Source organism: Lissotriton vulgaris, chromosome 1_1 (assembly GCF_964263255.1).
Source record: "Lissotriton vulgaris chromosome 1_1, aLisVul1.2, whole genome shotgun sequence".
Lineage (NCBI taxonomy): Eukaryota > Metazoa > Chordata > Amphibia > Caudata > Salamandridae > Lissotriton > Lissotriton vulgaris.
In genome coordinates this window covers 1,858,488,094-1,858,776,451 of record NC_141685.1, presented here as the reverse complement: position 1 = coordinate 1,858,776,451, position 288,358 = coordinate 1,858,488,094, and the positions used below count along the sequence as shown (strand labels likewise).

At 44.0% G+C, this 288,358-nt stretch overlaps 1 protein-coding gene across 1 annotated transcript; it reads right to left on the bottom strand.

The window, feature by feature from the left end:
- Positions 1–67,528: 67,528 nt before the first annotated feature.
- Positions 67,529–281,571, bottom strand: MDFIC (MyoD family inhibitor domain containing). The gene is made up of 5 exons (XM_086919364.1): positions 281,082–281,571; positions 280,619–280,744; positions 171,600–171,731; positions 94,221–94,493; positions 67,529–70,477 (listed from the first exon to the last, which is right to left on the bottom strand). The coding sequence occupies exons 2-5, from the start codon at positions 280,710–280,712 to the stop codon at positions 70,230–70,232; spliced, it is 747 nt and encodes a 248-aa protein (XP_086775490.1). The 5' UTR covers positions 280,713–280,744; positions 281,082–281,571; the 3' UTR covers positions 67,529–70,229.
- Positions 281,572–288,358: the final 6,787 nt, after the last annotated feature.

Genomic DNA, 288,358 nt, shown 5'->3' with positions numbered 1-288,358 from the left:
AGGTGTTGACCCTGCCACAATTTTTCAAGCTAGTCGGAAACATGCAACAGTAGCCATGTTTGCCATTGAGAAATCTCATACTGCAGTAAACATTTTGGAGGAGTTTAACAGTAGGATATTTGAATGGCTGCATCCAAGAAAGCGCATGATTGGTTATGTTGCCACGAATAATGGCAGTAATATAGTTAGGGCCATGAATGATGGTGGCTATTTCAGAGTGCCGTGTTTGGCGCACAGTATTCAAGATTTCTTGAAAAAAGAAAACACAGTCAGCAAGTTACTGACCACCTGCCGAAGAATCTGCACACATTTCAGCCATTCTTTTAAGGCCCGGAAGCAGCTGAGGAAACTTCAACATGAACGTAGAGTGCCAGTCAGAGGGCTCATCCAGGAGGTGGTAACACGTTGGAACTCAACCTTCTACATGCTTGAGCGACAGTCTGAACAGTGCTTGGTAATCAATGAGTATGTTTTTGCACTGGGTTCTTCTATGAAAGACATGAGGCTAGAGTTGGAGGAATGGGGCCTAGTTAAAAGCCTGACAGATATGCTCCGTCCATTTGAGGTCTTCACCCGTGAAGTCAGCAGGGAGCACTGTACTTTGGGCAAAGCTATCCCATTGTTGCACATACTAGAGCACCAACTGAAGGCGGTGTCTTCAACGTTCAAAGATGATACTGACAAGCAAGAAGCATATCTGTTGGCGGAGAGCTTATTAACCTGCCTAGTTGACAATGACAGGCTTAAAAAATACATACAGAACAACATTACATTTGTGCCACTATTCTGGATCCAAGGTACAAAAAGGCACTGTCCAGCAAAGCATTCATTCCTTTTACTGAAGCAGATGTTACAAAGTACAAACATTGGCTAGCTCTGTCAGCCACTCGTTTCGAAAAATAGTGGCAGGAAATTAAAGGAACCGGCAGAAGTACTACTGAATCAGCAGGCCATCCAGCGTCACGGTCCACTTCTGTGGCCGAAGGCAGTCACTTTTCCTCACAGCTGTTACCTACACCAGCAACCGTATCATCATCCTCACCTGCACCAGGCCCAGCCATAATATTGTCGAAAGCGGATCGGATAATTCAACAAGGGTTTTCTCATTCCAGTGCTGATGCAAAGGCCACAGATGGTACGCAAAGTGGAGCAGCCAAGGATGACCTTGAGTGGATGGTGCAGGCCTATCTGGATGACCCAAAAGAGGTCTACATTGATCACAACCCATTGCTGTATTGGTTTGGGAAAGGGGGTCAATGGCCACTGATCACCAAGCTGGCTCTAAATGATGTGTCTTGCCCACTCGCAAGCATGTCTTCTGAACGTGTTTTCAGTGCTGCTGGTGCCATTGTAACTTCAAAAAGGACCCGCCTCTCGCCCAAAAATGTGGAGAGGTTAACCTAAGAAGTGCCACGGGCCGATCTAATCGGCCCTGTGTTAAAAGTGAAAGTGGTCTGGCCAATCTGATCGGCCCAAGAGCTGACACTCATTTGGGAGGGGTTTCTTTCAAGTTATGTTGCTTGAAAATCAATAATTTCACCTAATAACAATCTGGAACACTTACATCTTTCTTGTGAAAGCTGTATTTGGCCATATTCAGTCTCAATCACAGATATTTCTTCACCTAAAAGTAAGGCAGTAATCGTGTTCAGGAAATGGAAACGAGCATTTGCCTGAAGTTGCACAAACCCCTGTTCACCAGTAGAGGGCTCTAATCTGCCGGCAGCCCCAGAGACAGTGCAGCAAGTCTCCGAGCTGGAGTGTTGCACTGCAGAAGCTTCTGGCAATCGGGCTGAAAACATCCACAAACCAGAACAGGTACGGGTCATTAAACAGTACCAATTAATTTTTCTAAAATCAAAAGGATTCATTTGATGAGAAATTGCACGTCACTTTTAAATCTTGGATGACCCCCCGACTCGTTTCCTAAATAAACTGTTCACTTTACCTATTCTACTTTTTTTGTATTGCATTCCTCTTTTTAACCGATCCCTCTAAATACTCCCACCCTTATTTACACTTTATTAGACAGGGATCGGTTACTAAAGGTCGTTCTCTCCTCTCATAGCAGTGGCAGCAGGCCTTGAAAGCAGGCCTTGAAAGCAGGCCTTCGGAGCATGCCACGATGAAAATAACGTGAGTAGGCAGTGTACACAGTTGGGGGGAAGGAAGTATCTATCACACATGTGCAGGCCAATATTATAAAATATATAGTGAGAAAATTCAAGCATTCTAGCGTGCAGGGACTACATAACAATAAATGAAGAGAGCAAGTAACAGTGGCCATAACGAGGCCTGTGGTTCATGTGATTTTATCATGCAAAATGGGTGAATTTTAGTCGACGGTGCCTTTGAAATCAGAACTCTTCTGACTGAAAAGAAACTTGACTATAATGTAATGTTTTTAGTTTTGCAATCTTTTCGATCTGCCTTCCCCCTCAATTCTCACAGTGCCCTCACAAGCTGCAATAATAACGATTTATGTGATAAAAGTCTCTCATGCACTGGAAAATGTATTGCCTTGAAATGAAAATACAAGTTACTGCTTCGTAACTGTCTTTACTATCAAACGGCTTTGGAAAGCAAAGGCTATCGCTTGAAAGCTGTGCTTGTGTGTTTTGTCTGTGTTTTGAGAAACAGCTCACTTTTCTAAGTCGTAGCACGTACATCGTTCTACAGCTTTCCACTGTAAGCAACATAAATAATACGTGGGAAGGCAATTAATTTGATTATTTCATTTTGGATGGATGAATTGACGAATGCAGTGTTTTCAATGCTTTGGCCATCTTTGTTTATAGGCTTCAGATTACATTTTGTTAAAAAAAAGACCTGTACTTTCTTGGAGAGTTGTGTTGAGGTTGGATGGAAGGTGGCAGGCACACTGACAAGCTTGGAGGTGGACTGACATTCACCAGCAGCAATGAAATATGCTCCGAAGGGTCTTGCATCCAATCACAGGCAGCAGTGCAATGTCCCTAACACTCATTGCTCAGCCAATTTCTGAGTTAGCGCTTCACATGTCTATCTCCCTGTCAGTACAAGCTTTTACCATTTAGCAGAACTAAGGAATCTGCTTGTAAAAAACATCATGACGCGACCAGTGTCGCTGCAGACACCTTGCTCCTATTACCTACCATTTAGCAGATGAATAGGGGCATAGGTAAGCGTGTGTGAGTATTGTTTGTGTGTCTATTAGATGTTATTGCTTGCTATACTAATAATTTGAGACTAAATGTTTTGCTATCATGCAAAGACACACTAGTATTTACAGACCGAGGCCCAACCACAGACCGCAATATCAACCAGCCTCTGTTTACCCTTGACAAGCTTGATTTTCTACCTATTTAAAAGAAATGGGTAAATGCCAAATTTTAGTGCACAAATACACTTTGAAAATTAGTAAAAAACAAAAGGACAGCCCAAATTTGCTGATGCATATTTGGTTTTTGCATTATTATGTTTTTACTTGAAGAGAAAGCATCAGGCTGGACCTGCACCTTTCTCTTGCTCTCAAAATGTATCATTGTTGAAGTTGATCATTTTGCAAAAATGAAAAACATCCTCAGCTATCACTTCACAGGCTAAAATGTGCTGACCTTGTTGGAGGGAACTGTGTAATCATAAGGCTGTGGTGTGCGAAAATAGTCTGATAAAAAGTCAGCTGGTTTTATCACTCATGTGATTTTTTGTAATCTTGTACCTCTTCATATCAACCTCTTTCTCCCCTTATGCTGAGAAAAGCAGAGAGACGGAGGTGATTCTTATTATGAATAGCATGGTATATACATTGTGGCCCTTATTTATGAGGGCTTGCGTTACTTTTTTGTGACACTCCGGCGTTGTAAACAATGTGCCACACTGCACCCTATTTCCAAAGTGAAGTTACAAGGCAGATGCGTCATTTTGTAAATGCCTGCACCACATTATACCTGTGTCAAGTATAATGTATGGAGGGTGGGCGTTCCCCTGCAAAAACCTTGCAGAAGTGGCGTACTGAAATCTATGAGATATCACTATACCACTCCTATGACTTGACTGTGTAACAATCCTTACGCCTGCGTCAAGCAGGCTTATGGAGTGATGCAGGGCGTTTCACATGGGACTTTTGTAATGACACATTACTGGAGGTGCGTTAAGTATCCGACTCCAGCAATGCGTCATTATTGTGCCAAATAGTACGACAGGATTCCTGACGTATCTGTTGAATCCTTGATACATGGAGCTTTGTAGTGTAAATACATCACATCCATAGTGTCGCAAGGATTTGACAATTAAAAGTGATGCATCGCTGTTTTTAACCAGTGATGTGCTACTTTTCATAAAATGGGCCATTGTGAGAGTATTCAGATGTGTTGCTTCATATGTACTGATTGGTGATAGACTGTGTTGCTCTTTGTGGGTAGACATATGGATATTAGGTGTCTGTGATGTTGGGTCATGTCTGAGGTAATAGTCTTTGTGCTTTTGGATGTATGAGGGTGCCTCTAGATGTTTGTATAGCTAACTGTGGCTGTGTGTCAGTTTTGATTCTGAAGAGGAAGTAGTACACTGTATATAGAGTGTGAGGAGGTATCTGAGACCTTAGTGTCTTCAGGGCGATTGGGGTAATATTTAGCTGTTCCTATGCTCCTAGCAATGTGTCCTCCATGTCTAATCCCAGTGCTCGGACACTGAGGGCTGCACAACGGGTAGCACAGGTGGGCATGTGAGTCTATTGGAGGCAGTATGTTATGTTATGTTATGTTAACTTAAATTTATTAAGCGCACGTACGCCCGTAGGCTTCATGGAGCTTTTGGAAGATTTGCAGAGACATAACATATAACAGAGAGAGGCAGAAATTAACTATGGGTAGGCTTGCCTAAAAAGCCAAGTTTTGAAAGCCTGTCTGAAGGCCAGCAGGTCTTCATGAAGTCTCAGTGTCAGTGGCAGAGAGTTCCACAGGGAGGAGGCCAAGAAGTGAAAAGAACCGCCTCCCTGGCGTTGTTTCCTAATACAAGGCACCACTAACAAGTTCTTTTGACCTGAGCGAAGAGCACGAGAGGGGGTGTAACTAACAAGCAGGCTGCTAATAAATCCAGGGCCCTTACCTTGTAGAGCCCTAAAGATAATGCATCCAGCTTTAAATGTTGCTCTCTGCGCTACTGGCAACCAGTGGAGACTGGCCAGACCCGGCCTGATGGACTGCCATTTGGGAATCTTACAAATCAGCCTGGCCGCTTGGTTCTGAACCAGTTGAAGTCTCTTGAGCTGCCCAGCTGGAAGACCCAAATACAAACTGTTGGAATAGTCCAGACGGGACAGCACAAGGGCGATGATAACTTGGATCAGAGCAGGGTGAGTTAATAGGTGGGCAATCTTCTTGATCTTACGAAGTTGAAAGAAACTTGAAGATACCACAGTCCCTACCTGACTTTTAAGCGAAAGATCTTCGTTAAAAGTGACCCCTAGGCTTTTTACTGTTTGGGACTTGGCTGGAGGATTTCCCATTTCTGGAGGCCAAAAATGTGGCCCCCAGTACAGTTCACTCTTCCCAGGCAAAATCAATTCAGTTTTGCCTGGGTTGAGTTTCAGGTGATTTAGGCTCATCCATCTCTGAATGTGGACCATGGCCTCCCGAAATTCGGTGGCAGCACCAGGGGAGTCCAGACGGAAGATCAGTTGCAAATCATCTGCATAGTTAAAAATGAAAGCTCTAAACTTTCTTAATGAAAACAACAGGGGTCGTAAATACAAATTAAATAAAAGTGGGGACAGGGACGATCCCTGAGGGACTCCGCATTCATTTTTAACTTTAGGGGCTGTAAAGGTTCCTAATCTCACTGCCTGGGTGTGATCCGAGATAAATGACTTCAGCCATCTCAAGGCCGAGCCTCTAAGGCCCGCCTGTTCGACACGGTCGACCAAGATGGTGTGGTCGACCGTGTCGAACGCGGCCGATAGGTCAAGAAGTACTAGTGCTTGATGAATGTCCTTGTCCGCGTTGCATCTAAGTACATTCTGGACCGCCAATGTCACCATCTCGGTAGAATGCCCCGGTCGAAACCTAGCTTGATTGGGTTCTAGATATCCAGTGGTTTCAACGAAGCTAGAGAGACAGCCAGCAGCATGTGCTTCCAGGATCTTTGAAAGGAATGGCAACAAGGATATCGGACGATAATTTGATGGATCATGAGGATCCAGGCCAGGTTTTTTAATCAAGGGAATGAGTAGAGCGTGTTTAAACCCTACAGGTACCTTTCCCTGATCAAGTGAGTCATTAAGCAGAGGAAGGATCCCCTGAGGGATGGAATGCCCTATTTCTGTGAAGATGTAGGGTGGGCAGATGTCGTCGGGTGAGCCAGACTTGACACGTGCCAGGAGAGCAGAAAATGTTTTAGAGTCTATGGCAGGGAAGGCATCTAATGTAGCGGGATTATTAAAAATATCATCCAAAGGAGATGATATAGGAGAACTTGCAATGTTGCGTTTTATAGTTACAATTTTCTCTCTGAAGTATTCATTCAGAGAGTCACACAACTTCTGGGTAGGAGCAATTGAGGGAGCTGTCCTATCATCGTCGCAGAGCTCATTAACTATATTAAATACATCTTTAGTTTTATTGGAAGAGGTTAAAAATTTTGGGGAAAAGTAATTGGTTTTGTGTTGGTGCAGGATTTTTTGGAACTCCTTCCTGGCAGCGCAATACACTTTTCTGTCTTGTGGGGAGTAATTTTGTCTCCATTTCCGTTCCTTTTGTCGTACCCCTAATTTAAGATTTTTCAGTTCTTGGGTAAACCATTTGTGGGCATCATTCCCTCTAATGCTAGAGACCAGTACTAGGGGGGCTGAGAGGTCAGCTGCGTGGCGTAGCCAGTCTGACAGTGCTCTCTCACCAGTGTCCAGGTCATCGTGCGGCAAAGGTACAGATTTACTTAGAACATCAATGAATCCCGGAAGGTCCATAGATTTCCATTTACGGAATTCTTTTCCCATGCATGGTCTGGACTTAACATTCCCTGGTATTTCTAATGTGAAATGAATAACAAAATGATCCGACCATATGCATGGCCTAATAACAGGGTTAGGTAGTGGTAGGTTGTGCGTCCAGATTTGGTCAAGGCTGTGACCTTTATGGTGGGTAGATGAGTGAATGTGCTGGGTTAAATTAAGGTCTGTGAGCAGGTCTTTTAGTTCAGCAGCTTGGGTATCTGTGTCTATGCTGTCGAACCAGTAGTTTAGATCCCCAATTAGGATGGTTTTAGAGTAGCTGACTACGTATGAGGCTAACTGCTCAGCCAGAAGAGATGGATACTTGGCCATGTATTGGGGAGGGCGGTATATCAGCACCAGGATGAGGGCCCCACTTTCAGTGTCAAGCTTGATCACCAGGTTCTCGGTGTCCGGAAGGGTCAGAGAGGGTAATTCCCTAAAATGGAGGGATTTCAGGATAATAGCTGCTACGCCACCTCCCGCCTTCCCAGATGTACGATTGGCTGTCAAAATATAATATTCTGAGGGAAGTGCTGCAAGAATATCGGGAAGGGAGTGGAGGGTTAACCAAGTTTCAGCAAGTAAAAGGATGTCAGGTTTTGCCTCCTTCGGGAATAGAAAAATTTCAATTTGGTTTTTAACCAAGGACCGGGTGTTGAGGTAGTAACAGCGCAAGCTGTGCGTTACAGTGGGTGCAGGTCGAGGCTCAGAAGTAGATGGTAAAACAGGCTGAGCGTCGTTCACTGGGGAGGGGGGGGAAGAGAGTCCTAGCCGTTGAATGCGTGTCAATATATGTGGAGATAGTGAGTACTGGCAAGAACCGTGGGGTGTATGAGGACGCAGGCTTAGAAGTTCCAAAGACGAGTACTTCACAAATTGGCCAGGGGGGGTGGGCCCGGGTCCCGGTCGGCTGCGGACGGGCGCAGACGGGCTTAACTCAGGCGCAACTCCGGCGCGCCTTCGTCGCGCCCGCTGCGCTCGTCCGCTGCGCTGACACATAATGGACCGTTTAAGTAGGGGCGGAACTCGGGGGGTGTGGCGATGATGACACTGGCCTCGCCTCACCCGAGCAACCCAACCCAAGATGGCGCCCCCGGCCGCTGAGAGCCCGCCGATGCGATCAGCGCTCAGCCGGCTGCCGGTGCACTCAGGAGGAGTGAGCAGGTAAGCGTCCAGGGATCCGGGGAGAATAAGAACCAAAAATGTCCGAAGGTTAAAAGCGCGCCTCTGCGCTTTTTGCAGCGGAGCGCTAGTTAAAATCAGCGTCTCTTCCTGTAAAGTTCGTATTGCAGCTTCCTCAGCTACAGGCGTGGACCCCTGCCACAGGGTCACCAGCCTGCTATAGCCGCGAGTTGGAGAATTCAGCACTCCTGAGTAGGGGCGGAACTCGGGGGGTGTGGCGATGATGACACTGGCCTCGCCTCACCCGAGCAACCCAGCCCAAGATGGCCCCCCCGGTCGCTGAGAGCCCGCCGATGCGATCAGCGCTCAGCCGGCTGCTGGTGCACTCAGGAGGAGTAGCAGGTGGGGAGGTTGGTGCACCTCACCAGTATAATTAGAGAGGCTCTACAGCCCCAGGTCACCTCTGTCTCCACCAGGCCCTGGGGTCTGCCATATGCCTCAGTGATGCGGAACAGATTCAGGTTCCAGGCATGCAGTTTAGGCGGAGCAACTGCCAATTGGTGTCCAAGGACTGAGAGTGTGCATGCCTGCTGGACTCTGGGGGAGGGTGGGCGTGTCATGAGGGCAGCCTCATCCTCATATGTGGCCCCTGCCATGACCAGGCCTCCCCGTACTGTGCTGGTCTCCGCTTTCTGCAACACCTTATTTTTGTAGAGCTTAATTTGAGCCAGTAGTTTCCGGTGCTTGGCACCAGCACTTAAATGTCAGCACCAGCGGTTATGTCAGTCTGCCACATGGTGGTGCTGTTTGCCTAATTTAGCAATGAGCACAACAGTAGCTTATTAATTCCATATTCATTCAAAATGACTGATGCCTGCCACACAAGCACTTCTCATAGCTTTTGGAGCCTGGAATATCTGAATTGTCACACTTATAGGATTGCGATAGTTAGTAGTTGTGTTGGTACTATCATTGGCAGCATGGCAGGGTCAATGTGCGATGCATGCTGCAGTGACCTCCTGTTGAGGGCCGAGGCACTTACTTTTCACAAAGTAAACATTGCAATTTTTGCCATCTGCAGTGCTCAGACATCACGTTGAGAGGTCAATGTCGAGCACAGCTGTGCACCTGCATGACACGCGGCCATCGTGGCTACCGTCCTTGTCACGCTCCATGTTCTAGTCACGCTCCCTGTCCTAGCCACGCTCCCTCGCGATGACGCTTGATTTTGTTTCTTGAGCAGTGTTTCGAGGGGGTGGGCGCCACATGTGGCTGTGGTTGGTTTTGTATTAATAAGTAAAGTTATACTTGCTGAAAGTTATCACATAGGCATGCTTATCATACTGGGGTAAAGTTCTGTAAGGCTTTAAGCTTTTTTCCATCTGAAGAATTACAAAATTTTACAAAATGGTCATGTTTACTCTTTTCAATGGTATGGATCAATTTCTCAAATTTTGGGGAGTCAAGATTATGGCAATATAGTTTGCTTCACTCTCCTGTTTGACAGCAAACATTGAGTTGCAGCTTGATCTGTTCTCTCCAGACTTGTCTACCAGGTTTGTTCCTGCCAATCTCTGCCTTTTCAAGTTGTATTGTGTTGATGCCACTTGGCATCTATTCAGGGTGTCTGATTGCGGGAGGATAGTCAGGAATCCTATGGGTGGTATCAAATGTGACTGCCAGAAATGTCATTCATGATTTCCAATTTTGAATGTCTTTAGCCCATCCCCAATGCACTGCACCAAATGAAATTCAGCTTCCAGCATTTGCCTATGCATCTGGATAGATATAAGGAGAAAAGTGATTGCCCTGGGAGTGTGGCAATCTACAGGTGGCATTCAGTGAGGCTTCCGCCTTCTGGAGGCACCAGTGCAGAGCCTTGAAGATTACTACCTTATTGTTCTCAACATGAATGTATCTAGTAGGGTGAAGTTGCACATCAGAAGATTTTCATGGATTTTGTCTTCTGCATTGATTTTGGCACAAATTTTGCGGTTATTGTGCGTCTGTCAGTTGTGTGGTTCATCTTGTGTGGATGATCCAACTGGGAATGTCCATGTGGTAGAGGTCCATGTCTCATGATGACGATGACTTCATGTTCGGACAAGAAGCTCATGAAGTCTACATCACTGTGTTTTTCTCGCAGACCAGCCTCGGTCCATGGCCAGAGCATGGTTTTCTTTTTTTTAAAAAAAACCTTTATTGAAATATTGTGCGGTACATCAGTGCAATAATAAGTCAGCGAGTCGTACATTACAGCATAGTCTACAGAGATTAGCACCTTCCCGCATCAAACTATCCAAAACCCCAACTACCCCCCTCCCACGAGTGTCTATGATGTTGGCGAACATTCTAGCATCGCAATCCATACTGTAATAGGAACAAACAGTAATCACGTTGTGTAGTGCAGAGAATCAACAATAGTGCGCTATACAAAAGGCAGGTAATCCAGGTCAATGAAGCACAGAAACCTCATAAATTTCCTCTTCAGCCCCTCTGTACGTCCCCACCAACACATCTGGATAAATCAACACACCAAATCAACATCAATTTTCTCCCTTGCCATCAATATCATGCCACATTTTAACTAGCCAGTCCCATCTATGTGGCCCATGTGTCCCTCACAGCCCAGGCTCATTACCAGCATCCAAGCCTTCAGTTTCTGCCTCTCCCTCGTGGTCCGCCTCTTGCGCAAGAAAGTAGGAGGTGAGCGGGCCCCAAATGTCATTTGGGAGTGATTCAGTGGGCAATAGTTCTGCATAATACCTCAGATTTTCTTGCCAAGTAAACATTGTGTGTATGCAACATTTGAATTTAGGCGCACGTCCTCTCCCCCATCGACAAGCTACATGTTGTTTAGCCAAAAGGAGCCTCATAGCAAGGAATTTTCTATGGGCTGTGTTGTTGTCGTGAGACAGGCCTAATAGCTCTACTAGTATGCATGGTGTCAGCTGTACCCCAACATACCCGAGAGGCAATCAAACACCTGTGGCCAATATTCCGCCACTAGGGGGCAACTCCACGCCAAATGCAGGAAATCCGCACCCCCCCGCCACAGCGAGTGCACCTATCATTATCCCTGAGGTGGAACGTGTGGAGTCTGGCGGGGGTATAGTACAGTCTATTTAAAAATGTAAAAGTCGTAGTCTGCTATTCCCAGTGACAGCAACCGCATGACCGCAGCTGCGTTCCCATTGGTCATCTGTCAGTTGGGTGTCCAGGTCTTTATCCCATTCTCTCCTGGCTCTAATAGGGTGAGATGAGGTCACAGCTTGTGTGTGTTTCTACAGAAGGGAGATGGCATGTTTGGGAGGGCTTGCCTGTGAGAAAGCATGTAGAGGCTCCAACGTAGGTGGCTCTTCTGGAAATGCTGGTGTGACAGCCTTCACACTCTGTCGGAGCCTGATATACAAGAATGTGTCCATTGTGGTCGGTGTACTTGTAGTGAAGAACTGTTCTTTAGTACGAAATTGCCCTCCCATGTAAAGGTCTCCCCAAGTAGAATAATTAAGGTCTTCAAGAATTTTTCGGCAGATGCTTTCGCACGTTACTTGCAGCAGGGGATTGCGCAGCAAGGTTACGGGCTATTGTGTGCCATGCAAGGACGGTACAATCCACTGTTGACAGATCTCTCTCCCACTCCTTCACTGTCATGAAAACGTAAGCCGCGTGGGGTATCGGGCCATGTAGCCTTCCTCAACCGACAAGTGGGGCATAAAAGGTGGCGGGTGACACTGGCCTCGCCTCACCCGAGCAACCCAGCCCAAGATGGCCCCCCCGGTCGCTGAGAGCCCGCCGATGCGATCAGCGCTCAGCCGGCTGCCGGTGCACTCAGGAGGAGTAGCAGGTGGGGAGGTTGGTGCACCTCACCAGTATAATTAGAGAGGCTCTACAGCCCCAGGTCACCTCTGTCTCCACCAGGCCCTGGGGTCTGCCATATGCCTCAGTGATGCGGAACAGATTCAGGTTCCAGGCATGCAGTTTAGGCGGAGCAACTGCCAATTGGTGTCCAAGGACTGAGAGTGTGCATGCCTGCTGGACTCTGGGGGAGGGTGGGCGTGTCATGAGGGCAGCCTCATCCTCATATGTGGCCCCTGCCATGACCAGGCCTCCCCGTACTGTGCTGGTCTCCGCTTTCTGCAACACCTTATTTTTGTAGAGCTTAATTTGAGCCAGTAGTTTCCGGTGCTTGGCACCAGCACTTAAATGTCAGCACCAGCGGTTATGTCAGTCTGCCACATGGTGGTGCTGTTTGCCTAATTTAGCAATGAGCACAACAGTAGCTTATTAATTCCATATTCATTCAAAATGACTGATGCCTGCCACACAAGCACTTCTCATAGCTTTTGGAGCCTGGAATATCTGAATTGTCACACTTATAGGATTGCGATAGTTAGTAGTTGTGTTGGTACTATCATTGGCAGCATGGCAGGGTCAATGTGCGATGCATGCTGCAGTGACCTCCTGTTGAGGGCCGAGGCACTTACTTTTCACAAAGTAAACATTGCAATTTTTGCCATCTGCAGTGCTCAGACATCACGTTGAGAGGTCAATGTCGAGCACAGCTGTGCACCTGCATGACACGCGGCCATCGTGGCTACCGTCCTTGTCACGCTCCATGTTCTAGTCACGCTCCCTGTCCTAGCCACGCTCCCTCGCGATGACGCTTGATTTTGTTTCTTGAGCAGTGTTTCGAGGGGGTGGGCGCCACATGTGGCTGTGGTTGGTTTTGTATTAATAAGTAAAGTTATACTTGCTGAAAGTTATCACATAGGCATGCTTATCATACTGGGGTAAAGTTCTGTAAGGCTTTAAGCTTTTTTCCATCTGAAGAATTACAAAATTTTACAAAATGGTCATGTTTACTCTTTTCAATGGTATGGATCAATTTCTCAAATTTTGGGGAGTCAAGATTATGGCAATATAGTTTGCTTCACTCTCCTGTTTGACAGCAAACATTGAGTTGCAGCTTGATCTGTTCTCTCCAGACTTGTCTACCAGGTTTGTTCCTGCCAATCTCTGCCTTTTCAAGTTGTATTGTGTTGATGCCACTTGGCATCTATTCAGGGTGTCTGATTGCGGGAGGATAGTCAGGAATCCTATGGGTGGTATCAAATGTGACTGCCAGAAATGTCATTCATGATTTCCAATTTTGAATGTCTTTAGCCCATCCCCAATGCACTGCACCAAATGAAATTCAGCTTCCAGCATTTGCCTATGCATCTGGATAGATATAAGGAGAAAAGTGATTGCCCTGGGAGTGTGGCAATCTACAGGTGGCATTCAGTGAGGCTTCCGCCTTCTGGAGGCACCAGTGCAGAGCCTTGAAGATTACTACCTTATTGTTCTCAACATGAATGTATCTAGTAGGGTGAAGTTGCACATCAGAAGATTTTCATGGATTTTGTCTTCTGCATTGATTTTGGCACAAATTTTGCGGTTATTGTGCGTCTGTCAGTTGTGTGGTTCATCTTGTGTGGATGATCCAACTGGGAATGTCCATGTGGTAGAGGTCCATGTCTCATGATGACGATGACTTCATGTTCGGACAAGAAGCTCATGAAGTCTACATCACTGTGTTTTTCTCGCAGACCAGCCTCGGTCCATGGCCAGAGCATGGTTTTCTTTTTTTTAAAAAAAACCTTTATTGAAATATTGTGCGGTACATCAGTGCAATAATAAGTCAGCGAGTCGTACATTACAGCATAGTCTACAGAGATTAGCACCTTCCCGCATCAAACTATCCAAAACCCCAACTACCCCCCTCCCACGAGTGTCTATGATGTTGGCGAACATTCTAGCATCGCAATCCATACTGTAATAGGAACAAACAGTAATCACGTTGTGTAGTGCAGAGAATCAACAATAGTGCGCTATACAAAAGGCAGGTAATCCAGGTCAATGAAGCACAGAAACCTCATAAATTTCCTCTTCAGCCCCTCTGTACGTCCCCACCAACACATCTGGATAAATCAACACACCAAATCAACATCAATTTTCTCCCTTGCCATCAATATCATGCCACATTTTAACTAGCCAGTCCCATCTATGTGGCCCATGTGTCCCTCACAGCCCAGGCTCATTACCAGCATCCAAGCCTTCAGTTTCTGCCTCTCCCTCGTGGTCCGCCTCTTGCGCAAGAAAGTAGGAGGTGAGCGGGCCCCAAATGTCATTTGGGAGTGATTCAGTGGGCAATAGTTCTGCATAATACCTCAGATTTTCTTGCCAAGTAAACATTGTGTGTATGCAACATTTGAATTTAGGCGCACGTCCTCTCCCCCATCGACAAGCTACATGTTGTTTAGCCAAAAGGAGCCTCATAGCAAGGAATTTTCTATGGGCTGTGTTGTTGTCGTGAGACAGGCCTAATAGCTCTACTAGTATGCATGGTGTCAGCTGTACCCCAACATACCCGAGAGGCAATCAAACACCTGTGGCCAATATTCCGCCACTAGGGGGCAACTCCACGCCAAATGCAGGAAATCCGCACCCCCCCGCCACAGCGAGTGCACCTATCATTATCCCTGAGGTGGAACGTGTGGAGTCTGGCGGGGGTATAGTACAGTCTATTTAAAAATGTAAAAGTCGTAGTCTGCTATTCCCAGTGACAGCAACCGCATGACCGCAGCTGCGTTCCCATTGGTCATCTGTCAGTTGGGTGTCCAGGTCTTTATCCCATTCTCTCCTGGCTCTAATAGGGTGAGATGAGGTCACAGCTTGTGTGTGTTTCTACAGAAGGGAGATGGCATGTTTGGGAGGGCTTGCCTGTGAGAAAGCATGTAGAGGCTCCAACGTAGGTGGCTCTTCTGGAAATGCTGGTGTGACAGCCTTCACACTCTGTCGGAGCCTGATATACAAGAATGTGTCCATTGTGGTCGGTGTACTTGTAGTGAAGAACTGTTCTTTAGTACGAAATTGCCCTCCCATGTAAAGGTCTCCCCAAGTAGAATAATTAAGGTCTTCAAGAATTTTTCGGCAGATGCTTTCGCACGTTACTTGCAGCAGGGGATTGCGCAGCAAGGTTACGGGCTATTGTGTGCCATGCAAGGACGGTACAATCCACTGTTGACAGATCTCTCTCCCACTCCTTCACTGTCATGAAAACGTAAGCCGCGTGGGGTATCGGGCCATGTAGCCTTCCTCAACCGACAAGTGGGGCATAAAAGGTGGCGGGTGGAACCAGTGCTTTTTTGGCGAGTAGCACGCTACTCCAGAAACCATAAAGGATTAGTGGATAATTAGTGTAGTGAAATATGAAAGTAATTTAAGTGGATGATATTAGTCAGTTATTTTGATTGAGGAGAATAGCGGAGAGAGATAGAGGGGGAAGAAGGTTTGCATTGATATAGTCCTTGCTACCCATGAAGGGGTTTTGAAGCATTTTTTCAACGAGTATAGGTTGGAATTGTGTGGAGGGAGCCTAGAGGCATTTTAGAGAACTTGAAGTGCTGGTACAGTGTTGTTCTTGGGCCACCTGTGAAAGGGGTTGGCGTGGTTAGGGTATCTGATGGCATATTGGCAGGTAAAGACAGTCTCAATGTAAGTCATGCACCACACTAATTAACCAGCTAATTTCTCCAACTGTCCTCTACCTATAGTGGCTTGAACAGCCTTACTGCTCTCTCTGTGTCTTTTACTCACTATATTCTCTTTCAGTTTACCACACTTAGTCTCTCATTAGAAATTCAGTTTTTGGCCCGACTCCTTATTATGTGTTTGTGAACCTTGGTATTTGGCTCACCCACACCCCTACATATACGGAGGCAGATCTGGCAGTCATGCTCTCTCCTCTCTCCTAAAGTCAGGAATGATCTGCCCCTGTGCATCAGATCCACCACCTCAGTTCTTGAATTCCACTAGGAAGTGAAGCCCTGACTCTTGATCTAGCACCTACTCTGGCCGAAATATTTCCTGCTTCAGCACCAGGATACCCTTCTGGGATAACATGACATAACATGGATATCTGATATCGTGCATAGGCCTCTTGCTACATGGCTCATTTGGTGAACCTGAAGCAAGCATTGGTCTCTTGGTATCTTGTTGGCAGGGGAATGGTCAGATGGGTTGTTAGTCTAAAAGGCAGGGTCCTGTTATGTGACTATCTTTTGATCTCAGCTTGGATAAATAATGAGCTTAGCGTTGCATGCCTTGCGGACAGTGCAGAGTAAATAGAACTGCTCTACTCTGCATAATAAATAGCAATCTAACTTATCAGAAAAGGATAAAGAGAAGCATACTGTGTTGACTGACAAGTGGGTGGGTATAAACCAGAGGAAAGTCAGTCACGTTTGATGTGGGGTGAGAGAGGGTGACCAATGTCTTTTTAGAAGTGATTTGATTGCCCTTGGTTTAGCACTACATGGTTTCACTAATACCAACCGTGCTCTGCATGAGAGTTTCTGATGGGATGCGCTGCTTCTGAAAATGCTACTTCCAATCCAACTCTGCATAGTAAGAGGGCGAGTATCAAATAAATGGATTTGTGCGATTTGGGGATGTGTGACTAGTAGTACTTAATCATTAAATTATGTTTTTTCTTCACATGCTGGAAACCGTACTCATGAGAACACTTGGATGGTGTCTGTGATGAATGTTAAGAAGATGAATAATCACGGTACGCTGAAAAGACTGTTGGATGTTGCCAAAGAAGCATCATTCAGGTAAGTCGGTGACTAGAAGGTATACCAAATCTGTTGACCTCCTGGGAAGCATCTTGGTATACGCTCTAGGAATCCGGATCTAGTTTTTACTCTTTCAACAAGAGGAGCACAGGGTCAGGTTATAGACATACTCTTTATTCCCTCCTAAGTGGACCAGGAACTTCAACAATAGTCAACTACACGTTTAGCTTAGGGACAGCTTGTTGGTTTAAGGCAATCTGCCTCTTGTTTTGTATCTCCTCGCTCTGCCATGAATGTTTACTACAGGGACAGGTTGCAGGCACACTCTCTCTTTTTTTCCCCTTCTAGGTGGACCAGAACTTCGACAACCATCGGCGACACATGTTTAGACTAGGGAAAGTTTGTAGGTACATGCTTTGCAGTTTGCCTTGAGCTAATGCCCTCACTGAGGTGCGTTTGCTGCCAGCAGACCCACAGCACCACTTTGTACAGTTGGTTCAAGGAAACCTGCCTCCCATTTTGTATCTCCTCTCACTGCCATGAATGTTTACTACAGGGACAGGTTGTAGGCACACTCTCTCTCTCTCTTTTATCCCTCTAGGTGGACCGGGTCTTCAACAACCGTCAAGTACACATGTTTAGCATAGGGACAGCTTATAGGTTTATGGCAGCTTGCCTTGTGCTAATGCCCTCACTGAGGTGCTTTTGGTGGCAGGAGACCCACATCACAACTTTGTACAGTTGGGTCAAGGCAACCTCCGTCTGCTTTGGTTTCTCCTGGCTGTACCAACAATGTTTAGTAAAGGGTCAGATTATAGGCACACTCTCTCTCTTTAATACCTCTAGGTGGACCGGGTCTTCAACAACCGTCAAGTACACATGTTTAGCCTAGGGACAGCTTGTAGGTTTATGGCAGCTTGCCTTGTGCTAATGCCCTCACTGAGGTGCTTTTGGTGGCAGGAGACCCACAGCACCTCTTTGTACAGTTGGTTCAAGGCAACCTCCGTCTGCTTTGGTTTCTCCTGGCTGTACCAACAATGTTTAGTAAAGGGTCAGATTATAGGCACACTCTCTCTCTTTTATCCCTCTAGGTGGACCGGGTCTTCAACAACCGTCAAGTACACATGTTTAGCCTAGGGACAGCTTGTAGGTTTATGGCAGCTTGCCTTGAGGTAATGCCCTCACGGAGGTGCTTTTGGTGGCAGGAGACCCACAGCACCACTTTGTACAGTTGACTCAAGGCAACCTCTGTCTGCTTTGGTTTCTCCTGGCTGTACCAACAATGTTTAGTAAAGGGTCAGATTATAGGCACACTCTCTCTCTTTTATTTCTCTAGGTGGACCGGGTCTTCAACAACCATCAAGTACACATGTTTAGCCTAGGAACAGCTTGTAGGTTTATGGCAGCTTGCCTTGTGCTAATGCCCTCACTGAGGTGTGTTTTCTGCCAGCAGAGCATCAGCACCACTTTATACAGTTGGTTAAAGGCAAACTCGCTCCTGTTTTGTCTCTCCTGGCTGTGCCAAGAATTCTTTTTTTAATCATATCTTTATAGACATTTTGCAAAATATATTCCAATCATATATTCATAGCACTTCTCAAGCAATAAATCAATATCTTTAACTGTTATCCCCAGTATGAGATATGACCCCAAATGCTTACCAGCCTGCCATTTCACAATTTTACTAGGCAAAAAGACAGGTGAGATTGGAGCAAAGTTAAGACTTCAGTGTTGTACACATGTGCAACCATTTATACAATTATTTTTCCTTTCATTAAATGTGTTTTTTGTAGGCGAGCTGGAATAAGAATCATAATCACACATACCATGCCCCAAAAAAGATTATTTACCCATGTGCTTTGTTTCTTTCTATTGAAAATATATCTCATTTGGCGGAGTTTGACTTTATTTGCAACTTGGGACCCATTCAAGTAAAAGGTACTCAAAAAATATTTACATATACTATACTACAGGTTTGAACTATAAAGAATGAACAAAAAAAGAATAAACTTTTTTTATTTTTTACATTTTTATATTTTTTTTGTTTTTTTATTTTTTATATATTTGTTTATTACTGTTACTTACTCAACCTGCAACTACTTCAAATAAACTGCAAACACTGAAATATTTAAAATAGTAATATAGTAATGATAATGTAAAATATTATGATAGTTATGAAGAAAATTGTAAGGCAACAAAAAGCTAGTTCTGTTCCTCCTGAACACTAGGAGAGGGATGACAGTGACTTAACTGGGGATAACATTGCTCATGAACACCAAGTTTGCAGGCAGGACACCAGTGGTGGGACCTTTTTCTCCCCCCAGGCTGACTCCTGTCAGAGCACAAAGCACAGTCTCTCTCTTTTCGCCCAGGTAACAGCGCAAAGCCGTGCTCCTCACTACAAAGAGAAAGTAGCGGTGTTGTAGGTATTTGTTCTTGAGAGAAACAATCCTGCTGTAGACAAATTGCCTCTACAAGACTCACTATAAAACTGTGGCGACTCTGAACATTGCATGGATCAGTATTCAATTTATACAATTCGTAAGCATTCATGGTCGACACATCATTCAGATTACGCCAAACCTTGGACCAGTATCTGTGTGTTGATCTCTCTGCTGCAAATTCATATATTTTGCGGTCGCTTACATCAACCCCACCCATTCCTTTATTGTAGTCTAGAATGACTTGAGGTTTGATGATTGACTTCCAAGACCTTGTTTGTACAGTCACATCATCTTCTAGGCTAAAGGTGGGCAGCAGTAGAACAGGCTTGCGTTGGCTTTTCTTTTCTCTAAAGGCGCATGCCAATACCCCTTTCTTTCTCATATACTTAGACATTTCTGCCTGCAATTTGGCCCTTGCAATCTCTGGAGGCAGGCCTTTAGAGTTTGCCCACACTGTGCCTGTTAATAGAGTTAATTAGGTAGCTCCTCCGCTAGACTGACACTTTTGTAATAGTTATCAGTCATTAGATGATACCCTTTACCTAGTAAATCACATGAGAGGAGAAGACTCATCACCTTGTTAAACACAAACCCCTTTTCTGTTCCTATTGTTTTATCCTTCCCAGAATATAAATCTACATGAAGGACATAACTGTTACTGCTGTCACATACCTCAAATGTCTTAATGCCAAACCTAGCATGCCTTTCATTAGGCATGTATTGAATATAAGCCACCCTATTTTTCATGCCAATCATTGATTCATCAATACAAATCACCTGATGTGGCACAAAGTACCGCTTGAAAGCATAGTTCAATGAATTAAGTACTGGCCTAATCTTATGCCACGGGTCATAACCTTCAACTCCCCTCACCTTTGCAGTGGCATTGTCATTTATGTGAAGCATTCTTGTGACAATAAGGTATTGCCACAATGTCATGACTTGCCCAAAGAAAGGTGTGGCCTGAGAAGGGTGTGACAAATCCCAGTAATGTTTCACGTTACGTTTCTTTATGAGGCCCATGTTAATAGATAAACCAATCCATTTTTAGGTCGAGCCTGGGAACACGCATCCGAAGGATGCGGTCCAGGTGGAGAACTATAGCGAGCTGCCACGGGGGAATGACGGACAAGAAACTGTCACGCGCTTCTCCCCGGCTGGATTCAGCTGCTTGCACGCGCACCCACATTCACGCATGCGCACATTACAGCCACACGCATACACAGCACTCACGCATGCGCACATACACACGCATACACAGGCACACCCCCCGTCGCCGCCACCGCACCTACACGCATACACAGAGACCCCTCCACACACACCAGCCCCTCTCCTCCCGGCTCCACTCACCGGTGTCTGGCGGGCGCTCCCCGGGTCTCCAGGCTCCTTCCCTTCCTCCGCAGCTGCAGGCTCTCCCCACATCACGGGGGCCCGCTGCTGGACAGAAGGCTTCTCTGTGGCCGGGCGGTGGTAGCGCTCGGTGGGGCTCTCTCTCCACATGGGAGCCCCGCCTCCTCAGTGCGCCCGCTTCGCCCCACGGGTCTTCACCCGGTCCCCCATCTCGGGACCGGGACTTTAAGGGAAACAGTATCCAGGGCTCCTTCCTGGTCACCGGAGCCCCGGGGCCGCAATGCTCACGCCACTTCCTGCTGCCGGCTCCTCTTCCTGGTTGCACGTCAGGTCCCGGGCCAGCAGCCAATCAGAGCGCGGCCCGGGAATGACGTCACAGAGGTGTCCCGCAGTACCGCCCCCGGCCTGTCTGACTTCCTGGTCGCAGGAGAATTCTACTGCTGAACTCAGGGTTGCCAGATTGGGCTATTTCTCGCACAATTGGGCGATATTTTGCCCGATTGTGCGAGGAAAAACCGTGTTGGGCGAGCTGCCGAAAATTGGGCTAGAATCCGCCGTGTGCGGCGGATTCAAAGCTTTGTGCGGCGCCGCGCCGCCCCGCCCACGCTGCAGCCGAAGGTTGCCTCCAGTCCTCAGTCATCACACCCCTTTTCTCTGTGCCCTGCGGCTCCGTCCTGCCCACAAGTAACACCCCCACTTCCTCCTTTTCAAATTCCTTTCGAGCTGACCGGAGCCTGCGACTACGGACTGCGAGGGAGAGAGGTCTTCGACTCGTAGCAGCCCCTCACCCTTAGCTGCTCCTCCCGGCCCCAGCCCCTCCTCTCCTGTGAAGTCTGCAGTCTGCAGATTGCACCGGCGGCCGTCCCCAGCAACTTTAAAGGTGAGTGTTGTGTCCTGATGTAACGTAACTGGTGCTCTGTAAAGCGCTCTGATACCCGATTCGGGTCAAGTTTGCGCTATATAAAACTCAGCAATAAAAAACGGACCTCAGTGAGTGTGGCCGTAGTGGATTAGACGCCACTGACTGTTTGTGCCCCTACGCTGATGCTGCGGAGTTACCTCTAAATGCATGTTGGGTTTTGCCGCCTTGTATAATAGGGTAATACACTTTCTGTGGAATGCGTTGTTTACAGCAATTTTTAAAGGTTCCTGTGAGCAGCCTGCACTCCTTCTGACCTACGTTGGGTAGCTGCTGCACAGTGCACACAAACGCGGGTACTTCGTTTTTGGCAATATAATAGAAAGCACCGCGGCCGCCTGCAACAACAGTGCTTTCAATTATATTGCCCAAAACTAAGTCCCGCGTTTGTGTGCACTGTGCAGCAGTTACCCAACGCAGGTCAGAAGGAGTGCAGCCTGTAGCGCGGCTTAACGAAGTCTCGCGTTTGTGTCCTCTCGGTAAATTGTAAAGAAATGTTGAATGCGAGGTTACTCCACTGTAAACATTAAACCACTGTAGCTTTTAATCACTTATATGAGGCAGGTCTAAAAAGGCAGGTCATGGCGCATCAAAACACAATCTGAAAGAGGCAAGGCCATGTGCAAAATCAGGTTCGTTTTAGACTGCAATTAATATTCTATTCCCATTCGAATGTGCTAAAATGAAAGGCTTTTTGCTGTATTGCTTTTGAAAGAGCCTTGTTCTAGAATCTGCAACGATGTCAAGCTGTCATCATGGGTTGTGTGCGTGAGATGTGTATGTGTGACTGGCACCTATGCAGGCAGAGCACCTAACTCTGAGCAATAAAAAGCAGCTCCGCGTGCCGTGTGTGCTTGCCTTGCCAACATTATTAGTAATGTAGCAATAAAGAGGGCGTGAGAACTGGAGGGAGATGAAAGGGCACCTTCTAAATCGTCATTAAGGGGGTCCTTTGGAGAATGATGGCACAATAGCTCCGACAAGCCTCAGGAGAAGAGGCTGACGGAGGTACACATAGCCCACCTATCTAGACTGTATTATATAAAAAAATACCTTTTCTGAGACACTGACTAGCAGTAATAATTCTAAAGCTCATAAAGATATTATTGTACTCTTTTATGCAAACAAAATTTAGATACTGCATAAATAACTTTAACAAAACATATTTTATATGTAGCTTTTTATGTAAAAAAAAATATAGCACAAAGCAAAAAACAATTGCCATTTACAATGCTAATAGCTCAAACTTAAATAATGCGAGACCTATTGCATTGCAAATGCTTGTTTCAAGAGGCCTACAGTCAAGCCCCCATTCATCCATCGACGTAGCCGTGAATGGGGATGCTCACTGATCCAGTTTGCCATTTTGTCCAGCAAATCTCTTGCATACTTGTTTGTTTCACAAACTATGTGTACAAGCAGTTCCATAGTTAAAAACAATTGCAAATATGTAACTGGGGGGGGATTTCTTGGTGGAACTTTCCGGACTCCTGGATTCCTCACAATAAACTCAATACCATAATTGTTATTATCATTGCCTGGTGCAATTTCATCCCAGACAGTCTCATACAGATCTTCTTGAGATAAATCTTCTTCTTCTCCTCCACACTCACCAAATTCCTCATCACCTACACTCTCTTCCCCGCTGCTGGACTCCAGACCCTCCCCAGAATCCACCTCAAAGTCACTGTCACCCTCTGAATAAATATCTGGAGCTTCATCCAAACATTTGAACAAAGATTACTCTGTGTCAATCTTAAATCGTTTGGTGTTCATGTTCTTAATTTGAAAAAATGCACAGGTGACACAATTAGCACCCTCCCTTAGTTGTGTAACTTCTGTGAGGTAAAAATGATTACCCAACTCGTCCTACTCCCCAGAAATTGGTGAGGACTATGGTTAATGTAAAAAAACAAACAAACAGAAAAACAATCCAAACCCTCCTTCACACTGCCCAAGTTTTACTTAAAATAATTGAAAAATGAATTCTAACACACCCTATACATTCACAAAAAAAGAATCTGTAGCACTGAAAAAACATTCTCTCACAAGCTCCTAAAAACCCAACCACTCTCCAGCACACCCAAATCCCTGTCAGAGAAATTTCTGTCAGTGAGGGGGCTAATGTATCTTTTTGGCTGCTAATGGCAGGAGTACGCTGACAGAGAAGAAGTACAAGCAGACACAGTGCACCTTTCACAGGAAAGAATCGGCCATTTTGTATTAACTGTTTGAGGTAATTTACAAAAGCATCGCAGCCATATATATTTTTCACAAACTGAAAAAGATAGCCTAAACAAATTTGATATTACCAACATGACTTATTTTTCTTCTGCTAATTCTGCTTATAGCTAAATAGGTATTTACATATATTTTCACTGTTAGTCCTGAATAGCTGATAATACTTTAAATACTGGTGACTGAATTTTTTTGTAACGTTAACCTCTACTGTAATGATGGTCTAATTTTCCATTTCCTGATAGTTAATCGCTTTGAATCTCTCCATTGTATCCAGCTTTACTTTTCTTTCTCTGACTGCGCAGTGAGAGGAGTTTTTAAAGTGGCTGCATTTCTGTGGCTGGACTGGTGCAACCCATACATAGTAGTGATGGAGGCTAAAGACAGGTCTATTCTTAACATTTCAATTGTAAGTGTAATTATAATTGTACTTATTTAGCGTTTACTATCCCTGACCAGACATCAAATCGCTTTTATTTTCCTCCGAAACCCAAAAAGGATTAGTGGTGAATTAGTATGGTGAAATGTAAAAGTAATTTGAGTGGTGGACATGTTAGTCAGTTATTACAGCACCCCTTTGTACAGTTGGTTCAAGGTGCCCTGCCTCTCCTTTTTTGTCTCCTCGCTCTGCCATGAATGTTTTGAACATGGACAGGTTGAGGGCACACTCCCTCTCTCTTTTTCCGCTTCTCGGTGGACCAGAACTTTAACAACCGTCAACTACATATGTTTAGCCTAGGGACAGCTTGTAGGTACATGCTTTGCAGCTTTCCTTGAGCTAATGCCCTCACTGAGTTGCGTTTACTGCCAGCAGAGCCACAGCACCACTTTTACAGTTGGTTCAAGGCAACCTCGCTCTTGTTTTGTCTCTCCTGGCTCTGTCAAGAATGTTATTTTTTAACATATCTTTATTTTACAACATACATTCGAATCATATATTCATAGCACTTCACAAGGATTTAATCAATCACCTTACAGTTATCCCCAGTATGAAATATGACCGCACATGCAACCCCGACTGGAGGTAACACAGGGTTTCAACATGTGTCCATGGGATACTGAGTCTGCCTGTCTGACGTATTAATCCAGATACCTTAATGTTAGTCATTTATTCTCCCTGTGTGCAGAATACCTCTAAGGGAGTTTCCAGGATACCAGGAAACTGTATAAAATGTTTTGCCATTTTGTAGTGCTCCACATGTGTCTAAGATAGGAACTATTGCAGTGGCCGTTCAACAAAACAAAGGGTAAACTTATAACAATAAACCATCCTAGCAGTGTTAATTCTGGTCTGTATAGTGGGTTCCCAGCTGTTTGTCGTATAAATCGCTTACAACACTCCAGGAACACAGACAACAGAATCCCGTGCCGTGGAACGTCAGCCTTTCAAGCCAGAAGCTTCTCTAGTAATGCTTCTTGAGGAGTAAATCTACCCGTCAGGCCTGTTTCCTCCTGGCTGGAACCAGCTGGCCACTGTGCCACCCACTGTAGTTTGTCAGATAAATAATAACCTGCGAAGTCAGGGGCTCCCAAGTCTCCGTCAATAGGAGAGCATCGAAGAGTCTCCATTGGCAACCTGTGTTGACCACCATCCCACACCGGCTCTCAAGAAATGTGCCAGGCCATACTGGTCTAACAAGTCTGGTTGTCCATATAAGGATTCATAGTATATTTGGAAAGGTCAGCTAGGGCAAAGGGTAAGGAGAGTACCAAAACTGCACCACCAGTGGCACCGGGGCGGCTTGGTACAGAGGTCAAAGTCAGAGGTTGGCCCAATGCTTTCAAATGGAGACTGGGAATGCCTAGAGCTACACTGCTAGCAGAGAAGTAGATTGGTTGCAGGTGCCAAGCTTTGGGGGTTAGCACAAGCACAGGGGGGGGCTTCAGAGCAGAACCAAACATACACCACCAGGGGCACAGGGGTGGCCAAGTGCAGGATGCCAATTAAGTGACAGGCGCCCAATGCTTCTCAATAGAGTTTCTTCTTTTGCCAAAATGTCTGCAGGCGTGGCACCGGAGGTTGCAGGCGAGAGACCAATGATAGCAGAGGTAAGTAGAGGTGTAGAGGGTCATATGGGCAGGAAGGATCCAGCCGTAATGCATTAATGACATTGAAAGACTTAGAAAAGTGTAATTAAAGGTCAAAGGTCAACAGACATGATCCCCGACATCAATTAAACCAATGAAAGCACAAGTATTTATCAAGACAATTACAATAATGCAACACTAGTAACACATTATCCAAGGGTAGTGTGCAATAATCACCTTAATACACCTAAACAAGTATAATTAGAGGTCAATGGTCATAAAGCATAACCTCCTCCAACACAGTAACTAAGGAGGATGCAGGTACTCATCATTACAATTCCAATAATGCCTCAATTGTAACAAATGATCTAACAGTAATGGATTAAAGACCATGAACACTTAGAACAGTGTAAATAGAGGTCAAAGGTCAAACCACATGACGCCCCTCCCACCAATTTAATGAACAAAAATGTAAGTAATTATCATTACAATTCAAACACTGCAACACTTGTAAAACAATGGTCTCACCGTAATGGAATAAACTCCTTAAACATCTGCAATAAGGGCAAATAGAGCTCAAAGGTCAAATTTTATGACCTCTACAATAATTTGAACAAGCGAAAAAATAGTACTTTGCATGCCGAGTCCAATAATGCCACACTTGTTGAAATTGATCCAAGGGTAACAGAATAAACAGAAAAAAGGTAAATAAAAGTGTATTTAGGGGTCAAAGGTCACGTTTTTTTCACCTCTTATAAAGTTTGACTAGTTGACCTGTGAGATCAGACAACGACCTTTACAAAGATACCACACTTTGCACAAACAATTTCACTGGTACAAAGATATATCCTTCGCACACTTCCAGTAGCTACCATTTAGGGTCAAAGGTCAAGGACTGTGACCTTCAGGAGTTATATGCATGAAATCATATGCCAACCATTCACAAAATATGCATCACTACTGTGCATAAAAGTCTGAAAATTTATTTTGAGATGTTGAACATATGTCCAATAATAAGATTGAGAATATTATATGAAAAACCCCAACAGACGAAACAGCATGTCAGCCATTTTGTTGCATGTAAAGTGCTGTCAAACGCAGCAAAAATATGTATTTTCATAAATTTACTAATGGTAGTCTCTGAACCATCCATTTTACTTCTGTGAACCAATTCTGCTAGGCTTATAAGTTTAGATTCTGCACAACAATAGAAAAACATGACAAATGTTTGTGCCTTATATCTATGTCATAGTTTGACAAAGAGCCATAAAAAACACAAAAAACAAAATCAAAATCAAAATCTGCCCTATTACCATTGAGCAAACCGACTATTACATATTTCTGAGTATCTGCTTTTGGAAAACACTATTTTTTTTATTACCCTACCAATGCGGTCATTTACACTTATCATTTTCACAGTCACCTGGCGGCCATCTTGAATTGTGTCATGTGACTTCAGGGTGTTTTATAAATGTAAGTTTTATATGCAAATTAATAGTTCAAGAAGTACTGAAACCAAAAATGTATAGTTTCCCAACATTAAAATCATAATTACACAAACTGCAGCATGTTGAAGCAAAGCACTCCAAAAAGTCATTAAATGGCTTAGCACTGAAGGATTTTCAATGGGTACTAATAGGGTTAACAATGATCAAGATGAATCAGCACTCCATACCACCAGATTACAAAATATGTGAATCCAAGCAGGAAGAAGAGGACACCGACTTAGGTGACGTAGGTTCTTCTCTGTTAGCAGACCTACTCCTGTCTCAATTCACAGAGTTTGAGGACGAGCTTCACTTCCCTGACACCTAGGCCTGAAACTGACTTCCTTTTTTTTCGCCCTGACTCCTTATTCACTTTTACTCCTGTGTGTCTTTCTTTGTTTTGCAACTTTTACCACAACAAAACTCTAATCACAACAAATCCATCAGCAGCACTGTCTTCGTCTTATTTCCTTATTGAAGGTGCCGCTGTCTGCAATCCTGAAGTTCACAAGTTCACAACTCAGTCATGCTCCTCTATCCTCCTCCTCCAGACTCCCCCTATCCATTTCCCTCAAGGCAGATGGCTGGTTTACACAGAAGGAAGAAACTGTTGCTTCGTAGATGAGTACCTTCAAAAGAAGTGGGACTGGAATTACTGACTATATGCTGATTGCTGACAGTTACTTCTGAAATTGACACGAGAGGCTGCCCTGTGGGCCTTCACTTTAAGAACAAGTTGCGGACAAAAATTGGAACATGTAATGAATAATGAGATGGCAGGCAGTGGACAGCACTGGCTCTCTGGCTCTGATGAAAGCAATTGCTGTGGACAGTATGTCTGGTCACAAAGATTCATGAACGGAGCCATAGCAAACATCTACATGGCAGCTTTTGAATCCAAATTCATGTACAACGAAATAGCCCCTTTTTACGACTCTATTTCCCATTGGTCCAGATACATAGACGATATTTTCTTTATCTGGACCAATGGGAAAGAATCGCTTTATGAATTCTTGCAATGGATCAACTTAACCGATGTGAACCTTAAGTTCACAGCTCAATATGATCAAAATCAGGTTGAGTTTTTAGATTTAACCATTAAACATCAAAACAATAAACTTATAGTTGATCTTTTTGTTAAACCCACTGCTAGGAAGGAACACCCTTCTTCATTTCAACAGTTTTCATCCCCGTAGCCAACGAGAAAGTATACGTTTTTCTCAATTCCTCCGAGTTAGGAGGAATTTCTCCAATTTGGCGGATTATGACTTCCAAGCTAACATTATGCGTAAGAAATTTCTGAACAGAGGGTACCCCCACAGGTTGGTCAGGGACTCGTTCAAACGAGCTAGGTTTTACGACCGTGATTCCCTGTTAAGAACAAAACCCCTCAAGGAAAACAACCAACTTGTGTGCATTACTAAACATTCCACCCTCGACAACACAGTTAAGCATATTGTTAACCCCAACTGGCATATCTTGAATTCCAACCCTACAAACTCAAAGTTAGACAAACCCCTGTTTGCACATAGAAGAAATAAAAATCTGAAAGATTTTATTGTACATTCACGTTTCACTGTTAATAATGTACCATCTCAATTTGTTCAAAGGTCGATCAAAAACAATTTTCCAGTGAAGGGTACTGTCAAATGTTCTTCGTGCAAATCCTGTAACAGCATCATAGGAGGTGAGTCCTTTTAGCACAATGGATGCCACATTAATGCAAACGACATGTGGAATTGCAAAACTGCATTTATTTTATCTTATGCCCCTGCCAACTAGGATACGTTGGCGAAACGTCTCGGCCCATCCAGGTGAGACTGACAGAACATCGTTCAGCGATCCATACCAATAAGAGCATGGCACCGCTGGTCAAACACTTTCACGAAAAACAACATACACCTGATGATTTCAAGTGGCGCATTCTAGAGAAAATAAGACTTCCTGACTATAAAGGCGGAGACAAAGTTAGAAGAAAAAGAGAGGTCTTTTGGATTTTTTCCCTGGGGACTTTCACCAAAGGGCTGAACGCCAAAATCCCGTGGGAAAATGCCAATATTTAAATTTCTTGAACCCCCACCTAATATGTTACAAATATTGCCCCTTGCCTTTGTTGCAATCAGATCTTCTCTCTTTGTTTTAAGTATTTATTTTGTCCTTAAGACACTAGATAATAGTGTTTCACTTTATCCTTCAGTAGTTACCTTGTGTCAGCCACTCTGACCTATATTTGGCACGTCTCATTCCCTCTCTTGTGTGCCTCCAGTATCCTGTAAATACGTCATTATTGGGCAACATTCTCGATATATGTTATATATAAATACCTTTACTATATTCATTTTTTCGGTATATAGTTTAATTTTACATGAGTCATTAATATTTTAACTTGAGAGATGAGTCAGAACGATCTGCGTTGTCATAAGCATTCTTTCACAACAGCAAGCGTCTTTATTTCACGTACCATCTATGTGTATTCATCTCGGACCGAGAATACCATTTAGTCCTTTTTCCATGTTTTTTCCATTTTCTATTAGAGTCCTTTGTCCCTGTTCATTACCTTTATCAGGTGAGGTAGACTCCCCGCGTAATTTTCAACATTTAAATTGGGAGGCGGGGTTCCTCCCATTGATTCCTTTCTGGCAGACGGAACGCCCCGTTATACACGCAGAGCGAGCAGTATCCTACCGCAGGACAATCTTTCATCAGGTAAAAGCTGATACCTCAGTTTAGGCTCCTCTTCACATTTAGATGTTTTTCCTTCTTGTATCCAGTAATATTACTTTTTCTATCCTACGTGTGTGCCTTTTACATGCGGCACAGACCGTACCAACAAGCAACTTAGTATCTGTCATTTTATTCACAGATTTAAAACAGTCCTTGTAAATCAACGGTCTGAGGATATCTAACTCACCACTAAAAATTGTCATTCATTACCGGATCCTTTTCGTTATCCTGAAAGAATTCTTAAGGTAATTGTGTACTTCTAGCTCCACGTAGCAGCTTGGAGTTACCATTACTATTAGAAACGCTATTTAGCATCCCTTCTCTCTTTGTTATTATTTTACAGCCTCACCCACAACTTTATATACAATAGTTGTTGCCCTGAGGTACATATCCTGATAGAAACAGCTATACTGCAAGCTGCCATTGTCTACACGGAAAAAAATGTTTTTAACCATTCAGGTAACTATTTGTTTGCAGTGTTATGGAACAATAAGCCATCTTTTCCCTTTTTTGTTACATTTAGAAATATGAGGACTATCCGATATTAAGCATTCATCAACCCTCTGTATCCACTTATATACCCTTCTAGTGGGCCTTATTGTTAGTTTTAAAGGGGGTTCCCCTGTTTTGGCCACAATACTTCAGGTTTCGAGTATAATAGTAAGACATGTGGAACGTGTTGCTCACATATCGATTATTTCACAATGTGATTGGAACTCTTGTAGATACATCGCTTCTATTAACGCTCTATATATGGAGAGCTCAGTACAAAATTAACCTTTGTGTTAGGCCATGATTATTATATATTTTTATATCCGTGGTCCTATAGTCGATAGTTCGTATTAACAGGATATATTGTAAAACCTCAATATCCTAGATCACATATACCTAGATTTGTGATCTATTCTTCCTGAGACTTTATCTATTCTATCCTCCCAGCCTTCATCTAGATATATTTTATGTTGGTCTAAGGATCTGTTCCATTACCCTTGATGACCAGCGACAGACTACAACCTAGTATCATCAAATCTAAGTTTTACAGGTAACTTGCCCATTATTCACAAGACTTGGTACTTTTTAAAGTACTGTGTTTTAGTTTATACTTGTCGATCCCTTACTCGTATTATATCCCTGTGCACATCTGTTTTTGTATCTTTTAATCTATTAGAAGATTTATCCTTTTTTGCTTGATTTGCTCTCGTTTTAAATATATCCCTCTATCATGTTATACATTCATGTGATATCGTGTGTTCAATGGACTCCACAATTAATTCTCCTATTAGTAAATATCATTATGACATTTTTTGTCTCCACCGTCCAGGAATATCATGTACCTGTTGTTGTTCTATATCCTTTATTGAAGATTTTGTTTGCCTGGCATCAGTTTTTTTATGTAAGTTACCGTCCATTTACGTATTATAAGAACTGTTTTGAAACATCTTGAACACCATTAGAAGGATAATTTGTATGTCATCACTGCAATTGCTACTTATTTGCTACATGTTGTTTTGTATACTAGAAACTTTTTCAGTTGAGTACTGCACAATCCAACAAAAAGATTTGTCCATTTTGAGACATATAGGAAACAAATTAGTAAGTCTGAACCAAACTGCCCAAAGGATATTCGAGTCAGCGATATATAGGGGTCGATTACTTGCGTCCGTCCGCGACCCCAGAGCAGGAGGGAACCTCCGTATGGCATGCGGAGTTCCCTCCTGTGCAATTAGGATGTGACCGCCACCCTGGCGGTCACATCCTCTATTTTTAACATTGCCGCGGGTGCAGCTTCAAGCTGCACCCGCGGCAATGTTAAAAAGGCACGCATTGCATTTGCATGCAGAAAGAGGCAGGCACCGCGCGGTGCCTGCCGCTTTCTGCATGCAAATGCAGGGGGGTACCATAGGTACCCCCCATGTGCACCCCCCACCCCCCCTTCACTTAGGGGGCCCGCAACGGGCCCCCGCAGTGAAGTTCCGTATGCTTTTCCACGGCGGAAAACCCGCCGCGGAAAAGCATACTTTACTGCACATCCTAATATGGTGGACGGTGTCTGGAAGACACCGTCATCATATTAGAGCTTTTCCGCCACGGTTGTAATCCGACCGCGGCGGAAAAGCTGCGGACGGAAACCAGGACCCACCAGCCATCCTAATCTGGCGGTGGGTCTTTGGTCAGTCCGCTGCGGATTTTCCGCATCCTCGGGGCCGGCGGTGGCTTCCGCCGGCCCGAGGATGCGGAAAATCCGCTATCATAATGACCCCCATAATGTTAGACCCTGTTGATTCATGTTTCTCTGAAGAATGTATTTTCTGATGTATATGTTTTTAATATTGAAGAGTTGTACCTTATATTTGTTTTTTTATATATACATTTCCAGATAATCCGCTGTGACTCCTGAGGAAGGCATTTTCCGCCGAAACGTGCGTCGAGTTCTCTTTTGTTATTGTACTTAAGGCACCATTTATGATTTAGGGTGTCCTTTTTATTAAATTGTGGACATTTTTCTCTCTTTTAAAATTTTGGTGTATTAAATATATATGTATTGAGCATTATATGTAAATGTCATGATAATTGTCAAATCACATCATATTGTCTGAATTCTGTTCAGGTCCTTATATGATTTTTACTATGTTAATTAAAAGTATGTTTGTTTTATAAATTCACTCTTGAATGTTCCTTTCGCTATTGGGTCGGATTAATTGTTTGCCTACTAGTTAGACTGCCTAGGATTGTTTTCACATAGTCCTCTTTCCTTTCTCCATCCACCCATCCTTGCTTCAGCCTTCAACCGGCCATGCATCATATTCCCAGCCACCTCGGGCAGCATTTAAAAACACGTATCATTCTTTGCCAGTCATTTCTTTCAACTCGCTCGTCCTTCCTTACACCCTTCTTTCCCTTTTCGTTCATTCCATCCGTCATGTTCATCTCTGATCTGACTTGGCTTCTCGATAAAACTTTCACAGCTGAGTTGAAGTCAAATTTAGAGGAGACCATTGGTTACTCGTCAACTCCCGCCGCTAATGCTATTGATAATGAGAAGTCAAGGGTGAATGTCTTCTACCTGGTTGACAAAAACTTAGTTCTAAATGTGTAAGTCTTCTTAACAGTAAAGTGTACTTGTACTGTACAACATATACACTGCTGCAGAGAACCCACTCTGCAGTCTGCAATCTCAATAAGTAAGGAATATAATAGCTTACCACTGCCCGCCACTACCGTGGCCTCCCCCACAGCAGTGCCTGTTGACTGTGGCACCGCATCCGCCCCTGGAGTGTCCACCTCCGCCCTGGCCCCGGCACTGGTGTTTGGCTGTGCCGATGGTGTTACGCCTAGATAATACATGTAATATTTTTAGATGCCATATACACCACTCCCTATTTTGTCTAGGAATGAACATTTTTTACTAGTACTACATAAACAAATTTATTAATTTGTGACTCTAGTCTAAACTACAAATTTCCCGTCCTTCAGGGAAGGGTGTTTTTTTATTTATGCTTAGCCATAACATGTGATGCTACACCAAGAAAAAGAGCAATTCTCTTTTTCTATTTACTATACCTTCCAGGCCAACCCCAGTGAGTGTTGTGAATGGAATAATAGTGACCGGCTAAGCTTTCAGGTTTCTGTTTTCAGAAATCTTATGTATGCTACACTTTTTGGCACAACTGATGAATGATTGCTTTTTAACTCACACCATTTTTCTCATAACAGACAGAAGTTTCCTTCTAAGAACAAGAGCAAGATCATCATCATATCATATTGGTCGGAGTCGTCAACGATTCATCCCCGCGAACACTTTAACCAGGTGAGGGCTCTCGCACAATTAATGTGTGAAATCAGCCACTTTTCAGTCGTTCACCGTTTGTTATATGACATTGATTTCAATAAATGTTTTTATATAATGCACAACGGAAATGTAATATACAGAGTACACACAGAGCTAGTTGTTTTACTTTTAATAAAGCTTTAAAACTTACATAGACTCTGTGGTTTTTGGTCATGAGTGTGTGAGCGAAAGGGTTTGCAATTTGCAAGCATGAGTCTGTGGCTCTGAGAGGTCGGGGCTCTGACTCTGTAGTCTTATGTTCTGGGTTGTATAATCATTGGGGAGCTAAATAATGTCTCTGACACACTAGCTAGTCAGTAAGGAGATTGGGGGTTCAACTTCTGTTATGACTGAGGTATGTGGAAAGTCTAACTGCGCCTATGATAATTATAACTAATGCCCTATTTCTTGCCCATAGTTCTGTTTGTGCAGAATAGTCCCTGCAACAGTACTAGTATTGATTGTCCTCATATCCAATCAAAAGTAAACTAGTATCTTATTCTTGGTGGCCATTGACATTTCATTGTTGGGAATTGTCAAAGCATAAACATTTAGAAGACTTTGATAGACATTATGGACAATGCCATAGTGAATGCTTGTGGTGAATAAGCGTATGGATATTATGTAGAGCATTTCCAAAGGGAACACTTGTTTTTAACGTTTCGGTTTTTGTACTCTGTCCATTTGTAACATACAAGCCCCTCTCCTTGTTTTTCAAAGATTAACTAGGAAATACAAACCATGTGACATTGGTCAATGTATCTTGTAAGCCTATGCACCCACATCTGTATTCATGCTGTAATCTGTATTTGGCTGTGATTCTGTTAATCAGAGTGTGCACTTAGATCATCTGTTCTTGCCTCATCCACTGCTTCACCTACTCTCACCTCTTTGTGTGACCAGCATGGATATATTGAAGCACTCCTGCAGATTTTATGGTGATGTTGGTAATCAAACAATTGCATCGTGGCATCTCAATGAAGTCTAACTGTAGTCTCATAAATTGGTCTTCTGATTTGTCAATGCGATTCATAATGGTAAATATTAGACCTGTCAGCCTATAGGTGGTTTTCCATCAAATATTTTGCCTCACTTTCTCCATTGTTGCTGCACTTATGTTTGTTGGTCTTAGGACTCTGTGTACTTTGTCACTGCTAACCAGTGCTAAAGTGCTCATGCTCACTCCCCTCAAACATCGTTATATTTGCTTATACCCAATTGACATATTTAATTTACTTGTAAGGCCCATGTAGAGTGGTAGGCCATATATCCAGGGTCTGTAAATTAAATGCAACCAGTGGGCCTGCATCACTTTTTGTGGCAACCACTTAAATAGCACCTTCAAACATGTTTCAGGTCTGCCATTGCAGTTTCAAACTGCCATGCTGACCTGACATTAAAACCCCCTTGCCAGGCCTTAAACAATCCTTTTATTACATATAAGTCACCCCTATGGTAGTCCCTAGGTAGCGCATTGGGTAAAGTGCTTTGTAATTAAACGTTTGGACATGCAGGTTTAGGCTTTACAAGTCTTGGAAGTGAAAGACTCCTAAATCCTTTTTTACTACTGTGAGGTCTGTTGGGATATAGGATTGGGTGCCACCCTCCTCCTCTCTCTTTCTTTCCTTTTGACTTCATAAGTAATCAGATGCACATGTGGGAATGGGCTCGCTTACCTGCAGGATGTATTTAAGTCCCTTCCTTCAGGATACCGGTGCTTGGTTTCGCTTCCGGTTCCTTTCCTCTGGACTCTGCTGTCGTCAGTTTCATCCATGCCTTGCTGCTGGACCCTCGACCTGCCGACTGTTAGTGGCCTACAAAATTGGGGGCTAAGCTCAGTCGGATCACCGCTGGGATTCACTTGTCCTCTCTTCTTTTATTGGTTGAATGAATGAATCAATAGCTTTATTCGATTTTTAGGTATAAAATCATAAAAGCACATTGCAAAATATATACACCGTTACATTTCAAATTCATAACACAGTAAATAACATTATAGCCTAAAATCTTTAAAGGAAGTCAGGTACCAAATCGATAGTATATCAAGTCAGTCCAGATGTGAATACCCCTCACCCCGGCGCCGTATCAGCCCACCCAAAAGTTACTCTCTTCATTAATCTTGTATGGCAGTGAAGTGATTCTCTGGGATAAAAATCAGGTAATCCCCAAGTGTGTATAGATCCATCTCCTATCTGTGGTTTCCAAGTCTGTAGGTATGGGACAACATTGCTATTTTTAAACCTTATCAGCACCAGATCGCCAGATCTCTCTTTTCGAAGCGGACCCAGCCATCCCACCCTTCTAAGACAATGTATTCTACCGTCGATGTCAGGGGGCAGGGGTCTATTCTTTGTTAACCAAAACAGTGCCTTATTTCTTAACTCCTGTTGACTTTCAGTTTTTCCATTTGTGAGCTCAGGCACACCAGAAAGGACACACACAAACGGGGCAGCCTCCGGTGGTAAATGGATGTGATTTGATTTTCGTGGCATGTTCCCCGTATTGGGAAGTGGCCCTTTGGATGGAATGGTTACTTTATTCGGCACCGTTTCAAGGGAACAACTATGTGTTGTTATTGGTTTGGCGGGAACTTTCTCGATGGGTGGAGTTAGCATGGCTGGGACTGCCTGTCGAAGTTGATGGTGATGAATATTACTTTGGGGAGTTGTTAAAGGGGTTACGATGTCGCGTAACGGCTGTAATTGATTGGGGCCTGCCATACTTTTTAGGAGTAGCAAGTTTGTCTTGGTCATTTCCTCTATTGCCCCAATCCTGTCCCCAAGATTGTTCATACTTTCTATTAAAGGGTGTATCACAGAGTTAATCATAGTTTGTAGCTGGGCCAGCAAGGTTGGTGACTTTGGGGATGCAGACAGTTTTTTCTGCTTTACTTGGGTGCCTGTGTGTTTGTCCACTGGTCGTTTTCTTTTACCAGAGGGGTCCTGGAGAGACATCATGGGGATCATGTTACCTGTATCAGGTGGGCAGAGGGAAGTACCCAAGAGATTTCCATAGGGTGGAGATAATGTACTGGACTGGGGGCTTGTGATGACTGTAGGACAAAAGGATGCATTAATATGCTCCGATGTAGACTTAACAGCGGCATAGTTGGATTTGCATAGACTATTAAGTTCCTCCAGAAATGATAGATTTGGTGATACGGCAGCTGACTGTGGGGGAGTGAAAACAGTATTGGAACAGTCAGTAGACAATCGTTCTCGTTTTTGGACAGTAGATGGTGTTGTCTTGATTAAATAGTGGACCATCGTCCCCTTAGCCATGTCCCTAGTCAAAGTAGGAATTTTCCGGCCACCCTTAGAAGACATAGCGTAAATAGCAGCAGGCACCTACAGGGACAGGGAATGTCTTAACACTGGTTTTTTACCTCGTTTAGTTGCACAGCCAGGGGGGGTAGCCCGTCCCGGCCTCTTTTGGCCTATGATGGCCTTAGATGGTCCTGCCCTTGTCCCGGGCTTCTCCCGGCGCCCTCCCGCGCGCTCCCGCGCAGCGGGGTCAGCGCCTTCTTTAAAAAACTCACTGATAGGTAGTCTAGCGGGTGGGCGGGCCGGCAGGGAGAGCAGCCCAGCTGGTCCCAAGGGCGCGCAGGGACTCCTGGTCCTTGGAGTCCCTGCAAATGCTCGCAGCCCTGCCGGTTACCAACAAAGCACCCCTGATATTCTTTCCAGATGACGCCTGTGTCAGGGGGCGATGCGGGACCCGCGCAGCGGGTCCGGCGAGGTCCCGAAATGCCGAGTCTTGGCAGGAGGAAGTAGGAAGGCTCCAAGAGGCGCTGTGTCCACAAGCAGCGCGATGTGGAAGGGAAAGCACTCAGTCCCAGGTGCAGGCAACTTTTAATTCAGGAGCGGGCGGGCGGGGCCGGCAGGGAGAGCAGCCCAGCTGGTCCCAAGGGCGCGCAGGGACTCCTGGTCCTTGGAGTTCCTGCAAATGCTCGCAGCCCTGCCGGTTACCAACAAAGCACCCCTGATATTCTTTCCAGATGACGCCTGTGTCAGGGGGCGATGCGGGACCCGCGCAGCGGGTCCGGCGAGGTCCTGAAATGCCGAGTCTGGCAGGAGGAAGTAGGAAGGCTCCAAGAGGCGCTGTGTCCACAAGCAGCGCAATGTGGAAGGGAAAGCCTTAATGTTTACACGGCGTGTTTCTCTGGGACCGGGAAATCTGCAAAAGGGAACGAGGGGAGCAACGCGGCTGCATTCCCATCTTCCCTTCAAGGACTTCCTGCAGTTTTGCATCTTATCCACAGTGTTATGTGTATTTTGGGTGTAATCACGGAGTACCTTCAAGAAGGACTTTTGTTTTGCTCTCCGCTACTCCGCTTTTGTATTTTTTTTGGGGGGGGGATTCCTTCAGTTTCTACCCCCTCCCCCCCATTTTCCCCTTCATGTGAAAAGAAGGTGTATATTTGGGTACTTGAACTATTGAACTCACCTCATTTTGTTTGCAAACAAGGATTCACCCTTCCCCTTTTGTAGTGGATTCAGGTTACGTTGTGTTTCACCTGCTCTTAGATGACTCCACCTGCCTAAAGGGGTAAGATTAAGTATATGTGTTACTATGTGCACCTGATTAAGTGTGTTTATTGAAACTAGATTCCTCGCTCCTATGGCATGAGTAATTATCCTACTCTTTCTCTATAAGGGCCAGCAGTGCTCTCCTGACATTGTGTGGGTGGTGGAAAAGAAAGAAGGAGATCCTGCCTGACTGTAGTGTTTTGTTCTTTCCCTGTATTTCCTACACCTACTCCCGACGCCGGGGCTACCAATCACCCGTATCTATACATATTGGGTGCATGGTCAAGTCAAGTCAAGTCAATTAATTTATATAGTGCGCTACATACCCAGAGAGTCTCAAGGCGCTTGAAGAAGGGTGGGGAATTACATGTCGAATATCCAGGTTTTTAAGTTGCTTTCTGAATGCTATGTGGTTCTGAGTGAGGCGAAGGTGAATGGGGAGTGAGTCCAGGTTTTTTAGCCGCTAGGTAGGAGAAGGATCTTCCTCCCATGGTGTTTTTTTTGATGCAAGGTACAGCTGCAAGGGCTTGGTTGGAAGAGCGAAGCTGGCGGGAGGGGTTGTAGAAGGAAAGTCGTGTGTTGAGGCATTCGGGTCCAAGTTCGTAAAGTGCTTTGTGTGCGTGGGTTAGGAGGCGGAATGTTATCCTCTTATTGACGGGGAGCCAGTGGAGGTTTTTCAGGTGACCAGAGATGTGGTCTTTACGCGGGATGTCTAGTATGAGTCTGGCTGATGCGTTCTGGATGCGTTGGAGTTTTTTCTGAAGTTTTGCGGTGGTACCGGCGTATAGGGTGTTTCCGTAGTCCAGGCGGCTTGTAACCAGTGCGTGGGTGACCGTTTTTCTAGTTTCGGTGGGGATCCAGCGAAATGTTTTTTTTGAGCATGCAAAGAATGTTGAAGCAAGATGATGAAACGGCGTTGACTTGTCTGGTCATCGAGAGTGAGGAGTCCAGGATGATGCCCAGGTTCCGTGCGTGGTCCGTCGGGATGGGTGCTTTTCCAAGGGCCTCTGGCCACCAAGAGTCCTCCCAGGCGGAGGGGGAGGTACCTAAGATAAGGACTTCTGTTTTGTCTGAATTTAGTTTCAGACGGCTGTGCTTCATCCACTCGGCTACTTCTTTCATTCCTTCGTGTAGGTTGGTTTTGGCGGCGTTAGGGTCTTTGGTGAGTGAGAGGATCAGTTGAGTGTCATCAGCGTAGGAGATGATGTTGAGGTTGTGTTGGCGTGCGATGGCCGCGAGGGGGCTCATGTATACGTTGAAGAGGGTGGAGCTGAGTGAAGATCCTTGTGGCACGCCGCAAATGACTTCAGTGGCCTCTGATTTGAATGGTGGGAGGCGGACTCTCTGAGTTCTTCCAGCCAGGAACGAGGTGATCCATTCCAGTGCTCTTCCTTGGATTCCGATGTTTCTGAGGCGTTGTAACAGGGTGCTATGACAGACTGTGTCGAAGGCTGCGGAGAGGTCGAGGAGGATGAGGGCGACTGTGTCTCCATTGTCCAGTAGGGTTCGAATGTCGTCTGTTGCTGCGATGAGTGCGGTCTCAGTACTGTGTTTGGCTCAGAAGCCGGACTGTGAGGAGTCGAGGGATTTGTTGGTTTCGAGGAAGGCGGAGAGCTGGTTGTTGACAGCTTTCTCGATGACTTTGGCCGGGAATGGAAGGAGCGAGATGGGGCGGTAGTTTTTGAGTTCGGTGGAGTCAGCTGTGGGTTTTTTCAGGAGGGCGGTGAGTTCGGCGTGTTTCCAGCTTTCCGGGAAGGTGGCGGAGTTGAAGGAGCAGTTGATGACATCTCGGAGGTGTGGTGCTATGATGGAGTCTGCTTTGTTGAAGATGTGGTGAGGGCATTGGTCTGTTGGGGATCCTGAGTGGATAGAGTTCATCAGGCGGATGGTGTCCTCAGTGGAGATTGGGTTCCAGACATTAAGGATGTTCAAGGGGGGTGAAGGTACGGCAGAAGGTTGGGTGGGTTGGTCTTCGGGTTGGTTGTCGAAGCTGTTGTGGATGTCTGCGATTTTGTCGTGGAAGAACGAAGCTAGGGAGTCGCAAAGGGTTTGAGAGGGAGTGATGTCGTTGGAGTTGGCAGTGGGGTTGGTAAACTCTTTGACGATGTTGAATAATTCCTTGCTGTTGTGGGCGTTGTTGTCTAGTCGGTCTTTGAATGCGGTTTTCTTGGCAGTCCTTATCAGTTGGTGGTGTATGCGGGTGGCGTTTTTGAAGGCGTCCCTGGTGCTGGAGTTTGGGTCTTTTTTCCAGGCCTTCTCAAGGGAGCGACAGAGTTTCTTGGATTTTTTAAGATCATCGTTGAACCAGGGTGCGTCTTTGCTGCCAAGTTTGATTTGACGTTTTTTCAGAGGTGCTAGGTTGTCGGCGCTGTTGGTTAGCCAGTGAGTGAGGTTAATGGCTGCTTGGTTGGGGTTCGAAGAGTGGGCAGGGGGGTTTTGAAGAAGTGACGAGGAGAGCTGGTCGATGGTGATTTTGTTCCAGTTTCTTCGCAGAGTAGGTTGAGGATGGTTGTGGGTTGTGGTCTTTTTGTAGACAAAGTGAATGCAGCTGTGGTCCGTCCAATGAAGAACTGTGGTGTGACTGAAGGAGATATGTTTGCTGGAGGTGAAGATAGGGTCGAGTGTGTGACCTGCGTAGTGAGTGGGGGTATTAACAAGTTGTTTGAGTCCGAGGTTGGCGAGATTGTCCAGAAGGGTGGTGGCGTTGTTGTCGTTGCTCTTTTCCAGGTGAAAATTGAGGTCTCCCAATAGAATGTAGTCCTCGGAGGGGAGGGCGTGTGGGGTGATAAAGTCAGTGATGTCTTCACTGAATTGTGCACGGGGTCCTGGTGGTCTGTAGAGGAGGGTGCCTCTGAGTGTGGTCTTGGGGTCGGTGTGGATCTGGAAGTGAAGGTGTTCGGCGCTAGCGAGGTTGACGTCTGAGCTGGTTGAGATGCGGATGGAATTCTTATGAACGATAGCGATGCCTCCTCCTGTTTGTTTGGTGCGGTCTTTTTGGATGATCTTGTAGCCTTCCGGGATGGCAATGGTGATGTCTGGGGCTGAGGAGGCATTCATCCATGTTTCTGTTAGAAAGGCGACGTCCGGAGAGATGGTGTCTAGTAGATTCCAAAGGTCGATGGCGTGTCTGTGGACCGAGCGGGTATTGAGCAGGATGCATTTTAGGTGGTTGGTGTCAGATCTCTGTTTGGTGTTAGTGGGTGAGGAGTTGGTCTTGGTGCTGTCATACTTGCAGGAGTTGCATGTGAAGGGTCCATGGGTGTGTCCTGGAGCGGCTTGGGCGCAGTTGGGGAGTCGACCGGGGTATAGGGCTGAGAGGGTGGAGGCGTCGTATGTGATGCGGGTGGGGTGGGTGGGACGGGGGCCAGGGGGTCTGGCACTGGGCGCGGTCCAGGCGCGGACGGGCGTAGAGGGGCTTACCTTTGGCGCACCTTCGGCGCGACTGGGGCGCGATCGCTGCGCGTAAACGCTGCGCGATTGTTCAGCTGTCATTAATAGAGGGTGGAGGGGGGCGGAGCGTGGGCGGGGCGGCTGGGAGGCGGGAGCGTGGGGGGAGGGACGGGCTGAAGGCACAACCAAATGGCAATACGTAGAAAAACAAAACACAAAGGCTAACACGCCGATATTAGGGCACAGGAAGAGAAAATAAAGGTTATGGAAATGCTATTTAAAACACTTCCGTGGGCACAGTTTACCACACAGGCACCAATTACGAGTCAAGAGTTAACATAGGCAGACACACGGCACCATCAATAAAAGTATAGCAGTGCGAGGCGCTTGTGGAGGAGAGCAGCGCTACGATACCCAGAGGCTGCAGGAGGCAAGGGGGAGCAACCGCTGTGTCCGGAAACAGGCTGAGACAGTGCGGGCAGAGGATTGGGATATTCTGCACTCCTGGAGTGCTGGGCATATTAGTAGCATCGTAACCGAACAAGGCCTACCCTCATACCATTAGGGATTCCTCATTACATTTAATAAGCTATAATTTCCCATATTTGCTATATCATGTTTGCTGTATTTGGAATTGTGATGAAAAGCCCTCTACTAGTAAAGACAGTTATAATCTGTGAATTCTTCCCAGACAGTTACACAATAGAGGGAGTAGGTATGTTTGAATGGGCCATCTACTAGCAGGATGGGGCAGAGCTGAGAAGAGCCCCATTGCAACTAAATAGCCCATACTCTGTCTTCACACAAAGGGCCTAACGACTTTGCATCGTCCCTACAGCCAGCTTGGAGCTAGGGCAGGGGAATCATGAAATCTCATGCCCCTCAAAGTCACTGTCTAGATGCTTCTTCCACCCGCCAGGGCACAAGGGTATAAAAGTAGGACGATAGACACCAACTCTTCAGTACACTTCTGGACCTGTGGGTAATCCACCAGGAGGAAAGACTGCTGAGCTGCTGGAAGGACTGCCACTCTGCTGAACTGCTGCTCTGAAGGACTTCTGCCCTGCTTGTCCTTCTGCTCTGTTACCTTCTGCCTGGGGACAAGGACTGGATCTTCAACTGTCCCAGCAACTCCAGAGTGACCCACAAGGGCCAAGTTACTTGCTGTCTGTTCAGAGCCACAGTGACAAAAAAGGCTTCCTCCATCTTGAACCCACACCTGGACCCAGCCTCAGTGACCCCTGACCTTCCAAGTGGTGCCCCTCCAGTCTTGGACCTTTGGAAGCGGTGCTTGATGTGCCTAGATAGTCGAAATCCAAATGTGGGGAATTAAAAATGTCTTGACGGAAATCTGTTCTGCAAGCCAGGAGGACACAATCAATCAATCAGCAAATTTGTAAAGCGCACTACTCACCCGCAAGGGTCTCAAGGCGCTGGGAGGAGAGTGGAGCCGCTACTGCTTGAACAGCCAGGTCTTGAGCTTTTTGTAAAGGAGAGGTGGTCCTGGGTGAGCCGCAGGTGGGTGGGGAGGGAGTTCCATGTCTTGGCCGCCATGTAAGAGAAGGATCTTCCTCCGGTGGTGGCTTTGCGGATGCGTGGGACGGTGGCGAGGGCGAGGCTGGCGGAGCGGAGTTGGCGAGTGGGTGTGTAGAATGTGAGGCAGCTGTTTAGGAATTTGGGGCCCATGTCGTGGAGAGCTTTGTGAGCGTGGGTGAGGAGTCTGAACGTGATCCTCTGCTGACGGGGAACCAGTGCAGGTCTTTCAGATGGGCGGAGATGTGGCTGTGAAGGGGGATGTCCAGGATGAGTCATGCAGAGGCGTTCTGTATTCTCTGGAGTCTATTCTGGAGTCTGGCTGCGGTTCCCGCTTAGAGGGTGTTTCCGTAGTCCAGTCGGCTGGTGACGAGGGCCTGGGTGACCGTCTTCCTGGTTTTTACAGGGATCCACCGGAAGATCTTTCGGAGCATGCGCAGAGTGTTGAAACAGGATGACGAGACAGCATTGACTTGCTTGGTCATCGTGAGTGAGGAGTCCAAGATGAAGCCCAGGTTGCGTGCGTGCTCCGTTGGATTGGGGGCGGTGCCCAGGGCAGGGGGCCACCAGGAGTCATCCCAGGCAGAGTGGGATGGTCCCAGGATGAGGACTTCTGTCTTGTCTGAGTTCAGTTTCAGACGGCTGAGCTTCATCCATTCCACAATGTCTTTCATTCCTTCCTGGAGGTTGGCTCTGGCTGTGGCGGGGTCGTTGGTGAGGGAGAGGATCAGCTGGGTGTCGTCAGCGTAGGAGATGATGTTGAGGTTGTGTTGGTGTGCGATGGCTGCGAGGGGACTCATGTAGATGTTGAAGAGGGTGGGGCTGAGCGAGGATCCTTGTGGGACGCCGCAGATGACTTCGGTGGCCGCGGAACGGTGGGGGGGGAGAAAGACTCTCTGGGTTCTTCCGGCGAGGAACGAGATTATCCACTCCAGGGCCGTTCCTTGGATTCCGGTGTTGCTGAGGTGATGTATCAGGGTGCGGTGGCATACGGTGTCGAAGGCTGCTGAGAGGTCCAGGAGGATGACAGCAACTGTTTCCCCGTTGTCGAGCAGGGATCTGATGTCGTCGGTAGCTGCGATGAGGGTGGTCTCGGTGCTGTGGTTTGCTCAGAAACCGGACTGCGAGGGGTCGAGGGATCCGTTGGTCTCGAGGAAGGCGGAGAGTTGTTTGTTGACGGTCTTCTCTATGACTTTGGCAGGAAAAGGGAGGAGCGAGATGGGGCGGACGTTCTTGAGGTCCATGGGGTCTGCGTTGGGTTTCTTCAGGAGGGCGCTGAGCTCGGCATGTTTCCAGCTCTCCGGGAAGGTGGCGGATGCGAATGAGCTGTTGATGATGTCCCAGGGTTGGGGTGCGATGATGGAGTCGGCTTTGTTGAAGATGTGATGTGGACAGGGGTCCGTTGGGGAACCGGAGTGGATGGTGTTCATCGTGCGGGTGGTCTCTTCAGTGTTGACCGGGGTCCAGGTGCAGAGGGTGGTGGTAGGGGGTACTGGTTTGGTGGTTTGGTGCGTGGTTTGTGCGTTGAAGCTGTTGTGTATGTCAGTGATCTTGCGGTGAAAGAACGAGGCGAGTGAGTCACAGAGGTCTTGCGAGGGTATGATGTTGTTGCTGCAGGCGCTGGGGTCGGCGAGTTCTTTGATGATTCTGAAGAGTTCCTTGCTGTGGTGGGTGCTGTTGTCCAGTCGTTCTTTGAATGCTGTCCTCTTGGTGGTGTGGATCAGCTGGTGGTGTTTGCGGGTGGCGTTTTTGAGGGCTGTCATGTTTTGTGTTGTCTGGTCTTGGCGCCATGCTTTCTCGAGAGTGCAGCAGGTTTTCTTGGAGCTTTTGAGGTCGTCGGAGGACCATGAGGTTTTCTTGCTGCTGGGTCTGCTGGAGGGGTTCTTTAGTGGTGCGAGGTCATCGGCGCAGTTGGTGATCCAATGTGTGAGGTTGCAGGCTGCTTCGTTGGGGTCCATCGTGTTGGTGGGAGGTTTCTGGCTGAGGGAGGTGGTGAGCTGGTTGGTGGTGATCTTGCTCCAGCTCCTGCGAGGTGCTTGTTGAGGGTGTTGGTGCGTCGTGGTTCTGCTGTAGTTGAAGTGGATGCAACTGTGGTCTGTCCAGTGTAGTCCGGTTGAGTGGCTGAAGGAGATGTGCTTGCTGGAGGAGAAGATGGGGTCAAGCATGTAGCCGGCGTAGTGGGTGGGGGTGTTCACCAGTTGCTTGAGTCCGAGGTCGGTGAGGTTGTCCTGCAGGGCGGTGGTGTTGCTGTCATTGTTGTTCTCCAGGTGGAAGTTGAGGTCTCCTAGGAGGATGTAGTCTTGGGAGTCTGGCTTCGCTGAATTGAGTACGCGGTCCCTGGGCTCTGTAGATGAGAGTGCCTCTGAGAGTGGTTTTGGGGTCGGTGTGTATCTGGGAGTGGAGGTGCTCTGCGGCGGTGAGGGTGTCGTCGGAGTTGGTCGTGATCTGGATGGTGTCTCTGTGAACGATGGCGATGCCTCCTCCTGTTTGGTTGACGCGGTCCCTCCGGGTGATCTTGTATCCATCCGGGATGGCTATGGCGATGTCTGGGGCTGAGGAGGCGTTCATCCAGGTTTCTGTGAGGAATGCAACGTCTGGAGATGTTGTGTCGAGGAGGTCCCAGAGCTCGACGGCGTGTCTGTGGATGGAGCGGGTGTTGAGCAGGATGCACTTGAGGTGATTGTTGCTGGTATCTGGCCTGGCATGTGCGGTGCAGGTTCGGGGGCTGGTGAGTTTGCAGGCTAGGCAGGTGAAAGGCCAGAGGGTGCGTTTCAGGGTGGCTTGGTAGCAGCAGTGTAGGTCTGTTGTGTGGGCTGGCATCGTCGAGGGCCAGGTGTCCTGGCGCTGGGGGCGGTCCAGGCGCGGACGGGCACAGCGGTCTCCATAAGATGGAAGGAGGGGAGGAGGGGTCAGCTGGGAGGCGGGAGGGAAGAAGCCAATGGGTGTAGGGGGGGCGGGGCCGCACGGGAGGCAGTAGCGGGAAAGATGGGGCTGAGGAGCCCGACGGAAGAACCAGGAAACAAGACTCACTCACTCGGGGGTACAAAAAGGAGAAGAGGCGGGCAGGAACATGGGGCACACAACCAAGGCACAGGCAGTCCAGGTGGCGCTCGTGCAGGGCAGGAGAGCGCCGATCTGGAGGGAGGAGCAGGCGGCAAAAGTAGTCAGGAAGGCGGAGCTGCAGCGGAGGGGAAGTGACCTACTCGAGGGTCAAGGGTCACTCCACAGGGACCAACCTGCAGACCTATCCGCAAGACATGCTTCACTGGATGGAGTAACTTTACGGCTTCTCCCACTACGTTCTCGGCAGCAGCAAATCCATTTCAGTGAAACTTTGCCAAAGGGGTATCTGACCTCGTGGAAGATTCTTCGGCTAGAGCCCTCTTCACCTTATTCCACTGGAGATTTTCAATTAATTAATCAGGGGCTTGTAAAGCGCAGCTACTCAACCGCAAGGATCTCAAGGTGCTGGTGGGGGGTGGCTCAGTTGAGTGCTTGGGTCATCTGAAGAGCCAGGTCTTGAGGCCATTCCTGAACTGCGGCAGTGCAGGGCTTTGCTGGAGGTGGAGGTCATTCCAGGTCTTGGCTGTGAGGTAGGAGAAGGAATTTACTCCTGTTTTTGTCTAGTAGTTGCATGGGAAGGGGGCCAGAAAGAGGTTGGCTGATTGGAGGTTTCTCTTTGTGCGTGGAAGGAGAGACAGTGGTTTAGGTATGCTGGTCCAATGTTGTAGAGGGCCTTGTACACATGAGTGAGGAGCTTGAAGGCTATTCTTCTTTCAATGGGGGGGCCATTGGAGATCACAGAGGTGTTGGGTGATATGGTTTTGACTGGGGATGTCTCGGATCAGTCTGGCGGCGGCGGTCTGGATAGTCTGGAGCTTGCAAAGGTGTCTGCTGCTGAGGAGGACATGTCTGACCGTATTTCTGGATCCAGATGGGATCAATCTGAATGTTTTTCAGAGTATGCAGAGGGCGTTGAAGTAGGCCAAGGATACAGCATTGATCTGGTGGTTATCATGAGCAATGAGTCTAGTATGATGCAGAGATTTTGGGCGTGGTCTGTCTGGGTGGGGGGCCACCAGGTGTCATCCCATGCAAAGGGGCTGGAGCCAAGGATGAGGAAATCTGTTTTCTCGGAGTTCGGTTTCAGGAAGCTCTTCTTCATCCAGGTGGCATCAGCTTTCATCCCATCCGGGAAGCTGTGCCTGGTGATTCTGGGTTCTTCGGTGAGGGAGAGGATGAGGTGGGTTTGGTCTGCATAGGAGACGATGTTGAGCCTGTGGTTTGTGACGATGTTTGCAAGTGGGGCCATGTAGATGTTGGAGAGGGTGGGGCTGAGGGAGGATCCCTGGGGCAATCCACATCTGGTATCAGTTGGTTCTGAGAGGTAGGGCGGGAGACCTACTTGTTGAGTTCTGCCTGTGAGAAATGAGCATATCCAGTTGAGGACCTTTCTGTGGATGCTGGTGTCGTGGAGTCTGGTGGTTAGTGTGCGGTGAGAGATGGTGTCGAAGGCAGCTGAGAGGTCCAGGAGGATGAGGACAGATTGCCATATGGCCCTCGTCCAGGAGGGAGCGGATGTCGTAGGTGGCAGGGTGTAGGCCGGTCTCAGAGCTGTGGTTGCTACGGATTCCAGATTTAGAGATGTCCAAGATGTTGTTGGCTTCAATTAAGGTTGCTAGCTGGGTGTTGACGGCCTTTTCGATGAGCTTGACTGCAAATGGAAAAAGGGAGATGGGCATGAAGTTCTTAAGATTTTTGACTTCTATTTCAGAGACTGAGTCCGAATGTAGAAATGCTCACCTCAGCTCTGACCCAAGGCTATCTGACGACAATGATCAACAGGTTAAATTTGTGACCTTTTGTGGTTCAATCTGGATGAGATTGTGGCTTTTGCTTGACCTGGGTCATACCCCAGTCAACCAACAACCCAGTTTTTAACATAACCGTTTTCTTACCCTGTTCATGTAGACTACAAACTAATCAACGATTACACACATCTACAGCAACATGTCGAAATCCTCTGTTTTCCTAATATTTTTTAAACAATATTACTGGGCTATCTCCTCCTGAACAAGTTTAACTATGCAAATATTTACACATGGGTTTCAACATAGAGTCTGGCAGGACATATTTTTGCTCTTTATATTTAAAACTTGATCATTCTTTTCATAGTTTAATTTTCCCATTTAATGTGTTCATTATCAGTAACATTTTCTTATAAGTCTCCTAACTCATTCAAAGAGGTGTGCATTGAATCCATAAAGAAACATTCACATTGTTCAAACTTGATGTAATATTACCTGTGAGATTCTCATTTTCTTGGATAACTGACTCTTCCGACAAGGGGCAGTACCTCACCATTTGGTCAGTATATTTATTACCTAATATAACCAAATCTTTGCCAGTCTTATAGTTTAGCCTTTCAAGACTGAGACTTCCTTTGGTTTCTGGTTTGCATCCAACAAATCTAATATGTACACACTTTTATTATTGGAGCATCTCAAGATGTGATGAATCCTCTATGTGACCATTGTTCCCATAATCATGAATAACACCACAACCATACTAACTATTAATATAGATGGCTATGTCCAAACTTTCTGACAAGTAACATGCTCGCATTACAGCAATCAGTTCTGACACTCGTGCTGATGTTACATCTGGTAAGGAAGATGCTTCTAGTGTCTCTGTAACAGAACACACTGTATACCCAGCTCTTAGTCCACCACAGTGGTCCCTCAAGCAAATACTATTAACAAACAATGTTAAATCTGACAGTTCAAAGAGAATTTCTCCTTTGTCTCATCTTGTTTAGGGCATAATTCTGACACTCAAATACAATCACTTTACAACTCGTCATCATCAATTATGCTTTCCCTGTCTTCACGTTTGTCGGGAATTAGAAGCAATATTGTTAGATTCAAGACATTGCATCTTCAAATGGAAGTATTATCTGCTCCAAGAATTACCTGCTTATACATTGTCAACCTTCTGTTTGTTATGTAAATTATGACCCATCAACATTGCTTTACTTTATTCAATTATTAGACAAACAACCCGGAAAAGTTACAGCTACTCAATTCAATGCTCATGAAAGATATGCCACTAGATGCATAAGTCTGCCATGTTTCTGTGTGAGAATTGAAAGTGCACACCCATCTTTTTCATGACAAAACATGTACAACATAATATTACAATCAAGATTCCTGAGGGCCGGCACATGACAAAAACACTATTTCAATTTCTTAAATGAATTAATGCACTTATCAAACGGTACCAGATCTTGTACATCATTACATGTCATTCTAATTAAAGGCAGCAAAAAATTTGAGATCCACTGTCGACAATACGCAAAAAATTCAAGAAACATTCGAACCTCCCTTTGGGTGGTTGAGTGATTCAATTTAAAAATTGCAGAAATGCATTCTTTTGAGACTTTTTGCACACCCTTTTCAATATGGTGTCTGAGATAAACAACCTCCTTTTCACAGAACTGCATTTTTGTTGTGGAGACTTGTGGTAATGGATTGCCTTGCTGAGGTGGCAGCTTTTCTACAGTAATACATTTTGTAAGAAACACAAGGCTGGTGTGGTTGTTTGTCAAGGCACTTACAACACTTTGTGTCGACTCATTGAGGGTGTGGGGGTTTTTAATAAATGGATCTCAAGGGCTGTGGAACATCTTTCCCCAACCCTGGTAAACAAGAGAGTAAGAAACACCCCGTCCAGACCCTGGATCTCTGACGAACTCAAAGAGCTAAAACAAATCACGTAAAAGCTGGAACGCAGCTGGAGACAAGCTTACTGCCCATTGGACAAAATAGCACTAAGGATGTCCCAGATTGGTTATTATGCTGCCATTAAGAAGGTCAAAGTCAATTATTACGCGGAGCACACCGCTTATTCAAAAAACAACTCAAAATAAATATTCTCCATCGTCCAGAGTTTCCTGAAACCTTGCGCAGAATGTATGGCCGTTCCTGCTTCTAATTCTTGGTGCGAGAAGCTGTCTGGTTTCTTCATAGACAAGATCCAAATGATCCAGGACTGCTTCGGGTCTGGTAGCCAAGTGCAGGTGGAACACCCTCTCCGGACTGCCCCAGACCGAGACTTAGCCCACACTTTCTTGACTACTTTCACACTCATTCCTCTGTTGGGCACATTGGCCATCCTCAAATCCCTTAAATCAGGTTCCCCAGCTGATCCTTGCTTAGCTAAGCTGTTAGCAGCGGCGGTGGAGGTAGTTAAACCTGAAGCGAATAATATCATGAATTTATTGCTTGAAACTGCTACAGTTCCACCAGAGTGGAAACAGGCAAAACTACTCCCCCTGCTAAAAAGGCCTTCCTTAAACCCTGCTATACTAGCCAGCTACCGAACTATCTCACTTCTCCCGGCTGTGGAGAAAGTGTGTGAGAAGACAGTTCACAAACAGCTCTTTGAGACTTCTGGTGCCCTCCACCCAGCCCCGTCGGGATTCAGGGCCTCATATAGCACCGAGATGGCTCTGGTCGAGATGTCGGAGGCTATTAGTGCCTAGATTCAGGCGGCAGAGTGGCCCCGATTTTACTGGACTTCCCTGTCGCCTCCGACACGGTGCCGCATCTCCAACTCTTGGCCCGTATCTCCAATATCGGAATCTCTGGCTTGGTGTGGGATTGCATTGAATCCTTTTTAGAGAGCAGAACACAGCAGGTATGGCTGCCCCCATTCTCTTTAACACCAAGAAAGGTGACCACCGGCATCCCCCAAGGTTCAACTTTGAGCCCCCATCTCTTCAACATATACGTCACGCCGTTAATATATCTGGCGGAGGAGCTGGGCGCAAAGATCATAGCCTACACTGATGATACCCAGCTCCTCTTTACGTGGAAGGCTAATGATATGTCCCCTGACTTAGCCAATAGCTGTCTTGCAGAAGTTTTTAAATTGCTGGCTCAGGCCCAACTCAAATGCAATGAGGACAAGTCTGAGGTATTCCTCTATGGGTCCCTCTCTACGCATTTCAGGGATGACCTTTGGCCAGAGGGTTACCCCATGCCTAAGTCAACGGGGAGTCCAGTGAAGAATCCAGAGGGCTGGTTTATTGGGGACCTCAGATTCTCACCGCAGATAAAAAACTGGCTGGCCTGTGCTTCGGTACACTCAAATAACTTAGGAAATCCCTGGAATTGGTGCCCACATCTGCAAAGGAAATGGTGACCTGCGCTCTCATTCTATCATGATTAGACTACGCCAATGCCTTATACATCAAGCCTTCCTGATTATCAGCTGAAAAAGCTACAGACCATCCAGAGTGCAGTAGCAAGAGTGCTGCTGGGTATCTCTGGTAGGTCGAGTACAAAGCAATATCTGAGGGATCTGCATTGGCTCCCGGTGGGACAGCGTGTCCTGTTTAAGGCTCTTACCCTTGCCCATGGTGCCCTATACAGATCCGGGCCCCTGCATCTCAGGATTGATTTCTATGTAACTCACAGACACCTACGCTGCGCAGGGCAATGCCTTACTGTTATCCCTCCCTACCACCTTGCTAGAACAGGGGGAAATTCCCTTTCATTCAAGGACGGCCAAATCCTGGAATGCCCTCCTTACGAGCTGCGAGACACCCAAGACTTTAGGCCGTTTAAAAAGCAGTTAAAACCTTGCTTTTTAATTAACATCCAGCCTCGGCACGCGCCCTTCTGTCTCCTTCAAACTGGCTTTCAGGCCGGGACACTCTCTAGTATCTCTGTGCGCTAGAAATGTTGGATCACATAACATAATGGGAGCTACAGGAGTGAACAGGCCGAGTCCAAAGGGCGGGAGGAAAGTGTGCCTGAGGTCTCTGAAGTTCACAGAAGCAGCTGTTGTAGACAGATTCCCCTGAGATTTAGGAAATAGACTGAGTGTCATGATCTGTTTCCAGTAATGTAGCTATTGCAGGAAAGTAGTTTTCTGCAGGTTTTTTTTAGCTTCCTGTTCATATGATTGTGTATACTCATGTTATGTATTATTTGAGTTTACAACTTTACTATCTACAGTTTAGAAAATGCATTTTGTGTTGTTGGGTTGGGATGGGATGAACGTTTTGATAATCTAAAGGTGAAAAGTTCTGGTTTGGTGTCTAAAGGGATGAGTAAAATGTAGTGTTCACAGCATGATGTGTCTGGTTCTGATGAAAGCCTTACATCAGAACCAGATCAGAGGAAGGTTTAGAATGATGTGAAAAAATGCTAAAGGGGGACTTCTATGGCAGTTGGAAGAAGTGTGGTGGTGGTGTGCCTTGCTGAAGTGGAAGCACTTCTACAGTAACAAATATTGTGAGAAACACAAGACTGGTATGGTCGTTTGTCTAGGGACTTACCACAGACTTAATGTTCATTTACAGCTAAATTATTAAACAATGCAATAGTATCAAGTTTACATTTGTCCTTCGTTTTGGATGTTATCAAAAAATATCTATTTTTTAACTAGGATTTGATTACATGGCAATTTCAAACTCTCCAGACCCTTTTTTTAATTTGAGAGAAATTAAAGGCCTCTCTGCATACCAATGAGGGATTCAGCACCACATGATAACTTTATTCAAAATGTGAAATGCATTAGGAACAGAGAATCCTTAAGCAAAAGTATTGAAAGGAACGCTTGTCGATAACTGTCTGCTATTCTGCTTCTGAAAGAATCTTGAACAATTTTACTGCTGGAATCGGTACCATAAATAGTTTTTTGTTGTTGAATATTTTATATTATTCTCCATCTGCCATGCGGCTTAATAAGTCCCATCACTGGAGAATTGCAAGGACTACAGAGCACTTTCCGAAAGATTCCCAGTTCAATCATTTTCTGGATGACATGTTTTATTCCCTCTTCAGGCTCTTTAGTTAATCTGAATTGGCTAGATCTGAAAAAGTATTACATCTGATTTCACCTTAATCTTTATTGGCTCTGCAGTTTTAATCAATCCAATTGCTTTAACAGAAAAATACCATACCTCTTCTCTGATATAAATCTTAGAAACAGAAGTAGGTCTCCTTTTGTCAAAAAGGAGTACATTTCTGCTCTCATGTCTTCTGAACGTAGTTTAAATACTGAATTTTCATCTTGATTTTCTACCTCAACACCATTTCAAGCAAGTTCACTGGACCTAAATCATACAAAATAAACTGATCTTAATGTTTTAATTTGTCCTATATTAACTGGAACATTTGCTGAAACCTAAGTAACAATTAGTTTATTACTAATCCCTAAAACATGGACTTCTTTCTAGGGTATGTTTAAGACTTCCACAGAATGAACTGTAAAAAGGGTAGCCTCCATATCAATAAGAAATGAAACAGGCTGACCATTGACTTCTCCATCAACACATGGAATATTTGGAACTACCTCCTGGGCTGCTCAAAGTACGCAATCCTCCTCCCCTTCAGGCACCATAATTGAGAACTACTTCCTCTTTTTTCATCAGTAAGAATCACACTGCTCTGTTGATAACCTGTATTGTATGGGATTCAATTTGTTTTGTTGCATTACTGGGGCCGTTAGTATTGGCATTCAGATTTTTTTTCGATTCTACAAATCCTGCATATCCGGTATTATATTATTTCTCTGCACCAACTGATTTTGTTCAAAATATTCTTGAACCCTATCTGGATTCTGTCTATATTCTCTCTTCAAGTGCCCGATCCACCCACAATAATGACAAGTTGTACTCTTTAACATTTCCAGTCATATATTTTGATCTATCCCTTGAACCGGTTGATTCATCCCATTCATACCATTCTGCACAAAATTTATATTTAAAACCATTTGATTCTTTGAATCTTTTTCAAATTTTTAATTTGGGAATCATCAGCTTTTTTTTCAATTTCTTTTGTTTCTTTTCAAAATAACTACTATTCTTTGCTAATTTCGAAATCTCATCAATACCCTTTGTCGACCAAAACAACTCACTCTGTTGAATATGATTGCTCATTTCTGACCTCAGTCCGTTCATAAAAGCAGATACAAACCCCCCAACAGCATATTTTTCTAAAGATTTGATTCCGCCATGTCTTTTAAGACTTGCATCAGTCTCTCATAATAAAATTGCACATAACTTAAGGTGTCGTTCTCAAATTCTTTTCCTTATTCATATCCCTTTATCTGGAATTAATTTTATCAACTGCTCAATCACGTCCTTTTAGTTTTTCAGCTAAATCGGCAGATGGTTCATTATTAACACAAAGGCCCTGATTTAGATCTTGGCGGACGGGTTACTCTGTCGCAACGGTGTCGGATATCCCATCCACCAAATTATAAATCCCATTACATTAATATATCAGTAGATTGGATATCTGTAATCTGTCCACCGAGCTCTAAATCAGGCCCCAAGTATAGCTGGTTCTTAACTTACCCATCCAACAGCCACCTTACACTTCAAACACAAATCTCAAGGAACAAAAATCTAAATTAACACGTGTAAATCAGCAAAAAATATTGGGGCAAGGTGTGTCAGCTTCAGAATCTAATCCTACCATTTGGCAGGATCTTTTCTCAATTTTGGAAAGTTATGTGTAAAGGCATACAAATCTGTTTTGTCCAAGGGACATGCACCAAATGCCATCGGTGTGCTCCCCCTAAAGGAAACGTAGCCACTAAACCTGTACCCACTCACTTGTTAAATTTTTGCCACTTTTCCTTCACTGCTTTTTTTCTTTTCTTCACTGTGCCTTTTTACCATATTTCCTGATACTTCTTAAAATGTTGAAACCTCAAGTGTTCTCAGTGAAATCTTTAATATGGGCCCTCAAAAGGATGAGACATGTCTTTTTATTTTCGACATGTGCCAAAACCATTTTGTGATTTTGTTTTACATTTTGTATTTTCTCATTTCATCAGCTTTGTAAGTCAATCTTTTGAAATACACATTTCCATGATCTATCTCTGCAAATTCCCTTTTCAAAATTCCAATAAAAAATTAATTAGGACGTCAACCAATCAATTGATCAGAACTTATAGAGCACGCTAATGACCCAAGGGGTATCCAGGCGCTTTCGTGAGGACAAGCTACTCAGCCAGGTCTTGAGTATACTCCTGAAGTCGGCAAGGGAGGTAGATGTTCGGAGGTGGAAGAGGTGGTTGATCCAAGCTTTGAATGCGAGATAGGAAAAAAGCGTCTTCTGGCTCGGGTATGATGGATGTGGGGGACAGTGGCGAGGACCAGAGAAGTAGACTGCAGGTGTCTGTTGGGCAGGTGGCAGGTCAGGAGGTTGTTCAAATATTCTGGTCCTGTGTTGTGGATGGCTTTGTAGGTGTGCATGAGCAGCTTGGAGTGGCATCTTTTCTTGATAGGGAGCAAGTGCAGGCTGCAGACGTAGAAGTTGATGTGAGATCGTCTGGGCAGGTCCAGGATGATTCTTGCTTCTGCATTCTGGATTATTTGGACACGCTGAGGAGAAGGGTAGTGCTGCCAACGTAGATGTTGTCAAGTCGACTGGTGATGAGGGTTTGAGTGACAATTCTTCCGTTGTCAGTTGGGATCCATCTGAAGACTTTCTGGAGCATTCTGAGGATATTGAGGCAGTTGGAGACAACCAAGTTGTTCTGAACTCTTGTGGAGTTCGCTGTCGAGGATGATTCCGAGATTGTGGGAGAGGGTAGTGAGGGCGGGTGCTTGTTTGTGGGTGGAGGGCCACCAGAAGTCATTCTGCAGTAAGGGGGTTCTTCCAAAGAGGAGAGCTTCAGGTTTTTTTTTGGTGTTGAGTTTAAGGCAGTTGGCTCTTATCCAGTCAGTGAAGTTGGTCATTGTTTTCTGGAAGTTTGGTTTAGAGGTGTCCGTGTCTTTGTTGAGAGTGTACAAGCTGGGTGCCATCCACGTAGGGAATGATGTTGGGATAGTGGCTGCGAGTGATGGGTGCCAGCAGACTCATGTAGATGTTGAACAGTGTGGGGCTGAGTGAGGAGCCCTAGGGTACACCGTAGATGCTGATGTGGTGAAGTCTTTGGATGAGGAGGTGGTGGGAGACGGTGTTAAAGGCCCCTGACAGGTCGAGGAGAACAGGGGCAGCTGACTCGCCATAGTCAAGGATGACTCTTACGTCATCCGGGGGGGCTAAATCAGCAGTTTCTGTGCCGTGGTTCGGGTGGACACCGGATTGGGAGGGGTAGAGCAGTAATTTGGATTCCAGGTAGTCTGTGAATCGGTGATGGTGTTCCAGCTGCACAGGGTGGGGGGTGATAGTGGCCTGTTAGGTGACAGCGATTATGAAATCGACGATGCTGTGGTCCCTCAGGTAAGATGTGTTGTGTGGCTGAACTGGATCTTGTCGCTGGATGTGAAGATGGGGTCGAGAGTGTGTCCAGCGATGTGCGTGGGGTTGGTGATGATCTGTTTGAGGCCCAGGTTGCCCGTGTAGTCTAGTAGGGTGGCCGAATTGGTGTCTGATGGGTCTTCGAGGTGGAAGTTGAGGTCGCAGAAGAGCTAATGTCTGGATTCCAAGGCAAGGGGGGCAATTTTTTCAGAAACCGTGTTGCAGACAGTTGCAGCCCGTGGAGGGTCTTCTGGTGGGGCAGAAAGGTGAGGCGGGGAAGGGTGGGGGGTGCTAAAAACCGGAATATGGATCATTAGAGGTAAGTAAACAATTTAATAAATAAAATGGATTTCGTAGTGCGCCCTGCATCACAAAATGCGATGCAGCGCGCGCAACGAAATTAATTTTATTAATTAAATTGTTTACATACCTTCAATTATCCATATTCTAGTTTTTAGCACCCCCTACCCTTCCCCTCCCCCGCCCCACCTTTCTGCCCCACCGGAACTCCCTCCACGGTCAGTGGCTGGTTGCAGAATGGGGTTTCGGTCCTGGTGGTCTGTAGCTGAGGGTATTTCTGATGTTGACTTGGTGCTGGCTTTGAGGTGGAAGATGAGGTGAGGGAGGTTATCATAAGTTGTGAGCCTGATGATGTCCTTGTGGAGGATGGCAATTCCTCCTCCAGGTCTGCATGGCCGGTCTCTGTAGGTCTTTTTGTAGCCAGTTGGAGGAGCGGGGCTATGTCAGAGCTCAGTAGCCCTTGGGCCATGTGTTTGTGAGGAACACTACGTTGCTGCTGGTGGTGGTGATGGTGTCCTAGAGCACTTGGTACAGCTCGAGTAAGAGCTTGCACCACTACAATATCTCCCCTTTCATCTCTACCAATCCCAACAGTAGTCTGGGTCGGTTTTCATCTAACTAGTCTCCTCCAACCTTTCTCTTGGCGTTCTAATTTTCCTTCCGGCCAACACCTAAATGATTTCTTCATAGTTCTGAATGTTTTGTCTTTTTCCATCCCTGTTGCTGTGTAATCCAATGTATAAAGCACCTCAAACTGTGTGGTTCATGGTATTGATATTATGTCATACATGACATCTAATTTCACAATACTAAAGGTAAACTTTATTGGAAACTGTAAAGCCTCACCATGCACAGTATACTTATTCAATTTTAATATTCAACCTATTCATTCATTTCATATGCTAGTATGACCTTACTCAGAATCTTCCTACTCTCACAAGGCTCTTTCTTAGGCTTGGGTTTTTTAAACATTCCACCCACGTTTTACACTAAAACAAGCACTGTAACCAAGTGTAATGAATAACAACCAATAACAGCGCAGCTCTGCCAAATATCAAGCTATCACAACACGACTTTGCTGGCAACTAATCAGAGCACAGTTAGTGGTAATGTCTCACCAATCCCAGAAGAGATCCCTGGCTAAGTGCATTTGTTAAAGTAATTCACATAGTATTCTTCACCATGGGATACTTGATATGGTGAAATCTCCCACAATCGTTAGCTTGTAATTATAAGTATTCTGACAACAGACCCTCTAAATTCACATTTGGCCCACTCTGATCTAACATAGCCACACACAAAGCAAAGGCTACTGTGCAAGAAGGTCTGCCAAACCTTTCGGCATGTATATGACTTTTTCCCATAAACTCTATTCACTACTCACATCAGAGGTAATTATCTTTAAGATTGCCCATGATATGTTTCAAAGCTATCAAAGTTCATGTGTTTGAGCCAGGATTGTACACTTTCTTGTTTGTTGGTAAATAATAGGATTTCTGTCGTGGGCGGAATGAACTTTAGGTAGGAGTTGAAAAAACAGTTATAGATGATGTGCAGACAGTGTTTGAATAGATGTCTAAAGCAGACAAGACTTTCAAATAACGTTGTGCATCATCAGCATACTGATGAATCTTGATGTGTTGTCTGGAATTACAGCACCAAGCAGCTTAATGTAGAGACTGAAGTTAATAGCAGACAGTATGGAGCCCAGTAGCAGTCCGCAAGTCACAAGGATCTTTTAGGACCTTGAGCTACCCAAGTGAATGAAATTGTGTTGGTTAAAATGGTAGGAGAATCAATGAAGGACAGTTTCAGTGAATTGCACTTGAGACTCCAGGGTGAATAAAAGAGTGATTGACTGTGTCAAAAACAACTGAGAACCTCATAATGGATAATCTTAATCTGTGGACAGGAGAGCAGTAAGGTGGTGATCTCTCTGCTTCAGTGTAGTCTGAAGTCAGACTGGCAGGCAGTTGTGCAGGAGATATCATTAATGTGATTTTGAAGTTAAGCGTAGACAGTTTTTTCAATGTTAGTGCTAATGAATGGTAGGTAGGTGAGTGATGAGATGCAAGTCATCAGATTGAGAGTGTGTTTCAGTATAAGTGGGAGGCCCTCGCTTCTATTCAGAGCTTCTAGGAAGATACCATGCATGAGGGATACATCAACAGTGGTGAGTGGTGCTGAGAGTGCCTCTCCAAGGAGCTTTGATAAAAGATGAGTGTGAGACAATCTTCATAAGAAGTGGCTTTGAAGGAGTTGCCTATATTGGTCAGCTCTACTAGAGGTAGGACTTTCAAGAATAACCATTGCAGGATTCTTCAGGATGTTCAAAAGAGAAGAAGCAAGCCGGGTGTTAGTGATGTGCTGTTGGATCTTTTGTATTTATTTACTGAAAAAGAGGTTGATGGCATTGCCGTTTTCTGTGGAGTGAGGAAGGTGTGGGTCAGCAGAAGGGGAGGATGCAGTGCTCGGCTGTCTTGAAAATCATTCGGATTGTGTTGGTGTCTTAAATGATAGTGTTGGTGTAGTACTTTGCTTTGGCTGATGTGATGAGCGGTCTGCATGTTGCACAGAGGAATTTCAGTATCAAAATCACAGAGTTTTGTTTTTCTTCCATTTTCTTTCCAGCCAAGTAGTCTGTCCAGTCCGGAAAGATGGGTGGTTTGCATTTGATTTTTGGTGATGTTGAGAAGACAAGGAAAATAATGTACCATTTGGAGTGTGTTGATTGCATTACATGCTCTGTTGATGAGGTTGAGGAGGGTGTCTCTTGTTATTTTTGAGCTCGTGTTTTCTAGGAGGTTAAAGTTACCCATGATGGTAGTATAGCATGTAGGATGGAGGAAGTTGTGAGGCGATCTAAGAGTGACAGAGGGGCCTGTAGATGACATAGACGGTGATTGTAAGAGTTGCAGAGAGTGAAATGATGCATGAGCTTCATGGAGTATTACTTGCTTGCATAGGGTGAGGGACTATGCAGAGTTATGAACGATAGAGAGCCCCCCTACCTTCTTATGTTCACTGTCCATCCATTTGAAGAATACTAATGCCTGTGGGAAGGACGACGTCTAGGATGCATAAGGATGTGGGAGGGATGAACTGTTTCTCTGATGAAGAAGGCATCAAGCTTGTAATATGTAATGAGGACTGTGATGCCTGGTGCATGGAGTGCTGCACAGTGAGCATTAATGAGCATGAGTTGGAGTATGCATTCTGTAGTATATGTTCAATGCTAGATCTACATGTGCGAATTTTATAAGTGCATTTGAGTTGTCTAGGTCTGGATGTGATTGTGGGGACTAGCAGTATGTGGCACTGGGTGAAGTGCATGCTTACATTTTAACCTGCAGGTTTCAGTGGAACAGCAGTTCGGGCTGTCATGTGAACTACAGTGCTATCACTTCCTAAACAGATGGATGATGGAAAATGAAGTCCTTTTGCCTAGCTATCCAAGTGAAGTCACATGGCATGGGGAATAACTGTTTGAAAACAACAAGGGTTCCCTGTATGAAAATTAACAATCAACCCCTAGGTCAGGGAAATAAATCAATGGAGAAAACCACCTAGGCAGTAATTCTAAAATTAAAAACACAATACAAAAAGGACCAACACTGAGAATGAACAGCTTCCAATTAAATACATAAGTTTATTACAATCACATAAACAATAAATAAAATATACAAGTCATAAAAAGTTGAATTTACATCAATCATAACATAAAAATTCTTGAGCATAGAAGAGTAAGTTGTGTGTCGACGCGTTTCGGCGGCCAGCGCCTTTCTCAAGACAATTAACAACTTTCTGCAAGTAAAATATAATGTATAGTTTAATTTTACATTCCCAGTTATTACAATAATATTTTATTCTTTACATATTTTATAAAATTTACGGAAACACTGTTCAATAGACTCAGGTCCTAAGTTAAATCTAAACACAACTGATAATTCGAAAAATTATAAAACATAAAACTTATATCATAACCTCTCTTGTAGCCTGCTACTATTATATATAGTTTATTACCACAGTCTCTTGATGTGATGACTTGTGGGTTACTTATCTCACTGTGTTCATTTTTCATGGGCAAATCACTGTTATTTTACGATAAATCATATCTGACACTTAATAATCTGTAATAGACAATACATCGGCCTACGTATCGTACAAAGGGAGTATTCATCAATTGCATCAGTTATCAATCTTATATAAATTTTTGAACATAATGCACAGAATGACATATGTACTATAGATGTAGTGTTAAATATCAGATAGACAAAACAAGAGCATATCTGATTACTTTATTATGTTTCATTCTCCAATATTCAGTCAGCATTGTGTCACAATGTTAAATAGGAGATGCTCAAAGCTAACATCAGTCGTAAATAGAGAAAATAGAGCTGAGGTTTTAATTCAGAGAAGAACAGATGTTAGATCGAATGTAGATGGAAAAAAGGAAAAACTAGCTCTAATAGTTCCTAATTCTACATTAAGACACCATTCTACTTTCCACTAATAATTATGAGAGTCTTAGTCAGTTGGATCACATTGATGATTCTGTTCTTACTACATTATCTGAATCGTGGAACTAATTTTCTATTTATGTATGTCTATCTGGAAGGCCTACTTGATTTTACGATAGGATATCACTAACAGATGTCAATACTTTCATGCAGCTAATTAGCACTTACCACAGGTAAGAATGAAATTCACATATAAGTGATGACTTTGACGTTGAAGCGGTTCCATCTGATATTCTAAACCGGAACACGTGAATTTCAAAATTGATTCTGTAACGTCGATGACAAAAAATAAATAAAATACAATTAATGTCGCAGGTGTGTATGACTATCTTAGATGAAAACCTTATTGAAGGTGGTTAATGTAATTGCAAAGGGGGCAACTGACCTATTTTAAGAATTTATCAGTTCTTGTAATCTGTTACGAATAGGTAGAAATTTCAGTCTGTCTCTCTTGAAAGACACATGCCTAGGTGGTAATGAGAGATACACCTATTACAATACGCTATGATTGTGGCTATATCTGATAACTTCAAGGACTATGTCAGAGGTGAATAAACGTAACTGCTTTTCTTACCCGGATTAGAGCTTTAAATAGTGTCGCCTCCACACTATAATTATTTGTTAATTGGTTCTCGAATTCTGCGATATCATCGATATCTGATAACTGGAAGAATTACATAAAGAGAAAATATGGTAAATCTGTAATAATATCTCCGCTCGACAGGTATTATCTAAAGTGCCCTATTGCATGCTTACCGGGACAACCAAAGATTCACAAAGACGATAAAAATCCCCCTTATAGACCCATCGTCTCTACGATAGGCACACCCACAGAGGCACTATCTAAATATGTGGACAGTTTTTTGTGTCCCTGTATACCGAATGTCCCATCGTATATTAAAGATACTAGTGCGATGATTAACAAAGTGGAAAGTATTAGTTTTAACCCGTTACGAGATCTTCTTGTTACTCTCGATATAGAGTCTCTCTACAGTAACATTCCTATTAGAGAGGCTCTTGCAGCAGTAGAATGGTTCATTGACCTCTACTCTGTATCGTGCCCCAAAACGTTTTTGCTGCAATGTCTCCGCATGGTTCTGACAGAGAATATATTTGAATTTGGACAGAAACTCTTCCGACAAACAAAAGGAGTCAGCATGGGGGCTTCAGTGGCACCATCTGTAGCAAATATCTATATGGCTGAATTCGAGGCGCGCCACATACATAATGAAGTTGCGCCCTTTTTTGAGTCCGTCTCCCATTGGTCCAGATATATAGACGACATCTTCTTTGTCTGGACCGATGGGAGAGAGGCGCTAGATGACTTCCTAGCATGGCTCAATACATGTGATGCCAACCTTAAATTTACCTCCCACATCAGTTCGGAGAAGTTGGAATTTTTAGATATCTGGATTCTACATGAAGAAGGAAAACTGAAAGTAGATCTTTTTATAAAACCGACAGCCAGGAACACTCTCCTGCATTTTCGAAGTTTCCATCCCAGGAATCAGAGACAAAGCATCCCTTTCTCTCAATTTTTGAGAGTAAGGAGAAATTGCACCAGCCTCCAAGATTTTGATATACAGGCAGCAGGGATGAGACAAAAATTCCTAGACCGTGGCTACCCTCACAGACTAGTGCGAGACTCGTACAAAAGAGCACGGTACTATGACAGAGATTGTCTACTGAGAAGTAAACCTAAAACAGAATCGAATAAACTAGTCTGTATCACACGTCATTCAACAGTCAACGCGAAAGTTAAACAGGTCATCAACTCCTCTTGGCACATCTTGAACAGCAATGGAGCAATCAAACTAGAAAAACCTGTTTTTGCTCATAGGCGTAACAAAAATATCAAAGATCATATTGTTCACTCTAGAATTAAAAGACCTATCGATTCTCATCATATGGCTCAGAAATCTCTGACTGGAGACAACCCTGTTAAAGGTACTTTTCCTTGTTCAAGCTGTAAATCGTGTGTAAACATCCATGCAGGAGTTACCTTCACACATAATGGATATACAGCCAATGCCAAAGAGATGTATAATTGTAGAACCTCCAATGTCATATATTTCTTGAAATGCCCATGCTCGCAAGGGTATGTAGGTGAAACATCCCGTGCAATACAGACAAGACTGACAGAACATCGTTCTGCAGTCAAAACTAAAAAATTGACTGCACCAATTGTGAAACATTTCTTAGATCATGGCCATGGTCCGAATGATTTTACTTGGCGCATATTAGAAAAAATTAACACGGCAGATGACAAAGGAGGTGAGGCAATACGCAAAAAACGCGAAGTCTTCTGGATTTTCTCTCTTAACACATTCCGTGAGGGATTGAATAGTGAAATCCCTTGGGAGAATGCAATTTTTTAAATATATAACTAGAGGAGAAAAGAGGATCATAATCACTTGTGCTCCGTTCAAAACACCTAGGAAGATAGCTTCCGTCTGCTGTATTGATAAGCGTCCTCACCTTCATAATTAATCCTTATAATTTTCACTTTATTTAGTTTATTTTATCCTTAGATATATATTAGGGAGCAAAATGTAATATCTAGCAGCTCATACTCATAATAGGTTTAAACAGCGAGAGCTCGTACACATTTGGTCTTTGTTGAGTAGACCTTAGTCTATCATCGAGTTCCATTAATACTAGTGAAAGTCAGGATTGGCTGCACCATTTGTAGCGATAGCGTGTGTCCATTTGTCCTTTATCAGTAGACCATAGTCTCTTCTCGCGCTCTATTAACACTAATTAAGTCAGGATTAGCCTCATTAGCTTCAGCGGTGGTCCTATAAATACGCGCGAACAGAACCACACTTTCACTTTATCCCGGGACTACGCCCGAAGCAGACGTTCGCCTCCACGCCACTGCTCCTTTCGGATCAAAAGGTAAGCTATCTGTAGATAGAGATAGGGATGCGTTAAACTTCACAGTCGAGCGCAGCAATAATAGCCATAGAAATTATTTAGTAAATTATAACATAGGATTGGTTGTTGCCCTGCAGGAATCTGGAAAGCGGCATAAATTATATCATCACGCTTGAACTTCACTTCGCCATATTGCGGAGAAGTTACAAGTTTACAAGCTACAAATAGAGGTAGGTAATGTGTACTCGTTAGTTTAATTGTTAGCCTACACACCTCCAAATTTATATTCCTACCCTAATCTATAACAGACACTGTTCTTGTCTTTAAGGAATCAGACGTGTTCACACGTATGGCCATTATAATATATATCAAGTACTAATCGGCCATTGACCCCCTACAGTGACGTTCATCAATTATCAAAAAAAACCCGGTAAGCATGCAATAGGGCACTTTAGATAATACCTGTCGATCGGAGATATTATTACAGATTTACCATATTTTCTCTTTATGTAATTCTTCCAGTTATCAGATATCGATGATATCGCAGAATTCGAGAACCAATTAACAAATAATTATAGTGTGGAGGCGACACTATTTAAAGCTCTAATCCGGGTAAGAAAAGCAGTTAAGTTTATTCACCTCTGACATAGTCCTTGAAGTTATCAGATATAGCCACAATCATAGCGTATTGTAATAGGTGTATCTCTCATTACCACCTAGGCATGTGTCTTTCAAGAGAGACAGACTGAAATTTCTACCTATCCGTAACAGATTACAAGAACTGATAAGTTCTTAAAATAGGTCAGTTGCCCCCTTTGCAATTACATTAACCACCTTCAATAAGGTTTTCATCTAAGATAGTCATACACACCTGCGACATTAATTATATTTTATTTATTTTTTGTCATCGACGTTACAGAATCAATTTTGAAATTCACGTGTTCCGGTTTAGAATATCAGATGGAACCGCTTCAACGTCAAAGTCATCACTTATATGTGAATTTCATTCTTACCTGTGGTAAGTGCTAATTAGCTGCATGAAAGTATTGACATCTGTTAGTGATATCCTATCGTAAAATCAAGTAGGCCTTCCAGATAGACATACATAAATAGAAAATTAGTTCCACGATTCAGATAATGTAGTAAGAACAGAATCATCAATGTGATCCAACTGACTAAGACTCTCATAATTATTAGTGGAAAGTAGAATGGTGTCTTAATGTAGAATTAGGAACTATTAGAGCTAGTTTTTCCTTTTTTCCATCTACATTCGATCTAACATCTGTTCTTCTCTGAATTAAAACCTCAGCTCTATTTTCTCTATTTACGACTGATGTTAGCTTTGAGCATCTCCTATTTAACATTGTGACACAATGCTGACTGAATATTGGAGAATAAAACATAATAAAGTAATCAGATATGCTCTTGTTTTGTCTATCTGATATTTAACACTACATCTATAGTACATATGTCATTCTGTGCATTATGTTCAAAAATGTATATAAGATTGATAACTGATGCAATTGATGAATACTCCCTTTGTACGATACGTAGGCCGATGTATTGTCTATTACAGATTATTAAGTGTCAGATATGATTTATCGTAAAATAACAGTGATTTACCCATGAAAAATTAACACAGTGAGATAAGTAACCCACAAGTCATCACATCAAGAGACTGTGGTAATAAACTATATATAATAGTAGCAGGCTACAAGAGAGGTTATGATATAAGTTTTATGTTTTATAATTTTTCGAATTATCAGTTGTGTTTAGATTTAACTTAGGACCTGAGTCTATTGAACAGTGTTTCCGTAAATTTTATAAAATATGTAAAGAATAAAATATTATTGTAATAACTGGGAATGTAAAATTAAACTATACATTATATTTTACTTGCAGAAAGTTGTTAATTGTCTTGAGAAAGGCGCTGGCCGCCGAAACGCGTCGACACACAACTTACTCTTCTATGCTCAAGAATTTTTATGTTATGATTGATGTAAATTAAACTTTTTATGACTTGTATATTTTATTTATTGTTTATGTGATTGTAATAAACTTATGTATTTAATTGGAAGCTGTTCATTCTCAGTGTTGGTCCTTTTTGTATTGTGTTTTTAATTTTAGAATTACTGCCTAGGTGGTTTTCTCCATTGATGGGGAATAACTGTACACACCCAGATTTACTGGGTAGAATTGATCATGGCATTCCAAATTTCATAGAATATAACACAAGACATTTAACACCTGCTATGATAGGAGTTAAATGCCTGGAAGGTGGGAAGTGCAAGGAATGGAAGTGAGAATAGGTATGGTATAGGTGTAAGAGAGAAGGGAGTGATGCATCCTGGCAGTTCGAAAAATTACATGCTCTCTCTTTGGCGGTATTTGGGCAGGGGTCGAGACAGGAGTCGGGCTGCACCGCAGCATTCTCCCAAACTGATTTTACCAGCTGGAATTTGTGGGCTATAAGAGTTGGTCGGGTTTTCCTGCACCCCGTAAATTCTGGGGCAGGATAACCGGGGCACTTCATCATTGAGCAGAGTGGATTTTCACACAGGACTTGTGCTCACTCAACTCCTGACCTGGGGAAATTCCATTCAGCCTTCTTGGTTGGTACATGAAATGTTGGAAGTCTCTGCTCAAGTGCATTAGGTGTGTTTGTCGCTACAAGATCCATGACTGCCATCTTTGGCCCTCGGTCCTATTTTCACTCTAAAATGGCCTGGGAAAATATGAGAAGGATCCCTGCTGTGGAGGCAAACAACAGTGTTGGTTCAAGTACGTGGCCACAGGGTGCTTGAAAACATGTCTGACAGCCACAAAGAAGCTGTGCTACAGTGTGATCTCTGATAATACAGCCACTTCCATCTGCTCCAATATCACGAGAAGGCATGCCTCACTAATGGTCGGAACGAGGAAGGGAGACACCACATCTCATGGGAAGCATAACAAATCCCAGTGTTTCTTTAGTGAAATTAAAATTTTTAAACATTTCTACTTACATCATGATTATACATAATGAGCATGGATTCTAAACCAATGGAATTCTCAAGATATATCTAGCTTAGCCTAAGTAGCATGTCTGCGAGCAATATGTTTGGCTTAAGAGCCTGCAGTCAAAATGCAGGAAGGGATGCACACAAGTATAATACCCATGGGTTGCAGCTCATTGCACTCTTAAGACCCGCTCTGAAACGATGAATGGCTAAAGTGTGCTGCCCTGTAGTTAAGTTAACAAATCACAGAGAGTACTTTCAGAACGATCACTGCACGATGAGACAGCCCAGGGACGTATTAATGTGGAACCTCGGGATTCGCCAATGGTCCTTTGGAAAGCAAACAAAACATGAATAAGCCCACATATAGTTGCAAACAAAGAAAATAAAGATTTTTTTTTATTTCAGAAAAGTGTTTGGGTTTTAACGAAGCTCGGATCCAGTCGAAAAAACACAAGCAACAGTAAAAAAAAAATAGCTTCAAATTTTCCCTCCACAAGGTATAATAAAAAGTTATCAGCGTTACATCTTATTCAATATGGATAATTACTGCAACGTTAAGAATACAGCGTCACATTACCTACTTTTATTTTTTTTCTACTAGTACACTAGGAGTTTATGAAATATGAATACATTCATCCTAGAAAATAAGTTGAACTTAAAAATAAACATTTCTAATGATATATGAGCTAATATTACAAACAGGGGAATTATATTACAACACTACTAGCAGGTATGAAAAGATTTTATGCATCTAAGCATTGAAAATCCCATAATTAAAATAAATATTGTTGTTATAAAAAATGTTACACTATTCCATGGATGGTTGTTGATCCAGGCATGCATACTGTGTAAATTAAAGATAACAGTACGTCTTTACAAATCGAGGGGGCAGAGAGAGAGAGAGAGAGAGCGCAACTCAGTCAGTGAAAGAGCAATAGTGAGAAGGGAATTGTACATGAGAGAAGGATACATAGTAATATTAGACAGAAGATGGCGAAGAAGAGGCAGGGAGAGAGACAGGATCATATGTTTGTTCATATAATATATTCCAATTCTTGGATAACATTTGGGAAAGCCACAGTAGAGTCAATTGCTAATCAACACATTGAACAAACTCTTTCCAGCACGTGATTACTTCCTATGAGTGGACACAGCGGTGACGGAAAAGCACCAGAGAAGTTGAAATCGAAAACGTGTGAACATATGGGACTTTGGCTTGCCTTACTGCATTTCACCAATGTAATACATGCAGTACGACACCTCACCTGATGACATCATATTGCTGAAAATATGATATTGTAAGTAAAATAATAACATGATTAAGGAACGGTGGGACTGGTTGGATGTGCTGAATCCTATTTAAACGCTGGACAGTATTACCTGATTTGAATTTGGAAGTCAGATTAGCAGATAACAGGAACGTGTTCACCTTCTGCTTCTATTACAAAAACGGATGATACATAACCAGTATGAAAATGAAAGTATTTTTAAATCTAAAAAAAAACCTCTCCAATGATCTTTCTACAAGACAGTTTTGGGCCAGACTGACGCAAGCAAGCGAAGAATTCGACCACAAGAACGAGATACCAACATGTTTGACAGCACTAGCACAATTGTGAAACATAATTTAAAATCAGTTTTTAATTTTCATGCAATTGAGTGCCATGACGAGAAGGGAGTCACAGTGCTGTCAAAAATGTAATAGTTACAACAATGTAGAAAACAATTATTTCTACCTAATTTCTCTTTCAAGGACAACACACTAAACGTGAGAGCACGTGCCGCTTCCGGGCATCCTATCTGCCCGTGTAAGTCCCACCGTAAATGCAGTACCACAAACACTTTAACTGTGCTGCTTTATTTCTATGGAGAAACACCTCCAGCTCCAGAAAGAGCGCAGCGAAAAGTGCCAGTCCATTTGCTGCATAGTGAATATGACATGAAAACGAAGGAACATAGGGCCAGATGTAGGTGGCCATTTACCGACCGGTAACGGCTGATTTCGGCCGTTACCGACCGGTAAATGGTCATTCCTGATGTAGGTGCCCTATTTTACCTATTCGGTAAATTTACCGAATCGGTAAAGTTACCGAATCGGAAAAAATACCGAATCAGTATTTTTACCGATTCGGTAAATTGGAGATGAAGGTGGGACTCTTCTGAGTCCCACAGGCCTTTCCGAATCGGTATTTTACCACCCAATTCAATTGGGTGGTAAAATACCGAATCCAGGTGTGCATGCACATGTGTGCATGCACACCTGTGCCATGTGACAGACAGACATGGCCTTAGGGTATGTCTGTGTGCCACATGGCACACATGCCTGAATTCGGGGTGCTAGAGGGTGTCAAAGTAACACCCCCGCACCCTTGCAAAAATCGGTAAATACCGATTCGGTAATGACCATTGATTCCTATGGGCTTCAATGCCATAGGAATCAATGGGCATTACCGATTCGGTATTTACAGAATCGGTAATTACCGAATCTTAACGATTCGGTATTTACCGATTCTGATTTACCTACATTTCCCCCCCTCTAATTTACCACTTCTTAAATACCGATTCGGTATGAATCGGTATTTTAGAAGTGGTAAATTAGAATTACCTACATCTGGCCCTTAATTTCTGTTTTTGAAAATCATTTGAACGGGTAGAAACATGAAAGAAGCATTGCGCGAGGATTGCTAGCCAACCCGAGTCTACAACAATATCTCATCACCGACCACGCTTTAAGTGCCAAGTGTTCATTATGAAAAATATCCAATACGTTGCAACAATAATAACAAAGTTCAATCCTTTCTTATTGAGTTCCTGCCAAAAGATGCATATTTCTAAAGTAAAATATATGAACAAAACAACTTTGGAGGTTTCTCAGCAACCCCTGTTTAATGGAGATTTCCTAGTGAGCCTTGAATTATGAAGTATGAGCTGAAAATGAAAATTAATTTAAGCCACAGGCGTAGGCTTCACAGTGCAACCATTATAAAACTGGAAAGAAAAATTGTAACATGCTCCCTTAGATAAACCTACAAAATAAAAATAAACTCCAGTTTTTAATAAAATCGAAGAATAAGTATCTCATGTTGGAAAGCAAATTCCGCAGCATTCCATACAGAATTCCAAGCAGTCCGATGACTCGCAGCAGGCGTCCATGATCCCGCAGTCCATGTCGCAGGGGCAGTTGCAGTCATCGCCCATCTCTTCTCCGCAGCAGCAGCAGCAGGCCTCCGAAGTGCAGACGCCGCACGAGGCTTGCCCCAGCACGAGGTTGCAGAGGGTGAGGAACTCGCAGAACAGGCAAGCCAGGATGCAGTGCACGCAGCAGTCTGGACGATGTCAATTGTTGGAAGCCAGGCATGGAGAGAAGAGAGAGAATATATGGAGTTATGGAATGGCCACTCTGTAGAGAAAAACGAACACAGAACGCAGACACACTTGAGCTGCTATCAGCTCTCTGATTTTGCTGTTTAATTGCTCAACATAAACGTGAATATTATACATTTAAATTATATTTAATGTGGTTGCAGATCAGGACATGCTGCCTATGGACAAAGGATCATAACAAATGTAGGGCCTCATTTTGTCGCACTGGCAGTGCAGTGTGCCTGCCCATATTTACAAGGCTATGTAAAGTCACCCTGCGTGACTTTTCATGGCCTTGTAAATATGGGCCCCTTTCAGGCATAACTCTGAGTGAAGGGGGAGTTCCATAGGTGTTGATGTGGGTGTTTCCACACAGCATCCATGGAAACTGACACATTCCCAGATTTACAGAGTTTGTAAAGCTGGAAATGTGCCAGGCGTAGGAGAGACGCACGCATAGAGTGAGGAAAATGCCATCAATGATTGTTTTTGTGCAGGAAGGTGTCCCTCGCAGTGCCTAGCCACCTCCGAGTAATTGTTGCGCTTCAGAAAAATATTTAACATAACATAATTTGCACATCCACCTGAAAACGAGTGCAAATCAGTGTCAGACTTGGTTGCTCTGTCCTTCACTCTTCTCGCTGGTTTTTCATTTCTTTGCTGCTTCTCTTTTTCCCATATATTTTCTTAGGAGTATGCTGCAGCTCCCCAAGCAATAAAAATGACCTGTGGCTTTGCATTTCATTTCATGTGCAGAGTGGTTACTTCCTCTAAACCAGGTGATCATTATTGGATGCTGTTGCCCACAGTGTATCACAGGTTTACCATTCCAACATTGTTTCTAAAAATGGTTGCCATGCTAGAACTTTAAAACAACAACAGACTATGTACAACACCACTGAAAGATGGATACCCTCTATGTTCAGTTTCATTATTGCAATCATATGATAGCTGCGTTTAAACAGCAGCATGTTTTCTTTTTCTGCTTGCATTTTTTAAATTTGTGTTGCATATGTTGTTGAGTTACTGTGTGTTGTTGTGTCAGAGGATGAATGCAAACTGATGGATGGATTAGTTGAGGCATGAATGCAAAATGCGCAATAGTTTGGGTGTGAATGTATGATGACTTGAGTGTCTAAACCCATCAAAGAGACAGTAGGCATTTTCATTCATAAGTCAGACCTATTGTCATTACCAATGCTTACTTTTGCACTTTTCAAGTCACCTATGTGCTTGTCACGAATATTTCGAAAAATGTGTAGTAATTACCATAACTGACAAATGACAATATTTGAAGGTGCAATAGTTGAGACATGCAACATCCCACCCGCTTTCAACTTTTTTCCTTTTAACATGCAGAATTGTAGTTTTGCACAACAATTACCTCATAATCTATCTCTTACTGTGCAACTTTCCCCAGAAGAAAATTAAGCATGTTTTCCTGGTCAGACCTGTGGAATACACAGGATGTGCAGTGTTTGCTTGCCACACAAATTGAAATTCTAATTTGTGCATATACTCTGGTTTGCACATAGATCAAAGTAACCTGTTAGCCCTAAATTTCCGTTATTCCAAAGAGTAGTTTTGTACAATGTTGTATGAGAATACCACAACCTTGTCATGGAACTCACCAATCGCTAATATTGGCAATTTTGAGAAATTTTAAAAATTATATTGAATACAATTCCCACAAGTTCGTAGACTGGGAAAAGTAACATAATTCTTCACACTGCCCAGTTTAAGGTGCAAATAATCACAGTGGTAGTAGTACACAGGTCATGCAAATGCACGCAGCCCCTTTGATTTGAAATTATTAGAGTTCGAACGAAATGCAGTTTTTATCATGTCAATAAAATGTGTGGTGGTTACAATTCTTTAAAAAAAAAAGAAGCATTTGTGAATACCATACTGGAGACTTGATAGTAATTTAAAATGAAAGACTAACATTCCGAGCCCTGCCATTTTAAAATGATCCCAGGCACTCTGATGTAGCGCAGCAACAACATGCTCATCAAACGGTGATCCAGGAGAGCCTTTAATTGGGATGGAGAGATAGCATTCATCATTTCCAACCCCGGGGTCTATTTTTCCACTACATTTACATTCTGTAGAAAACTTCAAACTTACTTAAATCCTACCTTTCGCTTGATACCCACCCGAATACATAAAACATTCTCATTGTGTATCTCATCATGCAGATAAAATTCATGTATTTAAAACAAATCTCATAAAGCATTCAAACCAATTGCAAAAGGTGTTTTTTCCTGAAAAGAGATTGAAGATGCAACAGAATAGTTAATTTCAAAGAGATTTTGATCTACGGTACATCTATTTCTTAACAAGAAACATGCCGAATAAATATAATTAGGAATGATTTGCTTTACCATGCATCACAACAATGCATGTTACCTGTACAGTTCATACACCGTACAGTAACTTAGCTACAAGCATGTGAGAAAATATGATAATCGCTTAATTTAAAAAAATTGAAATGAAATGTTGACATTGCGGCATTTTCAACAATGCTATTCATTTATTTTAAAATTAATTTTTGATGCGCGAGCTTGCAACGAAAATGCATATATATGTTTTTTCTCTTTGCTATGAATGCATAGATCACGTATTTATGAATACTTTATCATAATTAATTAAACTCCCTGCGCTTGACGGTGAACCTTGGCAGATGATATGGCCCAAGGTAAGAAGACAGTAAATGTGCAGAAGACTTTAAGAAAGGTGAAGTAATGTTTGTTGTTTTGCCCATTAAAATATTCAGAACCATGCAAATGATTTCCTCCTAATGAAAAGCTTTTATGATTATTCATAGGGTGGCGATCAACAATAACATTCACAGACAATACACATGATTGTATGGCTACCATCTTTCTGCCACTGATTTAAAACCTGATCTCTCCAGAAGTTTTGGATTCTTAAGAGAATATGATTATCCCATGTCTCTCTTTGTGTCTGAACTTTTCTTTCCTCGCCCATCACCATAAAAATGAATTATAGGTGTCAGCATTAGCAAGAAAAAAAAGGCCCAGTCAACAATCTTGTTTGAAAAATCGACCAGAGCTGGTTTGAAAGAATCATTAATCAAAGACTTTTCTAAATAATCTACCTGTGGTAAAAAGGCCCATCCTAGGAAGCAAATGGTAAAAAAGAGGCCTTTGAATGTTATACTGGCATCACAATCAACAAGTTGAAGTAAGTGAATACCCTATGAAATTAACCAAGTAGGACAGGAAATATGCCGACTGGACAAAGAGAACATTCATCACCACTAAACAAATACAAATGGGGGCCGTATTTCAAAATTGGGCATACTGCCCCAATTTGTGCCCGGCACACTAATTTGAAGGTGCACCTTGGCACAATCAGGGAAAGTGCGCTGTATTTCTGAAAATGCGCTGCCACCAAGACAGATGTAAACATGTGCCTGCCCTGAAGTCAGCACATTAGGGAAATACAAAGCAGCTGATCAAATATCTACTCCATGTTTCCTTGTGCAAGAGCCAGCTGCCTGCACTTCAGAGTGGGGACAGGGATGCCCCTGCAGCCGGGTGCAGTGAGTGACTGCATAAACTTGCAGGGGGTTGTCTGAGGTTCCATGGACTCCCCCCCCCCCTACGCATCTGTAACAGTACACCACCTTTTTGTAGCTCACAGTCATTGCACCACCTGAAGGCCTCTTTGCCTTTGCACCCACAGTCGCAACATGGAGCAGGCGCAGAGACAAAGTAATTTCTACATTTGCAATCTGCTATGCCCTCAGGCAAATGAGGGAACAACCTCCTAGGATAGCGCTGACACACTCAGTCGTACAGAATGGGTCGCATAAGCGTCAGAGGCCCCTTTTGTAATATAACTCTGCTACAATCAATCAATCACAGACATTTATAGAGCGCACTACTTACCCGGAGGGTCTCAAGGCGCTTGGGGGGGGGGGGGGGGGGGTGCTGCTACTGCACGACCAGCCAGGTCTTGAGCTTCTTCCTGAAGGAGAGGTGGTCTTGGGTCAGGCGCAGGTCGGACGGGAGGGAGTTCCAGGTCTTGGCGGACAGGTAGGAGAAGGACCTTCCTCCTGTTGTCGCTCTTCGGATGCGGGGAACGGCGGCGAGGGCGTGGTTGGTCGATCGGAGGTGGCGTTTGGGAGCGTAGAAGTTGAGGCGGTTGTTGAGGTCGCTCGGGCCTTGGTCGTGTAGGGCTTTGTGTGCGTGGGTGAGGAGACGGAAGGTGATTCTCTTGTTGACGGGGAGCCAGTGCAGGTCTCTTAGATGTCCGGAGATGTGGCTGCGTCGGAGGATGTTAAGGATGAGTCTGGCTGAGGCATTCTGGATCCGGGCACACATACCCTTTGCACCCCTGATCAATGTCTATAATGAGGCCCTTGGAAGGAAATCATGTTACAACTAATAACCATTGTGTGAACTGTTCAACGATCACAATAATTGCAATCTCAAGTGTTATCTGGTCAGACCCTATATGAAATGCTCAGCACTACTTTAGCTTGGGGCCTTCTAACTCTTATAGGACACTACAGCTGCAGGTCATGTACATTGCATACATTCACAATATTTTTAAGTGCAAAAGAATATACGTTTTCAGAAAAATTATATAAACTGCAAATGAGAATATGCTCATAAAAACTAATACTTGGAAGAGAGGAGAACAGATCAGTGAACGTACAGGTTTTAGCAGATGGATATCCTAACATCTCATTTAGTCAAATCACTGTTGAGGATAAAACACAGCAAGAGCCCTTTAGATATTGCTTCCTGCCTCAAACAATTCCAAAATGTATGTATAATAATCTTGAACAGACGCTATCTTAAAGGAATCTAAGAACTATGGGAGAAAATAACAAGGAATTATTTCATTGGGAAAGTCATTTGTGAAGACTGAGTTTGAAATCTCCCTAAAAAAATGGAAGCAGATAGTTGTTTTTTTCTATAAATAGATATTTTATCGTCTGAATGTGTTGTGGAAAGAAAATGATTCACTACAGACTTGTAATAGCTTATGACAAGACAGTTGTAATGTCCTGGCACTTTGCCATCTTTCAACCTAGTGGGGTAAAGGCTCCCATCTTCCTCCCTCTGCGACCTCAATCGTGACAAGCGGGAAGGGGGTACATCCTTGTCTCTCAATGGAACAAGTCATCCATGCAAGTAAATGCTTGCCAAACATGCATTACTCTCCCTTTCACAGGGAATGGCGACAGGCCTGCATGTCAATGGTTGCTCAGACAGGAGACGTTTGTGTATGCTATAGTTGGCCCAATACACTTTCCCCGTACCTACCAGTGACAGAAAAGCCTGAGATCCTATGCCTTTATCACCAGCCTGCAAGCCCTGAAAGTAATTATGTAATAGTGAACATGTCAAACATTACATAAGTGGCCATGCCATGTAAAATTACCTGCAGTGATCACCTCAGTGTATCAGGTAGGGTGACAATCAGTAATGTGAAAAGGGTTTAATGAATTAGGAATGCCTCCACAGGGTTAATACGACAGTCATAGCTGTAATGCCCCTGGCAGCAAGGTAAGGATTTTAGTGATAACTCTCCTCAGTACCTCATAATTTATCACTCAAATATCTGCTATAAATATAGCTATTTATCTACGAATGTCCCCCATGCTTATGAGCTGTACAAATACAAACATTCTTCACTCAAGTACATGGTTTTCATTTTTGGGATACATATATGAACTAAAGTCAGCAGAAATACATACCTTAGTAAGCTGGTTGTTGGAAAAGCCGGGTCTAGATTGTCTAAAAATTGCATTTTGCATACAGTAAACTCTGTAGGTCTTTTCAAGTAAGTTGTGATGTTTGGACATCTCAAATGATTAATACCTTCATGTGTCAAATTGCCTTCTGAACAAATTGCTTTGTTGGTATCAAAGAATGGGAAGTCCTTAAATTTCACTGAGTTTATATGAAAATATTTAAAAAAATTAACCTCAGACAAGCTGTACTGGTGTGTTTTCTGTCACTGGAATAGCTGGTTTCGGTTATCTGGAACCCGTCCAAGGCACACTGCCAAAGATATCGCCAAATCACAAATAAAAAATAGAAAAAGATAAGCTAAAGCGTCTTTAATATTTTTATAATCCTTTATAAGGAATCTTTAATATTATCCATTCATGTATTTATATAGGTTAAGCCGTATACGATGACATAAGCAGTATTATTGATTTCCACATTCATTTCTTGGCAACTAATAGAATATTCCTAAACAACTGAAAATTCTAAATGATGAGTGCCAAATAATTTCGGGTCACTAAGACCCTTTGTTAAGGCAAAGCTGCAAACAACCGCAAAATAAAATACAGTCTTGCTCAAAACTGCTCCAGAAATATATACAGAAAGCAACATTTCTAATTCATACTAGTCGTTTGGCAGCATCTTTGTCAGTGCACCTTGGGAATGATTTCCTTTTTTTACATAAACAAAACCATTCATTTCCGCACAGGTACAATATTAAGGAATCAAATAACTCAATTGCCCATTTAAGATGGCTAGCATAGTATATCATTATATAATCTGTAGAAGAGTACAGGCAAAAGACCTTCAAATAGCTGCTCCCTCATTTCTTGTCATGGTGGAGCCCAATAATTTCACATGGTCTTCAATCCACCTAAACATTTGTAAATATTCTCATTTTCTCTATGGCGGTATGGAATGGCCATGTCAAATATTCACGAATAATCACAATCTTACAGTTAGAAATTGGGTTGTTGGTTGACTGGGGTGTTAACTTTATTTAAACAGCAACCACAATCCTAGTTAGAATAAGTGTCAGGCTAACCCTAAATTAACCTTGGCTAGCCATCTGGTAGCTTGGCACAGATCAGTTAGGCCTAACTTAGAGGCAAAGTGTAAAGTAACTGTGCAATACTTCAAGCAGTAAAACAGTGAAAACACCACATAAAAAAGCCACACCAATGTTAGAAAAATAGCTCTGGCATTAATAAATAAAACAAGACCAAAATGAAAAAAATCCAAGAAGTAGAACTTGAGATACTGATTTTTTAAAATGTTAAGGGAAAATAGCACTAAGAACCATGAAAATCTAAAATGGGATATCTAGTTGCTCTGGACAGGGTCAAAATTAAAAGTTCAGTCTGACCGCAATGGAGCATGAGCCGGATGCAGGGACCCAGTTTGGCGAGCTAAACAAAGGTACCTTAATCCTAGGTTGCGGAGCGTTGGGTTGTTTTGGGACGTGGATGGGTTGTGCAGCAGAGGTGCTGCCCCAATTCTGAGATGTGGCAAGGCTGCGGTACAAGATCCTGATTCATCGATGTCAAGGATCCTGTAGATGGGTTTGTAATCTGAAGACCGGTGTCAAGGATATGTTATGCAGTCAAAGCAATCAGTCTGCTCCGATGAGCAGGGCAGCTGTGAGGTAGAGTTTCGTCATCGAGGCAACTATCAATGGGGAGGTAAAGAACCTGCACCATGAAGAGGGCTGTGCAGTGGCAGTTCTGAAAGCAATGTGTCAGGTCCGATACACACAGCAGTGGCGATGTGTCACTGCTGATCCACATAGCAGGGGCGATGCACCGGTTCTGATCCAAGCAGAAGTGGCAATGCATCGGTTTGGCAGAGGATGCATTAATTCCGCTGAAACAAAAACTTTAGGCCCACTTGCAGGAGTCCAAGAATTGGGTGGCACCACCTGGCAGGGCAGACTCACGATGGCAGAGACCAGGTGCAGATGCAGGGTGGTTGAAAGTTTTTATGTCTGAGACTTCAGATCAGGAGGCCAGCCAGCTAGCCCTTTGAGTCACTCTGAGGTCAAGTAATGCAGGTCAAGATGTTCTCAATCAGGCATTGAAACCGCAGGCAGCATAGTAAGGCAGAGCTTCAGCGTACCAGCAGTCCAGCAGAGTGTCAGTCCTTCTGCAGCACAACTGTCCTTCCTTCTGGCAGAGTAGTCAATGGTCCAGAAGTGTACCGAAGTGGACCTCATACCCAGTAGGGCCTTTGAAATGGGAGAGATTTCCTTCTTGCCCTGGCTCAAGACTCACTACAGGGGGTATGCAGCCCTTTTTGTGGGGATAGGACACAACTTATTCAGGTGTAAGTGAGGCAGGCACCAGATGGCTAAAGTAACAAAATGCCAACTTCCTAAAAGTGGCATTTTTAGAATTTCCATTTAAAATCCAACTTCACCATAAGCTGTAACTTTTTAATAAGGTAATCCAAATGTTATCCTTTTGGAGAGCTAGACCTTAAAGTAGTGAAAAACGACTTTAGTAGTTTTCCACTACCAGGACATGTAAAGTTTAAAAGTACATGTCCTGCCTTTGAAATACACTGCACTTTGCCCTCTAGGTTGTCCAGGGCCTACCTTAGGGGATATTTATATGTATAAAAAGGAAAGTATTGTGTTCCGAGGACGACATGGCAGTGTGGAACTGCGCATACAGGCTCAGCAATGCCAGGCATATGCCCTGATTGGAGGGCTACTTCATCAGGTGGCACAATCAGTGCTATAGGCTCACTAGTAGCATTTAGGTTCCAGGCCCTGGGCACATGTAGTACCAGGTTTATAGGGACTTACAAGTAAACTAAATATTTTATTTGGGATAAACCAATATCACCATGTTTAGGGGAGTGAGCACAAGCAATTTAACTTTGGTTAGCAGCAGTAAAGTGCCCTGAGTCCTAAAGCCTCTGAAAACGAGGTCTGAAAGGTGGAGGAGGTAGATAAAAAGTTGGCGGGAAGACCACCCTAAAGCTGTCATGCCAAACACTAATTTGTAGGTGGCCACTTCTGACATACTTATTTCCTGCTGTTATTAATGAACTTATAATGGTGGAATGTCTTTTGTACTGTAAGATTCTCTGCCAATGTAACTGTAAGGTACTATTTAACATTCAATTTTGATGGAAACTATCAGGTACATGCGTCATTGTTACCGTTTGCGATTCCTTAATTGCGAAAATTAAGGAATCGCAAACGGCAATGCATCAAAAATTCGCAATTTATTTATCGATTCCTTATTTTTCCTTAATTGCGATTCACAATTTGCGAATCGCAATTAAGGAATCCCTTCCCATTGATTTCTATGGGCCAAAAGGCCCATAGGAATGAATGGGAAGACAATCTCAATTTGCGATTCGCAATTAGCTAAACGCAAATTGAGATTGAGATTTCTAGGGTGCAGGGGTGTCCAAAGGACACCCTGTTGCACCCCTGAAATCAATCTATGCACATATGTTGTGCACACACATGCCCTAAGGGCATGTGTGTGCACAACATGACAGTTTGAAAAATGCACAAAATTGCATTTTTCAGATTTTTCGCAAATTACCATGAGGTCCAACCTCATGGTAATTTTTTCCTCCTAATTGCGAATTCGCAATTCTTTTAGGTGTCATGCATTGCATTTAAGGAATCGCAAATTGCGATTCCTTAAATGCAATTGCATTTTTAGAAATCGCAAAAAATAGTGATTTCTTGTATTTTTGATTGATGCATCCCAAATAGTGAGTTAGGAATCGCAAACGGCCGAATTTTGCGATTCGCACCGTTTGCGATTCCTAAATCACTTGATGCATGTGGCTGTTAGATTTTTAATCTTAATTCTTCGTACATAGATTCTGTTTTGTTGCATAGAAAACATAGTGAAGTGGGTCCTAATCATTTATAGAGTTTAATTCAACACATCCCACAATATATAACCCCCTAATTCATAGATGCTGCTGGAAGTCAATCTGATAATTCTCACTTGTTTGAACTTTTCAAGAATGAAATGTTGAGTCATCAACGCAGACATCCAGCCTGTAACTTGAATGTGCTACAGATATGTGCAACAGGTAGATAAAACATTGAGTTTTCTTGTATTTTACAGTGGAAAGCAGCACTCTTAAAGTTACAGTTTCAAGGGAAGTGAGTCATGAAACAGGTCCGCTGTGTGATAACAGATCAGGCACTGTGAAGTGACAGTGATATGAAATACGCAGAATAAACAATCATATGTATAAGAATACACCTTTCCATAGCTTAACACTATCCATATTTGGGATTGTACAAACATTGTTCGAGGGCTGACAAGCAACGTTGTTATCCCACTGGCAAGGATGCAGTATTGACATGTCAAACGAAACAAATTCCACATCTTCAAATCAACTGTAAAATGTTCCTCGTAGACACAAGGCCTACTGCATAGTATTCTGAAGTCAAACATTCAAGTTGTGCTAAGGTCAAGCAAAGGTGGAACCTGGCTGACGACTGAGAGCTATAGAGCTCTGCCATCAGCAGGTAGAAGCCTTGCCCATCACACAACACTGTTACAACCAGCAGCCCTCAATGAGGCAGCTGTTGATCTGAATCTTAAGGGGAAGGAAGGACGGCTAGCCCCAATCCATCCAAGTCGGCAACTGCTCCAAGGCTTTTGCTGCAGTACTGCGCACCTGCTCGGCCCAGCAGCCTACTACAGTGCTCACAGCATACCACCCTGGTTGCTGGTGGTACCTGGCATAGCCATTCGCACCCTCCAGAGGATGCACCATGGAGTGGGAGGTTAACAGGGACTACAGTGCTGGACCACAAGCCCAACAATCCTGACCCCCTGTCCGACCTCAGCGATACAACAATAGTCAAACCCATGTGGGGTGCATCACTGTCTACAGTAGGCAGATTGTTTAGGCCTGTGCACATCGGCACCAAGTACAGGCCCTGCGTCAGTCTGGGAGGGCCATATTTACAACAAGGGGTGGTGAGGGACAGAGTCTCTGAATTAAGCAGAAAGCTCTCACCCAGTCAAGAGATCAGGGCTAGATCCAACACCGTTTTTTAGCTCACTGCACCATCCCAGTTTCAGAACCTGGCTGTATGCAAATTAGTCTGTTCCTGTCCCAGTGCATGATGGGAACAGGGCAAACCAAACTACAAAAGCCAATTCTTACACTGGGAAGGAAACAAGCTCCCGGGGACCGGTTTCTGGCATTACAGCCGTCTTCGGCCCGGTTTGCTTGAATCCTGATGGTGCAATGAGCAAGGGTCTCACATCTGAGAATACCCTTCCACACTTAGGGTGGACAAAAATATTTACAACAAGGGGTGGTGAGGGACAGAGTCTCTGAATTAAGCAGAAAGCTCTCACCCAGTCAAGAGATCAGGGCTAGATCCAACACCGTTTTTTAGCTCACTGCACCATCCCAGTTTCAGAACCTGGCTGTATGCAAATTAGTCTGTTCCTGTCCCAGTGCATGATGGGAACAGGGCAAACCAAACTACAAAAGCCAATTCTTACACTGGGAAGGAAACAAGCTCCCGGGGACCGGTTTCTGGCATTACAGCCGTCTTCGGCCCGGTTTGCTTGAATCCTGATGGTGCAATGAGCAAGGGTCTCACATCTGAGAATACCCTTCCACACTTAGGGTGGACAAAAATATTTACAACAAGGGGTGGTGAGGGACAGAGTCTCTGAATTAAGCAGAAAGCTCTCACCCAGTCAAGAGATCAGGGCTAGATCCAACACCGTTTTTTAGCTCACTGCACCATCCCAGTTTCAGAACCTGGCTGTATGCAAATTAGTCTGTTCCTGTCCCAGTGCATGATGGGAACAGGGCAAACCAAACTACAAAAGCCAATTCTTACACTGGGAAGGAAACAAGCTCCCGGGGACCGGTTTCTGGCATTACAGCCGTCTTCGGCCCGGTTTGCTTGAATCCTGATGGTGCAATGAGCAAGGGTCTCACATCTGAGAATACCCTTCCACACTTAGGGTGGACAAAAATATTTACAACAAGGGGTGGTGAGGGACAGAGTCTCTGAATTAAGCAGAATGCTCTCACCCAGTCAAGAGATCAGGGCTAGATCCAACACCGTTTTTTAGCTCACTGCACCATCCCAGTTTCAGAACCTGGCTGTATGCAAATTAGTCTGTTCCTGTCCCAGTGCATGATGGGAACAGGGCAAACCAAACTACAAAAGCCAATTCTTACACTGGGAAGGAAACAAGCTCCCGGGGACCGGTTTCTGGCATTACAGCCGTCTTCGGCCCGGTTTGCTTGAATCCTGATGGTGCAATGAGCAAGGGTCTCACATCTGAGAATACCCTTCCACACTTAGGGTGGACAAAAATATTTACAACAAGGGGTGGTGAGGGACAGAGTCTCTGAATTAAGCAGAAAGCTCTCACCCAGTCAAGAGATCAGGGCTAGATCCAACACCGTTTTTTAGCTCACTGCACCATCCCAGTTTCAGAACCTGGCTGTATGCAAATTAGTCTGTTCCTGTCCCAGTGCATGATGGGAACAGGGCAAACCAAACTACAAAAGCCAATTCTTACACTGGGAAGGAAACAAGCTCCCGGGGACCGGTTTCTGGCATTACAGCCGTCTTCGGCCCGGTTTGCTTGAATCCTGATGGTGCAATGAGCAAGGGTCTCACATCTGAGAATACTCTTCCACACTTAGGGTGGACAAAAATATTTACAACAAGGGGTGGTGAGGGACAGAGTCTTTGAATTAAGCAGAAAGCTCTCACCCAGTCAAGAGATCAGGGCTAGATCCAACACCGTTTTTTAGCTCACTGCACCATCCCAGTTTCAGAACCTGGCTGTATGCAAATTAGTCTGTTCCTGTCCCAGTGCATGATGGGAACAGGGCAAACCAAACTACAAAAGCCAATTCTTACACTGGGAAGGAAACAAGCTCCCGGGGACCGGTTTCTGGCATTACAGCCGTCTTCGGCCCGGTTTGCTTGAATCCTGATGGTGCAATGAGCAAGGGTCTCACATCTGAGAATACCCTTCCACACTTAGGGTGGACAAAAATATTTACAACAAGGGGTGGTGAGGGACAGAGTCTCTGAATTAAGCAGAAAGCTCTCACCCAGTCAAGAGATCAGGGCTAGATCCAACACCGTTTTTTAGCTCACTGCACCATCCCAGTTTCAGAACCTGGCTGTATGCAAATTAGTCTGTTCCTGTCCCAGTGCATGATGGGAACAGGGCAAACCAAACTACAAAAGCCAATTCTTACACTGGGAAGGAAACAAGCTCCCGGGGACCGGTTTCTGGCATTACAGCCGTCTTCGGCCCGGTTTGCTTGAATCCTGATGGTGCAATGAGCAAGGGTCTCACATCTGAGGATACCCTTCCACACTTAGGGTGGACAAAAATATTTACAACAAGGGGTGGTGAGGGACAGAGTCTCTGAATTAAGCAGAAAGCTCTCACCCAGTCAAGAGATCAGGGCTAGATCCAACACCGTTTTTTAGCTCACTGCACCATCCCAGTTTCAGAACCTGGCTGTATGCAAATTAGTCTGTTCCTGTCCCAGTGCATGATGGGAACAGGGCAAACCAAACTACAAAAACCACCCCCTTTTCTGAATCGTTTTTGGCCACTATAGGGGTGGCAGGGTATACTCAGACATGAGTCCCTTTCTCACTGCTCCATCAGGATTCAAGCAAGCCGGGCCGAAGAGGCTGAAATGCCAGAAACCGGTCCCCGGTAGCTTGTCTCCTTTCTGGTGAAGAATTGGCTTGGTAGTTTGGTCTGCCCTGTTCCCATGATGCACTGGGCCAGGGACAGACTAATTTGCATATAGCCAGGTTCTGAGCTGGGATGGGGCAGTGAGATAAATAACGGTGATGGATCAAGCCCTGATCTTTGGACTGGGTAAGAGTGGTCTGCTTAATTCAGACACTCTGTTCATCACCACCCCCTTTTCTGAATCGTTTTTGGCCACTATAGGTGTGGCAGGGTATACTCAGACATGAGTCCCTTTCTCACTGCTCCATCAGGATTCAAGCAAGCCGGGCCGAAGAGGCTGAAATGCCAGAAACCGGTCCCCGGTAGCTTGTCTCCTTTCTGGTGAAGAATTGGCTTGGTAGTTTGGTCTGCCCTGTTCCCATGATGCACTGGGCCAGGGACAGACTAATTTGCATATAGCCAGGTTCTGAGCTGGGATGGGGCAGTGAGATAAATAACGGTGATGGATCAAGCCCTGATCTTTGGACTGGGTAAGAGTGGTCTGCTTAATTCAGACACTCTGTTCATCACCACCCCCTTTTCTGAATCGTTTTTGGCCACTATAGGTGTGGCAGGGTATACTCAGACATGAGTCCCTTTCTCACTGCTCCATCAGGATTCAAGCAAGCCGGGCCGAAGAGGCTGAAATGCCAGAAACCGGTCCCCGGTAGCTTGTCTCCTTTCTGGTGAAGAATTGGCTTGGTAGTTTGGTCTGCCCTGTTCCCATGATGCACTGGGCCAGGGACAGACTAATTTGCATATAGCCAGGTTCTGAGCTGGGATGGGGCAGTGAGATAAATAACGGTGATGGATCAAGCCCTGATCTTTGGACTGGGTAAGAGTGGTCTGCTTAATTCAGACACTCTGTTCATCACCACCCCATTTTCTGAATCGTTTTTGGCCACTATAGGTGTGGCAGGGTATACTCAGACATGAGTCCCTTTCTCACTGCTCCATCAGGATTCAAGCAAGCCGGGCCGAAGAGGCTGAAATGCCAGAAACCAGTCCCCGGTAGCTTGTCTCCTTTCTGGTGAAGAATTGGCTTGGTAGTTTGGTCTGCCCTGTTCCCATGATGCACTGGGCCAGGGACAGACTAATTTGCATATAGCCAGGTTCTGAGCTGGGATGGGGCAGTGAGATAAATAACGGTGATGGATCAAGCCCTGATCTTTGGACTGGGTAAGAGTGGTCTGCTTAATTCAGACACTCTGTTCATCACCACCCCCTTTTCTGAATCATAGTCTGGGAGGGCCTGCGCATCACCGGGTGCATGGTCTTGACATCTTCGACCGGACAATACACCTCCTCCTGACCAGGGCCCTTTCAATGTGAGAGGAGGGCACTGGGCTGGCCTTCTTGCCCCATCAGACTCTATTCCTTGACCTCCCACCAAGGCACTATAACCAACACACTAACAATGGCCTCATGAACATGCCCCAGAAACAGGATATGAGGTGGAGACGTATCTGGCCAAAATTGTTTCCTGCCCTGCATAGACAGCCGACTAGATCCCTTTCAGAGACATGATAGCGCGCAGTTAGAGCCTTTTCTGCCTACATACAGCGCCACTCGCTACAGAGATGAAGGGGTAATCTATAAAACTAATGAACGGTGTCCCTCAGAATCCCCTCTACCGAAGAGTTAAATGGCTGGTGAACCAGAAACTGACTGCAGGGATCCATTTCAGACTTACTGGTCATCATCCCCAACCCCTGCACATCATTGATGCCCCTTCGGTCTGAAGATCAACGTGATGGACCTGACTGGTAGCAATCTCCATCTTTTTTCCCTGTCGAAACGCCTCAAGTGCTATCATTGCCAGTGGCAAGGCTATGAGACAAATGCTCTGAATGGTGGTGGGAGGGGGCATTAAATCAGTAGACACCGTGACCATGGACACTCAGGAAGCCTTCATGGAACTCATACTGAAGGAGATATAGGTGGTGGGAACAAAGCCGGAATCCAGGGATGGGAAGATCTTGGATCTTGCAACAGAAATGATAACCCGACGTGTGGACATGGAATCCTTCCATGCCAAAATGGACAGCCTGGGCAGATGAACTGCTCTGTTAGAGGAACAGATAAACACCACAGACTCCTGGTATCTGAACATATGACACCTCAAACAGAAAGTAATCGATTTGGAGAACAGCGTGAGATGAGATAGTATCAGACTCTACTGGATTCCAGAAAAAATGGAAACAAACAATGGCATGCAGAGCCTGCTGGGGGGCCTACTGCCACAACTACTTGGCATGACCTTCACTCATCCTCTAGAACTACAGAGGGCCCACAGAATATGCTCCAGAGTTCTGCTCAGGTACAATACAGTCAGACCAAGACTGATCATAGCCTGCTTTCTCCACCACTATCAGGTCCACCAGATTTTAACAGCAGACCAAATGGCCTATATGGCAACATAATCCATATTGCTGCAGACGTTTCAGTAGATACTAAAGCCAAAAAGAAAGCCTTACTGTAACCCAGACCAAGACTCTAGAAGTAGGACATTAAATATGGCCTCCTGGAGCCAGCCTTTATGTGGATTATGATGGATGGGAAGTCAAGAGGCTTTATGGTATCTGTCTTTTTTTACAGCCTGGATGACCAATGGATTGACCTCACCCCAATGCAATCTCAGGGCTAAGGACCCATGGACGCCAGGCCCACAGCGACAGAGAGGACCAACTACTCACCGTTCGGGTAGACTGAATGATAGGTCTTCCAGAAAACTGATGGACAGGAAAAAAGTATCTTTGACATGTGGAAGAACTCAATGAGGAAAAAATCCAGATTATGATTAAAACAGGCTCAGCCGACGAACAAAGGCAATGATGTGTGATCATTTTTGACTGACTGATGGAATAAGATGAGTATATGCAGAGTTTACAAGCAATCTCATACGGTCATTGTTTCCTGAGTTACCTAGTACAGTTTTACACTCCTGCAACATCATTTCTCCTAATGTGCGAATTCCATAGAACTAGTATACTATAACTTTCCCTCAGCATTTTCCTTCTTCCCTCCACCCTATCTTGCACAGTCCACCAACTCTGTGTGACACCCAGACATTTGAGATCCACCCCTTACCCACCCTCCTCAAAGCAGGATTTATCCACTCTCAACATTAGAAATTGGCAATTTCTTCCCAGGCCTTGAAAAATCCATTCGCCCACTCGCAATTGCGAGTTTATTAGGTCCCATCTGGCAAGTAAACTCAGGCTGGGTGTTCTCTTCATTCAGAAAGTGAATGAACAGTAAAGATGCCATTAAATCTTGTTTTTATCTCGACACATTTGCTGTCTGTACAAGGAAAGTGGTCAAATGTCAATTTGTCTTTTAACTAATTGCTGCTTGGAAAGTGAAGTTTATTTGTCTCTCTCTTACTGGAGTTAGAGGTTTTTGTCAAGGGAGATGTCTGAAGAGGTACCTATTTTATTCTAACACATAACATTTAAATAAACATCCTGTAAATTAATATTACAAATGTTTCAATATATATATCAGGAATTACAAAAGCACTTTTTTTGTAATTACGAAGTGTGATGCAAATGGAGGTAAACGGAAGCAAAACTAACCAGAACACTTTAATTGTTGATGTGCAACTGACACATATTTGCAGAAACTCTATTCTCAAACATTATTGTTTGTAAACCATAAAGTTTTATCAGTAAAGCTGCAAGTCAGTGGGAAAGTGTGTGGCCATTTCAATATAAAATCTGCTGATTACAAATGACAGTGTGCTACCACTTCATGCTTTAGTTATATATTTATTAAAAGTGACTGTTTTTAAACATGATTTGAGAATCATTCCTGTCCCCGCCCTGATGAAAATGCTGTTAATTAACTAAGAGGCAAGTCAGGGGTCATGTGCATCCTATATGTGGCTAGATTTGTATTATATATGGAACCAAAGTTTAGTCTAATAAATCAAACAAAATAGTTTTTTGTACAACAGATATGCTGAACTTGCACATTTGAAGGTGCTCTCATGTGATGATGAAGAAAATGGTGGCTCAATTAATTTAAATATTTGCCCACGATCACGTGAAACCAGTTTGTGGGTAAAGAGCATTACAAATAGGGTGAGTGGATTATTTAAGTCACTAGTCCTGCAGGCCTAGTAACATATTTATGATTTTTCGAGGCCTGATACTATAGTAAGGTGCAGGGTAGGCCCTTCCCACACATTTTCCATTTGTTTGAACTCCTCCACCTATACATACACCTCTACATCCATGGCAGACTGCCACTTGAAGATAGTCTCTCTCAACGTAAGCGGTCTAACCAATTATATTAAAATGAAGAAACTTCTCCCCTATTTGGCCTCCAAATAGGCAGACATTGCCCTCGTCCAGGAAACACACTTGTTCAGCATGAAAGCCACAATACTGAAATGAGTGAGTAGGAAAGATCATATTCACCTGTAGAACATCTGGCGCCCCCGAGAGGGGCCTGACCAAGGTGTATACAAATCACTTCCTGACAGCCAATGGGTTTCAATGTCCAAAGGCAGTCACTTGTCCTTCGCTGCTTTCCTATATCGGAGTGGTTGTGTGTCTGAACACATTTCCACACGCACAAGCGCCAGGAAATGTGGAGTAGCCATACTGACAAGATGTAAGATCGCATAGTCTTGGTAAGATGACAGACACTTATCCTAGCCAGACTCAAGATAAACTGCAAAGGCCTTAGTGCGGGCTCTGTATATTCCCCATAGGGAACAAAGAACAATTTTTCCTTCATCTCAGTAGAGTACTGACAGAAATGGGAACCTCACACGGAATCCTATGGGGTGACTGAAAGATCGCCCCTAATGTGATAAAAGACAGGACTGGTAAGATGGACACAACCTTTGTTAGGGGCAGAGCCATACAATTCAACTAATGGGAAGATCATGGCCTGATCGACATATACTCCACAGATAGTAGATTTACACACCACTAAAAGACTTATGACACAAAATCAAGGATAGGTGATTGCCTTGTCTCATACACTGTCACACTACCTGTATTGGAAAGTGACATTCTAGAGATTGCACTTTCAGGCTGCACCACCCTTTAGCTTACAAATGGACTGGGCCCTTAGGTAAGCCCACAGGAAATAATGGCACCTCAATGTGTCCCGCTATTAGATTTCTGCAGAAAGAGAACAACTGAAGTCCCATATAATAACCTATTTGAAGATAACAAAGGCACAGTAACAGCCCCCCAAAACTTGTGGGTGACCGTAAAAACCACCATTAGGTGACAAATAATGAGGGGCTCATCACTGGCTAATAGGCACAGGATTGATGAAAACCCTTAGAAAGGGACATCAAATTCCTGACACAAACCTACCTTGCTAACCAGATACAGACCTCCAAACGTCAACTAGAGATAGCCAAAATGGAACTCAAAACTATGTTCACCACACAAGCCAAATATATGCTATATAGAATTGAGGCTGCCACTATGAACAGGGGTAGAAGGCAGAGAAGGCACATCACCTATTGGCAGCACAATTGAGGCAAAGAAAAGCAGTGACAGCGATCCCTAATATATGGGACTCTGGAGGCCGACTACTCACAGAGCCACAAGCAATTGTGACTGCATTTGTGGACTACTGTGCACGACTGTACAGGTCTGAAGTGGAAAACAATTCAAACAAAAGGAATAGGTTCTTTGAAGGAATGACACTTCCCTGCCTTAAGGATGGGCTCTCTATCTCGAAAACATAATGAAAGAGGAAATAGCCAATACATTTTCGAACCTCCAGTACAAGTAAACCCTGGGTGAAGACTGCTTTCCAGGAGAATTCCATCGCAGAGTGAAATCAGAAGCAATGGACTCCCTTTAGGATGTCTATAAAGATGCAGCAGGCAGCTTAATTTCCCTCTTGAACAGGGCACTCATAACCGTCCTACCTAAACCAGGAAAGGACCTGCTTCTCTACAGTAGCTACAATACAATATACCTTCGGAAAACACAAACGAAGATTCTTGTGATGATTCTGGCCACACGCCCTATTCCCCGCACTCATCCATGGCTTACAGGTAGTATTTGTGTTAGGCAGGAATGACCGCAACCATTTATGCATCCTGACCCACATACTTTGGCTCTCCAAGGACTCTAAAGAGAACAGAGTAGCGCTATTCCTGTACATCGAGAATGCCTCTGACCGGATGGAATGGAACTACATGTTCCATATACTCCAAAGACTAAGGAAGGAGACTACTTCATCAGTAATGCCAAATGACTATGAGGCTCCGACGCAGGACAGGTCAATTGTTCAGGATTTACAAAAAGTGACCTGCTAATTGAATCACTCCCTTGTTAGTCCGCTGGGACCATCACAGTGTGCAATTAATTAATCCCCTGTACTACAATTTCCGGAAACACTGGGCTCAACTTCAAGGGGTGGTTTCTGGATTCAATGATTTCACATTACATCATCTTCAGTCCAGTGCATAGTTTAAGCCGGTGGTTTCCGGGGCTCGGCACCAGCACTTAATTGTCAGCACTGGCACTTATGATAGTCTGCTACAAGGTGGTGGTGTTTGTCTGATTTGGAGATGAGCACAACAACAGCTGTTTGTTAAATCAATATGCATCAAAAATAACTAGCACCTGCCTCTCAAACCATTTTTATAGCTTTCGAGGTCCGGGAATCGTCTGAATTATCCCTCTTGGAGGAGTGTGATGTTTAGCAGTTGTGTTGGTGCTGCCACTGGCAATGGGTGGTGCAAGCTGGAGTGGCCTCCTGAGAAGGGCCCAGGTACTTATTTTTTCACAAATTAAGCACAGCTTCAGTCATTACCCCTTTCAATCCAACTGTGCAATATGTCGCAAAGACCGCTATAAGCGGACTACAGAGGGGATGATTGGGCTGAAGTAATTGGGAATCTGAACTGGGGGGTGAGAAAAGCCAGGATAAAGTTTACCCTCTTCAAAACACTGGCCCTGGAAACCACAAAAAAATCAGATAGCATATCTACGACCCCAGATCACGTGCTAAATGTGCATTCAGTAGAGATGTGATGTATTACATACACTATACCACTGCCCAGACCTGAGGGAATACCGGTCCTCCGTACACGACACCCTGAGTGGGGCACTTCATATGCCCATCGTCTTAGTGTGCAAGTTAGTTGTGCTGCACAATGCAGCTGACTTCCCAACCTTAACAAATCACATAAGATGTCATGCCTGTTAGCCACTGCAATAAACACTGCAAAAATATGCACACTTCAACTAAGGAGTACACGAACAAAAGCTACCCATGATGAGTGCCTGAACTGTGGGACCGATGTCTGCTCTTAAAAATATTAATTCAACCATTCTCAAAGGGGAAGGGGTCCCATGTGTAACCACCAAATTTCAATTGGCGGTAAATTGCAAATGTTTTGCAACAGCATTTCAGTTTGAAAACATTTGTACATACCACTTCTATTAGTAGTATTAGAAAGGGACGCCCTCAACACGCCGCTTCCTAATACCGAATCACAAAACACAAATTGCAATTCGGTAACAAGTTACTGTATCACAATTTAGGTTTTGTACATCCCAAAGAGCATTTTTACGGTCACAAATGGTATACAACTGTTACCACAGATTTTTTACAACGGATTCCATGACCACGGATTTTTTACAACGCAGGTCATGTTACAACGGATCCTTTTACAACGCTATTCACTACAACGCAGGTACTATTACAACGCAATACCATTACATCGTAAGTATAATTATAGGTAAGTTTATTAGTGGTATATTTTTTTGGGCTGGGTTTGTTTTGGGGTACAGGGGTATTTTTAGATTTAAGGGCTGGGTTTGGGTTTTGGGGTACAGGGGTATTTTTAGGTTTTAGGGCTGGGTTTGGGTTTTGAGGTACAGGGGTATTTTTAGGTTTTAGGGCTGGGTTTGGGTTTTGGGGTACAGGGGTATTTTTAGGTTTTAGGGCTGGGTTTGGGTTTTGGGGTACAGGGGTATTTTTAGGATTTAGGGCTTGGTTTGGGTTTTGAGGTACAGGGGTATTTTTAGGTTTTAGGGCTGGGTTTGGGTTTTGGGGTACAGGGGTATTTTTAGGTTTTAGGGCAGGGTTTGGGTTTTGGGGTACAGGGGTATTTTTAGGTTTTAGGGCTTGGTTTGGGTTTTGGGGTACGGGGGTATTTTTAGGTTTTAGGGCTGGGTTTGGGTTTTGGGGTACAGGGGTATTTTTAGGTTTTAGGGCTGGGTTTGGGTTTTGGGGTACAGGGGTATTTTTAGGTTTTAGGGCTGGATTTGGGTTTTGGGGTACAGGGGTATTTTTAGGTTTTAGGGCTGGGTTTGGGTTTTGGGGTACAGGGGTATTTTTAGGTTTTAGGGATGGGTTTGGGTTTTGGGGTACAGGGGTATTTTTAGGTTTAAGGGCTGGGTTTGGGTTTTGGGGTACAGGGGTATTTTTAGGTTTTAGGGCTGGGTTTGGGTTTTGGGGTACAGGGGTATTTTTAGGTTTTAGGGCTGGGTTTGGGTTTTGAGGTACAGGGGTATTTTTAAGTTTTAGGGCTGGGTTTGGGTTTTGGGGTACAGGGGTATTTTTAGGTTTTAGGGCTGGGTTTGGGTTTTGGGGTACAGGGGTATTTTTAGGTTTTAGGGCTGGGTTTGGGTTTTGGGGTACAGGGGTATTTTTAGGTTTAAGGGCTGGGTTTGGGTTTTGGGGTACAGGGGTATTTTTAGGTTTTAGGGCTGGGTTTGGGTTTTGAGGTAGAGGGTTATTTTTAATATATATTTACAATTTAAAAAATTTAAATTAATTGTATTAATATATGTTTTATTTTTTTAATAATAAATATTTAAAATTAATAATACATTAATAATTATTTACGTTAAATATTAATTTTATTTACTTACCTGTAATTATACTTACGATGTAATGGTATGCGTTGTAATAGTACCTGTGTTGTAGTGAATAGCGTTGTAAAGGGATCCGTTGTAACATGACCTACGTTGTAAAAAATCCGTGGTCATGGTATGCGTTGTAAAAGGACGCGTTGTAACGTCATATATCCGTCACAAATGAACCAATTACATCAATCGGTCCATTGGCGACCTCAAAAATGCTTCATACATGTAGCCTTAAATTCAATATTTCTACTGCAATTTGAAAAATTATTATTATTATTCATTGGGAGTGAAGAAAATAACTCTGTTTTCCAGATTAAAAAGTAGTTTAACCCAAAAACAAAAGTATGACTTGGGCATGGATAAAACATTTGTGGTCCTGAGCAAATGTGAAATTAATATACAGCTGTCTAGTTCATTATCACGTGCATAGTTGTAAAGTGGAAAAAATAAGGAATTTGAGGTTGGCTTCATCAAAGGTGTGAGCAGCTGCATAGCTGGGTTAGTGTGATTGCGTGTGTGTGTGTGGGGGGGGGGGGGGGGGTGAGTTTCAGATTTTCCAACAGTCATGCTGGCATATAATGGCATAATACATTATGCGGCAAGCAGGATGCGCGAGTGGGGCCTAAGGGGCAGTGGAAAAAGAGGAGTGTGGAATGGTAAGAGTACTAAGTGAAGTGAAAGAGAATATTTTGTAAAATAACTAACATTTCTTAGGGCTTTCAACAGAGATATGTAGAGTGTGTCAACATTCATGGAGAGATCCGACAGACACCTCCCCATCACCGACTGTTGGTCCCTGCAAACCTACTATTTTTTAGAAAATACATTTATTACAAGGGTGTAACACCCCAAACACTTATCCTGAAGCTACGCCCTGGGAGGGAGAACACTGAATATAGCTTGGTCTGCTGCCACCATGAATTGAAACCGTGCACCTGGTACCAGAATTATTATTTTTATCATCTGTGGCCTGACCAAGGTGTATACAAATCCTTTCCTGACTGCCAATGGGTTTGTTTCAATGTCCAAAAGCTGTCACTTGTCCTTCGCTGCTTTCCGATATCGGAGTGGTTGCAAGGCCATGCTCCATATCTCTGCAACTGGTTAGCAAGTGCCCACAGCTGGGATTGCTTCCAGTTCGCACTGAGATTTAAAATACCGATTATGGAACCGAAAGATAATGCAATACTGCAAGATTCACTTGTACATAAAAGTCTGGCCAAATTAATTATGCAGCATTGTGTTTAAACAGTCACACCTGTGTTCAAAAGGTGGTAGTTCATGTGAGCTATGTTTCATTAACCAGTTCCTCACTCAACAACACTGAATCTTTCAACTCACCTTCAGGAGAAGCGCCCGCCTCGGAATAAGTTGAGCTTTCTCTGCTCTTTTTGCTGCCGTCGCTGCTTACGGACAAACTCGACTGCAGCTTCCGGTGCATTTTCTGAGAAACAGGAGCAGAAAGCTTTCTGTGATCTGTGGTTCCATGTTTGACCCCATTGTGAATGCTATTTCCGTTACTCAAAACTGCATGGCCATTTTGTATCTTAGCAGTTTCTTCCGGGCTTTGTTCCGGTACTGAAGCGTTGGGTTTAGGAAGACGTTGAGGTTGAGCTAAAAGGTTAAAAAAAAAAGAGCGTAGCAGAAATATATTTAATTTAAACGCATTAGAACTGTGATTAGTTCTCAGACTCAATATCTTAAAAGAAAAGGAAAAGATATCGGGAGCAACAGTCAGTGGTGGCGTTACTGTTCGCACACTTTATGCATAGAAGCAAGTGGTGAAAATCCATATTCAAAAATGTTACAGTTTTATGTGGAATCTATGACATACACTAAAATACAAAGAACGATACATTTAGATTCCAAATCGTCGCAAATGCGAATTAAATAATCAGAGCTGAAAAAAGAAATTACATTTCGTGATTCTTCGAGTCAGAACATAATTCAGAAATCTCACCCGCTGTTGTTTTCTCTGCAAAGAGTGGATGTCTAGTGACCTGATTAGTACATTTTTTTGAAAACCTAGCCCCCACTAGATTCTTGCGAGGCAGGGTATTTTACAGGGTATTTTTATTTCTTATTTTGCGAAGTATCAACATTGTAGAGGAAATAAATATGTTTGTTTACATTGCCAGTTGTCGCAAGCTAGCTGATGTGTTCCTAAAAGGCCCATTTACTGCCCATTGCTACGAATGTTTTTCGAAATTTATGGTATTGGCCATCCTTTTCTTTGTAAAGTCCACATACAGTCATACCCAAAGACCTTACTCAGACGGGAGACTCCAGATTTTTATAAGCCAAAAAGTGTTTATTTTAGCAGTCACTGTCTGCCTAAATTGCTTTAGCTCCAATAAAAGCCTATGTGGAAAATACAATCCCCAGATTTTTTCCAAAATTTCTGTTTCAAATTTCAAGATGTTGGCATGGATGCAAAGTAGTTTCATTCCGTGTCATAGACTTCTATGTCAATATTAGGCATTTTCTCAGAGTGATGCAGACCTGGCAGCTTCTCCAACAATAACGTTTTTCAAAAACCATGACAAAACAAAACAAGCACTGACAAAGCCAAAAGGCTAGCAGCCAACACCAGACCTATTGTCTTTGCCAATGTTTTTTCACTAAATGCTTCCAGTATGTGCCTGATTACATCTGACAAGTTACGTTAAGACCCTTGTGCAAAAAGAAACTCTTTAAATGCAAGTGACAAAATTTCAGGTTGTGCAGACTTTATTGCATCTAAATATTATTGAGTGCAATCAAGTGTGTAGCACTCGATACATTTCAGCAGGGAAAAGCTGTTGGAGCTGCTGCAGCAAATGTTATCAGCTGTTAAAATACTTTACTAATAATGTGCATATCTTACATTTCAATAAAAGTTTAGCTAAATGCAAAATTCGTATTAGATAACTATACTTAAATGTTAGAGGCCTGCAAGTACTTAAAGTGCTGAATTAAGTTAGCCTAAGTGTTCATGTCATATTAGATGGAAAAAGAATGGATTAACACAGAAAGGCTTATTTTTAACATTGCCTAGTTGTTTGTGCAAGATATGTTTCTTCTCTTTGCTGCAGATGTTGCAACCTCAGAGCCTATTGTTAGCTATGGATTATCCATTTGTTTTGTATTAGACAATTGATAGTAAGGTCCTCACTGGGGGAAGACGAAAAGACAGGAAGAATGATTCATGGGAAGACGTTTTTGGACCTCACCGTTGTAACTTTCCAAAGACAAATGTCTGAAAGACTATCATGGTCTGAAGAGAAAGCGGCGAGTTGGCTTATTCCCAGGGGTTGCTGATATTATATTGGTGGATGAAGAGGAGGAAAGAAAATAATGCTGTAACATAGAATGTGTGTATTATATTAGTGCATATTCTTCGAGAAGGACAGATTCTTTCCCCAATATTCTGGCCAGGGACTCAAATCGGATCTTCTAGACTTCACTACACGAGAGGCTATTTAGTCTAATTCTATATGTCTGCTGATATATGACTAAATAATTTCCAGTCTGATTTGCAAAGGCTTAATTCTTATCAGAACACCATTGGATGTCTGAACTAACACCTGTTTTCTCACTAAGACCCACATTTATTTAGAATGGGGAGTTTCCTTTATGGAACATGCTTGTTGAATTATTACTATTTTGACTGGTATTTTAACACATTTTTTGTTCTATTTTATAATAAAATATTGATTGATGGAGCAAATTAACTTTTAATGCTGAAATCTCAAGATGAATGCCTAATGAATAAATAGATGGGAAACTAAAAGATTTGAAAATAAAACCCTTTTAACTCACACTAACTCTCTTTATTGACTGAAATTGAAAGTCTTTAATAATTCATTCATTATGTAGATGATTGCTCCGTATTTCTCTTTGTCGACAAACAAAGGTCCATACGACCGGTGGGAGGGATATTTAATGATTACACCCTCAGAATGAGATGTCTAAAACCCTGCTCCCTTAGAACTAAACAGGAGAAAAATACATGGCATTTGACTGTTGAAACAGGGGTATCCCTAGACCTCATTCAGGTCAGGCATTGGGACTTCAGCATTCAGAGAGTTATGGCTGTCAGTGTTCTGGAATACCCGTGGAGGCACATAATAGCCCAGGCCTAAAAGAGAACTTGTGGCACAATGGTTCAATAAAGCAAACAGGTAAGTTATGGCATTAGAGACATGCAATGCTTAGTTGATTGTCTTTGCTCCGTGCTGTTTATATCCCCTCATCTTTTACCTATTGTAAAGCTGCTGCTGTCTGCCAGACTCAGAAATTTATGGAAGGGAGGCAACAGGTGGTTATAGTTAGAGAGTAGGAAAAACCACTGCCACTGGATTAAACCATACTGTGCATGTGTAACAAAGGTTGCATCTTTATGCATCTATTACTTTCACATGCTACATGTACAATATGACTGTAGCATAGAATCTGTGTATTTGATGTAAGACAAGGGGCTGCCGCAGGTGGATACACTCCACACTGTACTCCAATGTATTTTCGCAAACTTCTATAAGCAATTAATTAAATAATGCAACCAGATTGCAGGCGTCAAAACATTTCAAAGAAAAAGTGTTAGTCTTATGAGATCTTAAAATTTTGTAGAAGGTTTAGTAGCAATTTGAGCTAGATGAATCAAAGAGATGGAATAACTATCTCAGCAACACTAAGTTACCTCTTCAGATCCAAACACATATTAGTTGACTATTACATTTTGTCATAAGTGGCATCACCAAGGCATGGGTTTCCCTATTATATCCAAATACATGAGTCTGTATTGGCACTGGACAAAGCCAGAGGTGTCCGTTCTATTAAAAGATTGGATATAATCTGGGCAGGATCTAACTAGGATCCACAATTTAATGCCTAAATTAATCTTTAGGATCCTATATTCGATAAAGTTTGGGTCAGATAGGTTTATATTGTACAACCCCGCAATGTTTTATTTTAGTTTCTGTTATATACAAGTCTAATACAAGTCTAATACAAGTCTAATACTTTATTATTATCATGCTGTTGGTGTGCCATACCTGTACAACATGTTTAGTAATTATGTGTTTTTAGTAGGGGTTACTCCCCATGTTATTAATTTAAACCTCTGTATGGGCTGTTTTTGCTATGGCCATGTGTGACTTAATAAAAAAGAATTTAAAAAACATATATATTTGTGGGAAGTGGTCATCGATGGGACACTCACTACACCAATCAAAATCAATATGAAAGGTAATACCTGCAACGGGCGAAACACAAGATCCTGTCCATGCCGGTACTATATAACTTTAAAATGCTCCATGCAGTTGGCTAAGAGAGCAGGAGATAAAAAATACTTCTGACTTGTTTCCTATTGAATCAGTATGGAAAGTGATAGAGAGACATTTAAAACTGATGTTCTTGAGTGGCCTTGTTGTAGCAGTGTGACTAGAAGAGTGTTGCTAGCAGGAGGGGACCTACTCAAGCTCCGATGTGCAAGTGCCGTACATATGTTTTTATTGAATATTGTTTTTACAATTTTGATGTAAATGCCAATAAAAACAAAGTTAAACCTAAAAATGATGTTCTTTGGGTTCAGCATGCAATGTGTATTCCACTGTACACAAAATGCTTACAGTCTACTTTACATCCCATTCTGCGTGAGCATTGTCAAATTCTTTTTCGGAATCAACCATGACCAAGTTACCTCGGTTCAATCTAATAGGCCAGCCATTATAATTTGGTGGATAGCAGCATGCTGTCAGCATGCAAATATGGTTTGGGACTCATAACGATGTCGGAAAGCATCCTGGCGACTCCTTTTCGGAATCATTTCCGACCGAATCGGGTGTGGGAAGTCCGCCCCAACCAATTACGATGTTTCCGAACACAGTTCAGTCGGACTCCCATTGACTTCAATGGGAGCCTGTGTTCCGACCGACGACACAGGCTCCCATTGAAAAAAGGGATGGTTGTGGAAACCCTTGTACCTTGTGGGGGGCACCCCATGGTGCCTGCTACACTGTGCATGGTTGTATAGAGGGGGTCTCATGGGTACCCCCACGGGCCTCAACTAGAGGCCTCAGGGTGAAGGGGCCAGATAGGGGCTCCCAAAGTCAGTTTCCAACAGCTATTTTGTGTTGGACAGACCGACTCAAACGCTGTTCAAATCCGACATCGTAATACGTCAGTTGGGAACGCGGTCAATAGACCTGTACGATTCGGCTCCGACTGACTCCGAGTCTTTGGAACCGAGTCTGAAAGACTAAACGGTTACCTTTCCATCATAATTGGTCAGTCGCAAATGTTTCCGAGTTGGTCGGAAACATAGGTTCTGACAAGGGTTTGAAAAATCCAAATCCCGTTCGGAGCCTTTCCGACCGACATCGTAATCAGCCCCTTTATGTTCAATGGGATTGATCCTTGTTTCAATGATCTGGTAAAGACTTTAATGTCATCAACCATCATGCATAATTTTCCAAATTATGGATAGCGCATCATAGCCAATAAACATAGTAGGGGGTTTTTGGGTTCAGCATGCAATGTGTAAGACACTGTACACAAAATACTTACAATCTATTTTACACGTCATTCCGCGTGAGCATAGCCACATTTTTTTTCGGAATCAACAAGTTCATCATAGTCCATAAACATAGTAGGGGGGACAATGTTGTGAAATTCCATTAAGATGTAACAAGATTACACTTCGGAGCACAATGTGGTTTGCTGGTATTTTGTGCTACAGTTTTTTTAAGTGAGCGCTCAACTTGCATAATAAGTTCTTGTGAAATGCCTGCAGGAGACTGACCTGGGCAAACCAGTCTCTCACTGTTTTTTATATAAGGTGTGCGCTTACTTAAAAATGTTCTAAAGTATTTAGTAATTCGATATTTTGAGAAATGACCATACTGCGAAATTCTGAGGTTTTGTGGTTTTGCCAGCATAATTAACAATTCACCCAAGCCTAAAATAAAACTAAGTAATGAAACCCTAACACATTTTAGCACAGCAGTGCCTTGAACACCTCGCTCTAGAAGCTTAAGAGGGAGTTAACAACTAAAAATATATTAGTTTTACATTGGACCGTTTCAGTCTGCATAACTGCAGAAAAAAGTTCATAGGCACTCTAGGGAAGAACAGGGCAAAAAGGTCCATCTAATACAAATTTTGGCACCAAGGTTCAAGCTCGGAGGCTGAAGTGGGACAGGGCATAACGAGGGGCATTTCTAGAAAACCTCTATACAACAAACGAGGGAGATATAGCACTCTGTTTAGAAAGTGGCTTGCAGGATGAGGAGGTCCTTGATGCCTTTGGTAGACTCTGCGAACAGATCGGCGCCAACCTCCTGTCTCGTGGTAAACCTGGTAAAATTACCCATATACATTTAATGGAAGCACTGAAGAAGTGTCCCAGGGACGAAGCAAGGATTAGGGAATATAGGATAGGATAGCATATAAATCAGCAACGCTACAGAGAAAAAAAAGAAATTAAGGAGCATGCATGGGAGGAGCGAATGTAGATGTGTGGGAAAACTACCAGTTCCAAGGTTTGGGAGATTGTGAATTGACCTTTCTACATAGCCTCAGCACAATCCAGGGTTGACTGTAACATAGCCCCCGACATATGGGTTTCCTACTTTAAGGGGATGTATAGGGGGCACAATATGGAGGGATCATATAGGCTTTGGGTGCAGGATGGTGACTTGTACTGTTGATTTTTAATGTAGATGAAGTATGTAATGCTATCCTTGCAACAGCAGGGGGAGAAGCGCCAGGCCCTGTTGGGGTTCCTCTAGATCTTTATAAAGCAGACACCCAGACTTGGCCCAAGGTGCTGACTCATGTTTTTAATGCAGCTTGTATCTGTGGCCCCCCTCCCACGTGGTCCAATGCCATACTGCTACCAATCTTTAAAAATGGGGCAAGGGACAACCCACTCTGCTATTGTCCCATCTCTCTCTTAGATTCTATCGCCAATATCATGGGAAATGTAGTTCTGGAGCACTTAACACCCTGCATGGACTACACCAACTTAATATCCAAGTTGAAATATGGCTTTAGACAGAGTAGAGGGACACTGGACCAGTGTGGTAACATGCAGTTGATTATGGGCAAATATAGTGCAGCCAAGAGGGGATGCCTGCACTTGGCTTTTATGGCTCTCACTGCAGCTTTCGACTGAGTAAACAGATACAAACTCTGGTCCATCCTTATGGACATGTGCATTGAACCTGAGATAGTGGCCTTCTTACATAGCTCTCACACTAACCTATCGGCCTCTGTATGGTAAGACGAGAATGGTAGTCTGTTAGCCTCAAGGGGTATCAAGAGGGGAAAAGGTGGGGGTGCATTTGGCACCGCTGCTGTTTACCTTATATATAAATAAACCGGGTAACGTCCTGACAGCTGCCTGTAATACCATCTCCAGAAAGGGCCCCAAACATGTTCCCACACTAATATATGCAGATGATGGGGTCCTGATTGTGCGGACAGCTGCGGGCTTACAACACCTCTTGAATGTCTTTATAGATTTTTGGGATTCTTTAGACCTGTCCACCAACTACACCAAATCACACACAATGACAATTGGTTGTTGGAAGGCTGCTAGGACCAAGTTTTGGGGGAGAGGGATGGAACTTTCCAAAGTATCAATTTTCCTGTTTCTTGGGAGTAATCTTCGAAGACAGAGGGACATGGTTAGCACAAAAATCCCTGAAAAATAACATTTTATGTTGGCACAACGTACTAATGCGTCCTCTGCAGGGGCCTGTGTTTGACCTCATGGTCACAGGTTCAAATCATGGCGGGTCACTCAGCCTTTCATCCATCTAAGGTCTATAAAATGAGTACCATTGAGTTGGGTAACAATAAACATCTGTTATTCAGCGCCAAGATACCTCCGGGTGAACGTGTGCTTTACAAATACACATGTTATATTAGGTTATGAGAGACCTCAGATTTTGCCAAGAGACCCGGGCCAAACATGTAAAAACCATGCTTAAGATGTATCGTGAGAATGGCCTCCCAATCGCAACTTATGGGTGTGATATTTGTGGGAGTTTCATGTGATTGAAAATAAATTTCTGCGCAGTCTCCTTGCCGTTCCTGCTAGTACCCAAAACTTTTCAGTATATGAGGAAGTGGGCCTAAGTTACATCACTGACATCATCGTCCTGGCACCCATCTTGCGGTGGCTAAAAATCTGCTCCACCCCAGCTCTTAAATTAAATCTGATTGTGACTGAGGACTGTAGATCTCTCACCGGCTCTCTTGACATAACTTCACTCAGGTATGTCAAGCAGATGTTGACAAGCGTGGGTTTTTATAGACCTGTTTACTAACCCCAGACAGCTGTGGATACGGAAGTTGCAGGATTAAAAAACTTGTTCCTAACCAGGTGGCAAAACAAAAGAAAAGGCAGTGAGTTACTCAAACCCACAGTTAGAAAATAAACTCTGCTGAAAACATGTCCCAGAGGGAACCCTATGTGTCCCTTAATCCAGGTTCCTGTGACAATATTTCGGACTAATCCATTTTGCACTTGTTTGTGTGTGATTTTTATCTGGTCTTAAGGTCTACATACATTCTTGCACTGGTGTGAAATATTTATTTCGAACATGTAAGACCAGCTTTGATGTACTTACAAATGCTGTCCTCCCCCACAATTTGTTTTTGGGGTGGCAAGTTTCCGAGCTGGAACACTCAGACTCAGGAAAGAGTTATTTATTAATTAGTGTTTTAATTTTTTTATTTCAATATATGGCGCCGTGTAGGGCTAGTACAGGGGTTGACCTTATGCTCCCACTTAATGTGTTTGGTACTGTAACAAAGCACTTGTAATTTTCATATGCCATCTGATGTAGTCATGCTTATACTGTTTTTTTATGTAATCAAAGGAATGGTTTTGGGTGGCCCTGATTATTTCCTGCTAACATACCGGACCCAATGCTAGAGGTTTTGTTGTCAAGTTCTTTTAAGTTAAACCATTGGACTGCTAATTTATACCCCTTTTTACAGTTTCCCCTGTCCTATTTAGAAGCTATTTTTATTTTAGAAATGAACTTGTGCCTGTTCTATCCTGTACTGCACCTGTGTTTTATATATTTGTTTCTATATTTATCCAGAGCTGTGCTTATGTACAGCTGTGATATGAACTGTTTTATGGGCGTTTTATATGCTTTTATTGTCTATACTGGACGAATAAAGATCTATTGTCTTGACTGAAATGTTATTATGTAATGTCATATTTAATACATTTTTATCTTGTCATAGCAAATTATAATGACTTTTTGTGCTGACCAGTTTTTATTTGTTGATCAATTTCTTTGTTGAGTAACTATTGAAAGGCAATGTGTTTATTATACTTTTGCTCCCATAAACACAATGATCGGTTGATTGTAATCGTTTTTAGCAACCAATCGGTAAAGTTTGAATACTATTCGATTTGATATGCTGGTGATAGGATGAACAGACTGAAAGGATGCTTCCAAAAACTGCATTTTCTATCCCTGCAAAGAAACTGACAGTGAGGCTGTGGTCATTTTTTCAGTTTTTGCAGAGGAGCATCCAGCCCCCAAACTATTAATGGATGAATGAAGTCCCCCTCCCCACCTTCAAAAGAGCAGATACAGTCTGTGAATGCTACCACCATTGTGGAAGCCTTCAGAGTACGACTGTCTGTGAGACATTTGGAAACAAGCAGAACGTTGGTGGTCAACATCCCTTTGGTGTTTGTGGGCTACAAAGTCTTCTATTTGGAACACATTCATAACATCTATGTAAACTGAGTGCACAAGTCATCCATTTTTGGTCCGCTCATAGTAATCTGGGTGCTCTATGTTTAGTAGCATAGTTTCCTTAGACAGACTGACACACTTATGTGCATACACTGATCCACAAGAGGAAAATGTGCATATGAAAAAGGAGCTGGGCGTACACTGATTAGGTTTATGAACTGCAAATGCCTCTTGTGCAAAGTATGTACTATGGGTGCGAGCCATTGGTGTGGCTGGGAAGTATCTTGCCATATTGCGTTTTTACAAAGGGATGTGCGCGGTGCACAACTCTTTCTCCTGTGCAAAAGCTATCTGACATGTGGCTGGCAGAGGGCAATGTCAAATTCTAGAAGAACTCAATGGTTTCCGGCTTCCATGTGCAATGGAAAACTAAATGTATTACCATTTTACCACTCAAGGTAGGTAAGAAATGTTTTTTAAATGCATTGAAGTGCATCTGGTCTTTATGGTCTGTAGATTCTATCCCACACCCCTAAGAAATGTATAAGCAGGCTCATAGATTCATAGATTCACTGCCACACACCTGATTGATGTGGATGCAGAAATGGACCATTGCCCCCAATACTACACACGTAGTACGTGGGTGCAAATGAACATTAGAGCAGAGGGTGCACCTTGGCATCTCTAATACGTGTTTAGACTTGGCATGAGTCTGGGAGCACAGCAATTCCTCTCAGGCCCTCACTCTTTCCCAGGCCACAGTTATTAAGTAAAACGTGCAAGCTCTCAAAATGTAGTCGCACATTTGTGAGGGGCATGTTGCTCATCTCAAATGTGTAGCCATATCTTCATGTTGCAGTCTCTACTCTTTATAAAGATAAAGCTAATAGAATTTTATTTAATTCATAACACTACTAAATAATTCATACTGGCTTTAAAGTAGTCAAATATGACAACGGATCAACCAATCATCAGCCTTCCTCCAGCCACATCTAATAATGCACATATTTTCTCAGTACATATCATATTTATTACCAGGTTTCAGCGAGGAGAATTAAATTGCATGGTGAAAACACTCTCGATTTCAATTAGGCATCCTGCAATGTGTCTACAAGACAGCATTACACATGACACCGACACAATTAAGACACTTTGCTATGATTAAAGCGGCCTTGTTTTAATTAAATACACATATGGCAGTATTGTGTTAGGAAATAGGGAATGGGAATAGGTAGAGACAAAACTTGCTTCAAACACTGTGATGTCGAGGGACCCGATCTCTCCCTTTAATGATCCACTTCCCTCATTCAGCTGTCTTTCGTTTTTCAGATTTTACATATGTGACAGCTCAGAAGTAGACCACAGACCATCTGGCATTTTCAGAGGTGTAACTTGTGCAAATTCAGCTCTATTGGGAACACAATGCTGCTATCTTCTGCCTGCGTTATAAAAGATACAATAGAATGCAAAACTTATGGGTTGTTTTGAATTATTCATTTCTGCTCGTACATTCAACATTTTTTACAAACTCTGCATTTTGTACTACATAATCGTACGCGTTAAAGGTACAAAGAAACTTTCTGACACATTTTTTTGTGGTAAGCTAGCATTTTGTTTGATATGTGAACTATCAACGTCTGTTATATCATTCTAAACAGACCACGCATTTCTACAAAAGATCCCACTTTGCTCAATTTTTGCGCTTGAAAAGTTTTTATTCTTCCTGTTCAGGAACTAATTCAATACACTTGAGAATTTCAAATACCAATTGTCCTGACAACATCAGAATGGGACTGGCCAGCTGCTATATGTTTGAAGGCATAGGCAATGTATTCACTTCCTGACAGAGAAACTGAACATCTAATATCCATGTTGAACAATTCAAAATGTCTTAAGAAATATTCTGCTTTCCATGGAATTTTTAATCTGAAGCAAACCAGCTGATTTAGATAGGTCAATATGTTATACACTGCTGAGTTGAATTTTCAATAAGAATTATAAATATTGGATTAATGATTCAATAGAGAGAACTTCTTTTCAGAGAAAACTAGCAGATATTGTAGCTGGTAATAACTATACATGAAACTGCTGTCTGTGGTGCAGTAATAAAAAAGGCAATATATTTCTATATCATATATTCTATTACCATGTTCCTCCGCTACAGTACATTGTCACAGGTCTCTTCGCAAAGAAGAGTTTACATGTTACATAAAAACTTTTCAGGACATTTGCAAACTTTGCACAGTAATGTATTTCTAAGCTAGATAAACATTGCCCCAGCTCTAACAATTCTAACATTTTAATAAAGAAATCCTACAGCAAAGACTTGTGAGACGTACTGAAGTATAATGTGAGTGAGGAAATATATTTAAATTATTTTTGCTCTGCTTATGATTCAATCTTTTTGGGTATACAACAACAAGGTACCTGGTTAGGGACAAAGCAGCAGGAACTACACCAACAATAAATAGCAAATAATACAAACAGTAAATACCAAACATTACAGAAGGAGACAATGGCCCACATGCATCAAGCACTTTTTCATTCGCAAACGGTGCGATTCCTTGAAATCGGCCGTTTGCGAATGCAAAAGTGCTTTTTGGGATGCATGAAGCAATTTTAGAATTCGCAACATTGTTGCGAGTTCTAAAATTGCGGGTGCTTTTAAGAAGTCGCAGATGTGCGACTTCTTAAAAGCAATGCATCATTACTTTGACAAGTGGAAATTCGCAATTAGGGTTCCAAATTTACCGAGTGGTTGAACCACTCGGTAAATTCGGAAAAAGTGTTTAAAATGCTTTAAATGTGTTTTTTTTCAACATTCATGTTTCACACACACATGTCCTTAGGACATGTGTGTGTGAAACATGATGCGAAAAATACATTTCAGGGGTGCATGGGGGGGTCCTTTGGACCCCCCCCTGCACTCATGAAATTTTCTAAGTGCCACTCGCAATTTGCATTGACTCCTATGGGCCTTTTGGCCCATAGGAATCAATGGGAATTGCGAAAATTAACTTAAGAATTCGGTATTTCTTTGGGATTCGGTAAAAATTGCGATTTTTACCGAATCACAAAGAAATACCGAAAAAAATGATGCATAGCATTTTGCACTTCTTAATTTGCGATTCCTTATTTTTCGCAAATTAAGAAATGCAAAATGACACAATGATGCATGTGGGCCAATATCCCTTGGTGGTAAAACCAACACTACAGGGTTAATGCTCGAGGAGCACATAATTGCAATGCTGAATGCACTAACAATGATGGAGAAGTGTTTTGTTCAGCTAGTATGACGTGAATTATGTCTAGTAAGAATTGATTACCAACTGCGGTTTAGATTACACTTCATTTGTATTTAGAGCCTTGGAATTTGAATATTTGGTATGGAGAATAGCCAAAATATTACCCTACATTAACGTAAAGCAAATTGTGTCTACAATTGCGTTTATTGCTGGCTGGTGTGGAAGTTTAAAAGTGCTGAAGGTATGGCAAAATTATTTTGAAATATTCTTACATCTACATTTTTTTATGTTTTGCATGTTTTAATCAATGATGTCATGAATAATGTTATTTGTGATACTATCAGTGATGTCATGTAAAAAGGCATGAGCAGTGGATGGCAAAGGGCATGATTTACAGTTCACGTAAGGAACTTTTGAGTTTCTCTCAAATATATATCAATGAAAAGGAATAGCCATATCTTCACTTTATAAAGTTTTTTCAGTGAATGATCGGGGCTTGTAATACCTACTGCATGCAGCTCACAATCAACCAGCCCCTGCTACATTCGACCTTCAGCCGTGCATAGTGCAGGCTGTCCTCAGGGCTGACACCGCCAGTGTTCGTCACTCAACACCTCCTGTGCAGCCAAGTTCCAGATGCAAGTGGTCTTAAGCAGGGCGGTGTGCAGAGCACAACTTGTTATATTCTCAATCTACACCTATATTTGTTTGTTATTCTTATGGTTGTTTACTACAGCTTCATTTTTATGAACTAAAGGTAAGTAAAGATACAAGATAAAAAAGTAAAAAAGAGAGGGAAATAAATCGCTTTTTATAGCCACATTTACTGGTAATAGAACCCTTTCTATCTGTTTTGTTTCAGTATTTTCTTCTTTATAAGTATAAATATGTTCCTCTAAAACCTTGTGATTTGTTTTCATTCAGTAACCAGATTCATGAAAAGACACAATTACAAATTCCAGTTATAGCCTGAACTAGACTAGACTTTTTGTCAAGTTCCCTATGTGGCAGATTTTTTTCTAAAGGGACTGGCCTCTGCCCAAGTCTGATGCCTTACCGCACAGGCAACCTGACCTCACTGCACACATTCTTTGGCCATGAGCAGTAGAAAGTGGCCACAGAGCTAGACTGTAGAACACATCCTGTGCTCATCCACCTGTGTAACCAACATACCCAAAATGGGATCTAGACTGCAGTGCTCAGTGAAAACCAAGGTCCTCCAATTCTGCAACTGTTACATTTACTATCAGAATGTTTACCTATGTGGAGGAAAGGAAGGTCTTTGTACTGCTAGGGATTCCACGGATGTTGCACAGTAAACTGCATTTTGTTTAGAATTTGTGGAAGACATGTAGGTCTAAATAGCCCCACTCCACATATTCTCAGAGTTCATGGAAAACTTAAAGCCCTCTATATTTTTAGTGATGACGACTTGGAGTCTTGTACTGTGTAATGACATAAAAAAAACTGTCAGTTTAGAGTTGCAGCCGACCAATTCGACCATGCTAGTCAATGGACCATGTCAGTGTACATTTGATTCATTTGTTTGCTAAAACTCAGAATCCTCTGACATTCAACGTAACCAAGCATGTGGAAAGCCTGCAATTTACTGGTCAATAAATACAAATTTACATTTTCAAAGCCACTGATACCTATGTAAATGTAAAAGCCATTTGTAAAGCGCACAGCTACCTCCAACGGAGGTGTCGTAGCGCTGTCCGTATACCGCTTAGGAACCCTTCCTGGTTTTTCCCTGTGGAATGTCCACTCCTGGGCACCCCCAAGGAGAAGCCAGGCATCCCAGCGCTGTTGGGGTCATTGTGGAGATTAAGCAAGCTATTGCCCAGAGTTGCAGAGTGGAACTCATGATTAGAATAGGCACCGAGGCGAGAATTATCAGGTCCGAGGAAATTGAGCCAAGACCCGCCGAGGCGGGTATTGAACCCTGGTCCCGGACCAGACCTCTGCATCAGGGTCTGTAGCACAAGTATCTCATTTGCATTGTATTTCTCCCCTGAGGCGGAAGCCGGGGGATCTCCATACTCTCGCTGCTTAATTTGTATGACCCTGAATCTTTGCTGGTAAAATACGTTTTTAAATCATGTAAATATTTTAAAAGCTCATTTTATTTTTACCTAGCATTTTGGACTCTCGAGTGCGAGAATCACATCGCACTGAGGCTCCCCACTATTGATCTCCCTGTCACGGCGCAGCCGAGTAAGGTGCTGACGTCGTGACTCTGACGAATACGGCCGCCATCTTCCCTGGAGGAAAGGGTTGCGGTCCAGCTGCTGGACGCCACCCGCCCTCCCAGGATACTTAAGGGGCTCAGCTGCTAACTGCCTCAACTTTGCATTTCTCCCCTGAGGCGGAAGCCGGGGGATCTCCATACTCTTGCTGCTTAATTTGTATGCACTTGATTCTTTGCTGGTAAAATACGTTTTTAAATTATGTAAATATTTTAAAAGCTCATTTTATTTTTACCTAGCATTTTGGACTCTCGAGTGCGAGAATCACATCGCACTGAGGCTCCCCACTATTGATCTCCCTGTCACGGCGCAGCCGAGTAAGGTGCCGACGCCGTGACTCTGACGAATACGGCCGCCATCTTCCTGGGAGGAAAGGGTTGCGGTCCAGCTGCTGGACGCCTCCCACCCTCCTCCAGTCTGTATAAAGGGATCATGCTTTCCCGTCCGCGCAGCGGGCGGGTGCAGCGGGCGCGCGGTGGCGCGCCAAAGGCAAACCCATCTGCGCCCGTCCGCGCCGGGACCGGGCCCAGGGCCATGACCCCATGTCCAGACATTAATTACAGCAACGCCCTTACCCTTAAATATATTAATATCATGCTGCACAAACTGCGCCCACCGCTTGCTACAAAAAGGCTGTCCGCTAGACCTGGACCTTGCCCCATTACATCCTTTGTACTCGTATCCCCATTGTAAGACAATCATCCCTTTGATGTACAAAATCCTCACTCCCACGATTAAGAAACGCCCAAAGAGCATTTTGATTGCACTCATCAATGTCCGTCCCAGATCCCCTCGTCCACTTGTGAAGCCATGCAATTTGCCATCAGATTCTCCCCATCCGATAATCTTAAAGGAGTACTCCTATACAGGCCACCAGGAGCACGGACCGAATTCCTCGCAGACTTTAGTACTATGCTTGAGCCTTTAGCCATTGAAAAATCCCTAATGGTATTAGGGGATTTTAACTTCCATTTAGAGAAAATTGAAGATATGGACACTACTTCCCTTCTATCCGGTATGAGCACCTTAGGGCTCCCTCAACTGATCAATTCCCCTACGCACGATGGTGGTCACACTTTGAATGGCATCTTTACCAACTTTGAGGGTTTTCACATAACGGATAGCCTTCCACTTAACTGGTCAGACTATCATGCAATTAGGGGCATAATTACCCCCAATGAAGTCATTACTGCCAATGCACCTATTTCCAATCATGAACCTTTTAGGTTTGGAAAGATATAGACAGTGCTACTTTAAAAACTTGTCTCATTAACTCTAAGCCCATATTATCCTCTGATCCCAACATAGCTACTAAGCAATTTCAGGACTGGCTGGGTCTTGCCACTAATTCTCTAGTACCCCTAAAACATGTAACAAGAAACAGATCCACCCCCTCTGCTCCCTGGTTTACTGAGGACCTCAGGGTCCAGAAACAACTATGCAGGAATAGGGAAAGGCATTGGCGGAAATCGTATAACGATGAAAGTAAAATGCGTTATAAGATGATGTTGGCCAAATATAAAGCAATGATTGCCGATACCAAACGGAAGTACTTCAGTGAACGGATAGAGCAAGCTAAGAACTCAACTAAACAGCTTTACGATACCACTAAGTACTTAGCTGGATATTCCCCCGACCTTACTCCTCCTCCCTCTCAATCCTTTTATGATGCATTGGGAACCTTTTTCTTTACTAAGGTTAATGATATCTATACCACTTTTTCTGCCATCATCAATAGCTCCCCAACAACCACTTACTCTACACCGTCTGTCTCTTTATTTACACAATTTAAAGATATTACAGAGGATCAAATAAGGCACACTATCTCCTCGGTTAAAACTGGGTCAGCCCTAGATCCTTGCCCTGTCAATACTCTCCTTCCAGTTATGGGTATTTTGTTACCTGCCATCACTCAAATCTGTAAGTTCAGATCTGGGATTTATCCGGAAATTTTGAAAAAAAAACTCCTCAAACCTCTTTTAAAAAAGCCACATCTTGATAAGGATGACCTCAAAAACTACTGACCGATAGCCAGCCTTCCATTCCTGACAAATGTAGTAGAAAAAGTGATGAACTCACAGTTGTCTGAGTTCATCGAGGAACATCACTTACTAGATGACACCCAATTTGGGTTTCGTAAGTTCCATGGCACCGAAACCGCCCTGATCAAAGCGGTCAGGGTCATCCAAGATCAGGGAGGAACTGCAGTATTGGTACTACTTGATTTATCTGCAGCCTTTGACACGGTCGACCACTTGATCTTGGTCGACTGTGTCGAAAAAATGGGCATTAAACAAGTAGCTAAAGATCTACTGGCCTCGTTTCTGTCAGGCAGAATTCAGGCCGTCACTTTGGGCTCTTTTCAATAGACTAATTTGCCTCTGCCATGTGGGGTCCCTCAAGGCTCATTCCTGAGTCCGACACTTTTTAATATCTATGTGTCGGACCTAGCCAATATCATCAGAGCACACGGGATGAGCCTTACCTCATACGCAGACGATACACAGTTAGTTCTGTCCATTAAAAACAATGGACAAAAGATGGCCGATGGATTCAAAGACTGTATGCTGGCAATTGGAGACTTGATGGCCTCCAATTGTGTAAAACTCAATTCCGACAAGACGGAGGTTGTCATTTTTGGACAACTTACACCTAGCTAGTCTCCTGCTTGGTGGCCTGCGTCTTTCGGAACCTTGCCTAATCCCATCTCTAAGGTAAGGAACTTGGGAGTTGTTTTTGACAACCAGCTCAACTTCGTTGCCAACGCCAACCAAGTGGCATCCTCTGCCTTTCACAAACTGCGCTTAGTAAGGAAAATCATCCCTTTCCTTCCTGAAAGTGCCGGGAAAACTCTGGTAAGCTCTCTGGTGTTGTCCACCTTGGACTAGTGTAATGGTCTTTTTGCTGATGCCCAGGTAGAGTATTCAGCAAAATGAAAACAATACAAAATGAGGCAGCTAGACTACTTACCGGAATTCCCAAACATAAGTCCGCCAGAGATACCATCAGAAGAATTCACTGGCTTCCAATTAGAAGAAGGGTTAAGTTTAAAACTCTCTGCATTGTATACAAGGCTTTGCACAATCAGGGACCTCAGTTCCTCAAGGATCATCTAATTCCTTACCGTCCCCTTAGGGGACTGCGATCCTCCAACCTTAATGACTTAGTGGTGCCCCGTACCAGGACTGTCTCCTGGGGAGACCGTTGATTCATGGTTTCAGCCCCAAAGCTGTGGAATACCCTACCTCCGTCAATCCGGACCAGCACCTCTCTCTGGTCCTTTCGAAAACATCTTAAAACTTGGCTGTTTAACCAGTAATGTCTCAGATCATACATTTGTAGAGAGAATATGATGCAGAAGTTGCAGCGCCGAGACGCCCAAGGGCATTCGTTCGCGCTTTATCAAATCTCATAAATAAATAAAAACTATTATAATGGGATTAAATCAAAACACAGAAACAGCATGTTCCAAATTAGGTTCTAGTTTTGTGCCTCAGCTGGTGTCAACCTTTTCAGTAGTTTTGCTGTAGTGGTGAAAAACGATTCCAATGATAGCTAGAAAATGCATCTATTTTGACCCCCTCCGTTCACTGTTTTCCTCATATGGTTCTATGCAAAACTTCACATGCCAAAAGGTAGAGAATTGCACACCCTGTTTGACAGGGGGAACATCGTTTACGACGTGGTTTTTACACCGCAGTGCCTTTACCCCGCAGCTATTACAACGCAAGTCGTTACTATGACTTGCGCTGGATGGCGCTGTGGGATAAGGAATCTTGCAATTTTATATTCCAACACCTTCCCTACTGTTACGGGGACTGGTGTTGGAATATAAAATTATAAGATTTCTAAATCCACACCCTCCAACGCAAGTCGTTGTAATGACTTGCGTTGTAAGACTTGCGTGGTAAAGGCATGCGTTGTTACAAAATGCGTTGTAACAATGTACTTCCATTTGACACGTTTTGCACAGATTCTTCAAATGGTACCAAAATTATCAGCAAAATCTTTTCCCTTTTAGTAAAAATAGAAACTTAACATAACAACCCAAGCAATGTAACCATCGGTGGTGTATTCTGAAGGAGTTGGTGAAGCAAAAGATTAACACTTGCAAATAGTCAATCATTACCTTTATCAAGTTTGCAAACTGGTGAGAAATAAAAAGTCAAGTACATCGGGCTCAATAAAACCCAGGCAGAACGTCAATATGTTTCAGTCCCTCAATAAAGCCTATGAAAAAGTCTGGAACTTTCCAAAGGACTGAGGTCCCTTCTGAACAATGCCCCAATTGTCTATTGATTGGGCTACTTTAGAACAGTGATTTCGTTAGTGGTGACAAAAAAGCGAAAGAGTGAGACAAAAAATAATTCAATAAGAACAGTGGGGTCGGTTCCCACAAAGTTCCTAATGGTCCCAGCTATTTTAGACCATAACCTGCTTTTTCTGGTAATTCCAATGACATCTGCAAAAATGTTCCAGTTTGTACATCGCAAAGGGGATATTTGTCCATCCAAGAGAGGTCTAAGGTATGCTCTGTAGAGAAATCTGGAGTTTTGTCAACATCAGACGTACTCTGAGGTCTGATTGACCACATCTAAGCAGCCTAATATTATCTGCGAAGTCAATTGGCATTTTTTTTAATTTGTAAAGTTTTATATAGCGCTGTCTAGACCCGGAGTTATCAGAGCGCTTTACATGAGGATCAGTGAGTTATAGGTTTCATAGTTACAGACAAGTATAGACATAGGAGAAAAGAAGAAACATGAGATTATACAATAATGTGAGATTATTAGCGGAAACACACATCACTTGGGGAGTGAAGAGGTAGAGGGAGAACGGTAAACGGGGTAGGGAATGCAGGTAGCAAAACACAACGGGAGGAGAGGAAAATGATGTCCGATGTCTGGCTGGGTAGGCGCCGGCTGAGGGTGAACCAGAGCCAAACTTCTCTATAGCTGCATATGACAGCTCCACCAGGCATCGGCCCTGTTGCTCAGTTGCGCATTTAAAGTGTTTCTTATAGCATTGACATCTTCTGCAGAAGGTAAGCACTTAGGCGGGAGGGTGGTAGCCTAGGTGTCCAAAGTGACGTTTCCCATTTTAACTCTCATGATTCTTTATTTTTCGATGCATTGCAAACAGCTGAATGGAATTACACTGAACCTGGCATGTAAACAAGGAAGTGCCTTTGCTTGGGAGAAACAGAAGTAGGACATTTGATTGTACAGATTAAGCAATCATCTGCACAGCCAGTTACATATAATGTATCGTGCGAGGTACGGAAACTGTATTTATAACACATTTCTTCCCTTCTCCATTTGTAATTGTTTGAAGACCCTCGTGAATTACTCTGCATATAAAACGTGATCTTTATTTTCAATAGTTCAAAAGAACTGAACCACGATTAATAAATAAAAAATAAATAAATAAATAATGTATGCATTGTGGGGTTTTCTCTACAAACCAAATGTAACAATATTGTGATTTTCATCAATTAAAAGCATCATCTATGGATACCGTAAGAAACCCAACGTGTCCTGCAATTTTATCATTTTTTCAAAGAAAAACACTCATAAGCAGTACCTAGTAGTTTAAAACACATCAATATGTAGTTTGCATCCTACAGACTAACATTCAGATTACAAGATGTACCTCTAAATCAGCCACTGAAGTGGCTTTTGTCAGCAATTATCTTTGAATATATTCATGGCAGTAAATAGCACATACTGCATCTTCTGTAACACAGAGTGCATACATTAAAATTAATAACAAGGTGCAGTCTTATCTTTTAAATCGAGTTTTCATTTCACACTGAATTTTTTATGCTTTGCTGATTTTAAAAGGAAGACATGGTGACAACTAACATCATAAAGACTTGCGAAATAAATATTTTTTATGTCCTAAAAAACAGCAATTTAGAAGGACATGGTATACTTTTTTCTACACACTAACAATTCAGTGAGTTAATGCAAAAATATCACAATACAGTTTTGCTTGATTTATTTTGCATTCCGTTTCAAATTTGAATATGACAATACCCAGATATGAATGTTGTACAACAAGCATTGGTTAATAGTTACTTAAGGTATTCAAATATTCTTCTTTACCCGAGTTATATTACTATTCTACAAATTAATAATGGTTGATAAAAAAAAATCAACATGACATACAGAAATAATTTCGTAAATTACCCAGTTCCCTTTCCTAAAATGACAGTGACTGCACTTTCTAAGCAGTGTAATTCTTCATACTCTGATTTACTTGATAAGTTGCGGGGGAGCATATGGGCCCAGGTGCGACCCCAGGAGTTGACTCAGTATATAGCGCTTGGCGTACCTGAAAACTGAGAGAAGGTAGAAGCAGTGGCATAACACATGCCACCGGAGCGGGGGGGGGGGGGGGTCCAAGCTCCAGGCAGTCCCCTCAGCACAGTACACTGGCCGGAGAGCTTCCGATTTAGTCTGGAGGGGGCCCCTCCACGTACTTTGCAAGGGTCCCCCTGAAACTGTTTCCAAGAAGAGGCATCGAAATCGGACAATTTTGCTGCAAGATCAGTGGTGGTTCCTCCGCTAAGGCGGAGGAGGATTGCACCACTGCCTTGGAGCAGTAAAAGAAAGAAAGAAAGAAATCAAGCAAGATATAGTCCATGTAAAGTTAACCACTTCAGGAAAGAGGAACATGTCTATTGTAATTTCACACACGGTCCACTTTTAAATATAAGACTCCTTACCTTGTGGGCAACAAAGTGAACCTAATGGTCACTTATTAATATTTAAAAGCTGGGTTTCTCACCTGTTAAAAAGGGTTATTTTAACAGGTCTGTACATCAGGTTTCATGCTTCTCAGGGTTGGCCTGAAGCCATGGTTTCTCTGTCACTATAGTGGATTGCATAATCAGTGCTGCAGTCCAAAAAAGGCATTTATCATTCCATGTCATAGGTTATTTCTGCACTATATGCTATCACTTTATATGAAAGTTAACTATTACAATTATGGTTAGGCTAATTTTTACATGTTTAAATGGAGATTCGCAGATTTTTACTCCTGGTAGCAGCAAAACAGTTAGGGCAAAACCTGGGAGGACCACACGAAAGATGGCCATTTTGCACAAGCATGCATTGCTTGAGGATTATCATAGACGTTAGTGGGATGTAAGGGTGAGGATAATGTCCTTTAGTCTCAAGGTCATAATGCAACAAAGAGCAGAAGTGCTTGATTATATGGCTTACTGAATGGAAGTCGGTATAGGAGATTTTTTTTTAGTCTCTCCGAGTAATCTGCCTTAAGTCTCTCTCATTTCTTAAAACGCATTTTCTAAGGAATGAGGCCCCACTAAGGAGTTACGATTCGGATGTCAGTATCTTCAAAGTAACAGTCTGGCCACAAAAAATCGTTGCTCAAGGGACTGAAGTGATTTACAGATAGAGGATTTCAATGAAGCTTAATATTACATATGGGGCAAGAATCTGTCATTTGAGGTGACACAGATGACATGCTAAATGGACATTTTATCATATCCAGGTAACAGCTCGTCGTTTGATGAGAGCTTGGAAAGAAAGAAACTTTTTCAGCTGAAGCGTGCCGGTCTTTAAACCTCCTAAGGAACCACTGCGCTGGAATAATACAAGCATGCACCTTCTTGTCAGACTGTTTGACTAAATTAATTACTAGCTCCTCCATCCACTTTTGCCATTATCAATGACATTTATCTCAGCCTTGAAAGCATTTTTAAATCATGCCCCAAGATATATTTTAATGGTATGCTTGTTTTCTTTTTTGCATGTATTTAATATGATTTATTTATCAACATATGTTTTAAATATGCGTTGGATACGTTTCCATGCTGCAAGCCTTTCCAAAACTACTAAATAAAACTTGTTTGTCACTTTGGATGAGAATCTAGGAGCAATATTACGAAGGAACTCTTGGAATTATCAAGGGCTAGCTGGTGCGGGAATCAAGATTGAAACTTATTCCTGATTAGCTTAAATAGGGCTCTATTATCAAAACGTTCTGAGCAGGGCCGGACTGGGGACCAAAACAGGCCCTGGCAAAGTGTTCGGCCCCAACCCCCTCCCCCCCCCAAACCGGGGGGATTGGGGGTGCTGCCGAGCTCTATGCCAGGGCCGGTTTTTGGGCGATTTTGTTACAGGGCCGATTTTGCAGCTATGCTGCAAAAAAGGCCCTGTAACAAAATCGGCCCCCACCCGTGCGGCACAACGGGGGATTGCCCTGTGCCCGCTACGGCCAGTCCGGCCATGGTTCTGAGAGGTAAGATATGTAAGAGCTCAAACGGAAATGTGTGATAGTAAATTATTGTATTAATGTCTTTATCAAACCACTTGGGTACACTAGCAGAGCGAAACATACAGGCAAGGATTTCTAAAACGTTCAGTGAGAGTGGTCAAAAAGGTTACAATTTGAACATTTACACCATATGTATAGAACAGATAAAATAGATATAATGTAATAATATAAACTATAAATTGTAAGCCCCTAAAACAACCTGAAAGGAGGGGCCAAGTTGGAAATATAAAAAAAGAAAACTTTACATGATCCACTGAATTTTATAGTAGAGTGATACATAGTGGACAACGTACACTCACTTAACATTATAAGGATATTGAAAGTAACCCAGGAGGTCGGTGACCATATAAAGAAACTAACCAGCAGGCTGAGTTTATTTATAAAGTTTTGAATCTCATAGGTAACATGGAATATCAGTTTAACGTAGGACATTAAGTTTTGAATTTCTTATAATGAAGGGTTACACCTCTACTCCACCAAAAATGTGCATATCCTTGGTCTCTTGCTCCATCATATGGTTGCAAATATGAGAGTTTATAGTGCTGATCTAAATACACTAGTATACATTTGGTCATTTGTTGAATAAACAATGGATATGCAGTTCATTATACCATTCTATCAAATAGCTTTGGTTCATAGCGTGCGGTAGCCTGCTGAGACATTTGCTAAGATATTTGGTTAGAAATGAGGTTTCTGGTTGCCTAGAGTATACACCTAAGCCAGGAAGGAATGAGGAGAACCAGTTTAGTACAGGCTCAGACAGCCACATTCTGTGTTCCCGGAGGTCAATTAGGTTATCATGTTTGACAGTGTCAAATGCTGATGAAAGGTCGAGAACGATCAGTAGGCAAGATACATTTTTATCCAACATTCTTAGCGCATCATCGACAATGTGAGTTAACGCAGATTCTGTATTATGACCCGGACGCAAACCAGATTGACACTGGTCCAGGAGTTGGACGTGATCGATGTGGTTACAGAGTTGGGTGAGAACATATTTCTCCTGGACCTTTGCCAATGTGGGGATGTTAGAGATTGGGCGAAAGTTGTAAAGGTCCATGTGATCTGCAGATCCTTTCTTTAGGATTGGTGTAACTGGACCCGCTTTTAAGCAGTCCGGAATAGCACCTTGCCAAAGTGATGCATTGACGATCTTAGTTCAAAGTGGGAGTAAGGAGGTTCTAACTTCGGAGAAGAGGTTCGATGGCAGGGTTCATTGTAGTGATTAAACAGTTTCGGAGTAGCCAGCATTTTGCATATGGTGCATTCATTCAAGGTTTGGAACAGGCTCCAGGATGCGTTGTTTTTGGGGAGGTAGGGCTGCACTGGGACAGTGACAGCCAACCCAGTGGGCGGGAGGGTGTTCAGCGGACTGATAGGCAGTTGTTCAAGGGCAGAGCGTAGTTCAGCTTCGATCTTATTAACTGGGTGCCTTGATTTTTGACTTATGGTTTTAAATATTGAAAAGGGCATGTTAACTTTGGACAAGAACAATGTGCATGCAAATGAACTGACAATTTAAATGTATTTATTGTCTAAGCAAGAGAGTGCTTGTGGTTCTTAGCAGTTTACAAGTTTTGTACAATTTGTTTATCATTGTGTACTAATTTATAAAAATATTTTCTATGCTAAAAAAATTATATGTGAATATCAAAGAAAAAATATTAAACCGTTTATATATTTATCGTGTATAAGACATTTACATTTAGAGCATATGTATTTCTTGTTATTCTAGAGTAAATATGTCGTGTTGAGATAGTACACCCTGTGCACGGTGTCCTTGTATTTCCTCAGTAGTTATTTCCCCATTAGGGCTGTACCCTAATTACGGGGGCCACGTCCTTTAACAAAAATAAGATCTAAGGTATCTCCTTTAATTTGAGTGGGGCTGTCACAGATTTGGATTTGCTTGAAGTCCAGAAGGAAGGTTTTAAGGCTATTAACCACCTCATCATTCACATCGTTTCAATGCAGGTTGAAATCTCCCAGGAAGATCTGAGTGCCATGGAAATCAGCGGTCGCAGAGATAATGTCCATGGTCTGTTCAGTGAAGAGAGGGTTGTCTTGAGGCAGTGGTAGAACGTGTACAGTTTGCATGGATGATTGTTGCGGCGGACAGAAGGGCCGGTGGCGAATGTATGTGCTCAGAGGAGAGAGATTCCAGGAATTGGAGCTGGGTGTTCAGAGGGTTGGGTAAGATAGGGGAGGCAGGGTAGGACAGATATTGAACCCAAGACACCAGTGGGAGCCCGCTGGGATTACAGGCAGAGCTGGGGAAAATAATTATGGGTAGAATCGGGTCAAGGCTGTGGGTTGTGGAGCTAGGGGAGATAGAGCTGGCTATCTTTGAGGAGGGGTAGCACGCCTAGTAGTATTCTGACTATACTGTTGCTGCTATCCTTTATTTTATCAATAAAACACATTAGATCACAATCACATATATTATTGTGCCACTAGGCACTTGTCTTGACTTCACAGGGAGTACATAAATGACTTGGCCAACTGAGCCACAATAATAAACATCATAGATAGGATAACCAGTAACTACTTAGCGTAAAGCATTAGGAATAAACGCCATCAGCAGTGCACTATAGCAGCCACTTGTAAAGTGCACATATCATAAACACATCATGCCCACCTTAGACATACCACCAATACTGTACTGTACATAGGGTGCAACCCAGACAATGGGTTACCAGAACTAAGAGTGCCACCTGCGCTCCTGCTACCTGTACTGCAACAACTGTCATTTCCTGCATAGGCTCCTGGGCTACCTGCCTGCCTACCATACGGAATGCTGTAATATTGTACTCAGGGCACCATCCTGGGCTTACCCCGCAATGCTCCTTCCAAGAGTAAGGGCTCAGGCCAATGGGGTCGGTCGTGCCCCCCACAAAAGCAACGCCATATTCAATCTAATAGAAATGCTCCCGTTGGCGGGGAGACCTCGCTTGGTCCCCTGCAAAGGTAACTTTAACAAGGGCATATGGAGGGGCAACAGCTGCAGGAAATAGGGCAACCACTTCGCCAGGTCCCCACACTCTGTCCACCCTGGCTGTGGACTCAAGATCAGAAGTGTCGCTCCCATAAGGCACTTTTCTGTAATAACCCTACTTCGGTCTTTCCACGGTCGGGGAAGTTGGGCTGGAGTCCTGCTGGGTCGAATAGCACAGGCGCTGCATTCTTCACCACATTACCAGCAAACTCCGGCCCCATCCACCATGGGACAGCGTTCTTTTTTCCCTGTCTCCCTCAGCAGCTTCCAATGCTGCGCTGCCTCGAGGGGAGCCGGACAGGGCTGCAGAGTCTGCATCCCGACCCCCGTTGCACAGGCTGCATTTTTCAAGATGGCTGCGAGTGGAGGCACAATTTCCCTCACTAGACTATGCCCACAGTAGGACAAGAATGGGAATCCTCGGCTCTTCTTGGAGTCGAACCTCGCTCGCTGATGTGGTGTCTCCCTCCTCACAAGTAGTGCTTACACATGCTGCTCAGGGCACAAGTTAGTTTGGAAGAAAAGGTGTCTCCAGACCCTGCAAATTGCTCCACACATGCTTTGTTTATATGAGGCCACACCAAGCGCTTTCCTAGGTGCTAAGGTAATGAGATAGGGCACCATAGACCCTGGGAGATCACTGGGGCACCCACCCAGTAGGAAGCAATCTCAGGCCAGCACAGGACCCTGGCAGACAAAGGTGTCCTATGGCAGTTCCCTGCCAGCCCAGCAATCCTCTAGTCACAAGTCCCACATAGGGTCTTCTCCTTTTCATGAGGTCACAGCCCGTGGACTTATAGTACCATGTCTTTGTTATGGGGTGCACTTCAACCACTATTGAAGTGCACAACACCCCCATTCAGATATACAGCCCCAGACACACCGCAGGGGGGGGCTTGTGCCAGCATTGTGAAAGGCAGGCACACGCCTATTCAGGTGCAGGTGCTACTCCTCCCACCACCCCAAATGCAGACCAGGCCTATTCAGTTGCAAGAGAAAACTCCCCCGCTACTCTAAATTCAGCCAAGGTCTATTCAGCCTAGCACTGTTTCACCCTAGAAAGTTAGGACACACCTCAACCCCCCTCCCCTGTCCCCTCTCAGTCAGAACCAGATGGTCAATACACATCCAGGCAGGGCACAAAGACACCTAAGCACACAGAAATTAATACTTCTAAATTAGCATTTCTAAAATAGTAATAAAAAATCTGCTTTCACCAATAAGCAGGATTTGTCATGACTATTCCAAACATACCAAACATGGTCACACTACCCCTCTCAGGTCAGAAAGTACCACTGAAGCACATATCAGGGAAGCATTTAGTTTACAGGCCCTGGTGTATTTGGGATACCACTGTACAAGGGACTTACAGGTAAACACAGCGCTCTGTCCATCATCTCCTTATGTTTTCTTTGTTCGCCCTAAGTTGTCTGGGTATTCTTAAACGTGGGTCCCTTGCTCACTTTACCACTGGATTCAAGCTAGCCAGCCTGCTGAGGGGTGTTACCCTGAAACCGATTGCAGGATGCTTGTTTCCGGTCCAGGGAAGACCTGGCTAGGCAGTTCGGTCTGGACTGTTACCATGAGGCACAGGGTCAAGACTGATTTGCATATGGTTGGGTCTGAACTGGGGTTGCGAAGTGAGCTAAAGAACAATGATGGATTCCACCCAGATCTAATAGTGACTGGGGGCGAGTGTCTAAAAAGTTTCAGTGCTCCATACATCATCTCCGTGTGTTTGCTTTTTTAACCCTAATTTGGCAGGGTATGCCCAGGCCTGGGTCCCATGCTTACTTTGCCACTGGATTCAAGCTAACCTGGCTGATGAAACCGGCCTCAGGATGCTTGTTCCAGTCCTGGGAAGTCCTGGCTTGGCAGTTCAGGCTAGAGTGTTCCCATAAGGAACAGGTTCACATTTGGTTTGCATTTGGCTGGCTTTGAACTTGAGTGAATAAGTGAGCCAAAGAATGATGATGGATTCAACCCAGATCTAATAGTGACTGGGGTGAGTGTCTGAAAAGTTTTAGCACTCCATCATCCTCTCCTTGTGTTTTAATCTTTCTAAAAGTGCCATTTTTAAAACAGTAGTGATAAATTCACATTTACCAGTAAAGATGATTTATCATTTCCATTTCAGTGATATGAAACATGACAGATCTATGCCTTCCAAATCAGGAATTACAGCTTATAAGTGTAATAAGCCATTTTCAATGTTAACCTATGGTAGAGGTAGAACTCACAGTAGTGAACAAGTAATTTGAGTGTCTTTAACGCCGAGGACATGCAAAAACTTAAAAGTACATGTCCTAATGTTTGATTACACACCACCCTGCCTTATGGGCTACCTATAGCTTACATTTGGGGAATCCAATATGTAATTAAGAGGAGTTTAAGGCTTGGCAAGAGGTTTAACTGCCAAGTCAACATGACAGTGTAAATTGCACACACAAAGCTCTAAAATGGCAGGCCTGAGACACGTTTAAGGGCTACTTAAGTGTGTATCCTAATCAGTGCTACAGGCCCACTAGCAGCATTGATCTACAGGTCCTATGCATATGTAGTGCACTTTACTAAGGATTTCTCTATAAAGGAAATTAAATATGCCAATTGGGTATGAGGCAATGTTACCATGTTTAAAGGAGGCAGAACATGCACCTTAGCAAAGGTTCGCAGTGGTAAAGTGCTCAGAGTACAAAAGCTAACTAAAATAAGGTCAGACAAAGAGAGTAGGTAGGCAAAAGGTTTGGGGTGACCCTTCCGAGAAGACCATTTTCTAACAATTAGCATGCTCAACTTCGGACTGAACTTAACAAACAGTCCACCACCAATGGCATACTGCCTTCAATGGCTAGATCAATCTGCACTCCCAGTGTAAACAGTCTACACCCATGCCTGCCCCCATCCCTTAGCAAAGGTAAGCTTCTCTCTTTCAAATGTGGAAAAACAATTTTTAGATGACCCCTCATGGTATCGCTCATATCCATATAATGCCAACAGTGAAACAGACAACAGAAGATGATAGGCGTTTATCACAGGAATCCAATGAACATATACCACACTCTCATGCTCAATCAGGCAAGGAGTAAACAAGAGACTACAGGCACAATTTAGTGTCTGGTGGGTTCTACAGCCACATAATGGTAATCAAAATGAAATGTATACTGGGTGTTCTTACGATACCATGCCAGTACTAGAAGAGCACACTGCATGCTTGGTGCTGCTAAGTTCTACCCCCGCAACTGTACTCTTGTCAGTATTCTTACCATAAGAAACTAGAAAGTAAAATTTATAGAAATTAAGATAGGATCTTAGGGCGTTAGTTCAGTCCTAGAAAATCCAAATGCATTATTACTGAGTAATTGATCCATGTAAGGTCAATGCAGAATAGATTTTTAAGGAAAGTATAATAGTACGCAGGTCCCAACTTAATTATATCTAAATACCTCTGAGAGTTACTCTTGTTCTAGAAAATCAAGAGGCACTATCACTTAATAGGAGATCCCTGTAGATTCAACACAAATGTGATTATTAAGAAAACCAGAGAATTGCTTAAGGCTCAGAAAACACCTAAATGCATCAATAGGCTGAAATATTAGATCTGTTAAAGTTGCATGTGCATTGTTGTTTACTAGCCTGGGTACACCCACTGATTTAAGCAACAGGGGGGTTATGCAGAGATTCCTAATTCTTTTAGGTTTAATTACATCCCTTAGCACGTGGTAAATGTATGTTCGGGCCTCAGGATTGGGTGGAGAGGAAATTGGCTGTGGGGAGTAAGATAGGGAAGAGAAAGGTAAGTTGTTGAAAAGGCGTACACTGCATGTTTCCCATGCCCCCACCCCCTATTCTTTTTTAAATGCAGCATGGCGCTGTTGCACCCAAAGTTTTATGCAAGTTTTTCAAATTACCACCTGGGTGGGGAATTTCTCCACCAGGGAAAGCTGGGTGCAGGAAAAACAGCCCACTCATTCAGAGTGGAATTCCATGCAGGAACTCCCCTCAACTCACCTCATAATCAGTAGGACTTTATTGTGGGACATGTTCTAGAAAGCAGTATTTTGAAACCACTCACTCTGAGTGCCTTTCATAGAAGGAAAGTGTTAAAACAAAGTAAAGCCATGTAGTAAGGTTATGAAGAAAAAGGATATAAGTGTATTCTTCAATTTATATCTTCTGTTACAGGAAAATGATAAGTTCCATGTGATGCTCCACCTGGAGCAGCTTCCTTGCTGCTCAGCCCATACACTCCAATAACTCTTGTCCAAGCACAAACACTCTCAATGTTCTAATGACCTCACACGATGGCTGAGCGGCAGCGCAGAGAACATCAATGGGAAGGATGCATTATACAAACAGAAGCTTACAACACAAAGGCTGGTGGTAATAACAGTGATGGAGCAGCCTAGATTCAGGCTGCATAAACATGGAGGATGCTCTATCTGGCACTGTGCAGATAGGGAGCTACATTTCCCAGAAGGCCATGATCTCTAGAGAGATTGTTGCCATCTTGGATCTTTAGGTATATCTTTGCTTATGTCTCACACTGCCTTTGCTAGGCACTCATTCTACTTTATTGCTGAAACCAGGAACTCGCTGCATGGATATCAGTTTTCAATTACGATGCCCTATTGCTTCCTAAATGATTATGTTGGGGACAGTTTGGGTTACCGAGAAGTTCCCTGCTGTTACGTATTGTTAAATACAAACCTTTGAACAATTCCTTGCATCCTATTTGAACTGAAAGACTGGGTTTCAATTATCTGAACTTTGAGAGATTTAGGGTAGTGTGTTTTTTTACTAAACTTCCTCTATTCTACTACAGGAATGTGAGAAGAAAATGTAAGGATTCTTAAGAATATAAATAAAATTGATATACGTCTCTTATGAGCTCATATTTGCATTGAGGGCTTCTGGTTGGATCCAGGTCCTGTGCACAATGTTAGTGCAAACAGTACAGGCACTTTATCTAGCCACCCATAATTCAAAGGGATATAACACCATGAGACAATTGGGGAATATTCAATCTGTGAGGTAAATCAAACATTAAAATTAAACTGCTTTTCTCAATTCTCAGCTATTTTTTCTACCACTACTCAACTCCTCCCTTGGAGCTGATCTCTGCTTTGAATTTTGTAACCATCATATGGCTAAAATGAAATGCATGCTTCATGTAGCTTCCCCCTCTTGATTTTCGAGGTGAGCATCTTTCAAATGTTAAATGTCTGTTTATACATATGTATGTATGGATATGGCATTTTTATAGAGGAAACCAAATTACCCAAAAGGCACTGTAACACTGCACAGGGTGAAAGGCAGACATACATTCAGATAATAAATGCATGAGGAGTGCTGGGTTTTGGGTATCTACTGTGCAAAAATCAAGTGCACTTTAAAGAGGGGTGTCCTCAAATCTTTAGAGAAATGCAGAAGCAGATCTGATGAATAAAAGGATGTTATAACTGATCCTTGGAGCACTTATTGAGAAGGCATTTTTCCTATGTTTTTTCTTTCTTGCACTTCTGTATCAGATATTAGATTAAGTTACAACCTAACAAGACGATCTCACACAAACAGAGTTTAGTTTAAAGGAAACTTTATGTGAAATGCAAAGATGGTAATTCATACTCGGAAAAGAAAATGCAGTTAAGGTCACACAATTTAGAATCAAATCTGTTTCTAAACAAAAATAATAACTTGTTTTTAATGGCACCTCCTCTCTCACTACATATTTTCCGCTCCTTCTCAGTAGTAATGCATTTAATGACTTGTGAAGGGTGGAGGCTACTGTCGGCCCTGCTAGAATTCAAACACATAACCTTTCGGTTTGATCGTTTATATATTGAGTTTATTTTTATAAAGCTTTACAAGCATCTTCTTGAGTCTTGTAGGACCTGGCATCTTTAGTGTGGTCCTCCCCTAACCTTTTTTTGCCTTCAAACCTCCTCTGTTGCGGGCTTCATTTCCGCTGGTTTCAGGACTCTGCACACTGTACCTCTGCTAACTAGTGCAAAAGTGTTTCTGCTCTCTCCTTAAATCACAGTAGAATTGGCCTACACCAAAAGGACACATTTCATTTACTTGTAAATCCCTGTTAAAGTGGTACTCCATCTACTCAAGGCCTGTAAATTGAATGCGCCTAGTGGCCTGCAGCATTGATTGTGCCACCACCTTACGAATCGCTTCAAACATGTATCTGGCCTGCCATTGCAGTCTGTAGGTGCAGTTTTTAATCTGCCATTTCAATCAGACAAAATTAACCATTTGCCAGGACCAGACATTCCTTTTTAATATATATATCGGGTATGCCCTAAACAGCCCGGAGGGCAAGGTGCAGTGTATTTAGAAAGTAGGACATTTACTTTTAGGTTTTTACACCGCCTAGTAGTGAAAAAAATGATAAATTCATTTTTCACTCCTACAAGCCCTACTTCTCCCATAGTAAACCATTGGAGTAACCTTATTACATTAAATATGCTGTAACGTTTAACTGGGAGCATGTAGAAAGGTCAAGTTTAATGCCTAAAGGAGTGTAATTAAAAGCACTCTTTAATGATGAAGTTAGAATTTTCATCACAATCCTGAAAAGGCTACTTCTAGAGTAATGCCATTTTCTTGTCCTAACCATTTGGTGCCTGCAGCCTGATCCTGGGTCATATGTCTAGGTGTATCTGGCACTTGGTCTTTGTGTATTATTCCAGACAGTGTGATAAAGGGAAGAGAGGTGTTGGCAAAATGGGCAACTCTGAGTTAAAGAGGGGATGAGCTGTCACCTACCACCATTGCACCTCACAAGGGCTCTACCTGAGCACTCTCACAAAGTATCTGTCAAAAGTCTATTGTGAACCTTAACAAGCTGGGACCAGGACAGGGTGGAGGGGGATGCCTTACACCCCAGGGGGTTGGAAACCTCTAGAAGCTTCCTCCACTTCAAAGTGGGCACCAGGTATAAATGCTGGACCCCAACTCATCATTACACTTCAGGACAGTTGTGCTACTGAAGAGATTTCCACTCTGCAGGACTGCTACTCAGAAGGAATGCTGCCCTGCTGTGCTGATCTGCTTCCCTGCTGCTCTCCTGCCCGGGTGAGAAGGACTGTACCTGCATCTCTGAACCCAGGACCCCAGAGTGACTTGAAGGGCTAGTTGGCAGGAAGCCTCAGGGATATTACATTACAGGCTTCCAACAACCTGAAACCCAGCATCTAGACTCTGCCATTTGTGAGTAGTACCTGGCCATGTAGTGCCACCCCAGTCATGGACCCTTGGTAGTCGGCGTGAAGGTGCTCTGTTATCCCATCTGTGGATCCAGCAGAACAAATGCATCTCTTCTGCTGCAGGGCTCAAACCCGACCAAAACTGATGCATCGCCTCTGCTGCCTGGAAGGACTTTGCATCGCAGACCACAGTCCAGCAGAAATGATGCCGACCGTTACATCACTAGTCTTTTGTTGATGGCAGCAGACGAATGTATGACATTACAATGCATACATTCACAACGCATACCATCACAACGCAACTTTTACAATGCAAGATCCATTACAACTCATGCTATTACAATGCATGCCATTACGACGTAAGTATAGATGAGTATATAATTGAATTAATATTAATTTAATTTTAAAGTAATTACAATTTTTTAAAATAATGTATTTAAATAAATGTCTAATTTTATTTAATAAAATTTAATTTACTATTCTAAATCCAAGGGGGTGTAATAGTAGGGTAAGTGCTGCATCGTGTAGGGGTTACAATTACTATTAAAACTCCAGGGGGGTGTAATAGTAGGGTAAGTGCTGGATAGTGTAGGGGTTAAAATTACTATTCGAACTCCAGGGGGGTGTAATAGTAGGGTAAGTGCTGGATAGTGTAGGGGTTAAAATTACTATTCTAACTCCAGGGGGTTTAATTAAAATAAATTGAATTTGAATTAAATTTAATTAAAATATTAAAATGTATTATAATAAATTAAATTATAATTATTTTAAGAAAATTAATTTAAAATTCAATTAATATTATTTTTATTAAATACTTACCCATACTTACGTTGTAATGGCATGCGTTGTAATAGCATCTGTGTTGTAATGGCATGCATTGTGAAAGCATGCATTGTAATGGATCTTGCGTTGTAAAAGTTTTGTTGTAAGGGTAGTGCCTTGTAAAAGTTGCGTTGTTATGGTTGTTTCTCACAGCAGACACAATGACACAAACCTCATCACTACCCCCACAACTTCTTTGGAACCAGCCAGTGCAATACTCATCCTCAACACACTACCTTGCATTGCAAGCCCCCTCGTCAATGGCCCACTCAATGACAAGACAGGATTTCGCAATCGCTCTCCTTGGAACCGACGCTGCACAGCGCATCTCTGACCAGGACCTCGCATTCGCTTTGGCTGCACAACGAATCATTGACGTTCAATTCCGCAACCAGGATTCAATGTACTCTTGTTCAGCGGGCCTAACTGGGTCCCTGTAGTCAGCCCGCCTTCCCTAGCGGTGGGCCTGAACTTGTGGCTTTGACCCAGTCAAGCGCGACCAGATAGCCTCAGTCGGCACGTTGTGATTTTTTAACTCTATTTTCACTTAAATCTTTAAAATTACATATCATCAGGTCTACTGATTGGATTTATGTTATTTTGGTCTTGATTATTAACATTTATTCCATTTTTTTAATGGATGTGGGATTTTTCTTGTGTTGTGTTTCCACTTTAATTTTTTAGAAAAACATATGGTAGTGAGCTTAGTGAATGAGCCAAAGAACCCAAGGAACCAAAGGAACTAATTAACTCATTGAAGTGACATGTAAACCAAATTGATAAAACAAAACCCAATAATTATATTCAAAAATAGTTTGTGTTTTATTTAAATATTTGCTACATTTTTTTTATATAAGAATCTTGTTTCTAAAAGATACATGTAAATATTTAAAACATCACTAACACGTAATTTGTCATTTCATATACAGAAAAAAACTCTCAAATAAAGAAGGTGAGGATTAAGAAATTTAACACACAAGAAAAACCAACAAACAGAGTACAAATGACTATGGTGATAGGTCGGGCTAGCGGAGTAAGCAAAGCGGTGGGTGGAAACTCTACGCGCGTTTCGGCATTTGCCTTCCTCAGGAGTCCGTCATTTGCTTTAAGACAGAAACATAACACTGCAAAACATATAAAAATCATGTCACATACCAATGCATTGAAAGATTTGTGTTGTTGTGATATATTTCTAATTAAATACTTGGGTCTAGGTCTAAATGATATACAATAACATACTATACAGACATGTTTGAAACCATTGTGTGTCAATCGACCTTGTAACTTTGAGCAGTCATATCTTTCAAACAAACAGGTTGATGTATATTACTGAAAAATTATTTATTTGATAGGTATTGAAGTAAAGCTGATGTTTTCTCTACTGAGACTTTAATACTGTTTGAGTACGGCAAAAATGCTTTACACATTGCCTCGAAGAGAGTTGAGCACAGGATCATTTGGGTTGCTTGTGGCTTCACCCCGACAAGTATGGTGGTTCCAGCTTAAGGAGGGTTTCTTACAAGTCCCAATTAGGTACTTGGGACATACAAAGAGTATAGGGCAGCACAAAGATTATGCACTAATTCATCACGCAGAAGCCATTGAGAACCTCTGTCTTAGTTTGGTAGATTTACATTAATTCCTCCATGTGAATGAAGACATCTTTGTGAACTGTCATGATCTAGACAGTCTTCTATGTCAAATGCAGGCACTTCTCTTCCTCAACTAGCTCGCAATATTAGCCAGATGATTATGCTCCTTAACACAAGAAGCACCAATTATGTTTGCCAGCTTAAGCTATACTGAGATGAAAAATAATTGGTAAATCGTAACAATTAATTAACATATACTGTATGGCTCACTCCGTTGTTTTTAATCCAGCCTAGTTCATATTATATAATTTGGTCTATGAAAAATGATCCCCTTGGGGTCGATGGTAATTTTCGGGCCAGCACTTTTCTCAAGAGCAGTGATAAAAGGTCTGTATGTCAGAATATTTATACAAAAATATCTGACTGAAATATGGAGCTCTCGATATCTTTCAAGGAAATATCCTTTTTGGTGCAGATTTTTACCATAATGAACTCCTATGTGACATTATTTTTGTAAATCATTTTTAGAAGAAAAAGTCTACAGCAGATGATATATGGACATGATATTCTGGTACTATACCAAGAAATGTGATTGGCATCATGACATACCTCTTGAAATAAGGAAATTCTAAGTGATAATGAAATGCTATTGGTGGAAATGAGATTGCAGTGTAGCTGGAGGAAAACACCACTGGTGGTGAAGTAATACCATTGGTTGTGGAAACTGCCCACAAAACCTACAAGAATGAACAGTCAAGTGGAGGCTTTTGAATTCAGCAAAACACTAAGAAAAAAAACTTCTGGGTCAGAGATTTTTCTACAATACATGATTGAGGGATAACCAAGATGGCACTCATTATGCTGGACCTCAGTGCTGCGTTTGACACTGTAGCCCATTCCATCTTGCTACAGTGTCTAAACCAGGCTGGGGTCACCAAGGCTGCACTGGGATGGCTTAAAGCCTTCCTCATAGATCGCAGCTTCCAGGTTCAGAGGGGAAATTTCCTCTCAGACAGCATTGCCCTAGAACAGGGGGTGCCTCAGGGCTCTGCCCTGAGCCCCACCCTGTTTAACCTTTACATGGCCCCGCTGGCGGATGTGGTCCAATCGTACGGCATAAACTTAGTATCTTACGCCGACGATACCCAACTCCTCATCTCCCTATCCCAGGCACCCACCTTAGCAGCCGCAAACTTTAAAACCTGCATGCAGGAGCTTGCAGGCTGGATGAACCAACACTGCCTAAAGCTCAATGGCTCTAAAACAGAGGTTCTTGTGATAGGGGGAAATACGGCCAGTTGGACTCAGGACTGGTGGCCTCCTTGTTTAGGCCCTCTACCTTCTCCTTGCAAGGAAGCAAAGAACTTGGGTGTATGGGTCGATCCCAAGCTTTCCTTTGATAGCCACGTCCATAAGCTAGTAGGGAAATGCTTTGGGGTGCTGAAGACCTTAAACCGTACGCTGGACCTTCTTCCTTCAGAGGCCAGACGCACGATGACCCAAGCTCTAGTCACCTCCCGTATCGATTACGGTAATGTGCTACTCTTAGGGACTACAGAGAAGAACATAAAAAAGCTGCAGGTTCTTCAGAACACGGCAGCGCGGCTAGTCCTCAGGCTACCCAAAAGAGCTGCCTCTAAGCCCACCTTGGCTGCTCTTCACTGGCTCCCTATAAAAAAGAGGATCCTGTTCAAAGCGCTCCTAATATGCTACAGGATAACCTCTCAGAAAGCCCCTGAATACCTGCAGGATCTTGCCATCCCCTACGTGCCCAATAGAGCACTTCGCTCCAGGGGAACTGGTCTTCTCAAAGCCCCCCGAATAAACAAGGCCAGAATGGGAGGGCGCTCCTTTCGTACGCTGGCGGCCAAATATTGGAACTCTCTCCCATTGAACATCAGACTTGCAGAGACTGAGACAATATTTAGGAAACTCTTAAAAACCCACCTTTATACCCTATAGGTCTCTCACTCTCTTCTGCTGATCTCTCCACAGCGCGGGGACACGCCGGGATGGCGTCACCAGGCGCTTTACAAACCCCTTTATTATTATTATTATTATTAACCAGTGCATAGTGAGTAGTACCTGGCCATGTAGTGCCACCCCAGTCATGGACCCTTGGTAGTCGGCGTGAAGGTGCTCTGTTATCCCATCTGTGGATCCAGCAGAACAAATGCATCTCTTCTGCTGCAGGGCTCAAACCCGACCAAAACTGATGCATCGCCTCTGCTGCCTGGAAGGACTTTGCATCGCAGACCACAGTCCAGCAGAAATGATGCCGACCCTTACATCACTAGTCTTTCTTGATGGCAGCAGACGAATGTATGACATTACAATGCATACATTCACAACGCATACCATCACAACGCAACTTTTACAATGCAAGATCCATTACAACGCATGCTATTACAATGCATGCCATTACGACGTAAGTATAGATGAGTATATAATTGAATTAATATTAATTTAATTTTAAAGTAATTACAATTTTTTAAAATAATGTATTTAAATAAATGTCTAATTTTATTTAATAAAATTTAATTTACTATTCTAAATCCAAGGGGGTGTAATAGTAGGGTAAGTGCTGCATCGTGTAGGGGTTACAATTACTATTAAAACTCCAGGGGGGTGTAATAGTAGGGTAAGTGCTGGATAGTGTAGGGGTTAAAATTACTATTCGAACTCCAGGGGGGTGTAATAGTAGGGTAAGTGCTGGATAGTGTAGGGGTTAAAATTACTATTCTAACTCCAGGGGGTTTAATTAAAATAAATTGAATTTAAATTAAATGTAATTAAAATATTAAAATGTATTATAATAAATTAAATTATAATTATTTTAAGAAAATTAATTTAAAATTCAATTAATATTATTTTTATTAAATACTTACCCATACTTACGTTGTAATGGCATGCGTTGTAATAGCATCTGTGTTTTAATGGCATGCATTGTAAAAGCATGCATTGTAATGGATCTTGCGTTGTAAATGTTTTGTTGTAATGGTAGTGCCTTGTAAAAGTTGCGTTGTTATGGTTGTTTCTCACAGCAGACACAATGACACAAACCTCATCACTACCCCCACAACTTCTTTGGAACCAGCCAGTGCACAACTCATCCTCAACACACTACCTTGCATTGCAAGCCCCCTCGTCAATGGCCCACTCAATGACAAGACAGGATTTCGCAATCGCTCTCCTTGGAACCGACGCTGCACAGCGCATCTCCTACCAGGACCTCGCATTCGCTTTGGCTGCACAACGAATCATTGACGTTCAATTCCGCAACCAGGATTCAATGTACTCTTGTTCAGCGGGCCTAACTGGGTCCCTGTAGTCAGCCCGCCTTCCCTAGCGGTGGGCCTGAACTTGTGGCTTTGACCCAGTCAAGCGCGACCAGATAGCCTCAGTCGGCACGTTGTGATTTTTTACTCTATTTTCACCTAAATCTTTAAAATTACATATCATCAGGTCTACTGATTGGATTTATGTTATTTTGGTCTTGATTATTAACATTTATTCCATTTTTTTAATGGATGTGGGATTTTTCTTGTGTTGTGTTTCCACTTTAATTTTTTTGAAAAACATATGGTAGTGAGCTTAGTGAATGAGCCAAAGAACCCAAGGAACCAAAGGAACTAATTAACTCATTGAAGTGACATGTAAACCAAATTGATAAAACAAAACCCAATAATTATATTCAAAAATAGTTTGTGTTTTATTTAAATATTTGCTACATTTTTTTTATAAGAATCTTGTTTCTAAAAGATACATGTAAATATTTAAAACATCACTAACACGTAATTTGTCATTTCATATACAGAAAAAAACTCTCAAATAAAGAATGTGAGGATTAAGAAATTTAACACACAAGAAAAACCAACAGAGTACAAATGACTATGGTGATAGGTCGGGCTAGCGGAGTAAGCAAAGCGGTGGGTGGAAACTCTACGCGCGTTTCGGCATTTGCCTTCCTCAGAAGTCCGTCATTAGCTTTAAGACAGAAACATAACACTGCAAAACATATAAAAATCATGTCACATACCAATGCATTGAAAGATTTGTGTTGTTGTGATATATTTCTAATTAAATACTTGGGTCTAGGTCTAAATGATATACAATAACATACTATACAGACATGTTTGAAACCATTGTGTGTCAATCGACCTTGTAACTTTGAGCAGTCATATCTTTCAAACAAACAGGTTGATGTATATTACTGAAAAATTATTTATTTGATAGGTATTGAAGTAAAGCTGATGTTTTCTCTACTGAGACTTTAATACTGTTTGAGTACGGCACAAATGCTTTACACGTTGCCTCGAAGAGAGTTGAGCACAGGATCATTTGGGTTGCTTGTGGCTTCACCCCGACAAGTATGGTGGTTCCAGCTTAAGAAGGGTTTCTTACAAGTCCCAATTAGGTACTTGGGACATACAAAGAGTATAGGGCAGCACAAAGATTATGCACTAATTCATCACGCAGAAGCCATTGAGAACACACCACTGGTGGTGAAGTAATACCATTGGTTGTGGAAACTGCCCACAAAACCTACAAGAATGAACAGTCACGTGGAGGCTTTTGAATTCAGCAAAACACTAAGAAAAAAAACTTCAGGGTCAGAGATTTTTCTACAATACATGATTGAGGGATAACCAGTGCCTATAAAAGAACAGTGTTGATCACAGCGCAAACTCATTGTTGTTAATGAAGTTCTTGACATGCAAAGTATCAGGGCAGCCATCCCCGAAATAACATCCAATGTTATGTTTTAAGAAGGACATTCTCTGATTAGCTTGTGTATATAGGTGTGGTCCATGTACACTGCCATACATAGGGCAATGTAATGAGTATGTACATGATGTGGCCATAGGATTCATAGAGTGGTATAGTTCTTCAAAGTCATGTGGCATGCACAAGGTTTGTTCAACATGTGTTCACCTATCACTCTTATACTGTCACTGATACAAATCCTTGTGGCTCGTCTGTACCTCTGACTCATGTAATTGCACTCACCAGATATTCCCATGCTACAACACATTAGCATCTTCATATGGCTGTACACTTTCCTAAATGTAACTCTCATATGCTCACTATGGTACCCTGATAATGATATTTGTGATAGTGCACGTGGCATCAGAAATGAACTACAAACTTGGCATTCCAGTTTATGCCACCTATTAGGGATGTAGTAGTGTCTGCTAAAATCAATAATGTTGAGTACTCCAGGAAAAACATAATTGTATCCAGTTTGTTGAGGTATTGAATTCCTAAAATATGCCCCTCATTCTTTTGATGAATGACTGGTGGATGTGATTGATGTCAATGCAGTATGCTGTAAGAAAACGCCTGCTTATATGTCTAGTGTGCCTTGGAAAGAGCAAGTGGACATGATGCATACTGTAGTGTTCAGTTTAATTCGAAGCTGTATAGCCCTTTATGTCCCTCAGTTGAGTGTTTCGAGAATCAGCCGCTCAACTTGTTACATTGACTGCCACTGCTGGCTTCCTCTAATCATGAAATAATGACCCATACCAGACGGTTAAGCATAAAATATTTAGGGTTGGCTTGTGCCTAATCCTGACAAGGATTAAAGTCACTACTTGACCAGGGCTCCCACCCCAGTCAATAAACAACACAATTTCTTACATTGGTGATCAGCAGTGAGGATTAGGACTTGTGTTTGTGCAGTGCCATACAGTGATTCTCTGTACATTACAATCCCATATATGAACCAATTCAAATGTTAAACTCACCTTGATTAGACTCTTTGGTTTTTTAAATTTTTCTCCCCGCCTATTGTGCTTGAATCCACACCACTAAGAGTTTGAGCTGGCTAACATGGATACCTACACTGTGTCCCAGCTCAAGGAGTTCAGCAAGGAGAGGGACCTCCACCAAAGAGCACCCCCAGGAAGGAGGAGCTCCAAAACGTGCTGAGAGCATGGGCAGAAGCCCATCAGTCACTTGTAGAAGCCACAGGAAAGGATAATAAGAAGAACAGCATGGATAGGATCATCCTATGGAACCACCTGCAGTAGCAGTGAATGACTTGGCCCCTGAAGTGGAGCCCCCTGGCAGGGAGCAGTGTGTCTTTCCACAGCCTGTCCCCACAGGAGATGGTGGAAAGGAGGGAGGCGAGAGAGTTCAAACTGCAAATGGTTGAGAATGGAAGAGCAAAAACTAGCCATGGAGGTAAGGAAACTGGCCCTGGAGGAAAGAATCCCTTTTGAGTTGTTGGTTGATGAGAGGAGCCTTCAGGAGCTGGACATCGAAGCCAAAAAGGCAGAGTCCAGCAGTGATGGTAGCATCACATTTACAGTGCCCTCTGAAGACCGGAGGGTCCTCATCCCCAAGAGTCTGGTGCCTGCCTTTTTTTGTGGGGGACCACAGTGACAAATGGTTTGAAACTTACGAGGTAACTTTGTAAATGCATAGAATTTCTGAGGAACTTTGGGGGACTAGCCTTTGGAAGCATATCCCTAGCGATGGGACGGATGCCCTACTGGCTGTAGAGAAGAGGGACATGATAAATCAACACCCCATGAAGGAAAGTGTTGTAACTTGATTTCCCACATGATATTTTCCCTCCACCCCTACCCTCTATGAATCATTGCACTTTCCCTTGGGAGTTCAACTTAGAATGTTGGAGTCCTCTGCTGATTTCGGAGAGTGGATGACTAAGAAAGAAGCCTCTTACCTTACCTTATCTGGTCATTTTGACTTTATTACACTGGCAACGATCCACTGAGAAGGGGGCAGTCCTAGTTATCTCCCCTTTGGGTACCCTCTCCAAGTTCAAGAGTGATGTGAATGCAGGAATGCCCTGTTCAGTGCAGAGAGCAGTGAAAGAATGGAGTACTGAAAAGATCAAAGAGGTGGCCTCTGGAGCGGCAGGTCTCCATAGTCCAGTGGGGGAACTCCCGGGGATTGTGGCCTGGCGTAAAGTCAGTGTCTTGTGCGATGGGCGTAATTGGAGATGGGAATGTCGAAAGCCCCTGAGAAGCTGTGGTCTTGTCCCATGCTAACAAGGTAGGTCAGGTCACCTCTGAGAGGTTTAAGTTGCGAGGGCACTTAATGCAAGTGAGAAAGGGGACTCCCCATAACGGCTGGCCAGCAAGGGACCTATCCATGAACAACCAGTGCTTCTCAAATTCTGGGCAGGACCCCTCTACCTGATCAGGGCTGCTCACCAGTAAGCTAAAAGGTCAAGAATTCCAAGCCCGCCCTCCACCAGGTCTCTATAGGAAAGTCCCGACGTAACTGAGCCCTCTGATCTCGCCAGACAAAGCGCTCAATATCATGTTCAAGTGTACGTATGGCCCCGGAAGGTGGAATCAGCGGAAGCGTGTGGAACAAGTAGAACATTTGGGGCAATATCACAATTTTCGCCACTGCTGTAAGGCCCAGCCATTAGAGGGAATGCAGTGTCCATTTCCTGAGGGAAACGCAGATATGTCTCAGGATTACTTTGTAGTTCAACGTTCTAGTGTCTTTGATAGTTGTGGATACCTACAGCTCCAAGTAGGAAATGGAGTCACGGATCCACTGGATCGGGTAAGAGCCATGTAATAGCTCCAATGTCTCGGATCCCAAAGACAGGTTAAGAGCTTGTGACTTGTGCACATTAATTTCAAAGCTGGAGGCCAGTGCAAACCTGTCTAATTCATCCAGGAGAGACGGTAAAGATTCCCTAGGGTGTTCCAGCATCACCACTACTCCGTCCGCATATAAGCAGAGCTTACGTTCCAATCTCCCGAAGCGCACTCCTCTAATGCCAGGGTCATCCTGAACCCTCTGAGCCATGGGCTCCATATAGAGGGCGAACAGGAGCGGCGACAACGGGCACCCTTGTCTGGTCCCTCTACAGATCGGAAAGGCAGAGGAAGCCACCCCATTTACCTGCACGTTAGCCGTAGGGTTCGCATAACTCACAAACACCCAGTCAACGAAGCCGTCCGTGATGCCGAAATGGACCAGACTCGCCCAGAGAGCAGACCACTGAACACTATCAAATGCCTTTTCAGCGTCGACAGAGAGAATCATTTGTTCTGCTGGGAAGTATTCCGATCGATCCACGAGATGGAGGAGACGTTTGGTATTGTCGGAGCATTGGCGTCCGCGAACAAATCCAGACTGATCCGGGTCAAACAACCCAGGAAGGTGAAGAGAGAGTCTGATCGCTAGAATTCCAGTGAAAATCTTCAAGTCCACATTGAGGAGGGATATAGGGCGATATGAGCCGCAAAGACGCTTATCCTTGTTGGGTTTCGGGATGACTGATATTAACGCCTCCAACATGGAGAGCATAAAGGAGGAAGCCGGAGCGGACACGATCCAATTAAACACTCATACCAAGAGTGGGGAAAGGGTCACGCAGAACTTTTTATAAAAAACAGAGGAAATCCCATCCGGGCCTGGCGACTTGTAAAGTGTCAAATGGGAGATTGCCGAGATGACCGCTTCCAGCCGGATAGGTGCCATAAGATCTGCCATGAATGTAGTTGGTCAGCCCACTCTCAGGCAAGGATTGAGCCGTGTTTAAGGTCTTGGAGAATTTCTGGAATGAGTCCACAATTTCTGGGTCATCACAGGAGTCCCTCCCCTGCTGGTCCTGTATCTCTGCGTCTTTAGACGCTTGTTGCTGTGCCCGGAGTCGATTCACAAGAAGGGACCCGCCTTGATCACCCCCTACATAAAATGCATGTTTCAGGCGAAGGGCGGCGTACTCAGCCCGGTCAACATCTAACCCTGCCAGGTGTGCCCTGGGAGCTTTGAGGAGTTTCCAGACTCTGGGTCTCCCGGTCCGTTGATGTATACGCTCTAACTCGGTTACCTCCCCCATCAAGCACTCTCGTTTATCTCTCCTGTCCCATTTATCGGCCGCCGTTATGCCCAGAAATTCCCCCCGAACCACCGCTTTCAGTGCTTCCCATAGTGTTGTCGCAGAGATGGTAGGGTATTCGTTAATGTCTAAGTAATCCGCTATGCACTTCTGAATTTGTTGTACTACTGAGGGGCGCAGCAACATAGTCTCGCGTAGGTGTCAAAAACGACGAGTAGGGCGCCGGAGACGTAGCAATAGATATCTTCGTTGTTGAGTGGTCAGGTAAAGGGCAGGGGAGGATTTCAGTGTCCCACGTCTGTTGTGTCAGAGAGTCAGAGGTGAGAACATAGTCGATTCTAGCATAAGTCTTGTGTGGGTGTGAGTAGAAAGTCTATGCCCTAGACCCGGGGTGCCGAAGTCTCCAAGTGTCTGTAAGTCCGGCCTCTGTCAACTAACACTGCCCTTCTCTAGAAAGGGCCCTCTCTGCCCCATCTCTGTCCCGAGCCGTCCAAGTCACCGTCGAAGGCTAAGTTGAAATCTCCTCAGCAGAAATGTCTTGTCCAGCCCGTGAATTTGTGTATTGCCTCTCTGATGAAGCCCTCCTGCCCATCATTGGGGACATACACTGTAGCGATTGTGAATGTCTGGGTATCTAGGGTAAAGGAGTGTGCCAAGAGCCTCCCTCTAATTTCGGCCTGTTTACTACCTATGTGGCCCGGGAATTTAGCAGAGACCAGGATCTCCACTCCCACCTTTTTAGATGTAGTAGAGGAAAACATCTACTGTGGGAACGCTCTAGAACTCTGTGTGTATCAGTGGATAATAGGTTTTTTTCCTGGAGCAAACAAATATGAGCATCCATCAGCTCAAGATAGGACAGGACGGCTCGTCTTTTGTTCGGATTACTCTGTCCCTTAACTATAAGGGAGAAAATGTTAATGTCAGGAGACCTAAGAAGGAGTCTCTAAATGTGCTGTGGAAAGGCGCTCCCGGTCTTGTATAGATGGAGAGAGGGGTAGACTAACGTCAGCAAAATTCGGAGGAGGAGGAACAAAAATCAGGTCCCGCAACAAAAAACAAACAACAAGAACCATGTACTTGTAGAGTCCACAAATGTCCTGTGGGAAGGTGTGAGATGGATAGCAGGAGCTCCTGCCACCCTCTCCCCACGCCAGACCCAACCAAATCATAGTAAGACCCAATATGATTGCAAGTGACCGCACCTCAGGTTATGCCATTCAATCTGCGGTATGAGAATCTTCTGTCAGGGATTGAATGACAGAGGTGCGTTCTTTAGCAATGGATGCTGAGTCCGGGCATAGACTCACTAGTGAGTTCCCAACTTGCAGCCTTCGTGCGGGGTCGGCATGGCGTCCAGTGGAGGTAGCTTTCTCCGGCGTGGCGCGGTCAGCCTCAGGGAGTTGAAGAAGCGACGCAGCTTCCTCAAAAGAGCGAACCTGTCGAAGCCTGCCTTCCCATTTAAAGATGAACCTAAATGGGTGGCTCCAAGTTTTAAGTCACATACTTGATGCGTAGGTGTGCTGTGATTTGACGGAACTTCCGCCTTTTCTGAAGTGTGGAAGTCACCAGGTCCTGAAAAAGAAGAGGCTTCAGGAGCTAAACTTGACAGGGTGTTTGGTCCGCGCATCTCATAGGAGGCGCTCTTTGAGTTTAATGTCATGGACACATGTTAAAATGTCAAGAGGAGGACAGTCGATGGTCACTTGAGCTCTACCCGATGTGTCCGATCAAGTCGGATCTGCTGGTCAAGAGGGCTCCCCAAGATATGACAGAACAGGTCTATGACAAAGGCCTTTATGTCTTGGCCATCTGTTCCCTGAGGCACCGCCCGGATCCGTATGTTCGGTTGGGATCGGTACTCGAGATCTTCGGCGTGTGCCTGTAGATCTAAATGCTGATCCCTGAGGTGCAGGATCTCCTGTTGGAGCTGGACAGCTCTTCGTCTGGGGCAGTCGTCTGGTTCTCCAGGTCATCAACTCTCTCCCCAACCGAGTTGATGTCCGTATGCATCTCCCGGAGTTCTTCCGTGAGTTCCTTCTTCATATTGCGGAATTCCCTTGTGAGGTCCGAAAATGCCACTCAGCGGTGTTGTTACCTCAGCACTTCCAGTCCCGGCCTTGATTAGCAGATCTTTGAATGACCTGTCCTTTCAGGATTTATTAGTAGCCATCAGGAAAGGACGCTGCTCCCTGCTGGCTAGCGACAGACAACTCCATGGGGGATAGGACTCTGTCTGACGGTGGGTCCCCCCACAAGGCTGGCCTCCAGTCCCCAACCGACAACAGCTCCTCACTGCCTGCAAATCGGCGTGGGCGGGAGCAGGTAAGATGGTTGTGTCATGGGCCACCAAACCAGGCAGGCTACACGGTCTCCACCTAGAGCGGAGTCACCTCAAGCCTCTCTCAATCCAGCACACGTGGGGGGGCCGCCTCAGGGTGTAGCAGCAGCTGACATTAATCAGGGACCGACTCCCCGGTGTCAGGCTCATCAGCTTCGCCGCTCTCAGTGCTCTTCTCCCAGGATGTGAAGGGGCAGGGCGCCGCCCGGCGAGAGACAGTGATCGGGGATGCAGGCAAAGGTCCAGAAATGGTGCACCACGCCTACTTCGGGAACGTCCACTGTGGAAGACTGTGAAACTCCTTTCAAGGCTGGAGGACAAGGATGCCCTGTCAAAGAGATCCCATGGCTGGATGATCGTGAATACATACACGAAGCCCGGCATAACAACCTACTTCAACTTGGGTTATGAAAAAAATATAAAAAACTGCTTTTATGAGATCTAGGCTCGGACTGCTCCCTTGCGCCAAGCATCTCCCTCCGTGGCTTCGGATCCAAGCTGGCTCTGCGTGCCGCTTATGTGGATTGGCTCAGGAAGACATGCTGCACCTACTATGCTCCTGTAGAGAACTTACAATGGAACAAAATACATTTCTGAAACACCTTTCAATCAACGAGGGATCCACACCAGGAGGCAAGCTCTGCTAGCATGTTTTGAACCGAGCAACCCACAATTGAACTGCAGAACAGTAAAATATCTGAGACTGTGCGGCAGCAAGATGCCAGAAATACCGACAATAGGAACCTAACCAGAAATAGCATTTGTATAAATGCAAGGGGTCTGCGAACACTCTGAGTATATGATTTGGGAACTCAGACAATATGGCTTTTTAGATACAAGAGTTTTATTTATGTTCATGATAGTTTTTAAATAAGTACATTTTTTTTGTTTTGTATTGCAATGCTTTTAATTAACTATGCAAATAAATTAAACTTGAAACTTGAAACTTGTCCCGGTGCAGTGGTGATGGGTCCCGATGGCAGCAGATCTTGGGGAGTGTAGTGGCGCTGGGAAGGGAGAGCCCAACAACATGGAAGAGTCCAACAACACAGGTGCGCCCGGCAGCCGAATCGCGCTGTGTAGAGGCTCACCTCGGCAGGGACAGTAACTCCTTCTGCAGGCTCAGACCCGCGCCGCCATCTTGTCGCCATCTTGTCACCAGGCGCCAGGTCTGTTCAAACCTCCTGTTTCTCGGCCAGTGATCAGCGGGGGCGCCTACAGGGTGCAGCACCGGTCTGTCGCATCCGCTTGCCTCCACATTGGGTCGGCTACTGGGTGCTCTCAGCTCAGCACGCCCCGGGTCCTGAGAACAGGTGCTAGACAATTTCACCGCACAGGAGGCAGGTTTGAGGTGCTAGAGCAGGCCGCTAGCCCAGACAGAGTCGAATCTGAAGGTAGGGTCTTGCTGGATGCACCTATGCCGGTAAGGCCTGGGCTATAGGTCAGGAGCAGCAAGCAGGCACGTCCTACTCGGCTGCCATCTTGGCCACGCCCCCACCTTGGACATTTGTGAGAGCACTATGACCAAATTAGAGATTCATTTTGGTGACAGGGTAAACGTTGTGTTTGAGCGCCATGAATTCTTCTGCAGGACACAAGGGAAAATAAGCAATTACATTGGTGCCTTAATGGGATTGAGTCAATTATGTGACTTTGGAAACCTAACTGATTCTTTCATAAGGCACCAGCTAGTACGCTGCACAAATAACTTGCGCATACAAGAGAAGTTAGTAACTAAGAATCCTTCTCTCAGAGAGACAGTTGCCATCGCCCAATCAGTAGAAGATACAGCCAAATGTATTAAAGAAATGAAATCTCCAAACGAGTTGGTTGCCACAGTAAAAGAGAATGTAGAAGAGGCTGAGGTTTATAAAGTCTCAGGGAAGGAAAGCGCTCAGAATAAATCTCAAATTAATTAGAAGAAACACAGATGTTACCAATGTGGCAGCAGCAATCACCTAGCTAACAATGTACAATGCCCAGCTAGAAGTGTGACATGTAAAAATTGTAATCGTAGGGGGCATTTTGCTAGAGTGTGTAGAGAAGGTGATCGGAACAGCAGAAAGGGTGGGGAGAAAGAGGAGAATTCCATAAGAGAAGTAAGCCTAGTTTCTCCTTGTGAAAAGAAATTTGTATTCCAGGTAAAGGACACCGTGGGAAGTATAAATGTTAATTATCCTAAATGTGATGTCATGCTAAACAAAAATGTTATCACCATGTATGCTGATTCATGCTCACTATTTACATTGTTGAACCACGCAGATTTGGTTAACATGAGTTTAGACGGTAATATGACCCAAGACGAACCTGACATTTTCACCAAAGGTTATACAAAACAACCCATACCACTCATGGGTATGAAAAAAATGCATGTTGAATTAAAAGGGAGGAATACAGAAGGGAAAATATACATTGTTGAAACAGGATCAAACCTATTGGGATGGCAATCTCAAAAATAGTTGGGCATTATCCTTGATCACAACAACAAAGAGCAAGTGCTTGTGTTAGACGTTGCCCATACCGGAGCGAGTATATGCGAGGAATACCCTAATTTAGTCTCTATCAATCTTGGTCTCCTCCACGATTTCCAACATATAATTAAGATCAAAACAAATGCTAGGCCAACTGTACATAAGCTTCGTCCAGTACCTCATTTAATGAAGGAATCCTTACAGTAGGAGCTAGAGAGGTTGTACAATTTGAGCGTTATCCAACCTATTGACATGTCCGAATGGTTGGCACCTATAGTTATTGCATCTAAGGCAAATGGGAACGGCTATTGTTTATGCGTGGACTTGCGCAGCCTCAATGAAAACATCTGGGTTGAAAGGCACCAGCTCCCCAACATAATGATCTCAATCTGGCAGAAGTTCTCAGAATCAGTAAGTCTCGCTCCGGAGGTCGCCTCTTTTCTTACAATGCAACAAAGCTGTGGAACTCTCTGCCCCTCTCCCTTCGCCAAGAACTCAACCTCCTCACTTTCCGCAAGAAACTAAAGACATGGCTTTTCCCGGAAAACAAATAATTAAGATTACATAAGAACTATCTTAGCTTTTCTGCCTCTCTGCGGCTCCAAGCGCTGGGATGCCTCCGGGTAGCCATGCGCTATATAAGAATAATTTTCATTTCATTTCATGAATGAAATGCTAAGTACCATGGAACCAGCCAAATTCTTTAGTGTCATTGACCTCACCATGGCCTACAACTAGGTAGATCTCCACCCTGATTCTAGACCACTCACAGTCTTTATCACCTCGCAGGGAGCTCACATGTTCAGGAGGATCGCGTTTGGAGTGGCATCAACTGCAGCGGTCTTCCAAAAGATAATGCAGCAAATCTCGAAAGACGTGGGCAACACCATGTGTTTCCAAGACGATATCCTAGTCTATGGACAGACCCCAGAGACCTATGACCAGATCCTCAGGGATATCTTCAAAAGGCTGATGGATGCCGGGTTGACAGTACAAAAATCTAAGTGCCAGAGCAGACTGACCTGGGGCATTCCATTTCAGAAAATGGGTTTAGGCCAAAGGACAACCTGCTTAAGGCAGTAAGAGAGGCCCGTATCCCAAGAACAAAGATGAATTGAAATCATTTCTGGGCTTGCTGGAATATATGGTGAAGTACGTTAAAAATTTCTCAGAAAATTGTGAAGACTTACATAAACTCTTGAAGAAAAACAAGCAATTTGAGTGGCAAGAGGAGCACAAGTGCACGGTGGATGATTTTAAGGAAGAAATACTCATCTCACCGGTGTTGGTAATGTTTGACCCAATGAAGAAAACCATCTTTACCACAGATGCCTCTAACAAAGGTTCTGCATTAACAGAAGAGGAATGGGGTAAAAGCATGGAAGAAAACAAGATGCTGTGTAAATTGAAAGAGCTGTTGGTAAAAGGGTGAATTCCTTCAACAATTCACCGTAGTGGGGCACAAGGCTGTACCCAAACACAAACAGATAATTACAGTAAAGGAAAACACAAAACCGGGCTAATTGGCAAGAATTGAGGATTTCTGTGAATAAAAATATAGCAGAAAATTCAACCAGCACCTTTACATATACATGGTACAAATATACGTTTTGTATAGTGTGCACAAAGAGGTCGACAACGTTTCGATCCCACTAGGTAATCATGGGGATCATCATCAGGACAATTAGGATACAGCCTAATAATTATAAGCCTCTATTGCCTAGGGCAATTATACCCTGGCGAAATTGTGGGGCCGAATTTAGAGGAGATGGCAGCAATTATTACCCTGAGTCGGGAACTTGGTTCACCCGGGTCTCAAGGACCTCTTTGTGCACCCTATACAAAACGTATATTTGTACCACGTATATGTAAAGGTGCTGCTTGAATTTTCTGCTGTATTTTCATTCACAGAAATCCTCAATTCTTGCCTAATAGCCCTGTTTTGTGTTTTCCTTTACTGTAATTATCTGTTTGTGTTTGGGTACAGGCTTGTGCCCCACTACGGTGAATTGTTGAAGGAATTCTCTCTTTTATATTGTTTATTAAGTAAAGACTGTGACCTCTGTCCGGCTGGGCATGTCAAAACCAATATAGATTGATTCTGTCTATATATATTTTCTTCACTACAATAATTGCATGGGACCACTGTTGTTCGAAATAATTATGCTCCCCGAGGTCCTGTGCTGACTTATTGGGGCCGCCTTTTTGTGTATAAATATATGTTGGTAAAAGGGTGGCAAAGTAAGTGCAACGATGTCGATGAGGAAATCAGAGACTTTTGGGAACTCAGATTTGAACTGAGCCACATAGGAGGAAAAGTTTTTCGCAACAATAAAATTATACCTCCTGAAGGCTTGAGAAAGAGATTTGTAGAATTGGTCCATGAAGGACATTTGGGGCAGAGCATCACAAAGAATAGGGTTAGAGTAAACTTCTGCTTTCCCAGAATGGACTCCATGGTCGAGCAAATGGTAAAGGATTGCTACAGCTGTGCAAGAAGTGACAAGTCCAGGTCTACTCACAAGCTCCCGTTGTCCCCAGTAGAGGTACCCATCAAACCATGGAGTAAATTGGCGTTATGGATATATTTGTGCCTATGGACAATCGAGGGATGAACAGTAACCTGATTTCCGACATGGTGTGTTCCCTTCTCCTCTACCCTCTATAAATCATTGGACTCTCCCTTGGGAGTTCAACTTGGAATGTTGTAGTCCTCTGCTGAGTTCGGAGAGTGGATGACTAATAAAGAAGACTCTTACTTTATCTCATCGGGTCATTTTGACTTTATTACGGAAACCCTTGTCAGAAAATATGGCCTCACCCCAAAGATATACAGGAAGATATTTAGGGACAGTCGGAAACTGACCTAACAGTCCTGGATAGATTGTGTTGATTACTTTTGCAAGGCACTGGATGGTTGAGTGAGGGCAGTGAAATAAAGAATTGTCAGGGACTTTACAATTTGCTTAGCAAATCTGCTCCAGCACCTTATAGGGAATTACTCAGGGAATTTCCAGAGAATTCAGGACGCTGTATCAGCACCAGGGTCTACAAGACTGTATCTGGAGGAACCACCACAAGAGGAGACAGGGTCCCCGCCAGAAAATCGAGGGGGGGAGACAAACCTAAAATCAGGAAGTTCTCTAAATGTTCCCAGACTAGCTCTTAAAGTCAGAACTCCCAATCCCCACCTGAACAGCAGAAGAAGAAATGGTTCCCTGGCAGTAAGTCACCAGGAAAGGCACCCCCTAAGTGCTATGACTCAATAGGTTGAGCACTACAAGGGGGCTGCCAACTGTCCCAAGTGGGCACAGCCCCCACTGGTATCTAGTCACCAGGTTTGGTCATTGTTGAACTTAGGAAGGAGATTGCCCCAGATAGTGTAGGGGACAGCGAGATGGTGCAGAAAACCCACTTGCTTAGTAACACTAGGAAATCCAGGCAGTGGGTCAGCATCAATGGACAGAGAGTGGAGGCTATGAGAGACACTAGAGCTAGCATGACAACTTTTAGATGTAATATATAGTGACATTTGAGCATGTAGTCCCTAATGCATTCCCCCAAGATGTCGCAGCTGATAACCATGAGAGTCAATGACCAGAGGCTCTGGTTACCTATGAGGGTGGGGGGGGGGGAAGGTCTCAGATTCCTTGAGGAAAGTTGTGAGTACATCCATGCATGTGGATTGTCTGCTTGGCAATGAGGACCTCAGGTCACACTTGCAGATATTAGGGTTGCCCGAGTGGATATGGTCCATGGGCACCTGAGAGGGTAGTCAGAAGGATCTGGAGCCTGGAGCCTGGTAGAATCGTCCAGGTGCCTTCCAAAAGGAGGAAGGGCAATGGGAAACCCACTCCTGAAATTCCCACAGTCCGAGAGGTGGCTGAACCCGATTATGATGTTCTGGAGCCGACAGAGGGAACATTGCCATCCTGTGACACTTAACTGAGCTGAGCAACTGACAGCAAGAAGGGGGTCACACAAGGGAGGAGTTCTTCAAGGCACAGATGGAGTGCTCTACTTTTGTGGACCTACGGTTGCAGGCTAAGGTCAAGGTAGCTGGTGACAACTCTGGTGATCACCTGATTTTTTGGGAGAACAGTCTACTGTATTTTGAGCCTAAGGTTCCTGAGCCTGGTGTAACCCATGTGTTGGTGGTCGCCCCACTGCTACAGGGCCTTCCTACTGAAGCTGGTTCATGATTTACTGCTGCCACTGCATTCATTGCTGAACAGCCACGCCAGATGAGCTCTTGCCTTCTGCGCCCCTCATTTCTTCAGACGCTGCCCAACTACGTGAGCAGTCCCAGGACAAGTCGCTACCAGCAACCAGCGCACAGTTCCCCCGAATGCCGCAAGCCACGCATCCCTGCTTGGCTTCCTCACTGTACTTATCGACAACCCCGTCCTGATGACGATCCCGACGAAAGGGGATCGAAACGCCGTCGACCACACAGCCTGAATTAAATGACGCATATGACACTTTAAGCTCTTACAAGAAAATAACTTTTTTCCAAGTGATTGTAACTTGTATTGTAATTGAAGCTGTAATTGATGTATATACTATATTCTATGCGCCACCAATGCTGTTTTTAAAAAGCACTTGCACTTTCACTTCACTTTAACTGTATATAGCACCTTGCACCAAGTGCAACTGGGTTGTCACAAGATCTAATCTTTACAGTGCTGTCTCAAACTGTAAATGTACATTGAATACCCCTTGTCCTTGGTGAATAATACCACCTCTCTTCAAAATCTAATTGACTCCTTGTTTCTGTTCTTAGTAATGCCTAAAGGCATGCACAATTGAAACTGTCTCTCAATAATACCTGTTGGGAATTGTTTTTTGCCGACAGGTCAGCTTGGGCAGGAGAAGACCTTTGAAAGGCTTGTCACCCACTTTTACTGGTCCCGGATGAGAAAGGCCTCACATGCATTCAGCAGGTCATGCCCTACCTGCCAGGCCAGTTTTAAGTAAGCAGGACAGTACAAGGCTCCCCTGTAGCCATTCCCTGTCATTTGCATTCCCTTTAAATGGGTGGGCTTTGACCTAGATGGGCCTCGGGACCCCAAGACTTCTTAGCAACAGGTTCATCCTGGTCTTGGTGGACCATGACACCCGGAGGCTATACCTCAGAGGTCAGTGACTGCGCCTGCTGTGGTTAGGGCACTGATGAGGATCTTTACCTGCATGGGAGATGGTATCATGTCAGCTTATCTAGGTGAAATTAGCGTGTGGAACCTACAAGTTCTCCATTCATTATCATCCTCAAACCAATGGGTTTGTTGAAAGGTTCAACAAAAACCTAAAAGGCATGATCATAGTCCTGTCACAGACCTTGAGGTAGAAATAGGATATCCTGCTGCCATCCTTTTGTTTAATTACAGGGGCGTACCACAGCCCAGTTAAACTTCTTTACGGGCAGCCTATAAGAGGACCTCTCAGTCTGGTGAAAGAAGGCTGGGAGCAAGCTCTAAGGAAGACCACCAGGATGTGGTCAGCAACATGCTGGCCTTCCATACACAGATGAAGTGCTTCTGGAAGAAAGCCAGAGAGAATCTAGAAGTCAACCAAGAGGCCATGAAATGTTGGTATGACCAGAAGGCCACTGTAGTCGAGCTTAAGCCTGGCCAAAAAAGTGAGGGTGATGTAGCCTTTATATCCCAGGGCCCTGCAAGACTGTTTGACTGGGTCCTATGAGGTGAAAGACCACAAGAGTGAGGTCACCTGTGAACCTCAAGCCTCCATGGAACCCTTTAAGGATTTTGTACATCAATCGCCTCAAACCACGCTTTGAGAGGTCCAAAGTAACCTTGCGCCTGCTTCCAGCAGTAACGGCCGCTCCTCACGCAGCTCCCCGCCTCCAAGTGGTATCGTTAGCGCTCTCTAAGACCACCGCTGCCTGCCTGCTCGCCTAGCTGCTGCCGCTGCTGTCATTGCCAGAGATCGTGCAAACATACTATTGCGTAACGCTAGGTTGCCTGACTGCCTGTATTAGCCTGTATTAGCGTGATCATCTATCTGCGCGAAGACTGCCTGGGTGCGCTGTAGACCTGTCCTCAATTGTGCCTGATTGATTGTACTAAATTGTATTTGCTCATTTATTCTCCCTGATTGTGCCGCTACCTGTGCCCCAACCCTGTGGCGATTTTGGCTCGCTGCCATTTTGTGTGATCTGCTGTTGTTGTTGGTACCTCCCTACCTGGATCTCCGCCCGCTTCCCGCCTCCCAGCTGACCCTCCCTCCCACTGAGACTATCTAACCTGATCCCTGTGTGTCTCGATGTGACCGCCCTGCTTCCAGCAGTAACGGCCGCTCCTCACGCAGCTCCCCGCCTCGAAGTGGTATCGTTAGCGCTCTCTAAGACCACCGCTGCCTGCCTGCTCGCCTAGCTGCTGCCGCTGCCGCCATTGCCAGAGATTGTGCAAACATACTATTGCATGACGCTAGGTTGCCTGACTGCCTGTATTAGCCTGTATTAGCGTGATCATCTATCTGCGCGGAAGCTGCCTGGGTGCGCTGTAGACCTGTCCTCAATTGTGCCTGATTGATTGTACTAAATTGTATTTGCTCATTTATTCTCCCTGATTGTGCCGCTACCTGTGCCCCAACCCTGTGGTGATTTTGGCTCGCTGCCATTTTGTGTAATCTGCTGTTGTTGTTGTTGGTACCTTCCTACCCGGATCTCCGCCCCGCTTCCCGCCTCCCAGGTGACCCTCCCTGGCCCCTCCCCTTCCCATTTCCGCATATGACAGATGTTTGTGCGCGCAGCGATCGCGCCCCATGCGCGCCGAAGGTGCGCCAAAGGTAAGCCTGTCTACGCCCGTCCGCGTCTGGACCGCGCCCAGCGCCAGACCCCCTGGTCCCCGCAAACCACACTCCACCCTCATAACGTATGACGCCACCACCCTCCTAGCCCTTAACCCCGGACGCACACCACAATGCTACGAAGCCGCCCCAGGACGTATCCACAGTCCCTTCGTCTGCCACTCCTGCAAATTTACCAGCATCAAGACCCACACCAAATCCACGACCTCCAAACACAGCTCCGACTCTAACCACCTGAAATGCATCCTGCTAAACACCCGCTCGATCCACAAACACGCCACAGAACTCTGGGACCTACTCGACACTGCGTCACCGGACATCGCCTTCCTTACAGAAACCTGGATGAACCACAACACCACCACCCTTCTGGACAACATGGCCAATCTCGGACTCAAACAACTTGTTGACACCCCCACCCACCTTGCCGGACACACGCTCGACCCTATCTTCACCTCCAGCAAACACATCTTCTTCAATCATACCACAGCTCTCCATTGGACGGACCACAGCTGTGTTCACTTCAGCTACAAAACTACCACGACTCACAACCCCCCACAACCTATTCCTCGAAGAAACTGGAACAAAATCGCCACCGACCAACTCATCACATCGCTCAACCAAAACCCTCCAGCCCTCTCATCAGACCCAAACGAAGCTTCCACCAAACTCAAACAATGGATCACTCACAGCGCTGACGAATTAGCACCCCTAAGAAACCACCAGATCAAACAAGATAGCAAAAAGGCCACCTGGTTCAACGATGACCTTAAGAACTCCAAGAAACTATGCCGTACTCTAGAAAAAACATGGAGAAAAAACCCAACCACTGAAGACCTGACCACCTTCAAGGAAGCCACCCGCAAACACCACCAATTGATCCCCGCCACCAATCAGCACTCAAGGATCGACTAAACAACAACGCCCATAACAGCAAGGAACTATTCAACATCGTCAAAGAATTTACCAACCCCACCGCAGCCTCAAACGACATTACTACCTCCCAAGACCTCTGCGACTCATTATCCTCTTTCTTCTACAACAAAATCGCCGACATACATAACAGCTTTAAGAACACTTTGAAAGAACAGCCCACCCAACCCACCTCCAAACCAAACCGTTCTCTAACAACCTTAACGCCTGGAACCCAATCACCACTGAAGACACCATCGGCCTGATGAACTCCATCCATTCAGGATCGCCAACCGACCCCTGTCCCCACCACATCTTCAACAAAGCAGACTCCATCATCGCACCCCATCTCCGTGATGTCATCAACTGCTCCTTCAACTCTGCTACCTTCCCAGAAAGCTGGAAACACGTCGAACTCACTGCCCTCCTGAAGAAGCCTACAGCTGACCCCTCTGAACTTAACAACTACCGCCCCATCTCCCTCCTCCCTTTCCCAGCCAACGTCATTGAGAAAGCCGTCAATAGCCAGCTCGCCGCCTTCCTTGAATCCAACAACTCCCTCGATCCCTCATAGTCCGGCTTTCGAGCCAAACACAGCACCGAAACCGCCCTCATTGCAGCAACAGATGACATCCGAATGCTGCTGGACAACGGAGAAACAGCTGCCCTCATCCTACTCGACCTCTCCGCCGCCTTCGACACAGTCTGTCATAGCACCCTCATACAACGCCTCAGCAATGTCAGAATACAAGGAAAAGCACTGGATTGGATCATCTCGTTCCTCGCCGGGAGAACCCAGAGAGTCCGACTCCCCCCTTTTAGATCAGAGGCCACCAAAGTCATCTGTGGAGTCCCACAAGGATCATCACTCAGTCCCACCGTCTTCAACGTGTACATGAGTCCCCTTGCATCCATCGCGCGACAACACAACCTCAACATCATCTCTTACGCTGACGACACCCAGCTGATCCTTTCCCTCACCAAAGACCCTAACACAGCCAAAACCAATCTTCATGAAGGCATGAAAGAAGTAGCCGAATGGATGAAAAACAGCCGCCTAAAACTTAACTCAGACAAAACGGAAGTTCTCATCCTAGGATCTTCACCCTCTGCATGGGACGACTCTTGGTGGCCTTCGGCCCTGGGCACAGCACCCATACCCACAGACCACGCACGCAACCTGGGCTTCATCCTAGACTCCTCCCTCTCGATGACCAAACAAGCTAACGCCGTCTCATCCTCTTGCTTCAACGTACTCCGTATGCTCAAAAAAATCTTCCGTTGGATCCCCACCGAAACAAGAAAGACGGTCACCCACGCACTGGTCACTAGCCGACTGGATTATGGAAACACCCTCTACGCCGGAACCACAGCCAAATTACAGAGAAAACTCCAACACATCCAAAATGCATCTGCCAGACTCATATTGGACATCCCTCGCCAAGCTCACGTTACCGGCCACCTGAAAGACCTCCACTGGCTCCCCGTCAACAAGAGAATAACGTTCCGTCTCCTCACCCACGCTCACAAGGCCCTCTACAAACTAGGACCCGAATGCCTCAACACATGACTGTCCTTCTACACACCCACCCGCCAACTAAGATCCTCCAACCAAGCGCTTGCCGCAGTTACGCGCATCCACAGATCCACCATGGGAGGAAGATCCTTCTCCTACCTGGCGGCCAAGACCTGGAACTCTCTCCCCACTCACCTCCGCGTCACACTGAACCACATTTCCTTCAGAAAGGAACTTAAAACCTGGCTATTCGATAAATAATGCTCCCCCTCCCACAAGCGCCTTGAGACCCTATGGGTGAGTAGTGCGCTATACAAATCTCCGAACTTGAACTTGGAGTGGAGATGAAGATTTAACCTCAACCCAATCTCCCTTCTTCCAAGGACCTGGATGGGTCAGTGGAGGGTATCAGCCTCTTCCCTACACTGACCCTAGAACAACAGAGAGACTGCCATCAGCTGTTGAGGAACTTTACCTCTGTCTTCTCCCTTACCCAAGGGCTTGCTACATGGTGCAGCCATGATATCAATACAGGGGACAGCATGCCAGTGAAGAGAAAAATCTACAGGCTGTCCGATACGTCAACATTATGAAGGAGGTATCCAGGATGCTGGAGATAAGGGTTACTGAGCCCTCAACTGCTGTCACAGAACAGAGCAAAGAGACTCAGGACCTCAGTGAATTAGGGTGTGCCAAAAACTCACATTAGTACCCAAATTCCCATACCAGACTAGCAATCAGTGTCACATTAGCTCTTTGTCCTATAGCAAAGAAACCAATGATTAGACAACCTAGAACATGGGTCTTAGGACCATCGCAGGAATGGTGGGAAGTGAGAACAATCTTTTGCTATACTCTCATACCAGTCCACAACAGGAGTAAAAAAGAGACACTGTAAGGTTAAAATATTTATTTTAACGATGTGATCTCAAGCGCAGTATTTTAGTCAACATATGCATACATATGATTAGAAATAATATGGTCAGCATGGTTACAACTCCATAAAATACAAAAGGAGGAATCATATTTCAAAGATAGTGCAAACAGGTGATAAAAGCGCCTAGTTTAAACACCCTCCCTATATAGGAACTATGTATTTTAAACCATAGAATGTCTCTTGAGCTTGGTTAGGGGGACCCCATTTACCTGTCCGCTCAGTAAGTGTATATTACATCAGGACCGGCTAGACTCTCTGCATGTCTGCAATCTATCAAGTGCGTTAAAATTCTGGCAAATGTGCTATGATAAAGGCGCCAGAATCCTACTCGGCTTGCAGCTGCCAAAATGTTGTGTCTAGAATGTGTTACAGAAACACACCGATAAACAGGCTGGCACGTTGTGATAACCTTGGCGGCTCAGCACTCACTGTACAGACTGGGGCACGATGTATGTCTAGAGATGTCAAAAAACAAACCTTTTCTCATGTATAGACCTTCGTGAAAGCGTACTCTGCAAAAACAGCTAAGCAGTGTTGTGTGCAAAAAGGCAGAAAAAGGTAAAATGGCGTTTAAATTCCTAATAAGCCACGCTAACTTAACATGCACACAAAAAGAAACAACACTACACTGTGGTCTTGAGTTCTAGTTGGGAGGACCACCAGTGCCGCTTCAGGCTCTTCAGAAGGCAGGCCTGACTACCAAGATAGAGCGAGAACTGGAATCATTAGACACTACACAGCTCCAAACTCCTGGGCCAGGCGTAGATGAACGTAGGTTGTCCCTCCTTGCAGATTTCAGGGACAACACTGAGAGGAAGCTACTATACATGGGGAAATACCACAATGCTAGAGTGTATGGCAAGCGCAAGAGACCGGGCCAATTACTGGCTCAGATGGTCAAACCCTCTTATAGCAAAGCATACATCCCAGCACTGAGGTCCAAGCTTGGACAACACCTCACTGACCCTTCAGACATTCAGGGGGAATCTGTTTCCTATTTCAAGGCTTTATACACCACTAAACTGGGCACTGACACAACAGGTCAGGAGAGTTACCTGTCTGAGGTTGCGTTGGTATTCCTTGAAAAGTCCATGCAGGATTTTCTGGCGGTCCCCATAATGGAGGAAAGTATAGATGAGGCGATATCTGCAATGAAGCTATCCTCCGCTCCAGGAATTGATGGCTTCACTGCAGATTTTTATAAGGCCAATAGAGATTTGCTTATACCTCCCTACAGGAGGCGGTCATCATCCTACTCCCCAAACCAGGTAAGGACCCGCTATTATGCGGCTCCTATCACTCATTGTCACTACTTAAACTAGACTATAAATTCCTGGCGAAAGCCTTGTCCTGCCGTCTGTCCCTATTAATGGAGTCCATAATCTCTCCTGCTCAGTCTGGGTTCATTCCTCACCGATCGACGGCTTTCAATCTACGCACGTTGTTTAATACCTTACACAGAATCAACCCTGAAACTCCTGTGGCAGCCATCCTCTTAGATACGGAAAAGGCGTTTGATTTCCTTGAATGGCCTTTCATTTTGTCCATTATGCAGCGTATGGGTATGCCATTCGGTTTCATCTCCACCACCGCCCTACTATACAGTCAGCCGTCGGCCTGGCTTCGAATGAATGGCACATTGTCCCCCCCTTTCACACTCTCCCACGGTACACAGCAGGTCTGCCCGCTGTCGCCGCTGTTGTTAATTTTAGCCATGGACCCCCTTATAAGGCACTTTCAGGAAAAACACTTACACAGAGGGTTGTAGTTTTGTACCGGCCTGCTGTTAACCTCATTATATGCTGATGACACGGTTCTATATGTTCGCAATCCACAGGTTAACTTAGACCCCATCATTAGAGAGATCTTGCGTTTTGGTACATATTCCGGATTGGGAATCAACTGGCACAAATCTGTTATTTTCCCGCTCACTGCCGGCATGATCAGATGGGACCTGGAGTTCCCTCTGGAATGGAACACTGATTCGGTCAAGTTTTTAGGCTTTCATATACACCTTAATACCGAACAGACCTTTTAGCCTAATTACAGCTGCAGTCGCTAAATTGGAGGCTCAGATAGAGAAATGGCTTCAACTTTCCTTGTCCATGGCAGGTTGGGTCTCGCTGATTAAAATGATCGTACTGCCAACATTTTTATATTTATTTCAAAATATCCTTATTCCACTCACAAAGAAATTCTTCCAAGGGGTTTCCCCAGGGACCTCACTGATATCCAACCTGCCTCGACCACCAGTTGGGCCTGGGACTAATTGCGTCGCATCACACACACTACAATGCTTTACTCCTCGGATCTCCCGCGCCCTAACCCTAGAATGCTCCCCATTACAAGCGAAAAGCTTGTACAGAAGACTTGCCTTAAGTTTGGCATTGAGAAGATGGGCGACCTATTCCCTAGTGGACATGTATTCAACCCGGATGATGCTGCCCTCTTCCCTGATGCCACTTTCATGGACAGATTCGTCCTTTCACGAATTCGCTGGGCCCTGCGGTCTACCTTTCCTGACTACAGTTTAGAGCCCCCTTCCTTCCCTCCGCTTACTAAGGTGATTGGCAGCGAAAAAGTGGTACACATCGTGTCCCAGCTCTATAAGTCATGCGCTGTTTCCATTCCGGTAAATGAAGATAAAATACGCAAAGCTTGGGAGGAGGACCTGGGTGGTTAAATTTCGGACGAACAATGGGATGCCTGCTGTGCGGTCACCAACAAGATCTCCTTTAATAGCAGGCACAAATTACTTCACTTTAAGTTTCTGCACAGGATGTACATTACACCGGCCAGACTCCATAGAATAGACCCTATTAGGACGTATCACTGCACCAGGTGCCAACTCCAAATGCCGATTTTGCCCCCACCTGGCTTGGACTGGTCCGAATGTCCAAACATATTGGATGGCCATCCATGGGAAAGTGAGTGAAATGCTCGAGGTTCCTCTGACCCCGTTGCCTGTGATTGCACTGCTTTTGGGTGAATCTAATAACTACATATGATATTTTGTTGGCGGAGGTCGACTAGCCCCCACCATTTGTCTTGGCCTCTCCACAAGAGGAGGACGTGATCCTCCCTGCTTTCGCGCACACTGTGCCGAAGGAGCAGGCGCTGCAGTTTGCAGAAGATTGGGCTAAGGCGCTTGCGCCGGCGTTGTACCGTACTCATTGTGGATGGGACAAATTTTCCCCTTGACATGAGATCCCTTTGCGGTCCATGCCACAGCCACAACCCCAATACCCCATACGGCGTGAGCGAAAGCCTCTGCAGCGGAAATCCTTGAACAAGTGGAATATCAAGGTGTAATTGAAACGTCTGTGTCTCCGATGAATACCCCACTTTTTACTCTGACCAAGCCAGATGGCTTGTACCGTTGCACAGTTCCCACAGGCTACTTGCAGATTTGTCGCTATAAGTATGCTTCTGGCCAAAAGGGAGTAGGTGATTCACTGGGGTCGTAAGATGACTCCCACGGTGAAAGGATAGCTAAAGAGAATGGCATCTTGTTCCCCAAATAGTGACCTTTATGCAAAAACGTTCCCCCCCTCTTCTAGGCCCAAAGATATATGAGGTCCCTTTAGGGCGTGCCTACGAGCCCAGCAGCTGACCCCCTCCACACAAGCAGATCATGGTATAGTCCCTGTTGGGGTGGGCTAGACTATCGCACTGTGTATGACACATCCCACCTCTCGGGCGGTATGTTATTTTTGACACTACAGCTATGATGTGTTTAGTTCCTGTGTATGTTTACCACTTCTGTTTAATGAGAGCTTGCAATACCTTATGCGTTTAAACATGGGGGATTTGAGGAACCTCCTCTGGGGTGGCATATGCGCACCACAACCTTGTTGAAAGTATACCGGGAAATGTGTATTTCTGCCAGCACATACTTATCGAATGGTCCTTTTCATATCCCAGTGCACTATTGTATAGGCAGCGAGATTGGCAACCCTGCTGTGTGCAGAACCTGCGTTGTACATTGAGTGGGTTCGGGGATATTAACTCTTTCCGAAGACGCATCTCTTACTGAGGGCCAATAAGCTGTTTTAACTTGAGCCTCATGCATTTTCCATTAATTTTGTAGTGTTTTAAAGTTGTGTGCGGTGACTACGACCGCGTTATTACTTTAACTCCGTAGTATTTTAAAGTGTGTATGCAGTGACTACGACCGCTCATTTCTTACCTGTTGTTCCTCTTGTGCTGGTCCCCGTTCCGCCACGGCTTGTGCCGGTTGTGTGGAGGGACTAGAAGCACCGGCGCACCAGCAGCGTCATCAGAGCTGCCCCACCCCTTCCCTACTTATTCCACTTTCCAGCGCGGACGCGCGCAGCGGCGCGCCGGCGGCACGCCAAAGGTGCGCCAAAGGCAAGCCCGTCTGCGCCCGTCCGCGCCAGGACGCACCCTGGTAAGTTTCTTATAACTTGCAAGGAGCCTAAGCGGCCTGTGCATATCAATTATGATTCGCTACAACCGGCAGGAACTGCTCTCCTTAAACTTGTACAATTCATCAGAATCCCGGGTAGTCTGTCCCACTACCACCCCTTTTAGGGATGAATCTGGCAGGATAGCTGTTTCCTCCTTCTTTCGGAGGAACGTGTGCTTGAAAGCTCTCTGGAACTGAGCAATACTAGTACGAATACAGACACTAAACTATTTACTGCTCTCTATCTCAACACTAGATCTATCCCTAAACATGCTCTAGAGCTTTGGTGCTTATTGGATAATCAGAAACCTGACATCTGTTTCTTTACGGAAGCGTGGTTCCATAGCCAGGCTTCCTCTGATATTGCCACAGCGTTCCCTAGTGAATATCATCTGATTAGGTAAGATAGAGTAGGAAAACGAGGCATTGCAGTAGCTGTAAAGGCCCCCTTAGAGATTACTGGGCTTGATTCGCTCTCCAACGACATGCTTGAAATTTTGATAATTAATATGAAATACAATACGGCATCATTTGGCAGAGTAGGCCTGGTATATAGACCCCCAGGAGGAAAATCCGATTTCGCCAACAATTTGTTAGACATTTTAGCTTCCCATGTGCTGGCCACAGATAATTTTATTTTATTAGGTGACTTTAATCATCATGCAGAGCTACCACATGACACCGATTCCTGTCATTTATTACAACCCTGGAAACCCTGGGACTAACTCAACGGGTACAAGGCCCCACCCATCAAGCGGTTCACTCATTGGATCTAATTTTCTCCAATATAACTGATTTAAATTGTGACTCTCCTTTGCAGATGATTTGGACTGATCACTTTTTAATAAATTTTAGTTTTTCCAAACCTTCTAGGTCATGGACCGCTACTCATAAAGAATCCACTTCTATTCGACCATGGCATAAATTGACTCCTGAGGCCTTCCGGATGCATTTTAAGCCACCGGCCAATAGCTCTAAGAATACTGAAATAATGGCCACTCAATTAGAAACGTCTATCCTCAACACTTTTGACGTAATTATCCCGGAAACTAAAGTTAACTTAAAAAGAATCGCCTCATCTTGGTTCACCGAGACTTTGAAAAGAGAGAAAATGGTCTGCAGATCGGCGGAGAGGTTATGGCGGAAGTTCAGAACGCTGGAAATCCGCAAGATTTACAAATTAACCCACTTCAACTACATAAAACATATAAAAGCAGCTAAATCGCTCTACATTACGCAAAGAATAAATAAGGCCTCCAAATCCAGCAAAGAATTGTATAAAATACTTAGGGAATTCACCACCCCACAGGTGGAGCAATCAGCATTTGCTCCGACCTTGGAGTGGGTGAACTCACTGTCTTCTTATTTTCAAAGTAAAATTCAGTTAATCTATTCATTGTTCCCTCCCCCTAATCACCAGGTGGCCTTAAGTGGGTTGGCTTCCTCTAGCCTTGAGCCCCCTTTTGAAACCACTGATTCTCCATCTATGACAGAATTTGAGCCCACCTCCCCAGCAGCAGTGCTATTGGCACTCCAAAAAAAAAATCAGGATCGCCCACAGATTCTCTGCTTCCACGTAGGTGCAGCGAGCTATTCCCGTTGTTGGTAGATGGTTTGACCAGCATTTTCAATACCTCCTTTGAGAGTGCTTCCTTTCACTACAGCTGGAAGCTGGCTCAGGTCAGGCCGATCCTTAAAAAGCCTAATAGTGATCCCTCCATCTTTTCTAATTACAGGCCAATATCTCTTCTGCCTTACTTTGGGAAGGTCCTTGAATTTTTAGTCAACAAACGTGTTTCTTCTTACATTGAAACACATGCCCTTCTTGACCCGTCACAGTCAGGTTTCCGTGCCGCTCATGGCACTGAAACCGCAGTGATTGAAATAGTGGATAACATCCCACTCTCCTTGGTCAGAGGCGAATCAGCCATTCTGGTCCTATTGGATCTTTCTGCTGCCTTTGACACCATCTCCCACAGCATTTTGAAACATCGGTTATGGGAGATTGGTGTCAGAGGCAACGCTCTGGCCTGGTTCGTGGATTATCTCAAGGACCGTCACTCTTATGTTAAGATGAACTACCATGCATCCGTTAACATTCCCCTCTCTGTGGGGGTCCCGCAGGGATCAATCCTCAGTCCCTTATCATTTAATCTTTATCTTTCCCCTCTGGCCCACATCATAAAATCCTACGGCTTTACCACGGTGTCTTACGCAGACGATATGCAGGTGCTTATCACCTTCAGATCCAATCTCCTGGAAACCTGCAATAGATTTAAACAATGCATGGTTCATATTAATAACTGGATGAGTGAAAACAGACTTCAACTCAACTGCAGTAAGACCGAAATTCTGTTATTCGGCAAGGCCAAGACTATCTGGTCTCAGGATTGGTGGCCCCATGATCTAGGGCCTTGCCCTGAACCTAAAGAAGCTGTACGAGATTTAGGCATTATGCTTGACAGTGCTCTTTTTGTGAAAGCTCATGTAAATCAAGTATCCGGAACCTGCTTCGGTATACTACGGCAATTGCGAAAAATCTTTAAATGGCTTCCACCCGAAACTAGAAAGCCTCTGGTCCAGGGTTTGATAATCAACAGGCTTGATTATGGAAACGCGATGTTTGCTTTCATAAATGAGAGTCTGCTGACCAAGTTGCAAACCCTCCAGAATACGGCTGCGAGACTAGTGTTGGGTTTGCCTCCTAGGTCTGCCTCCAAACCCATCCTCAAAAAGCTGCATTGGCTACCTGTGCGCCAAAGATGCCATTTCAAAATCTTGAGTTTAACCCATAAACTCCTTCATGGCACCGGCCCCTCTTATTTAGCTAAAAAACTAGTCTGGTATACACCGTCCAGATCCCTCTGCTCTAGTTCGAAGTTCTTGCTGTCCCAGCCTAGAGTCCGGACGTCCAGGAATAGATGTAGGTCATTTTCGTATGTGGCCCCTCAACTTTGGAATAGGTTGCCTCTTCATCTCCTGTCCCTCTCCAATCATTTGGAGTTTCGCAGGGGTTTGAAAACGTGGATCTTTCCCAAATAAAGTCTCCCCTGTGACGTGTTTCTGCTTGGATAGGTTGATGCCTTTCTTCTGCAAAGCGCCTTGAGACCTCTTTTGGTGATAAGTGTGCTATATAAAAGCATTTGACATTGACATTGACATTGTAACTGTACCAAAAATGCTAAATAAAGTGTAAAAAAAAAGTAAGGTAAGGATACCTAGCTTGCCACTTGCCTGTGACCTCCAGTTCCTGCTTGATCCAGACTTATACAGTGACACCGCAGCTGTCTGGGTTTTCCCACTGGAGTTTTCAAAACTGGGTTTTCCCACTCACTATCTTCCCCCCAACAGAAGCTCTACCCACCCCAGGGCCTATTCAATGCAGGCCACAGCTCCAGCATGGACCCTAAGGCCTTCAGAAGGAAATAGCTTTCATGCCAAAATAAACAAAAATAACAGCTAAATGGCAGGGTATTTCTTTTTGCAGTTTTGCATAGCGCAAACTCAGCCCAAAGGCCTTGTAACGCTCTACATAAGCAGCAGTTACATCTCTCAAAGCACATTTTGTTTTTTAGGCATGGGCATATTAAGTGATTTGCCTAGAATCACAGGATGTGAAGCCAATGCCAGGACTCAAACCTGGTTTCTCTGTTTCAAAGGGGGCAGCTCCTGTTGTAACTATTCCTCCATTCCCAGTTATCCTTATACATCATATCGCACTGTAAAAGATACACCATTAAGCTTTCCGGTAACCATGACCAAAAATGAAATGGAGGATTGAGATTACCAAGTGCTGAAGGTGCCAATATGTGAGTATCAAACCTTTAATTTATTGTGATAAAGAGGGTTCATAAGTGCAGTAAAAGACTAAAAGGAATGCACAGAGTAAGAGGTGCTGTTCTTAATGAGAATATGTGGTAATACCATCATGGGGTGGCTTTAGCCTACCTGTTTCCCGACAATAGAGCCTGCAGGACAACTTCGTGGCCACTTACTTGAGTGTTTCTCAAGCCCCCTGAGCGAAAGAAGGGATCTTGCTCAAGCGGTTAAAAAAAAAATTACAAACCTGTGCTTTGAATTGTGATATTTTTAAAATTTACCATCACACAAATAAGGAAAAAGAGCATGACGGATGCCCGCGGACTAAACATAAAAAACATGTCCTCTCCTTGAGTGCAATCCAAAAGGCAAATATAGTATCTTCAGGAGCACGTGGCCAGTGGAAGGACACTGGCCACAGGAAGCTGTAGCTGCTCCATGCTAGGGAGAACACCAGAAAAAGTGAAATGAAAGCAGGAAGACACAAACTAATGTGAAGCAAGGAAATGAGAGTGACATCGCACTCACCCAATGGGAGGTAAGTAATGGCCAGGCTTTAAGGCCATTTAATTTCTTTTTTTGTGTTTAACAAGAGATTTCACAAGTACAGCTCAAGTGGAGTCAAGTGAAACCTAAAAAGGGGTGGTAAAAATAGTCTATAAATTGGTCCATCCACAAAAAATTGTTGAGTTATGTAGGACGAGTAAAAACATTCTAGGGTTTGCCTGCAAGAAAACATCAGGTGCACGAAGGCAGGGCAAAGCATAACAGATGCAGTGGATAAGGATGTCTGTGGTCAACATGAAAAATGTAAAGACATCCATCTTAAGCATGGCATGAGGGAATTGCTCTAAGCATTACCCAGTTACTGTGTAGGCAGTGTACTAGACTGCACACAAATATTAAAAAGATTATTAGAAAACGTTTTACACAATTATAATTAGAGTTGTTAAAAAAACACTCAAACCCTGATTAGGAGTCCGGAAGAATGACATTTACCTTATCTTTTGCCTTCTCTTTGCCTGATTATAAGTATCTCCACATGTAGATAATTCACGTGTAGAATTACAATCAGTAAAATTGCATGCGATCCTTTTGCATGCATAGAAACTAATCTGTAAAATTGTATTCAATATTTTTGATGCTGAACCGCATTCTAAAATCATTGTGTCGTAAAATCCCATACTGAATAAAGGAAGCTAATATTATGAGCCATCTGGTGAGTACTACCACATTAGGATTTAACACCAATTGTTTTTCTCCGGCACTGATCAGTTGCAAATCATATCCAAATTCCACAAAAAAAGTGAAGTGCACATGTAAAGCCCACACACACCTAAAAGCGAAGTATATCACAATATTTTTCATGGTAAAATTAATATTATTTTTTTTCTTCTTGATTTACAAACAAATTTATGAAAAAACAAGTACTCACAGGGGAAACAAATATTGACAGGCTCTACAAAGTAGCCAACACCCATATCACCAGGCCACGGGTAAGGCACTTATTGCAAAGTACAGTGCCATACTCATCATTCAATAATCTATCATCCAGATGCAGGAGAAGGAAAGAACACAGTGCCAAAGGGGCAGGGCAAATGGAAAGTGCAGGAGAGTGCCTAGAATACCTCACAGTGACCTATCTCCTTCGACCATGAGTCAAGTAAATGTTTTAAAAACATACAGGCAGGACATGGACATCACCAACCACCTCTTCTGTGTCATAGAAGACAGTTTTGAATAAAACATTGCTATGAGGACAGGGGTACACCTGAACCTCAATGAAACTGCTGTCCTTCATTTCTGTGCAGCAGGAGGAGCATAGAGCCCATCTTCATAAATCGTCTGAATCGTCAGCTGTGTAAAGCCAGTGACATCAATATCCTCTGATACGATTCGGGCGAAGGTGTTTGTGGGATCTTGAATCCAGATATTCATATCACAAAAGATTGCAAAGCAGTAAGGCATGCAGGGCAAGGTTCAGGGGAAATGGGGGAGGCAGTTTGTAAGTGAGTCCTATACAACTGCACAGAACATGGAAAAGGTGGTAAAAGATGGCTCTCCCTTCTCCTTTACTTTGGTCACCATGCCTTTGAAAATATAATTATATATGTCCAAATGTGCCCCTCGTCAACTTCTATATCAAATATATAAGACACATGATCTCTAAGGTAGAAGGTCTTGATTACAATCCAAATAGTTAGAACCTAGTAACCATCGACATAGAGGCACTCTATAGTAATGTTTGACAAGGCCGCGATCAGTGCAGTAGAAATCTTTAGGCAAAAACATTTGAGGGAAGCTCCCAGAGATTTTATTGCCGAGTGCCTCATGATTGTCCTACAGGAACATGTCTTTGAATCTGGAGGTTACTTTTTTTGCATAACACAGGAGTCAGCATAGAGGCATCTTGTGCCACCAGCAGACAAATATATACAGAAAGGAGCGGCACCATTCTCCGAAACCATTAAATACTGGCCACATTATATCAACAACATCTTTTCCATATGGGAGAGTGACCTGGATACTCTGATGGAATTCATTGAACAGATGAATATACTAGATCCCAATTTCAGATTTACACCTAATATGAGTCGAGTCAGAGTAGAGTTTCCAGACATCTGGACAAAACATAGAGAAGGAAAACTAAAAGTGGATCTTTATGTCAAACCAACGGCAAAGAACACACTCCTGCATTTTAATCTCTATCATTCTAGGAATCAGAAACCGGGCATACGTTTCAGACAGTATTTGCGACTGAACCATAATTTTAGTAGCATTTCAGATTTTGATGAAAAGGGGGTAACAATTAAAGAGAAATGTTATAAGCGTGCAAATCCAAGAATGTTAGCCCCTTAAGTGCTGCCGTCGGCCAACGGTCGTCGCGAGCACTACCTTGCCAGTGCTGCGCACGACCGTTGGTCAGCATTTCGTTCTTCGAACGTTCAGCACTGGGCGCTGAATGTTCGACGCTCCTATGAGGTTACAATGGTGACGAATATCCCATCAGCTGAAATATAAATCCCATAGGATATCTGTCACTGCTGTGACAGAGTTACCCGTCTGCCAAGATCTAAATCAGGCCCCAAGTCCTTAATGAGAAAATTAGGTATGCCATGAATTCAGAATGGCAAATCTTAAATAGCGATCATGAAATTAGAAACATTCTGAAACCTATGTTTGCTTGTCGGTGAATTCAGATTCTAAAAGACAAAATAGTGAGGTCTCGTTTGGCTGTCACAAGCAGTCTTGCTCAGAAAGAAATAGAAATTAGCTCAACAATGGAAAACCACAAATGTGGGCAGTGGCTGTCTGGCATGTGACACAGCAATAGAAACAGAAAAATATGTCAATAATGGCTATACAATTATTCGGAAAACAATGAAGAACTCTCACTTCTGCCAAGCCTGTGCATACAATAATGTTTGGGTTGAGCCTCTGGGCAAGGCGACTTGGTGCTGTTGGTTGCCCCCCAGCTTAGCATTGTTTTTGGACAGATTAAGATTACTGTCACTCCCCCGCCTGTTTAACCCCTTCCATGCTGGTGACGAACCCGGCGCTCGTGTGCTGATGACGGCTGGGGTTCGTCACGGCCCCGCCCTGTTCTTTTGTTTACCGCACAGCGGCGGAAACGGCCCAGCATGGAAGGGGTTAAGCAGTTCGGGGGTTAGAACTTGCTACTCAATGTTCCTTTCAGATCTTGTTCAGATCTTGTTTAATGTATCCCTACATGTTGCCCCTGAGAGACCGCTTTTAATGTCCCCCATCTGGATCCTCATTTATAAGTTTTCTGTTTACGTAACGGATGAGTCACAGATTTATGGGGTTCTGAAAGAGCAATACTTGTTGTAGTGTCCCTGTATACACTAATGATTGATTGCATCTCTTTGGGAGTAGAGGATTCCAAATATCTGGTTGCTTTCCAAATCCTAACTTTCTCCATTCAGAATGCCTACCTTTGTAGGTTTTAAGTGTGAAAGAATGTGTCAGCTTTTTGTGATTTCTAGTTCCTTTTACATTTTGCCATTATTGTGAAGTGCGCAAATTCACATCAATATTAGGAAGGTGTAACCATGACGTGCACAGAAATTCGGACAAAGTAAATTCAAGTTAACATTGGGCATTTCAAGTGAATTCAGAGTGTCCCTAGGCTCTTTTGCTCAACTAAATATAGTGATTATATATTTTTGCATCCCCCTTAGGTATCTAGAAACGGATTTAAGATTGGGAGGATTTCTCAAATTTTAAATCAAAATGGCAGACTTGATTGAGAGTGCTGGAAGCACATGGACCATTATCGGAAACTTATATGACTGGCTCTTGGCATGTCATTAGATTATTTGAGTATTTTTAAGGTTTAACTCCCACAGTTTATTATCATTTAGATGCCAGTATAAGGTGATAGAGGACACTTTGGAGCAGATGCAATAATATTAATTTTAAGGTCTGCATGCATTTACAGCATGATTGCACTATTTGCAGTAAAATAGGACTCGGTGAAGGGGGTCACAGCATGTTTTGAGAGACACAACTTTTGGAAGCACAATAATTGGTACGTACATTTTGTTGAGATTTTCGAGTTGCTTCTCATTTAATGTTTGTGAATGTTCAAAAAAGTATTACACAATGTACCTGAAGGTCAGTTGGAGGTCTACATAGGTCCGATGTACCGTGGCTATCCTGGGGAGGCATTTTTGCTGAAACACATGTAGAACACTGAACACTGTCACATACGACATATTCACAGAATAGAAAACCCACCAAGACGACTGTATACAGTTTTATATGACGAAATGTTTTTAAAAATATACACAGTAATTATGTTTGTGAACTATAATGGATTAATTTGTTACATGAGTTTATCTTTTGAAGAAAAAAGAAAAATTTTAAGAATATATATATGTTTTTATGAGTACGAATAAAAGGATTGGAAAAAAATGTAAAGTGAATGACCAGAATGGACATGAGTGAATGGATCATATTTGTTTTTTTTTAAATAAACATTTGCTGTAGAACCTGCAGAGTACTATTTTATAGACTATGGAATGCAGTTCATTTCTATATATATAACTATTCTTCAAATGAAAAGAGAAAAAAATATTAGAATCAATTAAGTATATATTGAATATACATACTCAATAAAATGTTTTTTAATGAATTACATTTTCTGAGAATTAAAAGACAATTTGATCATATTGAATGTTAAGGTATAGGATAGACAAGCCCTACAATGTAATAACATTGCACTAATATGACACTCTCACTTTTTAATCCATTAATTATCCTGTTTACCAGACTAACAGTTTGAGAGGTAATAAGATGAGAAAGATGGTAATGTGAAATAAGAGTGCAATACATACACTTTGTATGCGTTAAACAGCTAAGTCCATTGGACATGGTAAATGGAAAGACACTACATACTGCATTACAGCTCCTTTAAATTAAATATGTGCTTTATAACAATCACTGCACAAAACTAACATGTTTTTTAAACACTAGAAAAACACCGTTTTTGGCAATTTTGATGGTGAGGTATCTGGATAAACCCTGATTTTGAAAGATTTGTAAAACACCAAGAAAACACCACTGAAATCCACGTACAAGAAACAGCCTAATAATAAGAAATGTTGATTGGTGGAGTTATGTGGGGATCAGTGGATGGGAGTCAGGTGAACAAGTCCAAAGCCTTGGAGGTTCTTAGTTTTAGAAAGTGGCAATCAATGGACCATGTGGCTTGAATTTTTATTGTTGTAAATGTTTATTATTATGGTGGATACACTTTACGGAGAGAAGTCTACCATCAGGAACCATTGATCTAAAGGTCTGTGGTTATGCTCCCACTTACTGGGTTGGTGTTGATAACAATATCTAATGACTCGGAAATGTTGAAGAGGGCATTATATTTGTATTTCTCTTTACTTTGAAGTCAATACTGCTGGCTATTGGACCATGAAGCATGGGGTGAGCCTTATACCATTGCTGAGCAGAAGGGTCATGATTTGCAATGGCAGTTGGTAGATAACATATTGAGGGAAGAAAGGTCATTGATGTTAGATTCTAATTCAACAGATTAAGAGATTCTTGTTTGCATATGAGAGTAGAGAAACCTGGGGATAACAGAAGAATTATTCCTGTTTCATTGATCACCGTAATTTGGTTAAATTGTCAATCACACCAACTTTCATTTGATCACTAAAGTGGACATACCTATGAATCTTGTGGGAAAGGGAAGAATGAGGTACATGAACTCAGAGGGAGATTCAGAATGAATACTGTCAGTTCAGTGCAGGAGGTCAACTTGAATATATAAGGCAGAACAGCTCATTTTACTGACAAAAGGCTTCAGCCACAAACCATGCTGGTCAAATATTGATATCCAGGCATGAATCCCATTGAGTTAAACTTCAATGAACTTCAATGCAGAAAAATATTCTGGACAAGCTTCAAAATGGCTCCGCTTCTGATTTCTAACAAACACAGCCCAGTTATGTAATGTTGATTGACTACAGTCAATTTGAGGGTGGAATCAAGGTGACACCCATAGCAGTACAAAATAGCACACAGGTACTGCTTCACTGTGGTTTAGCCCACACTGCATGCCAGCACAGACAAGCAGAGCATCCAAAGTCACCTGGCACTGCCAACATGGATCACAAGGCAAGTGACTTGGCATCTTGTCCACTGTATCAGTCCAACCATCATGGAGGCGCCCCTTACTTCCAGGGTACACTGGATGTAGTATTCTGTTTCAGCCTTTAGTACCATTCAATTACAGGAGACTGGGACCCAAATTCCAAATTGGACCAAGTGTACGAACTGCTGTGGGAGGGTGCACTCAATATCAGGATCACCGCTGGATGGCACAACCGCCCTCGAATGCAAACTGGGTGATCTTGGCCAATCTGTCTCCACTCCTGCAGCAGCATGCCAGTCCCCTTCCACTGGGCTGCTCTAAACAACGTAGCTTGACAAATCCCAAACAGGATTGGATGCATCAGGAAAATTACTGATCGCCAGGCCAGCATTCCCACCTAATCGCTTTGTGATCGCTGGCAGATTGGCTTCAAGTCCAGAACAAGATGCTTTGGGAGGGTCCCAGGGACCCAGTATGGTCACCAGGATCACCTCTCTGTTATCCACTATGAAGCTAGTAGGCCACCAGGAGGCCCAAAACAGACACTGGAGCAAGGAAGCACAGCGCTCCTCATTCCCAGAGCTCTGAGGGATATCTTGAATTGATTTATTGTAAATACTGTGAATTCTGAGATATGTACAAAGACTGCCAATTTTGGGCTAGATGGCCTGCCTATTGTCCAGAATTTTAGAGACGTAGCACAGTCACAGTTTGGCTGCTCTAATTTATTCTCCAGAAAACGTGACCATGATGTTTGCAAAGAGTATGGGTGCCTCTGAATTTGGGGATCCATGCCTGAAGCCTCCATTTTTTTGTGATGGCTTGAGATTCCTACCCTTTCCAGTAAAGGTTGTGGGGGTATACTGGTCTATTAGCAGTAACATTAAGCTGCACATTTTCAGCAGGGTGGATGTAAGCAGACCCACTGCAAAACGTTTAGGTATGCTGATGAAACCCTAGCACAATTTGCACGAAGTGCAATTCATATTATGCCTGCCGATGAGAACTTAGCCCAATATGTACTAGGTCCAGGGCCAGACTGGGGAACCAAACGTAGCCCTATCAAAAATGCTCAAACCAGCCTGCACCCATTGTCTGCTTCGGTCATATTTCTCTCTTCTCCCACCCTGATCACTTTCTCTTTACCTTATCCCTCCCTTTCTGTCTTTCCCTCCCTCTTGAACAGGAACAGGGTGGCCGTAGGGGGGCCCGGGCATTTCACCAGTGGGCTGCCAGGGTAGGGGCCAGTTTTGGACTCCAGGGGCCGTTTTTGTAACCACAGGTGGTTTTGCAGCATAGCTGCAATATCGCCCCCTGTAACAAAAGCGACAGGAGGGCGGTCAAGCTGTTTGCCAGGGCGAGCTTTGGTTTCCAGTCCAGCCCTGCTCTTAAATCCTCAGTGTACCTGCGGCAATAAACCTCAGAGAGCTAGGGAAAGTGATGGAGGCACCCAGAGTGACCATGGGCTCCCAATATTAGCCTTCAAAGGCTCCAGGCCACAAGGGAAACGTCCAGTGGATTAAAAGGCCTGTTGAGCCCTGACTACGTGCCAGGCCCGGCCCGTGCAGGGCGTTATATCGGGGCGGTGACGTCAGGTGGGGGAGGGGCAGGGTGGGGTGTTTAAAATGCGGGATATGGACCATTACAGGTAAGTAATGAAAAAAATAAATAAAACGAATTTCGTTGCCTACGCTGCATCACATTTGGCGATGCAGCGCGGGCAACGAAATTCGTTTTATAAATTTTTTTCTTTACTTACCTGTAATGGTCCATATCCGGCATTTTAAAACCCCGCACCCTGCCCCTCCCCCGCCTGATGTCACCGCCCCGGTATAACGCCCTGCACGGGCCGGGCCTGCTACGTGCAATTCATATGAGGTCTGCCGATAAGAACCTATCACAGTATGCACCACGTACAATTAATTTTTATGTATGAAAACATAAATTTAAGCACAATGCAGTGGGCACCAATACTTCTTTCATCCCACTGACTCAACAGTAGTTGCTCATTGGCTGTTACCTTTGTATGTACGTGAGGCGACGTCAGGCTAATGGAAATAAACAGCACTGGAACATATTACTTAATTTCCTTCTATGGCGAAAATATTTAGACAATATAAAAAAGAAATTATTTTCACAACACCAAACGTGATCGTTCTAGACATTTTCTTTGATATTTTATCGTTTAGAAACATTACCACGAAGCAGCTTTTGCATTATTGATTATTAAATTATCGTGCAAAAAGTTCGTTTCCTACAGACCCAGAGTAAAGCATGGAATTATTTCACAATGCATCAAATTGATCCATCACTTTGTATAGCGGGGTCGATTTTAGACACACTTATCTAGAATATATAGTTTTTAAATCACATGAGAAATAGATGGACATATGTTTGCAAAACTAAGCCCCGTATACCTATTTTTTCCTTAGCATTCTTTATTATACAAGCACTTGACCCACCTTGAAAAAGGGAAAAATGTTGATTCACCCAGTAAGTGAATGAAAGACCCGATTCTATAAAACCCAGCTTGCAGTTTACTTCCTGTGTCGATAAAGTAGCCTTGAGAAGATCCATGCTTTTAATCATCTCTGTCATATACACCCAGAATATACCGGAAAGCAACACTATGAAAAAAGGCTATATCTCAAGGGGGAAACAATTGCTGTGTCACAAACTTAATTATGTTTACACGACAGGATATTTAAACCTAGTTGGCCCCTCTTGCTGCTCATACATGTAACATGTATCAAAATAGCAGGGCTATTCCATCTGACGAACGTGAGGTTTTCAGCAGCACCTTCACTGTATTAGCAAAACTAGCTTGAAAGGTTGCAGTATGATCAATCAAGGGTAGAACTTACTTTTGATGAGGTCGCCATGTGTGTGGTCTCCCCAGACAGATTGGTGTTGTGTTTCTGTTGTAGTGCTTCGGTTCATTGAGGTTTGCTGTAATTCTCTCCCATTTAAAGCTGTACTTTCCTTTTCACATTTTTCTGAGGTTTAAAAGAAGAGAACTTAGAGTTACCCTGTTGCTAAGCACTGAACTGTCATCACCACAAACGATTTCTGGCGGCAAATGCATTCGTTTTGCACCATTATCTTAAAACAAATAACGCTTTGTCCTTTACAGCACATGTTCACAATACCGTAGGGTGAAATAAAACATGATTTTCGAGGCATTTCTGGAAGTTAACTAATGAATTATTCCTGATATTTCTGTGAAACCAACTGATCGGAACAGTTATTGCTTTTTGCAAGTTTTTATCAATTTGCTCTAGGAAAAACATTTACTTACTCACAATTACTATGGATTGGAATAATATCATCAGATGTGAGTCCCTATGAGACTGGTAAATCAATGAGTTGTGATAAATTCACCAGCAGAGAGTACCCGAAAGAAACCATAGCAGAAGGAATGAAAAGGGAAGAGAAAAAAGAAGCTAACAACTATTGACAAGCGAACAACAAAAGAAAGATACTAAAAGAATGATTTATCTACATTTTCGACATTTGTCAAAACACTATTTTGAAACACTGGACAATGGTATAGTCTGAAGCCGACTTCGAGGGTATATTCAGACAGATACCAATGTTTGCTTATGAACGACCTAAAATTAAAAAATAAACTACTATCCACAAATAATGAAAGAAGGGATAACAGTTAATAAAACAAAGAATACAAGCAAATAATTGCTTGCTCCTATTGCAATAGCTGTGAAAATATAATCAAGGTGATGGAGCAAGGTTTCACATATACCGAAACTTGCTCATATTCAGCCCCCTCGAAATAATCTTTACTATATTAATCAACATGTTTTGTCCATTAATATTTGGATTACACAACATATTTAGTAAGTTGGGGAAGCTTGACAATGTCCGCCGTAAACGCGGGAACTTTACTGCGCATGCGTCTGACAGTGTGAATGTACATGGGCCCAGGTGAGTATGGTAAATCGAGCTAGTGGTCCCGCGCACTCTATCAAAGGGATCCAAGATAAACTATCCTACAAAGGCATCAAAATCAAACTTAGAATGAACGTGACTTGCGACTCTAAGAACTTAATTTACATGTTGAACTACCATGTGGCTTTGCCTGCGTGGGCAAAACTGAGCAAAAAATCAAGAAAAAGGATGATAGAACATAAAAGTAACATAAGAATAAAAAATAAGAAATTATCAGTAGCAGTACATTCAGGTGTGACTTGGCTGGCCAAGATGGCGGGCACGACTCCAGAAAGCTTCACCAGCCAGCCCGACAATTGCCAGCCATCAGCACCATACACCACCACCCAAGTGACTCCCTGGCCGTGGCTGCTTTCCTCAAGTCTCCCCCTTCCTGCTGGCTGCCCGTGGACTGCTGCAGATGATGGCTGCGCGGCTGAGCTGAGCACCACGGCGAACAACATGGCGGCGCGGACAAAGCTGCCTGAACCCCACTGAGGCGGGCCGCTCAGTACCGGATTCTCAGCATTCGGACCTTGTCCGAAGTTAAAAAGATGTCCATAGAAGATTTACCAGGAGAATTAAAAACCTTTGTGAATCCTGATGTGTGGGATTTTTCAGGAAAAGAAGTAGGTTTAATGCCAGATGTTGATCCCATAAAAGTGACAGTAAAGGAAGGTGCAGTTTACCCAAAATTCGACAGTACAAAATGAGTCCCGAAATAAAGGCAGGGGTTGCAAAAGAAATAGAGCGTTTGGTTGAACAAGGTATTCTAGAAGAAATAAGGAGCAGTCCTTGCAAAACCATCTTCCCTGAACTTATCACCTTCTATCCCCGGCCTATGGCTGAGAGGAATATTCAGGATGTTCTCAGAGCAATGTACCTCGAATTCCATCTGAGTTGAATGTTTGAATGAGTTGTTGTATGAGTATGACTGGCTGCGATGTATGATCTTTGTTGAAGTCTGAATGTTGGAAGGTTTGATGGGTTGTGTATACATATATATGTTTTTACCTTATTATCATGAAAATTTTCAAAAAAACGATTTTGTATAACTGTGTCAGATATAAAACTATATGAATTAATTAAGAATAAAAATGATATATTTTTTCTATAAAATGCCTCTGTCTTTAGTAAACATGGTCTTGACCAATTGGTGAGCGCTAAAATGGGTGACTTTTGAAGATTTTGGACTCTAACTGAGCCTATACCTGATAAAATACGGGGCAGATCTACTCTCTCTTTGAGTCCTTGCAATTCCGCCATTATTGGCATAAAGAAACCAAATGGAAAGTACAGGGTGGTCCAAGACATCCGAAAGATTAATAAAATTGTCGTCCCATGTTGCCCAGTAGTACCAAATCCAGCAGTGATTCGGTACAAAATACCATGGGGGGCAGGATGGTTCACTGTAATTAATTTATGCCATACCTTCTTTTCCATCCCACTGCATACAGACAGCTAGTTTTTATTTTCGTTCAAGTCCATCCATCTTTAATCAAATTTTGAAAAAGTGTCTTGAATCACTGGTGCTACCCAGACAGTCAGTCCTTATGCAGTATATCAATGACCTAATATTTGCAACAAGAACCCGAAATGACTGTGTGATTGATTCCATTGCATTATTGAACCATTTAGCAAAAGGTGGACATAAAGTGTCTTCAGAAAAATTGCAATATTGTACAATCTCAGTCAAGTATCTGGGACACCAGATAGAAAGAGGGTCAGAAGAGTGACATTTGAAAAAATCTAAATAATTCAAAACATGAAATTACCCCAAACTCAGAAAGAAATCAGAATGTTTCTCGGAGTTGTAGGTTACTGAAGGCAGTGGATTGTGGGATTTGCAGTGCTAGCAAACAATTGATTCAAATGACAGAAAAACTAGCAAAAGATCCAGTTGAATGGGATGATGAAAGCATGACTGCTTTTTTTAAATGACGTAACAGTCTGTGTGAAGCTCCAGCATTAGGAATGCCTGATTACTCGAAAGAGTTTGTACTTGTTTGTGACACAAGAGACAATTGTGCTCTCTTAGTTCTAACACAAACCCATGGATTAATGCGACGACCTGTGGCATATTTTTCTGCCACATTGCACCCAATGGCATCAGCACTGCCAGGTTGTCTGAAAGCGGTAGCTGCAACTTGTATGGGTCTTGAGCAAAGTAAATGCATTATCATGGAACACCCTGTATCAGTATATGTCCCACACTCAGTCGTGATTCTGTTAACCAGAATACATACTCAGCATTTAACTCCTAGTCGGATGACTAAATATGAGAGAATTATCATTGGTTCAGAGAACGTGACAATAGTGAGGTGCACTATTCTGAATCCAGCTAACTTACTGCCAGATTCCCACTTTGGGAAAGAGAGGAAGTTGAACATGATTGTATCAACCTCACTGAATTTAGTACTAAACCTCGTGCAGACATATGTGAAGAACCTTTAAAAGACCAAGAACATGAGCTGTTTGTAGTTGGCTCGTGTATGCGCCATGAAGAAGAAGGACTAAGCGCTGCTTATGCTGTGTGCACATTATCAGGTATAGTCAAAGCATCCTATTTACCAGGAGTCAAGTCTGCACAAGTAGCTGAATTGATTGCTTTAATAAAAGCGTGCAAAATTGAGAAAATTTGGAGAGTAACCATCTACACTGATAGCCAGTATGTTTACGGGGTTGTGCATGACTTTGGCCAACTTTGGATGCAAAGGGAGTTTGTGACTTCTTTAGGAACCCCTATTAAAAATTGACAATTTGTAAAAGAATTACTTGAAGCAATTCAATTGTCAAAAGAATTGGCCGAGGTCAAGTGTGCTGCTCACCAGTCTGGAAATGACAAAGTGACAGCCGGTAACCGATATGCTGACCAGGTGGCCCAATATTTTGCCAGATATAAAATGACAGTAAATAAGAAAATTCAAGCATGTGGAAACAGCTGCCAACTTCTGCTATTGAGAGGAGTGAATACATGGGAGGTAGTGAAGATCTACAAGGTGAAGCAGAGCCCAAAGAAAAGGAAGACTGGCAGAAAATAGGGTGTCAGATAAGACCTGAAGATGGTGTGATAGTTTACTTGGATGGGAGACCAGTGTTACCTGACTGTATGCTTGCACCAATGGCTAGGATGTACCATGGGGACACACACATGGGTAGAGATGCAATGATCCAATTGTTCAGACAGTATTGGTGCAATGCAAAGTTCAGGAACATAGCAGAGAGTCTTTGCCAGAGATGCTTAACATGTCAACGAATGAACCCTGGTCAGAAAACTGTGGTTTGTCCCGGGAAAATGGGGAAGGCAGAAGGCCCATTTATTAAACTCCAAATTGACTTCATTCAGTTACCTGCTTGTCGAGGATTAAAGTATGTCTTGGTCATTGTATGCTTATTTTTAAAATGGGTGGAAGCATACCCTACCCGCAGGAATGACAGCTTAACTGTAGCCAAACTCTTTTTAAGAGAACTCATTCCTCGGTTCGGTTTTCCAGTAACTATTGAGTCAAACCGAGAGAAACATTTTAATAATGAAACTATTGGTCTAATCTGTGAAGCATTCAAAATTGAGCTAAAGCTGCACTGTGCATACTGCCAAGAGGCTTCTGGAGTGGTAGAACAATTGAATGGCACAATTAAAGCAAGATTGGGAAAGATGTGTGAATCTACCCAATTAGAATGGCCTGATGCTTTCACTACCTCTTGTCCTGATGGGACTCAGAAGCATACCAGACAAGAAAAAAGGCTTGAGTCCCCATGAAATACACATGGGAAGGGCAATGAGACAAGCATGTGTGCTAAGACATCCGCTGTTAACTATATCTGATGATTTAGTGTTGGAGTACTGCAAAGAGTTGGCTGACCAAGTGCGTTCTATCTCTCACCAGGTTGGGGAAGATGCTAAAGCCAGACATTCAGCTCAAGCACATGGTTTGAACCCTGGAGATTGGGTAGTGATAAAAAAAAATCACACCCGGGAATCTTGCCTAGCACCAAGGTGGGGAGAGCCACATCAAGTGATACTGGTCACCACCACAGCTGTGAAGTGCAAGGAAATCCCCAACTGGACCCACGCAAGTCACACCAAAAGGGTAACAGAACCTGACGAAGTTGATGCTGAAGGTTGTGCAGCTGAAGGGTCTCAAGAAGTTGATCCTGAAGTAGTTGACGAAGAACAGCTGAGCTTCAGTCAGGATGAATGGACCCCAGTGGTTGACATGCCGGAAAAAAGAATTAGAACAAGAAGCCAAATACATTTAGATAGTCAGACTGTTAGTGAGGATGAGACAGGAATGGAAGAACATACTCAGATTACAGAAATCCAAGCTAATGGTAATCAGGAGGAGGACCAGATAAGGAAAGAGCAATATACTCAGACAAACGAAACCTCCAGCAGAACACCTCTGTCTGATGAGGGACAGATAGGTACAAGACAAAATGCACAGGCAGAAGACAATCAAGAAACTGCAAGACCAGTGCAGAACCAGACAGGATTAGTAAAATGGGTTCAGAACGAAGATAAAATTCCAGGCCCAACAAAGCAATATCCAGAACCAGGTCAGATTAGTCTAGAAGAATCCATCCAGGCAGAACAGTCAACAATAATAAGCCCTGGACAAGGTCAGATAGCGAGGATACCTGAAGTTGATGAAAATCAAGTTTTGCAACAACTTAAAGAAAACAAAAGAACATCTGAAGAAACTGAAAGCACAGTACCAGCTAAAAGACTCCGAAAAGGCGATAAATGGCCTGGTTTTGTTAAAAGACTGAAATATCGCCTGGTCACTATAGATGAAGATCCTGAACAAGGAGATGAAGTGACTAGTCACACTGAACAGTCTACAAGCAATCTAGAAAGGAGAAGTCCACGCCTGAAAAAGCTGAACTGTAAATTCAAAGGCCCTGAATGGACGTATGTCATCCTTAAAGATCTGGAAACCAGTGATGAAAGTGATGAAGAATTGATTACTGATCAATCTATTGAAGAGGTGAGGCCAACTTGAGATAAATCACAGGTGTATTCTGTGCAAAATTCTCAAAGAGGGGTTAAGCCTCCTTAGTCAAAATGGCTGATAGAAGAGTTACTGGAAACTCGAAAAGAAGTTGTATAAAGACATGCTGTAGAATATGCATATGTAGTGTGTTAATAGTACATATAGTGTGGCTAGGACTGACAATAGCAATATCTTACTTGATGGCTGCAAAACAAAATGACACTAGTATGCACGGAAAGAGAACGCACCACAAACAAGATAGAGTAGACTTAGAAGCACCAAATCAGATAGAATTATATCACTTTAGAAATAGAAACAAAACTGATATGAATGTATTCGCTAATCTATTAGTACACTATGTAGAAACAATGCAAATTAGTGACTGTTATGTCCGTATGATGAAATTACCAACTTCAGTAGCTGAAGGTGTTACTTACCACCATTTACCCCTGACCTATGACATTTCCTGTAGTATGTTAACTAGTTTGTTTTATAGAACCGGAAGGTTACAGTATTTCTATTGTAACATAGATGTTATTTTTCCCGAAATTCCTATACGTATAAGAATGAATCCTGTCCTTAGTAGTAAAGACTCACAATTCATGGGTGAATATTTTCTAACAATGACGTAAATAGATATAGCTGATGCACACAAAGACAATTTAACATGTAAATTACACAAAGATGAAAAGATATTTTTAAATTTGGTAGAGAAAAGGAGAAAGGATTTCTATAAAAAGGCAACAGAAACGAAACCCCAGATACCCAAATGGGCTGAAAGGGAGGAATTTATGGCAACTGGCAAGACTCACACTGCTTTGTCACTGGACTTTGAAAAGAATGGGTAAAATCTGTCTCCATAGAAAGAAAACCGAGTATAACAATGTATTCATTGGTTCCCATGAATGTGAACACAATTTCCTCATAATTGGGGGGTTGGGTACTAAAAGGGGGAACTGAACCAGTATTTCATGGAGTCTATTATATTTGTGAGAACAAAGCTTACTTTAAGCTGCCTGATCATTGGTATGGGAGTTGCTATTTCGGAATAGTATTCCCAAAGGTATATCATGTAAAAAGAATCACTGGAAGCAATGAACACGAGAATGAACTAACACGGTACAAAAGACTTTGTTTTGCAAAAATTGTAGGTGATATATTTAGTGCATTGATACCTTCAGTGGGAGTAGTTCTGAACACTCAAAGAATATGTAAATTGTCTACAGTGGTGGTTTGCTTATCGACTGACACAGCAGGAGAATTTTTATTGATCAAAACCGAATTGGTTGAGATCAGATCAATGGTCTTACAATATCTACTTGCCCTTGACATGTTATTAGCAAAAGAGGGAAGAGTCTGTAGAATGTTGAAAGTGCAACATTGTTGCACTTACATACCTAATAAATGTGTTGAAATTGGACGTTATGTAAGAAATATTACACATTTGGAAGAAGAATTGAAACCAATGGAGCTTGATAGTGCATGGAAGAGACTAACTGATGGCTTCTCCTCTGTTGGTAATTGGATTTCTAATGTAGGTAGAAGTATTGTATTATTGTAGGTAAAGTACTGATGCCAATAATGGGAATATCACTAATAATATTGGTGATAACGATTTGGTGCAAATGCTGCAGAAACAGAAAAAGATATACAGTGAATGATAAAAAGAAGAAACAAAAGATAGATGAAATTCAAATGGAAGAATTAAAAGGGGATATATACAAAAGAATGAAAGTTTTCCAGAATGAAAGTGGTAAAAGAACTCCCAAAGTAATTGAAGAAATAGAACTGGGAGAATGTTAAAGTTGGCATCTGGTTCCTGAATTTAGGAGGGGATTGATGGAGCAAAGTTTGACATGTACCGAAACGTGCTCATATTCAGCCCTCTCAAAATAACCTGTAATATATTAATCAACATATTTTGTCCATTATTATTTGCATTACACAACATATTTAGTAAGTTAGGGAAGCTTGACAATGTTCTTTTACTAACAGTAACCCGCTTGTCCTAAAAATGGCCGCCGTAAACGCGGGAACTTTACTACGCAAGCGCCTGCGTACGTGGTATGACATCCTTTGTTTTTTGGTGGGTACTTCTTGCTTTTGTGCACTAGTGCCAGAAATGGCTGCTTCAAACCTCACATGCTAATGCTTATGCTGCTGCTTGTACTAAACTTGTTCGTTCTGCTTAACTATTAATGCAAAAGTTAAAATAAAGTAATGGGGTTAGAGTAGAGATAAGTGGTATACAGTGCATTCATTTATTATTGTATTCTAATGTGTCTTTCTTTGACTTTGTTAATAGCTCGTATTTGGGCCGAGGGTGACCAAAACAACCATTTAGAAAATATTAACTGCTTATGTTTTCCAAACTTTGAGAGACCTGGAGCCATGGCTTTGAACCGATGCCAGAAATTGTCTTTCCACCAAAGTGCCTGGGAAAATTACAATTTAAACCTGGGAAAGGAAGTCGCAACTGTATTCATTTTGTACCATAAAATTAAATAATATTGGTGGGCGGAATAAAGTCATGGGAAAATAAATTGTGGGCGGAAACTTTGATCTACTATATTTAATTGAAATGATCTCTGTTGGGAAATAGCCGATTTTCCAGTCCCGTTTCTATGACCATGTACAAACAGTTCACCTGGTCAGTGATAGGCGTCTGCTCACGCATAAAAAGAAGCACCTACCGCTCTTGCCTTGCTTGGTTTTATTTCCTCATCGCCATTTGCCCGGATTTGGATTGGAAGGTTTCTTGCAGCTGCTGGAGTATACTGGGATCGCTGGTGTCTCGTTGCTCTTCCTCTATTCGTCTTGTCGTCCTTGGAGTTCGGTGGCTATCGGATCCTTGTTGCACGTTTGTTCTTGTGGAAGCCGTTGCTTTCTCTGAGGATTCCGGGCATTACTTGGGTAATCGCGGGGTTAGTGAGTTCTATTCCCCTGAGACCCTGATATTTGTCGGAGATTGTTTAGTCAGTACGCGGCTGCGTGTTGCCCAGAGCGGTCATTTCCTGTTTTTTTGTTACCACTCGACGTCGTTATGCACAGTTTGGGTGCATATACGAACGCTGCTATGCAGTCATAGTGTTTACTTTATTTTCTTCTGTTTGCTTGATCTCCCCTTAAGTGGCCACTTATAGTTTGTGTTTAGGGGAGTTTTTGTCCCTTTACTCCAGTAAAGTAGGGTTTTTTTATGTCTACAGACTTTTTCCCCTTATGTTCCTATTTTATGGAGGGTGAGATTTTCCCAGATTGCCAGGATTATCAAGACATATCATTCCTTCTGGATTATTGAGAACACTGGAGCTTGGACACTATTACAGTCATACAGCTGTCTATAACTGGTAAGAGAGAATCCCTTGCCATAAGAGGGTGTCTGTTTTTGTGCATGGTCATAGAATGTAAAGAGTGTGTCCCTATATATCCAGTGGTGAGGATTGTTTTATTTTTGTCTCCTTCTCCAGGTGCCCCTCCACTGTTGGGATATGTCTTTGATACTAGAATCATAAGGAGGAGTGCCTAATTCATGGACGCCCGGTCTTGTCTTCCCTATTTTGTCTCCCACCCCTCCCGGCGCCCTATTGAATTGTGCTCTGTGTTTTATTTTGGTGCACTTCATAGGGGTGTGGGTAGAGGATTGGAATCATCTTCGCTCCTGCAGCGTTGGGCATAGCTAGATGGTGAATCGTGACAATCTCATCTTAGTATGGTGTGATGACCTCTCCTCGTCTTTCTGTCCAATCACTAAAGGGGACGACATAGATTTGCAACATTTAGGGCTGCTGCATTGCCCTGGAAATAGTATAATCAAGGTAGGCTTGGATAGAGATATTTTCCGACTTGTCCGAATAGCTCACCTGTCACTGACCCAACGCACGCTATAGGAAATCAAGAGCAGAGGTGCTGGCAGAGCACTCTGTCAGAAAATTCGAGGTGTTTGGGAAATTATCGAATACCCAGTCGGGGTACCAAAGTTTTGCTAGAGAGGAGTGTGACGCTGGAGTTACACTTAGCAGAGGTCACCTGTCCTAATCTGCACCTGTCTTGTCCCATGGGCACCTGATTCATCGGGAGCCTGGTCTTTTTGCCCCAGCTAGTGGCCAGGATTGGTCCTTGCACCATTCTAGGTAAATATAATCTGTGTGGTATGCTCTTGTGCTATTTCCCTTTCTCACCCTTCCCAGGTACCAATGTTTAAAGGTGTTACTGTGATTTCTTGCAAACCTTATATCTTATTAGTCATTTTCTTACTTCTCCCGAGTCTGTGGTTATTTCAGGAAGGGTAAAATTGATTAAGTGCTCCTTAATTTATTCTAACTCCCTCTTTGATCCCTAGGACTTATAATATAGGTGACAAGGATTGGTAAATCATGATTTACAGGTATAAGTCCTAAAAGGACTCAAAGTACTGATAGACTAAGTAAATAGAAAACGCAGGACTACTAGGTCAAAGTGTGATGTCCATGGGCCCAGGTGAGTATGGTAAATAGAGCTAGTGGTCCCGCGCACTCTATCAAAGGGATCCAAGATAAACCATCCTTTCAAAGGCATCAAAATCAAACTTAGAATGAACGTGACTTGCGACTCTAAGAACTTAATTTACATGTTGAACTACCATGTGGCTTTGCCTGCGTGGGCAAAACTGAGCAAAAAATCAAGACAAGGATGATAGAACATAAAAGTAACCTAAGAATAAAAAATTAGTAATCATCTGTAGCAGTACATTCAGGTGTGGCTTGGCTGGCCAAGATGGCGGGCACGACTCCAGAAAGCTTCACCAGCCAGCCCGACAATTGCCAGCCATCAGCACCATACACCACCACCCAAGTGACTCCCTGGCCGTGGCTCCTTTCCTCAAGTCTCCCCCTTCCTGCTGGCTGCCCGTGGACTGCTGCAGATGATGGCTGCGCGGCTGAGCTGAGCACCACGGCAAACAACATGGCGGCGTGGACAAGCTGCCTGAACCCCACTGAGGCAGGCCGCTCAGTCCCGGCTTCTCAGCATTCGGACCTTGCCCCCAGAACTGCCCCAAAGCAGCTGGTGGGATGGCCCACGCTGCCTCTCTCCTAAGACAACATTCAGTGGCAGAAGAGAGAGGCCTCTGTTTCCACACGCAGTGCCAACGGGTCTCGGAACTGTGGAAGGACCCCCCCAGTGAATGGAGGAACCCAGTACTGTAGCACTGATGAAGGAGGCACCTGGAGCGAGGAGTTGTCTGCAAAGCCGACCATATCAAGTGGTGCAGACAAACACCGACCCGCCAGGAAGGTACCGATCACCAAGAGGCCTACTGTGCTGTCTGCAGGGCAGTGCCGGCCAACAATTGGTGAGCAACAGGGCATACGAGGTGGAGGAGGCATACGTAGCCAGCGTCACAGAAGGAGCTGCTCCCCCCTGCCCTTGTGGCATAGCCCAAACGGCTTCCAAGTAAGTGCTGAACTCCCCAGGTACCCAGGCGTGAGAAAGGCCTGCAAAGACCACGACACGGCTGAGGGATGCCTCTGCGTCGCAGTTGGGATGCACGCCTCCCTCCTCCTGTGGGTGAGGTGAGAGTAAGGGCCGTGGAGTGGAGGACCAGGGAAGTAAGATGACAGTGGCAGAGGGGAGGGGAGGGCAGATGGTGCTGGACTGGGCGGTCCCCTGCCCTCACTGCACTGCCCAACTGAAGGCCATCAGTGGAACACGCATTGCAGTGCATGCCCTTAGCACATCACTGTCCCCGCAGCCCCGCCCGGGACACACTCGAGCAGACGGGGAGTGTCGAGGGGAATGCAAACGAGGAACTCTAGTCTCTTTATGAACACTACACTAGCGAGGACTCAACACTGAAGCCAGGGCGCACACTCACCGCCTCCGGCCTGTGACCCAGAGGAGCGGAATCCACTGCTGTAGGTCTTGTTTTGAGTCACATCTTTGCCATTTGCCCAGCTGGATTGCCTCCTCTGCCCCGGCACTGCAAGGCCTCTGTGCTGGTGGCCCCTGGGAGGATCCCTTGAACTGTACAGAGGCAGGAGCGCTTGAAAGCGAATTACAGCTAGTGCAAGTGCTTTCCCCCCTAATCAATGTGGCAGAGACTTCTACCTGAATGTGGTCTGGCCACCATGGACCTCTGGGGGAGGTTTTTGCACCCTGCTGGATGACCCCCGGACCTGCTCTCTACGGTGTGCCTGGAATGGTGCCCATGATTAGGAAACTGGTTTTGACCACTGGGGAATGGACCGAGGCCTTGACGGGTCAACGAATGGAGGCGGCTCCATTGCGGCTCCTATGTGAATTTAAACACAGGTTGAGGACTGCTATCTATCGTAGCGCTCTGATTGCCACGCATTGCTCGCACTTCTAGAATTTGTTTATCATCGAAGCGCTTATTGCCAGTCTTGCTTGCACTGCTGAATATTAAGTGATCGTAGCGCTTTCACTATTAGACCGTGCTTTGCTATTTACTGTGCCATTGTTGTTTACTGTGCCACTCGCTTTGCCTGCTCTGATAATTGTTGCCTGACTGTGCTGCCCAGTTCATAGCGCTTAATTAACTAAGGTCGTGCCCCAATCTCGTCCTGTTTCGCTTTTGGCTTGCTGCCATTTTGTTGTTTGTTGTTGTGCCTCCCAGCCCGGCTCTCTACCCCGCTCCCGCCTCCCAGCTGCTCCTCCCTCACCCCACCCCCCTCCACTAGCCACTTATGACAGATGCTTTTGCGCGCAGCGTTCGCGCGCAGCGGTCGCGCCCCATGCGCGCCGAAGGTGCGCCAAAGGTAAGCCCGTCTACGCCTGTCCGCGCCTGGCCCGCGCCCAGTGCCAGACCCCCTGGCCCCCATAAAATCCACCCCGCCTGCATAACATACAACACCGCAACCCTCTCAGCCCTTAACCCCGGCCGCCCACCAAACTGCTACCAAGCCGCCCCAGGACACACCCATGGACCATTCACCTGCCACTCCTGCAAGTTCGACTGCATTAGGACCCACACCAAATCCACAGACTCCAATCAGAGCGCCGACACTAACCACCTAAAGTGCATCCTGCTCACACCCGATCGGTCCACAGACACGACATTGAACTCTGGAACCTACTCGACACTACATCGCCGGATGTCGCATTCCTTACAGAAACCTGGATGAACGCTTCATCAGCATCCGACATCGCCATAGCCATCCCGGACGGCTACAAGATCATCCGAAAGAACTGCACCAACCAAACAGGAGGAGGCATCGCCATTGTCCATAAGAACACTATCCGCATCACGACCAGTTCCGACGACAACCTCACAATCGCCGAACACCTTCACTTCCAGATCCACACCGACCCCAAGACCACACTCAGAGGCACCCTCATCTAAAGACCACCGGGACCCCGCACACAATTCAGCGATGACATCATGACTTCATCAGCCCACACGCCCTCCCCTCCGAGGACTACATTCTACTGGGAGACCTCAACTACCACCTGGAAAAGAAAAGCGACTCCAACACCACCACCCTTCTGGACAAACTGGCCAACCTCGGACTCGAACAACTTGTCAATACCCCCACCCACTATGCCGGACACACGCTCGACCCAATCTTCACCTCAGCAAGCACATCTCCTTCAATCACACCACAGCTCTCCACTGGACGGACCACAGCTGCGTTCACTTCAACTACAAAAAGACCACGACCCACAACCCCCCACAACCTATTCCCCGAAGAAAATAGAACAAAATTACTACCGACCAGCTCTTCACATCGCTTCACCAAAACCCTCCTGCCAAATCATCGGACCCAAACCAAGCAGCCACCAACCTCACACAATGGATCACCCACAGCGCAGACGAACTAGCACCCTTGAAAAACCATCAAATCAAGCAAGGTAACAAAAAAGCCCCATGGTTCAACGATGACCTTAAGAAACCCAAGAAGTTATGTCGCACCCTCGAGAAAGCCTGGAGAAAAAACCCAACCACTGACAACCTGACTGACCACCTTCAAGAACGCAACCCGCAAACACCACCAACTGAGCCGATCCACCAAGAAATCAGCATTCAAGGATCGACTTGACAACAATGCCCACAACAGCAAGGAACTATTCAACATCGTCAAAGAATTTACCAACCCCACCGCCGGCACCAACGGTCATCACTCCCTCCCAAGACCGCTGCGACTCCCTAGCCTCTTTCTTCTACAACAAAATCGCCGACATACATAACAGCTTTGAAAACCAGTCCGGGGACCAGTCCACTCCACCCACCTCCGAACCAACACCCCCCTCTAACAACCTTTGCGCCTGGAACTCAATCACCACTGAAGGCACCATCCGCCTGATGAACTCCATCCACTCAGGATCGCCAACCGACCCATGTCCCCACCACATTTTCAACAAAGCAGACTCCATCATCGCACCCCATCTCCGAGACGTCATCATCTGCTCCCTCAACTCCGCTACCTTCCAGGAAAGCTGGAAACATGCAGAACTCAGCGCCCTTCTGAAGAATCCTCCCAGCAGACCCGGCAGCAGGAAAGCCTCATGGTTTTCCAACGACCTCAAAAACTCCAAGAAAACCTGCTGCACCCTCGAGAAAGCCTGGCGCCACGACCAAACAGCAGAACACATGACAGCCCTCTAGAACGCCACCCGCAAACACCACCAGCGGATCCGCACCACCAAGAAGACAGCATTCAAAGAACGACTGTACAACAACACCCGCAACAGCAAGGAAATCTTCAGCATCGTTAAAGAGCTCTCCAACCCCAGCACCTGCAACAACTACATCACACCCTCGCAAGACCTCTGCGACTCTCTCGCCTCGTTCTTCCATCGCAAGATCGTCAACATACACAACATCTTCGGTGCACTGACCATGCACCCAACCACCGAACCAGCACCCCCCACCACCACCCTCTTCACCTGGACCCCTGTCAGCACCGAAGATGCGAGTTTGTCGGCCCAGTTGGTGAGCCACTGTGTGAGGTTGTGGGCTGCTTCGCTGGGGTCCGTCGTGTTGGTGGTAGGGTTCTGCCTGAGGGTGGTGGCTAGCTGGTCAGCGGTGATCTTGCTCCAGCTTCTGCAGGGAGGCTGTTGCGGGTGGTGGTGGGTCGTGGTTCTCTTGACGTTGAAGTGGACGCAGCTGTGGTCTGTCCAGTGTAGTCCGGTGGAGTGGCTGAAGGAGATCTGCTTGCTGGAGGAGAAGACGGGGTCAAGCGTGTGGCCGGCGTAGTGGGTGGGGGTGTTCACCAGTTGCTTGAGTCTGAGGTTGGCGAGGTTGTCTAGCAGGGTGGCGGTGTTGCAGTCCTTGTTGTTCTCCAGGTGGAAGTTGAGGTCTCCTAGGAGGATGTAGTCTGTGGAGGTGAGGGCGTGCGGACTGACGAAGTCTGCGATAGCTTCACTGAATTGTGTGCTTGGTCCCGGTGGTCTGTAGATGAGAGTGCCTCTGAGGGTGGTCTTGGGGTCGGTGTGTATCTGGAAGTGAAGGTGCTTGGCGGCGTTGAGGGTGTCGTCGGAGTTGGTTGTGATGCGGATGGTGTTTCTGTGGACGATGGCGATGCCTCCTCCAGTTTGGTTGACGCGGTCCCTCCGGGAGATCTTGTAGCCCTGCGGGATGGCTATGGCGATGTCGGGGGTTAAGGAGGCATTCATCCAGGTTTCTGTGAGGAAGGCGACGTCTGGTGAAGTTGTGTCAAGGAGGTTCCAGAGTTTGACGGCGTGCCTATGGACGGAGCGGATGTTGAGCAGGATGCACTTGAGGTGGTTGTTGCTGGTGCTCGGCTTGGCGGGTGCGGTGCAGGTTCGGAGGCAGGTGAATTTTCAGGCTTGGCAGGTGAAGGGTCCGTGGGTGTGTTTCGAGGTGGCTCGGTAGCAGGCGGGGTTTCGGCCGGCGTTGAGTCCGTGGAGGGTGGCGGCATCGTAAGTCCATTGGGTGGGCTGGCGTCATCAAGGACCAGGAGTCCTGGAGCTGGGCGCGGTCCAGGTGCGGAAGGGCGTGGACGGGCTTGCCTTTGGCGTGCCTCCGGCGCACAATCGGCGTGCCCGCTGTGCATGAACACTGCGCGTACGCGTGGGCTCCATATGAGGGGAAGTGGGAGGGAGGAGCAGCTGGGAGGCGGGAGCGGGGCGGCCAATGGAGTTACAGAAAGAAAAAGGGGGCGGGCCGCGAGGGAGCAGCGGCGGGAAGCGGGAAGCGGGGGGGGCACACCAGGGGTACAATACTAACAAAGGCACAACATCTATTTAACAGAAATAGAGAAAAGTACAATCACGAAATAAACAAAATGAGGGTAACAGCGGGGAGAGAAGAAACGAGCAGCAGCAAGGGGCACCGAGGCCAGGGACGAGCCTGTGGCGCCGGGGCAGAGAATCGCTACAGCTGGCGAGCCGTGCGGCGTGGGGGGTGTCCTGGGGTCAGGTCATCATACATCATACATCATACTTTGTTCTCTATTGCCATCTCCTACCTCAACTCTACCAGCTGCTACTAGCAAATTTTCTGTTGCAAACTCTAGGCAACAATGTATATCTTTTCTCTCTGGATAAAATCTCCAAAAACCAACCAGGTTTTGACTCACAGACATTTACACATTTTCTACAAATGTTTGAGCTACCTTCCTTCTTCTCTATAGGTTGATCACTAACTAATATCTCTCTCTTGACTCCTGACTCCACCGTAGGCCTCTGAAATACTGTTTTCCATTTAACCCAGGCCCACTCATATTCTTTTAAAGGCATATGACCCTATTTATCCTGCGCTCGGAGACCTATGCAACCTCTGAAGCCCCTGCAGATGAAAAACACTCTGGTCATTCCCATCCTGAAAATACCTACAAAGCCTTATCCACTAAGTAATTAACAGCCCATTTCCCTTTCCTCTCCCTGCCAATATCCTGAAAAAGGAAGTCATGTTTCAGCTGTCTTTTTACCTTGAGTCTTATAATCGGGTGGACTACAATCCAGTTTGCCTCCTACCTGCAGCACAGAAAACACCCTTCTGACCTTTTCAAACATTATCAGCATCCTCTTTGATAGAGGGTCCTCAGCCAGGTCTCTTATACAACACTTATTTGGTGCCTCTTTGACAATGACATCTGCCTTAATACCTTAAATTGGATGCTTCTTTTGTAGTTAATAGATCCCAAGTAAGCTTACTTTTGCTCAATAAGTCATCTTACTAACCAGTTTTTGGTGAAATCCTCTTTCATATCTATCCTCTTCAATCTTTACATTGCTACTCAGCATTTGATCATTTGGGTGCAAATAATGTTCTACCCTGATAACACCAACATTATTATCTCCATTTCCCACATCATTTTTGACAAACAGGAGAGTTTCTCAGCGTACATCATTGCAGTTACATGGTTCCTACCAATTAAGTAGGACTGTGGATTGGATCAACAAAACTTCATAATATATCAACATAGCCTTTTTTTGATATCATCAGTAAACCTCCATAATTATAGATGCTGTCAGCAACGTAAAAAAATACCAACCCTTTGTTTATCACTTTTGCATGCCAAAGTTTCAGGAAGAGACAATAATACATTTTCCAAGAGCGGCAAACAGCCAGGGATTAGACAGCCGTACTACCTGGAGTTGTCACTTATATGATTTAATGTTATTGCATGTTGCCCACTTCTATGGTCAGCTGCTTGTTGACCAACCTCAAACATTCAATATATACAAATAGACAGGCAAACAAACAATTCATGAATGTAATTAGTTCAACAATCAAAGTGAACAGAAAATGCAGTTCCTGGTTGTCAAGTTATTTGCAGGTGTGAAGGAATATCCTGACCATCATGCTTTTGAACATGAAAGCAACCCGGTTTTGTTTACTATGGGGAAGTGAGAACACCTAATTGGGGTGCAATCTGCCCTTATCCCTGAATTGTGAAATATTGAAAAACAGTGGCAGTGCAACGAGTAACATTTTTGAGTTTAACCCCTTGCGTGCTGATGACAGAACGGTTCCGTCATCAGGATCGGTTGAGCTGTGCTGATGACGGAACCGTTCCGTCATGACTCCGCCCGCGCAAGGCGGAGTCAGCACAGGCGGAAAATACGCCCCGCATGCAAGGGGTTAAATAAACCAAACAATCTGCTGAAGAGAATCCTTGCTCCCTCTCGATTGGTGTTTACCTAAATCATAGAATCTTTTGCCCTGATGATGCCTCCTTTAAGGTTAAAAGCATTGGCTGTGCTAGTTCTGACAGAGAAAGAAAAAAGAGAAAACCCAATAAAGAAAAGCAACTCACCTGACAACCAGGACTTGTGTTTTCCTTTCACTTTGTTTAATGAATTAAATTCATGAATTGTTTACATTTGCCTCCCTATTCATACATGTTGTATATAATAATATATTTTCAAAAGTTTATTGAAAATATCTAATCCTTGTAGGTAAAACATGAACTGCAATTATAAAAAAGATGAGACACATCATTGTTATAAGCATTATTGGAATGGTGAAAAACACAAACAACTCAACTATGTTAATTTTTCCTAATAACTCTCTGTTCTATTACTAATACCCCTACTCTGGCGAGAGCATGGTGGAAGTACCCATCTGCAAGACCCAGTTGGAATGATGTAACCCCATACTTTGGTGTAATGTTTGAAGAAGCCAGCATCTGTACATTAATGAATGCACTCTGGCTCAGTGTTCAAGCCTGCACTCATCTACCTGTGCAGTGATCTTCTTTGTTACGATGGATGTCGGAGCCTACAGAGCTGACTCTGATGCACAGCTCTCAGCAGCTTCCATGATAAAGCCAGTGTGAAGTACCTCTCACTGAATTCAAAATGGATGCTGTTTGATTAATAAACCACCTGCCTTGTATAATTCTGTCCGAAGCAAGGAAATACACCTTTACTTAGTCTGGGTAAAAGAGTCATGTCTTTGAAGAACATGGACATTGTGTTCAAATATGTGTCCCTGAAACGAACAGTGCAGACTTCAGAACAACAATGTCTAACCATAATAGACATCCAATATGGAGGACGACATTTCCAATGTGTCTCCAACATCCATGTGCAGAGTGTTGTTAGGGCCCAGGAGGGACCCTCATATCAAAAGAGGAGTACAGAGCAAGATCCAAGGGACGAAGATAGTCATCAGTAGCCCATTCAGAAGATGTTGAAGGCGATAGTGCCACGGGTGCAGCATCATGAGAGTGTCCAGATGGCAGGAACTCTCATGTTAAAGGAGCATCTGGCATTGGAGAAAGCAGCTCATAAGAGGCATTTTGCAGTAAAGGAAGCAGCATCATCTGACAACACAGCTGATGTGACTGAAAAGGACGCACATGTAGATTTATACCTGGAGACTGCAACAATTGCGTAGCAAGGCATAAGTTGAATTCACACTCAAATGAGCAACATAGACAGCAAAACACAGGAAAACACATGCTGCACTCTCTGGAACCATGACGGCCAAAAGGATATAGACCACTGTTCGTTCGGTTCCAGTAGCCCGATTATCCAAAATACTGTATCATGCATTAATGGCACATAAGAACATGTGGTACTTCCATTCCAGTTAGCCTCATGGGAAATCAATTTCAGAGCAACAAAAATAGAACCAATGCATCAACAAGGAGCAATAAAATAGGAATGCCTCAAAATAAAATAATTGAACATAAGGAAGGCAAAAATGAAGGAATGAGTCAAAGTAGAATCTGGAATGTTGAAGCCAGTCCAGACTTAATCAGTTTAAAAAATGTGTGCCAATCCAGAAGTGTTGGATGTCATCAAATATTTTCCAAAAGCTCACTGAAATGCAGTGGCATTTGAGTTTGTAAACTCCAATGAGGAATGTGCTAATTGGAGATCAACTGTTTCTCGGACAGATGTAAGAGCCACATCTGTTTGAATGAGTAATCCTTCAGTCTGTTTAACCTATCAATGCATATTTTATCTATGAGGACCTTGGGCCACAAGATTACTTTTCTGGGATTATGTGTTGGAGGATATACAATATGCGTACATCAAGTTCCCACACTGGAAACTGAAGTCCTCATCCTGGGAACCACTCCCTCAGCCTGTGACGACTCCTGGTGGCCCGCAGCACTTGGATCTCCCCCACACACTCACCGACCACGCAAGCAACCTCAGCACCATCCTTGACTCTTCGCTCTCAATGAACCACCAAATCAACACCATCTCATTGTTCCACACGCTCAACCTGCTTTGGAAGATTTTTAAGTAGATCCCAAATGACTTTGAAAACACAATCTACGTTGGTGCCACACAAAAACTCTAAAAGAAATTGCAGAACATCCAGAACGCCTCTGCCAGACTTACTTCCCGCCACACCCACATGTCTGCCAGTCACCTAAGAGACCTTCACTGGCCCCTATCAACAAAAGAATCAAGTTCAAGCTCCTCCTTCATGCCTACAAAGCCCTCCACATCTATGGACCTACATACCACAACAACCACCTCTCCTCCTACATACCCACCAGACATCTCCGCTGCTCCCAACTGTCCCTGGCCACTATCCCTCAGATCTGCAAGACCCTGGCTGGAGATCCTTCTCCTTCCTTGCTACAAAGACCTGGAATGAGCAACCTCTACATCTCAAGCAATCATTTTCACTGACTCAATTTAGGAAGGACCTCAAGACCTGGCTCTTTGACTGAACTGAAGCACCCCCCCCCCACCCCAGTGCCTTGAGACCCTAATGGGCAGTTAGCCATGCTCTGTAATAATCCTGATTGATTGAAACAATGACCACAAAACGGCCATTAAATCCCAAAACAGCTTGGATTATTTTCAATTAGAAAAATGCAGTTTGGATCAATTGTGGAGAAGTGTGGCTCAGGTGTTAGAGGCGACAGACCCGGAAGCTGAGATCGGCCCTGGACCAGGGTTCAATTCCCCGCCCGACGGGGGTTGGGCTCAATAATTCCACGGACTCGATAATTCTTGCTCCGGTGCCTACTCGACTCACGGGTTCACACTCTGCGACTCTGGGCAATAGCTTGCTTAATCTCCACAATGGCCCCTTGCGGCGGGATGCCTGGCTTTCACCTTGTGTATACCCTGCCGGGGTATCTCACAGGGGAATACCAGGACGGTTCCCTAAGCAAGCGCATAGATGCCTGCGATGTGGGCGATTTGCGCTATATAAATACATGTACATTTACATTTACAGCAATACCATTCAACAAGCATGCTACATTAGCCATAGTGATGGGTGTAATGTGATGACAACACATTTCACCATAATTGGCAGAATTCTAATACAAATCCTAATGTTTAAGTACTGTGTATGATTCTAGTTAACTTGCATATTCGTAGCAGTAGCAAAATCCCATTTATCTGAAATGGACCCGGGGTAATTATGTCATCCTGAGCAATTTTAGTTACCAAGGGAATTTGCAGTGTTTCAATGAGACCAAAAATATCATAGGGAACGTTATCCCATACAATACCATCATGGACAGAGAATGAAGTAACAAGGGAAAAGTCTCTCTGGACCTTATATGATGAAGAATGGTAGGAAAGCACCTAAGCTACCAGTTCTGGAGCAGTAAGATCAAGGAGATAGTGTCCATTTAACAGTGGAAAGAAGACTATAACAAACCAGACCCAAAAGACAAGGAGAAATAATGAAAGAACAATCCAACAATAGGCGCAAGAAAGTACATGGTAAGTCTCTTTCAGCCAAAGGAATAGTCCATACATACCACACAAAGAGGTGCTTGAAGAGTATGAAGAAAAATCATTAATGTTGACAAAATAAACAGAGGCAGTCTGAGTAAAAACAGGGACCTCATTAGGTAATGGAGAGCAGGTAGATGCCTCCATAAACAGTTGCTAATATACAACGTTATTGCAAGGATCAGCAGTAGAAAACATCAAACTCACATCAGAAACTGTAAAAGTCCAAATAAAGATGTATTTCCTTAGAAAAAGGTTTAGTTTATTGTATGAGAGCACAGTACATCCATCCAGGCAGAAGTGCAGTTCTGGATGCCTTCAACACATTCTAAATGATGTCACATAAACAGCATGGCATGTGCCACTAATTAAAAGAATACAAATTCTAATATTAAAAGGGCAATACAAATAAAAAGGAAATACAAAATGTAACACAAACACATTGTGTTTTCATCATCAATATGTATAATCAAAAGCTCAGCATCTGAATATCCCATCAGGGGAGTAGCAAGATCAGGATTACTTATTGCATGCAGAAAGATTTCCTGCCGGGTAGAGAAAGGTGACATGGACCTATCCAGAAAGCTTTAGTGCCAATTGTGAAGAACCAGCCACACAGTGTAAATCTAAACTGTTATTTTTTTATTTACAACCAGCAAGCCAAGGTAAAATCACAGTTTGAGTATCTTTGATGGAAAGGACAGGCACCAGAACACTATTCCTGTTCGTACTGGCGGTCTTTCTGTGTTCTCAAATTAGGTTAAAAAATATATTCTACATCAAGGAGTAGAGGGCAAATGTGTAACAGCAATGTCTAAAACTCATGCATTAATTTGCATATAGAGACAGTAGATGTGAGGTTAAAAGCCTCATGAAGGTGTTAAATGCTGAAAAAGAAGAAAGAAAAACCAGTCCAGGGATAAAGTGCTTGATGCATTAATGTATCAGTGGCATCTCAAGATCAGATAAAGACTGGGCTGGGATTCTGCCAAGTGCTGTTAAAATGCTGATGAAAAGTATCCTTCTGATAGCATGTCAGTTTTGGGAACCCTTGCAGGTCAAATACTTTACCATTCCAGAGTCTTAGGAGCATAGTTAAGAAACCTCACAAACCTTTCATGAGAGTTGCTCTGCATTACCACTAAGTAGAGCTATTACTGCTGGGCAACAATACCTAACTTGCAGAGGTATTAGAGCTAGTCATGTGTTTTTGCCTATGGTTTAGCAGGGCCAGGCACACACTTAGTAAGTGGAGCAGGGTTTCATTGGTATACCCACATAACAGCACTGGTTGTTGGACCAGGACTGCTTCCAGGAATGGACGAGGCCCTTAGATGGGAAGATGCCGAGGTGGATGAGCATCAAATTGTGTTTTCTGACTGCAGAGAAGGGAGAAATAAGGTACTGCTGTGGGCCCCAGTCCACATATGATGGCAGAACTATCCACGCATAGTGTTTACAAGCAAATTCAGCCTTATCTAAAATTCATAATCAAAGCTTCGCTGCTCTGTTGGTTATCAGTTTGAAGGCAGTGTTTTTCATGGGGGTGTGACATGCATCCTCTAATTGCAGAGGTCTAATCATGTGTTGGATGACAGAAAGCAGTGAAGTCTTTACATGGGGTGTTGTTCAATTTCTAACCAACACTGATGTGAAAGCGAATTCGCTGTAGATAATCTCAGCCTCCAAAACAGTTTGACTAAGGCCCCGTTCCTTAGGACCTAATAGTACAGGCAAAGCTTAAGCCTGACTTGGGCTTGTGAGACATACTGTGGTATTGCAAAGAGTTTTTTTAAAGGGGCTCAATTTAAGTGTGTTGAAGAACACCACGTCCTTCCCTTTTAGCAATTCCAAACCATAGGATAGCGAAGGCATGAATTTTGCACCAATGACCTGGAGAAGGTGGTGTGTTGAGGCACCACCTGCACACTTGGCCTTTTCTTGGCTGGCACCCACTGCTGGCCTTCGTTCTGCTGGTTGCTAATTGCTGATGCTGTCACTGAGCTTGGGTATTTCAGTAGAGCCTGAGGCCCGACAGCCCAGTACTTCCCAATGCGCAGTGTCCTTTTCTGACGGTTCCGCCTAGTCTTAGTGCACAGTTTGCCCCTACAAGGCTGTGGCTATGAGGGGAGAGGCTCGGACAACTGTGAGCAAGGGTGAAGTAATGCTGCAGAAAACTGTAAAGGTCCTCTCAGCTAGGGCTTGCCTTTGCCTTCACCCGCCTTAGTCTGCAGAGGCTATTGGTCGATTACTGCAGGTGACTGCAGGCAGGCCAGCAGCAGGGAGGTGAACTGCAGCGGTGATGGTGCAGAGTGCAGTTGTTTAGTTGAATGCTGTGCTGGTGGAGCAGAGAGCAGAGCAGCAGGCAGGAAGCAAGGCAAGATGCTAGTCAGACCTAAGGGGCGCGGGCTGGGGTGACACCCAGGAGCAAAGGGGAGTTGCCTCCTGGCTCCGCAGTGCAACACTGTAGCTCACCCATCACCCCATTTTCTGCTCCTCATCTGCTGGTCTCCCAGTCTTCCCTGGCTCACTGTTCATTCTCCTCGCATGGCTCTGGCGGCTTCTTCGCTACTTCCTCGTGGCTCTTCTCGCCATGTCCCTCATGAAGCATTTGCAGGAAATGGAATCCACAGTCATGAGCACCTCATTGTTGAGAATCTGATGTGACCACTTGTTCCTACTACTTGTATCTTTACTAATACCCGTACAATAGCAAGTGCATGGTTTAAGTATCCTTCTGCTAGACCCAGTTTGAACAATCTAACCCAATACCTTGAAGTAATGTCTCAGGAAGCCGCCATCAGTTCATTCACAAATGCATACTGGCTCAGTGTGCAAGCCTGCACACATCTGCCTGTTCACCATTCTTCCTTCTTAGGATGAGTGTTGGGCCTGTGGAGTAGCCCCTCATTCACAGCTGTCAGTAGCTTTCATAATAACTCCAGTAAGAAATGCCTCTCACCATATTCAAAACAGACATTGTTTATTTAATAAAACACCAGCCTATCTCATTCTGCCACAAGAGCAGAAAAACATCTGTACTTAGCCTGGATAAAAGAGTTGTTTCCTACGAGCACAAAATAAAGCAAGAACATCAGGTTCTAAAATGTGTCCCTGAAACGAACAGTGCAAACTTCAAAGAACAATGTCTACCAATAATAAATGTGTGCGTGCAATTTTGTCATGATAGTGAAAAACATGTTTAAACTACCAAAGAGATGCTAAGTTAGAAGGGAAAACTAGAATGGAGGCAAAATATAAACCATATAACACCGCTGTCTTCGTCTGGATGAGGACTAATTGCTTAAAACCTGACAAGATCAAGATACTGATTTTTTGCTACCAACCATCCATCTGATCCATCTCTTGTGCCCTGCTGATTTGGAACAACATCCCACTACCACTACATCTGCCAAAAAGACGGAATGCTTTAAACACCAAATGAATCATATAGCTTCTGTTTGCTTTCTGTTGCACAGAATGCTCAGGACAATCCTTCCTTTACTCCCTGTTTCCTCAGGTGAATCTATTGCCCAAATCCTTATGTATTTCAGACTGGACTATAGCAACCATCTTTACTTGGGCCTGCCTGTCTTCTCTAGTGGTTCCATGTTATTCCAAATTCTGCAGCCAAACAGATCCTGAAGATACCCCCATGTCATTTGCTCTCCCCATCTCTCAAGAACCATAACTGACTCCCCAATAGTAAAAGCGTTAGAAATGGGGGTCTCTAGTTGGAAGAGGTAGGTACCTTTGTTCAAATAGGGACCCTTGCTTCTAGTCAGGGTAAGGGGGATACACACTTTAGATAACCCCTGCTCACCCCATGGGTAGATTGGCATGACAAAACAAACGTATCCCAAAGGGAATGAGTAAAGTATTTGTACTCAAAACACACAGTAATACAGTGATAACCCCACAAATGGATACCACACCAGTTTAGAAAAATAAAGTATATTTATCTAAACTCAACAAGACCAAAATTACAAAAATCCAACATACATGTAATAAGAATATGATTTTAAAAAGCTTTAAAACAACTATCAGCCTGATTCATCAACAACCCGTTTTGCGAGTCTATAATAGCGATTCATAAGGAATCGCTATTACAGGCTCGCAAAATGGGATTCATGTAGGAATCGCAAAAAAATATGCGATTCCTACATATTCCTTATTTGCGATTAGCAAATTGCTAATCGCAAATAAGGAATAACTCCCCATTCATTCCTATGGGCCAAAAGGCCCAAAGGAATGAATGGGGAGTATTCCTTATTTGCGATTAGCAATTTGCTAATCGCAAATAAGATAGCGATTTAAAGGGTGCCAGGGGTGTACAAAGGATACCCTGTAGCACCCCTTAAATGCAAATTGAAACAGGTGTTGCGCACACACATGTCCAAAGGACATGTGTGTGTGCAACATGCAACTTAGAAAAATGCTTTTAAAAGCATTTTTCTAAGTTTTCGCTATTTACCACGAGGTTTGACCTTGCGGTAAATAGCAGGCCGAAATAGCGAATCCGCTATTTAAAAAAGGATGATGAATTGCATTTAAGGAATCTCAAATAGAGATTCCTTAAATGTAATTCCTCGCAAAATAGCGAAATCGCTATTACCGATTTTTGCATTTGGGATGATGAATTCCAAATGCAAAAATCGCACTCGCAAAGGGCCAGATTCTCAGAATCTGGCCCTTTGCGAGCGCAAATCAGCTTGATGAATCAGGCTGCATGTCCATAGAAAACTATGGATGCATTACTTCTCTCAAAGTACTTCTAGTTGAGACAAAAATTACAAGGCCAAACAGCCACAGAGATGGGAATCGTTGAAAAGATATGCGTCAGGTGCTGAGACTATGGGGAGTTGATGCAACAGTTCTGCTGCATGCAGGAGAAGTGATGCATCGAATGCGGTCTGTAGCAGGAAGTGATGCGTTGATTCCGAGACGGCTCTGTTCTGCGGGTGAATGCGATAAATACGATGCGTGGAAATCGATCTGCGGCAGCAATCGCTGTGGCGGTGGCAGCAGGCGGCGCTGCGTCGGTTTCTTTAGCTGCAATCCCTCGGTGCGTCGGTTCTTGCAGCAGCAACAGATGCAGCATGGGTTAAGTCAGCAGCACAGCGATGCATAGAGATTCTTCTCGCACAGCAGTGCTGCATCAGAAAGACAGCAGCAAGAAGAGTAATGCATTGATTTTCTTGTAGTTGCGTTGCTTTTCCAGCTCCCAACAGCAGGAACAGCCTCCAGAGGTCCAACACAGTCACAGGCACCTCTTGGCAGGTCAGAACTCCCAGCAAGAAAATTCAGGGGAGCTGGGAGTGAAGTCTTTGTGTCCCTGAGACATCAAAACAGGGGGCAAGCTCTACTCAAGCCCTTGGAGATCTTCCTCATTCAGGGGGACACAGTACACCGTCCTTGTCTTTTCCTGGGCAGAAACAGCTACTGTAGACCAACCCCAGACAGCAACCAGTAAAGGGGTAGTACTCCTGCTCCAGTTTCCCCAGCTCTTCTCCTTGGCAAATGTTCCTCTTGATTCCAGAAGTATTCTAAATTTCTGGGGTTTTAGGTCTTATACTTATACCCCAAAATGTCTTTGTTCTCTTTGTGCAAGGGTCTCTGAGCCCAGTCCAAACCAGTTCTGTCATCCCTGTTGCAGTATGACCACAGTGGGTGGAGACAGCATTTTGCCAGGGAGACAGGCCCTTTTCAGGTGCAAGTAAATCTCCTCCCACTACTCTAAATGCAGCCAAGCCTTATTCAGCTCAGCTCTGAGTCATCTAGGAAGCGCCACTACACCTAGACCTCTCCCCCCTTCCACCCCTCCCCAGCGGCTGTCTACAGTGAATGCACATCTCCAGCCTGTGTCACTCTCACACCAGACCATCAATACACAAACAGGCAGAGGCACACAGAATGGTTAAACATAAAATGCCTACTTTCTAAAAGTATCATTTTCAAACACACAATTTAAAAACCATCTTTAGTAAAAGAGTTGTTATTAACTTCTGAGTTCAGAGAGCCTACACTTTATTTCTCTATCTTGTCCCAATGGGAAGTTATACTTTTCCATTCTATCCTATGGGGCAAGATAGCCTTTAAATAGTGAAAAAAGAAATTGGAGGTATTTCAATACCCAGACATGACACACACACAGGACATGTCCTTCCTTTCACATTCACTGCACCCTGCCCAGGGGGTTACCTTGGGCCTACCATAGGGGTGCCTTACATGTACAAAAGGGAAGGTTGGGGGCTGGCAAGTGGGTGCAGTTTCCAAGTCGACATGGCAGTTCAAAACTGCGCTCAGACACTGTAGTGGCTGTTCTGAGATACCTTTTTAGGGCTACTCATGTGAGTGGCACAATCAGTGCTGCAGACCCACTAGTAGTATTTGATTTGCAGGCCCTGGCACACGTCAGTGCACTGAACAAGGGTCTTTCCAGTAAATCAAATATGCCAATCAGGGAGAAGCAATTGTTAGAACATTGTATACAGGGAGCACTTGTACTTTGATACTGATCAGCAGTGGCAAACTGCCTAAAGCATCTAAGCCAGCAAAAATAAAATCCAGCACAGTATCAAAAATACAGGAAGTAGATTCAAAAGGTCAAGGGAAACCACGCCAAGGATGCCAAGTATATCAAAATGAATTCCTTAAAAGCCTGATTCCTGACCTAAAAAGCCTACAATCATTATGTCTCCAGTTATATGAGCAATAAGCTCAATCCTACACTGTTTCGTGCCCTCTTCTCTCCTGCTCTGTTCACCTGCTTCACATTCCCATAACCAAAAGGAGCCGACTTGACAGATGCTCATTCTCCCTACTCTCTACTAAGAGACAGATTACGATCTTGGCAGACCGGGTTACTCCATCACAAACTTGACCGATATCCCGTCTGCGGTATTACAATTATATTATATCCTATGGAACTTATAATATGGAAGACAGAATATCTATCACGTTTGCGACGGAGTATCCCATCTGCCAAGATCGTAATCGGGCCCCAAGTGTGGAGCTCCCTTTCCCATTCATTTGCGCAGCTACTAATCTCAATTCTTTTTGGGAAACTTCTCAAAACCTCAGTTTTCCCGGCATGCTAGCTTTTGCTTCCTCCCAAGATGCACTCTTTCTCACTAGTGCCAGGCCACGCATGAGGGTATTAGCACACTTTACAAATGCATTTTATTAGTTCGTTCATATTTAAAATGAAATAAATATTTGAGGATGTTAACAAAAAGATGGTAATGAATGTGCCCTGATTATGATATTGTTTTTAAGACACAGAGTTGAGCGCATTATTTTCCTGCAAATAAAGCACAGATTCGAATAAAAATCAGTAAAGCAAAGAGGAGATGAGTAAATCCCCAAGTTCTGAGATACCAGTATCTTTACATGTTCAAAGCAGTGTTTTCAATCACTTGTTCTTACATTAAGGACATTATATATAATGCATATATAGGACCTGCGGCCTACAGACACAATACAATTCACATTTGAAATTCTCGACTGATTAATTACCAATCATGCATATACATGAGGACCCATGTTAATACTTAATAAGATTTACTAAGATCTTTGCAATTACATAAGTAATAATAAAATGTGTGCGTCTACACAGTAATTAAGGTAATTCATTACTTAGCCTAAAACAAAGAGAGAATGAGGAGAAGTGAAATAGTAAATGCCATATGGTTACGCTTGAATGGCATCTTCTATTTGCTTACCATTGTAGTCTCTTTGCTGGAGTTCATGAAAGATGAAGCAAAATATATTCCGTTGCAAAAGGGGGAAAAATCACTTATGTGCCTCTGTCATTGAACTGGTAAGCAATAGTAGTGGTATTATAAATGCAGATGAACATATTTAAATCTACTTCACAATTTTATACCCAAATGTAGATTTCGGATTCTGTTTTACCAACTGTATTCCATAAATTCAGAATCACTTGATCGTTTAGTCATTGGTAACTTTTTCAACTGCATCATTATTGAAAATAGATGCGAAATGAAAAATATGAATACTAACTTTACATACAGTTATTTTCGTAACAATAAACGAATATATACAGTGTTGTTTACTTACTATAATTTTAATCACAAATGCGTGGCTGTAACCTAAAGTGTGCACATAAGCATATAAGATCCGTTCTAATTATCAATGATCTCATATAGGCAGCAATAAGGAGAGAGTCTGACAGCCATAATGTTTGATTTCCGCTGACTCACTTGCCCCGAGGAAGACTTCAGCTCCCATCTTGCCATTAGCCTAAGGATGGATCTGGTGCAGGAGCACCATAAATTCATAGGAGGAGTCCCGCAGCACGGGCTCCTGCTGACTCACTTGCCCTGAGGGAGACTACAGCTCCCAGCTTGCCATTAGCCTAAGGATGGGCCGCAATGCTCTATCTGGTGCAGGAGCACCATAAATTCACCGGAGGAGTCCCGCAGCACGGGCTCCTGCTGACTCACTTGCCCTGAGGGGCACTACAGCTCCCAGCCTGCCATTGACCTAAGAGGAGTGGCAACAATGTATCCAGAGCAGGAGCGCAATAAATATACAGGAGGAGTCCCGCATCGAGAGAAATGCGCGGGCTGCACTCAGGCAAAGCCATAACCTAGGGCAGACCCGCCCTGAGCCATTCAGCGATAGGATGAGGCAGGGCGGGCCACCCCCCTGGTAGTTGATCCTGATTCCTGTTATCAGTTCCGGGCATCACATTCGAAAGAAAGGTATTTTACTTTGCCATAGTCGGAATAACTGGCTGTCCATTTTTCCTTTTTCCCCACTGTAATTGACTTCTACTGGCTAGAACTTGTAGGGAGGCTGTGTTCTAGAGAGGGGGTTAATACTCTTCTGTTTCCTTACGCTAACATAAATTGTGAACTATCCCCAGTATACCACACATGCCTCTGTCAAGCTGTACCGGTGGCGCTCATAGAGTTATGGGCAAAAGGATAGTTCAGGACAAAGCCCAGGGCACAGCCCTTTCCAAAAAAAAGCCCACTAGTGTTATTTGCTCCGATGCAATGGATAGGATTGAGACTCTACTTGTGGAAAGTCACGAAATTGCGCATATGGTGGCTACTCTACCTCCCCCTCAATCTGCTAACTCCAATAATTATGATACCTCTCCTTTAGCCTTCTTGGAACTCTCTCCTGTCCCTCCCCTGCTAAGAAGGCTGCTAAACAGATGTTTAAAAAACCTTGTAAGAGTAGTGGGAAAGGGTCAGATTTTAGGACTTGCGGAATTAGAACTACAACCTATAATGGACTGCAGTGGACACTCGAACATTCCTGTAGAAGAACAGGACATTCCTGTAGTAGTCCAAGTTGAATGTCATAAAAGATACGAGGCCCTTGTAGAGGAGGCAAATGGACTGGAGGGGCGAGAACATAGTTGCCTTAATGACAAGAGCGAAGAATATTCCTCCTTATTGCAGAGCTTAAAGGTCACTATTGAGTCCCTTAGGGATGAGGTTGCATCTCTGAGAAAGGTGGTTGCTGATTTAGAAGGGAGGGTGAACAGTGGAAAGGTTAATTCACCAGGGACCCAAATAGAAGTACCAGTTAGTTTTTATGAGGCTCCTACTGCCACTCACCCCAGGTCAGCAAGGAGACATGATCTTGACATAGCCCCTGCCATCACCCACACGCGCCACTGCGCTACCCCAGTGCTACAGACGTACTCTTCTTAACCTCACAAGAGGTCGTTTTGGTAATAATGACCATAGGGACAAACTGGTAGCTTATGGAGGAAATTCCCAGGTTAGGGGTTGGGTAGAGAGCCCGATAGAGGTGAGCTGATACTAGATATGGAGTGCTCCCTTATGTCAAGCCTTGGGCGACCTTCTGAAGGAGGGGTTATGAAGGATGGTTTTTACACCCAAAATCATTCCCAGGAAGAAAAAGCTGTAATCTATCTGGTGGAGGTACCTAAAGTCCCCAAGGACAGACGGGAGGACTCGGACTCGCTTAAGAATAAGGTAATTTACTGGCTCAAGGAAACACAGCACTGTTATTCCATCATACGAGAATATATTAAGAAAGCTGAAAGACGAACATTACCAGGGATATTAAAAGATGTAGTCAAAATTAGCTTTTTTAATAGAGCCTTAGAGGATGTTTTGATGGCAATTGACTCTCGTACCATCACACTTGTTAATATCACCGTTGCCATTAAATATAGCTTCCCTATGGGTATAGGCCATGGGTCCAACGGGTTCGTCCTGAAGAGAGGGGTCCTAGCAAACCCGGGTGTAGAGGGTAGACTGGGATGACCACTGGAAGGATTGTCAACCCAGGATGATAATGAAATGATCCCTAGTTCCCCTGTGGTAAAATCCCAGTTAAAGTATCCGTCTTTGTCTGGGTCGCTTGTTAACATTTATGCTGATCTGGCCCCATCTATTAAAGGCCTAAGGGGGAGGGTGAAGGTAACACCACCATAAGTGAGGACAGGGGTTCATGAAACCCCTGAGCAAAGGCTGATTATACCCATATTGATGTACCCCACCGGCAGCTAAGCATCCCGGTATGGAACTTCGCAGTGCTGGCTAAATTGTTAGTCGGCCCAGACTGGGACAACTTTGTGGATTCCCAATGGTGATTTTATTCCAGGAAACTTGGAGTCTGCATACTCCCCAAAGGTGTTGGTATTCATTTTAAGGCATTAATGCCACAAGGAAACAGAATGGGGGACTCTCAAGAGACCTAGTAATCTGGGTGATAATTGCACTTAGGTCCAAAGTCAAGTTAGTTCCAGTTGACTCTCAGGATATTTTAGCTATTGATCTTGCATTATACACTTCTCTAAAAATGAGAGGATTTAATGTTTACCATAGAGTGCTCCTGGGTGCTGAGGAAACCAATACTATTAGTATCTTAGACTATGTCTTGTCCAAAGGTGCCAGAAATGCCCCTTTATTGGTTGCTGTGGATTTCAATTGCACAGTTGAGCAACTTGCCTTTGCCCCCTTAGATCTGAACATGGAGAGGACAGTCCTTGGCACATTTTAAAGTTAGATCTCCCACCAGTCAGATAGTCCAAAAGAGGAGGCCAGGTGTTGGCCCTTACACTGCAACACGGTTTGAGGGCCACAAATGGTAGGATGAAATCTGACCTGAATGGTGAAATGACTTTTAATAGTCCTGGCTATGCCAGTAGAATCGACTCCTGTTGGGTTGACCTTAGCCTATAGCCCATAGTATCAGATATGAAAGTGGCCAAAACTTTCAATAGTGATCATAACGGCCTGATTCTTTCCCTAATAATTCAGGGAGAGAGCGAACCCTATACTTGGGGTCGGATTGACCGGGGTAAGCTGTCTATTACAAATATTTTGAGAACAATTAGATGGGACTGGGTGGATGAAAACTCGGGGGCTTGAAAGTAGTTAAACTCAAAGTTAATGCAGAGGTGGAAGAGCTGTTCAAACTCCCTAAAGCAGAAATAATAGAGAAGCTGAGTAACCAGCATGAGATACAACTTGGAAAAAAGAAAGTAAAAGGTCAGGCCCTTGTGGCAGACTGGTATAACCAGGATTGTAGAAAAGCAAAGGGTGAGCTCTTACATGCAGTGAATTCTAAAATCCGCACTGATATGGTGGTATGTAGAGTTAGACATAGACAAGCACTAGAGCCTGTCAAGACAAAATCTGAATGTTTCCAATGGTCCTTTCTACAATAGGTATTGGCAGCCAAGGACAACAAGACCTTCTGGAGAAAAGTGGCCCACTGTTTGAATGGATGGAAGTTGGCTCTAGAGTTCACAGTCCAGCCAGAAGAGTGGGTAGTTCATTTTGGGCGGCTATATGCTCGAGGAAACATGGCCCGAAAGAATTCCAAATGATCTATATAGAGAGGATTTAAAAGTTTAGGCCCCATATATTAATCTGTTAACTAATGCTATCCTCCCAGGTATGGAAATCCCTCCCTCTTGTAATATAGCTTCGATCATGCCAATTTATAAGGAAGGAGATAGGGCAAATCTGGACAGCTATAGACCCATCAGTCTTATTGATTCCTTGCAGAAAATGTTCTACAAGTAACAAGTGAAGCATTTGATTGTACGTAAAAGATACAGGTATCTCTCACAGTACATGGCCAAGTATAGTTTAAGGTATTTCTTTGATCGATAAAAAGACAATTTAAAGAATGATTGGTTTAAAAAGAAAAAAATCAACTAATGCTGCAGCCTTTTTCAAATTCGCTTCTAAAATTATATTTAGAATTTGAAGGAGTTGAAATTCTCGTTTTATTGTATATTTGTACATAGTCAAATACAGTATGTATCCCGAAAGTATCGTACTTTTAAATGAAGCGCGCACACAAATGAATTTCCAACATAAACCGTCTAGCAAATACGCTGCAAACTGTGTGTTTTAAGAGCATGCTTATCCTAACCTTAAAACTCAATTTTAGTAATCAGCATTCCTTTCATAATCTTCCACTAGGGTGATTTATTTAAACATCTAAAAATTTGGAAGCTCAACACTAAAGGCAGCATCGGCGGTTGTAACAGGTAGTGGTGCTAGCAGCACGGGCAGTGACCTCCTCAGAAAAAGTGTATAAGGATGGAAATATTTATCTACAAAATAGGCCCAGGCAGGACATTGGCAGGCCATGGCGCTATGCGGTTAGCCTGCATTAGTACATGAAAGCCAGATTTGTTGGCGTTTGGTGGTTTTTGTTACTCTACTGCTTTGATCTGAAACGCCCCATAAAACTTTCCAAAGCAACTCAAAATATAGTTATGTTCACATTGATCGGTTTGTGCGTATCTCCGAATGTTAGACACATTTGATAAAATTGCATTTTAATAAAGTTTTCAGCTAAAAAGGAAAATGTAAACAGGGCTCCTGACATGTACCCAAGATCTCCTCATCTTTTCGTTACTCTTTAAAGCAATCAACATAGCATGTAAAACCAATACGTTATTTTTGTGCCTAGAAAAATGGGCACACTGGGCTCATAAAAGCTTAAATATCATTATTTTGAAAGCGTTCCGAAGAGCAAAGGAAAATATATTTTAGCCTGTACAGGATAAAACTTGTGACCATTGCACAACCTGACACCACTCACTAACCAATTTAGCCAGCCGGGTTTTGTTTTCAAAACAAAGAGCAGCTGCAGTTGCACATATTTGTAACCATCTTGTACACGTGGAGAATGTAAAATAGGAATTTACTGAGTCAGCAGTTTTGAAATATGCATCCAATCAGAGTTGTTAGTTATGTTATGTTATGTTATCTATTCTTTTGTATAGCGCAACGGTTACTCAAAAAGAGTGTCCCGGCGCTTTAGGTAAGGGGAACTGATTTCTGAATAACACAACACAGTTAAAAAGGTTGAAAAGCAAACAGACAAAAAGAGAGGAACTGCTAGCAAACCTATTGGGTAAACAGCCAAGTTTTAAGACCTCTTCTAAAATCAAGGAGAGTAGTCCCCCCCCGCAGTGGGAGCGGTAGTGAATTCCACATCTGTGGAGCCAACAAACTGAAGGAGCGGCCACCCAGGCGAGCCCTCTTAACACGCGGAACGGCGGCCAAAAGTAGAGATTCAGACCTCAGCGAGCGGGCCGGGTGATAAAAGGCCAGTCTTTTTTGGAGATGTTTTGCTCCAACGGCATGGAGCGCCTTGTAGGCCTAAGTCATAGCCTTAAAGTGGAAATACTAAGTTAGTTTGAATAAACTAATAATTCAGATATGTACATTGAACTGTCCACTATGTGTTGTTAGAGTGAATAAAGCACTATATTATTCATGTTTATATGTTCAAAATATATTAATGTACTTGTGCATCCTTGAATATATTAAACTAAATCAATCAGGAAAATTCAGCTACCCGCCTCTGTGCAGATTGGGAAGCTACGTGTTTACAAGTTTGCCTCCACCATCGTTCATATGGATCAAAGAGCAGAAACAATGCACCTTGCTGATTAATTGCTGGCGCTTTTCCCAGACATAAATACCCGACCTATTCATATTGACATTACATCTATCATATAAAGTAGATGCTAGCATCAACAAGTAGTTAAATAAGTGATTATGTTTACTCCATCACCAATGCAGCTGTCAAAATTACAAAATACTGAGGGACAGTCTCAAAACCTGACCCATAACCCTAAAAGTCTTGGTTGAAGGAGGAAGACCTGATTCCAATGTCCAAATGTTATGTTGTGAGTTGTGCTGACATTAGATCTAGCAAACTGCTGAAGCGGTCTATAGCTAGACCTAAATATTGATCAATATTTAATCAAAACTAAAAATGTAGTATTTTATGCCCATAATCTGGCCTCCTCTGCAAACAAGCATCAAAAATGCAATAGGTCTCGCCTTTGATTAAGTTAAAACCATTTGCTTTACTAATGGTATTGTATAGCAAAGCAATGGCTTTAACTTAATAAAAGGCGAGACCTATTGCATTTTTAAACGTTCATAGCATTCTGGCCCATATATCAGAATAATCATAAATGTATCTATAACTGAGGGAGTGGTTCTATAGCCCAAAATGGAAGGGTTACAGCTTTGATGTCTCTTATTTTTTCCTTGCCCTCGCTTCTCCTCGCCCTCTTCAGTATCCCTTTCCTCAATTCCCTCTACTCCTCTCCTTCCTACCCTCTATTCGTCGCCCATTCTACCTGCTACCCTCTTGCTTTCCACCATCACTATCCTCCTTGTACATCCCCTTCCCTCTCTCCCTAGCCTTTGCTTTTCTATGACATCTCAATCTTCAGTTCTCTCTCTACTTTTCCTCCTCTGTCTTTGCACTATTCCCTCATCCTGGTGTGTCCGTGTGCGGTGCATCCAGCTGCCACTGGCAATTAAACACTAGAGATGAAACACCTGGCGAGAGAAAGGAGGGACGCCGAGGGAGATGGAAGGAAGAAAGGGAGACTGAGAAAAGAAAGAGAGGGATGGAAGAGAGAGCGGGAGAAAGAGGGGTGGAGGAGCTGAGACGGCAAGAGAACGTGGGCTGAGTGGGAACAGGGAGGGGGCGGTGGAGGAGCAGGGCGAGAAGGGGCGACCGCGGAGCCAGCAGAGGAGAAAGGGGGAACAAACAGAGAGAGAGGGGGGCAAGAAAGAGAGAGAAATGAGGCAAGAGAAATGACTGAGAGGGAGAGGGAACATATAGAGAGATAGGAGGCAAGAAGAGGGAGAGGGGACAAACAGAAAGAGAGAGGGAAAGAGAGGAGGCAAGCCCTTATTCGGAGTGTGACCCTTGACAACTCCGTAGAACGACAAACGCCTACACCCCCCTCCCCCCCTCTCACCCCCCCCTGTGGGTGCAGTTTAAACTGGTTATAGCACTTGGGGCATTCAAGAATGCCTCTATATCGTGACGAGAACACAGGCCCACATGTGAGCATTGTTGCTGCCACAGCAGGTGCCCAAGTACGTCCCGCTGTCACGAATGGAACACAGACCCACATGATGGTAGAAGTGTCGGATACCAAAGCAGGTACTAGAGAACGACCCAATATAACGACGAAAATTTCACACAACAGTCGAACTGCCGATCTTACTGCAGGTAACTACTGCTAAGCCCACCCTGCTATGGCGACATGAACACATAACCACACCAAAGGCAGAACTGATAATCACACCGCAGTTAACTAATGCAATGCACACCCTAAGCAAGTCCTGCTAACCCGGCGGAACACAATACCACACAATGCTAAAACGGCTGATCTCATTGCAGGCACCCTGGCAAGTCCTGATAACACAACGGGACCATACATCCACACACAACAATAACACTTTTGATCTCCGGGCAGGCACCTGGGACAGAAACCACACACAACTGTAAAACTGCTGATCTCACTGGCAACACCTACGCACTCCCTGCTATCGCAACGGGAACACACAACCACACAGAATGCCAAACCCGCTGATCTCACTGCAGGCACCTAAGCTCGGTTTGCTAACGTGATGAGTAAACAAAAACAAATACAATGACAGGATTTGTCAAGGATCACACCGCCATTCAAATATAAACAGTATCTACATTTTTAATTCCATCACTCCCCCCACGTCGTTGTCGGTCTTTCGAAGCCATGCATATTAAAACGAACGCTGCCCAAAATTCATAGTCCTGCTGGCCATTAACAGCGGGGCGCTCCTGGAGGGAAGGTCGTGTCCCGTGCCGGGGTTGACGCCATGTAGATACTGCCAGTGTTTACCTTATTTCCGCTTCTCGCTACATTTCCTATGAACCCCTCCCTCCTTGCTATCTAAACCCCTAAAACAAGTGTTCTGGTACCACTCATTTGATTTTACTCTACTCGGCGCTTTATTGTGTCAATGAAGCACTATACTGTATACTAATAGCTAAGTATAGGTGGCAGGGCCATGTTAAGGAGGAAGGTAAGTAGAGATTTCGCCCCTCCCACCGCAGCCAGAGTCGGTTTCCTTTTTACATTACCATAAACGGATATTAACATTTTTTACTATGTGTTTGATACATTACCTTCAATTTTATTTCACGTTTGCTACAACATTCCCTGGTGAGATGTAATGCTTCGGGCATACACGGTTCCCCTTCAGTCTGCCTCTAAATGGAGGGCACCAAAATTGTGCTATGTCCGTGTACATAAGACTGGATTAAATATAGCGCTTCCTAGTAAACCGGCGCCCTTGCGGTGCTTACGCAGGTTTCACGGCATCACTCAGGTCAGTTTCTCACTGCAGGTCTCTCGCTTCCAGACTGGTAGGGGGTAGCGGTGGTGAAGATTGGCGGGGGAGAGTAAATGGAAAAGAGGAAGCGGGAGGAGCGAGAAAAGAGATAGGGGGGAGCTCGTGCGCTAGAGGCAGCGGTTCAAAGAGAGAGGTGGAAGAAAATACACGGGCAATGGCGGTGCCAAGAAATGAAAGGAGCAATGGGGTAGAAATATCGAGAGAAAGACATACCCTTCTGAGAGGGGCGAGCAAATGAAGTCCTGTCCTCCCCATGAACCTGTGCGCCTCCGCACTCTGTGCCTGATTCAGGGCTGTACTAAAGAATTTTCTTATTTGCTTGTCAAAATAAACAAGCAGATAAGAAAGTATTTACGACAACCATCCGCAAAACAGGCCATGGTGTCCGGTGGGGCTGTCCGAAAAACGGACAGGGTGGCACCCCAAAACCCTCCTTTCCATTGGGAAGCCAGCATTTATCATAAACGCTGGCGATTCCCACTGGAAAGGAGGGGTAGGGCTTATAGTCCCTTTTAGAAATCATGTATTTACAAGATCTCTCGGAGAGGCAGGGCAGCTTCGCTGCCAAACCCAGCCGAGACCTAAAAAGACTAGCATATGACCAGAATCCAGTCTCCTCTGCGAAACTGACAAGAACATGAAGTGGCCATGCCTGCTACGGAGTTCCACGCCTCCGAGTAGCCGGCCGTGACCCGTGATCCAAGGAAACGCTCCAGGAATGGCGGAACGGACGCGGTCAGTGTCAGACGCGAGGCTGAGTTAGAAGAGCCGCGTTTTTCTCGTTTCTTGCTGTGCCATCTCCCGCGACAAAGGCGGACAGACCCGGTGGGGGCACCTTGATTGTTGGAGCGGATCAGAAGGAATTTCAAGGGAAGCTTCCACGAGTGCACCGTTCTTGGGACATGCTGCTCAGGGTGCACACTGTCTCTTCTGATCCAGCCCTTACTGCACTTTGCACTATTGGAGCTTTATGAGCGGTTTGAAGTGGTTTCCCGGGGAGCTTCCACGAGTGCAGTGTCGGTGAGTCACGCTGCTGAGAGGGCTGAGGGTGCTGCACTTGCCTCTTTCTCACTGCTGATACTGCTGTTACTGCCAGTACTGCTGCTGTTCTATTTTACTTTACTACTCTTAATGTTCATCGAGGAATTAACCAGGAGTTAACCAGGATGCCTGCTATGGTATTGATTTATGTGTGTCGCTTGGTCTGTCAATCCCGCGGATAAGACCTGGATCTTGGCTGTGCGGCAACGGGCTGCAGGAGATAGACTGCTGGGTTTGGTCTTGTGCTCCGCCTCAGAGATAGTTTGGCATCTACCCATCTCCTCCTCCTGCTACAACACCCTCCGCATGGTCCGCAGGATCTACAAGTGGATCCCGACCGAAACAAGAAGAACGGTGACACAGGCCCTCGTCAGCACTAGGCTGGACTATGGCAACACACTCTACACCGGAATCCCAGCCAAACACCTATGACGACTACAGCGCATCCAAAATGCCTCCGCCCGACTGATTATCAACGTCCCCCATTGCAGCCACATCACCCCCCACCTGAGAAACCTACACTGGCTCCCCATCGACTAAAGGATCACCTTCAAACTCCTCACCCACGCACACAAAGCACTCCACAACGCCGGACCAGCCTACCTGAACAGCAGACTCAGCTTCTACACCTCTCGCCACCAGGTCCGCTCAGCCAGCCTCGCCCCCATCCCCCGCATCCAACGGACAACCTCAGGCGGCAGATCCTTCTCCTACCTCGCCGCCAAGGCCTGGAACACCCTTCCTACCCACCTATGGCAGACCGAAGACCTACTCGCCTTCAGAAGACTCCTCAAGACCTGGCTCTTCGAACAGTAGCGAAGATTCCACCCACTCTCCTCCCCCTTCAGCGCCTTGAGACTCTCACGGGTAAATAGCGCGCTCTACAAATAGATTGATTGATTGATTGATTAGTCCAATTTCCGAATAATCCCTCAACACACAGTCTCTCCCACTGTTAACCATACCCTAAAACAGTAGAAAACGCACTGAAGTTGAAGATTTTCAGTGGTTTAACTGTAAATCACAATTGCGGAGCCAACTTCCAACATTTTGCAGTCATAATGATAGATATTTTGTGACTATGGCCCTCACTTTTTATGTTCCCGTTCCCCTTCCCCCTAATGTGTTACTTACTACGCTCCTTTCCTTTATCTTTATTTCTTCACTTCTGCGTTTAACTTCGCTGGTTTAAAGGTTTCAAACAAATCTTTTGTTTCCTCGTCTCTACTTCGCCACTATCCTTGCACATATCTCGTTCCTATTTTTCGGCCTCCTGGCATCACCCACTCCGTTTGCTATTTCCCCCTGCAGTTTTTTTCCATCAACATAATATTTATCTACATCGCTCCTGGTTGTTTTTAACATTTAGATGTCATGTATTACGTCATGTTAACTCTCTCTTAACAGACTGAAATCATGTATGTCAAATGAACACTGATAGACAATGATTAAGCGATCAAGTAAGTGACGGTGTGAGAGAAATCAGATGCATTTACTGACATAGTTGTAGTTGTAAGAAAGCACTTGAAACCCCTGTTACCTGGCGATAACATTCTTTATTCAAAGGACGGTGCTAAAAGTTTGCTGGGAATACCGATTCAGCTGGAAACTGACTTTCAGGCCAAATCAGGAATTTCAAAAGGAGTGGGAATATTGAACTCCCCAATTGCATCCCAACACAGACCCGTTCCTGGACATTAGACTGCTAAAAGTTAGTAGAAATTCCCCCTCATAATTCCGGTGGGTGGGGAGTTACCACAAATATAATCTGCAGTAATGTCTATGATGATTCCCCATTTCTAATGGCACACACGGTGTCTGGGATGGATTACTTGGGTATCATTGCATCCTGCAATCACATATCACGGGGCTATCAGTAATTCCGGATAAGGGAACACCACATATGGGCCATGGTGGGAGGTCAGTTTAGCAAACCCATAGATCACCAGTGTTCTGTTGCCCAAATGTTCACAGAAGGACTCTCCTTCAGGATACGGGTTCCACAAGTACCCAACATAACAAACTGATCCAGGCCTTTTAACATACAATCACATCGTATTTCAATTAGGCTATTGACAGACAATCATACATCACCCATGATCAATCATTACTACCAGTTGCTATATACACATAGACGTCTGCCAGGCAAAGGCAGGCCTGCAAATGTGCTTAAGTAGTTACGCAATGCCCCATAATCATACCCATCAAACTCTAAGAATAAGCATTCTCAACTGTTTAAAGTAAGAACATTCACCTAACATAGAAGCTAACTATTTTATTCTATTCTCACAAATGGATCATAAATGGCATCTTTACAAACCCAATCAGACTTCCATCCATGATTTTAAAATCAAAACTATTCAGAAAGTCTGCCCGAGCTTAGAAAACACTGTAATGCCATAACAATGATAGACTGAGGGACAGAGAACTAACAATCACATGACATGTCTATGCTACAGATTTTCATCCAGTAAGGCACCTGTGGGTGCATCATGAACTTATGTTCTGGTGCAAAACATAGCTGTGGATCGCTTTTAAGAAATTAAGGAGCACACACTGTGCCAAATAATCTATAGAGAATGCTGCACACTCCTATACATTTTATACAACGTTCATTGTGCACACTCTAATTTAAAAACATTACGTTTTATATTTTTTGAAATGATCATTGGCTAAGTTCAAACAAAAAAAACTAAAGCCTTATTTACAATCTGCAATTACTTTATTTGGCAAGGACAACCTATATATTGACTGACACATAAACCTGCTCTGTGCTAACTATGACTTTTACTACATGGTCTCGATAATTGAATAGAAAAACACAAAAGAAATCTGCATTGGTTTCTGTGAAAAGAAACCTGGTTTACAAAACTCAAACTGCTTGACTGCTGTATTTTTGGGGCACTCCAGATCCCAGTTGGCATCGCGCCAGGAGGAGCTTTGGAAGTGACATCGTGTATAAAAAAAGTGCAGTGTCGCTTCACTCTAAGCTTGACCAAATCTATATTTTACAAGCTAAACTTGCTTTGCCTGAAATGTCCTTGTGTGTTGTATATATTTGTAAGTGTTTTGTGCTCTAACGGATACAGGACTGTGGCCCACTTGATTGTTGTTCTTTATTCCAAAAAGTATTTGATCTCTTACATGATTAAATTGTTTGTCCGGCTGGACATCCAGAATATAGTTTTGATTCTAATCTATATTTATCTCATTGGTATGATTGCTTGTTTAAGGACCACTGTTCTCATATATGTCTCTCTTCCCTCAGCACAGGTTTGCAGGACTGCTGTTTGCTTGGGCGTTGTGGGTCTTCTCGTCCCAAATGACATTGTACCCCAAGGTACTTCAGCAGAGGCTAGGGGGAGCAGGCCCCAAAGCAAGCTTATAGAGCCATCTCTCCTCCTGCAAAGTGGGACTGTGAGACTGCTGTTTGCTTGGGCTGTACAGGACTCCATGTCCCAGTAGACATCACACCAGGGGGCACTACAGCAGAGGCTAGGGGAGGAGCCCCCCACTGTGAATATAGCGCAAATTCTCCTCCAACATTTGCATGACTGCTGTTGGCTAGGGCTTTGTGGGACTCCACGTTCCAACTGATATAGCACCAGAAGGTACTTCACCAGAGGCGGCAGTAAGGAACCGACGCATCACCACTACTGAAGCAAGGAACCGACGCATCACCTTCCCTGCAACCCTGCTGACCCTTTTGTTTGTACTGGGTGTTGCATCCAAGGTACTTTGAGAGTAAAGTGTTGCATTTACAATCTACATTGAACTAAGCTATTTCTACCATTTTAAAGTCATATTTTTATTACAGTATTGTGGATTTTTGTTGTTTGGTCTTCTGTTAAGTCTAGTAAATATTACTTATTTTTCTAAACTGGTGTGGTGTCCATTTGTAGTGTTTTCTCTGCATTACTGTATTCACAAACGCTTTACACACTACCTCTAAGATAAGCCTGTCTTCTCGTGCCAAGCTACCAAGGGGGTGAGCAAGGGTTATCTAGGAGTGGATCCCCCTTATCCTGACTAGAAGCAAGGGTCCCCATTTGGGCAAAGGTGCAAACCATTGCCAACTAGAGACCCCTTTTCTAACATTAACCTCCTAATCTTAAAAACCCCTGAGGCCTACAGACCCTAGTTGACAAATTTGGCACGTTCTGCATACAAAAGGTGTTAGACCTGGCACCATTGGCATGGGTCTCCCTTCCATTTTTGCTGTTGCCTTGTGTATTCTTGCTGGTGTTAGATGCTTTGGGCACTGTGCCACTGCTGTCCAGTGCCACAGTGCGAGTGCTCCCTACTGTAAATTGATGTATTGATTAGTGGTTCCCTGATTAGATATTTGGTTTACCTGTCAGACCCTTGTACAGTGTTCTGAGTGTGCCCAGGGCGTGTAAATCCAAATGCTGCTAGTGGGCTTGCAGCACTGGTTGTGCCTCCCACAGAAGCAGCCTGGTAAAATGTGTCTAAGGTCTACCATTACAGAGCCTGCGTGCAGTCTGGTACTGTCATGCTGACTGGGCAAGTGCACCCACTTGCCCGTCCCTAAACCTTCCCTTTGCTTCATATTAGTCACCCCTATGGTAGGCCCAAGAACAGGGTGCATTGTAAGTATAAGGTAGGACAAGCCCTGATGTGTGTGGCATGTCCTAATAGTGAATTACAGCCATTTTTGTTTTTCACTATTGCAAGGCTACCTGTTCTTCATAGACCAGAATGGGCTGCTGGATTGTTACTCGTTTATAATCCTAGCAGACTCAGGGAACATGGTAGAAATTTGAGTTTAGTATGCCTGGATACATCTTTTAGTGACGTTTATTTTAATATTCTGTGTTTTCAAATACCACTTTCAGAAAGTAGGTATGTGCTTGCCTAACCATTTGAGCCTGCCTCTGCGAGGTTGTGTATTTCTTTGTCTGGTTTTATGAGTGACAGGGCTGGGGAATTCCAGGAGGCAGGCTGGGGCAGCCCAGTGTTGAATAGCGAGATCTGCATCTAGATGGGAGGGAGGAGTTGCACCTGGGACCTGAATAGGACTGGGCCTTCCCTCTACAATGCTGGCTCCAGCCCCTGTGGTGTGTCTGATATCTCTGCCCAGCACACTGAAAGAAGGGAAGGAAGACTGTCAACAAAGTGTTCCAGGACTGTACTTGCCTTCCACAATGCTCGCTCAACCTTCCTGTGGGGCGTCTGATGTGCCTGTCCTGCGCTGTAAAGGAAAGTAGAAGTCTGGTAAACAGAGTGCTTCAGAACTGGCTTGAACTGGGCACAGGCCCCTCTCCCCTCAGAGAACAAACGATTTTGGGGTATAAGTATTGGGACCCTGATCCCATGAAATTAGATCACTTCTGGACTTAGAAGACAAAACCTCTGCTGAGGAGAAGGAACCTGAAGAAACTGAGGAGAGACTATTCCCAAGCTGAAGTGCTGCTTGGGGGATTGACCTGCAGTGGTTGCCTGACTGCCAAAAAGACTGTGGACTTTTCTTTCAACTTGTGCAAAGATCTCCAAGGGCTTGGACGAGAGCTTGACCCCTGACCGAAGTCCCAGGACCAGTGGACTTCACAAGCCTTTGTGAATTGCTGCTGGAAACAAGTGGCTACAGAGGCAGGGAGCTGTGACCGACTCTCACCTCCGGCCCGGTGTCCTGTAGAAATGCACCAAGCAATGTCTGCCTCGAACAACGCAAGCTCTGCGCTCACCGACTCCATCCGGACGCCGTCACCGAGCCGTAGCCTGCACCGCGATTGGTAGACACCGCGACGTGCAACGCCTAGCTACACCGATTCAAGCTGGTCTGACCGACGCAGTCACTGCTGCTGACTTCGAGTCCTGTGACCGCACCGGAGTTGGGCACCGCCACGGACGCTTCGCGACGCACCGCCCGACTCGCACCGCTGTCCGGACTGATCGACGCCAGCTCCCGAACTCCGGCTCGTTCGACGCACCGCAAGTGGCAAGCACCGCATCGAAGCACCGTCTCACCCTGCAACGCAAGCCTTGAATCCACAGACTCTGTCAACCGGCCGCTGCCTGCACCGCATTGAGGGACAACGCGTCCTGCAACGCTTCATTTCTGCACCGCGACGATCACCGGAACCGGCTCGCACATCTGTGCCGGCCGTCCCAAGTTAAAGGTACTGTGACTGAGTCTGTCGACATTTGAGTGTGCCCGTACCGACGCGGACCTCTGGATTTGCTAGACTCTGTTATTTTCAACAAAGCTGTAGCCCGTCCAGGCAACCGACTCACACAGAACCTTGATTTAAGCATTTTTAACAAGAACTCTTGAAAGCTAATAGTACTGTGGATTCTTTTTGTCGTTTATTGGTCTTGTGGTAACTATATATAAAATATACCTATTTTTGATATAAAACCTTATGTGGTGTCCATTTGTAGTGTTGTCACTAGGTTACTGTATGAGGACACAAATGCTTAACTTACACCGCCTCTGAAATAAGTCTTGACTGCTTGTGCCACGCTACCTAGAGGGTGAGCAGGGGTTATTTTAGGAGTGTAATCCCCCTTACTCTGACTAGAGGAGATGGTCCCTATTTGTCACAAGTACCAACCGGTGGCAACTAGAGACCCCCAATTCTAACAAAAGGCCTCCAAATTAACGCCTCTAAGACCAAATTAAGGACCTCCAAGGCAAAGAGGACAAACAGGCGTAGACTTATTATGGACTCTAAACCCCTTGAAAGATATAAGGAATTAGACTATCGTGGTTTTAGATTGGTAGAGAATGACAGCTGGCAGAACAAATAGCCAAGAGCACAATCTTTCTAAATTACAGATCCAGTGCCATTATCAAGTTTTTCGGGAGTGTCAAATTTTTTCAAATCTCCCCGCTTTGCAGGCATACAGAGCACAGATTCTACATTGCTGAGCTGTGAGGACACATACAAGGTAAAGGTGTACTTCCTTCTGAGAACTCTTTGATGAGAGTGCTACTTAAACTTCCACAAAGCTCTACTTTACGGAGCATAACAGACCCTTATAGAAGTTTTTGTTGACTGGTCCCAGTACTACTCACTTTTTCTGCTTGGTTCTGCATAGTCCTTTGACACAGGAAATGCGATTTAATATTTTGCTCTTTTTAATGGATTGTTGTATATATATTCATTTGTATGCACTTTTATGGTCATGATTAACCGAAATAAAGTTTTCCAATGACTGACATATAAACCTGCTGTGTTGCTAAATATGACCTTTATTACTTGGTCTCAATAATGCAATGGAGACTAGATCCATTAAAGACACAGGCGTTGGTTTTGATGAAAAAAACCTGGTTACAAAACACAGGAATAGCACGTCAAAACTGAAAAGGCAAAGAATTTGATGGCATATTGTTAGCAACTACACAGGAAATGTGTGAATAGACTGTAATTGCAAACTGCTAAACACAGCTGCATTTGCTGCAAAACTTGGAAATTTATAATTGTGTAAGTGAAATAGTAGAATTATTATTATTTTTTAAATATGAAAAACATCACTTTCAGTACAACAAGAATACAATGTAATGACGTTGATTGGAAGGCATTATTGTTACTCTTCATTGGAAAGAAGCACATGGCTGTTGTAGTAACTTTGATAAGTCTTGAGTCTTTTCCTTATGATGTCCATAAGACCTGCTCCACTGACTGATTAACATGTTGCAAGCCGGTCAATATGCGCATACACTTATTACTATTAAAATAAGCACTGCATCATCACCTTGGTATCAATGTCTGCTTTTGGCTTCCAGAGAATAGCTTAGGAAAGTATTTGTGAATGTTATTCCTAAAATCCTACATGAAAATTGACCTTGACTTACATTGATTGCTCTCTCTCCTTCCTTTCTATCGAATGATTCTCTATCTACATCTCTATCCTTCGAATGCCCCGTTGTCTGTGATTGTAGCCTACTTTCTTGAATGCCTTTCTGCCTCACTCTCTCCTCAATGTCTGCAAACTTGCCATACTTCTCCTCTCAAAATTCAAACTCTCCTAAAGTGTAACCATTCCTTGCAATCTAAATGTCTAATACCCTCTAGCCAGTATGCTCACTCCACTTTCCTTTTACATGTGCTCAAAGTAATGATCTCATCTAAATCCTATTAACTTGAACCACTACCAAGAAACAGGAGAAAGTGTATGAAAGTTTCGTAAGAGCACACAACTAATCCCAATAATCATAAATAATTAATGAATACTGGAAAAACCACTAACTTGGGTACCTAAGTAGCAAGCTACCTGCAGTTAAGGGCATCAACTCTTCATCAGGGGTAGTAAGCCCCATATAATACATTTACAAAACAAAACATTACACTCTCAAACTTGAGGTAGACCTTCAACAAAAGGTCCTTCATCAACTTTCTCTTGGCACCATTTCCCCGCACTAACACTTTTGGCTTCATGAAATAACAGGAGACTAGACCATGACACTTACAATGGGTTATAGTGCGAATTATATTTTCATTTGCATGTAAGGCAGAACAAATATCAATACATTACCGCCAGCATACATATGTGAGGTTCCATTAAAGAATGGAGAGTCACCTTTTCTAATGATATCTCCAAATTAAAAACCTAAAGCTGCATCTTGGGTGGCTTTAACCCTCTGTCAGGAAGAGAACAAGACCATCATTGCAGTGAAATGGATGGATTATGTCCAAAGAGCCACAGAACAATTATAACGTCACCTACTCCTAGAGTGGCTGGTCCAATCACGAGTACCATGGGATCATGAGTTCTGTAATCCTGTAATCGCAAGAGGTCACTTGTTCCAAAGTTATGCTTTATGTAACTGCTACATAGCCTTAAGAGCAGTGAAAACATACCCAATGAGCCTAATCAGAAAAGTAGATGAATTGATTTACAAAGTAGAGAATTTGGGCCCGATTCACAAAGGTAAAATGAGACGAAAGTCTAACTTTATAACTTTCAGTATTTACAAATTGCATTTACTACTCGTAAAGCCCCTTATGAATACCAAAAGCCATAAAGTTAGACTTTTGTCTCAGTTTACCTTTGGGCCCGATTCACAGAATGAACTTAAGCCTCAATCCTAATCTTACTACTATTTTGGTATTCACAGAATGCACTTACTACTTTTGGTATTCACAGAAGTTAGGATTTTGTCTTAAGTCTGTCTTAAGTCTGTCTTAAGACTAACTTAAGACAAAATCCTAACTTCTGTGAATACCAAAAGTAGTAAGTTCATTCCTGTGAATACCAAAATAGTAGTAAATTTAGGATTGAGTCTTAAGATCATTCTGTGAATCGGGCCCTTTGACTTTAAGAGCTTCTTGGATTCTGACTGAAGAAGGAGACTTCAGTCCTTACCAGATCCATTATACTATATGTAAATGGCAAAGTCCATGTTTTTACCAGCGTAAAAGGTAAGTCCTACAATTTTTGAACTCCATGAATGACATTGGGGAGCAAATATCGTCTAGGATTATCATGATCATATAAAATACCTCAGCCTTTGGGCTCATTCCGCTACATAGCATGAAATTGGTTAGTATCTTGTGACATCCTTATAATGTATGTTACTCCATGTATTACCTGTGAGATACAATGTCCGAACATACAATTATATGGAGGTTTCACTCTTCAACTTATTATCTATGCACTGGAGTTTTTAGAATCTGTTAGACCTGGCATCCGTGGTGTGGTTTCTCTGACTTTTTGTCTTCTGACCTCATGTTTTTGACAGTTTTTGGCTGACTTTCTTAGTGCTGGCTTTAGGAATCGGAGCACTTTACCACTGCTACCCAACACCAAAGTGCATATGCTTTTTACTTAAAGCATGATAACACTGGTCTATCCACAATCAACATTTGATTTACTCATAAGTCCCTAGTAGAGTATACAGCATGTACCCCATGGACTCTAAAACAAATTTTACTAGTCAGCCTACAGCACTGAAACTGCCACTCACTTGAGGCCTGCCACTGCAGAACCTGTGTACACAGTTTGCTAACAGCCCTTATCAGCCAGGCTAGCTTGAATCCAGTGGCAAAGTGAGCTAAAGAACGATGATGGATTCAACCGAGATCTGTGACTGGGGGTGAGTATCTGAAACGTTTCAGCGTTCTGTCCATCATCTCCTTATATTTGCTTTTATAAAGTTGGCATTTTCTTACTGTAACCACTTGGTTCCTTCTGCTCGTCTCTGGAATACACATCTGGGGTGGGTGACAGCTGGCTTTCTGCATTCCCTATAAACAGCCAAACAAAAAGGAAGGGTAGGTGCGACTGCATGCTGCTGGGTCATCCTAAGCAGAATGGGAGGGTGGAGCTGACACACCAGATAGGGTTGCATTCTGTTGCAACACAAAGGGTTACATACCCCCCTCTAGTGAGTCTGGAGCCAGGACAGGCAGGGTCTTGTGCACTTCAAAGGCCCAACTGGGTGTAAGTACTGGCCCTCTGATACCACCAGATAAGAACACTTCTGGAAGAAGGACTGCTGTGCTGCCAGTAGGGACTGCCACTTTGCTGAACTGCTTTGCTATACTGGCCTGCTGCTTCTTACCTGGGATTGAGAAGGACTGGACCTGCATCTCTCCATCCCAGAACCTTAGAGATGTTCAATGGCTTGTTGGCTTTCCTCCTGTTGCTGATGTCTCAGGGATATCAAAGACTTCACTTTCATCTTTAACTCAGCACCTGAACTTTGCTTGTTCTAACCCTTGCTCTGCCAAGTAGTACCAACCAAGTCTAGGCACTTCTGAAGTGAGTTGAAAGTGCTGTGTCTGGCAGGGTAAACACCTTCACAACGCAACTTTCATTCCGCATACCTTCACTCCGCATACCATTACAACGAAAGTACCATTACTCCGCAAAATGTTACAACGCATGCCATTACATCTTATATGCTTTTACCACGCATGCTTTTACAACGAAATTCGTTGTAAAAGCATGAATGGTAAAAGCATATGTTTTTAATATTTAAGTGTAAGGAAAGTATATGGTTTTAGTTTGGGGGTGTTGGGGTATATGTTTTAGGGATTCAGGAGTATTTTAAGGGTGTTTTTTTTGGGGGGGTATATGTATTAGGGGTTCAGGAGTATTTTAAGGGTGTGTTTGGGTTATTGTGTATAGGGGTATTTTAAGGGTTTAGGCTAGGTTTGGGTTTTGGGGTACAGGGGTATTTTTAGGCTTCAGGGATAGGTTTGGGTTTTGGGGTACAGGGGTATTTTAGGGTTCAGGGATATGTTTGGGTTTTGTGGTACAGGGGTATTTTTAGGGTTCAGGGATAGGTTTGGGTTTTGGGGTACAGGGTTTTTTTTAGGGTTTAGTTAGGGTTTAGGGTGGATTTGGGTTTTGTGGTATAGGGGAATGTTAAGGGTTCAGGGATAGGTTTGGGTGTTGGGGTACAGGGGTATTTTTAGGGTTCAGGGATAGGTTTGAGTTTTGGGGTACGGGGTATTTTTAGGGTTCAGGGCTATGTTTGGGTTTTGGGGTCCAGGGGTATTTTTAGGGTTCAGGGATAGGTTTGGTTAGGGATAGGTTTGGTTGCTTGTTTACGGTGAACAAGCAACCATGGGTTGCGAAACGCGTTGGTGTTGTACCTTTGGATGTATGATGTTAGCAAGCACACTTTTACCACGCATACCATTACCACGCATTTTTTACAACGCGATACCTTTACAACGCATAGTGCTTTGGGTGCTGGATAGTGAATAGTTTAATTTATTATTCCAACACCAGTCCCCGTGGACACTAGGGAAGGTTATTGGATAGTAAATTAACCTATTCACTAGCCATTCCCTAAGTCAGATCGCCTCATAGCGCTATGCGTTGTAATGGTATGCGTTGTAACAGATGCGTGGTAATGGTAGTGCGTGCTAAAAGATGCGTGCTAAAGGTTGTATACCGTACCTTTACATGCTGAAATCCTGACCAATAAAATCTGGAAATTGGGAAGTAATCCTTTTTGTGAGTGCGGACTTCTTCTATCGATTGATGGATTTGTGGAATATATATATATATATATATATATATATATATATATATATATATATATATATATATATATATATATATATATATATATTTCACAAGCAAACGTCCCTTGGTTGAGGAGGAGCGGCCAGTCAGCTGGTGCAGGCGACGAGTCAAGGACAAGACTCGTGATTTATTATCTAGCAATTAAGAAAATACACCGCACTCTTCTCGGATGATTAAAGCAGTTTAATCCAGCTCAGATGGTGAAGGAAGTTTTTCTGAGCTGGATTAAACTGCTTTAATCATCCAAGAAGAGTGCGGTGTATTTTCTTAATTGCTAGATAATATATATATATATATATATATATATATATATATATATATATATATATATATATATATATATATATGTATATATATATATGTATGTATATATATATATATAATTATATATATGGATTTATCAAATGCACAACATGCAAGGCATGCAAGATAGGTCGAAATATAAAAAACCTTAAGGACCCAGAAGGAAAAAACTTTATGATAAGAACAAGCATCACATGCGAATCAACTTTAGTTGTCTACATGCTACAATGCTTCTGCGGCAAATCCTATATTGGTAGCACAACATGCTCCCTCAAAACAAGAATCCTACAACACATACGTGCAGTCCAGAATGATGATCAATCATACGCCATTGCGAAACATATGGCTAATCATGAGACAAAAACCTGGATGGACATAACATATTTTGGATTGGCAAAGATACAACTGCACGAAAGAGGGGGGAATCGAACCAAAAAACTGAGACGATTAGAATCTAAGCTAATCATAAGATTCCGTACCAAACAGCCGGCAGGCCTGAATGGGGACGAAGAACTTTATGTCCTTTTATGACACCGGACAATGCAGTAACAGTATATGCCGTTTATGCTACAAAGACACGCTGTTAATTTGTATAACAATAGGCTGGGTGATGGATGACTGCATCAAATGGCCTAACTTGATAAAAATGTTAAACAAGAGCTGCTAAATTGGATCGCGCGATGTGGGTTGTGACACAGAGTTGGGACGTAGGGCACTCAGCCCGTAATTGTCCAAGGACATATAGTCCAAAGTTACACACTATGATCCTGGATCAGGTACACTGATTCACGATCTTTCCGCTCGTGCTCAGCACGACAGCGAGCAGAAAGCGATGTTTTCCCACAACCTAGGGAATGCTTTCAGTGAAATAACATAATGTATACCCCGCCTGCAATCGCGATTCAATTTGAGCAAAACATCAGGGACAACTACAAGTCCCAGCATGCACCAGATAATAAGAGTGGTATGCATCAGTATAAATACAGAAAGTAAAAAGGGACTACTCACAATTACTACCGTGACCAGGAACTACGGTTCGAAACGCGTAGGAGTGAGGCACGTTTTGAATAAATAACTGCGTGAAGATCCAAGAAGTGTGCAGCGTGTTCATTTTTTTGTATTGAATAATCTTGAGACACTGTCCCGGTCTCAACGCTGGCACCAACTGAATAGTGCTCCCACTGCGACTGGACAATTTGTTTTGCTTATATATATATATATATATATATATATATATATATATATATATATATATATATATATATATATATATATATATATATATATATATATATTCACTGAAAAAACCATAGGTTATAGACCATATATAGTTAGGATTTAGCATTTACAAAACCTTGAAAATTCACTGAAAAAACCATAGGTTATAGACCATATATAGTTAGGAATTCACATTTATAAAACCTTATTTTACTCACACAAAACCATTGAAATTCCATATATAGTTAGTTGCACTAACTATATATCGCGCACCCGCAATCCACTGCTGATGATGTCACATATTACATCATTCATGACATGGTCAGTGACATCACTGATGACATCACTGATGACATCTCAAATGACATCACTGATGACATCTCAAATGACATCACTGATGACATCACTGATAACATCTCATTTGACATTACTGATCACATCACTGATGATATCATTCATGTGATAATACGATGAACCTCTTCAGACTCTAATATAACCTTAGATACAATCAGTGTAAACAGACACTCACAGACTGTCACTCATCCATGGAGTTACTCACACACCTAGTCAGTCATGCAAAGAATCAATCACACCTCCATTTCCTCAACTATACAGTTATACAAACTTTACTTATTCAAACATATACTAACACATATTTACTCTCTTATACAATCCCTGATACAAGTTCACAATGATCCATACAGCCACTCACACATTCACTGGCTCTTATGCACAGTTATTTATATATGTCAACTCTCACATGTACTGTGTTTTACATATGTACTTACTTTGACATGTAGCACTGAGATATCCATTCACTCACCAATACACTCATGCACACAGTCAACCGCCCATACAGCTGTTTCCACATGCACTTTTGAAACCATACATCTAGTGAATCAACTGCTCACACATCTATGCACAGAGTCATACACCTCCCAGCCACCCACACACACACTCAGTCTCCCATACAAATACTTGGGCAACCAATCAATAACCCATATAGTTACTCATATAGCTACTTATCAACACATGCAACAGTTTACAGAACAACAGACATAATGATGCACAAATTAAGACAGTTTAGTCACTAACCCATGCACTCAGTGAGACACATTTAATCACTCACTCATACAGTCAGTCATGCACCTACTAAATCCTTCATCCAGACAGTTATACATCCACTCATTCTTCAATATGTAAGACATATTTTAACTTTACAGAAACATACAGTCACTGGATGTTGTCATCAGTGATGTCATCAGTGATGTCATTTGAGATGTCATCAGTGATGTCATCAGTGATGTCACTGACCATGTCATGAATGATGTAATATGTGACATCATCAGCAGTGGATTGCGGGTGCGCGATATATAGTTAGTGCAACTAACTATATATGGAATTTCAATGGTTTTGTGTGAGTAAAATAAGGTTTTATAAATGTGAATTCCTAACTATATATGGTCTATAACCTATGGTTTTTTCAGTGAATTTTCAAGGTTTTGTAAATGCTAAATCCTAACTATATATGGTCTATAACCTATGGTTTTTTCAGTGAATTTTCAAGGTTTTGTAAATGCTAATTCCTAACTATATATGGTCTATAGCCTATGGTTTATTCAGTGAATATATATATATACATACATATATAAACATATATCATCTGTATATCTATATAAATACAAACATAAATGCATGCATACATATACTTATATGCATTTTAGGGTTGTTAGGGCGTTTTCGTGTGTATTATGTTGCTTTTTTAGGGCTTTTGGGTCAATTAAGTAGGGTTCCCGGAGCCTAGGGCTGAGGGGCCGGTTCAGTTTCGTGTGTATTGGTGTTGGCAAGGTTTTGAGGGATTTTGGCGGTTTTTGGTCGAGATTTGGCCGTTTTATGGCTTTTTTTTGTGTTTGCGGGGGCGCGTATTCGGGTTGAAATTCGTCCCCGTTCCAGTGAATGGATTGGGCTGATTTTTGGTGAGATGTTAGGGAATCGCTGGAACTAGTGTCCAGCCAAGTTTGAAGCGGATCGGAGCAGTGGAAGTGCTTTAAAGAGCAATTTTTGTGCGGAGTAGTGAATTGCCATGTTATTCAATGGGAGTTTTTGGTGCGCATGGAGAAGGTGAATTTGGGGTGTTCCAGTTGCGCTAGAGGGACGGGGCTTGGGTGAGCTGTAGGGAGAGTGGATCGGCAGGTGTGCCGAATTTTTGGGATTTGTTGGCCGAAGGGAAGGGTGTGCTTGGGCAAAGTCGATTTGGTGAAAACGGTGCGTTATTTACATGAAAGTTGAAAAAACACTAATAAAAGCAAAGCTAAAAAGCCACCTCATTACAAACAGAATGGCTTTAACTTAAACGAGGGCGAGATCTATTGCATTTTCAATGCTTGTTTACTTTGGTTCCATCAAGAAGGCATTCAGATGTGTCACACATTTGCCATAAATTCTGAATGTTAGCACTCTAGTTGCACATTAGATCACTGTAGTAAAGCTACTGCTCACCAGGGACGTCTGCTGCTGGTATTCAAAGTGCATGTTTCAGTCTGCATGTCAGAATTTTTTTAATGAAATAGAAGAGGATTTGAGAAGTCACTCAAAATGATCCCTAATTTTTCTTTCTGAAGCACTAATCATACTTGCTATGGCAAAATTAACCCCCTCATGTTGTTCCTTTTTAAATTGAGTGTTTTCAGACTTACCACTTCATTCCAATCAAGATGGCTTCTGGTGTGCCATACTTTTGTCATAAGTAAGACTGTTAGCGCTCTAGTTGTTCTTTAGAACACTCTGGGACATTCTGTCATTGGGCTATACTTGGGGTACATCTGGGTGATATTTGGGCTACATTTAGGCTCTTTTGTCTCTGGTGGCCATCTTGGGAGACTATGTCAGAATTTTTTAATGAAATTGAAGAGGGTTTGAGAAGTCACTCAAAATGTGCCCTAATTTTTCTTTCTGCAGCACTAATCATAATTCATATGGCAAAATATACCCCCTCATGTTGTTTCTTTTTAAATTAAATGTTTTAAGAGTTACCACTTTATTCCAATCAAGATGGCTTCAGGTGTGCCATACCTTTGTAATAAGTAGGACTGTTAGCGCTCTAGTTGTTCTTTAGAACACTCTGGGACATTCTGTCATTGGGCTATACTTGGGCTACATCTGGGTGATATTTGGGCTACATTTGGGCTCTTTTGTCTCTGGTGGCCATTTTGGGAGACTGCATGTCAGAATGTTTTAATGAAATAGAAAAGGATTTGAGAAGTCACTCAAAATGTGCCCTAATTTTTCATTCTGCAGCACTAATCATACTTTCTATGGCAAAATATACCCCCTCATGTTCTTTCTTTTTAAATTAAATGTTTTAAGAGTTACCACTTTATTCCAATCAAGATGGCTTCAGGTGTGCCATACCTTTGTAATAAGTAGGACTGTTAGCGCTCTAGTTGTTCTTTAGAACACTCTAGGAGGCTGCAGTAGAACACAAAGGAATCAACTGACAGTCTCTGTCCTTGTTGGATGTACATGTTTTACTGAGAATGTCAGACTTCATTTTCACATGACTGAGAAAGATAATGTGAATTTACAGAAAATATGCTTTCAGTTTAGCTTATAGATCCCCTTCCAAACCACTGTGGGAAAATCATTAGATATTAGTTTTCTTTCAAACAATATTCATGATATCACAACAGAAGGTTTTTTCACATGGTAAAATCACCTTAGAACCCACCACAATTCCTAAAACGAGTATGGTACCATCAACAAATGATTTATAATGTAACTAAAGTCCTAAAACCCTCTATTAACTACAATGCTTTTTAATGAGGTGCTATCATGTATATTGGTCCCAAGATGGCTGCCAACACTTCTTGGATGAAGTGCTGACAGCCAATCAGATCAGATGTGTGGTTAGGCTCCGCCCAGATATATATATTTTTTTGAACCTAAATTACTCAAAATCCACTGGAGCACATATATTGAGACCTAGCAAAGGCACATCGGGCTAACAGTCCCTACAATTTTGCCAAGTTTCATGCAAATCCATTCAGCCGTTCGAGCTAAAAGTGAGGCCAACCGCCCTATGGAAATTAACATGGGAAAAACGTGTTTTGGGACCCCCCTTTTTTCTCGGCCCCCCCTTGATGAAACCCCCCCAAATTGTCAGGGGCTGCTCAGAAACAAAATGTTCCATTTTCCTGAAAATTTCAGCCAATTCCGTCCACAAACGCCAAAGTTATTAGACATAGAATTTTCAAAAATCCCATAGAGAAAAAATCCTAACTATATATACCTACTGGCGACCGCCAGTAGGTAATATATATATATATATATATATATATATATATATATATATATATATATCTATATATAGGGAAAGTACTTTTATAAAGTATATGACTTCACCACACATGCATTTGCGTTGAATGGCATTCGTGATAATGTCATATGCGAGAAAAAAGTTTGCGCAATGATGGGTTTACGGAGTAATTGCACCCGCGTTGTAAAAAATGCAGAGTGAAGGTATGCGGGATTTTAGTTTGCGGGATTTCGTCATATATTCGGCTGGCAGACCTTGCACATCAACGCCATTGCGCAGATCAGAACCAACACTTCTCTTGGTGCGAGGTTGGGATTGAAGCATCACCGCCGTTGCAGGGACCATAACCAGCGCATCGGTACTGACGCATCTCCAGCTGCGATATTGGGATTGACGCATCACAGCTGTTACAGGAACCAGGTCTGCACATCATTCTTGGAACTGCCACATCACCTCCAGAACAGTGCTTCAGAACCCATGCAATGCCACCACTGCATGAAGAAGATCAACATACTGCTCCTCCAGTGTGGATTAAGCTGGGGCATTGCATTCGGAACCGCTTCACTTTTGAATCTGCGCTTAACAAAAGTGACCCATTGCCGCGGTTGCATGGAAAAATCGGGCGCAACACCACAACTGTGTGGGGATCATCAATGCATCTGGTGCTGTGACAAGGATTGAAGTACTGTTGCTCAGTCGGCCCTAATGGGTCCTGTAGTCGGCCTGAGCTTCATCGCAGGTGGCCTGGACTCATGACATTGTCCTGGCCCAGTGTGACCAATTAACTCTGAGCACAATTTTTGCATTTAATCTTTAAAGATTCATATCTCGACTTCTACTGTTGGATGTTTGTTGATTTAGTTTCGTTTTAGTTATACAAATATTCTCTACTCTTCTAAACTGATGTGGAGTATCATGTGATGTTTTCACTGTGTAATGTGTGCAATACTTTTTACATTCCCTCTTATGTTAAGACTGACTGCTTTGTGGCATGCTAGGGTGAGCACAGGTTAATGTATAGTGAATTACTGACCTTCCCTGACTAGGACTGTTGTTCCTGTTTGAAGAGGGTGCATACTTGAGACAACCAGGAACCCAATTTCTAACAGAATCTAATTACATTATTTTACTAGGGTTAAAACTATGTGGCATCACATAACATGCTGGTGATAGTATTTGCATCTTCTTCCTACTCTGAATAACTGTTAGTGGGCAGTTGCACTGTTGGGTGCTAAGAGTTCTGTTAATCCTAAATCTCTGCTAACAGCAGTCTCTCAAAAAGTCTGTAGCTCTTTTAGTCTGTCTTGTTCAAACAACTGTAAATCATCATGGGATATTCTGGGATAATTTTACTAGAAACTCTCAATTTGTTGCACCTTTCATTTCTGAATGTTGTTTCAAAGTGAGCAAGGAAGAATATCATGGTTCAGGGATTTCATAATGTATATAATCACATGTCATTCTAAATGATATTTTCTGAATCACAGCTGTCTGCAAGATGTTGCTGATTAAGCCCATAAATATGTGCTGATCTTGTTGCAAGACTTCATAAATAGGTGTTTATCTATTCACACGCCCAAAGATCTGCCACCATGATAACGTCCACGAATGCTGCTCTTAGTCTTACTGGCTCATACAAAAGAAGTTGAGTTTGCCACAATTTCTGGGGTAGGATTGGACAAAAGCTTGTTCAAGGGTAGTTAGTGATCCATGTTGAGAAATGCCCGAGCTACTGGCCCCAATGAGAGTTAATAAAGGAGTACATTCTCACAAGAAGAAGGTGAAAATTACATGCAACAATGACCTTTGATATCGCTGGTGCTTCAGAATTCATTAGTATGTGGTAATTGATAGGAGTCAGTAAGTAATATAAGGTTAGTTGTAGATGACACAATCTTCTACAATATTGATATTCAAAATAAACGTGAATACAGTAACTCTTTTTTTTAAAAAAAAGGTCTTGATTATTGAGGATGTTGATAACAAGATTTCAAGTCAGCCAAGTCGAAATGCAGATATTTCTTTCACAAAAACACAGAATTATACTTTGGAGGATAACCAAATGAAAATAAAAGAATCTCATTAAAAATACAATGTGATGGGGCAGCTGGGTGAGTACGATACATTTTGGAGTGCATAGCATGGCAGAACTGGTAGAGAAACTGAACATGGACAACCACTTTGTAAATGGCTAGTGAATTTATTCATAGAGTATTTTGGTATACAATTTATTCAGCAAGTCCTATAAACTGGTGACTCACTGATGCAACAATGAAGACAGTGGAGGAAAGGAACACATGGTAATAGGATAAAAGTATTAGTAATGAACACGTAATTCTGGTACTAAAGATCAGAATATAAAACTATAGCAACACGCATACTCAGAAGCAATATTACAAAACCCTACTAGATAAAAAAGGCAAATTATTTAGCAGTGGGAAGTAAGTATATTTAAGCAGGAATCAAGAAATAAGTTAAATGAACATCAAAGGCCAAGAGCCAAGCTTAATTTGTGCAACTCAGATTTAGAAAACCAATGAAATTCAAAAAAGCTGGACTATAACATTACCCAATGAAATCTTTGCCATGGCTAATAATCAATTGGGGATAGGATCTTACATCAACACACTGTCCACCTGGCTCATAAACGCTCTTACACTACTATAAAGCAACATGTAGACACCAAAAAACGTAAGGTAGAGACTATGGAACTGAGGAAAAGGAAAGAAACTGAATTAGGGAAATCAGAAAATGCTAAACACAATTTAGCAACATTTAGGGAGATTAATGCAAGAAATTAGGCCTCTGAAGAAACAAATTGAAGAATGTGATGGGAAAAAAGGTGGAATAAAAGAGCCAGAACATGGTTAAAATTAGTCATGACAGAATTAGATTTTTAGCTTATTCACCATTTATCTCCGTTATTCTTAAAGTGACTATGCTCCACACAAATTCGTGAAAAAAATTTATTGATTTGGCAAGGGATAAAAACATAGCATTTCTGTTACTAGCCTACAAGAGCTAAGATAGTGTTATAAGGGCTAACTATGTAAAGAACCGAGAAAAAAGATGGAATGTGGACTGATATCGAAAAGAGGGAACAGTGTCACTTAGGTGCACTGCCAAAATGTGTGCAACCAGTCTTTTTTGTGGTGCAATTTCTCAGTGCCACTCTATGAAAGTGAGCCGTTTGATTGATAATACAGGCTCAGACTTTAGGAGTGAGCCTCAAACGGTGTACCCCTTTCTTAATAAAGGGAATGGAGGAAGTTTGCAACAGTGGTGTATTTAGCTTGCTTCTACATGTAGTCTGCTGTCAGAGGAATCTTCTACAGTATGGCTCGGAGTTGTCCTGCACTGATCTGGATAACCACTGCTTCCCCACTGATCCATCATTTGTTTACACTTCAATTCAAATATACTCATGGCTAGTAGGTAAAGGACAACAAAATATTGATCAAAAACATATTCAATACCAGCTCACCTCTCTTTTTATTTTATTTAATTACAAAACGTAGCCTAAAGAAGATAATTGTAGCCTATAGAAAGCTGGCTCACTATATAGTTTACTAAAATTAAGTACACTGTTCAGAGATTCCAGTGAGATCCAGATTGGTATACAGAGGTAAAACTAGATAACATTAACACTCTATTAGTGGTAGTCTGGGAAGGCAGTGCGGCTTATCAGAGGGTAGTGTCAAAGCATTTGTTTAGATGTACGTCGTTACAACGCATGCTTTCACAACGCATGCCTTTACGACGCAACTTTTACAACGCAAGTTGTTACAACGACTTGCGTTGGGGCGCTGGATAGTGAATAGTTTAATTTACTATTCCAACTCCAGTCCCCGTGGATAGTAGGGAAGCTGTTGGATAGTGAATTAAAACTATTCCCTATCCTAGAGCGCCCCCCAGCACAAGTCGTTGTAATGACTTGCGTTCTAATGGTTGCGTCGTAAAGGTACTTCGTTGTAAAAGTTGCGTTGTAAACGCTGTTCCCCCATTTGCTTTACTTACAGATGCAATAAATGAGACACACACTCAAGAATAATTCCAAGACAAATTTGCAAAAAATAAGACAGAGTTTTATATAATTTTTAAGACCAAGAACTTAATTTACAGGCAAATACTTTTTTAGTTATGAATTTTAAAATTTCGGAAAGTAACTCACTCTTTTACGCAATTACGCACAATAAAAGTCTATGGAGAAAAATACATACATGTATATAAAATTTTGCAGTCAGTTCTAACAGTTTACCTTTAAGGTTTAGGATAGCAGCAGGCCAAGGTCAAATGTTCCACTAGCGGATCATCTGAAGCTTCCAGGATTTGGACGGGAGCAGGGTGAGGAGGTCTTTAGTACCTGTTGTGCTACATAGAAGGGGGCCACCTCAAAACAGGGGGACATACAGGTTAGTCTAGGGGGCCCCAAACAAGGGATCGGGTCACAAGGGCCTTAGTACTCTTAGTACGACAAGAGCACAGCTGGTTCGGTCATACCCAGGCTGGGTGGACTGGTTGCAGAGCGGAGAAGTAAGCCCGGCTCTTTGCATCAAAATGGTCTTCATGGTAAGGGGCATGCAGTTTGCAGGAACGATGGCGGAACAGCTCGGTCACTCACTGATTGAGTCTCAGGGATCTAGAAATCCTTCTACGGGTGCTTGCTTCTTGGGCAGTTGAAGTCTGAGTTGGATTCTTCATCTCGGTGTCAGTTGCAGGTGGTTGGTACTACGGGTATTGCTACGGCACAGTTCCGCTAGGTCATGGTGTCCTCTCACTTGATGGGGGGACAGATCTGACCCTTCGGAGGTGGTGTACTGCTTCTGGTTTGGTTGCTGTGTCGCTGCACTTCAGCAAGTCGGACTCTGTGGTGCAGTGCCTGCGGCTTAAGGGTACGACTTACCAATTTCCTGACCCCCGGTGATGAAGCAACCAAACCAGAAGTGGTACAACAGCTGCCAGGGTTCAGATCTGTCCCCCCACCAAGTGAAAGGACACAAGGACCTACCAGAGTCATGCCATAGCAATACCCAAGTTACCGGACCACCTGCAACTGACACCGAGATAAAGAGTTCACTCCAAACTTCAACTCCCCAGGAAGCAAGCCCCCAATGAGTGACGATGAGACCCTGAGACCTACTCAGTGAGTGTCCGAGCTGTTCCAGAATATTCCCTGCAACCTGTCTACCCCTGACAGCAAAGACCATCTTGACAAACACAGCCCAGCTGACCTATCTGCTCTGCACACAGCCTGCCCGGCATGGACCTACAAACCAGCTGTGCTTGCATGGTCCTAACGCCGTAGTGACACGTTCCATTGTTTTGGGCCCCCCGGCCTTACCTGTCCCCTGTGTGCAGCCTGTTTTGGAATGGCCCGCTTCTTCGTAGGAAACCAACTACCTCAGGACCCTGCTCCCAGCTGAATCCTGGATGCCCGATCCGCTGGTGGAACATTGGACCTTGGCCTGTTGCTACTCTAAACCTCAAAGGTGAACCCCTAGAGCTGACTGTACAATTTTATATACATTTATGTATGTTTCTCCATAGATTTTCATTCTGCGTAATTGCTCACGACAGTGAATTATTTTTCAAACTTTGAAAATTAATAACTAAAAGGTACCTCTGTGAACGAAATTCTTGGTCTTAAAAATGATATAAAAATCTGTCTTCTTTTTGCAAATTGGTGTTGGTTTTATTCTTGAGCGTGTGTCTCATTTATTGCCTCTTTGAGTACAACAAATGCCTAGCACTTCCCTCTGATAAGCCTACCTGCTTACCCACAGTACCACAAATAGTATTATCCACCTTTACCTCTGTATACCAATCTGGGTCTCACAGGACTCTCTACACAGTGCACTTCATTTTAGTGCACTATATAGAGAGCCAACTTCCTACATTGGTGACAGCGGTGGCTAAGACTCATCAGAGACCACACTAGTGTTTGGTAGGTTTTCAGGGGGCATCTCTAAGGTTGCCTCTGTGTGCATGTATTACTACATTCAACACTGGCTTCAGTGTGGATTTATTAAGACACAATAGGGCCGATTAGGAGTGCGGTGAATCTGCATCCTCCGGGCCGGTGGAAGCCACCGCCGGCCCGGAAGATGTGGATTCACTGCTGCGGTGATAGAAAAGACCCCCCCGCCAGATTAGGATGGCAGGGGGGTTGGGAAGACCGTCCGCAGCTTTTCCGCCGCGGTACCGCGGCGGAAAAGCTCTAATATGGTGGCGGTGTCTATCAGACACCGCCAGCCATATTAGGATGCATGGGGAAACATGCTTTTCCACTGTGGCTTTTCCGCCGGGGAAAAGCATGTGGTCTTTGTTTGGGGGCCCGTTGCAGGCCCCCCAGGGTGTCAGGGGGTGGGGGGTGATGGGGGGGTACCTATGATACCCCCTTGCATTTGCTTGCACAGAGCCGCAGCTTTGTGCATGCAAATGCACTGTGTTAGACCTGTCTGGCTTTTTGGCGAAGTCCCTCCTAATTTTTATTTATTTTGTCCCCTTTTTGCCCCTCAAACCCTTGTTAATTTTTGTATCTACTAACTTTTTATAGGTGTTGACCAGGGGGATAGGTGTTCTTTCCCCCCTTGTAATCTTTTACCTCAGGCCCGAGGCCTGTGCTGTCAGGAAACCTCATATTGTCACAAAATGGAGGGCCCTAACTGTCACCAACTGCCACACCATAATCAGCCCCATAGGATAACATTAGGTCTTCCAGAACCTTCTGGACCCTACTGGACTCTGTGAGGCTAGGTTATAAAAGGGCAGGGGGCAGGAGGCCATTTTGAGTAGTCCAGTGTGAGAGGAGAGAGGCTGCAGTGTGAGGAGGAGGACGCGCTAGAAGAGGCTAGTTGGTTTAATAAACTGACAACATCTTTCAGAGGACGTTCCCCCTTGTGCTTCTGACCGAACCCTTTCATTGGGCTAACATCGATCTGGTCCAGTCAAGCAACCAGGGACTTTGGACATCTACCCAGTGGGCCGTGTCCCACCTCCACCTATAAGACCCCCCTTAAGATTACTAATAAGCTCCCCGCCTCTCTGCTGAAGCCCTAGCCTACCCGAATTTGAAGAGCGGTGCCTGGAGTGTTTGGACATCTTGGGAGGCTGTGGCGTCTCTGTCTGAAGGGCGCGAGGGGGCGTGAAGGAGTGCAGACTGCAGGAGAGCGGCGCCGCTCGCTATTCAAGCTGCGCGGCGGAATTGGCAGTGAGACGCTGTTCCCCTGCGCAGGAGCAGGAGCGGGTATCTTCCGGCGGAATTGGCGGTGAGACGCTGTTCCCCTGCGCAGGAGCGGTAGCGGGTATCTCCGGGCGGAAGGAGGCGGTGCCGGCTGTGCCACTGGTTCCCCCGCATCGTCGCAGCAGAGGCCTGTATCCGAGAGACGCGAGGAATCCCCAAGGAACGGCGCGTCTCCGGTACCTCAGCGGACCCGGTCTGGTGAGGGCTGGGGCGAGAGAGCGTCTCGCATTTCCCGAGGAGCGGGAGCCTTGAGCCACAGTTGATCGATTGTCCGCCTGCCCCGTGCCCGCTTCTGAGGGTGTGAGGAAGAGCGAAGGGCCACCGTCATTAATCCTCCCCACTCCAGCGCTGAGATCAAGAGGCTGGCTGGGCGGGGATAGGTGGCTGCTACTGCCACTGGTGTTTGTTCGGTGGAGCCGGCTGAAAGCCCCTACCCCTGTGGACTGGGGCCGGACAAGTGACCTGAAAAACAGTAAGGAGAAGTGGGGGATGAGGAAGAATAAGGCTGAGCCCTTTTTGGTGTGGTGATAAATCACAAGTCTTAGCGCCTAGCTAGGTGCCCTGATATCCTAACGCCTTTAGTTTAAGCTGTGACAGAGAAGGTGTGAGGGAGGTTAGCTTCATTACCCCAACCTCATTTTCTCACAAGTTTGGAGAAGCAGCTAATAAGCTAGAGATCAGAGGGGAACCTAGGCTGTCATGAGAGAAGAGCACTGACAGTACTTGTTAAAGGGGAAACTCCCTCCAGATCCTCATAGCAATTGTTGTGGAGAACAGTAAATGTGTGGAATTCCTGCAGATCACTCTGTGTGTGCAAGCTAGCACTAAGTTAATGGGCAGATAAGGGGAGGGAGATCTTACCACTGCAGAAGAGGTGCAGTCAGCTATTTGGCAGGGTGAGGTGCTGGGATACATTAATGTCATTGATTGTAATGCAAAGTGTCACTGCTTAGTGTACTCCTAATGAGATAGTTCCTTTCTCAGAAGTAAGCGTTTCTGTACTCCTGAAGACTGAATGTTTTGAACCATAATTTTTCCACAACAGGAAGAGTGTTATTTACTTCTCTAAATCAAAGGTATAATCGCAATTCCTGAGAAGAACTAAAATGTATTACACTGTATAATTTGAAACTAAAGAGCATATTATTTTTATAAAACGGCACGTATTTTCACATAATTTTGGTGTAGTGGTTTTCTTTTTGAGTGCTATTGCGTGGAGTTACTTTTGGGTGGTCTGCAACCTTTACACTGTGCCTCTAAATGTTAGTCTTACCCTAGGCCAGGCTACCTTAATTCCAACATTTGGTGCCTAGCGGTGGGATTGCGGACTTGGTTGCAGCTACTTACTAGTAACTTGGCGTAATACACCTAACCTACACCAGGAGTTTTCTCCTTGCGGCCCTCCCAATTAGTCTTTTTGTTTTTTCTAAATTTATTCCTGGTGGTGGGTGGAGTTGGTTTTAGGTTACCCTCACCCCACTGAAATCTCTGGTGTGTATCCAGGTTTGCCAGACTCACAATGGAGTTTGCGGTGGAAAATCTGGAAGTCTATTCCGTGCCCCAATTGAGAATGTTCTGCCAGCAGATGGGGGTCTTCTTCAAACATGGTGCAAGGAAGGGGGAGCTCCAGACTAGCCTTAGGGCCTGGGTGGAGGCACACCAAGAGACAAAGGAGGAGGATGAAGAGGTTGACCGGGGCACAGAAGGGGGGGTGGAGGAGTTATTCCACCATGAGGGGGAAAACTTGCTCACCGGCCCAGTGTCCTATTCCAGAAAGGGCAGTAGCATTTCTGGGAGAAGCCTAACAGAAGCTGAGCTCACCGATAGGAGGGAGAAAAGACAGCTAAAGTGGGAGTTGGCTAAGATGGAATTGGAGAAAGAGGAGAAGAGGATGGTCCACGAGTTTAGGCTAAAGGAACTGGAGCTCCAAAGTCTACAGCGGGGGTCCTCTCCTGTTAGGAATGGTGGCAGCGAACTGAAAGAGTCAGCCAGGGAGACCAAACCCTATATCCCAAAGGACCTGATAGCGAGCTTCAGTCAGGGGGATGATGTTGCTAAGTGGCTGGCCGCTTATGAGGTTTCTTTGAAGGTTCATGGAGTGCAGGAGAAGCACTGGGGGGGTAGTTTGTACAAGTACATGCCTCCTGCTGGTCGGGACACCTTGTTGGCCCTGGATCCAGAGGAACAGACAAACTACCCCACCATGAAGCTGGCGTTATTGAGGAAGTTCGGGCTCACCCCAGAAAGGTACCGACAGAAGTTTAGGGGGAGCCACAAGATGGGAACTCAGAACTGGGTGGACTTCCTTGATTACGCCAGAAAGGCTTTAGAGGGTTGGGTCAAGGGCAGTGAGGTAAAAGATTATGAGGGGCTGTATGATCTGTTTTTGAGAGAACACCTCCTCGAGAAATGTTTTCCCGAGCTGCGCCAACACCTGGTAGACAGCAAGCTGACCAATCCCCGGAAGCTTGCAGAGGAGGCGGACATCTGGACAAGTACCCGGGTGTCCACCAAGGGGACTGGAGGGGAATCTCAAAAAGCCGGACAGGGCGCCCCCCAGAAGAAAGAGGGGGGGGAGAAAAAGAAAGAGTTCTCTAAAGGTCCCCAAAATAACTTCCAAGGGAAGGGAGCAGGTTTCACCCCTAGGGCAAACCCGCCCCGGAACCCTCATCCTGGCCAGAGCCAGCAGCCCAGGGTTCCCCACTGTTTTGAATGCGGTGGCGTTGGACATTATAAGGGAGATGTCAGATGCCCAAAGAGACCACCCCCTCCCACCGGAGGAAAGTCACCGGGAGTAGCTAGTGTAGCGCTCGGGGAGGAGTTGCCCTTAGATAAGGGGGGTGAGTGGGCGGGTGTCACCTTAGTGTCCCTGGGAGAACGGGAGATGGTGCCAAAGATCCAGGTGCCCCCAAATACCACAAAGTATGGGCAATGGGTTACCATCAATGGCCAGAGAGGGGAGGCTCTGAGGGATACAGGAGCCAGCATGACTATGGTGAGAAGTCAGCTGGTGTCCCCAGAGCAGGTTGTTCCAAATGTACTCCACCCCGCCGCGATGGCTGACGGCAGAATGGGCCACTATCCCGTGGCTGAGGTTCCCTTTGAGTGGGAGGGGGTTGCAGGTTCACTTCGAGTTGCCGTAAGCCCTGCCGTGCCAGTCGATTGCCTGTTGGGGAATGACATGGAACACAACACTTGGAGAGAGGTGGAATACCGGACGCATTCTGCGATGCTGGGTACACCTGACTGGGCCTGTGTCAGCACACGGTCTGCGACTGCCCGGAGAGGGAGTTCGCCTGGGTTGGAGCCTGGAACAATGGCCCAACCCGCTGCTAAGAAGGGACAGACCCGGAGACAGAGACAGCCTGCTCCGGCTTCCACACCCCATGAGACAGATCGGCCACCTGCGGTGGTGGACCAGGAGTCCGTGGAGGGGGAAGTAGACTCTCTGGAGGATTTGCCCATCCCTGCGGAGTGGCATGTGGAGGGAGGTCCTACCAGAGAGGAATTCTGTAAGGGGCAGAGGGAGTGCCCCACCCTTGAGGGACTGAGGCGACAGGCTGAAGCCCAAGCAGTAGGTGATGTTACGGGACATTACCATATTTACTGGGAGGATGGACTTCTCTACAGTGAACCCAAGGTACCCTTGCCTGGTTCATCAAGGGCCTTGGTAGTCCCGCAACAGTACCGAGCCTTTCTTTTGGAACTGGCTCACGCCATACCCCTGGCAGGACACTTAGGTCAGGACAAGACCTTTGCCCGGCTTGTCCTCCACTTTTACTGGCCTCGAATGAAAGTGGCGTCCGACACATACTGTAGGACATGTGTAACCTGCCAGGCCAGTGGGAAAACAGGGGTGAAGCTAAAAGCTCCCCTGGAACCACTTCCAGTCGTTAGCACCCCCTTTGAGAGGGTGGGCATCGACATTGTAGGGCCTTTGGATCCACCGACAGCAGCTGGTCACAGGTTTATCCTGGTACTAGTGGATCATGCCACACGGTACCCAGAGGCAATACCTCTGAGGACAGTCACTGCACCTGTAGTGGCAAGAGCCCTAATGGGAATCTTTACCCGAGTGGGATTTCCCAAGGAAGTTGTGTCCGACAGGGGGACCAACTTTCTGTCAGCTTACATGCGGGCAATGTGGAAGGAGTGTGGAGTGACCTACCGGTTCACCACTCCCTATCACCCCCAGTCCAATGGACTGGTTGAGAGGTTCAATAAGACCTTGAAGGGCATGATCAGAAGTCTGCCCGAGAGCCTGCGGAGGAAATGGGATGTCCTCCTACCCTGTTTACTTTTTTCCTACAGGGAAGTGCCCCAGAAGGGAGTGGGCTTCAGCCCCTTTGAGCTTCTGTATGGGCACCCTGTACGCGGTCCTCTCAGCCTGGTGAAGGATGGTTGGGAGAAATCTCCCAGGAAACCCCCCCAGGATGTGGTGAGCTACATGCTGGCCTTCAGGAGCCAAATGGCGAAGTTGTGGAAGCAAGCTTCTGACAACTTGGAGGCCAGCCAGGCAGTCATGAAGGAGTGGTACGACCACAACGCTCACCCGGTGGAACTGGAGCCTGGACAGAAAGTGTGGGTGATGGAACCTGGAGAGCTTAGCGCCCTCCAGGATCGCTGGACAGGCCCCTTTGAGGTGTTGGAAAAGAAGGGTAAGGCCACATACCTGGTGGACCTTAAGACCCCTCGACAGCCCCTACGGGTGCTACACGCCAACAGACTCAAGCCCCACCATGAGAGGCCCGAAGTCATGCTGATGATGGTGACTGACGGGGGAGAGGAAGCGGAAAGCGAACCTCTCCCAGATCTCTTTTCATCCCAAGAGAAGGATGGGTCAGTGGAGGGAGTGAATCTTTCTCCTACTCTCACTCCTGAGCAACGGGAGGACTGCCGCCAGATACTGGAGCAGTACTCTTCGTTGTTCTCCCTTGTCCCGGGAAGGACCCACCTGTGTACCCATGATGTGGACACAGGAGACAGCCCACCAGTGAAGTCCAAGACCTACCGGCTGTCTGACAAGGTGAAGGCTAGCATACATGGAGAAGTTGCCAAGATGCTAGAGCTGGGAGTAATCGAACCTTCCAACAGCCCTTGGTCCAGTCCGGTGGTGCTCGTGCCAAAAGCCGCACCCCCAGGCACCACACCTGAACTGAGGTTCTGTGTGGATTACCGAGGACTGAATTCAGTGACAAGGACTGATGCTCATCCGATCCCTAGGGCGGATGAATTGATTGACCGGCTAGGAGCTGCCCAATATCTGAGTACCTTTGACCTCACTTCAGGGTACTGGCAGATCTCCTTGACAGATGGAGCAAGGGAAAGGTCAGCCTTCTCCACGCCTGAGGGACACTACCAGTTCTGTGTGATGCCCTTTGGGCTCAAGAACGCCCCTGCCACATTTCAGCGGCTGGTGAACCAGGTCCTCTCTGGAATGGAGAGTTTCTCTGCTGCTTACTTGGATGACATTGCTGTCTTCAGTAGCAGTTGGGAGGACCATCTGCAGCATTTGCAGGCCGTTCTCCAGGCACTGAGACAAGCTGGATTGACCATCAAAGCCAGCAAATGCCAGATTGGGCAGGGGTCGGTTGTGTACCTTGGACACTTGGTGGGTAGGGGGACTGTGCAGCCCCTGCAGGCGAAGATTGAGGCAATCATGGCCTGGGAACCCCCCAAGACACAGACTGAGGTCCGAGCTTTCCTGGGCCTCACAGGATACTACCGTCGCTTTGTGAAGGGGTATGGCACTATTGTAGCGCCCCTCACAGAGCTCACCTCCAAGAAACAACCTCGACGGGTAGTTTGGACAAAGGCTTGTCAGCAAGCCTTTGAAAAGTTGAAACAGGCAATGTGTGCGGCACCGGTCCTGAGGGCCCCAGACTTCTCCAAGGAGTTCATTGTCCAAACGGATGCATCAGAACATGGCATTGGGGCAGTGTTATCGCAACTCAATGAAGAGGGCCTGGATCAACCTGTAGTCTTCTTATCCAGGAGACTGCTTCCCCGGGAACAGAAGTGGAGTGCTATTGAGAGGGAAGCTTTTGCGGTGGTGTGGGCTCTGAAGAAGCTGCGGCCATACCTCTTTGGCTCGCACTTCCTGGTTCAGACCGACCACCGACCCCTTCGTTGGCTGATGCAAATGAAGGGGGAAAATCCCAAGTTGTTGAGGTGGTCCATCTCCCTACAGGGAATGGACTTCCGGGTGGAACATCGGCCTGGAGTGGACCACGCCAATGCAGACGGTCTCTCCAGGTATTTCCGCCTTAGTGATGAGGACTCCCAAGGGGTTGGGTAGTTCTCCCCACTTTCAGCTGGGGGGGACGCGTGTTAGACCTGTCTGGCTTTTTGGCGAAGTCCCTCCTAATTTTTATTTATTTTGTCCCCTTTTTGCCCCTCAAACCCTTGTTAATTTTTGTATCTACTAACTTTTTATAGGTGTTGACCAGGGGGATAGGTGTTCTTTCCCCCCTTGTAATCTTTTACCTCAGGCCCGAGGCCTGTGCTGTCAGGAAACCTCATATTGTCACAAAATGGAGGGCCCTAACTGTCACCAACTGCCACACCATAATCAGCCCCATAGGATAACATTAGGTCTTCCAGAACCTTCTGGACCCTACTGGACTCTGTGAGGCTAGGTTATAAAAGGGCAGGGGGCAGGAGGCCATTTTGAGTAGTCCAGTGTGAGAGGAGAGAGGCTGCAGTGTGAGGAGGAGGACGCGCTAGAAGAGGCTAGTTGGTTTAATAAACTGACAACATCTTTCAGAGGACGTTCCCCCTTGTGCTTCTGACCGAACCCTTTCATTGGGCTAACATCGATCTGGTCCAGTCAAGCAACCAGGGACTTTGGACATCTACCCAGTGGGCCGTGTCCCACCTCCACCTATAAGACCCCCCTTAAGATTACTAATAAGCTCCCCGCCTCTCTGCTGAAGCCCTAGCCTACCCGAATTTGAAGAGCGGTGCCTGGAGTGTTTGGACATCTTGGGAGGCTGTGGCGTCTCTGTCTGAAGGGCGCGAGGGGGCGTGAAGGAGTGCAGACTGCAGGAGAGCGGCGCCGCTCGCTATTCAAGCTGCGCGGCGGAATTGGCAGTGAGACGCTGTTCCCCTGCGCAGGAGCAGGAGCGGGTATCTTCCGGCGGAATTGGCGGTGAGACGCTGTTCCCCTGCGCAGGAGCGGTAGCGGGTATCTCCGGGCGGAAGGAGGCGGTGCCGGCTGTGCCACTGGTTCCCCCGCATCGTCGCAGCAGAGGCCTGTATCCGAGAGACGCGAGGAATCCCCAAGGAACGGCGCGTCTCCGGTACCTCAGCGGACCCGGTCTGGTGAGGGCTGGGGCGAGAGAGCGTCTCGCATTTCCCGAGGAGCGGGAGCCTTGAGCCACAGTTGATCGATTGTCCGCCTGCCCCGTGCCCGCTTCTGAGGGTGTGAGGAAGAGCGAAGGGCCACCGTCATTAATCCTCCCCACTCCAGCGCTGAGATCAAGAGGCTGGCTGGGCGGGGATAGGTGGCTGCTACTGCCACTGGTGTTTGTTCGGTGGAGCCGGCTGAAAGCCCCTACCCCTGTGGACTGGGGCCGGACAAGTGACCTGAAAAACAGTAAGGAGAAGTGGGGGATGAGGAAGAATAAGGCTGAGCCCTTTTTGGTGTGGTGATAAATCACAAGTCTTAGCGCCTAGCTAGGTGCCCTGATATCCTAACGCCTTTAGTTTAAGCTGTGACAGAGAAGGTGTGAGGGAGGTTAGCTTCATTACCCCAACCTCATTTTCTCACAAGTTTGGAGAAGCAGCTAATAAGCTAGAGATCAGAGGGGAACCTAGGCTGTCATGAGAGAAGAGCACTGACAGTACTTGTTAAAGGGGAAACTCCCTCCAGATCCTCATAGCAATTGTTGTGGAGAACAGTAAATGTGTGGAATTCCTGCAGATCACTCTGTGTGTGCAAGCTAGCACTAAGTTAATGGGCAGATAAGGGGAGGGAGATCTTACCACTGCAGAAGAGGTGCAGTCAGCTATTTGGCAGGGTGAGGTGCTGGGATACATTAATGTCATTGATTGTAATGCAAAGTGTCACTGCTTAGTGTACTCCTAATGAGATAGTTCCTTTCTCAGAAGTAAGCGTTTCTGTACTCCTGAAGACTGAATGTTTTGAACCATAATTTTTCCACAACAGGAAGAGTGTTATTTACTTCTCTAAATCAAAGGTATAATCGCAATTCCTGAGAAGAACTAAAATGTATTACACTGTATAATTTGAAACTAAAGAGCATATTATTTTTATAAAACGGCACGTATTTTCACATAATTTTGGTGTAGTGGTTTTCTTTTTGAGTGCTATTGCGTGGAGTTACTTTTGGGTGGTCTGCAACCTTTACACTGTGCCTCTAAATGTTAGTCTTACCCTAGGCCAGGCTACCTTAATTCCAACACACTGCATGTATTTTTAGCATTGCGGCGGGTGCTGCTCGCAATGTTAAAAATACAGGATGTGACCGCCAGGGTGGGGGTCACATCCTAATTCACACGGAGGGTCCGCCGCTGCCCCTGCGGACGGTCCCTTTACCTCTGGGGTGGCGGACGGACACAGGTAAGTCCGCCATCATAATGACCCCCAATGTTTGGTACCAAACATCCCTGGATACAGTGAAGCCATCACGGTGCTGGGGAAATCTTAATGATGGGTGTCCAGCCCATGTACTCGCTATGGCTTCCCTGCCCACTATCAATAACCAAGATTGGACTTAGATATTGCAGAGTCATATCTGCTTAGATATGACCACATGTGATACACTCCAACCTGCAGTATGGGTGACCTGCCTATAACTCATGCAGTATCTAGGGACATGGCACACATGGATGTGGTCCATTTCGACTCTTGAGTTTACTCTGCACCCTGCAACGGGAGTTTGCATGGTCTTGGTGACAGGGTCCCTAGGATGGCACAATTTGTGCTGCAGCCCTCGTGGTCTATCTTCAGTCCCAATGCCCCAGGGGTTGCAGAAGTTGTGCCAATTGTGGTACAGTTTAAGAATGAGCTCTGGCACTGGGAACCTGGTAAGTATGGATCCAGTGCACTTTCAGTCAAAATCACATCCTGTTTCAGGCAAAAAGTGGGGTCTAACCAGGTCAAAAGAGGCACGTCCCTACATAGCTCATAAGAAAGCAGTGAGCTTGACATCTTCGAATCTTTGTATGTAAATCGGAAGAGGAAGGCAAGCCTAGCTAATTGCGAGGAAGAGTGCATAAACATGCTAGAAGTGAGACTGAAGATACATTGCAAAACAACTTCTGTGCAATTTTAAAAATAAAAATCAACACAACCTCCCCTCACATTTTACTAGAAAATACACAAAAGCTCAATATGCTTAACGTGGGCTATGTATAGTTGGGATCACTCCAACATGCCCACCTTTCCATAGAATGTAATCTATGAAAAGGAAGCAAGAAACAAGAAAAAAGTGGGGCAGATACTAAAATAGTGAGTTAGTCTTATTTAAAATGTGCGCGCTGCGCTCCGTGCCATCTGTAGAAACCTCCAAAAATACAATTCTTTCTGGAAACAGATGATGCCAGTCCCGAATTAATGTTCAACTACAACAGCACGCCGTGTCTCCTAATGCAATTTCCATTGCTGTTTTGATGTGAAGACACGGTCACACTTCACTGAGGAATTTTGCAGATAATGACTCACTTACAGGAAATGCTATTAGTCATGTGGCATATTCTCTCTCTCATAGTCACTCCAATGGAATGGATTCATTAGCACGTGTTTAACCGAGACGGCAAGCTAACATGATACCATCAGTTAAATTTTGGGCAAGACCTTTCCACTGTCAGAAAAGACAAGAAGCTATGAGTCATCACAGTGGAACTCAACATCTGTGCAACTGAAAGCAGAGTTATGACTATAAGCCACTGGTCTAACAGTAAGAAACTCACCGACTTAAAAACGAAATTGAGAGCATTCAGTTACGATTTACTTGTATTAAAACGGAACAGTCACTTAAATTCTTTTTTGTCGAGGAAACTCCTTCTCACAACTTTGACTAAGTAAATCATAACGGAATTGCACGAAAGAAGGAAATGTACGCTAATGCTATTTGTACTACTGATTAGTGTGAATGCCTAAGAGAGCCAGTAGAAGGGGCGGGGGGCGGGTGTGGTGGTGGTGAGGGGGGGGGGGGGGGGGGGGGGGGGCTTGGGAGGGTGCTGAGGTTGGACTCTGTGAAAAATGATTCCCCGGCCACTGGTTAATTTCGAACGTCCACTAAGCCTGCACGGTGCGATTGTGCAAGGCTGAGCTCATAATAATTCAACAAATTGCCCCTACACTGGTGAATTAAGATTCTTATTCAACTGGAAGTTAATGGACTGGGTGCTGATAGGAGAAGGGACCAGGAGCGCAAACTTGTAGTTCGCACAGATACAGGAAACCCAGACCCAGATCAGTGGTGGCTCTCCACATATTGAAGAGTGGCAGTCCCATTGCTGACAATGTGTGGTGTGCATGCATATGTTCAAAATTTGCAACAGGTGGTAGATGCATGCGCATCTTAGGTCGGTGCAATGGGTGCAACCGTACCGGGCGCTAACTTCACAGGGCGCTATGTTATCATATATATTGTGGTTTTAAAAGCAACTGCTGCAGCTTTCCTTGCCTCCAGCAGTTTTCAGACAACAATAAAAATGCCAAGATAACAACGATGATTAATGAACCTGCTGGAGAGATATCGAGTTTTGTGTAAGTTTTGACTCATCATTAAGTAGGCAGAGTTTTAATATGCCCTATGCCTACTTTAGGCGGATCACATTTGTAAGCATGGGCGGAAAATCCGTTCTGCTCGCGGATTTTGCGGATTTTCGGTAAATTCACAATCCGCGAGATTCGCGAATTTCCCGCAAAATCCGCGAGCGGAACGGATTGGGTCAAAAGTTCAAGCTGACTTTTTGTAACTATTTTAGAATGGCGCCGGCAAGCTGCCAGAGCCTCTAAAATAGTTACAAAAGTCAGCTTCAACAGGAAGCACTAATAGATAAAGTAAAGCAGGTGCTAGAGTTGAATCTCAAATTCAGTTACACAATCATTAATCACCCCAAAATTGGGGTGATTAATGACTGTGTAACTTAATTTGACCTTCAACTCAAGCACCTGCTTTACTTTATCTATTAGTGCTTCTTGTTGACGCTGACTTATGGCTGAGGGCAGAAGGGCACAAAGTGGGACAGAGGAATGAATAAGGCAGAGGGCAGAAGGGCACAGAAACCAGTGGGGCAGAGGGCAAAAGGGCACAAACAAGAGTGGGGCAGAGGGCAGAAAGGCACAAAAACAAGTGGTACAGAGGGCAGAAGGGCATAAAAAACGAGAGGGTGGCAGTGATGAACCAGGCAAAAAAAAAAACGCGTACACGCAAAAACGCCCTGCGAATACGCAAAGTTCAACGCCAACACCCGCGAAAACCCGCGAACACCCGCGAACAGGCAAAAATAAAAAATCTGCAAATTCGCACAAATTTGCGAATTTTGCGGATTGGGAATTTGCAAATCCGCAAATTCGCGGATCGCGAATTCGCAAAATTCGCCCATACTTACACATTTGTGCAAATATTGTAAATAGTTCATTGGGTTATGGCTTTTGACAGAGATACTTTTGTTACTTCCAATTTATAAATTAATTCCTAATATAGAACAGGGAGCTATTAACTGTCAAAAAAGAGCTGCATGGAAACTGCAAGGTATAGGTTAGAGAGTTATGATTTTTTTCGCCAGTCTTTCATTAACCTAATGTTGCAAAAAGGGCTCATTGGGATAGAAATCATTCTTGTTAGTAAAGACAATCCCCAACCACGGTGGTACGTTTTAAATTCTGAGTTTGTGCTTCTCCAGATCAAGCTTTCTTAAAGTAATCTGCCTACCAGTAGGGATGACATGTGATTACAACACCTTGTAGTCCTCTTTCTGATGTAACATTTCCTGATTTACACGTGATTCATTGTCTCTGTGTAACTTGTGTGTGATGTAAAGTGCTCCAACACTGGTATGAGTAGCTCTATAAAAGAAAAGCATGTGAGAGAATGGTTATTGAGACGAGAGGGTCACTGTTAAAGGGTGGTAGTGAGGGAATTCATGGAAAACGTCATTGGGACACCAAAAACATAATTGCACTTGGCGCCACCAAAGCTACAGCCGGCCGTAGTGATAGTAATATGTTGCTTCAAATGATACCCATTGCACTAAGCTTCAATTGTTTGTTGCAGAAAAAGCTACTTGTAGGACAGCAGTGGGTTAAGATAAAAAAAAAAAATTATGAAGAAAAAATTTTCATCAAAAGAAGTTGTCATGATGCCGAGACAAAACCAGTGCTGAGATCAAATGGATATATAGCAGCAAGATTTATTCAGCGGTGGGAGAAGGAAATTGCCATGTCTTTAGAGTTTTTTAGAACATTAGAAGAGAAGACGGATACTGCAGTGATAGTAGAAGAGAATTACAATGAACAGCTGCTGCCAGGAATGCTCAACCACCTATGAAGGAGCAACTGAACGTAGGAACTTGCATAAGAAAAGAATCCTTCGACCATAAGCAATGCTTAGGCTTGTAAAAGAAGAAACGCTGTGGTAACTGTGGGCCCGATTGACAGAGCTAATTTAAGACAAAATCCTAAACTTACTACCATTTTGGTATTCACAGAAGGCACTTACTCATTTTGGTATTCACAGAAGTTAGGAGTCCTAACTTTAGGACTCCTAAGTGCCTTCTGTGAATACCGAAAGTCTTAACATTAGGATTTTTCTCAACTTTACTACTACTAAACTGAGAAAAATCCTAATTTTAAGACTTTCGGTATTCACAGAAGGCATTTAGGAGTCCTAAAGTTAGGAGTCCTAACTTTACTACTACTAAACTGAGAAAAATCCTAATTTTAAGACTTTTGGTATTCACAGAAGGCATTTAGGAGTCCTAAAGTTAGGACTTCTAACTTCTGTGAATACCGAAATGAGTAAGTGTCTTCTGTGAATACCAAAATGAGTAAGTGCCTTCTGTAAATACGAAAATGGTAGTAAGTTTAGGAATTTGTCTTAAGTTAGTTCTGTGAATCGGGCCGTGTGTATGGTGGATGAAAGTGCGCTTTATGGACCACACAAAGATTTAAACACTATGTATCACAGGAAGCAATGTAAAGATGTTAAGATCGGAGAGGCATGCTTGGTTCTCTTAACTCAGAAGAATCATACCCACTGAATTCAGAACAAGTTGTAACTTATGCACTGCATAGGCCACCTCAATGTATAATGCACTGCAAGAGTCTATGCAGCCAGCAAGAAAAGCGTTTTGAACTTTAATCTTACACAGTTCAAAAATCCATCTGGAAATTACATGTCCCAAAAATATTTTGAAAGCCCCTTTTTCTCAGCTGCTGCTCAGGGATCGCCCTGATATTTATCAGGAAGTATCAGAGATGGATAAACTTTTGTTTGGAAAGTGAATCTACACTAACTGTAAAAAAAAGAAAAGATGATCATCAACCTCAGCTCCATCAGTAAACGTTTTGCACTGATCCATCAAGGAAGGGCGAAGAAAAAATTGGGGGGAATCCCAAAACATTAATTTACCCAGGATAAGACCCATAGGATTCTTTGCTCTCAGTTACAGGGAAAAAAATTCAGAATGGAATTATGCCAAATTTGGCAGAAAGTTAGAACTTTACTCTTAAATTGTAATATTCTGTTCAGCCATATTCAAGAAATTATAACTTAAAATGGTGCTCAGGTGGAACTTGAAGGAGTTAAAAAGGTAGGTATTTCTGGACGGATGGTCCTGCAGGAGTACGGTGGTGCCAAAAAGTTTTTTTTTTAAAAAGGGCCTTCGGGTGGTCTGTCCCACAATCTTTTTGCCTTTGCCTCCTATTTCTGCTATATCTTTTTGTTGGCCTAGGACTCTGAGCACTTTACCACTGCTAACCGGTGCTAAAGTGCATGTGCTTCCACTCTAATCATGTTGATATTGGTGTATAACTGATTGGCATATTTAGTTTCCTTATGAGTCGCTTGTAAAGTGGTATACCATGCACCCAGGGCCTGTAATCTAAATGCTATTAGTGGGCCTGCAGCTCTGGATGTGCCACCTACACAAGTAGCCTTTAAAACCTAGCTCCGGCCTGCCATTGCAGGGCCTGTGTCTGCAGCCACTTCAACTTCGTTTTTACAACCACTTGCAAGGCCTTAAACTCACTTTTATCACACAAAAGTCACCCCTTGGGTAGGCACTTTGTGTCTCTAAGGGCAGGGTGTTGTGTAACTAAAAATGAGGACATGAACATTTAAGTTTTACATGCCCTGGCAGTGACAGAGAGCTCAATTCTGTTATCACTGCTGTGAGGCCAACTCCTTCTATAGGCTAGCATAGGAATTCCTTAAAATACCTTTTAAGCTGTAATTCCTAATTGGAAAGGAGTAGCTACTTAGCAGCCTTGTTACCAGCCCCTCCAATCAGCCTCAGGGGCTGGTAACAAGACTGCTAACTAAAGGGGAAACTCTTTGGTCTCTTCACATCCAAAGTACTCGCTGGCGCTGCCCGTGCCTACTTTTTGAGGGGTTGGGTAAAAATGAGACGATGAACAAAACGAGTCTCCCAAGCGAATCAGACAAATCTGACCCTACATTTGGGTATGGTGAGAGTACTGTGTTCTTCCCAGACTCTCAAGGTTTTTTTACTTCACTTTTACGGTCCTGACGAAGCGCACTGCGGATCCATTAGGGATCCACCTGATGCGCAAAACATGTTGAGCATATCTCACTTTCACATCAGCCCCACGGACTGAGACCACTGGGAGCATATCTACCCCCTTACACATTTGTTTTAAGGATAGGCTCCAGTCCCTTTGAGTTTAATTTACCTTCCGGACCCCTGAATAAGGTTATATTGGGGCATCGGCGAGGTAATTTAATTTTCACTCACACATTTTTTTCACACGGTCCTCACACCCACATGCACAACTGCGAAAGATCTCTGACAAAGACACCTCTCGCGGGGCCCGTGGGGGACTGCAGCACCACCTCCATAAGAAGCAACGCCCGATGATGAAGCACGACACCCGCAAGGGTGTGTGAGGGCACCATTGTCCAATGGACGAATTCCCCTATCCTACTTTATATTTATATTTTACTCACTTTAGTTTCAGACACAGTCTTTCTCAACAAATAGTTGTAGAAATCTCTCCTCGTTTAGGAGCAGCTACTACTCAGTGTGTGTACATCAAGTAAACAAAAACATCCAGTGGCAGACACCCTCATTGCGCCGGATCACATAGGATATGGAGCAGGTCCGAGGGTGGGGGCAAAAGGGTGCCTCGGGTGACTAAACAAGCTGAGAGGGGTGTAGGCATCCCAGGAAGGGGTCGACTTGAGGTAACAGTTAGTCAGGCAACACAGAGAGCAGACCAGCGGCATGCATCATTCCGAGAATCGGTCGAAGCTGCCAAGATGGAGGACCCAGGTCACGGACACCGGGCACATCATCACAAGATGGCGGGATTGCAGAATAAACAAAATACCAATCCAAGAGCCACAAGGAAACCGACTCCACGGAGCAAAACTGGAAGGGGGAGGCAGTCAAAGGATCAATGAGGGAGGAAGGCTGGAGAACACCGATCGCAATCGAGTCACCATGTACAAGCACTAGGGGCTACAGGGACAGCAGTGCCTTCATTCTTCATGTTGTAATGTCAGGGGAAGCCATCTCGGGCGACCAGGGAGCAGCGACGGAAGAGGGAGGCAGCAGCGGTGTCAGGAGGGCACATGGCAGCAGCGTCGCAGCAATTCTCGTCGCTGCATTGTCAGGGGAAAAACAAGACTTGTGTGTACCAACTGCTGAATCCGGAGGGCGAAATAGGAGGTCAATCAACCGTTTTCAATCCTGGATGGCAGGTGTTGGCCGGAGAGGTGATCCCCCGCCCATCTTCTCTATAGCTACCTAGGCAGCTCCACCAGGCTTCGGCCGATTTGACTTGGCTCCAGTTGGAGATTCGTTAGAAGGCGAGGGGGGTGGGAGATGTGAGAGGGATGAGAAACTGTGATCATGTATGGAGGGTAGGTGACAGCTGAGGGGTTGAACTCCAGCAGATCTCCTCTACAGCTACCTAGGCAACTCCACTGGGCATCGGTCATGTTGCTAGGGCTCAGCTGACGGTAGGATTTAAAGGTTCCTCAGAAGTTGCTGAAGCAGGCTTAGAATACGAACGCAGGAAATGGAGAATCAAAGGACCGCAGTCCATAGATAGCGAGGGGTGTAGAAGGTCCAGGGAGGGGGTGTATTCCAGGGGATATGAGCTAAAAAGGCAATCCCTAGCCAGTGAGCTCCCAGGCGGGAACTCCTCAGCTGTCAGCCATCTTGGATCCATGCATCATCGCATGACAAAGCGGGCCCTGTCCAACGTCTGCTGAAACCCCTGCAGCCCAGTTCCAACAATCGCACCAGCACAGGAGCTAGCCAGTGCCCTTATCAGACCCCCACAAGGCACTGTGGTGTAGCGGTACCTGGGAGGAGAACCTACATAGCCAATCTGCACTGCTTGTGGGCAGCATTAAACAGACGAGTATCTTGCCTGAGTGATCCCACAGACCTGTGTCTTAAGCAGCAGGGGAATAAGCATTTAATTATTTCATGGAACAGGTGGTCACCTCTGTGAGGACCCTTCTCCTGCTCACACTGTTGTTTCTCCTGCAGCTTCAGACTGCCCTCCTATGGCCCCCACCTACCGCTATGGATCCAGAAAAAAATCGTATGCCTCCTGATTAACTTATGCTCCCTCCACAAACACGCCATTGAGACCTGGGACACCATCACCTCCCTCACCCCTGACACCATCTTCCTGACTGAGACCTGGCCCAACCCTGCCTCAGCACAATACTCGCCACTGCCACACCAAACAGATACAAGTTCATACACCAAAACTGCATCAACAAACACAGAGGTGGAATAGTGATCATCCACAAAGAATCCCTCCACTGCACAGCATCCACCAAGGACAACACTAACATCATGAAACACCTAAACTTCCAACTCAACACAGAAAGACTACCTTCAGAGGCAGCCTGGCATACAGACCACCTGGCACTCAGTCAGGCTTCTGCGAAGCCATCTCTGACTTTATTGCCCCCTTTGCCATCAAATCCAGGAATTTCATCTTCCGAAGGAACTTAACTTCCACATGGAGGACCCAAATGGTGCTAACACAGCCAACATAACTGAGAGCCTGGACAACCTAAGCATCACTCAACTAGTCACTGACCATGCAGACATTGCTAGGGACACACTGAGCCACATCTTCACAGGCAGAAACAGAATCCGATACAGGCACGCCTCACAAAAATCCTGGTCCAACCACTCAATTGTCCACTTCTCTATCACAGCTGCCCCCGACATCCCGTCAACCAGACCGGCACCTCTCACAGGAGCTGGAACAAGGTAACCGAGGACCTCTGGACTGACACCCTTGGTGCCTCCACCCAATGCCACCCCCAATCTCGAGGTGGCTGTCAAAAACTTCAACACTTGGATCACTGAATGCCCCTCTCAAACCTGCCAGACTCACCAAGCACACTAGCTGGTTCACCCCAAAACTCAAATCCTCCAAACGCACATGAAAACAACTGAAAAGGATCTGGCATTCCAGCAAAATGCCTAATGACCAAGCCAACTTTAAACTTGCCCTAAACCATTAACACTCACTCCTTGAAAAAAGCAAAAAAGGATTCCCTGATCATCTGCATCAAAGCCAGCTCCAACCACAGCGACAAACCGTTCAACATTGTCAAAGAGTTCTCCAAGCCCCAAACATCCTAAAACAAAATCGCCCCCCCCCCCCAGAAACTCTGCAACACCCTTGCAGACTTATTAAAATATCCTCCATCTTATGAACATTTTGACCCTCAACCACCTATCACTGGCATTTCCAACCTCCTCAGCCTCAGTGACTCCATCTCAACCCCAAGGATCACTGCATGGGACATCCTCACCACAGAACCGACTGCCACCATTATTAGATCTGTCCACTCAGGAGCACCCAGGGACCCCTGTCCCCACCAAAGGTTCAACCTGGAAAACAACACCATCAGGAAAGCACCTCCATCACCACTGTCTCCTTCCCAGCAGAATGAAAACATGTGGATATCAAATCCCTCTTCAAAAGTCCTTCTGCAGACCCGGAAAAACTCAAGAACTATCAGCCCATCCCCCTTCTACACATCCCGGCAAAAGTTCTGGAAAAAGCAAACACCGCCAACTCACAGACCACTTGGAGAAAAATGACCTCCTCAACCCTTCCCAAGCTTGGTTCTGCTTGAACCATGGCTCATAAACTGCTCTAATCACGGCCACCGACTAAATCACGTCTCTCCTAGACTGGGGGACACCACAGCCCTGATCCTACTTGACCTCTCAGCAGTATTCTACATGGTGTCCCACCACACTCTCTTAAACAGACTCCAGCAGATGACAAACCAAGAGAAGGCTCTTAACTGGATCACATCTTTCATCACTGGAAGACCACAGAGTATCCGCATCCCACCCTACACCTCTGGCCCAAATAAATCATCTACAGTGTTCCCCAGGGATCCTCACTGAGTCCCAACCTGTTCAACGATTACATGGCCCCCTGTCCACCTCAGTCAGAGCCCACAGTATGAACATCATCTCATATGCTGCTGACACAACTCATACTCTCCCTATCCGCTGACCCCACCAACACCAAAGAAAACTTCCCCAGGTGTATGACCTGCGTCTCCAGCTGGCTGCAAAATAACTGCCTCAAATTGAACACTGACAAAACGGAGGTACTCATCTTCAGGAACTACACTCTCCCCTGGAACGACACCTGGTGACCATCAGAACTAGCCCTCGCCCACACCGTCAGAACACGCTAGGAATCTTGGCATCATATTTGACAGCAGGCTCACCACTATAAACCAGATAAACGCAGTATCATTGTTTGCTTCCTCACTCTATGCATGCTCCGGAAAATCTTCAAGGGGATACCCATCTGCACCTGACACACCGCCTGGTCTATGGCAACACCCTTGACGTGGGGGTCACCTCTAATCTACTAAACAGACTACAGACCACCCAAAACACAGCAGCCAGGCTCATCTTCGACCTCCAGAGTTATACAGCTAGCAAAAACAGTCAAGGTAAAAATCTGGGCGTACACCACGCAAAAGATGGTCATTTTCAATTATTCAAACAGGTATCCTCACCTGTTGTATGATAGTTCCTGTCACATATGTTCTTCAATAAGATTACCACATTAACAATCATAGTAATTTGACTGATTAGGTGCCTTTATTGGAAGCATTTTACGGATATATGGCATGTGTGATATACATATGGTGTTCTGTGTACTGTCATGTGCAAATGTTTGAAAGATATACTGTTATTTTCACAGAAATGATGTATCTGACTCCGGATTACCCATGCTATACCTATGGCCTATGGACTAATCGTGCCACCCACACAAGTAGCCTTGCTAACCAGCCTCAGATTCGCCATTGCAGGGTACTGTGTCTGCAGTTTACTGCCACTTCGACTTGCTATTTAAAACTACCAGCCAACACTTAAACTACCCTTTTATTACACATAAGTCACCCATAATGTAGGCCCTATGTAGCCCATAGGACAGGGTGCTGTGTATGTAAAATGTAGGATATGTACTTTTAAGGTTTGCATGGCTTGGTAGTGACAAACAGCTACATTTGTTTTATACTGTGAGGCCTACTCCTCTCATAGGTTAACATTGGGAATTCCTTATTATACTTTTACGCTGCAATTTGTGATTAGAAAGGGGAATCTGTAGTATTTTTTACATTTTTGGAATTTTATTAGTAATAAAACCTCTTTACTGGTAGTTTTGGATTTAACATTACTATTTTAGGAATGCCACTTTTATAAAGAGGATATTTCTCTGCCCTTACGGCTCGGTGTCCCTGCAACCTGTCTCCAATACAAGTCTGGGGAGGGTGCCAGCTAAAGTTTGTGAATTCACTCTAGACAGCAACAAACACACGAAGGTTAGGGATGTCTTAGTACTCATCTGTGTACATATGCATTCAGATGGCTCTTCTTGATAGGAAAGGGCTGACACTCACATCTGAAGATGTAGTGGCTCGATCCCTCACAAAGGACTGCTTTTCCCTCACAGAAAGTCTGGAGCCAGGGCTGAGGAAGAAAGTAAACTTGTGCACTTCAAAGACCCTTCTTTGAATTCACTCCCACTTCAAAGTAACATCGCTGTATAAGTAGTGGATCTCTGACCCCACCAAATCAGACTCTTCTGGACTCTGTCAGAAGAACTGCTGTGCGGCATCAAGGAATGACACTTTTCTGGATTGCTGACCTGAAAGACCTGCTTTTCTCTTGTGCTGCCCTGCTGCCCTATAACTCTGCTGAGGAGAGCTGAACTCTGCTTTTGCACCAAAGTGATCTCCAAGGGCTTGTTGGCTGGTATCCGGTGCTTGAAACTCAGGGACATCAGCGTATCTACCCCAGCTCCGGGTTCTGGTTTACTGAAGTGGACCCAGATGCTTCCATTACGGAGATTGATTCATCTCCAGTCTGTGTGTAGCAAAACCGGTGCATCGACCCAGTTGGGGGGAGTAGAATCAGTGCATCCCCCTCAAACTAATATATCGCCTTGAAAGCCTGATGTGTCTGTGCAGAGAGATCGAAGCAACCTTCGACTGTGTGCAGAAACCTGGTGCAACGCATTCCGGAACCAACACATCTCAGCTTGGTGCATCGTCTACGGAGCCAAAGCATCACCACCACTATGGGATCGACATTGACACAAAGCTCAATGTATCGCTTGACTACGCCTTGCATCTTGCTGTTGTGACCAGGACAAGGTCCATTAGTCATTGGGTCCTCATTGGGTCTTGTACCTGGCCTGCGCTCCCTTGCAGTTGGCCTAACCTTGACTTTGCCCTGGGCCAGCTCTGCCACATAACCCCAATTGGCGCTAATTGCTTTTAGAACTCTTTTTAATCTTTAAAAATTCATAACTTTTATACATTGGATTTTTTTCATTTTGGTCTTGATTTACTAATAACATTATTTTGTATTTTTCTAAACATGTCTGGAGTCTTTTTGTGGTGTTTTCATTGTGTTACTGTGTGTTGTGTGTGTGTGTGAGTTGCACAAATACTTTACTCATTGCCTCTTAAGTTTAGCCTGACTGCTTTGTGCCAACCTACCCAAGTCAGAGCAGAAGGTAAACTATTGATGTGTATCCTACTTACCCTAACTAGGATTGTGGTTCCTGCTTAGACAGGGTGCATACCTCTGCCAACCAGAAACCCAATTTCTAAAAGTAAGCTACAATGATATGAATGAGGATATGAGTGTTGGTCTTGCTTACGCAAGACAATTGTCTGAATCTTAGATAAACCCTGTATTGTTTACTTATCCTGGTCTTCAAAGGTTTTAGTCTGCAACAGGTTCAATGATGAGACTGACTAATGTCCATGCTTTAAACATATGCCTACTAGAAAAAACCCTCCATCAGCAGTAACAGTTATCTGTAAATGCTTTCTTCTGTGCTTCCTTGCAAAGTATCAAAAATTGGCTTAATATAACACTATCTCCCTGGGCTCCATCAAAATAATAATGATGTTGAGTTGTTAGTGATTGTCTCCTTGCACAGATTCGGATAAAGATACGTTAATTTGCTGGTCACAGCCCTGCCCTCGTTTGAAGTGTAGAATGTGCATGCCCCACGTTCATTGAGCTCTTCTTCTCTGAATGAGAAAGGTACACTACCCAAGTTGCAAGTTGTTGGAGAGTTGGTCACTATAAGATTTGGCCAACAACTATGTTTGTAGACGCTGAGATTCCGCATGGTTTGTTCCTTGTACAGGTCTTAAACCATATGTTCGTGTTGACCGGGAAGTTGAAGATGGCTCGGTAATGAAGGCACTATATGATATCCTTTAAGGTTTTTTGCCATTGTTGTTAAAGTTATGATTAGTAATAGCATCAACATCTGTCTGATTTGATTGATTATGACATTAGGAACTCAGAAACAATGAATTAATTAGCTTTTCTTGAGGTCAGTTTTTTTTTATTTGAGTAGATTCTTGTACATAATGCAGTGATTGCAGTGGACATTGCAATTTGCTATGGGTGTTCATGTAAGTGCTTGTATGTCAATTGTATTTATCAACTAGATTTCATTTTGTGAGATCTATCGAGGAATACGTCTGGGCTGGACATGAGTAAGTGTTTCATACATAAAAGAACAATATAGGTAGGACTGGGGTAGAATGGAAATCGTATAGGGGCAGAGCACCTTGGAGGCCCTCAGTGTTTGCTTCAAGTATTGCTAACAAAGCCCTTGTACATTGCTATTCATGCTGCAGCACTATCTCCATGGCTTGTTGTCATAAATCCCTGGCATACTTAGTAGGGGGCGTATTTGTTCCAACCAATGTAAAAATTTTCGTTTTTTTGGCTCTGTCCAGGCCTGGACTGGCCGTTGCGGGCACCTGGCAATCTGCCGGAGCGCTGCAAGGGTGGTGGACGGTTTTTGCACATTCAGTCATGCATTCGGAGAAGGGAGAGGTATAGGACAACACTCTGTTTTTGCTTGCTTTCGCTGTACAATTTGGTAGTGATACTGGGTGGCTGCACAGCAGTTCGCCTAATGTGCGTTTGTTGTGGAAACAACCGAGCCATAGAATTTATGCTGTCAATCAGTAGAATGAGAGGTCAACAGGATACTGCAGCATTTCCAACCTCAGTGGCACCATTACCTTTAGTACCAGTCTGTGTTGCTGTGTGCTTGCTTTTCACGTCTGTGTTTCTATCAGTGATGCATATCTCTAGCCTGGGCCCGAGTACATATATTTATTTCATCTGTTAATTACTGTCAGTGATGTAAATAGGGTCTCTGATCTGAATTTTTTTTTACTTAGACTTACTAAACTCAGTGGTGAGATGAGAAGGAGTAGGGAAGGGCTTGGGATTGTGAGAAAGAGGAAGTGGGAGAGCTTTGTTGTGCAATGCTGTATTCCATCCTGTATTGAGTAGACGTGAGTCTACCTGCTTCTGTGAATGTGGATTCGCTTTTGAATGCATTTGTGTCTTGTTGATCTCTGTGTACGAGCATCCCGAGTGGTGTTTGGTGCTGCCGACTGCATGCACTCGGACTGCATGCATGGAGCTGCTCACAATCAATTCTACAACCTCAGGGGCACCTAAACCCTCAATTTGACTTCAGTTTAACTATCGTTTACATAAATTATGCGCAAGAAGATAGAGTAAAACGATAACGTACATTGAAAGCAGAATTAGTTGCGAGGTGGGTCAAATCCAGCTGTTCAGTAGTCCTCAGTGGCCCCCCCACTGTCACAAGACTCCAGCAGACAGCCAACCACACGAGCTCTCTCCCCTTACATGTCCTGGCGTCTTGGATCTGCTTACCAGAAAGCAGTTCATGGTAAAGTGATACTAGGATCAGGTCTAGGGCAGCTTCAGCTTGCCAAATACCAAGCAGCAATTAAGAGCCCACTGACATGGGTGCTGACGGAAAAGAATAATTTCACCCCGGGGTTGTCCACAACCTTGTACCTCCTGTGAATTACAGTGCACAGTGGAATTACTTCGGTATTCCAGGTAGGTACTAGCAGAGTCAGTCTGTGGTAAAACGTAGTAGTTAGTAATTTAATTGTTTTGCACTTGCCACATAAGGTGCAAAGTTGCAGAAGTTTTCGTAAAAAAACGAATATTTTCTAGTAATTATTTAAAATGTTATTGATTGCAACCCTCTTCAAAAAGCTTCTTTATGCCCAGAGCCTCGCTCGTTCAGAGCAGTAAAGGGTCCCCTCATGTCTTCCCGGGCTATTGTTTATCTACTTCATAACAGGATGCAACATGTCATAGCGAAAGAAACGTGGTTATTCCCAATGGGCGCTCCCGGACGCACAGCCCTGCACGCTAAACTGACGAAGACATAACAGCCATGCAAGAAAGGATAAAAAAAGGGCAAAAGCTTCCGGCAACACAGAAAAGATGTTCAAGTTAAAAAAAAATATCCCGGAAGAGGAAGCATGTAATAATAGATATGCGTACACACTGTGTGATTATTTGAAATTAGGCTGCACTCTGAATTCACCGAAAGGCAATACAGAGTACTATATAAAACTCCCCAAAAAATGAGAACTGCAAATACTTTGCAGAAAATAAGTGCAGAACATTATTTGACAACTGTCATGAGGAGAATTTATTGCATTATAGGTATAGCTGAAATGTTAGGATGAATATTCTGTTTTCATGGGAACAACGTTCCTGTGATACAAGAGGCTTCTCTTTCAATGCAACATCAACAGCTGATGAAAACAGAAAACGAAATACATATTTACAATGGAATCTGTGATCTAAGTAAATGACAGCACCTCTGGTTCTACACAATTTTGTTGTTATCACAATATGAAAGTGGAACAGGTAAACAAGCAGAGGTATGTTGGCAAAATAGTTATGCCAAATAGTAAGTGCTGCTTGGGAACAAAGGTACGCAGAAGCAGCACAGTTGTCAGCACTCATTTGCTAGATTCTGCCATTGCGGTGGAAGTTGTGAAAATAGACTCCCAAACATAGATGGGATAGAATATGGTTCTAATATTATCAAGGGACAAAACATCAAAAGGTAAGTTTCTATACATTTTCTATAACTAACTCCACAGATTCGTACCTTAGTGATACATACTTACATTATATATATACTTCTTCCTGTTTCAAAAGCAGGTATTTCAACAATTAAGGGGAGTTGCGATGGGGGCCTGCTTCTCCCCAAGTTATGCTTGCCTACATATGGGGCTTTGGGAGGAGCAGGTCCTTGGGGGAACCTACACGAGTATTATGGCCAATAATATCATGGCCTTGTATAGGTTCATAGATGACCTCTTCATTATATGGAGGGGTTCCGAAGAACAGGCATCGAAGTTCATCTCAGATATCAATCAGAATGATTTGAACTTGAGATTCACTGGTCATATCAGCAGCTCCAAAGTCACCTTCTTAGATGTAGAAGTCACCATTGTCAACAACCAAATAGTAACAGACCTACACCGTAAGGCGACGGCAGGTAACACAGTTCTGCACGCCACTAGCCATCATCCAGCACACTTGATTCGCAGTATCCCGTATGGGGAGATGCTCAGAATCAAGAGGATCTGTAGCACGAGGGAGAACTGTGTGAGAGCCCAGAATGAGAGCAGAGAGAGATTGATGGAAAGGGGTTACTCGAGAGTAATGGTGGAAGGTGCCATGAAACGTGCCAACAAAACCTCTGGTCAACTAATTACGGCCGTAGATGAACCAGCACATGAGATAGATGATAAGGAGTCAGGTCAACCTAGATTCATAACTGCCTATAGTCGACAGCACAAACAAATTCACAACATTGTCCGCAAGAGCTGGCATGTCATTAAGGGTGACCCTGTGATTGGAGGGACCCTATCTGATAGACCATCCATAACATATAGTCGAGCTAGGTCTATGAGTGACATGTTGGTGAGCAGCAGCCCTGAAGTTACTGATGATAATTGGCTAGGGAAAAGTAGGGGCTTCATCAAGTGTGCTGTCTGCAAGGCGTGTAAGATAGGAAAGAGCTGTATGTCTTACAATACGCCTTTCAGCAATGAGGTGAGGGATATCAAAAAGAAAATCACCTGTAAATCTGACTTCGTAGTCTATGTGTTGGAATGCGCTTGTGGCCTGCAATACGTGGGCAGCACGAAATTGCAGGTCCACAAGCGCATCTTGCAACATCTAAGGGCAGTCAGCAACAGGGATGAGACTTACCCTGTTGCCAGACATGTAAACACATATCACGGAGGTTATATAGGGTGTTTACAATACTATGCAATAGATATGGTACCACCGCTCCGCAGAGGAGGGGATAGGGAGGCACGATTGAGAGTACTAGAAACCCGGTACATCTTGGAGTTTAATAGTAAAACCCCTAATGGTTTGAATCAAACTGAAGACTTGCACTATTGTTTATACTGAGATAGCGAGCAGGGGGACTCAATCAATACAATAGAAGCATAGTGAACAGGCACCTTCCATTCAGGGAGCATCATCAGACATGAGGCTGGCCCAACTATACCAACATTTTAAACCAATTTTTTGATGGTGAAGGGTACAGGATTATTTTCATTTATTGGGCACTATTGTTTATTATTGAAAATATTGCATAAGTTAAAGTATGTGGGATGCATCAGCGGTTTCCTAATAGACTGCAGTGTGGGCGCAATGGATGAGGGATTGTTCTGCCCACTTGGGCGCAATTGTGAGGAAAGGTCTTCAACATGTATCCTCAAGGGTAAACTCATATGTGTTTCCGTGGGTGTAAATTGCACAGTATATTGCAGATTTGCACAAAATTAATGAATTGTATATTTTAGTCATGATTTTACCATGCTATATACTATAATAATTTATTTATTTTTTTAATTGATTTTTTTAAGATAATAATTAATCAATTCAATTGATGGAATACACTTGAGCATAAGAGAAGTAGGTGAAGGTCAAGATGAAAAGGGAAATGAATCTCAAATTTTGCGTCTTGCCTAGTCCCTTTATTTGTACATGCTGTGTTTTAAATGACAAAGACCTTGTAATAAGTGAATTGAATTAGCACTGAAATTGTACATATGAATATGTCGTGCTTTCATCCCTGACCAGACTGAATTCTGTTCTTTATGTCCACAGGCAGTGGGGTCAGCTGATTATGCACTCGCACTTTAAATTGATGGGTGATTTGCCAGACCATGTCATGTGATCAAGGGATCAAGGTCCCGAAACGCGTCATGGCGGCGTGTGTGTCTGCACAAGGATAAGAAAATAAAGTTTTGCAAATTTCCTAATGGGTCCGGTTTCGATGTTTTTCTAAGCGTTGCTTTGGAATTCAGCGGAGTTCTTTACATATATATATATATATATATATATATATATATATATATATATATATATATATATATATATATATATATATATATATATATATATTGAAAACCAGTCCAAACATCCACATAAAGAATGGCACCGACTCCGTGAATTATAATCCAAAGAAACTTTAATGGTCTCAGTTGCTGCTCAGACGCGTTTCGGCGGTCAGCTCCCGCCTTGCTCACTAATATATATATATATATATATATATATATATATATATATTAACGCTCAAAAATCCTTCCCAATCCTCCCTGGAAAGAATAACAGCACTCGAGGTTGAGGGATACAAACGCGCTAGATTTTATTCAGCGGAGGGGTGCACACAGACGCGTTTCGGCGGTCAGCTCCCGCCTTGCTCACTAATATATATATATATATATATATATATATATATATATATATATATATATATATATATATATAAACACACATTGAATATATATTACCTTAATGGCGGTGGCCAGTAAGTAGTTATAGTTAAAACCTATTGACCATAGGAAAAACGTTTTTTGTTTTGCCAATAACTTTGGCGCCATTTGACGAACCTTCGTGAAATTTTCAAACAAGATAGGGTGCTCCGGTCAGCTCCTGTCTTGAAAGTTTCGGGGGTGATTAGCCAGGTCTGGTGGCTCAGTGGTCTAAAGCATCCACTGCAGGGGCCTGTGTTCGACCTCATACTCTCAGATTCAAATCCTGGCGGATCCACTCAGTCTTTCATCAATTTGAGGTCGATAAAATGATTACCATTGATTTGGGTAACAATATACATCTGTTATTTCAGCGCCATGATACCCCATTTCTGGAGTGAATGTGCCCTTTACAAATACACGTTATGTTATGTTGGGATTCGTGAAGCAGGGGCGAAAAAAAAGGGGGGTCCCAAAACGCTTTTTCCACATGTGAATTCCATAGGAAACTTTAGACAAAGCTACAGTCCAAACTGATGAACGGAATTACACCACATTTGGCAAAAATGTAGGTCTTGGTTCAGAAAGAGCACTTTTTTTTAGGGCTCACGCCTAGTGATGCAGTGCGCAGCACTGCTTGCGCAGACGAGAGTCCTTTTGCCCGGGGTTCAGAAACAGACCCTGGAATAGCACACGCTTGTGCGTGTGTTATTAGTTTTGGCTTCTGTTATTGGGCTTTCAGTGCGTTTTTTTTAAACAGAGCACGCAATAGGCCGAAGGTGGATGCATTGCTCCGCCCATGGCCTATTGGTGTCTAGTATGTGCACCAAAGCCCATGTGGTTTCAATTATCATGCCCAGGCACGGGCGCGATAATTGAAAACATATGGCTCGCTGTGGCGCGCGCATCACTCGTGGGCGGGGTTTTTTTTAAGTACTACTTGCCTTGCTGGGAGTTTCGACATGTTTGCTAATCAGCTAAACAGCTAATAGCTGCTGCCAAGGCGCACATGCCTTGCACATCAGCAGTAATTATGATGAAGGTCTCCCAGGACCTACCCCGCATAAATTATTGCTTTACTATCTTGAGCAATTTCAGCTCCGTGGCCAATTACGGCGTGTTCGTGCTCCGTGCAGCTGATTAAACGGCAGTAGTCTCTGAGCATCTACGGTGTGAGGCAGAGGGGAGCGGGATGCATTTTGGTGTGGAAGTTACATTGTGCTTGCTGAACATTGTTATTGCAACGATATACTTTGGGCAGGAATGAACTGCTGGGAAAGAGAAAAGTCAGTGAATGATGTATGGGAAACGGCCGCCCCGTGGTTAGGCATGCGAGTATGAGTGATACGTGTTTCTGTCTGTCTTTGTTGGGGCCTCTGCCAAGCCTCCGCCCACCCTGACTCAGCTCTTATAATGATTTTTCCCATAGAGCACCTCGGGTAAACAACAATTTGCAATTCATAAAAGTCATTCACGTTAGGCACCCCGGACAGCACAGTTTCCCACCAAGTGATTCCGGTGCAGTCCTAGCCAACAAGAAAAGAGCGCCTGTTGTCTTGCCATTGCAGTTTATGCTTTATAAAATATGCGAACATCTCATCATGTCGGCCAAGCAATCTTTAAGAGGAACCCTTTAGATTGATAAGGTTGGGTGGTCGGGCATTTGGTCCAATGATTTGTCAGAGTTATGGATTTTTTACTATTCAGAAGTTTATTAATTTAAATGGTTACTTACCTGCAATCATCCATATTCCGGTGTTTATCACCCCCCACCCTGCACCTCTCCCGCCCCGCCTGCCTGCCCCACCGGAACTCCCTCCACAGGCCGCGGCTGGATGTCCGACACCATACGTCTGCCTGGCCCTTACTTGTGCCAACTCTGTTACCGGGAAGCTTGCCGCCTGCCCTTCTCTCGCCTGCCACCTACATTTGCCATGTTGCCAGTACCGTACCAGTTCCTTCACTGTGCTTAGCTCCCAAGATGTCCTGCTTCTGCCCGAGTTTGCGATGATAAAGGCACCCTCTTAAAATGTGGAAGAAGCATCTCCCCATGAAAAACTTAGTCACCAACAGATACTGTATAATTGTGCGCATTGCCTATTTCGCTGGCACTTTTGTAAAAATCGCTGGATTTTTACAAAAGTGCCGATTTCACGGGCACTTTTGTAAAAATCGCAAAATTTTTACAAAAGTGCAGATGTCGCAGCAAACCGCAAAATCGCGAAATCCTGGAGGGTCTGATTCAAGCTAGCCTGGCTGATGAGGGCTGTTAGCCCAAAACCGGTCCCAGGATGCTTGTTTCCAGTCCAGGGAAGACATGGCTTGGCAGTTCGGGCTGGACTGTTCCCATGAGGAACAGGGTTAAGATTGATTTGCATATAGCTGTGTCTGAATTGGGGTGGCGAAGTGAGCTAATGAACAATGATGGATTCAACCCAGATCTGTGACTGGGGGTTTGAGTGCCTGAAAAGTTTCAGGGCTCCGTCCATCATCTCTTTGTGTTAGTTGGATAGTGGTAGCCTGCCATAATTGGGGTGCACAGGGTCCCTCAGGCCCATGGAATCTCATGGGCCTGATGACACATTATTTATTGAAGTAGCAAAAGAATGAACATATTGTGTACCAGAACTTAATGGTAGTGTTATCCTGAACTATTTTCGCCAAACATGGTCACAGGATAGGTGAAACAGGAAAGAGCAATCGGTGGGCCAATGCTGGGGATTCAATTATTCATTTCTTGGCCCTTAGCTGGCATATTCGGGAGTTAGAGCGAGCTACATCATAACATTTTTAAAATACATATTTTTTTGTTCTGTTCAATTAATCTCCTTTTCATTGCAAATACAGTGCATACCTTGTTTTGTTCTCGTTAACTGGATAATTATACAGAAGAAAATTACATTGTCTATAAAACAATGTGAGAAGAAATCCACAGATACAGAGCTAGCCTTAACAATTGTTTGGACTAAGTAAATATCTGTCTCAATGCAAGATGCACAAAAGGAAGCAGAAACAACTGTGTGCCACTGACCATTCACATAGCTAAGAGAGAACGAAATTAAAGTTTAGGCATTAGACAGCAGAAAACAGCAACACAAAGACATGAGATTCGTTATATAATCAGTAATAAATGAGCATTTACTAAACAGTTAACTGTCACTTGGGCAAAAACCCAACAAAAAATAATCAGACGTTTTTACCATTGTACAATGACAAAAAAGTCAGTGTCTCAGAATATCTCGCTGAGTATTTCCTTCTAGTGTTTTAAAACTTCTGTGCGTTATTTTCTTTAAAGTAAAAGCTTCGTCACATGATATCTGTAAAAGTCCTAGCTCTGTGTCACTGTTGGTCTGCTGTACAGAAGAAATTACAGCAGAAGCACTGGAAGGAGATGCAGTTTTTTCTTTTAAGGATGTTTAAACATGGCTATGTTTGAACCCCCTTCCCACCCTTTCTTACAGGGTTCACATTAATCCCGCCCAACTTGACTGACAGCAATTCATGCTACTTTTCCTAGGGGAGTTATGGTGTTACAGATGTAATAATACAGAAGGGCAGTATGAAGTGAGTGTGCCAATATTGTTAGAATGCGCTATACATTACTTATAAAGCACAAAATACAAAGACTTCTTTATAGCGATACAGAAGTGTTTGGGGTCGGAGTAACGTGTTTTACTAATGACAGACTACATACAAAACAGAATATTTTAACAATAAGATGTTTGTTAGATGATGTCAAATCAGTTTGATTTACTAAAGACGAATGCTGGTTACCCATTGTCTAATGGGTTTCAGGCTGGGCAGCATAGGAACACACTGTTTCTGTGTGTACTTATGTTAAAATGGATAGCAATACCTTTATAGAATCAAAATGAACTATTGTCTCTATTACTAGAATCGCCCGATCTGAACTCCACATCTACCTTGACACGCAATATGTCGTCAGACAGGTTGGCCCTGTGGACCTAGGCCCAGGATTACTAATTGATGGGTCACAGGTGGGCGGGTGCATAGCTGGCAGGCAAACACTTGCGCAGGAAACTCTGGATCAGTTCCACAGAGAGGCGCAGAGACATTACAATGGTCAGGGGAGATTGTCCCAGTAAAGCACACTGGCCCGAGGAGGTATAGTACACGTGCTCCCAAAAACACCATGAAGTCCGATGCCACATGAGTTTGGAACACATAGCCAATCAGGGCCTAGCACACATAGTGATCATGCACTCCCCATTCCAGACATCTGGACACACTCACCACTGGTCACACTGTGTCCACGCGAAGTCAGGACCTTTCTGTAGTAACCATTGATCATTCATTTAGTACTCTAAAGGCAGTAACAAATATTAATCACCATATATGGTACGCTGGGAACCTTTTATTGCTTGCTGTAATTTTGTATATAAGAGCACAAACCTGATGTAAATTGACAGTCCTCAGTCCTAGGGCCTGAAACTGTTCTCCCGCCTGACATGTTTAATTGATCAAACTGTTCCTGTTTTGCCAAATGCCTCTTGTCTTCTGTTTTTTTTTAAGGAAATCCAATCCGAGTAACATTTACACGTGAAAGTGTCCATCACACAAGTCACAGAGACAAGCTCGCACACTACACTGTGTCTCCATCAAAAGCCTCTAGTCACATGCAGTTGTGTTTGGCCCTTGACTTCAACCACACTCCAAGGGACCAGAAAAGTCTCACCACCAAGGCCAGGTGGAATGTACTGGCATAAATAGACCTAACGGTCCTAGAAGTAACTGTTTGTGCCTGAGAAAAAGAACCTCAAGACTCCCGGGAGAGGGTGTGAAAACCTCGCACACAGTCCTCAGTCTGATGCTACTCTGCCTCCGGAGGGAGACACATAGCTACCACCCCTAGTAAGCACAAATTGTAGGCCATCCTATGGTGAATTTCCGGTTGCAATGATCAAGGAGAATTGTTGTGCCCGTGGATTATCTGTCATACTAGGGAAATAGGGGATTCCCATACTTGCTTCAGCAACTAAATTGACATGAAATCCACACTGCTGTCAGTGGACCTATAGTAACCTGTGTTAAAGGGGCAGTAGCAGACCTTTTCTGAAGCACAAAAAGCAGCTGGAAGGATAGCAAATACTTGTTTTGCTCTGGCACAAAATATTTCTTCAAGACCTAAGTTGGGAAAAACCACTTTTTAAAACTCATTCTTTGTCTGTAAAGCTCACCCTTATTTTCTTTTCAGAAAGAAACATTTTCAAGGAAGCTCTAAAACACATAGGACTTTGCCTAGAAATGGCCTATCACGACTGTGGTATCTGCAGCATGGATGCTACATGTTTATGACAGACACATACCACACGTACACCCCTCACTTAAGTGTTTATTCCCATCACTTTCGTGGCTGTAGGGGGAACATCTCTCCTTAAATTAGTAGTCTTGTCTGCCCCCCCCGTGAGTGATGTGGTCACATGCATAGTACAGAAATTGAAAACCTGTTCTCTGAAAGCACTTTTCCACGTCGACCCTCAATAAAGAGTTAGCATGGAACAATGCACAGATACACTCATGCAGAATATAAGATGAACTATGCAGCGCCTGAAAAACATGCAGAGGATACCTATGACAAGGCATATTGCAAGGAAGGGGAGTAGTGCATAAAAGCAGCCCTCTGTGTATCAGTAATGAACGGCCAAATGCACTGGTCATGCCACCTGGCCTGCCAGCTTTAACTCTGCTCCGTAATGTACTAGCCCTTAGACCAGCTGGCGAGGAGGCTCGTAGTTTCCTTTGCAAATTTGCCTTTCCTAATTTGCATCTATACTTAGACTTCCGTGTGTGTAAGCACGCACATATCACAGGAAAATCATTTGAGAATTTCCTAAATGTTTATTTTTAAGGCTACTTCAACACTTGCATAAAGTTTCACCTTTGTCCACCAGGTTAGCTCCATATTGTAGTCCTCCCTTTGCCACATCCTTGTCCACTTTAAGTTTTTAGGTCTCGCCTGTCGATGCGCATGCGCATCGAGCAAGCGAGACTATTGCGAGTTATCCACACTTTATCCACACTGCAAGGAATCGTGGCGATTCCTTGCAGTGCCCGTGACTTTTAAGGTCAATGCGCATGCGCATTAAGCTTATGCGCATGCGCATTGACCTTAAAAGTCACGGGCGCGTGCACGTCCGTGTTTGTTTACCCTTGCCTACTCTCTCTCTCCCCTCTCCGCCCCCGTTCCGCCCCCTCCCCTCCCCGCCGTGTCGCATTTCTCCTCCCCCCTCCCCTCTCTTCCGTCCGTCCGTCTTTCCCACTCTACAAATTTTTGTTTACCCGTGTCGCATTTCTCCTCCCCCTCCCCTCCCTTCCTTCGTCTCACCTCTCCCCTCTCCGCCCCCTCCCCGCTGATCCTGTCTGCAACAGAGGCTTCTCCGAGGCCCCATCTCCTGGCGCCGGTCCTGTCTGCCGTCTCTCTCAAAGGCCCCCCTTCCCTCGCTGTTTGCGTCAGCCTTAGCGCTTCCCCAATCACCCGCTGTCCCCCCATTGGCCTCTGCCCTCGCCATCGACATGCAGTACACACGGTTGTTGTTTATTTATTTCCTTCGTGGTTATTGACCTAAGCAGCCATGTGACACGCATCTCATTAGCACGTTGCCAAGGAAACCCCGAAACATGAGGGGGCGGTAGGACGCCGGCAGCTTTCCTGGATTCTGCGACCTCCTCACACGGCAGAGGATGAAGAGAGCGCAGGGTGGCACGGCGCTCGCTATGCCCAGATGGGTGCCCAGGGCTGCGCGCACAGGGAGGTTGGCATGTTTTATTCCATGCTCTCAGGATCTGGCCGGAGTGCGTACACGGATCATGTCTCAGACGCTAAAAGTGTTCATCCGAAATAGTGAAACCATCTCAGCTTTTATTATATCCAAAGTGAATATGCATGGCCCATTTTTACATAATCTCAACTTCTGTGGTGGTTATTTGCATATGCGTTGGTCATTCGGAAAGCAGGACTAGATTTTGGGTTCGTTGGCGATTAATAAACGCTCCATTAATGCAATTACAGTATATAACCCTCCTCGCCCACAATAATACCACAACACTCAGCTGCCAGGTAGTAGATTGTAACTCTAACAGGCTGCATAATAATGCCCTTATACCGCTTGTTTTCTTAACCTCCGAGTTCCTGCAGCCCAGCTCTGCCATGAGAGCGGAAGTGCCGTGAGAGAACAGCTGTTATTTATTTTTCGTCTCCTGTGACATAACTGGTTGGCTTCTCGTCACTGAAATGTCCTTACCTCCCAATATTGTGTAATTTATGAAAGCAATTGATAACATGCGAGGGAACAGTGAAATATACGTTTGCCACAGGCTGGGATACGTTTTTAATACAGATGGATCATTCATTGCCTCGTAGTCATTGGTTAACAGTTGCAGTTTCGTCCTTTACAATGGCATGGATGTACACGGTCCTGAAATCGCAGCGACCTTGTTTTTAAATTCTCTCAGATGACTCTGGCTTATCGGGCAGCATGGATATTGCCCCTTTAGATCTGTGGCTGTCACACATCAGGGTCTGCCAGGCACGTGACTGATTTTGCCATACCTACTTGTTTTCTTAACCTCCGAGTTCCTGCAGCCCAGCTCTGCCATGAGAGCGGAAGTGCCGTGAGAGAACAGCTGTTATTTATTTTTCGTCTCCTGTGACATAACTGGTTGGCTTCTCGTCACTGAAATGTCCTTACCTCCCAATATTGTGTAATTTATGAAAGCAATTGATAACATGCGAGGGAACAGTGAAATATACGTTTGCCACAGGCTGGGATACGTTTTGAATACAGATGGATCATTCATTGCCTCGTAGTCATTGGTTAACAGTTGCAGTTTCGTCCTTTACAATGGCATGGATGTACACGGTCCTGAAATCGCAGCGACCTTGTTTTTAAATTCTCTCAGATGACTCTGGCTTATCGGGCAGCATGGATATTGCCCCTTTAGATCTGTGGCAGTCACACATCAGGGTCTGCCAGGCACGTGACTGATTTTGCCATACCTACTTTGTGATCGCGAACCAGTGGTGTGCTGGAGGACCTCATAATTTCCTTGCATGCCAGTGTACTTTTGAGTACCTCACAGTGGTAATGGGGTAATGTATTTACACTGCTAAGAGTAGCTACATCAAGCGTATAACACAGTTGGAAGCTTTTTTTCTGTATAGGTATGTTGTTTTAGTCTGATGTGACAGCTAAAGTTGCCCCCGACAGTTCAACTTGACGGCCATATGATAAGTGCCAAACTGCCACTTTAATCAAATGTTATGATTTCTTGTTTCTTCACTGGCCAGAAATCAACCATAATCTATAGCTACATTCCGTTTAGATGGTTTGGTTTGGCAACAGCACAGCAATGATTACCAAGTAGTCTGTATACGTAGCATTATTTTACTTTATAGGACCTTCTTAGAGCTCTTGGTTTATATTTATCAGAACTTAGAGCAAATTAATTACATCATATGTGCATAACCGTACGTTAGATTTATTAGTCAAGCATCTGAACTCAGTGCATGAAATAAAAAGATCTGCTCTCAGCATCTTGCTAAAACTAACCCTTGCATGTGTTCAGTGCCTTGCAAGCAATTGTATTCATACGATTTGAGTGGGAAGTGAGCTGTTAAAAATATCTCTGGGTTACACATTGTCTGTTTAATGCCAAAAGCACGGAAACCCGAGCAATACTGTTTTCTTTTTTTTTTTAAATTACAGGTAATTTATACACATTTAACTTCATAGAGGTTAATATTTATTTTCAAGAATGCAATTGAAGAGGTATTTACATGGCAATAACATTTTTTACAGCAAAAGTACGCAAAATCAAAGTAAATTTCGAATTTAATATTCTGAAAGCATATCTATGGTAGCACGTTAAATTGAATGCCTACCAGTGCAAGGTTCAACTACATTTTACAACTACGAAGACATAGCTGGGTATATACCCTCACTCACCCTCACTCATCCTCACCCTCACTCACCCTCACCCTCACTCACCCTCACCCTCACTCACCCTCACTCACCCTCAACCCCTCACCCTCACTCACCCTCAACCCCTCACCCTCACCCTCACCACTCACCCTCACTCATCCTCACCCTCACTCACCCTCACCCTCACTCACCCTCACCCTCCCTCACTCACCCTCAACCCCTCACCCTCACTCACTCACCCTCACTCACTCACCCTCACTCACCCTCACTCACTCACCCTCACTCACCCTCAACCTCTCACCCTCACTCACCCTCACTCACTCACCCTCAACCCCTCACCCTCACTCACCCTCAACCCCTCACTCACACTCACTCACTCACCTTTAGCATTGGCTACAGGAAACAAAAATGCTAAAGATTTACAAAAAAAACCCATAAACAATTCTAAAAGCACTAACTCTAATGCTGCGAGACCTATTGCATTTCCAATGCTTGTTTGCGTTTTCCTCTCCTCCTAAAAAATTCAGTACCCTGAGACATGCCCATCACTTGTACTTGTGTTGTACAATCATATCGAATCACAACCACCTCTCATCGATAAGGATAAGGAGATGCTTAATCTAAAACAATGAACTCTCTTGAGCCCTTGACACATGCTACGGCTCCGGTGTCATTCTCAAAGGTTTTTGCATTTAGAAAATGCAAACTGATTTTAAAGTTTAATTAACAAAAAGAAGAGAAAATTAACTGTTGTGAGAAGGATTGTGTGTTCACCATGGATCTAAACACAAGCAGTAATGGTTGGTCTTTGAGATTTTCTGAAAAAGATAATTTAAAACAACCCATGAATCCAGATTTCTATGGCAATACGTGTCACAATACAATGCAGCTCCCCTTAACAGCTTCTGTCTCCTGCTTCTCTAAAGTTTATTTCAGGGTAAGAAAAAATAGAAGTGGAAAACATTCAGACGCCGATTTCAAACAGAAGAGGAATCTGCCTAGCTGACAAGCATTCCAAGTTTCTCTGCTGAAGATATAAATCAAAATTCGTTTGTCATTTCAACTTATTTGCAGAATTTCAGGTTCTCTGCAAACGCCTGACATAGCTGACACATTTTCCTAAGGATTTATTGTATCTCATTTTCCTGGCATGATTCAGTTTTGTATTGCCATGTCAGTTGTTAAAATTAAATCTTTTGTGCTCAGTCAAATTCCAAGAAAAATATTTCAATTTGGCATTGTAGAAAAATGAACTCTCTCCGCACACCAGGTAACCTACTTAAATGTATTTACCCTGAAGAATGCTCTAAAACAAACACTGATGGAAGATACACAGCAAGGGCGTAGCCTGGTCAGTAAGATTGGGGGGGGGGGGGGGGGTAGGGGGGCTTCAGAATTGACACCAATCAGACCTAATGTACAGTCAAGGTGAGCTCAAAGTATTTTGGCGCCACAAGTGAACTACAGATTTTGAGCCCCCTCATAATATGTGTGCATGTGTTACTCTCGCCCAATTTGCCAACATACCCTGGCAGGGGGAAACAACTATATCCCATAGGTGCCCCATATGTAGTCAATGAGACAGAACTGGCTCATATTTGAAATTATAGATGGAAGGGAACCTGTGTGTAGGCAACCAGAGAGACGTTTACTTTCTCATCAAGTAGAGAAGGACACCGCATCCACTGGGAAATGACCGACAAAGAGATCCAGTCCAATAGTTAAAGCCTTAAACTATATGTAATACAACCCTCAAACTCGGAGTGTTGCTTCTCAGTGGGCAGTCACATTGTTTTGTTGCTGATGTTTGATGCTGTAGTTTTCATTAGTTTCCCAAGTGAATCGATGTGCACTGCATGTCGCTCTGAGTCCCCCAATCCAATCTTCCCAGCGAGGTGTAAAGTATGGGTGAAGTACACATTCACTCTCTCTCACCACGAGGGAGATGTAGACCATTTGATCTTCGTTTGCTGGTGTGCTGGGGATACAACATACAGTGCCTCACTTGAAAATGTGTGAACTGTGTAGCATTGAATATGAAACACAGCTACCGCCATGTGAATTTTCCTTGAGAGGTGGGAATTATGTAAGAATACCTGTTGCATTTAAGGTGCGGTGGTGCCTTACAAATCAAATGTAAAAGCAAGATCATTTTGTCCTAGGTTAACTACTGGGTGAGGCATGCATAGCCAATTACTTACTTGGAGAAGGACCTCTCCATGGCTGAATACTGGCTATGTCTTTTTATTTGTAATTCTACTGTCAAATATGCATTCCCAAAGCCAAGGAGCCCCAGGGTTGTGCAGTGTCAATACATCATGTTTGCAGTTTACATGCAAATAGTGCGCCAGTCAGTTTCCTTGCCTCAACACGAACTGCCCTCCTTAGACACTGGACAGTCCCTGTAGGGCAGGCAGAGAGCATTAAGTGCAACAACACACTGCAGTGTGGTCAATGACTATAATGCTCTCCAAAGTATAACTCGCTGCCTCCCCCCACCTCCAAAAAAGACTCCCAAGGAGACTGCCTTTAGTGGTTCATCCAAGGGCGAAGTCTTTTATTCACATAGTCACATCGCATCAAAGACAAATAATGATCATAGTTAGGCATACATTATTGTTATGAGTATTAAAACTGTTGACGTATTTCCGTAGTGCATTTGTTTAATTTAATACTATATGTTTATAGTATCCTTTGTATCCTCCCCAGCCTTGAGAAAGTCGCTGGAGCAATTCCATAAGCGACGAAACACGTGTTGGCTGATTTTTCATTTGCTCTTGATGAATAAATCATGAACTATGTTATGAAATCTTCAGATGGGGATATTGACATTACCTCACAGTGTTTGATACCTTAATTTAAGTGTACCCAGGTTCATGTGTTTCAGTTACTAAGGAGGAGCTCAAATAAAACAAAGAAGCTAAATATTTGTGTGCCATTAATGTAGAAGAGAGAGGAACAACAGAAGGATGAAATTGAATAAGCTAAGGAGAAGTGTGTTGTTGAGAAAAGAGAGGAACCAGAACAGGACACTGAGCGATACTGTGCTGGAGTTAGAATCAGAGGTCTTTCCAGACACGTTGCACAAGGCCGTTTTGCTGACTGCAGGTGGTGTTGTACAGCCATCGTTATCCAAGCTGTTTATCTATCCTGTCACTGAAATGGTTTGAAAGGCTTTTGTTTCTTTCTTCCAAATGCTGTATATACTGCGGATTTTATTCAGAACTTTATATCCATAGTACGATCATAAAGAACTCTGATTTGTTATGGGGTCTCAACCAAAATATTTCAGCCCAAAAAGACAAACATTGGAAAAACTGATAGGTCTTGAATATGAAGAATCTATTGGCTTTCTCAATGCTTATCAGCACTGACATTAGCTAATGTCAAAATGGCCGCCACTTTGTCATGATGCATGTCAATGCCTGTGCATGTGGTTTCATGGGAGGCTATCTTAGAGTTACTTTTCAATTATATAAAAGACATTCCAAGGTGACCACAAATGTGTAAACATATTAGTGATGCCGACAAGCTTATGTGCGAAAACACATGCATGAAGCCATTTGAAGATAGGCGTAGATGTGTATGTGTGTGGTGGCATTTTGCTGCTTACAGGTCCCTTAATAAGGGGAATGACATGAGGAGTGGAAACAAGAAACAGCGGAGAGCAATGGATGAGCAGGTGAGGAGAGAAAATATAGATCACATGGAAAACTGGAGTAAAGGCATGAACAAACAAGGAGGAAAGACCAACCAAAAGACATGCACCCCAATGGTGCTCTGAAAAGAAAAGTAAAAATATTCCTTTTAAATCAGCAGTGGAAGGAAGCAATTCATCGACTCACAACATTATCAAATTGAAATGTCTCCGGGTCGGACAAGTGCAATAATAAGACAGAATAATATCTGTAGCAAGGACCTAAGAATTCAAAAACCCTGAAACCAATTGGACATAATTGCTATTGTCCCAATAATATTTACATTTTTGATGCAAGTTAGGGTATTTGTGTTAAAAGCTTTGGTTAGTTGTTTGAGCACTCCGAACATATCCCTGGTAGTTGACCCTTGGCAAGTGATTGTATTCAAATTCTGCTATCCAGTCATTTCCAAAGCTTAAGTGGGAGCTGTTGAAATTTGAAAAAGCTGAAAAAAATCCTAGAATGTCATTTTTTAAGATTGATACAAGTGGGAGTACTCCACTTATTTATCATGCGCCCTATTTCAACATACCCTTTCAGGAAAAAATAGTTTAGCTTAAAGTGGCACAAGAATGTCATTATCAATTGAAGAATCTTCATTCCCGAACAGACTGCCAATATGGGTTTAGGCGAGCTCATGGAGCAGAACTAATTAATCCTAAAAATTGGTCAGGTTCATTAGACATTCCAGTTAAACTTCTAAGCAAAACGCACAATCCATGGGGCTGCACATGTGTGTAAGCTGAGGTGCACAGCCCCTGCCAGGGATTTATTGTGGTGGCTCTCTGTTTAATGGTCCGGAGAAATAAAGGTTTTTCAATTACAAAACAAATCTGTTCCCAGATTCTTTTTCTGACAATTGCTAAGGAATACTAGTGAACAAGGGCAAGTTATTCTTGTTTATGTGTACATTACTTATAAAATCAATTTGAAGAGTAATATTAAGCAGGTTTTGGTTCTGTTTTATGGAATAATCAACCCTTGGCTTTACAATGAATTATTTTCCAAAAGGAATTTGAAAGAAAATGCTCAGAGGGAAGACCTAAAGACAGATCCTGGGCTGGATATGCCCTGATGGTAAATGCACTTGTTAAAGAAGTTGAATTGGTGGTTTGTGGTGCTGGAAGTCCAAATGGTTTTGACCCGCCAATGTTTTTGACTTATAGCTATAAAGGTCTTGAAGCTCTCTCCTATATGTACAATAAATTCTCCAAGACATTTGTAAATTCAGAAAATAAGGTTAGTTTATTCTTGTGTCAGAATATTAAGTGAAATATTTCACATGAAAGAGGCTGTGACATTTTGAAGAATCCGAGCAAACACAACAAGAATGGTGTTATTCTATTTGTCCATAAGCAAGAAGACGCCAGCTGCCTGTTTGGAAACCACTGACTTTCACCAGAATAAGGTATATCACCAAAGGTGTCCAGGTATGACATAACAACGGTGCCCTCCTTTAAATGAATACTTTCTTTGACTAAAGAAAATCCCACAATGCTAAGCCCCATGGTGAAACATGGGTAGGCTAAACGTTTTCACAAAGGCCCATCTTTTCCTAAAATGGTGGTAGATGAATATCGACGTTTAAAAAAAAATATATATATATATACAAACCCTTAGGCATGTAATGTACATAGGGGAGACAGACACAAGATCATTATTGATACGAGTTGGAAAAAAAAGCTGGTGTTATCTCGGAGACTCATTTAATTATTTTCAGCAGTGGTTTCACTTCTATGTTACTCTACTGGTTACATGTCAGAAGAACTTATTTTCAATCAGAATTTGCACTGTCATAAGTTATGAACCTCTTGATTTAGTTGTTGCTCTTTTTTGTCTAATGGTGCATTGGAAATAATTCTTAGTAAAATGTTATTAATCTCTGTAGTACTATTTTGCTGTAATTATATTGTGTTTGTATTGTTTACTGATTATGGCAAGTTTAGATATACTTATACACATGCATAGTATGTGACAATGACTGCAGTGCGATGAAAATGAAGGATAATGTTAGTTTTGCATCATGTAGTGGTACAGCACAGAATTCTGATGGAAGTCTGGGCACAATAGCCAATATCACTTTTTATGACCCTGAATGGTACAAAGCAGTGTGTGTAGTCTTCTTAATTGATTTCACAAGATCAACACATACATTTCTTTACATATTTACAACTAAACTTGAATAACATAGCCCATATATACAGGCTCTGAACAATTTAAAAATACAATGAATACATGTGAGCTAGTTTGGCTAAAAAGCCACTTACCTGGTAATCAAACATGTTTGCTAGCTATTTACTTCTGAACAGAAAAAAAATATTTTGCTTTGTTTGACAATGACACAAAGAGCTGACACGACATGGCTGAACATCATCTCTTAAAAAGGTCAACAACATTGGTTTACTGCCGTGCATAAATTGTTTTATTGTGAAAACCTGGAACTGCAATCAAGCAAACAAATTAGAGATGTATTTATATGGCAATTGTTTTAGCCATGATGTCAAAAATACAGTCCACATTTACCGATGGCACAACCATCAGTGGCCTACAAGCTTCCTCAGTTGGTATAGATGAGGGCCAGAGTGGAACTCTGAAAGGAAATGTATAGTGCAGATCAGAACTATGCATTTTGGTTTTTTTCCTGAACTGCTGTAAACAAACGAACATTCGTTGTATTCTAATCGATGTCAACTTCTCAGTACTTACGTGCTTTTCAGTGATTTGTTACTGCATAGAGTACTTTCTAACTAGTGGTTGGAGGTAAGGAGAAAATCTGAGTCTCCCCAGATAAAGTGTGATAGTGCGTCTGGGATAGGCAGTCAATTAGTCAATGCTGGAGTGCAGTGGTTGGAAATGCAGCCATGTATGTATTTTTGATAAAAGAAAATGGCGTATATCAGTTTCTGTTCCTTAGCCTTTTACAGCTCTTGTATGCGTGTTGTTGCTCTGCATTGTATTTCCGTTAGAAATGGCAGCTAAACCAAACACATGCTAGTAATATCATGTACAATGACACCTAAACTTAACCTGCATGAAATATAACGAAGAGTTTATACGTTTCACTTATGCAGTAGCTTCTTTGATGTGTTTGTGAACAAACTGCATACTCATTTCTATTCATTTGCGACAAAGGCACAGCGGCTAACAGATAATCTCCATAGAGACTATGTTAAGTGCTTGTGCTGCTGTGGTGGCACTTTGAAGTTCGGCTTGCTTCTCCTATCTACGCATTATGAGGCCTAGCCAAGAATTCTCATCATTCTCATCTCTCTCTCTCTCTCTCTCTCTCTCTCTCTCTCTCTCTCTCACACACACACAAACAACGCTAAATGACAAATGAACAGAAACACTAGGGATCAGATGATACCCATTTTGTACATGTTATCTCATATATAGACCCATACAGGTGCAACCTCTGGTACAAAATGATGGACAGGGCAAATCTGTTCCAACCTTAAACATAGTATTGTACAATGTTTATAACATTGCACCCCATTTATTCACATTCTATCTACAATACACGTTTTACCAAAAACAGTACTTAATATTAAAACACACTGTGCATATCAGAATGGTGGATACAAAACAGCCAAACATAGAAGCTCTGGTGAAACTACTGCTGAAGTGTTTGAAGGCATTTTTAACAACATGATTGAAGGAGGGACAAATACAAGGGATCTGGTTTCAATTATGAAACACTTGGAGGGGAAAGAAAATTCCTCTGTACATGTTTTCAATAGTTTAATGGAGTAAAGCTGTCAAAAGAAGAAAAAAATGCGTTATTTCGTGTCATTTATTGTGATATTTGAGAAACAAGCTTGTGTTGCAGCTTACAGTCCTACAGGTGTCGCCTGCAGCTGCACTGGTGCAGACTTGTAAGATTGTCATCTTCCCATCACTACTGTAATTACCCAGAGCGTCGCTCCGGGGGGCGGCGAGCACCAAACCACCACACAAAGTGCAAATTATGTAACAGGTGATCATTGCCAAATTTTAAATGTTGCAATTTTAAGGTTGTTTTGATATTAATTGAAAAGATTGTTGTTGTATAATTATTTTATAATGGGAAGATTGTAAAGATTTTAATTAATCCTACAATGAAACACTTTGCTTTGAACACTTGCTTAGTGGCATTTTCACATCCAAGAGAAAAAAAAAGGGGGGATCGTGTGTTTAAGAATACTTGCCCGAAGCGTAAACAAATCGAGCAAAGGGAAAATGCCAAAAACAGCCAGTCCCACTCTCCTCCCCTTTAAGAAGAAACGACAACTGTGTAAAAAGGCACACGCCATTTGACACCTCTGATCCGTTAACACCATGCGACAACTATAAACGAGCTTCGGGTCTGCGTGGATCCCTGTGCTAACATGGGGAGGAGGGCACACGCCGTACAGCATGTCTGCTTCAAATAAATCACAACCAACTCAAGGGAACTTGTTGGAAGCAAACTTACCCAGGGGGAGTGAGATCAAAGGGCTGGTTTCATCCGCAGCTCGGTGTTCTGGCCCTTCGGGCCCCGGAGGAAGAGGCTCTCTCGCTCGGGACATCTGCCGGCTCTCTCACCAAGAAAGAGGAATATCTAAGCCGGGAGGAGAAAACAAAAACAATAGGCATGTAAGCCACCCCTCAAGAGCCGAACGCATGCATGAAAGTACGTCTCGGCGCACGCTGCAGCAAAGAGGAAGAACGTGGCTCGTGGCAACAACATAAGAGGGGGGAGCAGACGAGTCACCACGTTCATGTACTGGCCTGGCTGGCACTCTCGACTTCCATACAAAATAACTTAATCCTGAGCTCACCCCTACACCTCATCTCTAGAACCAGAGTCTCGGCGCCTTGCTGGCTGCGTTATTTGTGTTACGTTCTTCAGTGACAGCAATAAACAGCAATCAGCGGCGTCCCGCCGTTGGTTGTACCTGGGCATCTCTCGCCAGTCCCGGCCGTGGCTGCTACTTGCCCCCCTCCTGCTCTGGCCCACAGGGTCGCCGGAGAAACAGCATCACGCTGACCCTCGCTTTTCGCACGAAGACTGCTGGCTGCACCTCTGGCACGGGCTGCCCCCGGGTCTCTCGGTGGCAGCAGCACCCACGCGCTGCTGCAGCTGCTGCCTCCCGCTTCCAGGCAACTCCCACCCCGTCCGGCTCGGCACTTTTCCCTCGCTCTCACAAAAGCAGAAGGGACTTTTTCTTTCGATTTTTTCCTCTCTCAAACCCGTTTTTCATCATTTCCGGATGGTGAAAACATCCAGCGCTGGCTGGGAGCCCACCGGCAGCTGGGGAAGTAGCTCTCTCCGGGTCCTGCAGCCCGTCTTCTTGGGACCGAGGCTATTCTGGCAGGGGTGGGGAGCAGAGGGGCACCGCTTCAGGTTTTGTGTCCCTTTCTCAGCTTTGCTAACCTATTCACTGTACGAAATGCTCCTCCCTCACCTCGATTTTACCGTGCCTCGCAAAAGCCACGTACTCGTCCACCTAAAACATGTCCAGCCAATTTGTAACTCGTTATCAATTACTTACATCAGCCTCTCGAAATACCACTCATAGTTTCTACAAGCACCTACTCAGAAGAGACACCTGCGGGATGATGCAATGTGTTTCTTATTTTTTACATTTTAACTCTATTAAAAGGCAAAGGATTGCAATGCGTTTTAAGGGCGAGTTGTAACATGTCCTTTAGTCACGTGTCTCCGTGACTCTCCGTTGAGTGGTATTTCAGTTTCAGAAGGTGGCTGGTCTGACTCCAGTCACTTACTGTAACTTTCATATGTCACTTATTTGGCACTTCCCAGCAGCACAGGAGCTCTGCTTTTTTCACCCTCCCTCCCTCCCGCCTGCACTGCTCCGCCACTGTGGTCTCTCAATCGTGATGCTCCAGTGTGTCAAAGTTAAGAATAACAATTTACTCAAATTGATTGCAGGATAAGTATTTGGAATTGCTAGCACTTCTGAGTGCTACAGTAGCACATTTAGAGTCATCGAGAGAACCTTTTCGAGAAGTTCTTGAGGGATGAATTTCACTGAAACACGTTTTTAAAACGTAACCAGTTACATTCTGTGTAAAGGTGGTAAATAAAGTTGTTCATGTTGCGGTTGTGAAGAGGAAGAAAGTAAAGCACGTCCACCAAATATATTAGCAGGTCTCTTACTGAAAATATTTTATAACAAATAATTGTTTAACCACTTTTTCCCAAATCTATGACATATATAAGAACACATTTTCTTTACAGTTTTTGTAAGATTAATTTCATAAGGACACCTCAAGGTAAGCTCTGTAAAAAAGGTCTTGTAAATTGCAAAGGATTTTAATAGAAGACGACATTACACATGACACCCTGTACACTGTTAATCTTCATTACTCCCACACCCTCCCTCAACCCTTTGCTTATCAGAGGTGTCCCTCTCCAAGCAGCATTGATCTACCAAACTCTAAAATCCTCCCGCATCTTACGCCCTTCCCCATCATGAAACCCAATAAATAGGAAGCAACCTAATAGCACTTCCTCACAACCCCAAGCTATGGGGATAATTGTTGTGACAATGGGAAAAGAGGGATGGACTTAAGTACTGGGAAAAGGAGGTGTAATCGAAGTAATGAAGATTACCTGTAAGTAATTGAAACATTGCGTTCCCAGCCCTTCAGCATCCCATTAATTTTTACGTATCTTAACCAGCAGAAAAAACCCCAGGGTATGGGTACTCACAAACAGGGGTCATAAAGTTGGTCTGTGATGTGACTGAGGGCCGTATTGATACCAGCAAGGTGGCAGTCAGGGTTTGGGGAGGGGTTTGCGGTAAGGTGGGCGTAAGAGAAGCAAGGCATATATATCTAGTGCCTGAATTGCACAATGTGAAATTAACAATTTGGGATTATTCCTGCTTCTCCTCTTAAACAAATTGTGTGGTCATAGGCAATTATTTTATTTCACTTTCCCTTTTTTCTTCATTATCACGTAGGAGGTCCTTGAAATACATGACACCAGGATATGTGCTGTACAAACCCTTCTCCAGTGTTTGATCTAATAAACTATATGTTGTTCCTGTATAATAGAATCCCCGGTCCCCAATAAGTGCACATGACAACTGACTTACCTCTTCTTACACTATTGGCATTGTTATCAGGGTGTAGAGAAGAATGAATGTCCTCAATTCATGTTTGCAAACTATCACTTAAAAAAAATACTTCTTGGATTCAGCGGCAAGATAAGAGGGCTGCTCCGTAGTGCTCTTCCAGAGATGCTAAGGAGTCATTTGTTTGGAAAAGCATCCTGCCAGGGCCAATCCTGCCAGGGCCAATGCCTTTTTTGTCATGCTGGAAAGCGTCAGAAACACCAGGGAGCGGCAGGGTAAGTTTATAGACCTCATAATGGTCCATTAGTTATTTTTGGAATAACACTCCTGCTGCTCCCACCGCAAGTTCATTGAAATCGACCATTTTGCGGACTCCCAGTCCTTTTTCCCTCAGAAAAGAGCATGCATTTTAACGAAATCTCCCACAGGGCTCAAATGAGTTGAGAAAGAGGTCTTCCATGCCAGTTTTGTTTCGCAGATTTTTTTTTTAAATATACCAGAGCATCTTGCTCTGTTTTTGTTTTTTCACAGACGCTTTGAGTTTTATATCGGGACAGATTTGCTTGGTTCTCCAATTTCCAAGAAGTCAACTCTACACTCGCTTTTGACATCATTTGACTGCCCTCTTTATTAAATAGGAGTTACCCATTGTAATTTAGTAAATTTTTTCGTGTGGTCTTTTGATTAAAATTTTCAGCCACAGTGGACCTCCGCATATTGCTGTGAGTTCTTGTCTTCAATAGCTTGAGTTATTCTGGTTGACTCTTAGAAAGAATTTTAACATGCCATTAAGTTACCACAACTTGTTAAAATTGAGTCAGTGCATTTGTCCAATTCTAAGGCTTCTAATAACTCTAATGCTAATAGTTGTAGATTTTTAGGTGGCAACTCTAATTAAAGAGTAAATGAGACCCTTCTTCACCAACTAAATCATCATTGCCTCTGACATTAGATGGTATTATGGACTAACTTAGAAAAATGAGAAAAGAGGCGGGATGGTCTCATCTGGAGTCAAGACTCACAAAGGTTGAACAGTGAGTTAGTGATGAGCAAGATGTGGTCAACATGATAGCCAAAGTGTCACTCTTTAAGCGTGGATAAGAAACAAACCATAATGGAAATTGCTTTTGACAGACGATTGGAAAAAGTGTTTGGAATCACATATAGAATAAAAAAAATAATTTTTGGGGCACACAATAGACAACAAAAACCAACAACGAAGGAGAGTTGTCAATTATTATAATTTAAAATTTGAAATAATCTCAAAATCCTGCAAGTTGCAGAGTATTTCTGTGTTGAATGGGGTTATAGGTATTACTTAGGAGATCCTCTGGTTAGCAGAGCACTTATTAGTTTCTTAGAGAATCTTGAAGGGAGAAAGAGAAACTCATGAGAACTGTTTTTTTGTTTGTGTGTGTTTGTCCCTTATTGTCTGGTACTGGCTGTCAGTTCCACCTACATGAAATCTACATGCTAAATTCGTATTGGTGTTGCCTTCTGTGCTGTAGTCATTATAGAGATGCATACAGAACTACTGTTCTCCTTTAGCTGCTCCAATTATCTCCCTTCCAAAGAGATTGGCTATTTTCTGGAACCACCTGATTAGATTTGGTTCTCATGCGCCTTTATCAATATATTGCCAAGATGTGTTCTTGTGGAGTTCCATGAGGCCCACTTGATCTATCTGAAAGCACACAAATCAGGGAATCAGTGAAATGCTGAATAAATCTCTCCCACATGTAATTATTTCGGGTAGCATTCTAGTCCATCCTGGTCTTGCTCATTATGTGGACTCTTTTTATTGCTGAAGGATCAGCTTAAGGGTAGTCCCTATCATTGGTGTTTCTGTGGCAGACTGGGCCAAAAAGAAATGGGCTGGCGAGCAACCCGATCCCAGTGACTCCTGCTTTTATAAGCATTTCAGCCATTATATTTTTGTTCCTTTACAGTGGGACACCCTAGTCTGATGGTTGTGCACAAACAGACTCGGTGGGTCACAGGACCTAAGTTGCAGCTAACTGTTGAGACCCAACAAGAGTCAAATTAATCTGGTATTTGTTGTGTTCAAGAGCGGCCCGTACCGGTAAGTGCAGTAGGGTGGGTGCAGGGCAGTCAACAGATGACACGAAGGGAAAATAACAAAAAGGAAAAGAAAACCACTTACCTTGCGGTCACCACATCGCTGACTCAGTGAAGTGGCAAGCACCAGGTGTATGAAGCTGGGTTTCTGTTGCAGAAACCCCTCCCCCACTTTTTGCCAGACTACTGATGCACTTTGACTTGATGAGCCCTGAGTCCCTGTCAATCAGGTTCCCAGGTCCTGTGTTCCTTCCCCAAACCGTACTTTGTACCCCCAATTGGCACCTCTCTGGCCACATGCTAGTCCCTTGTAAATGGTAGGGATGGGCGGAATTTGCGTAGTCTCACTACACAAAGCTCTGTGAAACAGTAAAAAATGTCCGCGAGCACGCAAAACTTCCGCGAACATGCGGAATTGCTTGTTCCGCATCTTCGCGATTCTTTTTTCCTGTTCGTGAATGCTTTTTGCAAGCGAACAACCAAAACATTTAACGAAACCGCGGATCGCGTTATTTTCGGCAATTCTGCGTTCTCCGCTGAATGCGAAATAACCCAAATTCTGCAAATTCTGCGAGCGGAATGGAATTTACCAACCAGGCCTAGTAAATGGTACCAAGGGCACTGTGGCCAGGGAAGGCCTCTAAGGGCTGCAGCACTTATTGTGCCACCCATAAGGGGCCCTGTACCTTTACACACACACACTGCCATTGCATGCTGCATGTTTTGGTGCGGAACAAAGTGAAAAGTCAACATGGCACACATCTCTGTGTGCCATGCCTACCACCTACTACCCTGGTATAGGTCAGTCACCCCTCTAGCTGGGTGCACTATACCAGTGGTGAGAGTACTGGTGCATGAGTCCTGTACCCCTACAGTTTCTAGACCGATTCTTAGACATTGTAAGGGCAGTAATGCCACTAAGAGTATATGGGGCTGGGAGTTTGTCATTACAAACTCAACAGCACCATAATGACTTTACAGAAAATTGGGAAGTTTGGTATCTAACTGCTCAGCACATTAAACCCACACGGATGCCAGTGTGGGATTTAATGAAAAATGCACTCAGAGGGCATCTTAGTGATTCCCCCTGAAAAACGATCAGCCACTGGTGGGTTCCCGGACTGCTACACAGCAGCCTGCCACCACAAGACATGTTTATGGACTCTGGGGTGGGAGCCTTCACTCCTTGAGCCCAAAAACAAAACCTTTCCTAGGCGGAGGTGGTCACACCTTCCCTAGGCCAGGAAGAGCCATCTGTGGCAGAGAAGCTTCAAAGGTCTTGCTGCATTTGTAACGCGACCCCCAACCTCTCCTGTTATCAAGAGCAGGCCCCCTTCCTGTCTCCCCTCCTTTTCGGCAGGAAGACAGGTGGGAAAAATTAGCACAGCCCGGAAGGTGTGCCCACCTCTGCCAACCCCACCCATCTGTTGGGGGAGGCTAGGAGAAGCCCACTCTTCAGTGCCGGCCATCTTCCAGATGGCAGGCACTCTCCAATCAGGATTAGGTATTACGCCCACTCCCCCACATCGGGTGAGCACACCAAGGGTGTAGTCTTAAAACGCCCCTAAGTACCGTATTTAAGGGGGAGCCCTGAAACAAGAAGGCTGATTCCCGCTAACCCTGGGCAAAGCACTATGCTATGCTCGTGTAGTTTGTGAAGTTTAAGCAACTTCGCACTACGCGAGCTGCACATAGCACAGTGCGAACACGCGTAGCGCAGCGTAGCGTAGTGCAGCAATCATGATTAGCTTGCTCGCGGTCCTCAACGTCATGTTCGCGACTGCGAGCAAGCAAAATTACATCACAGCAAGATTCTCAACGCGGGGAGGTCAGGTTTCTCATTGCGAGTGGTCGCGCATGCTCGCGACCGCTCGCGATGAGAAACTACCAGTCCGCGTTGAGAAAGCTGCAGCTCGAGTAAAAATCTATTCGAGCAGCAGAAAACTACAGCTCGCACTGTGCAAGATACCGTTTTCAATGATTGCACAGTGCCGGATGCTTGTCCGCACTGTGCAATCATTGAAAACGCATCATTCACAGTGCGAACATGCTACTGTGGGTTGATGGGTCTTGTTTGAAGTTACCAGATGGCACAACCTCAGCTGCATATGCAATCACGACACTTGAAACAGTAGTGGAAACAGCTCGCATACCTCAGAAGTCGGCTCAAGCAGCTGAACTAATAGCTTTGATGCGGATGGTGTTCCTGTGGATGATGGCGATGCCTCCTCCTGTCTGGTTGACGCGGTCCCTCCGAATGATCTTGTAGCCGACCGGGATGGCGATGGCGATGTCGGGCGCTGAGGAGGAGTTCATCCAGGTTTCCGTGAGGAAGGCGACATCTGGGGCTGTGGTGTCGAGCAGGTTCCAGAGCTCGACGGCGTGTCTGTGGATGGAGCGGGCGTTGAGCAGGATGCACTTGAGGTGGTTGCTGCTGGTGCTGGCGGGTGGGCTGGTGTCGGCGGGAGCCAGGGGTCCTGGCAATGGGCGTGGTCCAGGCGCGGACGGGCGCAGACAGGCTTACCTTTGGCGCGCCTTCGGCGCACAATCGGCGCGTCAACGCTGCGCGTCCGCACAGTCGCCATTTTTGGCGAAGTGCTGGGAGGGAGGAGCAGCTGGGAGGTGGGAGCAGGGAGGGCACAGAAGGAAAAGGGGCGTGTCCACACTCCCGGCGGCAGGAAGCGGGGAGCGGGGCGGGTGGGCGCAGGGGAAACTGCACAGGGGGGACAGCAAACACAATCAAAGGTACAGAAATAAGAAATAAAATAAAATACAGTTACAATACAATTAACAGCAAAGTGAATGCGGGAGAACACGAGCGACGGCGGGGGGCGTGGCCAGAAGCAAGGAAGGATCAGAGAGGTTGAGAGCAGCGGCAGGCGGGGGGCACACGCGACAGCTGGTGGCCATGCGGCGCGGGGGTGTCCTAAGAATAGCGGCTGTCCCTGTAAATGTTCACACATAAGTCAGTGCTAAGTTCACACACTCACGTCAAAGCTATTAGTTCAGCTGCTTGAGCCGACTTCTGAGGTATGCGAGCTGTTTCCACT

Bases quoted from the DNA above. Each gene is read 5' to 3' on its own strand.
- MDFIC (XM_086919364.1), bottom strand. From the start codon at position 280,712: ATGTCCCGAGCGAGAGAGCCTCTTCCTCCGGGGCCCGAAGGGCCAGAA. The intron at 171,732-280,618 runs GTAAGTTTGCTT...TTTAAACCTCAG, and splicing joins TTTGATCTCACTCCCCCTGG to AAAAATGTGAAAAGGAAAGT. The intron at 94,494-171,599 runs GTAAGTTCTACC...TTAACCTTTTAG, and splicing joins ACATGGCGACCTCATCAAAA to CTCAACCTCAACGTCTTCCT.